We start from the raw sequence: 288358 nt of genomic DNA on the forward strand, positions 1-288358 counted from the left end.
GAATCCGGACCCCACCTGGAAGGCAGTCAACAATCCGGGTTGGCCGATGCCACTTATACAGGCTTTGCCAGCATTGCCTTGATCCTTATCCCCACAATCCCGCTGTGAAAGCAGAGAGGGCCTGCTTCCCTTCACGGACAAGCCTAAATCTGGGAGGAAGAGGCGGTGCCAAACTATGACCAAGCTAACTAAGCTTGATCCTTCCTGGGGGTCCTGAGAAGACACTCCCTAAACAACGTAGCTATCAAGAATCCCACCATGTCTCTGCTGAGCAGAACCCAACTGATATTTAATGCTACCAATGTCAAGAAGAAAGAGTACAAGGGTGCTGTCTTGTCTGGGCCATCTGTGGAAGTAGGGAGAAGACTGGTGCCTGGAAGATGGCTCCAGGGACGGTGAGTGGAGAGTGTCTGCAGAAACAAGAGGAGATATCAGGACAGCTAGGAGCAACTCCAGATCAGGCCCAGGCCCTGCCCAGGAAGGACAGTATCCAGAAGTAGGTGAGGCTGACTGGGAAGACTTGACTGAGGGGGCAAAATGGCAAAGAGAACTAAGGCCTTTTCCATAGCTTCCACAATCATGCCTAGGGCATAGTATTCAGTTAGCTCGGGGAAGGCATCTGGGAATAGTCAAAGTGAGGCCACATCTTACAGGCCAAACCAGTTCCTACACCATCCTATTCTAGCCTATGTTCTCCTCCTTAGTATGTGTGGGCTCTGCTGAGCATCTGATGGGAATTTGGCTCTTAGGCAATACTGTCCACTGATAAAATTTCCAAGGCCCAGAGGAGGGACTGACACAGAGAAGCTTTTCAGTAAATGCATGGTGAATGAAGGTACAAACTCACTTCGTTGTCACAGCCACCTGAAAGGTGAATAGAGTTATTCCTACTTTCTAGATGAGGGAGATAAGCCTCAGAGAAGGGAAGTAACATACATCTTGACTCAAACTGGGGCATGAGTTTGCTCCTTGCACAGTACCCAGGGGCAGGGGGAAATGAGCTTAGAGGCAAATCTCTGCACAACAGTTTTGTTATTTGTGAGATGGAATGGCTATACTTCACTGGGAGATGATCAAGATCCTATATGGAAAGTATCCAATACAGAGCCCAACATGAGTAAATGCCAAGCAAATGGGCATTCCTTTCAGCATCCTCTGCCTTGAGTTTGCCCTGTAAGTCTAAACTTTTAACAGGATTACTCCTGGGAACTATCATGTTTTAAAGTCACTCCTCTTCTTCTATGCCATGGGAAAGACTTATACTCATTTGCTAAGATTGTTGTAACTATCACAAACTGGATAACTTAAAACAAAAAGAATTTATTGTTTCACAGCTGTGGAGGCTGGAAGTCTGAAATCAAGGTGTCAGCAGGACCACACTCACTCCAAATGCTCTGGAGGAGAATCCTTCCTTGCCTCTGGTAGTTCCTGGAGTCTGCTGGCAATACTTGGTATCTTTCTTTGTAAATAAATCACTTTAGTATCCACCTCCATTTCAATGAACACAGGGTCTGTGTCTTCACAGGGTCCGTTGCCGGGTCATATAGGATTTGGGATATACTTTATCCCAGTATGTCCTCATCCTAGCTAAGACTTTATTTCCAAGTAAGTGTCTCATTGAAAGTTTCTGAGAAGGGTATAAATTTGGAGGGGATGTTCTTTAACCCAGAAACAAAACTGTAACAGAAATGATATAGGATTTGGACAGGTAGGTCCAAATTTGAATTCTGCCTCTTTCTCTGTGTTACTTACCTTTAGATAGCAGTCTTTTGTCTCACTGACCACCATTCACGGTGGCTGCAGGAAAAAGATGACATGAGGACCAGCAGTGGAATAAGAACTGGAGTATCTTCACAACTCACTGCCCTGCCCTCTCCTGTACTGCCCCCTCCGACTTCTCCTATGAATTCTTCTGATTCTGGGCCTCTTGTCTTTCAGACCTACAGAGGCTATCAGAACATTGGGCTGCAATGATCTTGGCTAAATTAAGTCTCTCTGAGGCTCAATCAAATGGTATGGGGAAGAAGGCAGATTATCTCAAAGGCTGAGGTACACAGAGTTCTGAGACCTCTTTACAAACTAAAGTTGTTGGACTCTCAGGAAACAATCATGACTGTAAGAGGGGGGGGGATTAGAAAGGTTTCTAGGAGAGGAATGCCTCTTCCAACTACACCCCCACTGACCGGGTCCCCAGACTTCTCCAGACCTCATAGCAGACTTTCCCAAGCCAGTAATCTTCTACCTGTAAGAAGCCCCTCCCCCATGTCTGCCCACAGTGTCCAGGCTAGCTGTTATCCCTTCAGTACCACTGCCCCAAGCCCAAGCTGTCCTTCCTCTCACCTAATTCTGTTCTCATTTTGCAGATGGGGAAAATGAGTGTATCTGCTGCAGGAACTTCACAATGTTGTTGTGAACATAATAATAATGATGACTATGAATGTCTAAATTTCCCCTGCCCCTCTCCTCTCCCCCCCCCTCCCCAGTCTCCTATGTTGAAATCCCCTGTCCCACAGTGAGAGGTCATAGGAAGGGGCCTGTGGGAAGTGATTCAGTAAGGAAGATAAAGCCCTCACTAGACACAGAGTCTGCAAACATCTGGATCTTGGACTTCTCAGTCTCTACAGTGCATATAAGCTACCTGGTCTATGATATGTTTGTCTTATCAGTTCCAGTGATACTATCATTTACAAAGCACTCACTAAGTGCAGCCTCTATGCTAAGTGATTCTACCATTCTCTCTAGATCCTCAGTTGACCTGGAGAGCTTGGAATTATTTTAGAAGAGGCTCAGAGATGGAGAATAACTTTCCCTAGTCACAGAGCCAGGATCTAAACAGGGCTTTTGCCACCACAACTGCTTTTTCTCACCTGATTGCTGCCTGTGAGTATGAGTGATATCAAGAAAGAGTGGCCCAGATTGCCTAGGCTAAGTGTGGCTGAGAGAGTATCAGAAATAAGAGTATGCCATCTCCTCCCCTGAATGGTTATCTATTTATTTATTTATTTATTTATTTTTATGAAACACATTCAAGTCGCATCTTTATCTTCTACTTTTTAAAAAACATTTTTTATTTTTATTAGTAAGGGGGTTATTATTAAGAGGGGTTACAATTCCACAAGTCAGGTAATGCCTATAATACTTCTTAGACAATGTCATCTCTTCTTTTGCTTTCTCTTCTTTTCCCCCTTCCCATCCCTGTCCGTAAGTTGCATAGTTCATTATTTTGAATACCAGGACTACATTTGTTTACCCCTCCTCTTTCCAAAAAAGACCTGCCCTCCTAAGAAAAAAGACCAAAAAATAACAATAAAAAACAAGAATCACAAAAATGTTTCTATTTCCTAGAATTTGCTTTCTTATCAAATTAATCACTGCAATTTAATCATTGCAATTTAGTACTTGAATTAGCCTTAGTGAGGGCAAGCCATAAATGTGGCCTATGCCAGTGCTGTCATCTTTCCCTTCTCAGGCTGCTAGCACCTGAGTGCAAAGTATGGGCCACTCAACGGCCTGACCTTGCTTGAAGCCTCAGGTAAGCCTCCCCTGCTTTCTAGTCCTTTTTTCTGCTCTTCTGGTGTTAATTACGGCTTGGGCCTGCCCCTGAACCAGGGCCATAATCTCAGGTGCAGAACCAGGCCTGTATGTCTATCCAAATTTTCTGCAGCTGCTGGTCAAAGGCCTTTCACCCCAGCAAATGGACCTAACACCATACACGCTTACCCCAAGCCTGGCTGCCTTCTGTTTGTTGTACTCAGCCTTTGTCCCTTAATATGGAGAGAGCACTGAGGTTTGAGCCCAACCAACCTGAGCTAGAATCCTGGCTTTAACTCAGTAGCGTTGGGTGTAGATCTCTCTTGTCCCTGAGGCAGTAGTGGCAATACCTCTGACTTCCCAGGGCTTTGGTGGGGATTCTGAGGCCAATGACAACAAAGACTATAACAAGAATATTTCTCAAGGGCTGGTAGAGTGCAGCCTTCAAGTCACCTGATTCCTTGGCTCACAATGGATTCCTGAGCAACTTGAGGGCCTAATGTGATTTTATTTTCCTTCCCATTTCACAGATGAAGATGTAGCAACAGGAACTCCTTGTACCGAGTAAGCCCTTGACAAAGGCTGATTTGTTTTTCTATAATCTCTGGCTTTTCCATAGTCTAAATTAAAAAAAAAATTAAGTCAAGCCTCGCCAAGATAGGCAACAGCTGTTCTCACCAAGGACATTTGCAGGAGTCCAACTTAGTCTGAGACTGTAGCTTGGCAAACTGACCACCCAGGCTAGTTCCTCTTTCCACCAAACAGATGAAGAGGCCACAGTAGGGTCAGGAGATGTGAGACCCTGAACCAACCAGTTGGTGTTTCACTTTGCTCCTCTGAAACCCTTTCTCTTCTGCTCATGTCACAGAATGGGGTGGTTGTGACTCACATAGGTGCTCCAAAGTGGTTGGCTTCACAACGTCTTTACCCAATTTAGTTATATAAGTGATATGAAATTCAAGGTCAACTCCAAACACTGACCGGCTGTACTAGTCAGGTGACAACACGTCTAAGATAACCCATAAGGAAGAAAGCTTGATCATGCCTTGTGACTTCAGAGGCTTCCATGTACACTCACTTGGATCCAATGCCTTGACCTCTGTGGTGAGGCACTGCAACATGGCAGGGAATATGTGTTGGAGGAAGAGGAGGGGCCAGTGTCCTAAAATCCCCTTTAAGGGCACTCCCCCAAATGACATAATTTCTTTCCACTATGCTGACTTCCTAAAGGTTCCACCCTTTCCCAACAGTGCTAGAGGACCAGGAGGGGATGCTTTGGGGGACATTCAAGATCCAAACTATAGCACCAGTCAAATACAGAAGGAAGCCATAAATATGTAAACAAACCAAGTGTCACCAGAGAGAGAAAAAGTGTGTGTCATGGGCTCTACTGGTGGACACTGGTGGGCCCAGTGTCACTGGGTTACAGCAAATACAACTGATTTTTTGCCTGCTGGAAAGCACAGAGCTAATCTTGTGCTTAACTGCAATAACTAGCCTCAGTTTAGGTTTATGCCTCATTCTCTTTTCCCATTTTATTATAAAACTGTTACTCTTTCCTCACTGAATGGTCCTATTGTTATTGTTTGTGTCAATTTATAAAAATCAGAGTCTACCCCAAATCATTTTCAGGAAGCAAATGTGACAGGAATGATGAATAAGGGGAAAAATCCCAGATACAGGAAGTAAGTCACATGTAGTGTAAAGAAAGCATCAAGGCATTTCCATTCACATGACTGACACACTTCATATCCTTTGGAAATCAGAAAAGCTGATTTCCTAGGAAGCCTCTTAGGACCTTTTTGGACATTGTGTAAGTAAGAGTTCTCACGATAAATAGAACTAATAGGAGACAGACAGCCAGACAGGTAGGTAGGTAATAAACAGTTGGCTTGAGCAATGATGGAGGCTCAGCATCTGCCCTTTGCAATCTAGAGACCCAGTGGAACTGGTGGCATAGTTCTAGTCTGAGCCAGTGGTGCCTAAGAACCAGAGAAGCCCGTAGTGTAAGTTCTAGCCCAAGAGCTGGAGAAGACCAGATTTCCTCTCAAGCAATCAGTCCAGAAGAGACCAAATCTTCTCTTCCTCTACATTTGCCTCAACCCCAGTTTTCAGCAAACTTTACAGTGCCCACACATATTGGGGAGTACAACCTTCTTTCTTGACCTTATCTGGAAACACTTTTACTAAAGTACCCATAAATAACATTGAATCTGGGCCTTCATTAGCCCAGTCAAGTTGATACATAAAATTAACCATCACAAAGCATCAATCATTCCTCCTCTGTTCCTTAATTATCTGTCTCCATACATGTTTACTAGTCTGGGAGTTCCTCCAGCACAAGGTCTTTGTCTAACTCATTTCTCTGTAAAGCCTAGCCCAAGATCTAAATGGAGGATGAGGAGGTTGCAGAAGAAAGGAAGGGGACTTGGGCCTCCAAGTATATCTCTGGCTACGGCTTTGAGGAGGGCCTATGCCACTCTGGCAGCCAGAGTGAGTAGTTTAGAGGACAAAGGCCTGAGTCAGATTCAAGCTGAATACCTCAGTACCACTTTCTGGCTATGTAACTTCAATCATGTTGCTATATTTCTCTAAGCCTCAGTGTCCTTAACGAAAGAAAACAAAGAGGATTTGGGGGTCTGTTCTTGTTCTTCCAGGACATATTAGAATAGAACTTCAGATATTCCTCCCCTAAGACTTCCACCATCTGTGTCCTCCCTAGGACCTGCTATCCACCTCAGGCTATTATACAGATTGTGCGATTTCTCATTTTACCTTCCTTTTTTTGGGGGGGAGGGTCCAGTTGTGGGGCCTGAACTCTGGGCCTGGGTGCTGTCCCTCAGCTCTTCAGCTCAAGGCTAGCGCTCTACCACTTGAGCCACAGTGCCACTTCCGGCTTTTTTCTTTTTGCTTATGTGGTGATGAGGAATCGAACCCAGGGCCTCATGCATGCAAGGCAAGCACTCTACCACTGAGCCACCTTCCCAGCCCCTCATTTTACCTTCTATGAACACACTAGTTGTGTTAACTTTGCACTGAAGTTTAACCCTTGAGCCTCATGCTTGTTAGGCAGATACTCCAGCACTTGGGTCACACACATCCTGTCCAGACTATTTAATCTTTTTGTTTTGTTAAGAGTCTATGTTAAAGCCAGGTGCCCATGGCTCACACCTGTAAGTAATCCTAGCTACTCAGGAGGCTGAGATCTGAGGATCATGGTTCAAAGCCAGTCTAGGCAGGAAAGTCTGTAAGACTATTATCTCCAATAAACAACCAAAAGTCAGTAGTGGAGTTGTGGCTCAAGTGGTACCACACTAGCCTTGAGCAAAAGAAGCTCAGGGACAGTGCCCAGAGCCTGAGTTCAAGCTAGCTCTAGGATCGGCACAAAAACAAAAACGAAAGAAACTATGTTAAGTAACTAATATTTTATTTCCAGCTAGTAACATGATATTAAAATAGTAAGTATTTCACAGTAGCTGTGAGAATTAAGTGTTGCTCTGTTTTGCTGTATGTGAAATACTAAGACCAGTACCTGACACACACTGCTTTAAGCCCTGGGCTCTGACTGGCCTATGGACAAAGGCTCCAGGTCTTTGCAAGACAGAGGCTGCCAAGTATCCCTGACCCCCATCTAATATGCTTTTCTCACCCTTCTAACTACCATCTCAGGAGAGGATTGAGCACTGGGCTTAGAGTCTCAAAGATTTGACTTCCATCTTGACTTCACCTGTCAGCTGTGGGACTTTGTTGTTAGTTTGGGTTTTTTGTTTTTGTTTTTGTTTTGTTTTTATCTATCAGTTGTGGGGCTTGAATCCTGGGCCTGGGTGCTGTCCCTCAGCACTTCAGCTCAAGGCTAGTGCTCTACCACTTGAGCCACAGCGTCACTTCCAGTTTTCTGGTGGTTTATTGGAGGTAAGAGTCTCATGGACTTTTCTGCTCTGGCTGGCTTTGAACCATGCTTCTCAGATCTCAGCCTACTGAGTAGCTAGGATTACAGGTGAGGGCCACAGGCACCCAGCAGCTGTGGGACTTTGAACAAATCACTGCACTGGACAGAATCTCCATTTCTATGTCTGAGATACAGGAGATTCCTTTTTCTCTCAGGATTAGTGAGGTCACAACTGAGACTGTGTCAAAGTACCTTGCTGAGTATCTTCAGACTACTAGTCTTTGGGTAGTACTTATAACTGTTGTGTTGTAACTCTTAACCTTCTGATGTGTCTCCTAATCTAATTGGTTACCCTGAAATATAACATGGAAAGAACATATAAACTGAGCCCAGGAGGCCTAGTTCAAAACCTAGCTTGCACTCAGTAGCCTTGGGCAGGTTGCTTTGTTTTAGCAGTAAGGTAAATACCTACTTCATGTTAGTATGATCATAACCATAATAATAAAAATAATGGGGAAGGGATTTATACCTGGCCTCATAACCAGTGGTAGAATGACTAGAGTGACAGGCCACAGGCCTGGACAGGTGGGAGGGCTTCTAGCACACTTCCACCTGCTCACCACCTCCCTGTCCTTAGGCTGTTACAAGGAAGAGGCAGGCAGGCCTGGGCTGCCTGGCTCACACTGGCCTCTTTACAAGCAGGCTGCCTGAGACAGTGTCTGGAGCTGGGCAGGAAGAGAGCTGAATCTGACATGCTGCAAAACAAGGAACCACCTTGGGTGATGAATTTGCCAAGCTGGAGGCTCAGAGTGAATTGGGCACCTGCAGATGTCCCAGGTGGAAACAGCTGATGTCTACCTTGGCTCAGCTTGAACATAACCGATTTAATTTATGAATTTAGACTGCTGAAAACACAAAACAAAACACAGAAAGAACCAGCCTTTGTCAAGTGCTTACCCTGCACCAAGAACTTCTGCCACTAAATCTTCATCTGTGAAATGGGAATGATAAAATCACACCAAGCCCTCTAGATTGTTTAGGGATCACATAAAGATGTGGGGCCATTGCATATGGAGGTTACCCACCACTGGAGGGATAGGGGTGGGTATGGACATCGCAAGAAGGAGTGATGGTTGACACTGACTCAAGATTCAACTGCAAAGGATTCTAGAAGGCATAGCCAGTGAGCCAGGAGAGGGGGAGCTCAAGAAAGTGATAAAAGAAGGAACTAGTAAACATTCAAATGTCACCAACAGGACCCAAACACAGGCTGAAAAGCAGGTGTTGCAGTAGATGCTTCACTTGGACCAGCATAGACCAGAGTGTGAGGCAGCAGTCCACAGTACGTCCTGCCAGCCCCAGAAAGGGTGAGGTTAACTCACAGAACTCATGTGAAGATTTCTGTCAGCTATGGCTCCCCAAATCATAGTTCAAAAGCCCCTGTGGGGCAATGTGGATACAGAGAGGGGAGGAACCATTCTGCATGAGCCTCTGGCAGGCACCTACCCTGCACTGAGTCTCGTCTGTGAAAAAGGAATCATATTCAAAGTTTGTTTTAGGGTTGTATAATATTTGGATGAGACACCCAGCATTCAATGAAGATTAGTGCTTACCACAATTCTTCAAACAACATAGACATGTTTGGCCAGAACAGTGGTCCTAAATCTTCCAGAAGCGGTTGGAACTGGGTTAATTACTTCACTTTAGACTCAATAAAAGCCACTCAGCCTCGTTTTCCTATACAGTGGGCCTTGGCAATGGGATGCCCCAGGAGGGACCAACAAGCTCCCTCCAGCCCTGCCATTCTGTAGCTCTTCCTAGAGAGAAGTAGGCAACTGTACGTAAGTCCACCACCCAAGAGTTAGTGGGGAGCCTGCCTGGCCAAGCTATGAGGACCCAGGTAGTAAAGGTCCGGAAAGAAGTCAGACGTGCAGAGGAGCCCAGTGAGCGTTCAGTGCAGAAAAGCAAAGCAAAGTTGTTCTTAAAATGACTTGTGATGATTCAGTCACAATGACTGTTTACTCAAATTACCAAATGAGGGACGTTTACATATCATATCATCTCAGTGGTCACTCCATCAAACCTAGGAGGAGGTGAAATTCTCCCCTATCTCAGATGTGGAAATAAAGATTTTATCAAATGACAGGTTTTGCTCAAAGCCACACAGGTGGCACTTGATTGGAAGGAAACTCATGGTCAGGAATGAGAAATTGGTTAAAATGGAGGACCAGAGGAGGATATGGATGAAGGGAGGGGGACTTGGCAGTGTGATGGTGGGGGTTTACCATTGTATCCTGGTCCAGGGGGAACAGGCACAGGGAGAGGCCAAGACCTGGCCTCAAAGCCGGGGGCCTGGGCAGACAGAAACATTTCCATTCAGCCAACCACCACCTGCAAACACACTTCAAGACACTGCCATCACTCACACTTTGCCAGCTACTGAGGAAAGAAGTCATAGCAAGGAAGGGGACAGGATGGGTGCTGGTACTTAACACTGAGGCCCACTGATACCTGTGGTGGCCACGAAGGCAGAAGCTACCAACCCACCAGTTATGTGAACCCATAGATTCTGAGTGCTCTTGGGGTCAAATTTGAAGCAAGGTAAAAAAAACTTACAATGAGCTTTAGTGAGGAGCACACAAGACCACAATGTGTCCCTGACATGGAGCAGGTGTCTCTCTTCTTGTCACCTTGGGTTTATCAGATAAGAAAACAGGCCTGGAAGAAAGAATGTCATGCCACATATATGGTTTGGATGTACAGTAGACCCCTGGAAGGTTCTTATGTTGTGGGATTGAACTCTAGCTGGTTGTGCTATTTAGGGAGGCTCTGGAAAGTTTAGGAGGTGAGATATAGATGGGAGAAGTGGGTAATTGAGGGCAAATCACTGGGAGTATTTTGTTTTGGGTCCATTCCTGTCTCTCTCTGTTTCCTGGCCAGCATGACTGAATTGCTCTGCTCCCCTATGACCATTTCATCATGATAGATGGATACTTCTGAAGCTCTGAGCCAAAGTAAACTTTTCCTCCTTGAAATTGATTGTCAGGTATTTGATCACAAGTGACAAGAAAGGGTACACATGGTGAAATAGTGATAAAACCCCAGCTGACATCAGAATTCCTAACAGCCAGAGGCCCTACCCCTCCCTCAGGCACAACATATTCCTCCCTTCTGGTCAGCCAGGTGTTAGTAGTGACATCACAGCTAGATCAGGCCATTCACACAGACAGTCTGGAATTCCATTTCTGACCCCGTAACCACTACTGTGAGTGGTCATGAGTACTGGTAAAATGTCCACAGTGGGATGTGATAAAAATATAAATACATACAATTTGAAATTTGTATTCAAAAAACCTTACAGGATCATGTTAGAGTTTTCATAATGATTAGATACTGAAATGATAATAATTTGTATATATTAGGCCAAATAATTTTTTTATGTGGTACTGGGGTTTGAACTCAAGGCTTTCCACTGCTTGGCAGGTGCTGATCCATGATTCTCGCCCTTTTTTGCACTGGGTAGCTTTGAGATATGGTCCCACTTCCTGCCTATGTAAATGTCTGAATGCTATCTATTTTAGGCTTCCCATAGCAGCTGGAATGACATTATGTACCACTACATCTAGCTTCTTCAGCTGAGATGAAGTCTCACAGACTCTTCAGAACCATGATTGTCTTGATCTCAGACGCCCAAGTAGTTAAGATTACAGGCATGAGACACCAGTACATAGCTTAAAGTATTTTAAAGTAATGTTACAGGTTTTCTTTCACTTTCATTAAAGTAGCTACTACAACTAGCTACTTTGTAATATTTCACATGTGGTTCACATGCCATTGCCCTTGGATAGTGCAGCTCTTTCTGTGGGAGACAGGCCATTCCATTGTGTGTGGGGCCAATTGGCATTCTAGACTGCATGTTTTAGGAGGCACCTGGGCAAGAGGAACATACCCAGAGACAGTGAGAAGGGTGGGCAGGCACTCAGAACAAAGCTACAGAATTGACATCACTGTCTTATATTCAGTAACTCCACAAACCATGTCATGTAAGGGACAGTTGAAGGAACTGGACATGATCCATTTGGAGAGAAAGCTTGGAGAGCTAAGGACAGTCACCAGGCAACAGGAGTAGATATGTCCCACGTGTTCTGAAAGCGAGCTGGGTTTCCAGAGGTGCCCTAGGAAGTAGGCCTCCCCACTAGTGAAGGCCAGGGTTCTCAAAGCTGGGCTGGGCTGCCTCCCTGGGGCACAGAGAATTTAGGGAGCTTGAGACCTCTAGGTGGGTTTACCTTGGAAGAGGATAAACATGGAAAAAATAAATGCTTTTAGATTATCCACGGAGGGAAGTTCTTCTCATGCCTTAGTTCTCTGGAGCACCCGTGGACTGGGTGGTTGGCTCAGGTAGGTCAGAACAGAGGGGCTCTCTGAGGCTGCTACTTAATAATAACACCACAAAACCATTTCCTGAGCATCTACTATACTGGGGATTTTACATACCTGAGGACTTCCTTACCTGGGGAACTTTATTACCCCCTCCCTGCCACAAGGTGAATACTGCTTCTCTTATTAGGTGAATTTAGAAACTGAGGTTCAGAACAGTGCCTGTTTAGGTTATATAGCTAGGGCAAGCCGGGGTTTGAACTCACTCTGACTGACACAAGTGCCCACAGGCATGGGGTGGCTTCTCTGGGGACTCAGGAGGGGCAAGGGCCAGCTGGAGCCCTAGGGGAGCTGGGCTGGTTCTTCCTGGGAAGCCAAGGCCCCACTGGGCTCTCCAATTAGCAAGAGCAGAGAAATCAGAGGCAGCAACAAGCTCTGCTAATGAGCTGCCACATTAAACAATGAGTCACACTTCCATACGGTGCCGCTCCAGCCCTAACCCGGAACAAACAAGCTGTGAGAAACAGTTTACAAAACAGCGAGGTGTGACTGTCTCCCGGCTGCCTGCCGCTGCCACTGCCACTACCACCCACCACCACTATCACCACCACCACCACCACCACCACCCTACCACCACCCTACCACCACCACCAGCATGGAGGCACTGCAGCCATCACCACACTTGCCTCCCTGGGGCAGGCAAGGGTGCAGGGGCAGACCTGGGAAGGACTTCTAAGCCAGCTCCAACTTCTGAGCTCAGGGGAGTCCCCATCTCCAGGGGTGACCCCAGGATAGACCCCAAGCTTTAGCATTCATTTTCATTCTAGTCATATCCTGGGACCTAGAGGCTAGTCATCTGGTTACCCTGTGATCCAGGCCAAGTGATATCATCTCTCTGGGTCACAGTTCCCTACCTGCATGGCAGGAATGATAATAACATAGTTCATTCTTCAGTCATTCTTGGATTGGGAGAACTAACTGCAAAGATCACATAAACTTCCTACCACAGTGCCTGGCACAGAACACATACATAGCACTCCTTCCTCCTTCTTACCCAGTCTATAGAAGATTCCCCAAAATGGTAGCTGCCTTCCTTTGTCTGACCTATATTATGTTTATTTTTGCCCCTGGCTGACCTACTGAACTGGGAATAGCTGCGGGCAGGGACTGTCTTACTCATTTCCTCATTCCAGGCTCAGCAGGGGGAGGCAGCACAACACAGTGGGAAGTCAGAAGCACTGGGTTTAGCAGCTGTGGATTCAGATCTCTCCTCTAGAATTTCTTATTTATGGAATCCTGGGCAGCTCATAGTAAAAAACACATACGGAACCCTGCCCTGTGTCAGTATGCTGATGCTTCATGTACTCGACCTCAGGTAGCCCAATGAGTGGATGGTCCTATCTCAGAACAGTTGACTAGCACTAGGGAGTGGTGCTGTGATGTATCAACTAGCATTGCTGAACTACATTTCCCAGAATCCCCTCCCCTGTATGAGTCTCAAGTCAGAATCTTCCAGGCTCTGCTTCTGTAACTGAACCCTTAATAATGCACATGGCAAAGTTTGCACTGTGAATTAGCAATGGAGCTGGGATTTTAAATGGGACTGCTTGTCATTAACTCCAAACTTCTAGCTACTCTATCTGATGATAATGGCTAATAGGTACATAGTAATTATGTGTCTGTTATGCTAATTTATTTAATTCCCCAACAATCTTATACTTTCATTTCTATTTTATTACTACTCTAATTATAACAGATGAGGAAACTGAGGCACAAAGAGGTTAACTAACTTGCCCAAGGTCACACAATTAGTAAGTGTGGAATCTGACAGCCAAACACAACATTTGATTACATGGTCCATCTTCTCACCCGTTACATTATTTGGACTCTTGACTATATTCTACTAAAATGTAATCTGTAAATCACAGTTTTCCTTATCTGTAAAATGGGACAATCATACCTAATATAAAGAATTGCTGATCTGGGAAGGTGGCTCAGTGGTAGAGCGCTTGCCTTGCATGCTCGAGGCCCTGGGTTCGATTCCTTAGTACCACATAAGCAGAAAAAAAAGCCGGAAGTAGTGCTGTGGCTCAAGTGGTAGAATGCTAGCCTTGAGCTGAAGAGCTGAGGGACAGCGCCCAGGCCCAGAGTTCAGTCCCACGACCGTACCCCCCCCCCAAAAAAAAAACACAAAAAAACAAAAAAGAATTGCTGTCCTAATTAAGTGTGAATGTGTGTAGTTATAAGGCTTTTGGGAAGATGAAATAAAAAGTCAGTTTAGCCTGTCTTAAAGCCAAAGGAAACCTAACTGAAACATATGAAGCAACAGTTTTCAGACATTGAATATCAGACAGCACAACACAGCAATCCCCAAGAATGGAGAAACTAATAAGGTGAGCCCTACAATTGTCCATTTCCATCTAGGGAGAGTTTCCAGGCTTTGGCCAAAGAAGTTGGATCTCAGATCAATGCATGAGTTGAAAATATAGAGCTGGGGATCTGAATGGCCAAAGAAGCTAGAGTTCACAGGAGAGAAATGGACAGAGAGGAGTACTTCCAGAGAAAGAGGGAGCTTCAAAGACCTGCAGGGCTCTCCTCAGACCTTCAGCTGAATATCAAACAGCACTAGTATGTGAGGGAACAATTTGAGTTTAAGGAGCGACTATCCTAAGGAGAAGAGGAAACACTTCCCAAAGTTCATACAGACTAAATCAGTTCCTATCTCTTCCAACTAGAGTGCAAAAACAAACAGGGATTGGGGGGGGGGGGGAGGGGGAAGGGGGGAGGGGAGATGGGAAGGGATGGGAAGGGGAAACAAAGGAGGAATCAACAATGCTTGATAAGAAATGCACTCATTACCTTACGCATGTAATTGTAACCCCTCTGTATGGTATTTTCACAGTAATTAAAAAAAAACAAAACATAGTGCCTTAAGCAGATTTCTTAGAAGAAATGTTTAGGGAAAAAAAACCTAAAAACTAGCTCAGTCCTGATCAACATATACTCACACACAAAAACAAAAAGCAAAACAAAAAAAAAAAATGCAGGTCATAAATGAGCTGTGGTTGAACTTCAAGCACTCTGATATATATGTCATTAGAGTCCTTGAAGGAGAAAAGAACATAAAAATTTCAGGAAATAATTTTTAAAAATGGATTCAAAACTCTCTCTTGGGGCCATATAGTCAAAAACTCTCAATGAAATTTCATAGCAAAACATAAATAAAAATTCCTAATAAAACATAAGTAAAATTTCATCAAGGCACATAATAAAATTGAGTATAAAATCTGAAAAATAGCAGACAGAAACGCACACATTACATAGAAACAGCAAAGAATGACAGCAGACTTCTTGTTGGAAATATTTCAAAGCAGAAGACAGTGGAATCACATCTTTAAAGAGCAAAATAAAAAATAAACCAATCAAAAATCCCTGTCAAATTAGAATTCTACACCCAGAAAAACATAGTTCAAAGAAAAGTGAAATAAATATTTCTTTTTCCTTACAAAATAAGAAATCTGAAAGAATTGATTGCTAGCAGAGCTGCTCTGCAGAAAATTTTCCTTCCTGAAACAGAAGGAAAAATGATACCAGATGGAAACCTGGAACTATACAAAGGAATGAAGACTTCTGAAAGCATAACCTTGTAGAAAAATATCAAATGCATTTTTCTTATGTTAAAAAGTCTTTAAAAAGCTAGTTTATTTGGCTAAAGCAAAAGAAATAGTATTCTGGGTCTATAACATATATAGAAGTAAAACATGACAACACCAGCCTTAAGGTTGGGGGGAAGATCACTGTTTTCAGATTCTTATTCATTGTATGATGTTGTTTAATATTAGTTGAGGTTAAACTGAGATACATGTTAAGTGTATACTATTATCCTAAAAGTAACCACTATGGAAATTTTATTTGCTTAGGTCAATAAAAGAAATAAAATGAAACCACAAAATAACCAATGAAAAATGGGCAAAATGGTTCAAACAATGCATGGGCCAAATAGAAGACAAATAGCAAGAAAGTAGTTTTTTTTTTTTTTTTTTTGGTCCAGTTGTGGGGCCTGAACTCTGGGCCTGGGTGCTGTCCCTCAGCTCTTCAGCTCAAGGCTAGCACGCTACCACTTGAGCCACAGCGCCACTTTCAGTTTTTTTTTTTTTTTTTTTTCTGCTTATGTGGTGCTGAGGAATCAAACCCAGGGTCTTATGCATGCAAGGCTAACGCTCCACCACTGAGCCACCTTCCCAGCCCAAAGGTAGCTTTTTTGTTTCTTTGTTTGTACCAGTTCTGGGGCTTGAACTCACAATCTGGGTGCTCTCCCTGAGTTTTTGTGCTCAAGGCTAGCATTCTACCTCTTGAACCACAACTCTATTTCCAGCTTCCTTGGTGTTTAATTGGAGAAAAGAGTCTTATGGACTTTCCTGACTGAGTTGGGTTAGAACTACAATCCTCAGATCTCAGTCTCCTGAGTAGCTGGGATAACAGGTGTGAGCCACAAGCACCTGGCAAGAAGGTTGCTTTAAAATTCAATCATATCAACAATGGCATTAAATGTAAATGGTCTAAATGCCACAATGACTATGTCATTGTTGTTTGATTGTTAATACAGCACTATCTAAATCTATGTTGCCTGAAAATATGACAGTATAAATAGATTAAAAGGGAAGTGGCTTACACCTGTAATCCTAGCTACCAAAGAAGGTTGAGATCTGACAATTGAGGTTCAGACAGGAAAATCCAAGAGACTCTTATCTCCAATTAACCACCCAAAATTCTTCATGTGGAACAGTGGGATTAATTAGTAGCATAGTAGCCTTGGGTAGATAAGGCTCGGTAGGGACAGAGCTTCGGCACTAGTTCAAGTCCCAGCACACACAGAAAAAAAAGTAAAATGAATTAAAATACATCAGGCTAGCAATAATCATCAAAAAGATGAAGTGGCTATAAGCCAAGATAAATCTCAACTAAATAACATAACCAGAGATAAAGTTATTTCATAATGACAAAGGGCCAATCTATCAATACCTAATAATATCAACATTTATACACCTAACCATAGAACTATAAAATGCATAAAAAAGCTGGTACTTTTTCAATGATAGATGGATAAATTCTTAATAATAGTCCAATGACTGATTAAATCAAAAGGCAGAAAAATCAACCAGAATATATAATAAATGAGAAGGGCACCACAAACCTACTTGATCTAATTGACATTTTTGAAACATCTAGAATACATAGTTCTAAGTATGCATATCAATTTTTATTGAGATAGATCTATTCTACCCATAAAATGAATTGCAATAAATTTAAAATTATGTTCTCTGGTCACAGTGAAATTAAACTATAAGTAGCAAAAACCTATCTGAAACCCTTTTCCCCAAATATATGGAAACTAACCAGACACTTCTAAATAATTCAAGAGCCAAAAAGGGAAATCGAGTGTGTTGTAATCCCAGGGCTCTGGAGGTTGAGGCAGCCTGGGCTACCTGGTGAGATCCTGTCTCAAAACAACAAAGAAAAGATGGCAGAATGTAGAGAGGAGGGGGAAAAGATAAATTCTTTAGAACTGAATGAAAATGAAAATGTAACACACTAGAATTTATAGGTTGTCCTCAAGAGTTATTTCCAATTAACAAGCAAAAGGCCAGACATGGAGGCAGCCATTCATGTACACTCATATTCATAACCACATTATTTGCAATAGTAAAACATGGAGGCAATCCTAGCATCCATCCATCCAGATTAGATAAACAAAATACTTGCCCTGAATGAACTTGAAGGCTTTCCTCTAAAAGATTCTCTAAGCATGAGGGTACACACCTATAGTCCAGCTATGTGGGAGTCAAGAGGATTACAGTTCAAGATTGACTCTTGGAAAAAATGTAAGACCTCATCTGAAAAAGAACTAAACCAATAAAGGATTGAAGGTATGGCTCAAGTGATACAGAAGCCCTTCCTAGAAGCATGAGGCCTTGAGTTCAAAGCCTAGTACCACCAAAAGAAAACAAAAAGGAAGGTACAATATAGCTTATGGTCAAATTCATTTATGCAATAAAAGTATAAACAAATGCAATTTTAATGGTCAGCCTGAGGAGAAGGAATAGGGAGGGCTAAAGGAATTGGGCTTTGACTGTTTTTTAATATTTTATTTCCTACAAAAGAGAGTTGTGAGGTAAACATACCAAAATACTATACCTATAAACTAAGTGATTGGGGTACATAGAGGCGCATTATATTTTATGGATCCTTGAAATATTTCATATAATTAAGCAGGTATTTTTAAGAAGAAGATGAAAGCCGGGCGCTGGTGGCTCACGCCTGTAATCCTAGCTACTCAGGAGGCTGAGATCTGAGGATCGCGGTTCAAAGCCAGCCCGGGCAGGAAAGTCCGTGAGACTCCTATCTCCAATAAACCACCAGAAAACCGGAAGTGGCGCTGTAGCTCAAGTGGTAGAGCGCTCGCCTTGAGCTGAAGAGCTGAGGGACAGCGCCCAGGCCTAGAGTTCAAGCCCCACGACCGACCAAAAAAAAAAAAAAAAAGAAGAAGAAGATGAAAATCACCAGCAGAGCCCTCACCAGAAGCCACATCAGTTAGCACCTTGACCTGGGACTTCTTAGCCTCCAGAACTGTGCGCAATAATGTCTACTGCTAAAGCCAACAAGTCTGTGGTATTTTGTTATAGCACCTGAGCCTTGGTTCTTTTTTTTGGGGGGAGGGGAGGTCCGGTCATGGTGCCTAAACTCTGGGCCTGGGCACTGTCCCTCAGCTCTTCAGCTCAAGGCTAGCGCTCTACCACTTGAGCCACAGTGCCACTTCCGGCTTTTTTCTTTTTGCTTATGTGGTGCTGAGGAATCGAACCCAGGGCCTCAGGCATGCAAGGCAAGCACTCTACCACTGAGCCATCTTCCCAGTCCCTGAGCATTGGTTCTTAATATTATCTCTCTCTCTCTCTCTCTCTCTCTCTCTCTCTCTCTCTCTCTCTCTCTCTCTCTCTCTCTCTTTCCCTCTTTTATTTTTGGCCAGACCCAGTCCTTGAACTCTGGGCCTATGCACTGTCCCTAAGGTTCTTTTGCTCAAGGTGAGCACTCTACCACTCGAGGCACAGCACCACGTCCAGCCTTTTTGAGTAGTTTATCAGAGATAAGAGTCTCACAGAGTTTTCTGCCTGGGCTGGCTTTGAACTGCAATCCTCAGATCTCAGCCTCCTGAACTAGGATTATAGGCATGAGCCACTGGCACCCAATTGTCTCTCTTTTTTATTATACTTGCCTTATAGGGTGTGAAGCAACATCTTATTGTGGTTTTGATTTGCATTTCCCCAATGAATAATGATAATAAGAATCTTTGCATGCACTTATCAGCCACTTATCTTCTTTGAAGAAATATCTATTCACTTTGTCCATTTTTAAGTTGCTGCATCTTTTTATTATTAAGCCTAAAGATACTCTTGTCCTTATAGAAAATGTTGCCTGCAAAGTCTGTACACTACAATATCAAACAGAAGGGAAATAACCCTGATGTTCATCTTTAGGAACTGTGTAGTTTATCCACACAATGACATATTATATGTTACTGTAAAGAAAACAGAACAAGGTCACTGAGTACTTCTAGAATAGATTATTAACTGAAATAAAAGTCAGTCTCTGGTAGCTCATTCCTGTAACCCTAACTACTCAGGAGATTGAGACCTGGAAGACTGTGGTTCAAAGCCAGCCTGGGCAGAATAGTCTGTGAAACTCCATCTCCATCTCCAAATAACAAGCAAAAAACGAGACTACAGTGGTGTACATTATTTGCATGTTTCCATGAAGAAGCATTGGAAGGAGCCACAGAATGTGTGTGTGTGTACGTGTGTGTGTGTGTGTGTGTGTGTGTGTGTGTGTGTGTGTGTGTGTGTGTGTGTGTGTGTGTAAGTTTAGGTCCTGAGGCTTGAACTCAGAGCCTGGGCACTGTCCCTAAGCTTTTTCGACCTAGACTAGCATACTAGCATACTATCATTTTGAGCCACAGTACCACTTTCAGTTTTCTGGTGGCAGCTTCCTGACTAGCTAGGGATTACAGGGGTAAGCCACCCATGGCAGGCCAAGAAACTTAAAAACAAAACAAAACAAAGACAAACACTAGGGACAAAAACAAGGGCGTTTTATGTGCCTGGGAAAGTATGTATCTCAGTGGTTGAGTGTTTATCTAATATGCCTAATGCCCTAGGTTTAATCTCCAGTATCAAATTTAGTGTATACTTTTGAACTATTAAAATGTATTTTTGAATCCAAAACATACACACACAAATACACACACAGAACTTAAAATTTAGACAGTGGCTGACTGATACTTGTAAGTGCAAGGGTTACCTTGCACCTTTTCCTGGTACACCTTTGTATGTATGAGCTGGCTGAATTCTCACAATCCTGTAAGTGCTGTGGTTATCCCTCTAGAGAATATGGGAAAATGAAGAAGTTGTGTCTGCCCAAGATCATCCTGTCACTTGCCAAGTTCCAGGTTTACTATTCTGGATCCCAGAGGGAGGAGGCAACTGCTCATCCAGGATTCACAGATAAAAATCACATGGGAAGATTCTGATTGACTCTGTTTGGATCACATGTTTGTCTCTGTGATGAGTAGTGGCTGTAATTAAACATGACATCAGAATCACAGAGGCAGAGGTACAGTGGAGAGATTAAAATTCTTTAAATAAACTTATATTAGTTACAGAGGGGAGGACTTCATTGTTACAACTCCACACATTCATGCTGTATTCCAATTGGAGGGGTTAATTCTTAAAAGGGAGAAAGGAAGGATGCTGTATAGAACAAAACTACAGTCTGCCCTGCTCCAGTAGGGAAAGCAAGCATAAAAATATGATGATTATTAAAGTGTGGTACATGCCATGATATAGGTCTCCATGCGTGCTGGCTGTGGGAGCCCAGAAGAGGCAGTGCTCCAGAGAGAAAGCTTCTTGGAGGTAGTTTGTCGCTGGCTGAGTCTTAGGCTGATGAAGAGGAGGTCTTCAGGGAAGGGAGGAAAGAGATGGACAATGCTGCTGGCAGCAAAGATCCAAAGGAAGGAATGAAGTTCCATAATCTGTATTACTTCCCCTCAAAATTCTTGTGTCAAAGCCCTAAACCCAGCACACTAGAATGTGGCTTTATTTAGACAGATGATTAAATTGAAATGAGGCCTCCAACCAACCTGACTAGTTGGTTGAAGAGGAAATTTTCACCCAGGAGGAAACACCAATGGTATGTTCATATAGAGAAAAGGTCATGTGAGGGCACTGCCACCAGGTGGGTCATCTGTAAGCCAAGGAGAGAGAACCCTTTGAGCCACAGCTTCCATCAGCTCTTGGCCTGGCTTTAGAGTCCTGGGTTTCTTATTCCCACTATGTAAGGTAGAATAAAGACTAGGCAGAACCAATGTACAGACAGCCCTCAGGCTCTGTCTTGCTGAGAAGCAGGCCTGAAAAAGTGCCTCCTGAGTGCTTCCCCCTTGTTCTAAGCACATAGGCAGACCTCTATCCTGAGAGAGGCAGCCCATCCCTGGGGCAGATGGCAGGGAAAGGAGGTAAACCAGTAACCAGGGCAAGGCCTGCTCTCTCCTCCTGCCAGGTCCACATAGAGAGGGGCTATGAAACTACTCACCAAGCTGAGGCCTGGTTCACACCCACTGGGGCAGCATCGTTAGGGTAGGGATAAAAAAGTATTCTGTTAGGGGATTCTAGTCACCTTCCCTTCTCTGTGCTCTCACCTTCTCATGCTCACTAAATAAGATAATCTGAGTAAAGCACTTAGCATCCTTGCTGGCTACCAGGGAGCACTTGATAAATGTAAGTGTGCAGGCTCCCCACCCCAATTCAGCCTGCACGGATGCATACATCAGTCCTGGCAGCAGCTCTGACACCACATACACTTTCTGACACACCTCTAATGCTCCACCTTGAAGAGACTCACAAACACTCACAGGACACCCTCATTTAGATCATGCACCCTCTCCCATCCCTCTTCCATTTCTCCCTTCTCTGTAACACTGCCTACAGACTCCCCTATATTAGGCAAAAGTCTAGGTGGCAAGAGTAGAATATAGTAGGAAAAGCATCTACCAGCCATCCCTGACACAGAGGCCTTAATGCAGAGAAGCCAGGGGAAGGAAAATGAGGCTGACTGGCAGGGCAGTTCTAAGAAGCTGGAATGGGGCTGGTCAGGCTGACCTGCAAGAAAAGCTGTAACCAGGGCCTGAGAGCAATTCTCAGACTCTACAGAACCAAGCTGGGAGCAGGGGTTTGAAAGGGCTGTCAAAGTCCATAAAGTCTTTCCATCTCAGGTCAGATCCAGAACCCTGAGCCCTAAAGGCCTAAGACTGACAAGGGCCTAGAGGCAAAGAGAGGAGATGATTAAGGACTTTGCCTCCTCTATCTACTATCCCAAAGTTCATCCATAAGACCTTTGATCCTTCGACAAACGGGCGTGGGATGAAAACAAACAAGAATTACAGCCTGGTTACTAGAAAAGCAGGAGGAAAAAGGCTGAACCCGTCTGTAACAGATGCTCAGAACCATCAGCACACACCCAACATGGATTCTCTATCCAAGTACAGTGACACACACAGCACATACCTCGTACTATCAGCAAACATTTAACATCAATGCTACTCACGATATCATTACTTTCACACTCAATGCCATCATGGATTCCATCCAAGGACACAGACACACATAGCTCATACTCAACACCATCAACACACACCCAAAATGGACTCTGTCTAGATGCATAGACACAGCACTAATCCAATACTATCAGCACACACACACAAAATGGATGTCACCCAGATAGATGGGCACACACAGCTCACACTAATACCAACAGCACAAACTCAACATAGTTAATTTCTGTGCAGGTACATAAGCACATATGATTCATACTCAATACCTTCAGTGTACATCCAACATGGAGTCCTTAAACAACACTCCATACAAACAGCATACTCAACATGGATTTCCTAGGTAGATATATAGACATACACAGCACATGCTCAATATGCTCAATACCATCAGCACATTCTCAACAGGAACTCACTACATAGGTATGTGGATAGACACACAGCACAGAGACATGACCCAAGCTTGATAAGTCACAGCAAAAGGCCACACAGACACATGCTGAGTCCCACAGTATGGATACCTCTTACCTATGTCACATATCTGTATATGCACAAAATACACAACAATGGTGCCACACTTCCAATAGCATGCAGCCTACACCGTACATACATACACTCAAGCCCAAGCCAATGCAACCAGCAAGGTTTCTCTACACTCATATTTGTAAACCCAGAAACAGGTAGTCACCATGATGCAAACACACATACACATGTACATGTGTATATATGCCCAGACATACAGTATGTACTTCCTACTTCCAGTGTTTTCTTTTTTCTCCCCACTGCCTTTCTGCTTCTTTGTGTTTATTCCAAGTGACTTTTCAAGACTTAGTAGGCCAAAATGGTTGGTATCAGTGAGTCTCTGCTCTTCATGTCCTTCCTTCACCAGGAATTCATGTATGCCCATATTGTACATGGTCATACAGAAGCCCTGAAGGATTGTTAGCCCACAGGGTAGCCATATTGCCATGTTGGACATCTGAAAGACAGAGGGTAGAGATTTCAGCAGGGTGGCCACTCAACTCTAGGAGAGAACTCATGGTTTCTTGACACAGTAGAAATTCCAGCCTCATGTGCTCTCACTACTTATTTACAGTTCCAGAATTCTCTGTGCAGTTCCTTACATCTCTGTCTTGCCCATGCAATTGTTTCTGCCTAGAAGGACCCCTGCTCCGGCTGCCAGTGGTTCTCAACTTGAATTTCATGGAGCAGTCAAAAACTCCAAGAGAAAGTTTGGGGACTGACAACAGGATGTCAAGTTTACATTTTGTTAGTAAGGCTATTTAAAATAGAGCAAAATGCTCTATTTCTAGAAAGGACACTTTAATACCATTTTCTAGAAGGGACACTTTAATACCAACAAAGTAGGTGAGACATAATCTCAGGATAAAGAGTAATCCTTTATGTTAAACACATTTAGCTTTATGCAAAATCTGCTGCATTGTCCTTTTTTCTCATTTTACCCTGTGAGCCACTGGAAATTTCATCCCTAGATCAGTGTTTGGACCCAATGAGTACTCAGCTCTTCCTCCAGGAAGCCTCACCCCAAACTCAGGCCGCAGACTGCTCTGGACTTGTGTCCACGCCTCTGTGCTGCACATAGCTGCACCATTATTGTCTCTCCAGAGCCCACCCTGAAAAGTACTGCCAGAGTTTAACTCATCCTCATAACTCTGGAAGGTGAACATGCACACATGAGAAACTATTGAGCATCTTCCCCCAACTCTCTAACCCCTTACTGGAAGCACTGGCAGAGAGGTGGTAGAAAAGATTGCTAAGATAGGTCTAGCTACCAATCTAGGCTGTCTCCTTTCTTGGCTGTATGACTTGGGCAAGTGGCCTAGCCAGTTTGAGTCTCTGTTTTGTCAGCCATGAACTAGGAGCAATCATACCTACTTCACAATGCTAGCTGGGGGAGTACATGTAAATTGCCCAAGACAGTGTTTGGTAAAGGAGACTTTGAACACTCTGTTCGCTTCCTGCCTAAATTCCCTGTCTCCCTTTCCCAATCCCCGTGGACTTCCCTATACCTCATCTTCCTGATTATTTTCCCATCTGTTGGGTTTTTGTGCTAAGTCCTATGGCTCTTCTCTCCTCCCAAAGTGTGAGTGGCCCAAAGAACAATCCTTGGTCCTCTTCTCTCTGATCTAGGTGAGCTCATCTGGTCCATTGCTTTCAGTATCATCTATACACTGATTTCTAAATGCAACTCTCTAGTCCTGATCTCTTTCCAGAATCCAGAACTATATATTCACCTACCTACAAGACAGCTCCTTTTATGACCATATGGTTCTCTCAAACTTAATGCATACAGACTCAATACATCTCATTCCATCCATTTCTCCAATGAGTTTCTCCTCTCAGTAAATCACATCATTATCGCCCAGTCAAAAACCACATTTGACTCTTCTCTCACCCCTTGCCTACAAACTGGTTAGGCCACTTGCCAAGTTCATCAGTAAATACCTCCAAAATATAATCAAACCCTCCATTTTTGTCTATCTCCAGTATGGGCACTGGAGTTAAGAGTTCCAAACCTTCCTCATTTGGTTCTCATTTGCTAATGTGGTGAATTAAACTGGTTGGTTTTGTTTTAAACATTAATCTTCATATTTCTAGAATAAATCCTCACTTAGTAATAGTTACAGCTTGTATCTAAAATGTCTCCCAAGGCTCTTTGCTAAAGGTTTGGTTCGAAGCTGGTGGCTTTTGGGGGAGTGACTGGATCACAGTCTTTCAGCTCATACCTAAGTTAGGCTATTGAGAAGCAATGGGCTCTTGGGAATTTGGACCTAACTGAAGCATGTAGATCCTTGGTGGCATGTCCTGTATCTTGTCTCTGGTCCATTCTCTCTCTTTGCTCCCTGGATGCATTGTGGTATTCTGCCTCAACACAGCTATAGCAGTGGAGTCAGTCCAGTACAGACAGAATGAAATATCTGAAACCATAAGCCAAAGATACATTTTTTTCCCTTAGTTTACTTATCTTGGGTATTTTGTCACAGCAGTGGAAGGCTGACTTATAATAATATACTACCTTTTATATCTAGTAATAAGACTTGATTTGATTTGGTGGGGGGGGAGGATCAGGTGGGGGAAGGTGGGGGGAGTATGGGAAGGGATGGGAAGGGGAAACAAAGAGGAGGCAACAATGCTTGATAAGAAATGTACTCACTGGGGCTGGGAAGATGGCTCAGTGGTAGAGCACTTGCCTTGCATGTATGAGGCCCTGGGTTCGATTCCCCAGCACCACATAAGCAAAAAGAAAAAAAAAGCCGGAAGTGGCGCTGTGGCTCAAGTAGTAGAGCACTAACCTTGAGCTGAAGAGCTGAGGGACAGCGCCCAGGCCCAGAGTTCAGGCCCTACGACTGGACCCAAAAAAAAAAAAAAAGAAATGTACTCATTATCTTGCCCAGGTAATTGTAACTCCTCTGTACGGTATTCTCACAATATAAAAAAAAAAAAAAAAGAATTCAACCCCTCCCCAAAAAGAATTGATTTGATAATATTTTATTGATAATTTTACATATTTGCCCATGAATGACACTGAGTTATAGCTTCCTTTTCTTGTAATGTCTTTTTCAGGTTTTGCATCAGAGGTATGTCAAAGATTGCTGAAAATTCCATGCTACTACTATCCTACTGAAAAGTAGCATCGAATTCCTTTCTCTTTGAATCTTAGCTACCTCAGTGACTTGCTTGGTCAAGAGAAGTACATTTCCATGGCTAGGTTTTAAAACATTTTGCTGCATCTTCCGAGGCTTCTTGGAAAGTTTATATTTAGAGCCCTGAGCTGCTATGCAAGTAATCTAAGTACCCTGAGGCCACCATGCTACTTGGGAACCTAACTAAGTCAACTAAAAGACTATGCAGGAAGGAGAGAAAGATGCCTAGAAACTCTTCCATGCCTACATACCCCAGACATTTGAGCCATGTTAGCCAAGGCCTCAGACACCATGGAGTTTAGGTCAGCTATGTTCATTTTGTTCTGTCCAAATTCCTGACTCTCAAATCATGAGATATAGTAATAGCAAAGTACAACTTAAGCTACTGATTTAGGGATAATTATTTGTGTAGAAATGATGAGCAAAAGGATTAAGCTGGGCTCACAAACTCCTCCATTTTCTAAGAGCTTGTATTATATTATTACTGTTATTTACATTATTATTTGTGTTTAGATTAGTGTTACTTATTCCTTAAATACTCAATAGTGTTTACCAGTGAAACTACCTGGGTGGAAAATTCTTATACCACAAATTCAGTTTCTTTAATAGACACACAGTTATCCAAGGTTGCTGTTTTTTTCTTACAGAATGATTTTTTTTGTATGTCAATAAATCGTATCACTTCCCTGATGAAAATTCTGAGTGGCTTTCCTTGCACTGAAAACATACTCAAAATCCTACTTGGTTCCCATGGTTCACACCTCCTTGGGAGGCTTCAAAGTTTGAAGCCAATCAAGGCAAGAAAGTCTGTGAGATCCTTATTTCCAATTAGCCAGAACTGAAAGTGTGGTTCAAGTGGTGGAGCATCAGCCCTGAACAAAAAAGCTGAAGGATAGTGCCAAGACCCTGAGTTCAAACTCCAGTACTGGCACACGAGTGCGTATGTGTGTGCGCGCACGTGCACGTGCGCGCGCGCGCGCGCGCGCACACACACACACACACACACACACACACACACAAGTCCCTTCCACAGCCTATAAAACTTGTGATCTAGCTCTTGCTTGCCTTTCTGATCTCGTCTGGAGCCACATTCTCATTTTTGTAGGGATGCCTCCTTCCTATTACTCCAGCTCATCTCCATAGGGAAGTCTTGACCAATAAGTCAAAATAATCCATTGTCAATTGCTGTACGTGCCACCACTTACAAAATTTTATCCCCTTTACTACTAACAGTATCATTGTTAGTTAATTCACTTATCTTTTTTTTTTAAATTTTTTTATTGTAAAGATACTATACAGAGGGTTACAGTTACATGAGTGAGGTAATGAGTACACTTCCTCTTGAACATTGTTACCCCCTCCATTGTTTTCCCCCTACCATCCCCTCCTAATTCACTTATCTTTATGTGCTCATCACATCTTTCTAGAATATCAGATATATATAGGCAGGTCTTTGAATTTCCAAAGCTTAAGATATATACTATCATAGAAAATGGTAAGTACCTATTTACTAAAGTGGTGACTTGTTGCCTTACGGAGCCTGACATAATTTTCTTCTTCTCTGATCTCCAATAATTAGCAGTGTTATGGTGTATAGGCTTATGTGTTGAGTGCATGGTTCTCAGCTGGTTGCTATCTTGGGAGGTGGTAGAAACTTTAAGAGGTAAGGCCTAGTTGGATGAAGTGGGATACTGGAGGCATGCCTTTGAAGGTACTACCTGGTCTCTGGTCCCATTCTCTCTGCTTCCTCTACCCTATTCTCCCACTGCTATGATGTTCTGCTTTGCCATGGGCCCCAAATCAATGGAGCCAAGGGCATCAGATCTCTGAAACTCTGACCTAAAATAAGCAATTCCCCACTTTAAGTTGTTCTCTCAGGTATTTTGGTTACAGCTACTGAAAACTAACTAACTTAGCATCAGATAACAGAATGAGCAGTTCCCATTGGTCACACCAGTCCACAGGTTTTCTTCTATCAAGGTTGGAATCCAGCCTGGCTCCCTCTCACATCACCAGCAGCCAAGAAGGAACTCAAAGGCCTTATAGAAGAAAGGGCCAGATGCAGCACCTGTGAGCAAAGCTATGGATACTAGTTATAGCTCAGAAGCCCCTCAATCCATGTGTGTTATTAAATAACTCATTTTCTTTCTCTGGCTCTTGCCTGATACATTAAACACATCAATCATTCTTGATTGCTAAAGATCAATCTTGCCAGGGTGCTGGTGTCTCACACCTGTAATCCTAGCTACTCAGGGGGCTGAGATCTGAGGATTGCTGTGGTTCAAGTGGTAGAGTGCTTGCCTTGAGCTGAAGAGCTGAGGGACAGCACCCAGGCCCAGAGTTCAAGCCCCACAGCCAACAACAACAACAACAACAACAACAAAAGATCAATCTTATCAACACACTCCTTTCACATTTTTTCTTTTTGGCATGTTGCTGAGAATCAAACCCAGGGCCTTGAGAATCAAGCCCAGGGTCTACCCCTGAACTCCACCCCTAGCCCTTGCTTTTCTGAGATAGGGTTTCTCTATATAACTCAAAATTGAGATTTAAATGGCTATTTAGCTCAGGCTGGCCTTGAAATTGAAATCTTCCTGCCTCAGCCTCTCAGATACTGAATTATGGGCCTGCTCCACCATGCCTGGCTTTAGCCTCATATTTCTATTGTCCCAATAACCCTTGTTATAGATGAGGAAACTGAGGCACAAAGAGGCTAAGTAGCTTTGCTCACGCTACAGAATAAAGTAGCTGGAAGTACTAAAGCTCATAGATTCCCCCCCCCCTCGATTTATGATCTTACAACAAGGGCATCAATTTCAGAGATTAACAGCTGCAAATGATGGCATCAAACTGGCTGCCCCAGCAGCCCTCCAAAGTGCATCTCCAATTCAGGTTTATCTTCATTAAGCAAGTAATTCATTACGGGTGGTAAGCATTCACATCAGAGAGAGAATATTAAAAAAGTAATTATATTTTTCACAGTACAGCTTTCTGGGTAAATTGTATGCAAATTGCTGTCTAAATCAGGCTGCCAGATCCTAAGCAGGTTTCGGCACTATTTGAGGGGATATTTTAGAGACTGGACTAGTCGCCCTCTGCTTAACTCTGAAAGTGTCCAGGATAGGCTCTCAAGTTCTGTCAGGGAAGGCTCTAAAATAGCAATTATTATTATTATATGTCCACTGAGTAATATGCAAAATGTAAAGCGTGCTTCTACTAGGACAGAATAAATGAATGGGGCCGGGGAAGGAGGGGGACAGTCTCCAGCCCAGGACTCAACCTGGCACAGATGTAGGCAGCAAGTCATTGGGAAATGGCAAGACAGCTCCACAGGCTGCAAGTTGCATCAGTGAAACACTGGGACCTACAAACCCAAAGAGATCAGGAGCACCTGCTTTGGTGGACCAGGAGGCCTGGTTTCCTCCTCATCCTGGCTTTGCTACCAATTCACTGTTTGACCCTAAGCTTACTATTTTCACCTCCATCTCAGCATCAGTAAGTCTGGTGTAACAAGTACCCATCAGGTGCACACAATGATCATGTAGCTCCCAGAATGTACTAACCTCAGTCCTCTAGTTAGAGGGTACATGCTGGAAGTGGAACCTGAAGGGCAAACACATCTGTCCTTTTAGTTTACAGATGTGTGAAAGCAGCCCAGGAAGGGTGTGGCTCAAAGTCACACATCAGATAAGTAAGAAGCCCGACCAGAATCCCAGGTCAGAGCAGCTCCAAGCATATGCTTTTAATATCTTGTCAAATAGGGCACTCAAAGGCTTGCCTTGGAAACTAAAAAGTGTGGTTTGTACATTAGATACAGTAAGCTCTATTTCAGGGCTGGGGTGTGCTCCCTAGCACTTGGATCTGGAGTGGGTTACTTCCTATCAAAATCTGTTTCTCTATTTGTTAAATGAGGTAGTTGGGAGGGATATTTCTATAGCCCCTCCATTGAGATTCATTTAATAGGTAGGATTTTCATGGCAATCTTTCACTTACCAGGACAAAAACTCTGAGAAGGTACTTGGAACTGCCCAAGGATCTATAGGCAAAGGCAGCGGGGCCTGGACAAGAGGGTCTTGGTGCCAGTTCCTGACCTACCCTGCTTACCATTGGAAGTAGCAGATAGTGATGATTTAGAAAGATTCACAGTGCCCCTTTGTGATGGAGGTCGGGGTTGTGGTGGTAACTGCTATGGAGACGTAGAGCCAAGCCTAACCCAGACATAATCTCAAACAGAGCAACACAATTCCACCCAAACTTGCCAGTGATAGAAAAGTATATTTGTCTACACATGTATCTATAATTACTAAATCCAACTGACCAGACCAACATACATTAGGCTAGCACACAAACACATCCCTATAGAACATGTAGACAGGAACAGGTGTCCATATCAGACTCCACCTAGTAACTTCTTGACATAGGGACACCTGGCCACAATGATGCCTTGAAAGTGGTCATGTAGCAGCCACCTTCCAGTCATTGGAAATCAGACACAGATCTACGTTGGAATGAAGTATTCCTCCTTGACCAGGCTCTTGCTTAAAAATCCCCAGTTGTGCAGACAAGTACTTACTTGTGGGAGTACTGAAAAGTCTGACCACCACCTTGGGACAATAGGTGTCTAGGTTGCACATAACACCTGCTTCTTGGCATGGTCAGGTGCACATTCCTGAAGCACCTGTCTTGTAAGGCCCTTTCTCATCCTCCCATCTTGCATAAGCATCATTTGAAACATCCAGATTTTAGATAGAGAATAACTCAGGCAGGCATAGCCTCTCTACCCTGACATCTCTGAAGTCTCTCCAATCTTTTATATCCAGCACTGAGGTTGGGATTCAATGGGCTTGGAGCTAAGAACAGATTTGTGGGGCTTTTTCTAGTCTGTAAAAAACTTTCAGGCTTCGTTTAGGTGCTTCTTAATTGGCTTGCCTCTTAAGGCTCCAAAGAAGCCTTTCATGACCATATCTAGCAGAATTAGCTATGGGTACAGCCACGGTTGAGCCTTGACCCAGGAGTCAAGAGCCCAAAGTTGTAATCGTGACACCTGTTCTAACTCTGGGAGAGCCAGGGCCCATCTGTTCTTCTCTCTGGGCTTCAGTTTCTCTTTCTGAACCATGATGTTGGGTAAAATGATGACATTAAATAGAGCTTAAAGACCCTCTTAACTTAAAAGACTCCGTGTTTGCCAGGCTGTTCTTTTCTCCATGGAGGCAGACAAAAGATCCTACCCTTGTCTCAGGGCACCTGCACAAGGGCTCTTTCCCAACTCTGTGCTGCTGACCCAGCATCACTGGCAAAGGCAGAGTGGAGTAGTGGAAGAAGCAGCAGAAAGAGCAGTGACATTGAATCAGAGACAGCTGTGGGCACACATTGTACATCTCAGAGTTAAGGATCACACACTGTCTGGATCTGCAGCTTCTTCTGCAGGGCCTGGCACTCAGGAGTCACTTCAAAAACATTTGCTGAGTCAAATCCAATTCCCTCCTTTTTAGCCATGTAGCTGTGGGCAAGCAGCTTCCAACCACTAAACCTCTCGGTCTTCTACTGCAAGACAGAGATAACAGATTGCTCCTGGTTATAGGAGATCACCAGCAGACTTTGAGACACTGCATGAGAAGAAACAAGGCCAGCACCTGGCCCAAGGGAGCTGCCAAAAGACCTCTGTGTCTCCTTCCACATCAAGTCTGCACTGTCATTTGGCTGGCCCAGAGGTGAGGCTCCCTAGAGCCTGCAGGCTTGGGGAGAAGCTTACCCTGGGAATAGAAACAGAATGGGAAGAGTAGGCAGAAGAAGGGCTGTGTGTATGCCAGCATCCTGGCAAAGAGCTTGGGCTGATGGGAAGAGTTTGCTTCTCTCTTCTTGCCTTAAGTGAGGGCACTAGAAGGCTTTGAGCAGATAGCCGACTGGGGGAAGATCAAGAGGGAAGATCAACTTTCTCGCCCACTTAGCCATGGATACATGGGATCCTACCTCCTAGTATCCTAGCTACTAGTCATTAACCAGAAGCATCCCTGAAGGAAAGGAGGCCCTTCTGTAGCTACCTGATAGCCCTTTCCAGGGACAGATTGCTTTCTACCTGCAGAGCTGCCTGTTGCGTGGCCAACTAGCTCTTACTCTGCCTGGGAAGCCTGCCTCTCTATAGATTCTGTATTGGTTCTAGCTCTTCCCAGTTGTCCGAATGCACCTGTTAATGACACCCCCAGGATATGCTGACCAGGCCAAGTGCCCTGTCCCTACCCCCTACTACTAGGTTCTTTTTATGATCCAGAAAGCAATGTATCTATTGCTTCCATCACTGGGTCTGAAGCTTCTAACTGCTAGGACATGTCCCTGTGTATCTAGCTAGGCACAGTTGTATACGTGCATATGCTCATCCCAGAAGGCTACTGCCATCACCTCCTATACAGGAACTACTGCTTCTGCTTTCATAGGTCCTTCAGTTGCTCGAGCTGCCTTGGAAGACAGGGAGCAGGGGGATTCAGAGGGGGCTCACAGGAGAACAGATCTTCCTCTTCTCCCTCCCCCTGCCTTCTGCTACTTTCCTGTGTCAGGGCCATGCTGATGACACCAGAGAATCCATCAAATGCCACCCCCATGTCAGGTCATGTCACAACATAATTAAAGCATTAGATCTTCGTGATGAAGCCGTTGCCATCAATTCTGAGAGTGACTGATCCAATCTACAGAAAGGGGAAATTTCTCTCCACCCGCCACAACTGCCTTCCCCTCCCCAGGAAGGCAGATAGTACTGCTTGCTCTGTTTAGGGGCTATGAGCCTCAGGCTAGGCACCAAAACTGAGACATGTGGTGGTGTGTGTATGTGTCAGGGGGAATTGGCTTTGGGATATGTGCTTCTTCTGTCTATGGATTTGTTGGGGACTAGCAGAGCCTGGAGACCTGGGAACTCCTCTAGGCTCAGGCACTTAGACATTCTTTGACCCTGGAAAAGATCCTCTTCAGCTCTGGGATTCAGTGCCCTATTTGGTAAGTGGATGCAGAGGAAGAAAATAACGTTTAAGGACCATGAAGGTGGAAGATGCAGGAGCACAAGGCCATATAATCTGGGTTCCTTTGATACCGACTAGCAGTACAGCTAGTCTTCCTCCCCTTTCTCATAGGAAGGGACAACTATTTATGTGAAATATTACTAGGGTCCTCTGAAAATTCAAGGGCAATGTAAGGGCATAACACAAAGGAAATGTTCTAGTTCAGCATCCTAGCCCTATGCCCTTGGGCTCCTGGCAGGTTCTTAGGCCCAAAGTATTGGTCAGGATCCTGTACTTACCCTGATTTATCTTTGCCCATGGCTAAGCCTGGACACAAAAATGCTGCATTTACATTGACGAGAGTAGAAAGAAGAGATAGAGCAAGCAGCAACAGAAGAGATGCCTGTGTTACTTGTCAGATGATGTCACCACTAAGAGATCCAATATAGTGGGAAGAGAAGCCAAACTTATGAACAAGGGGTCAGGGATGAAAACAAGAGAGATAAAGAAGCACTGGCTCCTTAGTTTTTGCTAAACTAGGTTTATCTTGTTTACCAATGAGCCAAGTCTCATCTGATTCTGACACCCTAGGTGTATTGATGAGATTTCAATGCATTCCCTGTTTATCTTAACCAGACTATGAGTCTGACTGGCATATTAGGAGAGGTGTAAGAATTGGAGAGATTTTCAGAGCTTCTACTCTAAGGCTGATGAGAGGTGGAGGCAGAGGCAGAAACAGAGAGAGAAAGAGGTCTGAGGCTACTGCATTGACTCAGGCATGAGTTGACAGTGGTTTGGGCACTATTTGAGGAGTTGAGAGCTAAATGTTAGGTCTTTTAGATACCACTGATACCACTGATCAAGTTTAAGAAGACTTGGGGAAGAAGAGTGGCTGTGGTAATCAAGAATTAATGTTTGAGATGCCTGATAGACATCAGGTGGGAAGGGTGAGCAAACTGAGGGATCTACCAATCTGGAGCTCAGGGCAGAGGTCAATGCTGAAGAAGCACACTTCAGAATTAAGAGTCATCAGCAGACACAGCCCTACAGCCAGATGTTTAGAGCAGATCCCTTGGGAAGGGGAGAAATAGAAGAGGAGCAAGGATTGACCCTGCACTGATTGCAATATTCTGAGAGAAGAGAAGGAGGAACCAACATCTGGCTGAGAAGGGGAGGTCCATAAGGAAAAGACAAGCCAGGTGAGTGTGGTGTCCCATGGAAAGACTCCAAGGAATAGGAAAAATAATGACAGCTCAGGCAAGAGGAAGATTGAAAACTGGCTGATGACAACGTGGAGTAAATATTAGTTGAATGAACAAACAGGGAACGCATTGAAATCCCATCAGCAGAACTAGGGTGTGAGATAGAATCAGATGGGACTTGGCTCATTGGTAAACAAGATAAACCCAGTTTAGCAAAAGCCAAAGAGTCTTATAGCTAATAATGAGCAGGACAGAGCCAGAACCTCTTGTCAGACAGGATGTGTCCTAAGAGCTGGGGAGGAGACACTCTGCAGGTGAATCAGGTGATAGCAACTGTGGGAGAAGTAAGAGATTCAGAGGTCAGACCAGCCTGCAGGGTCCAAAGCACAGATTCAAAGTTAGAAGCAACTTCAGTTCTGAGCTGTGTTATGTGCCAGGCATAAAACAAATTCTTTCCTGAAGATAACCCTATCTAACGAGGGAGAGATCAAAGTGGCTTTAGTGCTTGGCAGATAGCAGTTAAGTGCCAACCTTGTGCCACTTCCTTAAGTGCCCGTATCAGCTCCTGGAACTCAGATTTTATAGGCACAATGAAAAGCCCTTAGCACTGAAGGGCTTTTCAGCCACCTAGGTTTTGAGTGTGTGGTTTCTTACCTCATCTCTTAATTCTTGTATTTTAAACCCTTGAGGTGCACTTAAGCCTTGACCCTTAAGGTAATCATCATGTAGGCCCCTAAAGCTGGGCTGCAGATCAACAGAGCCCCTAGTTTGTCTGAATCCACTATCATGCCAGTCCTATCCTAGTCCTCTTCTTTTGTCCCAGGATCCTGATTTTTTGGTTCACTCCAGGCAACTTCATTCAATGAATCCCAGCCTCCAACAATTCCCCATATTTGTCCCATCTTTGAATCTGAGTCTCATTTCCCCAACTATGCTCTGTGTCTGCTCTCCCAGAGGCTGGCTCTCTTTCCCAGCCCCTTGGCTTCTGCACTCAGCTCTGAGCCTCTTCTACCTTGGTCCCCTTGAGCACACACACCTGGGTGTGATCCAGCCCCTTGGGTGAAAGACAGATGGTCTTTACTCTAGCAGAGGGAAATAATGGCCATAGAGCACAGAAGGTGGAGAAGGATTGATTCTAGCCCAGGGGCTCTGAGGCTGCTTCCTATACAGGGTACATTCAGGGTGGGAGACAGGAGTGCAGTAAATGCAGATATTTTTAGAGGCTGGGTGGAGACATCCAAGAAGAGGGGTAAACCTGAGCAAAAGCTTGAAGTGTGAGGGAGGGGAGTCTGGAGAAAAGCATAGTGAGATGTCCCTCTGGGGCCCAGGAAGAGGAGGTGGAAAGAGTTTTGGGTAGTAATCATCAGCTACAGCCTAGAAGCCTCCGACTGAAGCTATGAGCAGGAAGGACCCATCTCTGCTCATTCCTACAGCCAGCCCAACCAGCTGTCTAGTAAAGATCCTTCCAGATATACTGGGCTGGTGTTTCAGGTTTTGGTGACCATGTTCCTTCAATCCAGGACACCTAAATTTGTCTCCAAAGGCCCTGCCAGGTCCCTGAATACTTTCTTGGTGTACTGCAGCCTACATCTCCCCCGAATCTACTGTTAGGGTGACAGAGATTTAGAATAAGGTCAAATGAGCAGCTTAAAGATGATTTTGGGATAGACATCACACAAAGGAAGAAAAGCAGAAGGTCAGGACTGGTGGTTTCTTGTTTCTGGAGAGCTGGACTGGAGGAAGTCAGTCACCCATAGTATAGAAGTTAGGGGACAAGGATATGCAGGATCAGAATAGGTCTTCCAGGCATTTGATCATTCCTGTGGAATGCAGGGCTCTCTCCTCCTCTCCTCCTTGCCAAATGGTTGTCCAGCCTTTGTGTGCACATCTCCAGGGATAGATTGGAGGTCATTTTTTCCTCACAGAGCACTGAATTTTAAATCTATATCTGCAGTCCCTTCTAGGTCAGACTTTATGACTTTAGGCTCTCTAGAAGCAATCCTATTTCCTCCACATGGCACATGGGGACCTTAATACCTGTATAAGGATTTTAAGAGCATTGAACCAGCTTTGGGAACCATCCTTCATGCTTGCTATAGTTCAGTGTTGGATTTTGGATCACTAACAGGAAGGATGTGTAGAACGGTGTCTATTTCTACATGTAGGTCCAGATGTATTTGTGACTTGTAACACATTCACACTTGTGGCTGAGATTTGCAGATGTGCAGAGTAGCTCTATGCTTTAGCATGTGACATCATGACTTCATACATGCCCAGGCTATGGTCTTGTGTGAACATATGTCCACATATGAGTATGTATGGATGTCAGCAGGGAGCTTGTGATGGTCTGTGATGTTACAACAATGTATCACAATTGTGAGCGTACAAATGAGATTCTACATAAAGGACTTGCTAGGGTTGTACATAAACATGATCAGACGGATATCTAAGTGTTTGTAACTAGTTAGATTGTTCTGAATGTGTGGTTGTGACTGTGTGTGAAGAGCGTGTGTATGACAGATTGCATTTTAATGCATATGTGAACCTGTATTCATGACAGATTGTAACTTAATGTGCATGTGAGACTAGTTGAGGCTGCAAGGGTGTGAGAGACTGGTTCCATGTGTGACCATGCCTGTGAGTGCAGATGTGGTTGTGTGTACATGCTTGAGTGTACCGGTATGGCTTTGTGTCTGTGGGTACTGATGACTGTGTGTGTGCAATGATAGCTCTGTGTGTGATGATGGAATGCCTGCTTGTGACTTCACTCTGTGTGTGTGTATATGTAGACTGTGTCTAAGTGTGTGGAGGTAGAGGTGAGAAGGGCGAAGATGGTGCAGAATAAAAGGGGGACTCACTCAGAAAGGTCTCCCCAACCCAATTTTAATCAGAAACGGAGCAGCTGTTAGTCTGAATAGACACTGCACAACGGCAGACGTCTTAATCTCTTCTGCATTGTGATTCACTTGGCGAAGCCCTATTACTCAGCTTTTGATAGGAGCTTACTTGTCTCAAGTGTTTTCATTATTGCCCTAATACTATCTATTAACATACTGGAGGGAGCTCGCTGCTGTCTGGAGCTGGCATCACTGGGCTTTTAAAGATTATGGGCCTTGCAAATACATAACATTTTACTGCCTTGAAGACGTAATTCATTGTGTGTGTGTGGGGGGGGGAGCTCACGTAAATAGATAGGTAAATAGATAACGAAGTAGAGGAGAGAGGGCACTGGAGAGAGAAATTCGATGATCCAAACACGGCTATCATCCCCAGCTCAAATAATCGCCATTCAGGAGGAGGAGCCAGACAGACATCTGTCTCATTTGGGATAGCTCACCTCAAATCCTTCATCTCTGGGTACCCTGGAGTAGAGATATTGTCTGGGCCTACTCAGGACAGTAGACCTGAGCTTCTCTGGCAGGTGCCCAGAGGTGCAAACTGGGGCAAGACACAGGGAAATGTGCAATGGAAAGATGGCAGGATTTGGAGGCAGACAGCCCATCTTCCAACCCCAATTCCACAGCTGATTTGCCATGTGACTTTGTTGCTCTTTCTGGGCCTTGTCTCTTAACTGCAAAATGAGGAGTCTAGATAATGTAAAGAGCCAGTTCCAAAGGTCCCTGGTCCTGTCCCAGTAGGTGCTTGAGTTGCAAGGATTAGTGTTTTAACTCTCTCAGCCTGGAACCCAAAGCAAGAAGGGGCTGCAGTCACAGTATCTCTAACCTCTCAGAACTGGTAAAAAGCTAAAAATCTCATCTAGTCTCACCACTATTGTGCTTTAGCATTCCTGTCATGTGAGGGCAAGCCTATAGTGATAGATAGGATCTCACTGTTTGCTTTCTATTTTTACAAAATGAATGGAATCATAGAAAGGGACCCAAAAAAGAATACATTCTTACTAGCTCAAGAAAACTAGAAAATCATGGCATCAGTCAATCAGACAATGTTGAGGATCTTTTAGAAGATACAGAGCAGATAAAATTAGCATGGTGACATCAGCACAGAAGAAATTGGCTAACAAGGTGGAGGCTGCCCCTTTCCAACAGAACCTTGGAGAAACTCCAAGTGCCAGGAATAGGGAGCAGGCCATGGCCTTGCCATCCAGTGAGGAACTGATGAGTCAGCAAGAAGGCTGGCCAGCCCCTTCCTCTCCCACAGGATGGCTATGGCTATTGTCCCAGAGACTGCAACTAATGACCATGTTTTCTTTTCTTTTTGGCAGTAGTGAAGTTTGAACTCTGGGCCTTGTGCTCTACCACTCAAACCATGCCTATTACTTGGGGTTTTTTGTCTCAGATGTTTTTTAGGTAGTCTCAAGGGCCAGCGTCAGATCAGGCGCCTAGTCTCCCTCATAGCTGATATGACAAGCATACCCATTACATTCAGCTCATACATAGACTGAGATGAGGTCTCACTAATTGTTTTGCCTGGGGCTGGCCTCAAATCACCATCTTCCTGATCACTGTCTGGCATTATAAGAGTAAGCTACTGTATCTGACTTCTGAGATTGCTTTCTAAATAAAAGGAAGGATCACCATGGGAAGTGTGGAAAATAGTTATTCATGGCAATGAGCCACCTTTCCATCTAGTATTCATATCCTTGTGGAATGCCCTAGAGATAGTGCCTTGTCATTTGGCCATATAACTTGTGCTGACCAATGAGACATTAGCAAGCATGATGCAAACAGAAGTCAGATAGACACTTAGACACTGGGCTTCTCCCAGTAGAAACCAGCCACCAGTCTGGAAGAAGTCCACCCTAACCTCCTTAAGAAATAGGATAAAAAATCCATGTGGAGAAAGAGGCCCCCTGGTGGAGAAGCAAAGTGCTTCAGCAGCTTACCAGCACCAAGTTTGCAGATTGGTGTGTGTGTGTGTGTGTGTGTGTGTGTGTGTGTGTGTGTGTGTGTGTGTGTGTGTGTGTGTGTGTGTGTGTGTGTGTGTGTGTGTGTGTGTGTGTGTGTGTGTGTGTGTGTGTGTGTGTGTGTGTGTGTGTGTGTGTGTGTGTGTGTGTGTGTGTGTCCTCGGGGCCTGGGCACTGTCTCTGAGCTTCTTTTGCTCAAGGTTAGCACTCTGCCACTTGAACCATGGCATCACTTGCAGTGTTTTCGGTTTATGTGGTACTGAGGACTTGAACCCAAGGCTTCATTCATGCTAGCCAAGCACTCTACCACTAAGCTACATTCTCATCCCTGCAGATTATTAAGTGAAGATCTTTACGGCCTTCCCACCCAGCTGCCAGCTGAATGATGTAAGTGTGGCCCCAGGTCATGTGGAAGGGAAGAGTAAGCTCAGGAAGGCCATGAAATCATGAGCAGTAATGAAGTATGGCTATTTAAATCCACTAAGTTATGAAGTGTTTTATTATGTGGCACTTGATAATTGGTGGAGGTAGAATATTTAAGTTTTGAAGTGAGAAAAGTAAAACAACAAATTTCTGTAATGAATGTAGGAAGGGAAGAAAAAAGTAAATTGGAAGAGACAATTGTATTTAGGATGTCACACACACTTTGGTCATTACAAGGCTGTCCACTGGGAAGCCTGTATTGACAAAGCTCCTGGCTATGCTGCCACTGGCAACCAGTGTCATGAAATTTCCTTTGAAAGAAAAGGTTCCATCCTGGAAGCAGGTCCACACAACTATGGCCAACACACACACACACACACACACACACACACACACACACACACACACACAAACACACACACACACACACACACACACACACACAGAGCAGATTAAATGCCTAGTTTTACATTATATGCCCGAAAAGACCATCATTGGTCATCAGCTATATGAAAGGATAAGATTCATCTCAAACCAAATGTAGGTGAAAATGTAGGAGACAAAGGGTGGCTTAAATAATTCCAGGTTGTATTCTCAGAGAGATCCCAAAGATACTTGCTTTTATAAAATAAGAATAGAACATCATGGAAAAGAAACAACAAAAAAGAGAAAATCATCCTTGAAAATTAAAGTCAAGAAGATAAAGTAAAGGAAATTCCCTGGAAGGTACAAATACAGAGATTCAAAATATGAGAAAATAAAGGACCTAATATTTACCACATAGTGATTCTAAACAAAGATGAAAGAGACTAGAAATGATGGAATAATTTAAAATATAATTTTAAAATATTTTCAAAAAGCTAGAGAAAGATCTGAGTTCTCAAACTATAAAAAGACCCACCAAATGCTAAGCAGAAAGTACTAAAAAGACACACATCCTGTGACATTTCTAAATTACAAAATAAAAATAAAAACAAAAGTTTCAATGCTTTTGGATTTTTTTGAACTTGAAATTCTGTATCAGCTAAACCAGCAAACATGAAAAAAAAATCCAAGATATATTCAGATAATAAAGGACAAAGAAAATTTACTATCCATTCACTCTTTCTGAAAAGAATAATTATGTACTTCAGAATAAACAGAAAGGAATTCAAGAAAAAGAATGTCATAGGATTATAAAAATGTTTTTTAAAAACTAGTACATTTCTAGCAGTCTAAATAATAAATAATTTAATCTATAAGACTTCATACAGTTTTTAAGAAAGGACTTCTTTTGAAAGTCTAGAAATAAAGTAAAATAGTAACACTTGGAGCTAAAGTTTCAACAAAACATGAGAGGTAGGAGGAGTTTTAAGACACTATTAGAAGAAAAGGCTTAAATAACTTCATCTAAAAAGTAGACTATGGAAAAATAAAAATAATACAAGTAACTTGCCAGTAAACAGAGAAAAAATAAAATAAAACTTAAATAAAAAACAATAAAATCTAATCATATCAGAAATCATAATAAATGTGAACAGATTAAACTATCTATTGAACTACAGAGACTAAGAATTGATGAAAGAACTCTCAACAACCTACACAGAAAGCATTTCTATACCCACACATTTACACAAAGTAAGTATCTTAAGAGTCATATTTAAAATAATGTAACAAAGAATTAAAAATAAAGGAATGAAAAATGAATATTTGCTAAAAAATGGTGTAGAAATATTAGTATCTGATTAAATGGAAGTCAAAATAAAAGCACTGCATGGAGCACAGAGACTTTCAAAAAGGTACAACTTAACAAGAAGATGTAATATGAAATAAATTTTGTACATAAACAAAAATCTATTAAAAACAGAGAGATAACTTTAGAATTATAGTTAGTGTCAAACTTATGATACTTGAATTTTACAAGCATTTCCAGAAATTGATGGATCAAATAGACAAAAATAAGTAAAGCTATAGGAGAATTAGAAAGATATGATATAACTTAAAACTTTCATTTGAGATCTACATAAAAAAATTGCAAGGAGAGCCGGGTGCTGGTGGCTCACACCTGTAATCCTAGCTACTCAGGAGGCTGAGATCTGAGGATCGTGGTTCAAAGCCAGCCCGGGCAGGAGAGATCATGAGACTCCTATCTCCAATAAATCACCAGAAAACTGGAAGTGGCGCTGTAGCTCAAGTGGTAGAGCGCTGGCCTTGAGCTGAAGAGCTGAGGGACAGCGCGCAGGCCCAGAGTTCAAGCCCCACGACCGACAAAAAAAAAAAAAAAATTGCAAGGAGAATCCATGTTGCTGTGATTGGAATATTACCCCTGAAGTTCATGTGTTGGAAACTAAATCCCCAGTGCTGAAGAGGTAGAAATTTTAGAAGTGATAAGACAGTGAAAATGGACTATATAAAATCCAGTGGTGGAGCTGGGCACTGGTAGCTCATGCCTATCAATCCTAGCTACACAGGTGGTTGAGATCTGAGGATCAGGTTCAAAGCCAGCCTGGGCGGGAAAATCTGTGAGCTCTTATCTCCAATAAACTACTCAGAAAAGGCTGGAAGTGATGCTGTGGTTCAAGTGGTAGAGTGCTAGCCTTGAGCCAAAAGCTTAGGGACAGTGCCCAGGCACAGAGTTCAAGGCCCAGGAGTAGCCCTCCTGCCCCCACTTCCCCAGATTCAATGACAGGTAAGATTAATGGATTAATGGATTAATGGAGTAATGCTATTAAATCAGGATTGGGTTAGTTTGGCCCTTTTCCTCCCTTCCTCTTCCTCCCTTCATGAACCTTTTGGTATGTTTTGGTGCAGCATCAAAGCCCTGATCAGATGCAGCTCCTGATCTTAGACTTCCTAGCTTCCAAAGCATAACTCAAATAGATTTTTGTTTATAAATTACTCAGCATGTGTAATTCTATTATAGAAGCACAAAACTGACAAATGCATGTATTTACATTTTAAAATTTACATGGTAAATGACCACTCCTTTGTACAACTACTTAAAGATTAAAAAAAAAAACTAATCTATATCCCACATTGTTAAAATAAATGAGGAAAGGGGTAGGTATGGAGGGCTGGATGAGAATGTTGGAAGGGGTGACATTGATCAAGATATAGTGTGTTAATAAACTGCTCTGTAATATGACAACACCTTTGTACAATTACTTTAAATATTTTTTAAAAATGAAAAAATAAATAAAACCATCTATGGTACATTTACAAAAAAGAACCATTCACTATAATTGGTACACATAAAAAATAAATAAAAAGTAAGCCAGGTGCTTACATTTAATCCTGGTGGCTCATATCTCTTAATCCTAGCTACTTGAGAGGCTGAGAAAGGGAATATCTAGGTTTCAGATCAGCCTGGGAAGAAAGTTCATGAGACCCCTTCTTAACCAAAAGTTGGACGCAGTGTAGGAGGACTGTAGTTCAGGAGTGTGCCAGGGCAGGAAGCAAGACACTATCTTAAAAAACCAGCATGAAAAACGGCTGGAAGAGTGGCTCTGAATTAGAGTGCCTGCCCAGCAAGCACCAGGCTTGAATTCAAACCCCAGTACCACCCCAAAAAGTATAGAATGGTAACTTCTTTGTACAAGTACTTAAATTATAACAAAAAGTATGGTTTTCAAGATGCATTGTACTCTGAAACTGACATGTGGAATTGAAACTTTTCTATGCAACTACATAAAGACAACAATGATGATGATGATGATAATGATAATACTAATAATAATAAAGTGATAATATAAAACATAGTTTCCAAAATGGGAAATACTTAGACTACATTTTCTGGCTACAATTTGGGTAGGAAAAAACCCAACAACCTTAAAGTCAATGCAAGAAGAATACCAATATGACAAAACACAAAGAAAAGGAAGTTTTAAAATATTACCCTGTACAACACTCAGGCTACAGAGAAACTCAAGACTGAAATGAATTATTTTATAAATGAGTGACACTAGAAACATCATATAATGAAACCAATTGTCAAGGCCAATGCACTCCTACAGAAAATGTATAATCTTGGACACATTCATTAGAAAAGAAGAATTGAATACAAGCAGCTGAGAAAGAGAAAATCAGAAGGAGAAAACTCTTCAAAGAAGGAATTAATAGAGATAAAAGCAGAAATTAATAAAATGACAAACAAATGTAGACTTGGTAAATATAACCAAATGCTAGTTCTTTCATGGCTCAAGAAGAGGTAAAAATGCTAATATCCACAGACGAAATCAGATCATCAAAGATCTTCTTCTAAAAATGGCATCAGGCCCAGAATGGATTTAAAGGTGAGTTACATCAAACTTGCAAGGAATAAATAACTTCTGAGTTAAATTGTTCTAAAGAATAAACAAAGAGGGGAAACTTCCCAAGACACTCTGCTGGGCTAGCTCAGCTAGAGTAGGCATATGTTGTTTTTGATCTCCTTCTAATAACCACTAATTCATCCTTCTAATAACCACACCCTGATTTTCCCTCCTCCCTCTCCCCATCCACTCTAGCTGCATTCTTTAGAAAGAAGCTGGTCTTCTATCTAAGGATACAGATTCTGGAGTAGCGATTTACATATCATATCGAGTCTGTAACTAATACTGACACTGGAAGACAGCAGAGCCATGGGACAAAAAGGAAGTAAGTGTTGGAGCTCCAAATGCAGCTATGCCTGAAATGTGCCCTCCCCCACCCTCTTCAGCTTACAGAACCAGTGTTTAAATCAACTAAGCTTGTCATTTTCATCTGAAGCCACTGACCCTGAAGTGCCACAGATGAAGGAGGTAATACAGACAAGGACATCTAGCCTAATCACAAATACTTAGCTTAATGACCCATAAATAAAATGGTAGCAAATTTATTCAAACTATACGTTATAAAACTGATAAATTATGACTAAACAGGTTTTGTACCACAACTCCACTTCAGGCTTTTTGATGATTAATTGGAGATAAGAGGCTCTTGGACTTTCCTGCCCAGGCCAGCCTCAACCTTAGATCCTCAGATATCAGCACCTAGAGTAGCTAGGATTACAGGTAAGAGCCACAAGTGCCTGGCTTGTTTTATTTTTTTATTTTTTTATTTTGTTTTATTTTTTGAGATAAGGTCTCATATATAGTTCAGGCTAGACTGGAATTCACAATGTGGCCCAGGCCACAGTCTTCCTGTCTTAGCCTCCCAAGTACTAGGATTACAGGCAAATACTACCATGCCCAGCCCCAAATAAGTTTTATCCCAAGAATTAACATCACAAACACAATTGTGTTTTTTAAAATCACTGTATTGATGCACTAAAAAAAATACCCCCAACCTAAATTACCATCTTTATACATGATAAAATATTTTGTAAAAATTGTTCTTAACCAGATAAAGGGACCTGGGATGGTCATTTTTGTGTGTCTACTTGGCTAGGTAATAGTCCAAATTATTTAATCAACATTAACATAACTGTTGTCATAAGGGTTTTTGGTAGCTATAAATAAGAAATATAAACCTTGTGCCAGTGGCTCACACCTGTAATTCTAGCTACTCAGGAGGCTGAGATCTGAGGATCTTGGTTCAACGCCAGCCCGGGCAGGAAAGTCCCGTGAGAATCTTATCTCCAATAAACCACCAGAAAACTGGAAGTGGTGCTGTGACTCAAGTGGTAGAGCGCTAGCTTTGAGCTGCCCAGGCCCAGAGTTCAAGCCCCATGACCAACAAAATAAATAAATAAATAAATACATAAATATTATATTCAATAATCTGGGTGAGCGTGTTTCAATCAATTGAAAAGTTTTCTGAACAGAACTGAAGTTGTCCAAAAGAAGAAATTTTACCTCTGGACTACAGCTTCACTTCTTGGCAGCCTACACTAGATAGAGGTTTTGAACATGTCTAGCCAGTCCCTACAACCACATAAACCAACTCCTTGCAATGAATCTCTTAATACCTGTCTTCTAGGGATTCTATTTTCCTGGTAGGACCTTGACTGATACAAGTCTCTAACCACAGCAAACATCACACATACCTTAAACTTTAAAAAGCATTCTTTCTTAGCCAGGGTAAGAAAATGGCCCACATTTTAACTGAATGGTTATAGAGAGTCCACTGGAAAGTTGTAGCATGCCAACAATGTCCCTCTCTCCTTGTTCATGTCCATATTCTAATCTCTAGAACCTATGTGTATTTTTCTTACATTGTGAAAGAGACTGCTGGGATGACTGAGCTAAGGATCTTTACTGGGAGAGGATCCTGCATTATCCAGGTGGATAAAGGCAAAGGAGAGTTAAGATCAAAGGAAGTGAATGATAAGTTCACAAACCAAGGAAAGTAAGAAGCTTCCAAAAACTGGAAAAGATGGAAAAATAGATGCTCCCTGAGACCCCCAGAGGAAGCTCTGGAGCTTTGCCATTGATTTAAGACTTTGGATCTCCAGAATGGCAAGATAATAAATTTGTGTTGGGCTGGGAAGGTAGCTCAGTGGTAGAGTGCTTGCCTCGTATGCATGAGGCCCTGGGTTTGATTCCTTAGCACCACATAAACAGAAAAAGCAAGAAGTGGTGCTGTGCCTCAAGTGGTAGAGCGCTCACCTTGAGCTAAAGAGCTAGGGACAGTGCCTAAGCCCAGAGTTCAAGCCCCACGACCAGAAAAAAAACTTTTTTTAAAATCAGTGTTGTTTTAAGACAACTGAATTTGTGGCAATTGGTTACAGTCACAAGAAGAAATTAATAAAGAAGAAATATCTGAAAAAAGACTTGCATAGCAAGCAGGTATCTGGGAGAATAGCTTCAGACCGAGGGAAGAAAAAGAGCAAAGGCCCTGTGGTAAGAATGTCCAAGGAACAATTAAAAATAAATAAATAAATAAAGCAGAAAGCAGAAAGTGCTGAGCAAGCAGGATCTTGAAGAAAACTAAGATATGGGTCAACTAGTCATTTATTCACATACGTGAATAAATGTTTTGTAAAATTTGCAAATTATGCATCATAATTCATAAAGAGCCCTTGATCTCGTACATATCTTACATATCTCTTGCACATCTTCTATCAGTGTTGGAGTGGCCCAAAGCGTTTTTGGAGATGCAGCTGGGGAAACTTGAGCTGGGTTTAGTGGGATGCATTTGTGCATTTCACAGTTAGGTCTTTGTAATTAGAAGTTATTACCAGCTGTCCTAGAATAAAAACAGCTTCAAGAAATCTTCCTATCCACTCTACTGCCATGCCAGAGCCTTGACATGTAAGATTTAATTGAGTGCTGTTAGCTTGTAGATGGTGTGTGTGTGTGTGTGTGTGTGTGTGTGTGTGTGTGTGTGTGTGTGTGTGTGTGTGTGTGTGTGTGTGTGTGTGTGTGTGTATGGGGCTTGAACTCAAGACCTTGCATTTCCCCTTCAGTTTTCACTCAAAGTTGGAGCTTTACCACTTGAGCTACACCTCTACTTCTGCGTGTGTGTGTGCATGTGCATGTGTGTGTGTGTGTGTGTGTGTGTGTGTGTGTGTGTGTGTGTGTGTGTGTGTGTGTGGCTGGCTTAATTGAAGATGAGTCACTTGTACTTTGCTGGCTTTGAATCATGATCCTCTGTTCTCAGCCTCCTAAGTAGCTAGGATTACAGGCATCAACCATTAGCCCCAGGAAGTTTTTTGTTTTGTTTTGTTTTACTTAGTCTGCACAAGAATGGAAAGCTCAGACATCTTACAGCTCATATACAAAAGAAATTTGATGGAACTTTTCAATTTTGACAATTTTATGAAGCTTTTTTACCTGCACCAACAGCAAGTTGTGAAGGGAGGGAGAGGCAAATAATGGACCTAAATCAACCATAGTAGAAGAGATTATATTTCTTCTGTAAAAGTTAAGGGCTGAGGATGTAGGTCAGTGATAAAATCCTTGCCTCACATGAATGAGGTCTGAGTTCCATCCCTAGCGTAATACACACATATGCAGGTAATGTGTATGTACTATGAACCAGTGATCAAAGAATATGAAGCCAAAAATCAATATTCCAGGCAACTAATAAAAATTATGTTATTTTTCTGGATATGTCTAATGTTTGTGGTCATATCTGCTCTTAAGAATCTTAAAATTTAGGACGAAGCATGTTAGATGTATCTGTAATCCAGGCTACTTGGGAAGTAGAGATAGAAAGATTGCAGCTCAAGACTGGCCCCAAGAAAAAGACTCTGAAAAACAAAAGGACTGAGGGAGAGGCTCAAGTACAGCGCTCCCCTAGTAAAAACAAAGCACAGAGTTCAATTCCTAACAGAAAAAAATCTTTTATCCTAAATAAATATTTACCTATATATTAATGTTTTTTCCTCTTTTAATATTTTTAATGAAGGAGCTAAAAATGACCTGTGCTTTACAATTCACAAGACCTGACTTTGTTCTGAGAAAGAATAGAAGACAGGTGAAGTCAGAGTCATCTCTCACACTCTCCCAGCTCTGCACCTTATGGCAGGCAGGGGAGGGATCCTGCCTGTTTCAGAGATCCTTTAGTAGCTGCTTTTTGACAGGACCTGGCCAATGAAAAACAAGAGAGAGAAGCCCAGAAGGAAGAAGTAGCTGACTCTTCCTGCCTCCTCCCTTCTGCTTGGGAGGCATCATTAAACTCTCTTCCTGTGACCCCAGTTCCTGTCAAACAGGCCAGTCTTGTTCCAGCTTCTTTATGTATAATTCCAGGCCTTGGGGTTTGGGCAGTGCTGGCTCTTCCTGTCATCACTACAGCCTAGGGGAGTATGCAGTTTCCTGCTGCTCATCATCATGGGGCTGCCTCCCCACGCCTTACTGATTTCTCAGTCTTCCACTACCTGTGTGATATTACAACATATTTCATTCCTTCAAGGAATGGTGTCTGCTTTCATGGGTGGATCCTGGTTAAAAGAGGGACAAAAATGGAGATCTGTTATGGCCCTAATGTGATCATTTAGGTGAAAAATGAAGATAACATGCTCCAAAGTAACAGTAATAACTCTGTGTGTGTGTGTGGGGGGGGGTATTGTGGGGCTTGAACTCAGGGCCTAGGCGCTGTCCCTGAGCTCTTTTTTGCTCAAGACTAGCACTAGACTGCTTTGAGCTTTAGCACCACTTCTGGCTTTTTCTGAGGAGGATGCTAGGTCTCAAAATCTTGGAACTGTGAATATAAGCAATTACGTTGAGTTTGGTTGTAAAGGAAAGGAATTCTATAATACAAGAATTGAAAGATGGTAACTACAAGCTTCCTTTGATCCCATGAATGAGAAGAGTAGAAATAATAAAGAAGAAACTATTCTAAAGGGAGAGAAAAATAAAGGGCGTTGAGGATCATGAAAGAGGGACAAAGCGGTTGAAAAGCACAAAGAATAAAGTTACCAGAGAAAAGTAGAAAATAGTCCACAGCTCCAATCCTCTCTCCAGGGAGAAGGAAAGCCAAAGAGATACAAGACAAAGAGGTAAACTGGTCCATGTCTCCAAGCACTGACCAGCATTTGGGAGCTGCAGCATAGCTATATGTGTTTGCTGCTAAGTAGCACTCAGAACTTTGAGCCCAGGGCCTGCAAATTATAAAGTTTTCCCTCACACATGCTGGTCAACTGCTGAATGAGGTCTGGAAGTATTGAGACCAGTAGGCAAAGACTCCGAGTCTTTGGGATCTCTCTAGCCAGTACAGAACTCAGAATTCGCTTTCTCTCCCCTCACCAATACAATCAGAGGACGCCTATGCTTGGACAGTTGCTGCCTCTAGGGGAACAAACTGGTGAGCCTATGGATCAAGCCCACAGGCTACAAAGTTCCTCATAGCCAAAAGCACCTCCTCATACACAAAGAGAATCTTCTAAAGTGAAAGCAGCCATGAATAGACAGTGGCCCTGCCTTCAGCTAACATATAACACTAGTCTGTACACTGAGGACTATAAGAGACTCCACCTAGTTTTCTTCTTACTGTGTGGCGCTAGGAATCAGGTTCAGTGCCTACAGCACTTAGGTAAATGTTTGGTTATGGGAGCTATACCCACAGTCTACTGGTGAGAAACTGCACCACAAATGCACCACTATACAACCTTATCTCAACAATGAGAATACTACCACCAAAGACTAAAGGGGCTGGGAAGGTGGCTCAGTGGTAGAATGCTTGCCTTGCATGCATGAGGCCCTGGGTTTGATTCCTCAGCACCACATAAGCAAAAAGAAAAAAGCCGGAAGTGGTGCTGTGGCTCAAGTGGTAGAGCACTAGCCTTGAGCTGAAGAGCTGAGGGACAGCACCCAGACCCAGATTTCAGGCCTCATGACCGGACCCCCAAAAAAAAACAAACCAAAAAACTTTTGACCAATGCTTTGGCCTCTGATGTACAAACCCAATGAAGAAACAATTTAAAAAATTAAAATACAAGTAATATGACTTCTCCAAAATTCAACAATCCCACAATCAATAATGGACTCTAATGATAATTAAGTGGATGAAATTCTAGGCAAAGAATTCAAAAGAATAATTATAAAATTATAAGTTGAAGAGAACATGAATAAATGCTTGGATTAATTCAAAGAAAATATAATCAAATAACATAATTAAATAAAGAGTGCAATGCAGGATATCATAGAAAAATTAAATAATAATATAAATATCATCATGTCTATAATCCTAGCTACTCAGGAGGCTGAGATCTGAGAATCATGGTTCAAAGCCAGGCTGGATAGAAAAGTCCCTGAACTCTTATCTCCAATAAACTACTTAGAAAAAGCCAGAAGTGGCACTGTGGCTCAAGTGGTAGAACACTAATCTTGAGCACAAGGAGGCTCAGACCCAGAGTTCAAGCCCCAGGACCAGTGGGAGGGAGGGGGGGAAGAAAAGAAAAAGAAAAAATATATAGATATCCTAAAAAAGTAAAATAAATGAAATTCTAGAAGTGAAAGCTTAAATGAAAAATGAAATGCTTATCAATAGACTGGATCAAGTTGAAGTTAGAATATTGGAGCTTGAAAATAAACTATATGTATTAGGATATTCAGATGAAGATAATAAAAAATAACAAAATACAAAATGAATGTGCAAGACCTCTGAGACACCATTAAAGATCAAACCTAAAATCATGGACATAAAAGATGAAACAAAATATAAGCTATAAGCAGTGAAAACATTTCCAAATATAGGGATTCTTTGGGGAAAAAATCCCAAATCTAGAAAAGGAGATGGTGATCCAGGCACAGAAGGCTTTACAGATAGCAAACAGACAAGACCAGAAAAGAACCTGAAAGATTATTAGACTTTGCCAGAAAACCACACAGACATCCAGGAGCAGAGAATAAAGAAAGGGACTGGCAAGACCCCTTCTCACAAGGGAGAAGTGGGAAGAAGCACCTGCTATTGTCTGAGGTGACGTACATAACCTACTGAGGCTAGGAGGGGCTAGAAGGGGCTAGGAGGTGGAGACCCTGGTGTAGATGTGAAGACCAGGGGCTTCATCATGGAGGACTAGGATTTATGGCTGCTGCCCAAGTAGTAGATAAGGGGCCCTGCAGCTGCCCAGACCTGAAGATCACTCTAAGGGGCTCTTGTTGCCTTATATAGTGGTAGCTGCCCCAGAAGAGTGCTATCTCAAGGCAAAGGGGGGTTTTTGGAGGCTTTACTAACTGGGTGTAGTGTTGCCTAGAAAAGGAGTATGCCAAGCTGTGGAAGGGTGAAGGAACATGTTAAGCTATGGGAAGGGAGCATTCAGCTAACAGAGCTGCAAGAGAGAAGCACCAAAGAAACTCTAAAAGCCAGAGGATAATAAAGAAGAATGAAATATACCATTGCAAGAAAATGGAAGAAACTGAATATCATTGGGATAAGTAAACTAAACTCAAAAAGATAAATACCACACATTTTCTTTATGTTTGTAATTAAGACCTAAAAATGACATAAATAGAAAATGGGGATTCTTAACTCCAAATGGATCAAAGACTTCAGAGTTAAAACACACACTCTGAAAACATTACAGGATGGAATAGGAGAAACCCTAGGTCTCCTTGGCACAGGCTGAAATTTTCTTAATAGAGACCCAGAAGCACAACAAATCAAACAAAGGTTGGACAAATGGGATTACATGAAATTGCAGAGCTTCTGCAGGGCAAAGGACATAGCTAGCAAGATCAATAGAAAGCCCACCGATTGGGAGAAGATCTTCACTAGCCATACAACGGACAAGGGTCTTATATCTAAAATATACCTGGAACTCAAAAAATTAAATCCCCCAACAATAAATCTTCAAAGAAACAACTGCCCAATAAATACGTGGTCTAAAGACTTAAAGAGAAACTTCTCTGAAGAGGAAAGAAGGATGGCCAATAGACACATGAAGAAATGCTCAACCTCCCTAGCCATAAAAGAAATGCAAATCAAAACAACATTGAGATACCACCTCACCCCAGTTAGAATGGCTATAATCAAGAACTCTAATAACAACAGATGTTGGAGGGGATGTGGACAGAAGGGAACCTTACTGCATTGTTGGTGGGAGTGTAAACTTGTTCAACCACTTTGGAAAGCAGTATGGAGGTTCCTCAAAAGACTCCACATAGAGCTCCCCTATAACCCAGCAATCCCACTTTTGGGCATTTACCCAAATGATCACAAACAAAACCATACTAAAGCTACCAGCACTACTATGTTTATTGCAGCATTATTTACCATAGCTAAGATATGGAACCAACCCAGATGCCCCTCAGTAGATGAATGGATCAAGAAAATGTGGTATATATACATAATGGAATTCTATGCCTCTGTCAGAAAGAATGACATTGCCCCATTTGTTAGGAAATGGAAAGACTTGGAAAAAATTATATTAAGTGAAGTAAGCCAGGCCCAAAGAAACATAGGCCCCATGGTTTCCCTTATTTGCAATAACTAGTATATGTCTGAGACAAGCAGAGAAGGTCAGATAAGCTGATGTTAGGCAAAATGAACCCCAAGATAAGTATTCAAATGGTTTTTTTATGTGATTGTTTCTGACATGTTTATAAGATGATTTCTTTGTTGCTTTGTATGTCCCTCCCCCCCGATATAACCCCTGCTTTCACTGTATTTGATGTTGGTATAATTTGTGGAGGGGAAGGGAAAAAACAAATCGTTTAAATAGGGATACAGGTGGACCCATTGCAACAACGAGATGTACAAATAAATTATGTTGAAAAACGAACTTTACAACTTTGGCGAGGGGGGGGGGATGGGGGGAGAAGAGATGGGAAGGGATAGGAAGGGGAAACAAAGGAGGCGGCAACAATGCTCGATAAGAAATGTACTCATTATCTTACCCATGTAATTGTAATTCCTCTGTACAGTGTTTTCACAATTAAAAAAAAAGAATTAAAAAAATTAAAAAAAAAGAAAAGGGGGATTCTTGAGGGAAGACAGAGGGCATAAGGAGAGGATAATGGGTAGATGGATGTGATGTGCCTTATGAAAATAGAATAATGAAATTCACTAAAAATGTTAAAAAATAAAATAAAATAAAGCTGGGCACCAGCTCATGCCCTATCTTAGCTACTCAGGAGGCTGAGGATCACCATTCAAAATCAGCCCGGGCAGTAAAGTTGGAAGTAGAGGTATGGCTCAAGTGGCAAAACACTAGCCTTGAGCAAAAAGATCAGGGACACCACCAGGGCCCTGAGTTCAAGCCGTAGGACTAGCACTAAGACAAAACAAAAACCAAAACCAATGTGGGCAAGCAGAGTAGCTACAAAAGAGTAATAAAGAAGGTGAGTTTGATCAAAGTGCTTTATATATAAATGGAATTATACAATTAATACATGCTAATAGTAAAGAAGAAATTATATAATATCTGGAAATGAAAGTGGGATCAAAAGAGAAGCAGTACACTCACACAGACATATACACATATAAAGTGATAAAGCTTTTTAAAGGTATAACATACACACAAGGGGATATGATTTTATTCAACAGTGTTTGTGAGATGAAGGTAGAACATGCCAATGTGGCCAAAGTTTATGTAACAGTTCTATTTATGATGGATAGAAAGTAGATTGTTTATTTAATTTGTGATGTTGTATTTATTATTGTTATGGGCCTTTTCAGATACATTTTTGGTGCACAAATGTTTGTATTTCTGTTTGATATATACAAAGGAGAAGACTGATGGATCATAGTGTATGTGTATGTTAGATTTAGTAGACATTGCCAAATAGTTTCCTCAAGTGCTCCCACCAGCAGACTAATCCACATGGTACTGCCATAGGCCTTTCTAATTTTAGCCATTCTTATTGATGTGTCATTGTATCCTAACATAGCTTTATTCTCATTTTTTTGATGTCTAGTAATGTTGAGAATTTTTTCACATATTTAATGGCCATATAAATATTTTCTTTTATGAAGTACTTGTTGTTTGATTGTTCAAGTGTTTTAGGGACAGACAAGGTGTCGAATGCAAGGGAAGAATAGTAAATACTATTAGGGACATTCACAAGAGTCCACTTGAGCTTGTAGTCATAAATTTAAGGTGGAACTGGCCAATCTGTCATGTGTTTTTCTCAAGACTCATTTCATTATAAAGAAAAACAGGCAGTGTATGGACAGCTGGAATTCACCACGGTTAAGAATTTCCCAAGTGGAGCTGGGAAGACGGCTCAGTGGTAAAGTGCTTGCCTTGCATACATGAGGCCCTGGGTTTGATTCCTCAGTACCACATAAGCAGAAAGAAAAGCCAGAAGTGGCACTGTGGCTCAAGTGGTAGAGCACTAGCCTTGAGGTGAAGAGCTGAAGGACAGCGCCTAGGCCCAGAGTTCAGGCCCCACGACCAGACCCCCCCCCAAAAAAAAAGAATTTTCCTAAGTGAGTAGGATAAAGAAGATGAAGGGCATAAGGGAGTCATGATGATGAACCATGGAATCTAAACTGGGTACTGTGAGATACTCCAGTGTCACTGGATTACAGATCATGGGATGAATATTTGTCAAAGTAGAATAAGAGGAATATTCAGGAAAGACTAGAAGTGGTGATCTAAAGATGCAAATTGTTTCCTAAGTCAAGACTGTAGAGATGTCAAAGCTTTTGATCGTGCTCAGGTATGTAGCCTGATGACAGCTATTAGTGGATGAGTTAGGTAGGTAGGTTGTAGTGAAGAGGAAATCAAGCGACCAAGACACCAAGTAACAGTCCATTTTGTGAAACTGGCTGGTTTAAAACTGGTTCATATTTCTCAAAATTGTGAAGCCCAAGGTCAAGGTTCTGGCACCTGGTGAAGTCTCTTGTCCACACACCATACATGGGAGAAAATGAGAGGTGAGGGAACAAATCCACTTCACAAACCATTTTATCTATTCAATTACCTCTTTTTTTTTTTTTTTTTTTTGGTCGGTCGTGGGGCTTGAACTCTGGGCCTGGGCGCTGTCCCTCAGCTCTTCAGCTCAAGGCGAGCGCTCTACCACTTGAGCTACAGCGCCACTTCCGGTTTTCTGGTGGTTTATTGGAGATAGGAGTCTCGCGGTCTTTCCTGCCCGGGCTGGCTTTGAACCGCGATCCTCAGATCTCAGCCTCCTGAGTAGCTAGGATTACAGGCGTGAGCCACCAGCGCCTGGCTCAATTACCTCTTAAAGGTAATTACCTTAATTACTGTACCTCTGAAAGGCTCTACCTCCTGGCACTATCTGATTGTAGATTAATTTTTAACCCAAGAATTTTGGTAAAATTATAGCACAAGATATCAGAAAGAAAATCCTCTTCAATGCTGAAGTCACAAAAAACTACAAATGGATTAGCGTTAAAGAGAATCTGTTAAAATTCACCAGTAGGAAGTATCAACAGGGGATTGAACACATAGAGCTAAGGACTGAATCAAAGTTGAGAGGCATACCATTTGTACTTAGAAATTCATTATTTAAACAAGATGATCTTTACAATTCATACAGAGAGAGTAGGTTGTGTCATTAATTATATGGGATCAATTGTCTATCCTTTGGGAAAATGGAAGCTGGGAATCTTTCTGGGATGCTGGTCTCATGACTACATACTTGTCAAATATACCATTGCAGGAAAATGGAAGGAACTGAAGATCATTGTAGTAAGTAAACTAAACTTTTAAAGTAAATTAAATATTTAAGCATTTTTAAAAGCTATATTTTTAAATATAGCTTAAAATATTTTTATAATATTAGGATGGGAGTCTTTTCCCTAAGATATCACAATAATTATGTTTAATATTTATGGCACATAGGATTACAGGTTTGTGCCACCAAGCTTAGTGCCACCAAGCTTAGCTTCTTTTGCTCTATATTTCTATACATTTTCTGTGTTTAATATGTGTTTTATCTAACTGTAAACACCACTATTACAACTGCCCACAACATTTAGTAACATGTCTTACCATTTGGCTTCTGAGGAGCAACAAGCTATATACATTGCAGCTTAGCTATATCACATGCCACATCATGTGTAAGCATAGAATCACCTGACAACACATTTCTCAGAAAGTATCCCTGTTGGTATGCAACATATGCTTATATTTGCTGAGCAACAATAAATGTGATTTTTTAAATGAAAAAAAAATATTTATGGCACAGTGTCCTATGTTGGTTACCATTCTAAGAATGTTTAATGTGTATTAACCTGTTTAATCCTATGCAGAAGGTACTCTAATTCTGTGTGTGTGTGTGTGTGTGTGTGTGTGTGTGTGTGTGTGTGTGTGTGCGCGCGCATGCGCGCGCGCTGCTCTTAGGGCCTGAGTGCTGTCCTTGAGCTTCTTTTGCTTAAGGCTAGCATTCTACCACTTGAGCCACAGCTCCACTTCCAGCTCTTTTGTTTGTTTGTTTTGCTGTAGGAGTCTATTGGAGATGAGAGTCTTGTGGACTTTCATGCCTGGGCTGGCTTTGAACCACATTCTCAGATCTCAGTCTTAGTAGCTAGGATTACAGGCATGATCCACCAGTGCCTGGCTGGTGTTTTTATTCTTATTTTACATAAGAAAATTGAGACACAGAATGGATATAAGTCGCACAGCTAACTTCCAAACAGGTTATTAGTAACTGACATGTAAAAGTATAATACTTCTTTATGCTATACAAAGTTTAAAGAAAAAGAACAATGGAGAGAAAATATTTATATTCTACATTATATAACTTCATTTTTAAACAGCCTTATTGAGGCATGATTGACATACAATGAACTACACATATTTAACGTTCAAAATCTGATGAGTTTTGACATAAGTATACACCTGTGAAACCGTTGCCACAATCAAGAATGAACATATCCATCACCCTTAAAAGGTTATTTATAACTTTCAAACTGACTATTTCCATATCATACATACATAAGGAGTTCCTACAAATCAATAAGGCAAAAACAAATGTGGGCAGAGGATATAGCCAGCAATTTGCAGCTCAAACATACAAATAGTTAATAATCTTATGGAAATTCTGGAAGTTAATAATCTTATGCATAATTTCAATAACAGTGCAGGATGCAGATTAAAATGATGAGATAGGATTTTGACTGGAATGTTGAAACTTGGCAAGGTGATGCCACACCACGTTGATGAGAAGAGATAGATAATCTCTCTCTCTCTCTCTCTCTCTCTCTCTCTCTCTCTCTCTCTAAATGTATATAATCTCCTTCTCCTTCCTAATAGGGTTTTTTTTTTTAAAGAATACATGCCTTATAGTACATGCCAATGTATAATACACTATTTTGTTTTGGGGTTTTGTTTTTTGGTGGTACTAGGGTTTTAACTCAGACTCTTGTATAATATACTGTTTTGTTTTGGGGTTTTGTTTTTTGGTGGTACTAGGGTTTTAACTCAGACTCCTGTGCTTCCTAGGCAGGTACTCAATCACTTGAGCCAGCCCTTTTTGCTTTAGTTATTTTGCAGATAGGGTCTTACTTTTCTTACCTGGGTGGGTCTGGATTGTGATCTACCTACTTTATAGTTCCCACATAGCTGGATAACAGGAATATGCCACCACACCCAGTTTCTCCTCAAGATGGAATTTCATGAACTTTTTTGCCTGGGTTGTCCCCAAAACTTGAACTGGGTGATCTCTGCCTTTGGAGTAGCTACAATTACAGATGTGAACCATTGTACCTGGCTACTGAGCATTTCACATGAAGAAAATTGCAACATTTGTGTTGGGAGAATCTTCAAGGCTTCATTAATCATCAATTAAGTTTTAAAATGATATGAAGATATCAATGAAAAAGAGTCAGGAAGATTTCTATCTGCCAACAGAGAAAGGCAAAATCATACATATTTTATGTACATATATAATATAGAAATAATTTAATTTTTAATACTGTACATATATGAAAAATGTTCACTTAGCTTACATACTTTTAAAAACTGATTTTTTATTATCTTTAAGTAGCTATACAAAAGAGCTACTATTCAACAAATCAGTTTTTAAGTACAGTGCATATTGATTATCACCCCTTTCATAATTTTCCCTCAACTTAAATGCTTTTATATTACACCAATTCTTAACAAATAATTTAAAAATACATGAAAAATAAAAGAACAAAATGTTTGTATATAAACTAATTCAATTGATACAGAACTGTTGAGAAGCAGATGTAGACATCCTTCCTACTTTTTTTTTTTTTTTTTTTTGGTTGGCCGTGGGGCTTGAATTCTGGGTCTGGGCATTGTCCCTCAGCCCTTCAGCTCAAGGCTAGTCCTCTATCACTTGAGCCACAGCGCCTCTTCCATTTTTCTGTTGGTTAATTGGAGATAAGAGTCTCACAGACTTTCCTTGCCCAGGCTGGCTTTGAAACACGATCCTCAGATCTCAGCCTCCTGAGTAGCTAGGATGACAGGTGTGAGCCACCCGGGTCCAGCTACATTTTTAAAATTCATGAAACAAGTTAAGTGCTAATTGTATGTCAAAGATAAGCAAAGCATTGTCTTGCTAGCATAGTTTGACCTATACTAGAGAAGGAAAAGCAAGCATGTTCCTTACAAGTGAAAAGGGTTCTCCCCTGATTTAGATTGGAGGTAAGGAAACCTTTGTGGGAAAATAAGGGTTAGCTGAGGCCTGAGGAACAAATAATGGTTATCTAGGTAATGAATAAGAGAGAGTCCATGACAGGTGAGCAGTGTACAGGCTAAGAGCTGCAAAAAAGCTGGGATAGGCTTGGAAGACTGATCAGACATAAGGGGATGGGTAGAAGAACAAGGAGACTAGTTTTCCAACTCTGATAGCCTCAGGACTGTATGACTTATATTCAGGAAAAGTCTCTTTTATAGGTAAGAAATTTGAAGAATTTTGACAAATATGTACAGTCATGAGACCAGCATCCCAGAAAGATTCCTTGTTCCTTTTGGTTCCCAAGCCCTTTGCCCTGTTGCCAGTCATCAAGACCACTGACCTGCTCTGTCTAGTTTGTCCTCTTCTAGATGGTGTTGTAATGGACTCAGACAGTAGCTAGCCATCAAGCCTGGTTTCTTCCCTCAGTAAAAGGACTTTGAGATTCATTCACACAGACATATCTGTCTGTAACTTATTGCTGAGAAGTTTTCTATAGTATAGATGCACCACAATTAGTTCATTCAGTGAATTATTTTTTTCCAGCTTGGGACTATGATGAAAGCTGCAGGTCTTTATGTGGCTATCTCATTTCATTTCTCTAAATACCTAGAAATGGAACTATTGGGTCATATGCAATGTGGATGTTTAACTATGTAAGAAACTGCTGTTCAAGTATTTTTCCTAGTGGCAGTCCCACATTCATTCCTACCAGCGTGTGTGAATGTCAGTTGTTTTCATTCCCACCAGCACTTGATATTATCAGGATTTTGCTGCTCTTGGTGTGTGTGTGTGTGTGTGTGTGTGTGTGTGTGTGTGTGTGTGTGTGTGTGTGTGTGTGTGTATGTGTGTGTGAGTGTGTGTGTGTGCATCTGTCTGTCTGTCTCTGTGTGTGTGTGTGTGTCTGTCTGTCTGTGTATGTGTGTGTGTGTGTGTGTCTGTCTGTCTGTCTGTCTGTGTCTGTGTATATATGCTGGTACTAGGGCTTGAACTCAGGGCCTAGGTCCTTTCTCTTAGTTTTTTTGCTCAGGGCTGGTACACTATCATTTGAGCCCCAGCTCTAATTTCAGCTTTTTAGTGGTTAACTGAAGAGAAGAGTCTCACAAACTTTCCTGCCTGGGCTGGCTTTGAACCATGTTTCTCAGACCACTTGAGTAGCTAGGATTACAGAGGTCAGACACTGGTATCACTGAGGTTTACTTAATGATTAATGTCTTTGAGCATATTTCCATGCTTATCATCCATATCTCTTCTTTAGAAAAATGTCAGTTTTTAATTTACATCAAATAGTTTGTAAAATTCCAACATATTAAATAATAATAAATGAATTTTTTAAAAGTTGGAGAGTCCTCGCTTCTCAGTGTTCTTTCCCTCTGTCCTCCTTCCAAATTGATAGGACTGGAAGACTGATTAGACATAAGGGTATGTTTAGGGAGAACAGGAGACTGGGCTTTCAAACTCTGGTAGCCTCAGGACTGCATGACATATTCTAGAAGCCAAGGGTACTAGACAGGCCTCAGCTCAGTGAGAATGTCATGGCATCACAATTATAGGAACACAAGTAAGAGAAAGACATCACTACTCAAGACAAAAAGAAAAGAGGCCAGGTGGTCCTAGGACAAATACCTTAATTCCTTCTGAGGACATGCCTCTGGCATAAGGAGCTCTCACCAGACATTACCTGTTAAAAGTTCCACACCATCTCTCACTACTGCCAGCCTGGAACCAAGCCTCTTATACACGAACCTGTGGGAGACGCACTCAAACATTCCCATAGCACAGCAAGAGACCTCCACTGAGCAGTGTTCCAATCACTAGATTAGGATCTGGCCTACCAGTGTTCAGATATAGCTCTCCAGTGAGCTTAGCCATGCCTTCCAGTATCCAGGTCCTTGTGAAGTTCCCTTCTACACAGAATCCAGGCTGACATTGTATAACCAAGAAAATGCAGCAGAAGCGACATCTTGTGACTTATGACTCAGTGAGAAGAAGCACCAAAGCTTCCACCTTAGTCCTTTAACAGGATGAGTCTGGGAGAAGCAGCTGTCATGTTCAAAGCCCAACAATGCTAAGCCCACATGTTCCTGGAGAGAGGCCTGCAAACAGGTACCAGATGTGTAAATGAAGGAAGCCATTGTGAATGTACCATGCAACTGAGCCTTTGGGTGACTCTTGCCCCAGCCCTACCAGTGTCTGCAAGATAGAACCACCCAGCACATCAACCTGAGGACCATGAGACAGAATAATAAATTGCTGTGCTAGGGAATTCACTTTGGGTGGAGTTTGTGACACCGCAATAGGTAACTGGAAAACAGAGGCTGCTCAGATTCAGGGTCCACTGTCTTGGAAAGGTGGCAGGGTCGTCCTTGAGACTGGGAATAACACGGAGGGCTGGTGTTGTCGTGTTCCTGCTTTTTCCTTCAACATTCAAACTCCCCATCCTTAACATGATCAGTGCCAGAAACGTGGGTGGCTACAAAAAAATGGAGACTGGCAAGAAACAGGAACTGGGAAAGTCAAAGCAGATGCCAGGCCCAGGAATGAGCCCAACTCCAACAAAATAATCAGTACAGCAATTCCTTACCAACCCATACTGCTTCTCATTGTTTGGAACACTCTAAAATGTGTTCTCTCCTTTGACCCTTGTATCAATCGGGAGAAGGAACACTACTACCCCATTTAATTAGAAGAAGGAGGCGGCTTGGGAAGGGTAAGAATTGTGGAGCACACAGCTCTAGTATACCACACTGGGAAGGAGAGAGAGCTAGGACTAATTCAGACCTGGCTTGGGGTGAGAACTGGGCAGCAAGTGGCTTAGTAGATGCTGGTAGTACGTCAGTGAAGGCAAAGCCAAGCTAACTATTTTCTGAGTATCTAAACTGATGCTTGAGTGTTTTTTGACATACCTCATCCTGTTTGTTTTTTCTTTTTCTTTTTCTTTTTTATTTTTTTTGGGTCCGGTCGTGGGGCCTGAACTCTTGGGCCTGGGCGCTGTCCCTCAGCTCTTCAGCTCAAGGCTAGCGCTCTACCACTTGAGCCACAGCGCCACTTCCGGCTTTTTTCTTTTTGCTTGTGTGGTGCTGAGGAATTGAACCCAGGGCCTCATGCATGCAAGGCAAGCGCTCTACCACTGAGCCACCTTCCCAGCTCCATTGTTTGTTTTTTCTATCACATGGGAAGGCAGATGCTTTGACTGTCTCCATTTTGTAACAGGTCTTGGGCATTACATACCAAGCCAGCTGTCTTCAAAATGTCATCATGGATGCCCTGGACCTTGCCTCTAGGCTGGACCCTAGTGCCTGGATATGGGCAGAGTCCCATATCCTCTCTTGCCCACCCTTGTGCTCATCTGATCCTTGAGCCAATGAAGGTCAGGCAGTCAGAAACCATCAGACATCCCACAGGAAGTGTTATACTCTTCACTGCATCTATGTCCAGCCCTGCCTTAAGTTTAGAACCAAGCCCATCCTGAATTTAGAATTCATTCACATAGACATGCAACAGATACTTATGAAACGCCTATTGTGTTCCGAGCACTTCACACAGTGAGTTTTTTAGAGACATCAAAGAGATAATTAGAAAACTATACACTTGTGCTGCATAATGAAGAGGAGGTAAGGAATGTGGTGGGGGAAAAGTGAGGAAGAGCAGTGTGTACAAAGGCCCTGAGGCAGGATGGAACATTATGTTTACAAGGAAAAATGTAAAATTCCAGATTAGGTTTAAAAAGCAGAGACCAGGGTGACATTGTCCAAAAAGAAATGTACTCATTACCTAACTTAATGCAACTGTAACTCCTCTGTACATCACCTTTACAATAACAATAATTTTTTTTAAAAAAAGCAGAGACCAGATCACCTTGAACTTTGCAGACCTCATGGGGGTATTTTGGCTTTGAAGTATGTATGGAAGGTGCTGGGCAGGAGGTGGCAATGAGAAGTTGTTGATTGGTAGTTTGGCCTATTTGCTGATTTCATTTGGACATAAGGCCTCATCGTGATGACTAGAATCTAGCTTTTATCTCTCAGTGTGGAGCCTTGACAACTGAATCTCTATCTCACTGGGTATCACTATCCAGAAGTAGAGGCCTATACTTCAATATTCATACCCTTGGTCCCAACCAGAGTATGGCTGTGTTTAGGAATTCTCCTTCCTTTATTGAGTCTGTGCTCCAGAGCATTTGACCACAGGTCTATACACAGTTTTAGCCCCAAGGGAAGACTCTGGCTAACATAAGGCAATATTAATAGTCCCATTCCCTTTTGTAGAGATTGATTTAGGCATAAGCCTGTAGAGAGTAGCTTGATGGACACTCTGGAGAAATATTTCTTCCTCAGAGACACCTTTTTCTTCTACAGGATAGTTTGGTGTCTAGATGAGATGCCTGGGTTTGGGGTGGCCCTTTTTTGGTAGGAGGATAATCAGTGAGATAACAAAATCAACACACTCAAGGTAGCAGCAAAAGAAAGGGAAGAACAGGGGTTCTTGATGGCATCATTGAACTTCATGTAGGGACTCTTCTTCCCTCTCCAGGGAGTTCTGTCATGTGATCACTTAATAATGCTAAGTTTGAAATACTCTGTTACTAGCATACAAAAGCATGCTGTATATCTGGTTCCAGGTGCTAGCTGATAACCTCTGAAGCTGATCACTGTACATCTGGTAGACATACAGCTTGTAGAACATAAGCTGAGATGCTCCATTGGACTACTCTTTGACCTGCTTGAATATTGTACTCTAGTTAGGGCTCCAAAGCCCTTTATCTCCAGCAATCTAGTTTTAGATCTACTATGTCTGGGACCTCAATCCTGTAAATATAGCTTTTACCCTTTGTATACTGCATGCATGTTCTGGGGGTCTTCTGGCAGAACTGACTTTGTCTGCTCCCCCTAGCTGATCTGGCAAAATATTGGACTGAAGTTCTTGAATATGTTAGCTTAGCAAAGACGTCATCAGGAAACTGAGTCAGGACCATACCCAGGAAGGTAGAAGGGGATGGTAGATGATGGAAGCGTGAGCCGGGGAGTCAGGTGAGGGAGGAAGTAAGGGTGCAGAAGACTACCAATCAGTAGGGGGTGGAGGGCAGGCTCACCAGGCTGAAGGACACCTAAGTCCTCCCTTCTCCCATCACTGTCACCCAGGGTTTTGTGTAAATTTAAAGTTCACCTTAAGTAAACAACATACTTTCCCAGTTCATGGTTCAGAATTTGACTCCACACCATGTCGATTCATTTTAGCATAGAAATCACTGATTCCTGAATCAGAAATGCGTGGAGAGAAAGCAGCTCCCTGCTTTCTGAAAGCTTGTAGTCGTCAAAACAGCTGGTGTCCCTGCCTGGGGTCTTGTACTCCCCAGACCAAAACATCCTCCTCTTCCTTTTGTGTTCCCTTTTCCTTATTATTCTCTTGAATATTCACCTATGCCAGGAAATATTCTGACTCTCACCAGGAAATACTTTTTATGCCATTCTAGCAACCCTTGGAAACTTCCTACTGAACTCTGTCTGGCTGAAATTAACCCAGCATGTATTTTGTTGGTTCTGAGTTGAGTGTGTGTGTGTGTGTGTGTGTGTGTGTGTGTGTGTGTGTGTGTGTGTGTGTGTGTGTGTGTGTGTGTGTGTGTGTGTGTGTGTACTTCATTCCAGCCAAACTTGAGTGTGTGTGTGTGTGTGTGTGTGTGTGTGTGTGTGTGTGTGTGTGTGTGTGTGTGTGTGTGTGTGTACTTCATTCCAGCCAAACTTCACATCCCCAGGGCATCATCATATGGACACATATGGGAAGCAGCCTGGTACAAGGTTCCCTTCTCTGGGTTTCCCACTGAGCTCTCACCCCATTTGTAGATATTTCCCCTTAATGTCCCATCTAGATTTCAAATGCATCACCCTTTCTTACCTAACCTACTTTTCCTTCTCTTTCTTTCCCCATTCTGGATTAGGGACACATCAGTTCTTAGACACATTGACTCAGGGCTCCCAATCACTCCCCAGCAGACTCATGAGAACTGCCACATGGCCACACAGAGAGACTTGTGTGCAGCCACACCAGACACATGGCAAAAAGTTTACACTCTGGAAATCCCATTGAGAGGCCTGGCTAATTACACAGAAATAAGACAAGAAGCACATGGAAAAGCATGGAGAGAGAGAGAGAGAGGGAGAGAGAGAAAGAGAGAAGCCTGCCTGCAGAGCCTTAGCAAGTCATGTAGGATGATAGCACACCCATTTACCTGTCCATAGTCCAGAGTAGCAAGCCTGGCATCAGGCACATTTGGGAATATGAAACATTGTAAAAGTCCAACCATCTTGAACCTAGACCAAGGACTTGAATCTACCAATCCCACTCTGGAAGGAGGGCTGGCCTTACCTTTCCCCTGCTCCTGACAGCCCATAATTTGTGCCTGCTCTGGGAGACCTGGTGCTATATTTCACCTTCAGCCCCACAGAATGACTGCCCAGTTTGGCATTTTGCCCAACTCAGACTTCAGGCTTGTTCATGCCCGACTTCCTGAACACAGAACCAAGCTGCACCCATAAGCTGCTGCCCACAGCAGCAGAGACTGGCAGTTATCTGAGGACTGTTCACATACAAATTTGTACAGTGGATCTCAGGGATGCTCCTGTTACCTCCCTATTCTTCAGGATGCCAGGGAACCCCAGGACAAGCTATGCTTAGACCACAGCCAAATCCAAGACACCTTAAACAAATTGGCAAAGGGGAACATAGCCAGAACCTGAGCATAGGCACTGATGGTAAAAAGCCAGACTTCTTCCTGTACAGATGACCTGGAACCTACTGTTCCCATTACCATACCTTGCCTTTCCCCATCTCAAATATGTACAGCCCACATATAGGCTGTGATGTCCTGAGGACAAAGGGGCATTCCTGAGGAAGGGGTGGCTCCTAAGCCATTCCTGGTATCAAGGGAAAGATGACTACATATGTCTCTGGAGAAGTATAGAAGATCTTGGCAAGTGGTCAGATAAGCTTTCAAGACAAAGATCCAAAGTTAGACAGCAATTTGCTCTTGACTCCAAAATGAGCATGGATTTTAACTGCTGAGAGCTAGCCACAAAGCTGTAGCATGTGTAGTAGCTCTTGGAAGGGGCTTCAATGATGCTGGTCTGGAAAAGTCCCTGCTAGGTCCTGCCTCTGCCCATTCAGAGGGACTGCCCAAGGATTAGCTGAGAGCAGACCCTGGGCAGTCCCACCTAGAACTGTTTTACTTACCTTCTCCCTTCCCCCCTTTCTCCCCCACTGCTCTTCTGTCTTACAAGAGAACTGATGTCCCCTTGTCCCATCTCCTTGAGATAAAGACTGAATAATCAAGTGCTGTTGACCAGTCATTTGAAAAGCAATAAAGCTGGAATCATCGTTCTCTCTTTACATCAAAATAAATTCAAAAGCATAAAAACATAAAGTGTTAAAAGTAAAGTGCATGTGTATTGTGCAGGTACTGAAGCAAAGTGTAAATATTCGTATTGTTTAAAGGAAAAAGGCCTTTCTAAGCATGACATAAAATATACAAGTTTTATAACTTAATCACCTAAAAATTTCAAGTACTTGTGAAGGACAAAGAACAAATCATCAGGTTGAAAGTCAAGCTGAGGAAGGGAATATTAAAGATATTACCTTTAACATATAAAACAGCTCCCATAAATGATAATGACTACTATTCTACTCAAGAAGTGGGCAAAGAATATGACTAGATAGCCAGTTTTTTACCCATTGGTGGCACAGACATTAGGAAAAGGTGTTGACTGTTACCTATCAGTTGGGATAAAGCTTTGTTTAATGACTAAGGGTATTTATTATTGGCTATGCTGAAAAGAAAGAGGCTGTCTTCTAATGCGGGTGGAACAGATAAGAATAGGCTCAGTGTTTATGAAGGCCAGTAAACCACTTTCCCACGATAGTAGCTAATATCCAGGCGTTGCTTCCCACTGAACATCCTTCTAAGTGGTTTACAAGAAAGTTTATTTCATCCAAGTGGTAAGCTCATGAAGTAAATCCTATTATTACCCCCATTTTACAGATGAGAAAAATCAAAGCCCAGAAAGGTTAAGTAATTTGCCTAAGGATCTTTGCTAGGGAATGGCAAAACTGGTGTTGAGTCCCAGGCATTTGGCTCTACCATGCTATTCCATGCCAAGATATTAATTCTGCAAGCCTTTTGTCTAGATATTTCACTGCTGTGAATTAATCTTAAGAACTTAATTAGGCAAGTGCAAAAGATAGGTACATGAGAATGTTGCTCTCTGTGTCAAATATGTCTTGAAAAGATGCGAATGACACAAACATTCATCAATAGGAGATCCATTGACTAAACTATGCTACTTCCAAGAAACAGAATGCTATGCAACCATTAAAAAGTATGATGTATATTTATATTCACTGATATGGAAAGATTTCGACAACATATTGTTGAGTAGAAAAGCAGGTTGCAAAACAGCATGCCTAGTATGATCCCATTTAGGTAAAATTATATATATATCACTCAAGATCTGAGACGATGCTCACCAAAACGCTAAAGGTTATTATCTTGACGGGGATTTCAGGGAATTTTTATTTTCTCCTGTCTTCCTTTTTTGTGTTGTTTGGATTTTGTACAGGGAGCATATATTATCTTTGTAAACAGAAAAGGCAATTTAAAAAATGAGCCTCCTGGAATTGGCATTTCCCTACTTGTATCTTTTAGTGCTTTGTTTGACCAGCCTAGAATGTGAACCTACTAGGTGTTAGGCCCCAAAGTGGGAGAACAAAGAGAGAAACAGGCACATAGGGGCAGTGATGAGGCCATGGCAGGAAGCACATACGTTTCTCTGCTTGTTGGTAACAGGCAGGGATCAAGCTGAAAGGCAGGGAGAAGATGGACCAGCCCTGAAATGGAAAAACCAGGAGGTGCAAACACAGGTACTTGGTATGGGTGCCTTGTTCTGGCTCCCAGGTTGGCTAATGCTGTCCTGTTAATGAAGTGAGTGATTAATAGCCAGGGGGATAGAGAGCTGGTATATGAGATTAATCCCAGTTAATGAATCCATTGTTAACAGCATTAAATAGCAACAGGGGGGAGGGGGAGGCAGCCTCCTCTCTCCTCTCAGCAATCCAGGCCTGAGCTGGCTTAGATGCTACCAGGGAGGGAGGCTCTTGGTATGAGAGAGAGGAAAAGGGAGCATGTAGTGTCCCACTACTGTAATGCCTGGAGCTTTCTCTTACTCCCTCACTCTAGACCTCGCTTAGCCTTAGACACAGCCTCATTCCTCCATTTCTTTGGGTCACTGAGATGACTGCCCCTGTCTATGGGTTCTTGCTGCTCCAAAGGAAGCTGAGTGACAAGGTCTGTGGAGGGGGAGTTTAAGTGGAGGACATGAGAAGAAGCAGTGCCCTGGTCACTGAAGACAACAAACAAGAGGAACTCTCCTGTAACCAGGACAGGGGGGTGGGGAGTGGGTGGTGGTAATGTGAAGAAAGAGAAAATGTGGTGGGCAAAAGAAAGTGGAAGACAGCTGGGGCTGGGGGCAAGCTGGCCTTGTAGTGTCCACCTTCCTTCCAGGAACCAAGTCTTAGGGCGTCCCAAGGCAAGGCACCAACATGAAGCCATCTGCCAGGCTGCTGCCTCTCTCATAGTTCACCTGACCACTTATAGCCACCTGAACAGTGAGAGGCCTGACTTGTCCCTCCCTGCCCACCCAACTGTGCTATTCACAGCTGCTCCAGAATGTACAGCGTAATTTCCTCACTCCCAGCTAGTCTAGGCACATGGCTAGAAGCAGAAACATGCTAATAACCTTGGGAAAGCAGTGTTCCATTTCACAGATAAAGACCCTGAGTCTCAGGACACTGTCTTGTCCATGATCACAAAGCAAGTTAGTAGTAGAGTATGGATTTGAAAACACTTATACCTGACTCCAAAATGTAGTCTGTTGTTACAACTCCTCTTCCTTCTACCTCAGTGGTCCTCAAGACCAACAGAAGCATGTGGCATCACTCAGCAGGCAAGTTGCTAGAAATGCAATTCTTGGGCTCCACCCTTGACCCAGAGGGGTGGGCCCAGCAATCTGCTTTACCAGGCTTGAAGGATTCTGAGTCTTGATACCCTCTCTGGGCAGCAGAAGACCTTCCAGAGGATGCCCAACAAGTCCCACCTACAAATGCTGAAGCTCCCAGGAACCTCTTCTCTCCTCCATCAGCACTTTCCATCTGAGTGATATCATCCTACCCTGTGGCTTTCAACAACATTTATATGCTGACAGCTTCCCAATTTATATCTTCAGTCCTGACATCTCCCCTGAACTCCCATCTCGTACATCCTGCTACCTAGCTGACATTCCCACTTAGATGTCTACTGCCATCTCAAAATTGAAGTCAGCCCTCATTGTCCCCAAACTGGCCCCTCCTCCATAATCCCCATCTTAGCACCAACAGTCACCTAGTCATCTGGGCAAATCTGAAGTCGTGAATTCATCCTTTACTTCTCTCTTTATCTCGTGGCCCACATTTAATCTAACAAGAAACCCCATTGGTTCTATTTTTGAAATATATTTCAGAGCCAACTGCTGTTTATCACTTCCACGGCTGCCACTGTGCTCCAACCTGTCTTTCTGCTCTCACCTGGAGTTGTACAGTTGCTTCTAATTAACCCCTGAGCTCCCATTCATACTCTCCATAGTCTTACCTATACTCTGTGGCCAAAGCAATCTTTTCAACACCTAAAGCTGAGATCCCATCCAGAGTAAAACCTTTCGGTGGCTTCCCAATACATGTAGATTTACATCCATAGTTTTAGTTTTGACCTATAAAAATGACACGATCTGTACCCCCTTTCACTTCTCTCTAGCCTCATTGTCTCTCACCATACTGTGTGACCAACTACAAACATGCTTGCCTTCTTACTATCCCTTGATGATAGAAAGCATGCTCCTCCCACCCCAGGGCCTTTGCATGGACTACTGACTGATCAGAAGGGTCCTTCAATTGCTTCCATTACATCAAACCAGAGGGACTTACCCCACTCCCCATAATGCTCTGTTTCTTTACTTAGTTTATTTTCTGCTAGCAGTCACTGTCACTTGACATTCAATCACAAGTTTATTAGGTTTTTGTCTGTTTCCCCTTCTGGGTTGTAAGTTACATGTAGCTGGGATTCTTCAACCCTTCAGCAACTATAATGGTGTCTGCCATTGGGAGTTGTTTCAACAGTATTTGCTGAATAAATGAATGGATGGATGGATGAATTTTCCTGAACTTGTTTCCTCACTTGTAAAAATAGGTATATTCATCTCTAAAAGTACTTACCTGTAACGACTGAATAATGTTAAAATAGCAGCTCACGATTGACATAAAGTACACCCAAGTAAAAGTTTGTCTCATTATTATTCTTTTTATCACTTTTCTATCTTATATGGCCTTTCCTTACTTTAGCCTCTTCTGACTCCATATTGCCTGCAACTCGAAAGTGAGCTTTGTCCTGGCCTGGCTGGCCAATGTTAGCAGAGTTCTCCAAAGGCTGGCAAATATCCACATCATGGTTAGATGTGTCTTGCTCTTGTTCCCTGGATAAAACATCCACACAACAAACTCACACCTCTATGATATGTTACTGCTTCCCCTCTGCTGATGTCAGTCTTCACAGTCATTTGGTGAGGTCAGCACCATTATGCTTAGCACATGCACACAGGATGCTGGCAGCAAGTGATGTACCCAGAGCCACACTGAGAATCAGCTGCTGCTCCTCTGCTGCTCTGACAGCTGCTGCTATAGCTCTGCTCTTCCTCCTACTTCAAGACTGTCTCCTTATAGCCCACATTCTCATGTCCAGTGCTTATCTGTGCCTGAATTGCCAAGCTCCTACTTGTACTCAGAGAGCTAGATGACCCTCCTGGCCTGAAGTCCCTGGAGCTTCTCTACTCAGGACTCACACTGTCTTACCCTGTTCTCCAATTGTCTCCTGTGCTTTCCCTCATCAACTGACATTTCAATTCTTAAAATGCATTTGCTATATAGTCAAATAGATCCTCCATATACAGAGGAAAAAGCCAAAGTTTTCCCTTCACTGTCCACTTTCAAACCTCATTCCTCTTTGGAGTAACCACTGCCAACAGCCTGGCCTAACACAGCCCTTCCGTGGGTGCGTGCATGTATCAGCATACCTGCATATACACACATGCCAGAAATAATGCTTAATATATGAGGTCAAACTGTCTCTATCCTTCAACTTGAATTTTTAACTTAGTATGTCTTTTAGATTGTGACTAGTTAGTATACACAGACATCCTCTTTAAGAGCTCTAATCTGTGGATGCACTTTGAATCACTTAATCACTTTTCTATTGATGTATGAGTGGTTTCCGATTTTTTGCTATCAGAGAGCACCTTTCACTAAACAGTCCTGTGTATACTTCTATGAGCAGTATGTTTCTACTAGAGAGAGAATGAGAATCAGAGTCATGAGGGGCTCTGGGAAGTAGCTTTGTGGTACAGCACTTTGGCTAGCATTCAAGGCCCTGGGTTCCACCCACAGCGCGCGCGCACACACACACACACACACACACACACACACACACACACACACACACACACACACACACACACACACACACACACACACACACACACACACACACACACACACACACACACACACACACACACACAGAAGAGAAAAGGGAAGAAGTAAAGAAAACGGAGTCCCAGTGGGATGGTTGCCCCTCCAAAGAACCTGGATCATTTAATACTCTTCCAGGGGCATGACTGAGCTCCCATTCTGATGTTACAAAGCACTTCACAAGTACTATTTGTTCCTCATGAGGCCCCTTTTAAGGTTGTGACACTGTTACCCTTTTAGAGGTGAAGACTGGAATTCAGCTCCATCTTGCTGCTCTGTGCTCAGGGTCAGATCTGGTTCTTCCTAAATGGTCAAGAAAGGTTCCCAGACCTCAGGAACAGCAGCAGGAGTATGAGTGCTGGGGAGTTTTGGTAGGGTTATATGCACCAGAGAAGCCTGGGGACATTCCGAGGGGGAGTGAAGAGTCTATAGGTGAGGGCACTTGGTTGGGGCTCAAAAGCCTGAGGAGGGGCTCTCTTCCTACTCCTTTCATGGCTCAGAGGAGCCTGGGCTCAGGCTGAGAAGCAGGGCTGCTATGTTGCCATGGAAACGGAGGGTTCCTCTCTCCCTCACAGCAGGAATCATGGTGATTGGGGGGTGGGGTGGGAAGAGGACGTTTCCCTGGCAGCACCAAGGGTTGGGGCTAGAAGGCTGGTCACTCCTCTCTCTCCTCCTGTCCTTCCCCTTCTCCTCCTACCCCACAGTTGAGGTCAGCAGCTTGAAGGTGATGGTGGTGAAATGGACAGAGAAGGGGGACAGAGCAGGTAGGTGGAGCGGAGAGTCAAGGACCCCCCAAGAAGCTGCAGAAAGTCCCTCCTCTCAGACATCGAGTGTTTTGGGGGCACATATATACCCCAAGTGCTGCCCAGGTGCTCTCACAAGGCAGACTTTCTTACACAGTCACTTGTAGAGTCATGCAGTGATCCCCACACTCAAGCTCAATGTGGTCATGCTTATCCAAAGCATATGTGCCCATGAACTTACTGCACACACACACACACACACACACACACACACACACACACACACACACACGCACATGCACACACACACACAGCCAATGGCTCATGTGCAGAGTTATATACTGATATGCTTGAGCCCTGATAGGTTTTCTCATCATTACACCCACCCCAGAGCACCACATGCTTCTGCTACCCTATATAATTGTGCAATTCTATAGTCATGCTTGCGTGCAAACATGTATGCACACATCTCTCTCTTTTCTTGTGATTGTCAGTCCCTGAAAGTGCTTTCCTTCCTCTTCCTGTCTCCTCCTACTCACTCCCCTGCTTTTTTCTGTGTCTTTGCCCTTCTGAGTCTAGACTGTCCTTGGCAGGAGCCCTGCCCTCTAGGTCCTGCCCTGAAAGGAGATGCTGTCATTTCCAAGGGAGTACATTCTCAGACACAGACTAGACTTGGCCTTGAGAAAGCAGAAAGGGCTACTAAGGTTGTGGGCGGAGGGGTGTTGCAGGGTCAGGTTTGATTCTCCACTCACCTCTCTTTTGCAGATGCTACTCCTGCCTGGTCCTGTGCTGGGTGTGTCAGCAGCAAAATATACCCTGCTCCCCAAACAAAAACCTCCTACATACCTGAAACAGAACATAAAATTGTGAATATCCAACTAGGCTTAATAAAAGGCAGCCAACCAGCCATTTACTGAGGGCTTGAGAAGTAGGTGCTGTGCTAAGTCTAGTGTCTTACTTCTTCCTTATAGCAACTGCCCAGCCAGCAGCTATTATATCCATTTCACAGAGAAGGATGCCAAAGCTTACAAAACAGCTTAACTTCCTAGTGATTAACCTGTACCTCAAACTTACTTCTTCCAGATCCTAATGATTCTTAACCAAAGAACTCTTGGCCTTGAAGGGCCACAATTGCATTTCCTGAGCTTCTACACTTGCTGAGGGTGCTTAGACTGGAAATCAGGGAATTAGTAGGTGACTGACATCAGAAAAGTAGACACCTGCCAGCTGAAATTGACTACTAGCCAACTCTCTCCCTAGGATCTCTGGGTCATTTTCTGCCTCCCACCAGGGGAATTTCCACAGGTGGTCTATGGGACTGCAATGTCAAGTTCTACATCCAAACTTTTATTGGCCTCTCTTCCTGTTTTTGTGCAGCCTTCTAAGACCCCAACTGCAAATTGAGTCTTTTGCAGAGAATTATTCCAGTTCCATTTCCCTTCTGGCTCATTCCAGCCAGGCCCAGGTAGCAAGCATTTTATACATCTACAACGTTCATCAAGGTGTTATGCTAAACACAGCTTAGTTAATTCCTAACAGGAAGTCTGTTCTCAGCTACTATTGATTTTTCTCCCTGTCACATTGAGATTATAGCCTCCTAGCCTTTTGAAGGTAAATATCCTGACTTGAAAAACATTTTTTTTTTTGGGGGGGGGGTCCAGTCGTGGGGCCTGAACTCTGGGCCTAGGCACTGTCCCTCTTGAGCTCTTCAGCTCAAGGCGAGTGCTCTACCACTTGAGCCACAGTGCCACTTCTGGCTTTTTTTTCTGCTTATGTGGTGCTGAGGAATCGAACCCAGGGCCTCATGAATGCAAGGCAAGCGCTCTACCACTGAGCCACCTTCCCAGCCCACTTGAAAAACATTTAAGTTATGTGATTCTATACATTTTCCCACACATACTTTCTTTTCTGTCAGTTGAAGAATCTGGGAACTAGCACCTACAAATCTAATCTAACGTATTTTTACAGACTGGAAAAATGAGTACAAAAGAAGGTGATAACTTGTCAGGAAGTCAGCTTTATTTGTGAACTGCACAGACTTTAGGGTCAAAGACCTGAATCAAAGCCATTCCAGCTACTATGTAAACCACAGCTAAACAAACCATTAGATCTGTATGAGCCTCAATTTCCTCTTTTGTTCATGGATTGACCTGAGAATGAAATAAGATATTGCATGGTTGGGGCTGGGAAGGTAGCTCAGTGGTAGAGCGCTTGCCTTGCATGCATGAGGCCCTGGGTTCGATTCCTCAGCACCACATAAGCAAAAAGCCGGAAGTGGCACTGTGGCTCAAGTGGTAGAGTGCTAGCCTTGAGCTGAAGAGCTGAGGGACAGTGCCCAGGCCCAGAGTTCAGGCCCCACGACTGGACCCAAAAAAAAAAAAAAAAAAAAAAAAGATATTGCATGGTGATCACATGGAAACTGTAAAGTGCTGTGGAGTACCAGTTGTCACAATCCTGGAGTGAGAAGTTAGGCTCCCTATCCCCTGTCCTGTCATTTCTCTTTGCCTTGAGTATTCTGAGGGAACAAGGGTAGGCTGTGAAGCCCTGGCTCCCTCATGTCCTTAGAGATACTTCATCTGAGAGCAGAAGACTATAGTAGTTAACCTGTGGCTGATAAGATTCTATGAGTTACTACATAGGAAGGAGACTGTATCTAGCAAATGACTAGTTGATTGTACCCTTTACCCTCAGACCCTTTCCTATTGATATTGCTTTCAATTTCTTCAGTAGTGACCAATCCCCTACTTCCTTTAGAGGGGATTTTAATTTAGAAGGAGGCCAAGGTTAATGAGAGGCTCTTCTGGTCAGAGACTCAGAGGGGTAGTAATGGGACAATCTCACTGGGGGCCTGTATGTCACATTGTGGGTTCTTTTAGAGGATATCAAGGAAAGCAGGTCTGCACCTCCCAGGATGGGGATGGTCTTCATGTGATGGCAACAAGAGGAAATATCCCTGGTATTGGAGACTGTCATCCTTACCAAACAAGATGTTAGAGCCAGAGTGCCAAATTACTCAGTTCACACGCTTGAGAGTTTTTTGTTTTGTTTTGTTTTGTTTTGTTTTGTTTTGTCAGATGTAGGGCCTGAACTCTGGGTCTGGGTACTGTCCCTCAGTTCTTCAGCTCTAGTGCTCTACCACTTGAGCCACAGTGCCATTTCTGGCTTTTTCTGCTTATTTGGTGCTGAGGAATTGAACCCAGGGCCTCATGCATGCAAAGCAAGCAATCTACCACTGAGCCACCTTCCCAGCCCCACGCTTGAGTTTTTTAACGAGAAGTGCAGCCTTGCCCTCCCCCACTTGATCCCTGATGGACAGCAGGGAAACTCAGAGGGGCCAAGTTAGAAAGTGGCCTTGGCAATATGTAGGCCAACTCCCTCATTCTTGCTTATCCTACTTTACAGATAAGCAAAGGGAAGGCCAAGGAGAGAAAAACCATGTGCCCAATGAGACTGAACTCTTATATACACAACCTTCACAGCTTTCATCCAGTGCTCTGCTACTGCCCTCAGAAACAGCTCTCTCTAAGAGGGACAAAGCCACAGAAGTGGGTGAGCAAGAGCAAGGCCAAGAAGAAATGCTAGGATGTGGGTAGGCTACCAGACAAGAGAAAAAGCCAAATCAAGGGGTGGCACTACCTGCTTTCAGCAAAAAGCCTTTCCAGGGAGCACTTCAATAGCAGTGAAGCCAGTGCCCATTGAAGGAACATCAGGAATCATTGTTGCATGATTTTACTTCAAACTCCCACTTTATTCATTTCGGGTATCATCTTTCCCCCAAAATCTTTCAGCCTCTTTTGGCCACAGCTCAGAAGGACTGAGCCTAGGAAAACTGTGCCACCTAGGGGCACCAGGCATTCACTGCAGCACAGTGGAGGAGGAAAGCTGTATCCAGGGATTGATGCTTGCTCTGGATCCCTATCTAATTTCTGGTTCTTGGAACCACCTTGAAAGGGGCAGGTCAGGGTCCTAAAGGCCAGGAAGCAGAAGGTCAAGCAGTGATAATATGGCAGAGTCCAGACCAGAGCCGCTTGGTTCTATCAAGTTTTTCCCCCGCCCTTCCCCCCCCCCCCCCACTATCCCTAGGACATCTTTGGGGAAAGTCAAATGCACATATAGGAAGTGAATAAGTCTTGACAGCCCTTCTTTAGCTCCTAAATCACTGGTAAATGCTTCTGTTTGTTTCCATCAGTATTGAGAGTGGGCCAGGCTGGTTGTAGGTGAGGAATGCCCTGGAGGAGACCCTAGGGTTTAGTGATTGATGGCAGATTGGGATCGTGTTCTAGTTTCATCAAGGACTATGATCCCAATCCCCCTCCAAGAGAAGTTGCTTTGAAAACTAGCTGCAAAGAGGTGTTAGCACATGAAACACCCAACACAGGGCTGATCTCAGTAGGTTTGTCCCCTAGATAGGGCAACTTGCCCTTCCAGTAGTTGAGGGAAAGAGTCAAAGGCCCACAGTGGCCTTGAGGCCAATGACTCTGCCTCCTTTCACCTCCCTAACATTTCTTCTTCTCCATCTCCACCCTTACTCCTACCCTCTGTCCCCTGCCCACCTGCCCCTGACTACCTTGCTTGCTCCTCAGCACTGTGCAGTATCTGTTGTTCTTTCACCTGGAACAACTTCCCTGGAACTTGCTCTCTCACTGCTTTGGAGCAGGTAACTTGTATGTCATCTTCCAGAGGGATCTTATCAACATTTGCCCGGTTTTATCCTTAACTTTGGTCACCATCTATTATACGTCTCTTGTTTACTTTCTGTTCCCATTCAATGTATTCACTGCTGGGTGCTTGGCCTATAGAAAGGGCTAGGTAAACATTTGTTAAATGTGTGGATGACTATGGAAGTAATAATTTTTAAAAGAAAATAAAAACAGAACACTGGCCACCAGGCCTTTCAGAAACTTGAAAAATCGCTAACACATGGAATACTTTTCCATTTGTAAAACCCTGTCATCTGAGCATTAAGTATTTACCAAGACACAGTAAGGAGTCATGAAAAGCGGGCCATGTCCAACTGGAGGGGAAGGCAGCAGGAGTTCTGCAGGTCCAAGGACTTGTGTCTGGGACACAAAGCTATCAGGAGAGAGCCAGAAATCCAGGCTCCAAGCTGGGCGGCTACAGAACCTTCTTCCCACGCTGCAGCTTCTGTGGAGTAGGGGACCTGGAAGTACTTACGCTGAAGCACTTGGTTGAAGTATTGTTCTTAGCATAAGCACAGTACTTAAGTGGCCACCCAGTCAGCTTTCAGAGGGCTGTCTCAGGGGACAGGCAGAACCTTTCCCAACATGCTTGAAAGCTTATTGGGCACCACCATGGCAGGCATGAAACCAACTCAAGGCAGAGAAAGCCAGACTATTCAGAGCAGCATGGCTAGCTTCCCAGAGCAGACACTGCTCTGTGAGGCAAGCCAAGGGCAAAGGGTAGACTTGGAGAGAAGCTGTGAGGTGTTAGACAGAGGACTAGAATCAGGCACCATGATCCCTGGTCTCTCCACTGGAAAATGGCCCTCCTACCACCTGCCAGCTTCCCAGGGCCTCTTCTCTTTGCTCACTCTTCCCTTTGGGCTCCCCTCTCACATAGCACTTAGTTCATTGAATTGACAAATCTGCCTCTCCCTTCCCCTAAACCAGTGATTCTCAACCAGATGGAATTTAACCCCAGAGGACATTTGACAATGTCTGAAGACATCTTTGGTCACCACAGTTGGAGAGACATCCCTGGTATGTAGAAGGTAGGGATGCTGTCACACATCCTACTCAGTACTCTCCCTCTCCAAGAATTATTCAGCCTAAATTGTCTGTCATACCAAGGTGGAAGGACCTGCTTAGACCTGAGCTCTGGAGGGAGGTAAGTGCTAGAGAATCTCCATGTATTCAGGGCCCCATGCGGCTCTAGGACCAAAATCTATGCATGCTTGCTAATGGATACAGGCCAGCTCAGAAAATCTCAGGGTCTGTCCCAGCTCAGTAGGCTGCACAAGCCTTCTCACTGACAGGATAGATGGATCAAGGGTTAGAGATCAGAGGTCCCTTGGAGAAGAGAGCTCAAAATCATCCTGTCTGTGGCCCCACACCTTCCAGCCCCTACTCTGTCCTCATGCACACCTGGATCTCGGAGGCAACACTAGGCCTTGGAATTAAACCTACATGAGTTCAAGTTTAACTCCCCACATTTCAGCCTTCTACTTGCCCTTAGGGGTATCACTTCTCTTCCTCATTTGTGAACCCAGAATGAGAATGCTGAACTTCCTGGGGGCTTTTATGAATATGTGCAAGTGATGAACTGGCAATTGAAAGTCTCACCACTAAAGGTGAAAAGTTGGCTGCTTCCAATTGGAGAATCCTGATCTCAAAAGTCTGGATGGAGAGGACAGCTTCCTAAAGAACCTCTGCTTGTCATGGCTCTGGACAAGCCAAGGACAGCTGAGGTGTTCCAAGAGTAGGATCCAGTGGAGTTGGCAGCAGACAGTCCAGCAGTGATATACAGGCTCAAGAACAGAATCACACTTTTCATATCCACTGAAACATCCCATGTGGTGAGTACAGGTAGAACAAATCATATCCACCTGCTGGCTTTGATGGAGCTCCATAGCATCTTTGCCCTATCCTCACATTGTTGATCCCATTTAACTCCTGTCACAGCCCTTCTGGGAGATGCCACATCAGTAGTACAACTGAGGCTCACAAAGGTGGCCATTCTCTTATCAGAGCCCACATCCTTTCCATCACCTGCATCCCCTCTCTTCATTTCTCCAAAGTAACTTCTTTCTCCCCCTAGCCTAGAAAAACTACATTTGCACTGTAAAGAGAAGTGCCAATGAAGATTTTCACCTCTCTATATACTTCTCCAAGCCTTATTCAGGCCAGTATGGGAAGTCCTTGGAGCTGGGAGAAATTCATCACTATTCCTGGCAGAGGAGTAGCAGATCAGATTTGAGGTTAGTTCTGTCCTTCTTACCAGAAACCTCAAAGCCCTATTCCAGAGCATCTGGTAAAGTTTTAAATTCTTAGCCAAATTTCTGGGATCCATATTACAGGATACTCAAGACCATGTGCCTCCAACCAGACATCCTATTCCAGCACCCTCTAGTCTCTTCCACTAGACTGCCTTACCTCACAAGGACAGTCTGCTTATTCCACCACTGGTATCTCACACCTTTCTTCACGTGCTGCTCTGTCTGCTTGGGAATGCAGTTCTTTCCATCTCAGTCAAGCAAATTAACTCCTTTGCAATCCAGACTGACTGAGCTGTCAAGTGCATTAAGCCTTTATCTTGGGCCCACACACTTTCAGGGCTCATGAAAGTGTTTTAATGTTTTTTTTTTGGCGGGGGGGTCCGGTCATGGGGCCTGAACTCTGGGCCTGGGCGCTGTCCCTCAGCTCTTCAGCTCAAGGCTAGCGCTCTACCACTTGAGCGCCACTTGCGGCTTTTTTCTTTTTTTGCTTATGTGGTGCTGAGGAATCGAACCCAGGGCCTCAGGCTTGCAAGGCAAGCACTCTACCACTGAGCCACCTTCCCAGCCCTGTGTTTTAATGTTTTTAACCAGAAGGGAAAATGAAATTTTAAGTTTAAGAAAGTCTTTTAATATATAGTGTTAACATATTTATTTCAATAAAGGTGTGTTTGCTTTCTGTCACTGATATAATTAACTCATAAAGAAAAAAGAGTTATTTTGGCTCACAGTTTTGGAGATTCCAGTCCATAATCCTTTGGTTCCTTTTGCTTTAGGCCTGTGGCAAGGCAGTATGTCATGATGGGAGCATGTGGCAGAGCAAATCACTAACCTCATTACTTAAGGAAATAGAATGAAGGGGGAAGAAGAAGCCAGAGCCCCACAAACCCCACAAGGGCAATCCCCTAAGGACAATCCTACAGGTCCTTTTTCCTAAAAGTCTACAGAACTTCCCAACACTGCCATCCTGGGGATCAAGCCTTAAAACACATAAGCCATTGGGAGACACTCAAGTATAGCACAGAAATCATAAACATACTTTATAAAGTTTCTCTTTTGCTCTCTTTTCTTCTCTCTGTCTCTCTCATCTATTTCTCCCCCTTCCACACAGGCAAAACTGTCTAAGACTACAGGAAGTAATAATGTAGCCCTGTCTTCATGCTTTAATCCCCCTTTAGTCACTATTTTGGTGCTGTGTTGTTTTGAGCACATAGAACCGACCTATTTCTGTGTCTCCACTATTCATCAATTTCTGTGTTTAGCATATAACAGTAGAGACATTTGCAAGCCTACCTTTTCATTAGTAAAGTCCACAGAAAAAGGCTCTGGAGCCTGGCGCCTGTAATCCTCATGCCTGTAATCCTAGCTACTAAGGAGGCTGAAATCTGAGGAGCACGGTTCAAAGCCAGCCTGGACAGGACAGCCCTTGAGACTCTTATCTCCAATTAACCACCAAAAAACCAGAAGTGGCTCTGTGGCTTAAGTGGTAGAGCACTTGCCTTGAGCTGAAGAGCTGAGGGATAGCACCTAGGCCCAGAGTTTGAACAACCAGCAAAAAAAAAAAAAGGCTCTGTCTTACCACGTTCCCAGCACCTAGAACAGGGGTAGTACATGACAGGTACTCAGCAAATGTTACTAAATGCACCTGATGCTTCTTGATGCAAACCAGAAGCTTCTCATTTCATACAAGAATGCTTATAGTTGAGCTGTTTCTCATCAAGCATTCATTCAAATATGTCTGTCTTAGGCAGAAAGAATTAATCAGCATTAACAAAATAAATAAGGTCTTTCTGCATGGAGCTTGTGTCTGATGGTCTTTCCTGATAGTCTCTGCCCCTTATTCTCCATATAATTCCCCCATCCTGCCCCAATTCTTCCCTTCAGTGCCCAGAACTAGTAGAGAAAAGAGCAGCCCAAGTCTCCTTTCCACCCGCTTCAGCTCCTCCATAGGCCTCACTATTCTCCCAGATGGGTGGCATGCCACCCTTGCTGTCCTCTGGAAGGTGACTACTCTAGCTCCCACGTGCTCATTAATTTCATGCTCCATCTCCCATGTGAGTGACCTACTTTCTGCTTTTCCCCTCTGTGTCTGCCTAGTGGCTGTGGGTCTCTCACACACCTGGGACTAGGTCTCCCCGCTCCCTCTATCTTATATCCAGTGTCCCCTCCAAACCTTAGGCTTCCTCAGTTCCATCTCTGAGGCAAAGGCTCCCATGACCCTGCAAGGCAGGAGCTGAAGTCATGTGATCATAGCACTGAATTCAGATCTCAACCTCACCACTTCCAGTGTAGATTCCACAAGCTATTGACCAAGCTAAGCCACCATTGCTTTGTTTATATACAAGTCTGACTGGGTGTGGTTGTAAATATGAAGAGTAATCACAGGTACAGATTCAAAATTAGCCCTGGTTCCAACCTCACCCACTGGTCCCAGCCTCAGTTGGGAACTACAGTCTCCGAAGAAGCCTGCTACATGCCCCTCTGCTCACAGGAGGTACTCCTGTCCTTTCTGCCAACAAGCCTCCTTTTCCACCTCTTTCCCTCCTTCAAAGCCAAGGACAGGAAACCACTTTTGAGAAGCCCTCTGGAATCCCTCCTTCCCCCAGAGAATGCAGCAGCCTGCATGTCTTTCTACCTTACCTCACTTGGGAACAGTGCTGAGGCAGGACTTTTAATCAGTAATCCTCATTTGGTATTCATCACATATGGGCTTTTCTGGGAGAGACCCAATGTCAAATATCCTGCCTTTTCATTCCCATGAATGAACTTCAGAATAATAAATGTAATAGCAAACAGTCACTGAACGCTGCTCCCAGACCAGAATGCTCAGTTCTCAAAACTACAAGAATTGACTTGGTAAATCTCAAAATGATCCTATGAGGTAAGTAATGTTATTACTCTCATATTTTTTCAGATGAGGAAACTGAGGCACAAAGATGGGAAGAAACTTCCCCTCAAGGTGGCAGAGCTGGGATTTAATGTGCTCCGGTTACATTGTGTGTAACTTTCTATATGGCCAATAGGATTGCTGGTCTTCTTCTCTGGGGAAGAAATATATGACAGAGTTGAGGCCTCTTGAATTCTTATCAGGCTACAATCAGAGAGCTCTGGGTTCCATGTGCAAAGTTTGGAAGGCTAATGTCAGTGCTAGTCTCAGCAGGACTGGGTGAGAATGAGTGGCTGCTCTGTATGCTACCTGTGCACTGATACATATGCAGGGGCACAGGAACCATCTGATAAGACTTTGAAGCTAGGAGGACCAAAGACACTGCACCAGGGTGGAGCAGTACCCAGCTTCAGAAATGTACTACAGAGAGGAGGGGACATTAGGTGGGACTTGCTTACTCTGCAAACTCCTGGACATGAAAACATGTCCAGGGGACAGTCAGAGCAGTTGCAGTGCAGAGCCTGGCTTTCTGCTTCTCCAGTGGCATGGGCTAGAATCCTATGGGAAAGGCCTGGACTCTCTTGTCTATCCTCCTATGAAGCTATTGTGGAGAGGAGGCACAGAGTCCCTATAATACCACTTGAATGGAACCTGCAGAGATGGCTTTTTATCTAGCAGAGTTCATTTCATTTTAATAATGCATATTAGTTTCTGGCTATAAAGATGAAACATGCTTATTGCAAACATTAAGAAAAATTTTAAAAATCATTTATAATCTCACAATCTGGAAATAAGAACTATTAACATGTTGATACCCTTTCCTTTTTCTGTCTTCCCCTTCTTTCCTTCCTTGCTTCCTTCCTTGCTTCCTTTCTTTCTTTCTTTCTTTCTTTCTTTCTTCCTTTCTTTCTTTCTTTCTTTCTTTCATTCCTCCTTCTTTCTTTCTTCCTTTCACAGCAATAGGATTTTAACTTGGGGTCTTGCACTTTGCTAGGCAAATGTGCTCTACCACTTGAGCCATGAATTCATCACTATTTGGTGTCTTCTCTTAGCCTATTTTTCCATACTTGCATTTTGACACAATTAGGGCTTTACCAGTATACTGAATTTGTCTATTTGTCTGAATTTGCTACTAACTTTATTTCAACAGCAATGGCTATTGGAGCAAGAAGGATTAAGCCCAGTCATATATGAAAGAAAATATAAATGAGTGAATAGGGTTTGTCTATATGTTTAAGGGTATGAACATTTGGAGCAGAGTTTGGACCCCATTGAAGTAGAAGGCTTTGAGCTGCTCTTTCTGCTTTTCCTAGGCAGGTGCTGCAGCCAAAGTCCTGACTTTGGAAGAGAGGCTTCCTCCCCTGGACTGGCCTCAGAGACAAAACTCAGCAGGAACCCTGGGGAACTTGCCAACCTTGCTTCCCTGGTGGTGCAGGACTGAAAGAGGCACTCGCTCTACTTTCCACAGCATTCAAAAGCAGAACTGTCAAAAGCAGGCCCCCAAATGTTCATATTATGTGGGAGAAAGTCTTGGGGAGAAAATGAGGAAGGAGGGGAATTATGCAATTGAAAACATGTACCAATCCAGACAGAATAATGAAGCACAGACACAAGATTCTGCACTCAATGGAAATTGCATTTAGCCATGTTTTGTGGTTTAAGAAAAGGAGAGAGACTGACTCAGAGAGACAGATGGAGACTCACGGGGTGAAGAGAAAGAGAGGGGAAAAAGGAAGGAGACAGATGCGAAGGGAGCGGCAGCAGCAGCCAGATGGAGTCCCAGGGAGGAGAGCATTGGAAGCAATAGGGCTTAGGGTAAGTGGCCTGGTGCCTTCTCATCTCTCTTATCTGTGCACTGTACCTAAAAAGGTCAACCCAACAAGTCCAGAGCCAGCCCTGACTATATCTGGACAAGAAGAAGCAGAGCAGGACCTCCTCCTGCCACTTAACTGCTTAAGATTTTTTTTCTATATTTTTCTTGGATTTCAAAAAAAAAAAAAAAAACTGTTCACACCTGGGTGCTGGTGGCTCATGCTTGTAATCTTGGCTACTTGGGAGGCTGACATCTGGAGGATTCAACCCAATTGTCAGCTGGACACAGCAGTGTGAACCTGCTTGTCCTCCCAGCTTGTCATCTTCAGTGAGACTCTGACTGGTCTGCTCAAAGTTCCAACAGAAAAAGTCCACAAGACTCCATCTCAACAAAAGAAGCTAGGTACTGAGGAGTGTGCCTATACCCCAGCTACAATGGAAGACTAAAATTGGAGGATTATGGTTCAGGTGCATAGCGGGGCAAGAAGTGAGACCCTATCTCAAAATATAACCAGCATGGGGCTGGGAAGTTGGTTCAGTGGTAGAGTGCTTGCTTCACATGCATGAGGCCCTGGGTTCGATTCCTCAGCACCACATAAGCAGAAAAAAGCTGGAAATGGTACTGGCTCAAGTGGTAGGGCACTAGCCTTGACTGAAGAGCTGAGGGACAATGCCCAGGCCCAGAGTTCAGGCCCCCATGACTGACCAAAAAATAATAATAAATAATAACCAGCATGTAAAAGGGCTAGAGATGTGTTCAGTGGTAGAGTGCCTGGTTAGCAAAGCAAGAGGTCCTGAGGTCAAATTCTAGTACTACAGAAAAAAAAAGAAGAAAAAAAGAAGTAAAACAAAAACAAAAACCCCAACCCTGATTTCTATGAAAATAGTACTTTTTAAATAATAATAACAACAACAACAACAACAACAACAACAACAAACTATTGATACTTCTGATGATTTGGATCCATCACAAGGGCATAATACTAAGTGAAAATGTCATTCTCAAAGGTTACATATGGCATGGTCCTACGTATATGTTATTCTAGCAGTGACAACACTGTAGAAATGAGAAGCAGACTAATGATTAGTGATTGCCAGGGCTAGGGATGACAGGGCAAAGGGTGGTATGACTGCAAGGGTAGCACAAGGGATACCTTTCTGGTGATGTTCTGTATCTTCAAGCGGTATGATTATACAAATCTAATCATGTGATAAAATGACAAGAGATACTCACATTATATCAATGTCAAGATCCTGATTTGGACATGGTCCCATGAGGAAAACTGGATGCCAAGGGTCTTGGGACATTCCTGTATTATATTTGCAACTTCCTATAAATCTCTAATTATTTTAAATGAAAATGTTTTCAAAAATAATAGATCATGTACCATTCTTATAATCAGAGAAGTTATTCTATTTGAGTCCTTGTCTTAAATCAAAATAGAGAAAAAAGAAGTCATTCTAAAATGTTAAGTACTTCAATGATAAAAGCTAAAATAAGCTGGGTAACGGTGGCTCTTGCCTGTAATCCTAGCTACTCAGAAGGCTGAGATCTGAGGATGGCAGTTCAAAGCCAGCCCGGGCAGGAGAGTCCATGAGACTCTTATCTCCAATTAACCACCAGAAAACCAGGAGTGGTGCTGTGGCTCAAGTGGTAGAGCACTCACCTTGAGTTGAAGAGCTCAGGGACAGTGCCCAAGCCCAGAGTTCAAGCCCCATGACCAAAAAGAAGAAAAAAAGCACTAAAATAAGCATAGTAATAGTAATGGCAATTTTATGACCTAAGGGTTATTTATTCCTTTCTTTTCTTTCCCTTTTTTTTCAGTACTGGGCCAGAAAAACATAGAGCTTGCTAGACAGTGCTGTTACCACTTGAATCATGTCCCCAGTCCCCATCCCACCTCTACCTTCACACTGCATAGAAATTGCTGCATAAGGAAAAATTAACCCTGATAATAGAAGGCTGAACAGAAATCAATGAGAGGATTTGGAGAGAAGCAGCTGAGAAGGAAATGCATGCTACCTCTTCCTGTCTGTGGGACTTCAGATAGGTTGTTTTGCCTTTCTTGGCCCGGGTTCCTCATATCTGGATTGTGGTACTGGCTAAAACTAGACAGCATTTGTGATGCACACAATGCTCAATAGATATGAAGGCAGCCATCAGCCCACATCAGTTGTGAAAAGTGTCCTGGCCTGAGAGAAGTTTTGTTCTCTTTCCTTTCTAGGGCCAGAAAGAAAAGTTAGTATCACTAAGAGAAATGAACCCCAAGATATGGACACAAGAGGTTTTTCTTTGTTGTTGTTGTTTTTATTGTACTAAGTGATTTTTTTGTTTCTTTTGTATGTTCTTCTTCCTATGGTATATCCCTGCTGTCACTGTATTTGATTTTGGTACCTTGTATATACAAGGTATAAATGGCATCGTGAATATACATTTATCTAATTTGGGGAAGGGAAGGGAAATAACAAAATGCTGAAAAGAGGACACAGGATGACCCATTGCAACAATAAGACTCACAATACGCTATGTTGGAAATGAACTTTACAACTTCGGCAGGGAGGGGAGTTGGGGGGAGGAAAGGGATAGTAGGAGAAAAACATAGGAGGGGGTAACAATGCTTGACAAGAAATATACTCATTACTCATGTAACTGTAACCCCTCTGTACAGCATCTTTACAATAAAATAAATATTTAAAAAGAAAAGCATCAAAAGGGCCTTTAGGAGAATTCATTATATGCAATTAAACATGCTATAAGTTTTCTGGTGTTTTTGACTTGTTTTGTGGTATTGGAACTCAAACCCTGGCATGCTAGGCTAGTCCTCTACCACTGAATGATACTCTCACACCTAGAAAGTTTAGAAGTTCTCTCTCTCTCTCTCTCTCTCTCTCTCTCTGTCTCTCTGTCTGTCTCTGTCTGTCTCTGTCTCTCTGTCTCTGTCTCTGTCTCTGTCTCTGTCTCTGTCTCTGTCTCTCTCTCTCTCTCTCTCTCTGTCTCTCTCTCTCTCTCTCTCTCTCTCTCTCTCTCTCCGTTAAGGGATCCCTATCAAGCTCTCCATTGTCTTCTCTTTGTATCCCAAGTCCTGGGACTGCCCAAGCTACCCTGGAACCATGATCCTCCTGATTCCTCTCATTGTTACAAACATGACAGGCACTTGCCACTATATCCAGTTCTTGGCTGATAAGGGATTTGTCAAACTTTTTTGCCCCACCTGGCCTGTCTCCCAAAATAGATAGGAATATAGGCATGTAGCCACCAGCACCCAGCTTCTGATATTTGTCTTTACAAATAATTTTAAGGGTATTTCAAACCTGACAGAATTGGGTGGAAAATGCTATGGATTGGAAACAGCATCAGACAAACATAGTAGTTGTATTTTACAAACATAGTAGTTGTATTAGTATTTTAAATGATCAAGCTGAAGACAAAATCTTGCTGCTTTGATAACTACAAAACACTGAACATGGGGCAGTTTCTGAAGTACAATAATACTGATCAGATCACCTGCTCAGATACAGTCACACAAATGGGCGAATATGTACAGAGTGGGCCACAGGTACAGAGTTCCCACAAGCAGAGTGGAAGCCCTACATTGTATTGCTTGGCCGCTAAAGCCCATTGGAAGAGATTTTGAGAGTCTGATCCTATCAGTGCATTCCTCAAAATGGGAACCACATGCCTCAAATACTCAGGGCCAGTAAGAGACAAGATGTATTGGCTTTTGAAAATAGATCGGGATGAGAGTGAATCTGGCTTTCAAAGGGACAATGTACCCTTTAGAACAGTAATGGTATTTTTTGTGTGACACTTTATAGTGTCCAAGTTGCTTTCATGGAAAGGTTTCCTTAGTTTTTCCCTCTTGCTTTAAGCCTCCCTCCATCCAGGGCCCTGCCCAGCACCTAGGGGAAGGTCAGCTGTCCACCGCTTGAGCTCCTCCAGTGACAGCAGCCCACTCCTTGTTGGACAGCTCCTGTCGTCAGAAAGATCTCCTTGCCAGCAAGGTGTGATGTTCCTGACCCAGCCAATCAACCTCACACTCAGCCTGTCATTCTGCCATTTGAATTCCATTCCTGTACATTTTAAAGATGAAAACATCTTTATGAGTCCCTCGTTGAAATGCAAATATGGCTGTGAACACCTAAAGTCCCAGCAAGCAAAGACCTTTAGCTGGCATGCTGGCAGAGAGCCCAGTGATGGAATGACTGTGGAGAGCCAGGATGCAGTGAACCACAAGGCTAGAAGGCCTGAGGTTAGAGGGTGAAAATATACTTTGGGTCCTCCAGAGCCTGTCTACGTGGCGGGTGGAACAGAGGCCTCCAGAAGGGCAGACTCTTTCTTGTATCTGCAGGCTGGTTACTAAAAGAACCCTCTCCTTAATCAGGGGCATCTCCTCTGCCAAGATTTGGGGTTCCAGAAACTTCTGGCCAATATGGCACTTCAAATTCATGTTTATAGTCCTGTCCCCATATATAAAACTCATAGCAACAATATGACAAGGTAGATTCAAAACTGAAACAGCTATGCTCAGAATATCTCTCTGGAAGAGAAACACAACAGGCCACAAACTTTTGAAGCCAGGGCTAGAGCCAGCCCCAGTGTCAGGGAGAGACCAGGAACCTAACTCCCTGGGGGGGGGGGCGGAGGTAGAGAGCTAACAGTCCCATACAAGCTCCTGGCCAAGCCTCACGCAGGGTCAGCAGCTAGACACATGAAATCCTCACCCTCACCACAGAACAAGAGCCTCAAGTCCTGGGCATAAAACCTAGCCCAGGACAAGTCCCAGGAGTGCAGAGAGAACCCACAAACCTACTAGGCAATGTGAATCTGTACGGATAAATTAATCCATACAGAAAGTCTGTAAAGTAAAAGTCCACAACACATCAGGAAAATGAATGCTGACATAGATAGCCAACAAAATCAGTAGTTGAGGGAATTAATCCTTTATAGACAAAAATCAAGTAAGTAGATTATATGAAAACAACTTTAAAATAATACGTTTAGCTCTTCAAATAGGAGTCAAGATTAACACCATTCATAAAAATAATAAATAGTAATTATAAACAGAACCACTTTAAATACTGGTAATGAGAAGTAGTATTTATATAATACGGAAACAACTGAGAGGGTAGACTAAATCTAGTTCAGACATAGTAGAACATAGGATTGAGTGTTTGGAATAGAGAGTTGGAGATTGCACCCAATGTGCAGTAAGAGAAAGATTATGCAAGAGAACAATGTAGAAGTTAGAGAATGTTCTAAGATAACAGGTAATTGTCAGTGCCTGACTCACATTCCCTTGGTTGATCAGCAGTCATCTAAAAACAGACCTGTCTAGCTGGATGCCAGTGGCTCACGCCTGTAATCCTAGCTACTCAGGAGGTTGAGATCTGAGGATCACAGTTCATAGCTAGCCCAGGCAGGAAAGACCTGTCTCTGGAAACTCTTGTCTCCAATAAACCACCAGAAATCCGGAAGTGGTGCTGTGGCTCAAGTGGTAGAGTGTTATCCTTGAGCTGAAGAGCTGAGGGACAGCGCCCAGGCCCAGAGTTCAAGCCCCACAACCGGAAAAAAAAAAAAGACAGCTCTGTCCAGGATGATGGCTCCCTGTGTCCCCCACCTATAGGCATTTTCTAATCACTAGAGTCTGTCAACTTGCACAAGGGGCAGGCAGAATACAAAGGGAGTTGGCCTCAGAGAAGACCTTCAATCAGCAATGGACATTAACTCCTGGGTGCTCCAAAATCCTTTCAATTGCTGGGTAGTTATGCAGCAATAGCTGTTTTGCACATTCTCTCAGAGCAGGTCTCACAGCAGGACTGAGCCTTGATTGCACCCAATAGTGATTTGCTTAGGGTCAAATCTTAATTAGCATTGCTTCCTATTGCCTTCCCAATTCTTCACTGGGCTTCCTGGGATTACCCATGAAATAATCAAGTTATATACAAGTCTGTCTCAGGGTCTGGCTTTGGAAATCCAAAAGTACATAGGGAACTTTTTTTTTTGGGGGGGGGGGTCCGGTCGTGGGGCCTGAACTCTGGGCCTGAGCACTGTCCCTCAGCTCTTCAGCTCAAGGCTAGTGCTCTACCACTTGAGCCACAGTGCCACTTCCGGCTTTTTTCTTTTTGCTTATGTGGTGCTGAGGAATAGAACCCAGGGCCTCAGGCAGGCAAAGCAAGCACTCTACCACTGAGCCACCTTTCCAGCCCTGGTTTAAGAAACTTTATGACATAAAATTATCAAGATACAAATTCCTTCAACTTGACTTCTTCCTGGTGGTTCATAGTGGCTGCTGCAGCTCTATCACATGCATTTTCTAAATAGCTAAAAGAAAGGGTTAAATAACAGCATATCACTTCAATTTAAAGACATTCCCACCAGACTCTTGCTTATACTCATAGACTAGAGCTCAGTTATATGTCCATATGTATGTAGCTTCATATGAGACTCAAAAGTTTAACAGAGATTTTATGGTTAAGGAAAGGGACCATCAATATGGAAGAAAGCTGGCATTCTGTGCACAAGCAGTTCAGAAACATGGAGTATAGACTGACAGACTTCTATGTAGGAGTTCTAGAACAGAGGGAATGCTAAATAAGCAATATTAGAGAAGAACTGAGAACTTCCCAGGATTCAAGATGGATGGGCAATGCACTTATTGCTGAAACAGGACAAATAAAGTAAATCCACACATTACTTGTAGTCTGGAGCTTCATGCAGAACCTTGGTATAGCTGGGGACTGAGGCCAACTCAAGACTCTGAGTTGCTTATACATACTTCTTCCCAGTTCTGAGCTCAGTGGTATCATACTAGAAACTTGAAAATGGCTGTAAAGGGAGAATGGATATCATTTCAAATAACTACTAGTCAGGGCTACCTACTTCTAAAAGCTGGCTGTAAGCATTTACTAGCACACCATTGTTTGTAAGCATGATAAAACATTCCAACTTTGTTCTAGTTGGAATAGAAAGCCATGGAAAGTTTTGAAATGGACTATAATGTGATATGAGTTCATTGTAAATAGATAATTTTAGAGAACAAACCCTTGGTACAGGAATGAAAGTAGAAAAATGGATTAGGAGCTGTTGCTGTGAACCAGGTGGGCAAGGGCTAGGCAATTGGTCTAGCCAGGTGTCAGGGAAGGAGAAGCTCAGTTTCTGTGTCCTATTTGCTGCTGGCATTACTTATCTACACCCTGGTCAGCCTCTGTCAATGGAATGAGCCCACTGGCTGGAAAAAGTATGATTTGGAATCAGTGGGCCTGCAACCAACCCACTTCTCAGTACTATCCCTCAGGGAAACATAACTTCTAGACACAAAGCCTCTTATGTAAAAAGAGATAATGCCTGAAAAGAGGCTTGTGCCATATAAATTGGCAAGGAGTATGCAGTCCCATTATTCTTCTTTCCTGAAGCAGACTTCCTAGGTCTTCAGCTTCCCTTCTCTGTTTTCCCTGTCCTAGAGGCAACTTGAGGGACAGCACTGGTCACGAATTCCTTGGGCTCTTGTTTAGCCTTTTCAGTTCCTGATAGAACACCAGCGCCACCTTGTGTCTATAAAGGATTTATTCTTGTTAATCTTTATCGGTTGATTTCTTAGTGCCAAAATCCACTGCCAGATGGAGCCAATAGCACACTGTCTAACATTCACTGTCTGACCTGCACACAAAACCTTCTCTCTGCTGCCCCCAGTACTCCCTACATGTCATTCTTGCCATCCGGCCTGTAGAAGGTAGAGGCCTATGACCTCAGCATCCACTCCTTTACCCAGCCGCAGGACAAGTGTATCTTTATTCTTTATCTAGGGAAAATGAGGCTAAAACATAGAATGTGACACCTACATAAGAACACTGGGTGAGAATCCAAAGTAAGATTTGATTTCAAGGCTTCTCTTTGCAAATCCAAGGCTTTCCCCCCACAAACACATCCAAAACAAACTGTTATACAGAAGAAGCTCCGTGGTTTAGTCTATCTATTAGGATCTTTTAAAGTAGTAAAGAAAACACTGAGATGGGTTAGAGATTTAAACTCAGGTTCAAGGTCTGTCATAAAAACTCACTAAGGGTAACAGCGGGTGCAATGTGAAGCCTCGGATGATGGCGGATGCTATGGTTGGTGGCAGAGACAGTAGAGCTGGTGCCACCCAAGAAAGGGTAAAGTGATAGCCACACATGCCCGCTGGAAGCCTTCAAGAGATTCACTCTCCACTTGTGGGCCTGTGTATATAATATGAAAAGGCTGCTCTCAATTTCTCCCAACCTTTTAAAAGATGACTTTTGGTCCATCTGGACATTCAGATGTGAAGAGGTTGCCAACCTGTGATAAAGTAGAGGCAGAAAATCACGCTTATAAATGTGTTGTTGGTAAAAAAAAAAAAAAAAAAAAAAAAAAAAAAACAAAATCAAACAAACCAGAAATATTTTCTGATATTTCTGACTTTGTTTTGGAAGTGACTTTGAATGGAAATGTTAGACCACTTCTATGTGTGACAGCCAAAGCGACACTCATCTCATTTGTTCTGTGGGTTGGAGGACATGGAAAAGAAGACCTTGTTTAGGGAACAGGAGGGGGCAGTGTCACTGTGTGCAGCTTATTCTCTTTGCTGTTTATGGAGTTGACTGTACTAAGCACTTTTGATGTTCTAAAGTCCCTTATGTATTTTTAAGTAGGAGCAGGAAAATAAGACATTTAATGAATGTCTTTTGTTAAAATGTATATGAAATGTATATGGGGAGCACAGTCAACTCCTTGAGTTGTAGGCATGGCACTTGTGTCCTGGCTCTTAGGAGAAAGAAATACAAAGAAGGCCATACCAATACTTACAGTGAAGTGTAATGTCCCATTTTGTTTGGCTTTCTTGTGTATGTAAAGGACAAAGGAGTCCTAACCTACATCTACTCTTTTTAGATATTAGTCTTTTTAGATATTGCCAGTGTATGACAAAAACAGAATTAGTAGGCTAATAAACTGTATGTTTTGTGCAAAAATTGCTAAAGAAAGGTCCATTGGGTTGGTGGACCAAGGTTCTAGAGTGTGTTTTTTCTTTTCTTTTCTTTTTTTTTGGGGGGGGGAGGGCACTGTCCCTAGCTCTTCAGCTCAAAGCTAGCACTCTACCACTTGAGCCACAGCACCACTTCCAGTTTCCTGTGATTAATTGGAGATAAGAGTCTCATGGACTTTCCTGCCTGGGCTGGCTTTGAACAGCGATCCTCAGATCTCAGCTTCCTGAGTAACTAGGATTACAGGTATAAGCCACCAGTGCCCAGCTGAATGTTCATATTCTAAAGACACTGTTCAGTTTATATTGTTACATATGTGCAGTAGGTTAAAATATCTGTGTATGCAGTGGATTGAGTCCTTACTTGAAAATGCCTATCTAGATGTTTAGAGGTACCTGATACATGTCAACATAGAAGTAGTATATAGCACTTTGTAGATAAGTTTTTGCTGTAATTCATATCAAACACTGTCTTTAGGGAATGGAATGGAGAAACCACCTCTGAGAAGAATGACAGATGTTGCCTGTACTCATTCAGTGGAGGAGGTGAGATGAAAGTAATGACAAAAGGTAATATACTAGGCTAGGAATGTAGCTTAGTGGTAAAGTGTTTGCCTAGCATGCATGAAACCCTGGGTTTGATTCCTCAGTACCACAGAAACAGAAAAAGTTGGAAGTGGTGCTGTGGCTTAAGTGGTAGAGTGCTAGCCTTGAGCAAAAGAAACTCAGGGACAGTGCCCAGGGCCTGAATTCAAGCCCCAGGACTGGCAAAAGACAAAAAAAAAAAAAAAAAAAAAAAAAAAAAAAAAAAAAAAGGTAATATACCAGTGTGTGCATAGTTGGAAATCCTCAGATGCCCTTTTTTTTAAAGGTATTATAAATACTCTAATAAATCCAAAATTTTGTAAACTCTAGCCTCCAGATGTTACAGAGGTTGCTGACGTAGGACAAAGTAGTTAGTACAATGAACACATTTTATGTGCTTTATGTTGAAACGCAGAGGATGCTTGTCCTCTGTAAAAACTTACATATGAATGTGTTCAACTATCTCTAAGCATATACTTGTATTTGTCCACTAGTTTGTGGGCAGAGGAAAGAATTGATGAATGGCCCGAAGCCAAAATGGTCATATGTAGGAGACACCTCAGATCATACTGCATGTGCAATATTATGTACCAATACTCTGAGGATGGCAGGTAAATTCACAACATGAACTAGCTAGTCCTAGGTATTTAGAAGTGCTTTGTATACTTAACAGTATTGGTAGTAAAATAACTCTGTAAAAAAGATTTGAAAAACTTGGGAAATGCTGTCTTTGGAGTTGTTAAACCACCTCTGGGAGCAGTGTACTATCTGTACTTATTCACTGGGTTAAGGGAGGTGAGGGAAAAGGAACTTGCAAAAGGTATTTTGTAAAATATTGTCCTGAAAAAGTTATTTTTGTAAAATATTATGACAAATTTTCAGCTTATCTATTACCCTGTATGTTATATACATTTCATTTAACTTTGCTGATCTGTATATATGTATATAGTTCTAATTTTATCATATCTAATCTCAAGATATTAAAGAGTGTACCAATGTATGAAAAAATAAAAGTTAGTAAGCTAACACATTTTGTGTATTTTTGTTAAAATTCATGGAAAGGTTGGCTTCTGATGAAGCTAATCTAGCTAAATAATAATATATTAACAATACGAACTAAAAAGAACCCTAAGTAATCTTAAATTGACTAATACCCCTACGTTGCTTTCAGTATCACCATGCATAAGAGAAAAGGACTGAGACTAGATGTTTCCAAAGGCTCGCTTAAGTTCTAGGCTTCAATAGTCCCAAAATTGAGAGTATTCTAGATGGGGGCTAAGATTGTTTTAAAAGGGACTAATAGATAACTACTCTGTGAAGTAGGGACTCTTAATTATTTTTGTTTTGAAAGTAAGGAAATGGAAGCCATGACAAACAACTTGCCCAAAGTCTCACAGGTGTTGAGTATTGAACCTGACACTAACCCAGGTTTTTATGTCTATTTTTTGTCACTATAGCTCTTGTAGTTAATTTGAAGACAGGTTATTACAGTAATTTTTACTCCAGATTGCATTATTTGAAGTGCTTTTGGGGAGGAAACAAAAGGAAGACACAGAAATGAATGGAGAAAGAGTGAGCAAATGTAGCTATTATTTACATTTTATTTACATACTATTATTTACATTCTGTAAAAACTGAACCACATAACTTGAGGTAAGGACAGGAGGGGGGAATGGAGAGAAGGAAGGAAAACATGACATTGACCAAGAAGCACTGTATTCATAACTTGACCCATGGAATTATAACCGCTTTGTACAATTAATAATAATTAATTAATTAAAATTAAAAAAGAAGTCCAAGAAAAAAAGGAAAGCTACTGGGTTTTATATGTTGATTTTTTTTATCCTGCTACTTTACCGAAAGTGAGACCTAAGAGTTTTCTAGTGTAATCTTTAAGGTCTTTTAATATTAGATTGTATCATTTGCAAATAGGAATAATTTGATTTCTTCTTTTCCTGTATTCATTATGTTTCTTTCCCTTGCCTTATTGAGCTGGCTAAGAATCCCAGTACTAAAGCTGAGAACTAGTGGCTCATACCTGTAATCCTAGATAATAAGGAGGCTGAGATCAGAGGATCACCATTCAAAACCAGCTGGGGCAGGAAAGTCTGTGATTCTCTTATCTCAAATTAACTACCAAAAAGCTAGAAATGGAGCTGTGGCTCAAAGTGGTAGAGCACTAAACTTGAAAACAAAAGCTCAGAGACAGAATCTAGGCCCTGAGTTCAAGCCTCAGTACCGCCCTCCCTTAAAAATATATAAAAGGATTCCAATACTATATTGAATAATAGACAAGAGAGTAGATGCCCTTGTCTCATTCCTGACTTTTAGGAGAAATAGCTTCATTTCTTCCCTGTACCTCCTCTATTACTTGTTGATTATAGGTGTATCATTGATCCCTCCTAATCCTTTCTCTGTAGGGTTGTCATGAAGTTTTTGAACTTTGTCAGAGTTTTTTTTCTGCATCTATTGAGATGATTATGTGATTTTCCCCTTTATGTGCTATATTATGTTGATTGATTTGTGAATATCAAGCCATCCTTGCATGTGTGGAATAAAATCAATGTAATCTTGGTGTATGAATTTTTTAGTGTGCTATTGAATTTGATTTGCAAGGATGATATAGAGAACTTCTATATCTATGTTAATGAAGGAAATTCATCTATAATTTTTTGTACCTTAACAAATTTTTGGTATCATGGAAATACTGGTTTCATAGAGTGAGTTTGGTGGCATTCTTTTTTTATTCTATTGTATGGAGTAGTTTGAAAAGCATTGGTGTTATAGCTTCATTGAACCACAGGGCTGGAGCTCTGTTGTAGATTCTGTGGCTGGTAGGAACCTCCCCCTCACCCGCCACTGGTTCTCCCTCCCCTTTTATGTTCATATCCTTTTTTCAAGATCTAGATTCTATATCTGAGAAAAAACATGAAGTTATTTCTCTTTATTTCTTCTTCTGAGTTTAGCTTATTTAATTGAATATGATTATCTCCAGTTCCTTCTATTTTCTAGAAAATGAAAAAAATTACATTCTTCTTTATGACTGAATACTGTTTCAGTATCTATCTATTGATCTATATATCTAGCTGTTGATCTATCTGTATTTTAGATATTTAGATATATTTCAGTTTCTTTATTCATCTGTTGACAAGCACCTAGGCTTAGCCATATAGCTTGGCTATTGTGAACAGTACTGCAATAATAGGTATGTCTATTACATGATGACTTACATTCTGAAGATCTTTCTTTAAATTATACATTGTGGGTATATAATGTACAGATCAGGGACTTTTTTTGTCTTCACTTCACATTGTCAAAGGGATCAAAATTTTAAGCACTTGCTAGCACACTACTGGCTTCCTCTCTCCCATAGGGGAAAGGGATGAAAAACATTACTCCTGTCACAGTAGAAGAAACTGTGATTTTATCATTAATATTCATAAGGTCTTTGTTCCTTTATGCCAGAATAATTTGAGGATCTTGTTGAGGATATTTCCTGGGCCCCACTGAATCCGAATCCCTAGGATCCTAGAATCTGAATTTTTGTCAGGTCTACTCAAATGATGTTTGGTTCCTGAGTTTGGACATTACTGCTCTGTCTTCTCACTATCACATCAAAGGACATTTTAAATATATTTGTCAAAGTCTGGACTCTTCAGGAAATTAAAACTCTGCCTCCATTTTGTGAATTCTTGCCAGATGCTATCTCATGGCAGCTGAAGATAGCCCCAGATCTCCTGTCTTCATTCTTTGTCTCTGAGGTACTAGAATCAGACAGAATCCAACACACATCACCTCTAGAGTTTTCTAGGTGAATTTGCCTTCTATATCCCCTAGTAGAATCTATTAACATATAGAAATATATAGGTGATTCTTAATTATTCATACCATTTGAAGTTGGAATAACTGGGTAGAGCCCTGACTCTAATTCACACTAAGTATGTGATGGGAAGCAAGTCCCCTAACCTTTCCAGAGCTCAAATGCCTCCCTTGAAAAACTGTCCTCTACCTCAGGGGTTTGTGAGATCATGTAAGACTGTACTGGGAAAGCAAGCTCATCCATACAGGGCTGGATACACACCATTTTCTTGGCTGTCTTGTCCCTACAAGTGGATCCTCCTGAGTTCCAGCATCATAAACTGCCTCCTTCACCAGGTCATAAGCACCTCAGCAAGGCCCTGGCTTTTATCTCTATGTGTGGTTGTCACATATTAAGCATTCCTCAAATGTCCATAGGTGAATACCAATTTTGAATATGAATATTAAATATGAACCCTGAATAGTTAAAAGTTCTACAGAGAACAGAGCTAATTAACTAGACAGACAGTCAGCCAGCCACCCAGCCAGACGACAGATTTGTTAAAAGGCTTTTGATTTACATGATTATAAAGGCTAAAAATTTCCATACTCTGCTGCCCTGATAGTTAAGAGACACAGGAAAGTAAGCAGTGTAACTCACAGTTCTGAGAACCAGAGAGTTGGTGATGAAGATTTTAGTCCAGAACAAAAGTCTGAGAACGAGGAGTGCCAAATCAGGAAAACAACACTAGTCTAGCGCAGGACTTAGATATAGAACAAAATCAACCTTCTGCCTTTCTGTCTCTTCAGACTCCCAGCAGATTAGATGATTCCCACCCACATTGGAGAGCACATCTACTTCAGTCACTTTACTAATTTAAATTTTAATCTCTCTTGAAAATACCTTCAAACACACACACCACCTGTAATCTGAGTATCCTGTGACCCTGTCCAGTTGACACATAAAATAAACTCTCACAAGTATGAGTGATTCACACATAGATATAAACAGATAAAACTATTCACACATAGATGTATGGGAATCACAGAGGTGGCACAGAGTTATAAATAGCATAAGCATGGGGTCAGAGTCTCCAAGATGGAAATGGAGACATATATGCAGCTGCATAGAAAAATATCACACCATGTTCAGCATGGTGGCTCACACCTATAATTCCAGCTACTAGAGAGAGAGAGACCAAGTTAATCATGGATCAAACGCAGACCAGAAAAAAAGTTAACAAGACCTCATCTCAACCCAAAAGCTAGGCAGAGTGGATCATGTCTGTAATCCCAGCTACAAGGGAGGCAGGAGGAGGAGGATCATGGTCCAGGGTAGCCCTAACTGAAAAATAATTACAGCAAAACACCAAAGACCCTGAATTCAAACCATAGTATTATCCGTTACATGTTTATTAACTCAGATGTTCTGTGAATTGGAATCAGCCAGCTGTGTCTTTTCAAATCAAGATGTGTTTTCCAGGGCTGGAGTTTCCTTTGAGCATAGCTAAGGAAGGCTCTGCTTTTAGACTCAGAATTCAGTTGCTTGCAGCCACAGGATTGAGAGCTTCAGGTTTTTTCTGTCAGCTAGAAGCCACCATCAGCTCCATTCCTTGCCATATGAACCTCCCAACATAGGCAACCCAGAACAAGACAGCTTGGTTCTTCAAGGCCAACGAATATAACAAGGGACTCTGAAAGATGGGTGCCATATTTTCATGTAATCTAACTGAGTCATCATTTGCATAATCACATATATTACCTCCATCTTACCACCAGTGCTGGGTTCTATGGGTTAGAAGCAAGTCACATGCGTGGCCCACACCAAGTGGAAGGAACTTCACAAAGCCATGAAGTGGGATGATAGGTTCAATGGAGCCTGTTCACCACAGGAGCAGAGGCAAATCTTTTAGAGAATTTTGCTGGTGAAGCTGGTAGACATAGACATGTAGCACTGTGAGCCCTAGAAATCGTATTTTACTTATTTAGGGGTTTGTTTAGGAGAAAACAGAAACCCAGGAAAATCAGGTCACTAGTGAGGTGGGTCACTAGTGACTACATAGCAGTGTCAGACTGTAATCAGACCCTTGTACTTCCAATTTCCAACATCCTGCACTGCTTCTAGCTCTGATTGTTACTAGGTGTTTAGGTTCAAAATATATAAACTTAAGTGAACTTTTGAAGCTGTACCTTAGGGTCATGGAGTATCTACAGACTAAATTTAAGAGCTAGATTCTTGTGGTTCATGCTTGCAATCTTGACTACACAAGAGGCTGAATTCCAAAGGATTATGATTTAAAGGTAGAAAAGATAGAAAGGTAGAAAAGGTAGAAAAGATTATGATTTAAAGATCGAAAAGTCAAAGATATTCCATCTCCAAAATAATTAGAAAAGGCCAGGCTGGAGGTATGGCTCAAGCGGTAGAATACCAGTTGAGCAATAAAGCAAGCAAACCAAGCAAGCACAAGGCTCTGAGTTCAAATCATGGTACCAGAAAAAAAGAATAATTTAATCCTTAGCATGGCATTCAAGGCCCTTTGACTCTCTTGTTGAACCAAGGACTTTTATTTATTCTTTTATTTTACCTCTTGCCATTTCCCTCTGGTTCCAAGGTTCCACTACTGAGAACCATTTGGTCCTTCCGGCTGGTGCTTCCCTCCATTTACATATTCTCTACTAGGACTAACCTTCATTATTTACACTTAGAAAATAAGCAAAACAAAGAAAAAGTAAATACGATGATTTATCCTTTGGGTCTCAGCTTTGTGAAATCTTAATTCTTTTTTTGTAAACATTTCTTGTAGGCGAAATAATCACTTCTCATTCTGCTCTTAGAATCTTGTGCAGTCTCCATTACAGCTCTTCTCATATATACACCACTTGTTTTTGAGTTCTGTTTCTCCAATGACATAAGACCTCAAAGCAAGATTGTTAGAAAGATGTGAAACTAATTTGGTTTACAAGTCTATCATGCCAGCTGGCCCTGTCAAAAGACTATCACCGCCTCCCACAGACTGAGACACCAACAAGGCTAATGAGAGTATTTATTTCAAAGCAGATGTCTCTAGAAGCTCATTGCAAGTCAGGGAAAGGCTAGCTTGATCCCCACTCAATTATGTTCTCCTTTGTGGCTGCCCCCAGTGTTCCATTCATGAAATCTTTACTGATTGAACAGAATTGGATTGATATTGGACAATGGTAATTGATGTATACAAATGTCTGACTCCCCCCTACTAAGAGTTTAGGTTACAAAGATGACAAGAAACCAGACAAGGGCATGGGCAATTGAAAGCTTTGGAACCAAAGAGTCCTAATTTAAAGCCAGACTTGTCATTTACCAGCCACACTGAGCAAGTTATTTAACATCTCTAACATCAGTTTCCTCAGCTTAACAGGGAGTAAGAGTACTTGCTCCATTAGGGACACTGTGTGGAAGACTTAAGGTGATATACAGATATACAACACCTACCACATTGCTGGTGCTCATTGAATGTTAGTGCTCACTTCCCTCACCCATTTGTAGAGAATCAATAACAAAGATAATAGTCATCATCTAGTATGACCGACACAAAGGGCCAAGGAAGCATAGTGAGTGGACCAGAAAAAGGGCAGGTTCAGCTTCTAATAGAGGATGAGCAGGAGCCTAACAGGAGCTATAAAGGGAAGAGTTGTGTAAAAGTAGCCCTGTTCTACACCTAGTGTACATTTTTTACTCCCGGATGAGGCAGCTTCTAGGTGCTTAAGTTAACAAAAAGATAAAACAATCAATTGCCTGTGACAGATGACTGACATTTTTATTTCTGTGCCATATTGGAGCAAGTGACTTTTCTCTCAACCAGAAATTAGAAATAATCCAATTTTCGGTCAAGTTAATGCTAAGAATTGAAACACGATGAATTTCTGATTCTAAAATGTCAATGAGTTTTGTCCCCAATGCACTTGACATATTTGAAAGATATTTTAAATGGGTCTTCAAGCTCTTAAATTGAGACTCATGTATAAGCTGAGAGTGATATAGCTGCTTCAGGAACATTTGGAAGCTCCTAACATTCTTACACCTATAATTTCATGATCTTAACAGCTTAGATGCTCAGAATCTCAGAATGTTAGTACTAGACTGACCAGCAGAAGCCCAGTCTCTATATGGGAGAAACAAAAACCAAAACATAAAAATGACTTATCTAAGATCATACAGCAAAACCCTTCCTTTCTGACACTGGAATCTAGACCCCCCAGGCTTCCAGTGGTCTTCCTCTTGTATTATAGTTACTCCTGAGGGACTGTTAGACTTTTAGGGTGGAATTTTTTCAACTTGTACACTTCATAAATTGATGGTTATTTTGAGTAATATTATTCCCATTGTGCCAACTGGTTGCATTTAATGGGGTCAATATGTAAACACCCAAGGCTCTCTTCCTAATACTAGGACACTAAAGATGACAGAAAAGTAGAATTTTAGAGAAAGAAAGAGATTTCAGAGGTTTATTTGATTCAACATACTATCCTTCCACAAAAGAAATATCCTTCTTGAGTATATCCATAGCTATTGTTATATTCATGTCTAGGAAGGGAACTTGTTCATTGTTTGTTCTCAACTCTTAAGATTCATTGAGTAAAACTCTGTGTCCATGAAAAGAAAGGGATGGAAAGAAGTGGTTTGGGTTCCAGACACATTGAGGATATTGGCTTAACTTAGCTTACTTTATTCTTAAAACACAAACTCTAGCCCAGTGGCTCATGCCTGTAACACTAGCTACTCAGGAGGCTGAGATCTGAGGATAGTAGTTTTAAGCCAGCTTGGGTGCCATCCTGTACAGGAAATTAATCACTAAAAAGCCAGAAGTGGAGCTATGGTTCAAGCGGTAGAACATATATCTTGAGCAAAAACATTCAGGGATAGTGCCCAGGCCCTGAGTTCAATCTCTAGGACCAGCACCAAACAAGCAAAACCCCACACTCAATAAAATAGATGTAATGACAGGTTAAATACCCCTTATCCAAATGCTTGGGAACAGAAGTATTTCAAATTTTGAAATGTTTGCATAGACTTTATTGGTTGAGCTCCCTAATCTCAAACTCCAAAATTAGAAATGTACCAAAATCTAAAACATCTTGAGCTTCATGCTTGTGGTCAAAGAGTTTTAGGTTTCAGGACATTTTGGGTTTCAAATTTTCAAATTATAAAAACTCAGTCTATTTCCTAATATAAAGGACAAATTAAAAACATGGTCAAGTTCAATCATGACAAGTATAAGATAGCTCAGAACTCTCTTCAGTACACCAAGATGCCTTGTCTTTCCTGCCTCCTATGTCTTCAGTACAACTCTGTCAGCATTCTGCACTGAAGTTTTCCTTTTAAAATAAAGATCCTATGCCCAAATCCAGACAGCTTTTCAATACCCACTTGAAGTATATATCCAAAAGTCATTAGCTTCATAAGACCTTTGACAATCTGGCTCCAAACACACTGTGCAGGACCACTTTCCCATTTGTCCACTGTGCTTTAGGTTTCCCAGGAGGATTTTTCTTTGTTCATGTTGCACTTGTTGCCTACATGCTCTTTCCCTTTTTCTCTTCCTGAGAATTCCTGCCTTTTCCTTTCAAGTCCACTCAAATGTAACCTCCTTGGTAAAGCCTTCAATGTCTCTCTAGGCAAAATGAACTCTCTGTTTTCTCTAGAATATTGTGTATGTCTCTGTAAGAGCTTCTTTTGTATTGCCTTAGTCCTTTGTTGTCTGAGATCCTCAAGGAAAGAGATTGTATTTTAGTTTTCTTTGAATCCCCAGCTCCTGAAAACTAACAGATGGTTCAGTGTTTTATGAAATCAAGCATTTGAAGACATTTCTAAGGGGCTGCCCTACCCCACTCTACTTCTACTCATGTCTTCTACAGAATAAATATTCCTAAATATTTCATCTGTTACTTATAAAATTCAACTTCCAGATTCCTTGTCATTTGCTTCTAGGTATTAATTGGTCAAGATCTTTCTTTTAAAGTATGACACTTAGGGGCTGGGAAGTTGGCTCAGTGGTAGAGCGCTTGCCTTGCATGCCTGAGGCCCTGGGTTCGATTCCTCAGCACCACATAAGCAAAAAGAAAAAAGCCGGAAGTGGCGCTGTGGCTCAAGTGGTAGAGCACTGGCCTTGAGCTGAAGAGCTGAGGGACAGTGCTCAGGCCCAGAGTTCAGGCCCCACAACCGGAAAATAAAAAAAAATAAAATAAAATAAAAAAAATAAAATAAAGTATGACACTTAGGGCCAGGCACCAGTGGCCCATATCCCCAGTCCTACCTACCCAGGAAGCTGAGAAGCCAGCCCCCCAACAGGAAAGCCCATGAGACTCTTATCTCCTAACTACCAAAGAAGCCAGAGTCGAGCTGTGGTTCAAATGGTAGAGCACTAGTCTTAAACAAAAACAAAAAAAACCCTCAGGGCAGCGTCAGGCCCTGAGTTCAAGCCCCAGGATGGGCACATGGATACACACACACACACACACACACACACACACACACACACACACACACACACACACACACACACACACACACACACACACACACACACACACACACACACACACACACACACACACACGATACTTAGGACAAAACTTAATGACTCAAAGTCTGGCTAGGGAGAGCAAAGTAAGAGAATTCTAACTTGGAATTTGAAAAGAACATTCCTTTTACTATTACCATGTGCCAGGAAAATAATGTGCCAAGTAGGTGTTATTTCTCTCATTTTATAGATGAAGATACTAGCCATCTAAGAAGGTACTTTGAGAGGAATTTAAAATCACACACCAAAGCACAGGATAACCTTGTGCTCAATTTATATATTTAGATCATTTTATGTAAGTTGCTGCCAAGTTATTAATTTTCAGTTACCAGCTAGTGAAAGACTTAAGGGCAACAGAGGAAAAAAAAAAAGAATTTGTCTTTAGAAGGGTGTGAAACATAAGCACAGAGAAAAGGCATTTTGGATTAATGACCAACTTTCCAACAATAAGTCTTTATCTAGGAGCTTAGACAGAGCCTGAAGTTTCTCAACTACATAGCTTCCTGGAATGATTTTTATTTGCTATTTTACAAGAGGAGAAAGAGAAGAAGTGCCTTAGATAAACAATGAGGCTCAGGGCTCTGCATGCCTCTGCAAATCACACTGTCTATATAGTCAGTGGTCCTTTACTGCCAGAGTAGGCAAAAAGGAGGCTGCCTCTCTGGCCTGTGGCTTGGGTCTGAGAGGTCCCGGCTGTGCACCTTCATCTCATAAAAACTGACTGAGCCTCGATTGTGTTCCAGATGTTAGGTACTAGGGATGCAGTGAAGAACACACAGAGATTTCCTGTCCTCTGGAGCTGATAGTAAGACAAGAACCAATGGTGTGCATACATCCTAGTAAGAACAATGATGAAAGTATGTGTCCAGGTTACCAAGAGAGCAAGAGGAGGAGTATTTACCCAACTCTGGGGTGAGTATGTAAGGGAAGGGTTCTAAAGAAGTTCCAGGGAAGGTAATTTAATTCATGAGTTGGAGTTAACTTAGTGAGGGCAAAGGAAGATAGAGATAAAAGGAAATAAAGTTCCAGGTACAAGTGGAGCATCAAATACAAGAGCAGTATGAAGTTCCCACAGTGTGGGAAGAATTCTAAGTGGTTCAGTGTTTAAAATTCAAGATCTAGGGAGGTAAGCAGGGTTACTAAGCTTCTCTTGTGTGTTAGGAACCTGACTAATACTCTATTTCTGATCATTAGCTCATGGTGTCACCTTGTATGAATATCATTGGCAAATGAATACTAGTGAATTCTAAGTCCTATCTATCTCAAATTCATAAGTGAGTAGAAAGACATTCAAATCTATGGTCTGCTTGCCCTGTTTCCAGGAATACTAGTGATGTATATTGAGCAGTTTCAAGTTACAGGCCCAGTATTTAAGATGATTTTATTAACCTTAAAAACACTTAGCAAGTCTATAGTGTGTGCAAGATTTACAAAAAGTATAGATTAAAATTTCTACCTGGAAAGGCAGGCTGTGATAGATGCCATGAAAAAGGGTCAGATGGTGGGTTGTAGGTGCTTCGAGCTTGAAGAGATCCTAGCTAGATGCAAGGCAGAGCAAGACTTCTTGAAAGAGCTGGCATTAGTGATGGGCAACAAAAGAATTCCAGGCAAAGGAAACAGCAAAAGTCTGATAAAGCTGACCAAACACTCTAGTTGTGTCCCCAGTTGAACCCCTGTCCACTTTCTGTTCAACTTCCCTGTCTTCAAAATTATTAACATTTGAGACTCACCATAGTTTATGCTCCTATATCTCCAATACATCAACACTTGTTTGCAGCCACACAAAGTATTTGCCTTTTCTTAAACATGCTTCTTGTTTCTATCCTTCATTATACCTCTCCATGCTTCTCCAATACTTCCTTCCCTGCCTCCAATCAACTTTTCTTCCCCATAGTTTGGGCCCAGCTAAAATACTACCTTCAGTTTGTAACCTTTTCTGGATCTCTTTCAAATTCCACATTTGATTGTGTTTCTTTTGTTGTCTTGTGTTAGAATCTCTGTCCTTTTCTCAGCCTTGGAGGTGAAATGGGAGTCACAAACGGTCCACAACCAGAAAGTACGAAGAAACATTGGAAATCTAGGAGCCTAAGAGCTTATGTGTTCCAATCTACCTTCTTCACTTTTCTTTAAGCACCAGAAGCTACATCTCCTATTTCCTTTACCCACTCTTCTCCTAGGCCACCAACAGTACAATAAAACTCAATTGTCAGTGACAGAATAATCACTCCTTTCTTTTTTTTCTGTCCCTTATAGAGGACATTGTCAAGTTCGGTTTCACAATATAATACATGAAACAGTGGACCTGGGGTCTTTTTGCATCCCTTCTTTCAGCTGTTATTGTTTTGGGGGATGGATGAGTGTGTATCAGTCCTGGGGCTTGAACTCAGGGCCTGAGTACTGTCCCTGAGTTCTTTTACTCAAGGCTAATGCTCTACCACTTAAGCCCACAGATAAACTTCTGGCTTATCTTTGTCTTTTGTTTTTTGGTACTGGGGATTGAACCCAGGACACTGCACTTGCTAGGGAAGTGCTTTGCTCTTAAGCTACATCCCAACCCCACTTCCAGATTTTTTGATGAATTAGATATCAGAATGGATTCCTACCTGTGCTGGTTTCAAACCAAGATCTTCAAACCTCAGCCTCCTGAATAGCTAGGATTACAGGCATAAGCAACTGGTACCTGGGTTCACAACCCTTCTTTTAAAAAAGAACTTACACTCTAATTAATTTTGTCTATTTTCATCCCTTTCCATCACCTCCATTCCTGGGCATCTTTCTACAGGTGACCTTAAGGGTCTCTGGGTCTGTCAAGCCCAATTCCATTCACCATCTCCTGGATTTTTTAAATCCTATCCATCTCCTTTTAAAAAAAATCCAACATCAAAAAGTCAATGACATCTATAAATTGATGTGTTCCAGAATACTAAGTAAATACAAATAAAACCATGTTCAAAATTACTCTGACTTTAAGGTACTACAAAGAGGTACATATCATACAAAGATATTTACCAAGTGACATCAGAGGTGTCTTCCAGAATTGTCCAAAATTTTTAGCTGGATCTAAGCAAGGATTTAAAAGACAATATGTACGTGTTCTTTTTTTGGTCAGTCATGGCGCTAGAACCCTGGGCCTGAGCACTGCCCCTGAGCTCTTCAGCTCAAGGCTAGAACTCTACTACTTGAGTCACAGTGCCACTTCCAGTTTTCTGGTGGTTTATTGGAGATAAGTGTTTCACAGCCTTCCTGCCCGGGCTGGCTTTGAACCACAATCTTCAGATCTCAGGCTCCTGACTAGCTAGGATTGCAAGTGTGAGCCACCAACACTTACATTTTTATTTTATTTTATTTTATTTATTTATTTATTTATTTTTTTGTCGGTCATGGGGCTTGAACTCTGGGCCTGGGCGCTGTCCCTCAGCTCTTCAGCTCAAGGCGAGTGCTCCACCACTTGAGCTACAGCGCCACTTCCGGTTTTCTGGTGGTTTATTGGAGATAGGAGTCTCACGGTCTCTCCTGCCCCGGCTGGCTTTGAACCGTGATCCTCAGATCTCAGCCTCCTGAGTAGCTAGGATTACAGGCGTGAGCCACCAGCACCCGGCTAACACTTACATTTTTAAAACAAACACGTAAGAAAACTTTTTTCCAAACCTTGATTGAACATTGGCACTACAGGTATGAAAGTGAAGTTTCTGATCTCAAGAAGCCTTCAGCCTTGCAAATAAGCTTACAACTGAGCCCCCAAACAGTAACACAACATGTCATGCCATTAAGCTCCAGAGCAAACAACCAGGGGAGGGCTCAGTGGTAGAGCGCTTGCCTTGCATGCATGAGGCCCTGGGTTCGATTCCTCAGCACCACATAAGCAAAAAGAAAAAAGCCAGAAGTGGGAGTTCTCAGAGAATGTTTAAGAGATAGTCTCACTAGACATAGTAAATGGAATTCTAAAGCAGCCCCCAAGATTCCTAGTACCTGGTGTCCACCTCCTACACAATCCTGGGACAATGACTGTAATTTTACTCCTCTGATTGGGTTACATTATATGGCAGTGTTGGTGTTAATGTAGGGAGATCATCTGGGAGAGCCTGACCTACTTACACATTGTTCAAAAGCTTAAAGTGTTCTCTGTTCAAAGAAGGGAAATCAGAGCAATTCAAAGGATGAGATTGGTTCACTATGAGAAAGAGTGTCTGTTGATGAGTTAAGGAGAGACCTCCTGGCAAGGACCTGAGAGTGGTCCCCCATTGACAGACAGCAAGACAGTGGTGATCACAGTCCTACAACACAGGGAAATGAATTCTGTCAGCAATCTGAAGGAACTTGGACAGACCTTTCCCTTATCAAGGCTCAACAGACCATGATTGAAGCCTGTAACAGCCTGAGCAGAGAACCCAGCCACAGCCCCAGAACTCTGAACTAACCAGCAGGGATGTTTTAACTACTAAGTTTGTGGTAATTGGTCATGAAGCAACAGGACTAACTGCAACTGTGTCAATTAACCATAGCCTGAAGCTTCTGAAACTGTAAGCCAAAGTTTTGCTCCTTTGTGTTGGTTTTTCTCAGGTATTTTATCACAGTGATGGAAGGCTGACTAATACAACTATTGTAGGTGACTGAGAATATGGTGGGGTCATTATATGAAATAGGGAACAAACATAGAATATAGGGAAGTCATGTGTTTGCTTCTTAACCCGTGAATATGGAATTGTCTAATGAAAGTGAAGACAAGAACAAATAAGTCTGGGTAGAGGGCTAATGATACAGGCTAAATCCAATTCCAGTAAACTTGGGTAAATAATATTCTTGGCCTTGGCAAATTAGAAGTAGGCACTCAGTGGACAGGTATACTGCCAGAGAAATGGCAGCTGATAATCAGAAACTAAGAAGCTATCAGAATACACTCACCCCCAACAAACATTCTGGGACCTCCTCTTAAGAAGCAATACAGTCTTTCATTCTTTAAATCTCAGCCTCCCAAGTAGGATTACAGGCACGAGACATTGGCACCCAGCTCCAATGGGATTTCTTAATAACAAAGACTGACATTATTACTGATTCATGTTCATAATGAGTAAAGAATATATTAAATTTTTTCCTATATGCTTAAATTAGGATGATTATGAAGTTTATATCTTTTCAAGATATTCATTGGTTATGGATACTTTGGGAAAATTTATTTCCAAAAGCAGCTTTCCAGACAGTAGAGGTGTTTGGTGATGCCGCTGTTCCCTCTCACTTACCTGAAGAACCCTATAAGTATGCGAAGGATATTGTGCCTAGGTGACTCTCAAGCCCACTCATACTGTCATTGGTCACCCCTTTGTTTCCCCTCACCTGCCTCTCTGCTTGACTGTTCCCAGAAAGTAGACACTAAGGCGAGGTGATTGTCGGGCTTAAACAGTGGTAGCATTCACAGCATGTGATAGCAGAATCTTCTCTATAAGGGGCAAAGTGGGAAAAAGGACACCGTCTTGGTACTGGTCAGGTGACAAAGCAATACCAAATAAAAAGTGTGGAGTCACCTGGATCTCAGCTCTGTGGCTTACCTGCCCTGAGCTTTCACCCTTCTCTCTTTCTCTGCCTTCAGTGTCTCTCTGTGCCACCAACTAATCCCTCAGGACTAAGCTGAGGCTTGAAAGCACTTTCTGAAATGTAAATCTGATGAGATCACTTCCCTACTTAAAATTCTCCTAAGGCAGGCATTTATAAACCTTGTGATCTCAGTGCTCTTTTTCAGTCTTAAAATATTACTGAAGGCTTTGTAGATTTTTTTTTAAAAATGCAGTTTGTGGCTTCCACCAACATTTACTATATGCAATTTAAACCAGGAAGTTTAAAGGCATTCATTAAAAGAGTAATAAACTGGAAGTGGTGTCTCATGGTTGTAATCCCCAGCATTCTGGAGTCTAAGCAGGAGGATCATGAGTTTGAGGCCAGCCTGGGCTCATAGTGAGATCCTATCTCAATAAATTAATTCATGTTTAATTAATTGCTTAACTAATGGTTATAAACATATCACATGTCAACACAAGCACTTCTAAGTGAAAATAACTGTATTTTCTAAAGACCAAAGGAATGAAGAGTGTTTTACATTTGTGTTAATGTCATCTAACACCTGGCTTACACGAAGACAGCTGGATTCTAAAATCTGTTCCTGGCTTTAATTGGTGGTGATAGTATGTATCCTATGAAACTTTTCACTGTAACTTTTTCAAAATGAGATGGGGGGGGGGGGAAGCAAATAACGTTTGGTGTTATTGGAAACAACAACCACAACGACGTTGAGTTCACTAGGCCCTAAAAGGATTCTCCTAAGATATCACTGTGCAAACCACTGGCCTTAGAAAAGAAACCCAAAGCTCTTTATCTAAACTTGCAAAGATCTCCTTCCATGTTCTCGTTCCCTTTTCCTCTGTTAGGTTCAGCAGCAGCACCACCAGATCCTCACTCAACATCTGGCACTCCAGTCCCTGGGGCCAGCCATCCCTGCCACACCTGGACACCTCCCTCTGCCAGGATGAGCTTCCTTTGCAGGTTCCTTCCAGAGCCAGCGTGTGTTTGGTCCAGGATGCCTCCTGGGACAGAGCTGACCATCCTGCAGCGCGCGAATCAGCACTGGGCCAGGCACGAGCGGGAGCCGGGAGCGGCAGGACCGTGTCCGGGAACTCCACCTCCCGGGTCTTCAGATTCCTCGCTGCGCTGAAGCACAGTGGTGCGGCGAGGGGCACCGTGCGCGGCCCACAGGTGGACGTGAGGGACCGGAGCCGCGGAGAAGCCTTTCCACTTACCAGGTCCGCGTGCATCCCGTGCTCACTTACTTCACCTCACACCAACCCTTCGGCGCAGCGCGTCGGAGAAGAGGGCCTGACTAGGAGGTGCGAAGTTAACTCGCTTGACGTCGCCACACCGCCTCTGGCGGGGCAGAGGCGGCGCTCGAACGCGAGTCCCCGAAACCTCCGCGGGCGTCACTTCACCCGTCCGTGAAGCTGCTAAATGGGGCCGGGGAGGGGGGAGCGCCAGGCGGCAGGCCGGCAGGTCCCTCGCTACGCGCACCGCCCCCCCAGCATCGCTCCGTTGCCCCACCCCACCCCCCACCCTCCCGCGCGCGCCCAACGGCCGCGGCGCGCGCCACCTCCCGGCGGGAGGCGCTGGCGGGCGGGGCCCGGCAGCCCCCGCTCCCGCCCCTCGGCCGCTGCCGCCGCCGCCACCGCCGCCTCCTCGGTGGAACCCCCGCCGCCCTCCCGCCTGCCCGTCGTTCTCCTGAGCCGCCTCCCGCCCCCTCCCTGGTTGTCCCCTCGCGCTCTGCGCAGCAGAAACATGGCGGCGGGAAGAGAGTGAGCCGCCGGCGCCCCGCGCAGCTGCTGCCCTCAGGTAAGCGCCTCTCCGCCGCCTGCCGAGCCAGCCAGCCCGCCTGGCGGCCGCCGCCTACCGCAAGCGGCCGGCGCGCGACCTGCGCTGCTGCTGCCGTTCGCGCCTCCGGGCTGTGGCTGCTGTCGGTCTAGCGGCCTGCGCGGCCGCGGCCCTTCCCCGGCGGTGTCCGCGCGACCGGGGCTCCGCCGCATCCGCTCGGGGCCTCAGTGTCCAGCTGGCGGCCTGAACGCGGCAGGGACGCCCACGGACGCGGGCCCGCTAGCCACAAAGCTAGGGGCCCCTCGGAGGGGCGGCAGGCGGCAGGCAGAGCGCCGCCGCCCTGTCCAGGCCGCGGGCTGGGGCTGGGGTCAGCAGGCAGCCCTGAAGCCAGAGGTGGCAGGATATCTAACGGGGTCCCTGGTCCAGGTAGACGAGGATCCAGGACCTGGGAGCTGTCAGCAGCCTGTCGTCCGGGGCGGGATAACTCCTGTGCCACCTGCCCCTATCCCGCCACTAACGGGCGGCGACAGGAGGTTTCAGACCTCAATCGGGGGCGGGAGCCATGGACACGGAGGTGGACTAGGTGTCCAGGAGGGCGGGACACGTGGGCACCGCTATGAAAGGGTGCCCTGCACATGGGCGAACCCCAGACACCATTGGACTTGAATTGAGAGTTATGCAGGATCTCTTTCTCGCACCCCATGCCGAAGTATCTTTGCGAATCCCATGTAACACCCCAGCAATTTGACAAACCTGTTTGGACAGCTATATACTCCGTAACGGGGTGCTAATCTCCTCCCAGGGAAACCCGTTCCATTCCTGGATGGATTTGGTTCTAGGTGGAAATGAACAGCTGCTTCTCATCTTTCTAGTGCCTTTCCCATATGGATAGCTGTTAAGATAGCTGGAGAATAATCAATTTTGTCCTCATTAATTCCACTTCCTTCATTTCCTCCTGATATCCTGTGCTCTCAGATCCATTCTCTGAAATCAACTCTATAATTTGCCCCTGTCCCTTTTAGAGAAGCGTTTCTTAATTTGAGTAAGGAGACAAACACAACCTTGTAAGTTTTTGCAGAGCTCTTTGGGCCCAACGATTTGATCTGCTTAAGTAAGAAAAAAAAACAAAACACAAAGAAAAAATACTCTCTTCCTCATTTCTGTGTCGTTTTGAACTTGAAAAAAAAATCTAGTAATGTTTGTTCACCCCAGCTTAAAAAAAAGATCCTGTTTTGCAGAGACTTTCAGGTTTTCTTCCCTTCAAAAAATGTCTATAAACACTTCATCAAATGAGCTAACGTATATCAAAATGTTTTATAAAGTGTAATATGCCATTGCAAATAAAAGAACTTATTTTTACTCTGAAGAGGATTGAGGTCTACTTTGGTGCCAAACTGCAATTTAATATTTGGCTGGAAAGGGAAATTCTTTATTACATCGAACCCTTTGCTCTTTTCTAACTGCCAGCAGAAGGCCCCAGATTACTATGAAAAAAGAACACTTTTTCTTGCTCACTTAACAACATTGTTTTTTACTTTAAAAATGTCATTTATCCCTGGTGATATATGTGGTTGAATTTTTTAAAAATATCTGTTACTTTCTAAGTCCCTGACTAAGCAACCCTGTGAATTAATAATTTCTTAATCCCAGTAGAGATAGGATGGCCTTGTAGATATTTCTGAGCCTCTGAGCTCTAATTAAAGTTTCAGTTTTTTAGGCAACCATGTATTAGCAGTCAGAATTGATTCTTAATCTTTGTTTTTATGTTTTTACTTTTTAAGTTGGTCAGTGTTTTTGAAGTTTGTGTCATATTTTTAAAATTTTCTGGTATGTTATGTAAATGTTCTTTGCTTTTGTGTAAGTCGGGTAAATTTTTGTAACACCCATCTGTATAGAACTGTACAGATTCAGAAGAGCACCTTTGAAAGGGATTTAACAGTAGTATGTTATACATGGTGATTAAGCATCATTCTGTTGAAAAGTTAAATTTACCATGTCTTAGCCTATGTACCTACTGTGTGTCACCAGATGAATAAGAGACTTTCTGATCCTTGTGGAAATGGCAAATTGGATGATTACATAGGTCATCTCAGAACAAAATGTAAGACTTGTGCCTGTGATGCTGTGGTTGCCAGAGAATGAGGACTCTTAGACTAGCTGAGTTGAGGAAAGGCTCTGAGATGAGGTAACCCCTGTCCCCAAACTTAAATAGTAAGGGGTAACCTAGGCAAAGATGAGAGAAGGTTCATTTCAAACAGAGAAAACAGCATGATCAAAAGATCCAAAGGAGAAAGGGAATGGCTCCTATTAAGAACTACAGCAGTCTGAAAAAATAACAGTAAAGATAAAAAAGTAACAAACTGTGAGGTTGGGAAAGCAGGCAGAAGCCATGCCATTGTAGACCTTGTGTGCATAAATATCTTAAAAAATAGTTGATTTATTTTAGTCACTGAAAGATTTTCTTTTTATAAATCAGGATTTCAAGTAACATTTTAAAAGGGTCAAAAGGATGAATTTGATACAAATCCTATGAGACTGTGGTTAATTGGATGTACAGGTAAGAGAATGAAGAGTCTAATGTGGTGTTAATATTGTTGCCTTGGGTGAGTTGGAGGATGGTAATAGCATTGATGGAGAAAGAAAACATTGGGCATTTTGTTATTTTGAACTTGAACACTATAATTTCTTGAGTTAGATCAATGAGCAGATTAGTGCATGTAAGCTGGGGAAAACAGATTGTGATCAGACGTGGGGATATTAATACATTAATATTAATATGGTGTTGAGTAGGTAACAGCTAGGTCTGTGTGGGTAGTGACCTACAGCAGAAACAAAGGTTAGTGAAGTATGACAAGGAATTGTGCTGCTAATATATATTGAAGAAGTCTGTGTGGATAGTGAAGTGATTTAGTATGATGAGATATGGGGAAGAGAAGAAGACTGTGACCCAGGTGCAGTAAAAATAGAGGATTACTAGAGTAGTAGATAACAGATGATGAGGTAGGATGTAGAGTGAGTGGGATATCCAGATGGTACAAACCCTCAAAGGAAGAGGGATTTTTAAACACAATAAAGCAAAACGTGTGTGTGTGTGTGTGTGTGTGTGTGTGTGTGTGTGTGTGTGTGTGTGTGTGTGTGTGTGTGTGTGTGTGTGTGTGTGTGTGTGTGTGTGTGTGTGTGTGTATTAACTGATCTCTTCATCTTAGAAGAGTTTGATCTTAGTTTTGAAAGAGAGGGGAAATTTCCCCACATTGAATTCTTTCTACTAACAGGTAATTTCAAAGACTTTTTCTCTAATGATTGGTAAATAAATAGGAAATAATTAGATAAGCCAGTGAGGTTACACTCATGGTTTCTGAGCAGTCTAGTGAAAGATCCTCTGCTTTGGATTTAGAATGGCCAGGATTCAGATTTAGGCTTTGTCATTTACTAGCCTTGGGACTAAATTCCTTAGGTTAAGTGAGCTTTAGTATCTGTAAAATATAAATTTCTATTATAGGGTATCACAAAGATTACATGTATACATATGTACACATGTATAAATGTATAATCACTAAAATCAACTGACTTTTTTTGGGGGGGGGTCCGGTCATGGGCCTAAACTCTGGGCCTGGGCGTTGTCCCTCAGCTCTTCAGCTCAAGGCTAGCACACTACCACTTGAGCCATAGCACCACTTCCGGCTTTTTTTTTCTGCTTATATGGTGCTGAGGAATTGAACCCAGGGCCTCATGCATGCAAGGCAAGCGCTCTACCACTGAGCCATCTTTTCAGCCCCTCAACTGACATTTTAAAAATGTTATTGTTTACCTGTTTCTAAGAAATTTATGTTCTGCCATCAAAAATGAAACTTTTTTATGCCTACCTAAATTATTAGGCAAAATATACTAAGTACTCTAAGGGAAGTAAAAGAGTGGTTTTGCAATTCAGAGGAGTCATTTTTAGGAGTCATTTTAAACATCTAGAAACATATTTAAGAATTTAAGAATTTTCTTTGGGCCTTGGAGAAAAAAATTATTAAATAACATTTTAGGTAGATGTGCAAACTAGGTCAGTTACACAACATGTTTGTTAAAAAAATTAATAGCTGCTACAATCTTAAGTATTGTATTTGTGTAAGTCAATAATGGGGTATGTGGTTAGAAAGATGGACTTGGACCACTGTATTAAAGACCTGAACCTGTGTGGTTTGGAGTTAATTCTAGATAAATTAAGGATCTCTCTCTGTCTCTCTCTGTCTCTCTCTGTCTCTCTCTGTCTCTCTCTCTGTCTCTCACATACACACACACACACACACACACACACACACACACACACACACACACACATGCACATGCACGTACACACAGAGATTTAGTCACAGTTGCAATCTCATTTCCATACAACCATTGTTTTTATATTAGGTTTGTGTATACACACATGCGCATCAGTCTGAGGGCTTGAACTCATAGCCTGGGTACTGTCCTTGAGCTTTCTTGCTCAAGGTTAGCCTCCACCACTTGAGCCACGGCCCCACTTCTAGCTTTTTGGTGGTTAACTGGAGATAAATAGCCAGAGAATTTTTCTTCCTGGGCTGGCTTCAAACTGCTATCCTCAGAGCTTAGCTAGGATTACGGGCATGAGCCCAGATTTAGTTCATTGTTTTTGTTGTTGCAGTGACAAAATATTTGACAGAACACCTTAAAAGAGGAATTTATGTTTTGATTTGAAAAAGGAATTTATTTGGATTCATCATTTCAGAGGATTCAGTCCATGGTTGTTTAACCCTATATGCATGGGCAATACATTGTGGTAGTAGGAATATGTAGAGGATGCTGTTTATTTCCTGGTAGACAGGAAGCAGAGAGCAAGAAAGGGACTAGGGGCAGATATCACCTTCAGATGGGTGGTCCCAATGACCTACTTTCTTCAACTACACCTCACTCATCTCCAAAATAGTGCCATTAGCTGGAGACCAAGTGTTCAACATGTGAACCAGTAGTAGACATTTCATATTCAAACCATAATTCTACCATAATTTCCCCTATCAATTCAAGCACCTGCACCCACCTATTACTTAAAAGAAAAGGTGGAGATTTGCATTAAAAGGTATCTTGTCTTTTTCCCCTGCAAGAAAACTAAACTAACTAAAAGAATGTACCTGTGTTTTCCTGCGTCTTCCTTTTACTGAAGGCTAAATTTCTGACCCCATGTATCTTCATTGCTTAAACCTCTTTCTTCTAACTTCTTTTCTTTTATATTTAAGTCTATTTAGACTTGTAATAAATCTAACCAAAATACAAACTTTCTCACTCTTATAATTCACTATATTCTATCTTTAATCTCTATCAGTGAATAATAAGACTCAATTTCCTTATCTAAAAATAAGTATAATAATTGTATTTATTATTGCACCTCAAGATTGTTGTGAATTCAAAAAGTTTTTATTATGTGCAGAGCATATTGTAGAAATGCTATATGTGTTGTATTCATATATATTATTTTTACTACTACTGGTACTTATCTCAATTTTTCAGTATTCATGGGGAGATAATAGTTTCCATTCTTTACAAGTAAACTGAGATTTAAAGGCTTTGAAATTTTCCCAAATTGCAGAATAAGTGGCAGAGACTCTGGGCTGCTCTGATTAAGGTTATCTGTCTTCTTAATTGGTGATAATATGGACAAAGGTATGAGAATCAGCAATTTGCAGGCTGAAGTGGCAACATTTCACATCCATGGGAATTCCTTTTATGCTGAAACACTTTATCTGCATTCTCTTAACAGTCTCATTTACTTACTTGGGTTCCAATAACATCTGCAAACTTTTTGCCCAAATATCTATCTATAGTGAAGCTACTTCTGCATATTAGGTCTTACATTTAGTTACCTATAGATAGCTTCATAAACATCTGTGAACCATTTCTACTTCAAAGCTGGTAAGCCCAAAACTGTACTCAGTATCTCTACTATTTTTCCTACTCACTCCCATATTTTTAAAGACAACTTCTCTTTTAGTAGTTCATTCAGAAACTACTCTAGAAGCTCACTATCTGGGAAGGGAAGATGTATTTAACTCTTTGGCAAGCAAATGCTTCATAACTGCATAAATAGTTTAGAAATTCAGAGTTAGAGGGAAAATTCACTAACTTATGTAATAGCTTTGTAGTCTTCAAATTCATCACCTTAGGAGAGTTCAATAGAGATAATTCAAGAAAAGAAAGGGCAATAAAAAGTATGGGAATTTGGGAGCAGAAATACTTTTGGGATGATAAGAATGAAAATCTGTCTTTTCTCTTAAAACCTTAGAATAGTTCAAACTGCAGGTAGGCAAGTTTTAGGATAGGTCAAGTCTAATTGTTTCTTGGTAAAAGTTATAAATTCAGCTATCAGTAGTTTGTTGGAATAGTCCTTTGACCATAGTCACTTAAAGACAGAGTAGGAAATATTCATACTGTGCAAGCATTCATAGCCTACAAAGGGAGTCAAATATGGTAAGCATATTGCATTGTAGTAAGTACATTAGTAATGATAGCTGTGTTTTGATGTGATATCTATGTATCTGTTTATGGGATGAATTCATATGTTGAAGTTCTAACCCCCAATATATTGGAATGTGACTATATTTAGAAATGAGGCCTTAAAAAAGATAATTAAGCCGGGAGCTGGTGGCTCACACCTGTAATCCAAGCTACTCAGGAGACTAAGATCTGAGGATCATAGTTTAAAGCCAGCCCCTGCAGGAAAGTCCATAAGACTCTCATCTCCAATTAACCACTAAAAATCCAGAAGTGGAACTGTCGCTTAATTGGTAGAGAGCACTTGCCTTGAGCAAAAAAGCTTAGGGACAATGCCAGGTCCTGATTTCAAGCCCCAGAACCTTCTCAAAACAAAATTAAACAAAAAAGGTAATGAATATAAAATGAAGTCACATGTGTAGGCTCTAGACCTAAATGACTGGTGTCCTTGTGAGAAGATATTTTCGACATGGAATACTCAGAGAGAATACCATGTAAAGACAGAGGGATATGACCATCTATAAAGCAAGGATTGAGGTCTCAGAAGAAATTGGCCCGGAAGACACTTTGGTCTTGGATTTTGAGCCTTCAGACTCAAGAAATAATATTTCTGATGTTTAGACCAGACAGTCTGTGGTGTTTGATACAGTAGCTCTCACAAGCTAATACAATGTCCACCTCAGTGAAGTTGGTAATCCCTAAGCAATTTTGCTTAGGGATTGCAGGGTTGCTGCTGTAAGAATGGGAAGAGAGAAGGTGAGGAAGGATAGGTAATTACAGATGCATAGTATTGAAGGATGTTGCCATATACATTTTCCTATGATTTTGAAGTCTGTAATAATCCTATCAGCTAGGGTGCCAGGTCATTTATTTTCTGATAATGAACTGAGGTGCAGATGGAGGAAATGATGTACAAATGATTGCAAATAGCTAGTGTCAGAAATTCTTATTTTGTCCAGAATGGCACATTATCTCCTCTGGCCTTCTTTTTAAAACCCTGTACTATTTGAACCTTTGGCTGAGTCTCTTGAAAGTTGTCGTGAATTAATTTTCTTAGGCTTCAAAGTATATAAAAGCTGCTGCTTTTATTTTTCTGCTCATCTTTACTATAAATAGTTGTTCACTTTTAAAATTGAAATATATACATGAATACATATATATATATATATTCTATTGCTCATTGGCTTATTATAGGCATATTCCCAAGTGTTTTCTTACTTATTATACCTTTATACTCATACTTACATAGACTTTTCCTCTGGGGCATTCAAAATTAATGGAAATATGGCTATTTTAGCTATTATTTACTGTTAAAATACAATAGAAGCCAGAAGAGCCAGCAAAATTGTTCTTGAAAATATTTAAAAAGAGAACAGGTGATTTACAATTTTAGGCTTCTAATCTTGATTTTATAATGCCTTCTATGTCAGAAAGTCTTCAAACCATATTAAATCATGTCATTCAAAAGTAAAAGAATTTGAGAGTATAAAAATTTATGTAGATAGTTATAACTCCTAATTGATGGAATATATGAGATTAGAAATATTGTCTATAAGTTTTATGTTTGTTAAGATTTTTATTCATTCATTGAATATATATTTATTGATGTCTAGTAACTGCTAGACATTGAGCTATGTACTATGACAAAGATGAATGTTATAACTAGTGCCAGTGGCTCACCTGTTACCCTAACTAATCAGGAGGCTGAGCTCTGAGGATCATGGATCAAAGCCAGCCCCAGCAGTAAAGTTCATGAGACTCTTATTTCTAGTTAACCACCAGAAATGGGAAGTGGAACTGTGGCTCAAAGTGGTAGAGTGCTAGCCTTGAGTGCAAAAGCTTAGGGAAAAGACCAGGCCCTGAGTTCAAGCCCCATGACTAGCCAAAAGAAAAAAAGATGAATGCCATAATTTTTTTATTTTTTGAAAATTCTTTATTGTGATTAAGTGATTATATAATTTCACAAATTTCACAGTATTGTGGGATAGTGATACTTGGTTAAAGTCACACATTCTAACCTTCATAGGGCAAATTGTCTATCATGGTCTATAAAGTTTATGAGTTCTATGAGCTTTGACAATACAGTTATTTCTTCCATATTGGGTGATATGTACATTCCTTTCCTTTTGCTTAGTGTCAGCTGTTCCCTGTTTCCTACTCATTCCCTCCCTCCCATTGCTGCCATTGAGTTGCTTAGTTTGTTTTGATCAATGTCCAGTGCAGCTGATGGGCCCCATTGTACTATGTTTTCCCCTTTCCCTCTTGTTCTGTGTCCTCCTCCTAGTTTCCCTCCGATGTGCACATATATCCCATATATGTGATCAGAATGCCTTAATTTTTTTGGGGGGGTCCGGTTGTGGGGCCTGAACTCTGGGCCTGGGCATTGTCCCTCAGCTCTTCAGCTCAAGGCTAGCACTCTACCACTTGAGCCACAGTGCCACTTCCAGGTTTTTTCTTTTTGCTTATGTGGTGCTGAGGAATTGAACCCAGGGCCTCAGGCATGCAAGGCAAGAGCGCTACCACTGAGCCACCTTCCCAGCCCCCGAATGCCTTAATTTTTAAATGAACAGATATACAACAAAGTTGAAAAATGTATATGTAGTACATTTAACAGCCAAAAAGTAGTTTAGAAACAAATAGTTTAGAAAAGACAAATGGATAGAAAAAGGGCATGACAACTTTAATGTTTATTAGCTATTCACTAGTAATTAGGTAAAGGAAAATTACATTTCTGATGAGATGCTATTTCATACCTATCAGATTTGCAAACATTAAGATGTCTGATAATACCAAATATTGGTAGGGATGTGAAATTGAAAGAACTCTTAGATACTACTGATCAGAATAGAAATTGAACAGCTATTATGTTATTTGAAGGGAAACTAATAGAACTCAAGATCATATTAAGTGCAGAAAGCTAAACCTAAAAAGACAAATATTACATTTTCTCCCATTTATGGATCTAGATTTTTTTATGTGATGAAAATAGAAGCAAGCCAATTTTGGAGGAGGGAGAATCAAAAGAGGAGATAAAAGAAAGAGAAAGGATGAATAAGATTGAGGAACACTATTATAAAATCTATTACTTTGTAAAATTAATATACACTAATAAATTGATGACCATAAACAGAAATTGTACAACTACAGAGCAAAACAATTTGGCAATATCTGTTGAAATTAAAATGCACATAACCTACAACTCATCCAGCAGTTCATGCCTATGTATATGCCCTATGTAAATTCAAAGTATCATATTTGAAAGAGACATATCATATATATCTGAGTGCTAAGGGCTCATGCCTATAATCATAGCTACTAAGGAGGCTGAGATACAAGGATCACAGTTCAAAGCCAGGCTGGGCAGGAAAGTGAGACTCTATCTCTCAAAGCTAGAAGTAGAACTATGGCTCAAATGGTAGAAAGCTAGTCTTGAGCTAAAATAAAAATAAAAGCTCAGCTGAGATGTATTGTGTGAGTGAAAAATACACAGGTGATTTGAATCACTCAGTTCTGAAAAAAGTTAAAATTGAAATTAAATAATTTTATATTGACTACCTACTAAAGTAGTATTTTGACATATTGAGTTAAATATTAATTTTGCCCATTTAGTTTTACCTTTTTAAAATGCATCTTCTAGAATATTGAACATTATATATGGATCTCATGTTTATGACTTCTTTTATCTTTCTGCCTCAAAACAACTCTTGGGGTTGGAATAGAAAAAAAAATAAATTAAATTAAAGCTCAGGAACAGTGTCCAGGACTCAAGACTGGCAAAATAAACACATAAAAATATTCATGCACGGGCTGGGAAGGTGGCTCAGTGGTAGAGCGCTTGCCTTGCATGCCTGAGGGCCCTGGGTTCAATTCCTCAGCACCACATAAGCAAAAAGAAAAAAAGCCGGAAGTGGCGCTGTGGCTCAGGTGGTAGAGTGCTAGCCTTGAGCTGAAGAGCTGAGGGACAGTGCCCAGGCTCAGAGTTCAGGCCCCACGACTGGACCCAAAAAAAAAAAATTCATGCATCATTGTTATAGTAAAAAAAATTCCAGCTAGCCCAAATGTCTGTCAAGAAGAGAATGAAAATATTGTGATGTATTTACTTAATGGAATTCCATGTAACAATGAAAGAGAATGAACTAGATCTATATAGTAACAGGTAAATATCACAAATGAAAGAGTGAATGTCAATAAAACAAATTCTGGAACACATTTTATAAAACTTAAATTTTACTTCAACTAAGTTTGTGAATATATAGATACCTATTCTTTATATTTTTATATATCTGAACTATTATATGGTATTTTTTTGTTGTTGTTTGTGTGCTTTTAACTGGGGCTTGAACTCAGGGTCTGAGTACTGATAGCTTTTTTGCTCAAGACTAGCACTCTACCACTTGAGCCACACCTGTTTCCTGATTTTGGGTGATTAATTGGAGATAAGAGTTTCAAGGACTTTCCTGCCCAGGCTGGCTTTGAACCACAGTCCTTAGTTCTCAGCCTCCTGAGTAGCTAGGATTACAAGCATGAGCTACTTCTGCCCAGCATTATTTTAAAAGAATAATCGCATATAACCCTTGCTATGAATGTAATATAGAGAAGAGAATAGCAGTAGTAAAGAGGTATTAAGATGAATAGCATAAAATTTCTGGTTTTATAAATCTGAGATGGCATATTAAGGCCATTTCAAATGCTATTTTCGGCCTAAACAAATGCTTGGGTTAAATTGTATCCACAGTACTATGAGAACACTGGGCAGGAACAACTGTCAAGGTTGAGGAGGAAGATCTTTGGAAAGCCTCCACAGAGAGTAACATTGAATTAAATTTTAATGGTTGAGGGGTGGTAATGTAAAAAAATGAATTTTCATTTAGGAGGTGAAGACCTGTTGAATGAGTAGAAAACACTTGGTGGAGTAGAAGAGGTCAAAGACATGCAGTTGAAGAAGGAGAACAATAATACAGCATTTCTTTATAGCCAGACACATAGAATTTTACTTGGCTTCAACACAATGTCTAGTGATAGAACCAAGATTTGAACTCTGCAAGTCTGGGGCCAGAGTATAAGGGGAAAGTTGTATTTTGAATGCTAAGGAAACAATCATGAGTTTAAAAACAAGAACAGCAGTATAGAAGGCAATAGGAAGATAATAGAAATATTAAAAAAATTACAAATCATTGTGCTCTAAGGTACAGTAAAAGATGTTAAGATAATGGTGATATAGATATGTTAGAGAATTAGTGATTCAAGCTATCAGTTCTGTGGGATAATGATTGTAGTTGTATTTAATATGTAATATGAAGTCAGGAACTTTTCAAAATAAATCTATTGTATTTGATTAATAAGTTCTTTATGTGTCAATATGGTTAAAAGAATTTTGATGCTTTGCAGTCTATACTCATAGATTCTCTTAATTAGGATTAATATTGACAATTTTGTCTATTATTCTATACCTTTGGTTTAAATAAAATAGAACTTATCCTGTTGCTGATTTAGAATTTATCCAAAATTTGATTATATTCTAAAGATAAGTAGATCTCAAATATTTCACAGACAAGAAAATGAAAAAGACCTTATAAGCAGCACAGTCTGTAGACTTTGTTATGTGGCTTGATGGTAAGGAGTCCCAACTTGTCACTTACTGGCTCTGTGACTTAGGCAATGGGGTTGTAATAAATAACCTCTAAGGTTTCTTTTCAATTCAAATTCTTTTTTTGGGGGGAGGGGTCCAGTTGTGGGCCTGAACTCTGGGCCTGGGCGCTGTCCCTCAGCTCTTCAGCTTAAGGCTAGCGCTCTACCACTTGAGCCCCAGCGCCACATCCAGCTTTTTTCTTTCTGCTTATGTGGTGCTGAGGAATCGAACCCAGGGCCTCTGGCATGCAAGGCAAGCGCTCTACCACTGAGCCACCTTCCCAGCCCTCAATTCAAATTCTTTAACTGTTTAATCTAATATTGTTCAGTATATAAACTGAAACCCTCCAAAATAAGTGATTGGGCAAGGGTCATAAAATCTGGAATCTGTTACTCTTGACTCTTAGTCCAGGAAATCCAATGGAAGATAATTAACTATTTGTATGGCAGGTATATACCATGCATGAACAACTAGTTACATGAAAAAACAAAGACAGGTGGGAATGGTGGCATGTGCTCAAAATCCTAGCACTCAGAAAGCTAAGGCAGGAGTATTACAAATTGGAATTTGAGACTAGCTTGAGCTACATATAGAGACTCTCAAACAAAAGAAACAAAATAAAAACTAAAGGCATATGAAATTGTTTCAGAATTCATTTAGTTATCATATATATAACCAACTTCTTCTATGTTAGTATATAGTTAGTATATATATGTGTATATATATATATATATATATATACATGTTAGTATATGTTAATATATATACACATATATAGTGTTGGTCCAGAATATATTCAAAGCACGTATCTCAGGTACATTACTATACTAAAATACGAAATAATTTTTTAATATGAGAGATACATGGCAACATGAAAACATTATCTTCACTTACTGTTGTAAAGGTATTATTAAATCCATTTTATATATAAACAGACTTAGAAATATCTGGCCAAATGAAAATAGGCCTGAAGACCAACGTCACAGAGTAGAAGACCCACAAATAAAAACAATATAATTATAGTCATTGGATAAGGGAGCCAAAATATATGTTGGAAAAAAGTCTCTTCAATAATTAGTGTTGGAAAAACTGGATGTCCATAGATAGAAAACTAAAATTGGATCCCTGTCTGACACCATGCACCAATATCAACTTAATATGGATCCAAGACCTCAATATCAGACCTGAAACTGAAACTACTACAGGACAGAGTAGGAGAAACATTAGAACTTACTGGCATAGGCAGGAATTTTCTTAAGGTAATCCTAGGATACAGCAAATAGGAGAGAGACTTGACAAATGGGTTTACCCCAAACTAAAAAGTTTCTTCACAGCAAAGGACAGGGGCCTAATACAAAATATACAAGAGCTAAAGAAACTATCCCCCCTCCAAGTTAATAACCCAATCAGTAAATGGGCAAAGGAGCTAGAGAGACTTCTCATAAGAAGAAATTAGAGTGGCCAATAAACACATGAGGAAACGATCAACATCCTTGACCATAAAGGAAATGGGAATCAAAACAGCTATGAGATTTCATCTCATCCCAGTTACATTGGGCAACATCATGAATTCAACAAATGCTGGCAGGGATGTTGGGGGGAAAGGAAACCTATTGCACTGTTGTACAACTACTCTGGAACAGCAATCTGGAGATTCCTCTAAGAACTAAACATATAGATCTTCCCTGTGACCCAGCCATACCACATCTGGGCATCTACTCAAGCCAGGATACCAAAAAGACATTTGCATATCCATGTTGATTGCTGCACTGTTCTCAGTAGCCAAGTTACAGAAACAGCCCAGATAACGTATAATGAATGAGTAGATCAAGAAAACAGTATATATCTATACAATGGAATTTTACTTATCCAGGAATAATAGGTTATTTGCAGGGAAATAGATGGACCTTTAACAAATCGTGTTAAGTGAAGTAAGACAGGCTCAGAGAGACAAATGACACGTTTTCTCTCATATGTGGAAGCTAGATATAAAATACAGTTATCCATAATAACATGTACCGGGCTTAATGCATTTACACACAAACCAAGTAAAGGGTGGTATACTTAGGGGAGGAATTCAAAGGTGTAACTCTTCTGAGAAAGTAATGTGCTGTCTATCAAAACATACCAGGAAGTAGCAACATGGGTGGGAAGGCACAGGAATAGAGGGAGGAAGGGTGAGTAAATGTAGTCATTATATTCAATGTACATTATGTAAAAAATGTACTGTGGGGGCTGGGAAGGTGGCTCAGTGGTAGAGTGCTTGCCTTGCATGCCTGAGGCCCTGGGTTCGATTCCTCAGCACCACATAAGCAAAAAGAAAAAAGCCGGAAGTAGCGCTGTGTCTCAAGTGGTAGAGCGCTAGCCTTGAGCTGAAGAGCTGAGGGACAGCGCCCAGGCCCAGAGTTCAGGCCTCACGACCGGACCAAAAAAAAAAAAAAAAATGTACTGTGTAACTTGAGGGTAGAGATGAGAGGGGGAAAATGGAGGAGAACAAAGGAAGGAGTAATATTGACCAAGAAGCGTTGTACTCATAACCTGACTCATGGAATTGTAAAGCCTTTGTACAACTACATCATCATCATCATTGTCATCATAGTATCTGGCCAAGATTATGTAGTTTCTAAGTAATAAGACTAATTTTCTAAGTAATAAGACCAATTTTCAAATTTAGAACAGCTTGACTTCAACCTCAGTGTACTTTCTATATCTCCAGTAGTATGTAATTTTGAGATCTTATTAGTGCTTCTAAGAAGTAACATATGTATTTTCTGACTATGTTGTATCTTACCCAACAGTATAGTCAACCTAGAAATGTCCTTGATGTTATAGTTAGAATCTTAAACTTTACCCAAAGACCCATGTGTTAAATTGGTCCCCAGGTTAGTGCTATTCTGAAATAGGGCCTAGTAGAAGGTCATTGGGTAATTGGGGGCATGTCTTCAAAGGAAGGGATAGTGGAACACTAACTTCTTTTTCCTCCCAATTCTGCTTTCTACCATCAGTTGAGTAGCTTTCCCTGTCACCACTGCCACCATGATGACAGTAGTCATGAATTACAACCTCTAAAATGAAGTAAAAATAAACTTTCTCTCTCCAACCCTGTACTTTTGAAGTTATATCCCAAATAATCATTGTCTATACCAACGTCTTGAAATGGTTCCCCTGAACGTTCTTCTTGCAGTTTAGAGTTCCAGCTCTTTCATTTGAGTCTTTGATTCATTTCAAATTCATTTTTATACTGAGTGAAAGGTAAGGATCGTTTCAGTCATCTACTTATGGATATCCAGTTGTTGGGAGTCAATTTGGCTGTACATATGTGGGCTGGAATCACTGTTATTGCTTTGGTTATTCTATAGTATGTCTTGGAATCAGTTATTGTGAGTAGTATATCCATAGATCTTATTGCTCAAGATTACTTTAGCTACTCAGTCTTTTGTGCTTATATATCAATTTTAGGATTTTTTCCCAGTTCTATGAAAAATGTCATTGGCGTTTTAATGGTCATTTGCTTTGAATCTTTGCTTTGGATCTTAGATCTCTTTGAATACTATGAACATTTTGATTATATTGATTCTTACAATCTATAAATCTGGGAAAACTTTCCATAATTTTTTATGTCTTCAACTGTTTAAATTTTTTTTATTGTAGAGGTCTTTCACTTCCTTTGTTAAGTTTGGTCTTTGTTATTTATGTGCTATTTTGTAACTCTTATGATTGCTTTATGATTTTTTCTTAGAAAATTCATTATTGATGTGTAAAATACAACTTTATTTTATATGCTATAACATTACTGAATTATCAGTTCTAGTAGTCTTCTGGGGGAGACTTTATTAAGTATATTATTAAATATATTTATTAGGCATATTATTAAGTATATCATCTCCAAGTGGGGCTAATTTAAATTTTTCCTTTCCATTTTTTATGGCTTTATTTTTGTCTTTGGCCTATATGCTTTGGCTATAACTTTTAGCACTAAATTGAGTAAAAGTGATGAAGGTGAACATTCTTGTCTTGTTCCAAATCTTAATGGGGAAAAGCTGAAAGCTTCAGTATAACGTTGGCTGCCTGTGCTCATATATAAACCTTTATTATATTGAAGTGTATGATCCTAATTTGTTCAGTGTTCATTGGCAAGACATGATGTTAAATTTTATTAAATGCTTATTCATTTTTTTCATCTGTTGATGATGTGATTTTTATCTTTCAATCTTTGATGTGATAGATCACATTTATTGATTTATGTTTGCTGAACCATCTTGTGCCCCGGGATAAATACAACTTTGTCATGTGAATAATCTTTTTTCTGTGTTGTTGGACTTGATTCGCCAGTTTATTTTGTTGAGAAATTTTACGTCTGTTGGTCTGTAGTTGTCATTTTTTGTTGTATTCTTTTCTAATTTTGGTATCAAGCTTAGTACAGCTTGCCTCACTCAGAATTAGTTGGGAAGGGTTCGCTCATTTTCAGTTCCTTTGAATAGCTAGGAAATTTGGTTTAGTACTTTTTTTAGAAATATGTTAGAAGTGAGCAGTAAAGTTGTCTGGTTCAAGGCTTTTCTTCTTGTGTGACCTTTAATTTCTGATTAACTTCACTGGCTCATTATTGGTCTAAGGTTTTCTGTGTCTTCATGGTTCAATTTTGATAAGTCATATGTGTCCACAAATAGCTCCATTTTTTCTAGGTTTTTGGTTTGTTAGCATTTAATTTTTTTCAAGTACTTTCAACATTTTTTATTTCTGTAGTATAGGTTATAATGTTTTCTTCATCTCTAATTTTATTTCTTTGCATTTTCTCTCATTTTCTTTGTCAGTCTAGGCTTGTTGTTTTTTTTTGGTTTATGTTTTCAAAACAACTTTTTGTTTAATTTTTTTGTATTTTTTAAGTCTCCATTGCATTTGTTTATGTTCTTATAATTTTGGGTTTGATTTGCTCTTGCTTTTCTAGATCCTTGAATTGTATCATCAGGTTGTTTATATGAAATCTTTCTATTGTTTTTGATATGTTTTTATTGCCATAAACTTCCTTCTTTGTACTATTTTCACTGTATCTCTTAAGGTTTGACATGTTGAACGAATTCCATTTTTATTATTCAAGATTTTTTTAAGTTGACTTTTGATTCTTCAATGACTCCTTAAAATTGTATAGTTTCTAAGTTTTCTTTTTGTTAATTTATAGCCTTATTTCATTGTAGTCAAGGAAGATACATAATATTATTTTCATTTTTTGAACTTCTTGAGACTTCTTACCTATGGTCTGTTCTAGAGAAAATGCTAAATAAAAGAATATGCATTCTGTAAATGTTGGTCCATTCGATCTAACTATGGATCATTTGTTCTGATTTAATGTTTCAACCTAGTTTAATGTTTTTATTGAATTTTTGAGTGAGTGATCTATTTATGAATATGTAATGTTGAAGCCTCCCACTATCAATTTATTAGATCCCATTTCTTTTTTTAGTTGTAAAAGTATGTTTGTTTTGAGAAATTGGGTAATCCAGCATTAGATGCATGTTATGTCTTTCTTTGAATTAATTTGATTATTATTTACATTGTTTTTTAAGTCTATTTTGTTTAGAAATAACTACTCCCACTAACTTTTAATTTCATTTGAATGGAATATCTTTTTCCATTCTTTTGGGAAATGTTAAGTAATGATTTTATTGACTCTGTATCCTCAACACTAACACTATATTTATATGTTAATACTCTAATAATATGTAAGTAAACTATTAAGCAGAAAAGAAAAATGTTAATTGAGATAGTTTACTAATTTGATAGCATTTCTGAAGCTATTTAGGTACCTAATACAATAAACGCTTATATAATGAGTATCTCAATCATGTTAGGTTAATCCTAGGTTGAATTAATGAAATGTTTTTATTATGCTTAATTTTGTTCATTTGTGAGCTCCTATATCTTATATTGAAAGGGAAATACATTGTATCTGACTATATATTACAAATAGCTTTGTTGGTAGGTCTTGGCTTCCTACAAATTTAATACAAAATTTTATTAAGGCAAGATGACATCTTAAACTTGATATGACCACTATATCCATACCCCCCACCACCTCAAACACATTTCATGATTTCTTGTACAGTGATAGGTTTATAGTATGCTTCAAGTAAATATTCTTAAAAAGTCCTCTCTCTGTTTCCCTGCAAAAGAACAAGACACTGTTTCCTAAACTATGGGAGGAAACAACCAGATTCTGTTGAATGTTAAGTTTAACCTTAGCTAGTTTTTCTCACTTGTTTGATCACATACATCATATGGAACTTAGTAGAAAACAACAGGAGCCTGACCTGGAGATTGTTCCAGTAGATTTAAAGTCTTACCCCTAGGATTTGTTTGTTTATTGCACAGAGGTTTGAACTCAGGATCTCACACTGAGCTGACACTCTACCACTTGGGCCATGCCTCTAGTCCTGCTTTTTGCTAGCCCTTTTGGACAAGGGAGTCTAGCAAACTTTTCTGCCCAGGCTGGCCTCAAACTGCAGTCCTCCAGAGTCACTAGAATTATAGGCATGAGCCACTGGCACCTAGTGATTGTTCTGAGAGGGGGAGAGCATTGTTCTAGCTTTTAAATACTGTTAGTATATTTCAGTTTTTAGTTACAAAGGCAGAAATAAACCCAAATAGAATGAAGCAAAAAAGAAGGATTCTATTCACTCACTTAATTTGAACTAGAGCCTGAGGTACAGAGGTGTTAGTTACCAGTACCTTATTTCTGGATTATATCACTTCTTTATCAGGAAAGGAATATGTAATAAGGTGCTGGGAGAGGTGTCTGCATTACAATTGTACTTATTGTTGTACTCATTGATTTTGTGCTTTTGCTTATACTTTTTTTAATCCCAAAGTAGTTTCCCACTCAGCAAGGCTCCAGTGCAAGCTGTAGAAAGAATGAACCTTTTTAAAGAAAAATGATGTTTCCTTCACAGTGCTTTCACATTGACCAGTTTACCTCAAGGCTAATAATATTCTCCAATATAAAGTAGTATAGCCAAGTTATTTATAACTGGCTTTTATTTGAATTGGTCAATATATCTTTCTGATTGAATGATGTTCAGACTATACTGATTCTTAAATACTTTGAATCTCCCCTATTTTATATTAATCAGTTTCTTTTTTCCTTGTCCAAGACTGGGACTCTTCACTCTTTGGCTAGTGTTCTACTACCTGAGCCACATCCTTAGGACATTATTGAAGCTCCTGTTAAGTTAATACAGATATCACTGTATTTTTCTTGCAAGCCTCTTCTAGTAATGATGAATCTTTCTACCACTGACTTTGACCTGTTGACTTGCTTCACATTATAAGGATGGCCAGTCTTTCAAAATGATATTCAGATCTCCACACTTTGCTGTTCTCAGCCCATTCTATATTTTAAGTACTATTTGTACCACTGTCCTTCCATATTATCAATTTCTGAATCATAAAGTATCTTTTTTCTTTCTTTTTTAGTCAGTCATGGGACCTGAACTCTGGGCCTGGTGCTGTCCCTCAACTCTTCAGCTCAAGGCTAGTGCCCTACCACTTGAGCCACAGATCCACTTCTGGCTTTTTTTTCCTGCTTATGTGGTGCTGAGGAATCAAACTCAGGACCTCAGGCATGCAAGGCAAGCACTCTACCACTGAGCCAACTTCCCAGCCCATCATTAAGTAGTCTTTTGGTTGTAAGTTATATGAACCTACTCTGCTTTAGTTTACATCATTTTCAAACCTTTATTGTCAGAATCACTTGGCAAGACTTAAAATTAAAAACTGTAGGGGCTGGGAAGGTGGCTCAGTGGCATGCCAGAGGCCCTGGGTTCGATTCCTCAGCACTGCATAAGCAGAAAGAAAAAAGCCAGAAGTGGCGCTGGGGCTCAAGTGGTAAAGCGCTAGCCTTAAGCTGAAGAGCTGAGGGACAGCGCCCAGGCCCAGAGTTCAGGCCCACGACCGGACCTAAAAAAAAAAAAAATTAAAAACTGTATAACCCTCCCCCCCAATCCATTGAACTATGCTCTCCAAGGAAATGGAATACAGGAATTACAATTATCATGAATTTGAAAAAAAAGTCTAGGTGTATTTGGGATGTACTTTAGTGGTGGAATAGTGCTTAGCATGTACATGGCTCTGGGTTCAAGTCCCGGAGCACTACATATATACCCATATATAAGCACTTAAGGTGATTCATTTCAATGAATGAACTTCCTAATTTATTTATCCAGGCCTGAAAGCTGGGATTTATCTCTGAGATTACCTTTTCTTCTTTTTAGGTTATTGCTGATAACCATTAGAACTGTATCCTATAGGAAGTGGCGCTGTGGCTTAAGTGATAGAGTGCTCATCTTGAGCTGAAGAGCTCAGGAACAGTGCCCAGGTTCAGAGTTCAAGCCCCATGACCAACTAAAAAAGATAACTGTATCCTATATAGTTAATGAATCTTTCCAAACCTCTTTCTCACTGCTTCCTTTTTCTAGGCCACCATAACTCTTCTTTTGCATTACTTTTTCAACTCCAAATGTTTTCCATGTTTCTTCAGCATTCCATCCCCTACCAGTAGGTTTGCTACAGATCATGTCAGTTCTTTGGGCAAAATTCCCTGTGTCTTCCCATTGCATTGAATATACAAATTAAATTTTCCCTTATGTAGTGAACAGTCTCACGTACACACACACACTCCTGTTTTGTCACTTGAACATATCACACACACACACACACACACACACACAAACACACACTCCTGTTTTGTCACTTGAACATATCATAACTTTTTTTTTTTTTTGCAGTGCAGGGATTTGACCACTATGTGTCTAAATTCTCTGAGCTTGTCTGCTTGGAATTCTGTATGCCTTTATCAGATGGGTGAGAATCTCTTTCTTGAGGTTGGGACAGTTTTCTGCTATTATTTTGTTCAATAGGTTCTCGATGCATTTAGTTTTTAATTCTTCACTCTCATCTATTCCCATTATATGTAGATTTGGTCTTGGCAGAGTTCACAAATTATTGCATGACCTCTTGGTATCTTCTGAGCGTTTATTCAATGTCCTTGACTCTTCTGATTCCTCTGCTTTATCTTCAACCCCTGATAACCTCTTTACAACTTATTTTGTTCTGTTGCCTAGGCTTTCAACTGTATTAGAGTGATTGTTAGAGTGATTGAACTCTTTACACTTTACATCTCTTTACTGAATACCTATCTTCTACTTGTTTGTTTTGTTCTGTTTTGTTTTGGTCAGTTGTGGAGCTTGAGCTGGGTTCTGTCCCTAACCTTTCTCGCTTTCTCCCTAACCTTTCTGCCACTTTGAACCATAGCTCCAGACTTTTCCTGCTAGAGCTAGCTTCAAACCATAATCCCCATCTTTTAGCCTCCTGAATAGGTAGGATTACAAGCATGAGCCACCAGCACCTGGCTCATTCAGATTTTCGTCTAACTCTTGCCCATTGTTTTAATGAATCCAATTTTGGCCTTTATTCTTCACTCTCACGTCTTTCTCTATGTTATTGTTGGGTTTTTTGTTTTTGTTTTTTGTTTTTGTTTTTTGCCAGTCCTGGGGCTTGAATTCTGGGCTGCGCACTTGTCCCTGAGCTTCTTTTGTTCAAGGCTACCACTTGAGCCACAGCATCACATACAGCTTTTTTGAGTAGTTTATTGGAGATAAAAGTCTTATGGACTTGCCTGCTCAGATTGGCTTCAAATATTGATCCTCATATCTCAGCCTTGCCATGGTGCCTGGCTCATTGATGGCTTTTGAGGGTGACGTGTTATCTAACAGAAATAACATAAATAAACAACTCATGAATTTTATGATTTTTCACTGTATTTAAGCATCTGGATTCAGGGTTTGTGGGAGTTTTGGTCTCCTGAGTATTTTCAGTTAATGATTTCTTGCAGCCTTGTTAAGATAAAGTGATGGAGCCAGATAACTCGATGGCTCACACTAGCTACTCAATTATCCTTCAAATAAATATGGGCACTTTTCATCAAATAGCTTAAAGTTCATCTAGCCCTTCCTTTACTCAATTCCATAGCCATTTCCTCATTTTAAGTACTTATTGGAGCAGCACTGACTCTAATTCTTAGATCTGTATTAGTTTTCCCCGGGTGCTAGAACTAGAAAATGTGAATAGGAATCTTTCCTTCCAAGCTTCAGAGAAGACATAGCCCTACACACACCTTGACTTCATTCAGACTTCTAGCTCCAGAACTGTAAGAGAATATATTTCTGTTTTCTTAAGACACCCACTTTTAGAACTTTTACAACATCCCCAGGAATCAAAGTATTATTTTGAGTCTTGTAATCATTAGTGTAGGCAATGAATACCAAGTATCTCTTTTAACCTTCATATAACTTCCTGTCATTTCTTTCTCCCTTAGAGTCTGTATTTTTGTCTAATTGGACTAAAAAGTTTACTTTCCTTATGTTAACAGCCTATGATTTGGCTTTTTTTATTCTTAGGAATCAGACCTAAGTAGGGATTCCCTGGTACCAAGAAGCCATCAAACTTTTGAAGGGATATGGCTTTGGTTTTATAGCTCTTCTACCAGAATGCCTCGTGGTGGATCCTAGTTTCTTCCTCATGTATAGTCTTGTACTCATGCCTCCATTGTATAAAGCTACCAAATCACAGTGATACTTCAGTCAAAACTAGGACAGTCAGTTGACTTACAAATGATGAATTACATGCTGAGCACTTTACATTATTTATGAATATCTCTGTTTTTCAGTTTTGAATTCCTTTTCCAAAATTAAATCCTGTCTCTGTTTTCTTCTTTTTCTTTTCTTTCTTTTTTTCTCTTTTGTTTTTGGAGACTGTTTTTTTACTATCTTACCTTAGCCTCCCAGGCTTGCAGGCATGTGACATTATACCCCAGATTATTTGTGTATCTTAGTGAGGGCATATACTTTGTGCATTCTCTTCACTGCCAATATCAGTGTATTATGGTTTCATAGAATTTTTTTTGGAGGGGGTGTGGGTCCCGAACTCTGGGCCTGGGCGCTGTCCCTCAGCTCTTCAGCTCAAGGCTAGCATTCTACCACTTGAGCCACAAAGCTACTTCTGGCTTTTTCTGCTTATGTGGTATGGAGGAATTGAACCCAGGGCCTCTGAACCTTCCCAGCCCCTCATAGAATGTTGTGTTTTTTTTTGTCATAGACTGTTTTATATATTATTTTAGGTTAAGAAGGCTTGCCTATAGAACTGCTAGTGACAAATTAGCTCTACTAATAAATATGAGTTGTTAGTTGCCAGAGTTGTCATTTCCATTTATTTTGCTATCATTGAGCTCATTAATAAATTGCCACAGTAGTAATATGAAAGTAATTAGCCTTCTAGAGGCCCAGCTGGGGCATAGAGTACTAGCAGGGACCTTCAGTTCAATCCAATTACTGCACACTGTTCAGCTAAAGAATTTCAGGCTTTTTTCCTTTTGAAACTTACATTTTGCTGAATTCAAATAATAATTTGGCTTTTGTGTATATTAAAATTTAACATATATCTGAGCCTACTAATGTCAGACAGTATACAAGATCCTTAAGGATATTGAATAAGACATCCTCATAACTTTACCTTCAGATAAAGAGTAGAGATACATAAACAGTTAGGATGTAGCTTTTAAATTCTTTTAAATATGAGTCAAATATAAATGCAGCATAGAAAAGAAAATGTTTATCAAAAAGCTAGCAAGGCTAAAGAAGAACAGATTAATTGATTTCTTTATTAAACTATCAAGAATGAGTTATAAGTTAACAAGTTGATCTGGAAGTAGAATGAGAAAGGATCCTTACTGCAGATGAATTGAGGGATTCCAAATCATTCAGAATAACTTAAAGGAAAGAGGAGAAGATGATCAGTAAGTGAGAAGAGGGAAGTAGTCAGGGACCAAATTTTAAAGGCTTTATAAAGATCTGATGGCTCTTTGGTGACATTCTTTGTGATTTTTTTATGCTTTTACATAGCTGTGTGTTCATATTGTTAGAGTATTTTAGACTTTGCCAGAAAACCAGGCAGACATCCAGGTACAAAGAATAATGAAAAGATTTATTGCTGGTAAAGGGACTGGCAAGACTCCTTCTCACAAGAGAGGAGTGAGAAGTGCCGGCTATTGTCTGAGGTGACCTATTTAACCTGGGAAGTTTAGGAGGGGCTAGAAAGGGTGAAGAAGTGGAGATCTTGGTGTAGACATGAGGGCCAAGGGCTTCATCATGGCAGACTAGGATTTATAGCTGCTGCCCAGTAGTAGGTAAGGGACCCTGCAGCTGCCCAGACCTGAAGGTCACTCTGAGGGGATCTTGTTGCCTTCTAGGGTGGTAGCTGCCCCAGAGGAGTGCCATCTCAAGGCAAAGGGGGGTTGGACGCTGATTATTTACTGCCTAATGTTGCCTAGGAAGGGAGCATGCTAAGCTGGGGAGAGGGGAAAGGAGCATGCTAAGCTATGGAAAGGGAGCTCACTGGGCTAACCATATTTAACCATTTTTAATCTTCTCAATTTACCCATGACTTTTAAATGGCTTTTACTCAGATAGAATTTGCCTTTGTGTCACATGGATTTTGTTAATAAGTTGTAAAGACTATTCAGAAAAGACTTCAGAAAATTCACCTTTTCTAGAGCGCTAGCCTTGAGCTGAAGAGCTGAGGGACAGCACCCAGGCCCAGAGTTCAGGCCCCACGACCGGACCCAAAAAAAAGAAAATTCACCTTTTCTGTGAAAAGTTAAATTATATTCATGATTGTCACTCAATTGCTTCTGTTCTCTCAGTACCTTTATGTAATAATCTTGTCAAATTTCAAAGTAGTTTACAGATATTAAAGTATCCAGCTTGTTTTTTTAATTTTACGAGTTTTTTTCTTCATAGAAATGAAGGGACAAAAGGTGAACAAATGCAGCAGTGGTACTTACTAGACACTGTTAAAAATAAACTGTCCAATTTGGGGGGGGGGATGGGAGGGAAAACTGGGAGAGAGGGAGGGAGGGGGTGATATTGTCCAAAAGGGAATGTACTCATTACCTTACTTATATTACTGTGACCCCTCTGTACATCACCTTTATAATAACAATTTTAAAAGTAACTGATTTCCCCTACCAAAAAAAAAGACCAGATAAGAAATATATTTGGCTTTGTAGTTCATAGGATCTCTGTTAAAGTTATTCACTTCTGCCATTGTAGAAAACACATAAATATGTTGCTGTGTTCCAACAAAACTTGATTTATACAGAAAGAAAAAAATGCTTTTAAAAATCAACTTATGGGTTTTAAATTAAAATTTTCAAGTGTAATCACTGCATTCCTTCTGGTCCTTTTGATGTTTAGTTTTGTGTCTTTTTCTTAGTGACTACCATAAATTAATTTCATTTGTAAATAATTGTTGTTTCCTCTCTACAAGGCACAATTCCAGATGTGGAATTTATTGCTGAATAAATAATAAAGACAAGGCTCCAGTGAGGGAGACAAATAAATGGAAAATATTAAGTAATATTAACTGCTGTGTGGCTAATTTGAAGAGTAATGTAATAGAGGAGGTCTACATAACTACTTCAGATTGAGTGGTCAGGAAAGGGTTCTCTCTGAGGGGGTGATATTTAAACTGAGACTCTGACAGATAGGACACTAGCCATATGAATACTAGAATGAAACATAGCCAGTAATGTAAAGACATTAAGAGGTTGGCCTCCTACAGAGGCTAAGAAGACTCCTGTGTTGAGCAGTGAATGGAGAGAGCTGGTAACAGGAGTTAAGGTTGAAGAGGTAGAGTTCAGATCATGTAGGTCTAAGTGGTCCTTGATAAGGTACTTGGAATCTCTGGAAGACTTTACAGTGATGTGATCTATAGTTCAGGTAGGAAAGTAGAGTGGTCTAAACTGAGAACCTCTCACCTCCACATATACATAGACAAAAGATTGCTTTTCTGCTAAGTCATACCAAATAACTGAGTTTTTCTAGAAAAGCTGCCTTAGAGATAAGAAATGGGGCCAAATTCCATTTTTTGAGAATCCCATCATCCCTATTAACTCTGTAACACTGAGCAAATTATAAGACTTCTTTCTGTACTGGTTTCTTCATCATTAAAATAAAGATAATAGTATTTGACTTTTAAAATAGTTTTTAATTGAAAAAAATGCATGTAAAGTATTTAGAATCGTCCTTGGGACATAAGAAGGACTTAATAGATATTCAGTCTTTTTTGCTGTCAAATTATGATTGTAATCCTAGTAGCTATTCTGGAGACTGGAGTATGGAAGATCACAATTTGAAGCCAGCACATGTAGTTCATTACTTGAAAAGAGACTGTTTCTATAACTTGGCCATGATGAATACTGCAGTAAATATCCTTACTGTATCCTGACTTGTAATCTTTTAGTTAAATGCCTAAGAGTGGTATTGTTGGATCATAGGGTAGTTCTAGGTTTAGTAGTTTAGTTTTTAATCATCTTTATTCCAAATACTAACTGGGTTTGTACACCTCTAATCCAGGTATTCAGGATACTGGAGAAGATGAATTTGTAAGTTCTAGATTAGCCTGGGCTACATAATCAGACTCTGCCGAAAGAAAAAACAAAAGGGAAGGAAAAAGAGGAGGAAAGTGAGGAGGAGACAACTGGTGGCTCATGCTTGTAATTCTAGCTACTCAGGAGACTAACATCTGAGGATCACAGATCAAAGACAGATCAAGCTGAAAAGTCCATGAATCTCTTCTCCAGTTAACCACCAAAAAATAAGGAGAAAAAAGCCAGAAGTAGAGCAGTGGCTCAAATAGTAGCGCACTAGCCTTGAGCAAAAAAGCAAAAAAGCTTAAGGACTATACTCAGCCCCTGGGTTCAAGCTCCTAGATCGGCCTGGTACCAAAAAAACAATAAAAAAAATACTAATTAGAATGATAATGTAACATTAATCATTACATAATATCAGATCTATATATGTCTGTCTGGAAGTATGATGTGATACTATTAGATCCATGTTATGTTAGAACCACTCTGTTCTAAAATCTATCCACTTCCTCTAAGCTGTGGATCATATCTCTATAAGCCCTACTTACATAGTAAGGAAGAATACACATTTTACGTAGTTTTAAGTCTATTTAAGACTGCCTGGAGGACAAAGGGAGTTACAGCCTCTGCATTTTCATTAGCCATTCATTGCTAGCTGCCTTGTTAAAGGAAATATTGATGTTTTCTGGGATTCTTCTCTCTGCATGCACATACAGGCATATAATTACTACAAAGGAAGTGGGGGAGGGACAGCTGCCAAGGGGAGATCCACTTCCTCTTCTTTGTTCACATCTGCTGCTTGGAAGAGACAGGATTTATTGCTTTCTTTAAGAAAAGGATTGCCTAGTTTGCTACCCCTCCCCCCTTTCTGGTGGATCATCCCTGAGGAATATTACATCTCCTGACACTTATCTCCAAATGAAGTAAAACTAAATGAAGAGGAGCTGGAAGCAGAGAATCAGTTAAGGGGCTAGAAATACTTGCAAATAAGAGAGAGGCTGACAAGTGCATTCCAGACCAGTCTAGTCAGTCTCCCTGCCTCTATAGTTTGTTCTTGGTGACTACAGTAAGCAGGTGTTCTATTTCCATTTCTTCCATTTTGAGCTCTGCATATTGGCATAAGATTTTGTTTTATCCACACTGAAAGAATTCTTAATGGGTCTTTAGATTATATTTGATGCATCTTTTTTTTTCCTGTTTTCTAGTTTTCATTTCTGGGATAAACATCACTCCTTACTTACCCCTTTGTACATCTTCCTCCTCTACCTCATCTGTAAATGTATGGAAGACTATAATTTCTTTTGTATTTTCCAGCCTCTATGAATATTTAAAACATGATAACCTGTAGATAGCCTATGTTTATTTTTTGAAGTTTTAGCATGAATAACAGGATTAAAGGAGGGAGAAATAGAAATGACAAGAAACATTTCCTGTTTTCCATGCAGGAAATAAAAGTTAAAGACTCAATATAGTGGCTCCTATCTATAATATATATATATATATATATATATATATATATAAAATTTATTTATTTGGTCATGGGACTTGAACTCGGAGCCTGGGCACTGTCCCTCAGCTGTTCAGCTCAAGGCAAGCACTCTACCACTGAGCCACAGTGCCACTTCAATTATTTGAGTGGTTTATTGGAGATAAGAGTCTCAAGGACTTTCCTGCCCCCGGCTGGCTTTGAACCACGATCCTCAGATGTCTGTCTCCTAAGTAGCTAGGATTACAGGTGTGAGCCACCAGTGCCCTGCTGCCTTTTAAATTTTTATTCAGTTGTACCATGTTCTAGATATCTCACACTTGTTTCTATTTCCAGTTAGATTTCTTTGTGCAAAGTACAAAGTGCTCTGTTATTGATATTCTTCTAATGAAAATTTTTGCTAATAACATGAAGTTGCACTGTATTTTTTTATGTTTTTTGGTTTGTTTCCAGTCATGGGTCTTGAACTCAGGGCTTGGGTGCTATCCCTGGGCTTTTTTTTTTTTTTTTTTTTTGCTTAAGACTAATGCACTTTCACTTTGAGCCACTACTCCAATTCCAGTTTTCTAGCTATAGTATTGGAGATAAGAGTCTCATGGACTTTTCTACTTAGGTTGGCTTCTAACTGTGATTCTTACATATCACCCTCCTCAATAGATAGGATTACAGTCATGAGCCACCAATGCCCTGCCTTGCATTGTACTTTTTATAAGTATAAAAATCTCGAGCTGGGGGGGCTGGGAAGGTGGCTCAGTGGTAGAGCGCTTGCCTTGCATGCATGAGGCCCTGGGTTCGATTCCTTGGCACCACATAAGCAAAAAGAAAAAAACCGGAAGTGGCACTGTGGCTCAAGTGGTAGAGTGCTAGCCTTAAGCCGAAGAGCCGAGGGACAGCACCCAGGCCCAGAGTTCAGGCCCCACGACCGGACCCAAAAAAAAAAATCTGGGGCTGGGAAGGTGGCTCAGTGGTAGAGTGCTTGTCTTGCATGCATGAGACCCTGGGTTCGATTCCCCAGCACCACATAAGCAGAAAAAAAAATGCCGGAAGTGGCTCTGTGGCTCAAGTGGTGCTAGCCTTGAGCTGAACTGCTGAGGGACAGCACCCAGGCCCAGAGTTCAGGCCCCACGACTGGACCCCCCCCCCCAAAAAAAAAAATCTTACGTTATTCTCTATCTGAGTTTTCTCTTGGAGAAAGATGGTTAAGCAGAATTTTTTTTCTTAAGAATATTTGTAATCTGGATTGTGTACTTTTAAAACCATCCTTTCATTTGTTTATTACAATAACCCTGTAAAGCAAGCAATATTGGTGTTATTATTCCCATTTTGCAGATAAAGCTGAGATTTGGTGCAGTTATTTGTCTGAAGTCTTAGAGGAAACAATGTTAAGCAAAAATTTACTTGAGATTCAAACCATGATAAAGCTTTAAACACTTTTTTTGTTTGTTTGTTTGTTTGTTTTGCTTTTGCTCTACCATCTCAGAAGGTGGTATAGGAAATAATGAAAGTCTCTCAGGGAATTTATAATGCTTTCAAAGACCTGCTGCAGTTTTACTTGTTCTATGGCCCTGTGCTTGGGCTGCCATAACAAATACTATGGTATTTGAGCAGCTTAAGCAGCAGAAATTTATATTTTTTTACAGATCTAGTGGCTGGGAATTCAAGATCAACATGCTGATGGAATTGGCAGTGAAGTTTCTGTCTTCTGGAATGCAGGTGGCATCTTTTCTGTGCATCCTTATATGATTTTTTTCCCCTTGAGGAACAGAGAGAGCTCTCAAGCTTCTTCTTGCCTATTAGATTATGGACCCACCTTAACAGCTTCTTTAAATTTTAATTAACTCCTCTGTAGCTCTGTCTCCAAATGTTTTTAAATTGAGGGGGAGGGGAAGGTAGGTATGAATGGGAAAGGCATCGTTAAGTCTATAACACCATGTTGATAGGTTTTGATATTTTCTGATTTTCTGGCTTAATCTGGTTAGTTGGACTCAAGCTATGTTTATATTCAATAGTTGCATGGAACCAAATGTAAGAAATATCTGTATTTCTCTGGCCACAAGGGCTTGTTACATCTGTGGCACTTGTTATAAAGAACATTATAATTCTTAAATATTTTAATTAAAAAGTATCAAAATGTTACTACTTGTCATGTAACCTTGTTTGTTAAAAAAAAAAGTACAAGTAATTTCTGTTCTCCTTTCTCTCCATAACCAGTCTTTACAGATGGAGAAATTAACATACAGAGAAACTGACTTGTCAGAGGTTGGAACAAGCTGTTAGTGGATCCAGGAATAAATCCCAAACCTCTTAACTCCTTAACCAGTTCTTAGTCCATTGACTATGCATCCTAGTGGTAAGTATTTACATTACACTACCCTAAACGTAAGAAAGATTAAGAAACCTTACACTACCCTAAAGGTAAGAAAGATTAAGAAACCTAGCAAGAACTGAATTTAAGAATTCTTTACTTCAAAATGTACTCATTATCTTGCCCATGTAATTGTAACCCCTCTGTACGGTATTTTCACAAAAAAAAAAAATAATAATTCTTCACTTCTAATTAAATTAAAACATACATTCTCTTTATAGCCATAATGTCATTTTTGTCATTAGCATGAATTTTCCAGTTTGAGAGAAGATGTTAGAAAATTTGCTTTTAAGGTATTATTTTACGAGATTAGACACATTAGAAATTATGATTAAGAAGACAAAAAAAACATAGCAATTTCTGGAAGAGATTCTTGCCATCTTCATAGTGACTTTTTAGTTGTATTATTTGGATTTATTAGAAACAAAATTTAATGCTTAGATTTTTAAATCAGATTTGAGTTTTATGGATATTGAGAACCTAATGAAAACATTTAAAGAGAAAATGTATATGTTTAAGCATAGTTTCTAATTTTTTATGTTTATCCTTTTTCATCCCTTGCTCAAGATTTACTGAGTGGGGATGGTTTGTCTTACCTGGGATAAAATCAAGTTATCTGTTCTTGGCACCAGAATTATCACATTTTCACAACAGCCTATTCTACCTCGATATCTGAAATAACTAGGATTCTTTTAATTACTAGGAAAAATGAATAACACAGTTACATGAGAAAAAAAAGGTATAATCCTTATATTAACAGGTTCTCTTGTCTATCCCTCACCTCTGCTGACACGATACTAATAGAAATGAATGTAAACCACATATATAATTTAAAATTTTCCATTAGCCACATTAAAAAGGTAAAGAATAGTGAGGGAAATTAATTCATCTAAAAAATTGGAATATAAAAATATAAAATATATAATATATAATATAAAAAACCTTTGAAACCTAGAGTGTTTTTTTTGTAGCACAGCTTAATTAGGATCTCAAGTTTTATCAGAATTGCTTGATCTGTATTTAGATTTCCTAAATTTACAGTTGAAAAGTAGACTCATATCCAATTTTGTTCCAAATATTTATTTGTTTTTCAGTAACTGTAATTTTTAAATTTTGTTAATAAAAATAAAAATTACATACACTTTTCCAATCATATAAGCAACATTTCAAGTATTCAGTAACTGTATGTGATTAGTAGCTACCATATTAAATTGAACAGTTTTAATATGAAAAGGTTTCTTTACACTATTCCTTCTCTAATACTTTACTCACTATTCCATTGCTAGCCACCAAAACTTAAAGTGTCATCTCTTCCTTAACATCTTCTTTCCACTCCTCTTCCAGGTTGTACCTAGCATCCCCTTAACTCTTTTTTCTGAGCCCCAGTACTTATTTACTTTTAGTTTATGTGCTAGTCATGGAGTTTGAATTCAAGGCGTGGGCACTGTCCCTGAGCTTCTGTGCCCAAGGCTTAGCACTCCACTTACAGCATTAGAAGAATTTAGTACTACCACCCAAAGAGAACCAATTATTGTGGACTTTTTTCCCAGTAATAATTTGGGAGATGGTATTAGTGTGTTAGGACTGCTGTAACAAAGACCATAAACTTGATGGTCAAAAAACCCAGAAATTTCTTTCTGGACAGTTCTGAAGGGTGAAAATCCAAATCAAGATCAACGTATCAAGGTATCAACAACACTGGTTTCCTCTGAGGCTTCTTGCCCTTAGTACATATAGATGGCCACATTCTCCCTCTGCCTTTATGCCATATTTTTCTGGCTCTATCTATACCCAAATTTCTTTTTTTCTTTTTCATGCTAGGGATCAAATCCAGGGCCTTGTAGATGCTAGGCAAACACTCTAATGATGAGCCACACCCCTAGTCAAATACTTCATACTCTTATAAATATGCTAATAGGAATCAATTAATAAACTTATTCTTAATTTAAAGATTCTGCCTCCAGGGCTGAGAAGATGACTCAGTGGTAGAGTGCTTGCCTTGCATGTATGCATGAGGCCCTGGGTTCAATTCCTTAGTACCACATAAATAGAAAAAGCCAGAAGTGGTGCTGTGGCTCAAGTGGTAGAGCGTTAACCTTGAGCTGAAGAGCTGAGGGATGGTACCCAGGCCTAGAGTTCAAGCCCCACGACCACAAAAAGCAAAAACAAAACTTCTGCCTCTAAATATATTCCTAGTCTGCAGCAGTGAGGAGTGGAAACTTAACAGTGAAGTTTGATAGGGTACAATTCACCCAGTGGAATGCTGTTTGCTTTTAGCTTTTTTCATAATTGTAAAGGTTTTTTTTTAGCCTTTTACATAATTGTGATTATTCCATAAATCTAATACTTATTTCCTTATCTTTAATATCATTATATTATAAATATTTTCTAAGTTATTCTTTAGCCTTTAATACAATTTTATCAGCTGTAAAAACTTTGCCAAGTGGTTTTCCAACCAAATCTTTTATCAACTTCTATTTGAATGTTTAGGTATTCCTTCTTCTCTTTTCCTATTATTAACAATAATAAAGTTTTTTAAATAAAATATTTTTCTGAATTTGGATTATTCCCTTAGAATAGAATTCCGAAAGTGGATTACATTCTTAAAACCTGATGAGCTGAGTATAGTAGTGTATACTGTAATCACTGGCAGGAGAAGGAAGATCAAAAGTTTGAGGCCAGTCTCAAGCAAAATTAGGGAGATCTATGTAAAAAACCCAGGGGCTTGCAGTATAGGTCAAGTAATGGGGCCTCACCCTCTGGGCTTACTTCCCAGTATCAAAAAAAAAAAAAAATCCACCAAAAAATCCCAAGTTAGTGAAGCATACTGCCAAACCAGAGAAATATTAAATCGGGTTTTCTTGTTTTCATTTCCCACAGTGGTAGACTGGAATGAAGTTAGAAAACACAAATATGGCCACCTGTCAGAGTGTACATGCCAATATCAAGGTAAGAAAAAGCTATTTACTATGAAAAATTTTTATTTGACATTTCTTACCATAAAACTTTTGTTCTTAGATGTCCATGTTTACAAGTAACTCTGGTTAAATCAAAAGCAAATAGATTGTTATTTTTAGAGGTTCCTGTCAAAAGCAATATGCTTTGGGCTAAAAAATCAAGAATCCCATCTTCTGAGTATAAAGAATCCCAAATTGGCTTTTTAGTCATCACTGCGTAGCTTATGTCTTTCCAGAGATTTTACTTATTTAAAGCTCAGAAGAAAGGCAAGGAAGTGGCGCTGTGGCTCAAGCAGTAGAGTGCTCGCTTTGAGCTGAAGAGTGAAGGGACAGCATCCAGGTCCAGAGTTCAAGCCCCACGACTGACAAAAAAAAAAAAAAAACAAGAAACAAAAATTTCCAGGAATTTTTAAAAGCCAGGCACCAGTGGCTCACGCCTGTAATCCTAACTACTCAGGAGGCTGAGATCTGAGGATCATGGTTCAAAGCCAGCCCGGGCAGGAAAGTCCCTGAGACTCTTATCTCCAATAAACCACTAGAAAACCAGAAGTGGCACTGTGGCTCAAGCGGTAGAGTGCTCGCTTTGAGCTGAAGAGCACAGGGACAGCGCCTAAGTCTAGAGTTCAAGCCCCACGACTGACCCCCCCCCCCCAAAAAAAAAAACAGAAAGGCAAAATTGGATTTTGTACTTCTACAACCACTAATAACTTTTAAAAATGAGATAATTGGAGTAAATACACTTTTAAAACCCTATTTTAACACAGAATTTGAACTTTGTTATTTTGGTACGTATGTCATGATGATTCTGCTTTAACATTTTTTCAATAGAAACTGCTGATTTCCTGGAGCTAGGTAAGATATTTTTCTTGTTTCTGTTAAATAAGGGGAATTACTAGACAGATATTAGATTGTAATCAGCTTTAACAAATTAGGAAAAGAATTCCATGTATCTTTCTCATAATCCAGTGAACCCTGTGCTCTTGTCTGCCTAATTAGCCTATGTAATTCATTAAATCCTATTTATCTGGAGGCTATAGATCTAGCTAACAAAAGGAAGGAGGAATGGTTTATATAGAAAACAGGGAAATAAGGAAACTGTACCAAACTGGAAATAACATCTTAATTCTCTGAATCTAAAACTAAACAAATCCTTACTGATCATATATTGTTCTTTTGGGATTTTTCCTCTAAGAAATTACTGGAAGATAGATTGACTTTAAAATAAATCTTACAGTTTTGTGAAGCTATGACTAAATAACTGAAATTTTATCAAATAACAAGTCATATTGATACTTCATTTTGTTTTCATCCATGAATAGTGTACTTTAAGACTAGGATTTAAGAATAGAACTAATACTAGTATTTTTCAATAAGCTTTCAGGATTTATATATAAACATCAGCTTTTGTAGCTTAGAATTTCTTAAAGAAATCCTTCCACATATTGCATAAGTGTTGATATCCTGATGCCTTTATCAATTTTTATTCACGTATTTTAATGTTTTGTTAATGTAACTTAATATTTTCAGCTCTTTATTTTCATTCTGTATTTGCTTATTCTCACCACTCCTTCCTGTAACATACCTTTTTTTTTTTAACCATACTTTTTTCATTGCTCACTGACAGAAGGCTATAGAACACTAGACTAGAAGTTAGAACTTCTGGTTTGTTGAAAGCCATCTCTGACAGTTACTTTCTGACTCTAATGTTCAGTTTTCTGATTGGTAAAATGGGGATAATAATTCCTTTCTGCCTATTTCATTGTTGTAAGATTACATAAGCTTATAGATATGAATATATCTTAGAATCACTCTAATATTTTTCAGCTTTGGGGAATTATTTTTATTGTGTTCAGTGACTATGCTGAGGCTATACTAAATAGGACATTCTTTGAACTGAGCGTTATGAATGTGAGCTGAATAAATTAATGAGTGTACCTATAAAGGTACCTGGAATTGGGTTACCAAATGATAGTTTTAAAACTCCTTAAAACTCTTCTTCAAACTTTCTAAGGTGCCAGTGTGTTGTGGGAAAGCTTAGACATAAAATTCAGGCAGGACTTGGTTCAAAGTTCTCTAGTGATCAGGGTTTGTAGCTTCAGATCAATTACTTAATCTTTCTGAGCACATTTCCTCATTTTTAGAATGGCAGGCTGTAATTAACATCAGAGATATTGGATTAGTCTGGTGTGATACAGTCAAGGATAGCTGCCACTTTTTGTTTTGTTGCTAATAGAAGTAACAATAGTTTTAATACTGTGATAGCATTAAGAATGTTAACAGGAAGTTATGAAACATAGATACCCAATTTATGTAAAGTATTTGTAACATTTGAAAGTATATTTTACCTCTTGAGAATATTGCTATGACAGGTATATCTTCCCATATAAGTTGATGTTGCATATTTCATTTTTCCTGTCAAGCATTTAGAGCATCTCAAATATAAGACTAAAATAAAATTCAGATTTGTGACTCCTTGGTGCTAGAATAGATCTTTAAATAATATATTTGCTTAGCATTTCAAACTTTGATAGTTTGTATTTCTTATAAAATTTCCTGTCTTGAACTCTTTAAATTGTTGTAGATTTTTAGTCATATCAGATAAATTGTTAGATATTTGTTTATTTGTTAGCTACATTCTAACTTTTAGTGCCATAGTCACTGTCTTCTGATTATTAGAAAGCATTTCTAGGAACTCTTTGCTTACTGCTGCTGTGATTTTCCTAGTCCCAGCTACCATTCTTACACAAATTCTTTATTGTTACATATTCAGAGGGGTTACAGTCACATCTATCAGATAAAGAGTACATTTCTTGTGCTACAGTGTCACCCTTTCCCTCATTCTCTCCCAGTTTTTCCCTCCTGACCCCACCTACCAGTTTTATAGTTCATGTTCAGCATAGTGTCTAGTGAATATCATTGCTGCATTTGTTCACCCTTTGTCCTATCTTTCCTGTGCCCCCTTCAAACCCTCCCAAAGATGGATAAACAAACACGACAAAGTTTCCATTTCCAAGAGTGCATTTCAATAAACACTATTTTATATGATCAGATGCACTTTTGTGATCTTCTCCTTAGAATATCCTCCTTCCTTTGGTCTCTCCGTGTAAATGCCTAGAAACCCTATATAATATAATGTATCATGTCCCAGTGTATTTTTTTTCTTTTATCATCCATTGTGTTTATTTGTAGATTTATAGGCATATTCTAGTTACCAGAAATGAGGGAAACTGCAAATGAAGTTTCTTTGGGTATGGCTTACTCTATTTCTTTATGAATGGTGCACTATCATCTGATGGATGAGTAGAATTCTATTGTGTATATGTACCACATTTTTTTAATCTATTCATCCACTGAGGACTATGTGGGTTGATTCCATATCTTGGCTATGGTAAACAATCCAGCTAACATCATTTTACACCTAGATTTTTGACACAGCTCCCCAAACATCAACATCCAGCCCTACCTGCTCCATTCTTCACCCTGCATCCAGAATGACTGCACCAAACCATTCAGAAGATTCTCATTAACATGGAATAGGAGGTTCTCTGATACCTGAACACTGCTCTCTACAACCCCTTTTTGTAACTACTTTTTCTTTAAATTCTATCCAGCAACTATACCAAAAGATCTAATTTTTGGAGCTGTTTTTTTTCTCACCTCCAAGCCTTTGTACATGTTTTTCTTTTGTCTGAAACAAGCAGCTGTTTCCTTTCTCTTTGCCTCTTGCTTATCCTTTTACACTTTTGCTTAGGAGCCTGAAGTTTACTTCTGTCCACAAACCCTCTACCTCTCCAAGTTAACCTTTAACACAATAAACTATTTTGTATCTGACCTTCACTATAATGAAACTGATAGGAAAACATTGGATGCAATTTGTTTTCTATCATCTAGCACAATACTATTTATATTTCTTGGATGAGTAGATAGAGAAATGGCTTTCTTACTCATGCTAAGTGTTCTTGAACTTCCTTTAGTTGGGTCTCAGGTGACAAGGTCACATTTTCTACTGTGGTTTGCTTTATCTCTCTCAAGCATAGTTCCCAGACTGAATTTGATAGCCCACATACGATTTTATTAGTCTAGGAAAGAAGATACTGTCACTTCTGTCCTGTTCCCCTCCCTTTTTTTCTTCTTCCCTCCCTTCTTTCCTTTTTGTGGTACTGGGGATTGAAGTTAGGATCTCATGCCTCCTAGGCAAATGTTCTACTATTTAAGCCACATCCCAGTCCACATGTTCTTTTCTTCTTTTTATTTACTCAGAAATTTTTTATTGAGCATGATTAGTTCTCAAATACTGTGTTAAACAGTGGAGATTAGAAAATGAATAAGAGTTTAAATAGTTGGAATGACATGATGTAGAATATGAAGGTTAATAAACAATATGATAGAAAATAGAGAAATGGTAAGATGAGCAGTTATGAAGCCAACATAGCTAAATTTCTTTTAGGATACTCTTAAGGTCCTTTTTAGCTTGAACATTGTGATTCTGTATCTTGGAAGCCTCCAGAATCCAGACTTTTCACTTCAGGATTACTACCTAGCCTTTCAGGAACCTCTGATTTTTTCCCCCTATCTCAGCAGTCTTTCCTGTTGCCTAAAAAGAACATTAAACTTGCTTTAGGTGCTTTTTTTAAATTTTCGTTTCTTTTCTCTCCTTTTCTTTTCATCTTTTTTTTTTTTCTTTCTTTTTTTGGTGCCAATCCTGGGCTTGAACACAGGGTCTTGGCACTGTTCTTGAGCTTTTTTTTTGCTCAAGGCTAGTGGTCCACCATTTGAGCCATAGTTCTACTTTCAGCTTTGATGGTTAATTGGAGATAAGAATCTCACAAACTTTCCTGTCTGGGCTGGCTTTGAACCCATTTAGGTGTTTTATTCCTATTAAATAAAATGCATGAAGTGATTTCCTTTTTCATCTTTATGCATTTTTTCATTATTTAGAGAATACTTCACTTATTTCTGTAATCAAACCCATGTAGATAAGAACTTACATATTTAATACAGTGTGTTTACCCATGTACAAAATGGAAAAAATTAAGTTTAACATTTCTAGACCAATGTGGCTATTAATTTCTGTACAATGCCAACTCAACATGGTTTTCAAAGTTGACAGCACAGCTAAAATTTCCAAAATTCAAATTATATAAATGCATATATATCACATAAAAGACAAATAATAGCATTATGTTATGCATCAATAGAGCAACAATTTTTCCAGGTTACGTAGTCATCTGAACAAGAACAAAATTAGACATCCAAGCTAAGACAAACATCCATGTATGACAAACAAAGAGCAAATGTTCTTAATTAGTAAAGACCTCTTTGAATCTGAGATGAAAGATTACCTCAGTTTATAAAAAAGGAAAGGTAAAAAACTGATAAGCTTCAAAAGGTCTTCAACATTATTAGTAATTAAAGAACTGCAAAAAACATAATAGTATAAAAGGACACTCTAGCACACTCCATTAATAAAAAGCAAAAAAAAGATTTAAAAAAATCTTTTGAAAAAAAAATCAAAATTTTCAAAATTGTTTGAAAAAAAAATCCTTGAAACTCCAGAAACATGAAGTTGTTACTTTGTGATACCTGGCAACATTTTTTTTATTAGCTTCTCAATCATCATTTGAAAAGAAAATATTCTTGAGTAACCTCATTAAAAATAGCTCTGATAAAGCAAGTCACTACATATCATCAAGCCAGGTACAAGCTATTTCCTTATTCTTTTTCAGTAAGGAGGAAGCCACCTAGAAATGTTACTGAAGCATTATCACATAATTCAAGCTATATTTTTTTGCCTAACCTTCTGCTCCAACCTCTAGGCATTTAATGAAGGGCTGTACATATTAAATCACTAACACTCTTCTTTGAATACATTTTTAACTCCCAAACTAGATGGTAGAAATGTGCATTAATGAAACCATTGCATTGATACTAAGAACAGCTTCTACTTGAACCATTCCCCTTTTAGCCAGAGTATTGATGAGTTCATTGTTTCTAGTAAGTTGTCTGATCATATACTTAAAAGGACACTATTGATACAATTCAGTATTATATATATTTATTATATATTATACATAATTCACTATTATTTGTTTTCAGAAAATATATGTTTGGCTTGGTGTTGTATTTTTAGATAATAAATAATAAAAACAGCAAACTAATTTCCATACATGGTGCTCATACCTGTAATCCTAGCAATGCAATAGTTTGAGACCAGCCTGGGACACATAGCAAGTTCTGCACATACATAGTTGTGTGCCTAAGCTACATAGTAAGACCCTATCTCAAAAATAAATCACCAGGAACCTGTGGCTCACACCTGTAATCCTAGCTACTTAGCAGGCTGAGATCTGAGGATTGCAGTTCAAAGCCAGCCCAGGCAGGAAAGTCCTTGAAACTCTTATCTCCAATTAACCACTAGAAAACCAGAAGTAGTGCTGTAGCTCAAGTGATAGAGCACTCGCCATGACCTGGAAAGCTGAGGGACAGTGTCCAGACCCAGAGTTCAAGCCCCACAACTGTGCCCCCCCCCAACAAAAAAATCAAGCTAATGATTTTAAAGGGTTTTGAGTAAATAACGTTTTGAGCATGAACTACTTGTATATCTTACAGCTTTGCTTGAGATACTTCAGAATAACTGGATTTTTTTAGTACAATTTATTAATCATCTAAAAAGGGCCAAGAAAACATACTGTTAAAGGTATCTGTACAGCAACTTTACAATAAAATTTTAAAAAAAATTTTTAAAGGGCTTATTCTAGCAGATATTTAAATTACACAAAATATGGAGCGCTCCTGGTCCTAAGATAGACAAACTAATGAAAGCATCTGCATATAGCCCAGAATAAATTTAAGAATATATAAGAAATTAATTTTAGATCAAGATAACATTTCAAATCAGTGAGAAGATCTTTTGTTTAATAGATGATGTTGGAGCATAGATAAAGTAGAAAGGGAAAATTAAATCTGTACCTTATTTGTTCATAAAATAAATTACAAATAGATCAATCATTTAAATTTTAAAAATGAAACTAGAGAAGTCCTAGGAGAAGACATGGGCTAAGATTTTTTTTTTTTTTTTGGTCGGTTGTAGGGCCTGAACTCTGGGCCTGGGCGCTGTCCCTCAGCTCTTCAGCTCAAGACTAGTGCTCCACCACTTGAGCCACAGCGCCACTTCCGGCTTTTTTCTTATGTGGTGCTGAGGAATCGAACCCAGGGCCTCGAGCATGCAAGGCAAGTGCTCTACCATTGAGCCACCTTCCCAGCCCCTGGGCTAAGATTTTTTTATAATACTGAAATAAGAAAAATATGACAGGAAAACCAAGAAGCCATAAAAGACTAAGAAACTAATGGACAAACCCTACCAAACTGAGACAAACATCTTAACCATGTACGATAAACAAAAAGCAAATGTTCTTAATTAGTAGAGACCTCCTTGAATCTGAGAGGATGAAAGATTGCCTCGTTTATGAAAAAGAAATAATAAAAAGATCAGCTCCAAAAAGCCTTCAACATTAAAGAACTGTAAAACATATTCTAGTATAAAAGTACAATAGTTTCACATTAGCTTTTTTTCTTTTGTGGGTGCTGAGATTCTAGACTCAAGGCCTTGTCCTTGCTTGAAGAGCCACTATACCTCTAGCCTTGAGCCATACCTCTAGCCCCAGAGTATAATAATATTCCTTTTTTGGGGGCGGGGAGGGGGCTCTGGTCGTGGAGCCTGAACTCTGGGCCTGGGCGCTGTCCCTCAGCTCTTCAGCTCAAGGCTAGCACTCTACTACTTGAGCCACATCACCACTTCCGGCTTTTTTCTTTTTTCTTATGTGGTACTGAGGAATCAAACCCAGGGCCTCAGGCATGCAAGGCAAGCGTTCTACCACTGAGCCACCTTCCAAGCCCCTATAATAATATTTCACAGTTAAGATTTATCATAGTTAGAGTTTGTTTTTTTTTGTGGTCTGAGACAGAAACTCAAACTTAGTATCTGATGCTTTTACTAATTGGCTGGCACTCTACCACCTGAGCTATGCCTCCAACCCCAAAATTACAGAGATTTTTCAAACCAGTTTTAGCAAATCTGTGTGGGAAACACACTCTCATGCACTTTTAATACGAACAGATCTTCTAAAGGATCTTTTGACAATATACATTGTATAAAGATCAAAGCTATTCATATTCTGTCCATTAGTCCCGTTCTTTAGAATTTGTCCTAAGGAGACTATACGTTAGACTTTCTGCCACTGAGTCAAATGCCTGAAACAGTTTGCCAGAGGGAAGATTTATTTTGACTCAACTAAGTTTATTTGACTCCAAATTTTGACTTCTGTAGTCCCATCATCTCCAATAGTCTGCTCATATTTCTTTTTTTTTTTTTTTTTTTTTTTTTTTGGGTCCAGTCGTGGGGCCTGAACTCTGGGCCTGGGCGCTGTCCCTCAGCTCTTCAGCTCAAGGCTAGCGCTCTACCACTTGAGCCACAGCGCCACTTCCGGCTTTTTTCTTTTTGCTTATATGGTGCTGAGGAATCGAACCCAGGGCCTCAGGCTTGCAAGGCAAGCGCTCTACCACTGAGCCACCTTCCCAGCCCTCTGCTCATATTTCTAATCCATGAGTGCATCAAACCATTGGTTAGGTTAATGTACTTGTGATTTCATCATTTCTAGAAACACCTTCAGAGACATACTTAGATGTGTGTTTTGCTGATCTTTTAGGGATCTTTCAGTCTACTGAAGTTAATAGTAAAATGAACTATCACAGAGATAATTTGTATGGATTCAAAGATACATAAAGGAATGTATTCAAAAAACTATAAAACATTTAAATGACCATTAACAGGATTCAATTAACATTATTATGGGATCATATAAATCATATATATTGAGCAGTGGAACATTATTTAGCCAGTAGCTCTCTTACTTCTCTTATGAATTTGGGTTCCACATTTAGATGGAACAAAGTAGTTCAAAGAAGCGAAATATGACCAGAATAGCATTAGTAGCTACCATATAAATATTTTGTTGTTTGTTTATTATCTATTTTCTCTCAAGATGTAAGCTTCATGTAGCAGAGACTTTGCAACAAAGAGAGAATGTATATACAATAATACATCCTCAGTGCCTAGAACTAGGCTTGGCATCTATTAGATGTTCAATAAATATTTGGTAATTAGCAAGTATTAGAAAAAAAAAGTATGCACTCACATGATCTCTTGTACTTTTATATTTTATGATCCTTTTGTCTATTTTTATTTAGTTATTTTGTGGTACAGAGGGTTGAATCCAGAATCTCAACCTTGTAAGCAGTGTTTTACCAGTCTTTTTGCTTTTTAGTTAGGTTTTTTTGGGGATAGGGTTTTGTACTATTTACTGAGGCCGGCCTTGTACTACAGTCCTTCTACCTCTGCCTCCTAAATAGTTGGGATTATAAGCATATACCACCATGTCTGATCTGTGGATCTTTACCATTTTTAAGTAATTTGGTATCATTTGTAAATCCTTTAGGTAGGAATTTCATTTTCCTAATAATAAATTTGTCATATGGTATGTGTTAGACCTTATAAAACATTTATTATCTAGTAATATAAATGATATAGCTTGCCTCTGCTCATCTGAGTTCAAATATTTCTTCTGTCCATAATTAAGATAGTCCCCAGTCTCAATTATATGACCACATTTTATTACATTCAAATACTACATGTTAGTTTGTTTTATATGTATTAATCATATCTCATCACATACCAGAATATAAATCTCATGAGAACAGGGATATCTGTTATACTGCCTTGTACTTGGAAGTTCCTTAGTAAGCATCTGTTGAATAAGTAATTGAAAATATCCAAATAAGTAATTGAATAAGTAATTGAAAATTGTTGAAAATTTTGTGTGTGTGTGTGTGTGTGTGTGTGTGTGTGTGTGTGTGTGTGTGTGTGTTTCTCAAAGCTTATACTCTACCACTTGAGCCATACCTCCACTTCTAGCTTTTTGGTGATTATTTGGAGATACAAATGTCATGGACTTTCCTGCCTAGTTTGGCTTCCAACTGCAGTCCTCAGATCTCAGACTCCTGGGTGACTAGGATTATAGGCATGAGCCACTGGTGTTTGGCTCAAATTATAATGTTTTAATTATAATATTTGAATAATTGAAGCTCCTCATATATATCTACATTATAAAACGTTATACTTCTATTTGTTAATGATACTGATCTTCACAGTGATCCCCTAGCCTTAAGTATGGACTAAATTTCCCTGAATTACATCCTCAAGGCAGTCAGTGTGCCTTGTCTCATTAACTTAAATTTATGTTTATTATAACAGTATTTATCTTATTAATATTTCTACTTTTTATTTAAAAGCTCAATGAATTTAGGAACTACTTGTTCTCCTAATATTTAACATACTTCTATCAGATGAAGAATGTATGTATATACATCATATATAATTCATATTATTCCTGTCTTTCAGATGAGAAAAACTGAGGTTTGGAAGGATTAAATGATTTATCCAAGAAAGTTACCTACAGAAATAAGATTTTAATATCTTCTGACTTCCAATATCACATTATTTCAACTCAACCAGTAGTCCCTAGACAAAAGTGTGTGTGTGTGTGTGTGTGTGTGTGTGTGTGTGTGTGTGTGTGTGTGTGTGTGTGTGTGTGTGTGTGTGTGTGTGTGTGTGTGTGTGTGTGTGTGTGTGTGTGTGTGTGTGTGTGTGTGTGTGTGTGTGTGTGTGTGGTTTTTTTTTTTTTTTTTTTTTGTCAGTCATGGGGTTTGAACTCTGGGCTTGGGCTTTCCTTGTGCTCTTCAGCTCAAGGCGGGCACTCTACTGCTTGAGCCACCTCTGGTTTTCTAGGGGTTTATTGGAGATAAGAGCCTCACAGACTTTCCTGCCCGGGCTGGCTTTGAACCGTGATCCTCAGACCTCAGCCTCCTGGGTAGCTAATATTACAGATTTGAGCCATTGGTGCCTGGCTCTAGACAAAAGTTTTGATCAGAACTCCCTAAGAAGATTTTGACAGTATGTATTATCAGACCAACTTGAAATGAGAACTCAAAGTTGAGAACTTGAACTTTAAAGAAATGAAAACTACTATCAATATGGTCTTGGAATCAATGATTTAGACTATGGAATGGTAGAGTTCTCTTTGGGAACCAAATTAAGCCTACTACCATTTTATTTATGTATTATTTTTGTTGTTATTGTTGTTTTGTGCCTACTACCATTTTATTTATGTATTATTTCTGTTGTTATTGTTGTTTTGTGTGTGTGCTAGCATTGGGGCTTTGAACTCAGGGCCTCATTCTCTCAATTGCCTTTTTCAATCAAATCTACCACTTGAGACACATCTTCATTTCCAGCTTTTTACTGGTTAATTGGAGATAAGAGTCTCAACAGACTTTTCTGCCCAGACTGGCTTCAAACTTCTATCTTCAGAACTCAGTCCCTTGAGTAGCTAGGATTATAGGTTCAAGCTATCAGCATCTGACAGTACCACCTGGTTTTGTTTGTGCATTTGTCTTTGTCATGTGTGTGTCTACGTGTGCTATACTGGGACTTAAACTCAGGGTCTGGCTGCTGTATGTAAGCTTTTTGCCATAGCTCCACAAATGTATTTTTTTGGTGATTGATTAGAGATAAGAGTCTTCATGGAGTTTCCTGTCCAGGCTGCCTCCAAATAACGATCAGTCTCCAGAGTAGCTAAGATTACAGATGTGAGCCACTGGTGCCTGGCTCTTTCCTATCTGTTTTTACACTAAAGCTTTTTTTGTTTGTTTGTTTGTTTTTTGGGTCCGGTCGTGGGGCCTGAACTCTGGGCCTGGGCACTGTCCCTCAGCTCTTCAGCTCAAGGCTAGCACTCTACCACTTGAGCCACAGCGCCACTTCCGGTTTTTTTCTTTTTGCTTATGTGGTGCTGAGGAATCGAACCCAGGGCCTCATGCATGCAAGGCAAGCGCTCTACCACTGAGCCACCTTTCCAGCCCCTACACTAAAGTTTTAGTCAAACATAACCACACTCTTTTGCTTGTGTATTGTCTAGAGCTGTTCTCACACTACAATACAGAGTTTAGTAGTTGTAACATATACCATAAAGCTTAAAAAGCAAGAATTTTTTTTTTCGGTTGTGGGGCTTAAACTCTGGGACTTCCAGTTTTCTGGTGTTAATTGGAGATAAGAGTTTCATGGATTGTCTTGCCTGGGCTGGCTTTGAACCACAATCCTCAGGTCTCAGCTTCCCGAGTAGCTAGAATTATAGGCATGAGCCACCAGTGCCTGTCTGGAAAAAGCAAACAATTTTTATTCTCTTTATTTTAAACTTTATTCTCTAGATTCTTCTAATCTATACTTTACTGTCTGACATTTCTTGTGTTACTATTTTATTGCTTATGGAGACTATGTAATATCTGACTAAACATAACAGTAGGCATTCCAGTATTCTCACTGAGTCAATAAAAATTCACTTACTGTGCAATTTAATAATTTGGGACTAAATTTTAAATTACTCAAGCAGTAAATTATGGCTCAAGCCAGTTAACTATCACTGTGGATAGACTACATTTAACAAAGAGATTCCTTATTGTTCAGTTTATAGTAGAGTATGACCTAACATGTAAGATTTGACCTGTTTACCATACACCATAGGAATTGATTACTATAATTGTATATAATAGTGAAGTGTAATTAATACTCTTAATTGTTGTGGTACCCCTGACACTGCCATAATTCTTAAGACCAAAGTCTCTTGGGTAAATTTGGTTAGAACTCATGATAATGCTAGCAATTACCTTGGACTGACCAATCCTGTGAATCTGTGAAGATAAATCTATTAGCTGTCAGACACATGTAGGCAATTATTTAAAATTAAGTAAAAATTAAAACTTACTTCCTTACATTAGTTACATTTCAATGTTCAGTATTTGCATGTGGCTAGTACCTTATTGTATATCACAGATATAGACCATTTCAATCAGCACAGGAAATTCTGGGCTTACTGCTCTAGATGCTATGGTTTAAGAGTCCAGTGATATCCAAGACTTACTATTTGATTTAATTTTTTATTTGTAAAGATGGAGAAATAATTTGTGATGTTTTCTTTATTCTCATAGCAAAAAGTGATGAAATATATTCAGTCCTTGATTTAGGATTCTCTCAGATAAGAGCAAAATCTTTATTAAATTCTAATAACTGCTTTAAATCTTCTCTCCAGAATCATTTACCCTATGAACTGTCTGGTCAAGATGACTGGTCATTGAATATCTTATTAAATGTTTCACGAGTGACTCGTTCCTGGCCAAATCTATTTGACTTAGTTGAGGAATATGGGAAAAGATTCAGCTTTAAAACAGGAGCTATAAAGTCAGTAGAATGTAAAGTCTTAGCATCATCTTTGGAGTGATTTAGATTTAATCATTCAGTGACTCATTTTTATTCCCAGCATCTAGTGCTTTTCGTATGGTCCAAAGGGGCCCTGTGCTGCTCCACTACAGAGGAAACTTCAAGAAATGCTGGTTTGCTACAGTGTTTTAGCTTGTGAGAGTCTCTGGGACCTTCCCTGCTCCATCATGGGGTCACCTCTAGGTGGGTATTAGGGGGAGATTACTAATTGGTTTGATTTTTAAAGAATTTGGTCCATTGAGATCTGCATTTAACAGCAGTCTATCCCTTAACATATTTTCCTGGCCCCAACATATTGTTATCTTAAATATTAATTCCCTAAAATGTGTTCTATAAACATTGAGAGACTCTAACATAACTTCAAGAGGCTAAAAGATTTGGTAAACTCCTCAATTTGTTCCTGTTTATTGTTATCAGAAACACTTCCCAGGTCCTTCTTTTCTCTAGATTATAAGATCTTTGTCATTTCGTACCTCAGAGCAATGCTGTTATGACTGAAAGGGAAAAAATGGTGTGGGAGTAGGTGAGAGAAAGCCAGTTTTAAGAGTAAGGGCTCAAGTATAATCTCACTTCTGGCTTCCCCTCTCCTCAAATCCTCTCACTTCATGTCTCTAGATAGCGTTTCCTTCATTCATCTTAAGCTCAGCTAGTAGGAGCCATCTATACAGGATGTCAAAAGCTGTCAGTTGACAGCAAGGAGTCTCTTCAGGAGTCAAGTTGTTCAAAAGGAATCTCCCTACTCACTTTCTGTTTCTTCTGTTTTCCATTAGCTTCCTGGTACTTTAAGATACTAGTGTGCCTTACTCTAACATTTTGGATCATTTTAGGAACTAATATTAAGAATACTTTAGGTCATCTTGAGTATTTGATTTCAAAATATTATTCTAAAATATCCACTCAGGTCACCCAGATTCTCCTTCCTAATATAGCTTTTAGCCCAAATAGGAAAAAAATAGTTTTCTTATGCTCAAAACAGTTTGCAGATGGATTAGTGTTTAGTATAGATTACCCAAAAGCATGTTTCTTTTTAAAGTTGACTGTGATAGAGATTTCTATTTTCTTTACAGGTCATTTTACCTGGGACAAATACCTAAAAGAAACATGTTCAGTCCCAGCGCCTGTCCATTGCTTCAAGCAGGTAATTATTTTTCAACATCATTAGTGGGAAACAAAAAGGATTTATTCTTGGTTCTTAAAAAATCAAAAATATGATATGAGAGCCTTTTACCTTCTCATTTGAGTGTCTAGAATAAACATTATAGGAAGACTCAAGAAGTAAAATATGAGCTGGGCACCAGTGGCTCACGCCTGTAATCTTAGCTACTCAGGAGGCTGAGACCTGAGGATCGCGGTTCAAAGCCAGCCTGGGCAGCAGAGTCTGTGAGACTCTTATCTCCAATAAACCACCAGAAAACTGGAAGTGGCACTGTGGCTCAAGTGGTAGAGCACTAGCCTTGGACTGAAGAGCTGAGGGACAGCACCTGAGCCCAGAGTTCAAGCCCCACAACCAATAAAAAAAAAAAAAGGAAGTACAATATGGTCATTGTGAGTTTTATCAGTAGACATTCTCCTCACTTCATTCCAGATAGCACCATTTCCTTTTGTTAACCTCAATAAAGATATTCTGTATTACTGAAAAATAAATCTCAATTTTTATTGTAGTTCTTACTTAAGACAGATAGGAGATTTATAGTCTTTAGATATAAAGGAAGCAGGCAATGTCGATTTTTCTATACTTAGTCCTCTACCAAAATCTTACCTTTATTTAAAAACATTGACACCTAGTCTCACTGGAGAGCATTTTAGAAGCTCAGATGTCCTTTAGAGCTTTCCACATACAATTTAAGAGCTTCAAACAGTGCACAGGTAATGTTGATTGCGTCTATATAGGATAAGACAAGTAAGCAAAGAAACAAACATTGCTAAACAGAATGAAATATCAGGAAATTATTTAAATCTCTTTTCTTTTAGTACTCTGTTATTTGTTTTGTCAACATTTCTCTTGGAGTTTTATCTATGTCCTAAGTAAACACAGAATCTCAGAACTTGTGCTCATTTGAAATAATGCAGACAAGGCTCATATTTTCACCTGAACATTTTTTAATGGAAAATACAGTAAACAATAGTTTTCAAGTCACTAAATAGTGGTACCTTAGACCTGAGAAACAAATTAGCTAAGCCTTGTATCATTTCCCAGCTTACTACCTTACAAACATTTTCATATCATGGTCTTGGAATGTGGAACCTATGCTGAGCCAGCAGACTCCCTAATTAGAGGAACTGGAACTGAGAGTCCAGGGTTACCAAAGTGGCTAAATGTGCAGGAAAAATACTAGAGAAGAGAAAACTTCACAGGAAAAAAACCCTCATAAAAATCGTGAGAGTCCTGAGGTATTTAGGAAAGTACTAGTTTTTAATACATGTATATGAGGAAACCACCTAAGACCAAAAAAAAAAAAAAAACCATCTGAAAGGATTGGAAGAAAGACAAGACTGAGGGCTGGGAAGGTGGCTCAGTGGTAGAGCGCTTGCCTTGCATGCCTGAGGCCCTGGGTTCGATTCCTCAGCACCACATAAGCAAAAAGAAAAAAGCTGGAAGTGGCACTGTGGTTCAAGTGGTAGAGCGCTAGCCTTGAGCTGAAGAGCTGAGGGACAGCGCCCAGGCCCAGAGTTCAGGCCCCACGACCGGACCCAAAAAAAAAAAAAAAGACAAGACTGAAAATAGTTCTTGATCTCACAAGCTCACCTAGAAAATTGCTTAATTCATTGACTACTAGATTGAATACAGGTCTAACAAATCATAAAACTAAGACTTGAAAGATCAAACTGTCCCTATGTAACTCATATGGGAACATTACCCAAGAAAATGTATAGAAGTGTAGAATGTATAGAAGTCCAGAATCTAACAGACAAAACTCACAATGCTTATGTCTAATTAAAGATTACTATGAATGCAAAGAGGCAGAAGAAAATAATGATAGAATTATCAATTGACTTAGGACCTACATATATCATAGAATAGCAGATAAGCATATGAAACTAATATTTTAATGGCTTGATATGTACAAAGGTTAGCAGAAAAATAGATGAAAGGTAAAAAATGATTCACTGAGCTACTATATGTGAGATGAAAAGCACTAGATATAAAGGAAAGATTAGTAAACTTGGAACTTGAAGGTATAACAATAGAAACTATACAAAATGAAATGTAAAGAAAAAAAATGAAAAATGTACAAGTGAACCATGGGATAGCTTTAAGTGGCCAAGTGGACATATAGTTGGAGTTTACAAGAGATGAAAAGGGAAGCAAAGGCCGGGCGCTGGTGGCTCACGCCTGTAATCCTAGCTACTCAGGAGGCTGAGATCTGAGGATCACGGTTCAAAGCCAGCCTGGGCAGGAGAGACCGTGAGACTCCTATCTCCAATAAACCACCAGAAAACCGGAAGTGGCGCTATAGCTCAAGTGGTAGAGCACTTGCCTTGAGCTGAAGAGCTGAAGGACACCGCCCAGGCCCAGAGTTCAAGCCCCACGACTGACACATGGGGGACAGACCGGAGAAACAGCGCGGGACACAGCGGGACACAGGTTGGACACAGCGGCAACGCAGCGGGATACACAGCGGGACACTTCGGGGACACAGCGGGACACAGCGGGGACACAGCGGGGGACACAGAAGCGGACACAGATAGCACAGAAATACATACATACATATATATATACACATATATATACATATATGCATATATGTATATATATGTGTATATATATATGTGCTGTCTATTTATCTATATACAGCCAACTGTCAACAAAGGTACCAAAAATATACACCAAAGAAAGGGCTGCCTCTTTTATAAATTGTGCTTAGAAGACTGGATATCACACAATTTGCCTTATAAATCTTTATCCTTTACCAAAAATTCTACTGAAAATGGATCTAAAAAGCTTACTATAAGACCTGACACTCCAAAACTACCAGAGGAAAGCATAAAGGAAACATTTCAAAATATGAGTACAAGCAATAATTTTCTGGATAATAATTTTCTCCAAAAGCACTGAAAGCAAAAGCAAAACTTGACTAACAGAATTATATCAAACTAAAAAGCCAAGGAAATAACCATCAGAATTAAGAGATAACCTCCTAAAAAGGAGAAGATATTTGCCAACAGTTTATCTGACAGAAATAATATCTGGAATATATAAAGAATTCAAAAAACTTAATCCTGAGCCTGGCTAAAATCCAAGCACTAGTGAGGCTGAGACAGAAAGATGATGACTTTGAGGCCAACTGGGGTTACATGGCAAGTTCCACTATCCAGGACTTCAAAGCAAGACCTTGTCTCAAACTAAAAAAAAAACAAAACAAAACAAAAAACTGTTAATTAAAAAATGAGCAAACAATCTGAATAGATACTTCTCAAATAAAAAATACAAATGGCCAACAAATACATGAAAAATGTTAAATGTTATTAGCCATTAAGAAAATACACATCAAAGCCGGGTGCTGGTGGCTCACACCTGTAATCCTAGCTACTCAGGAGGCTGAGATCTGAGGATCACGGTTCAAAGCCAGCCTGGGCAGGAAAGACCGTGAGACTCCTATCTCCAATAAACCACCAGAAAACTGAAAGTGGCGCTGTAGCTCAAGTGGTAGAGCGCTCGCCTTGAGCTGAAGAGCTGAGGGACAGCGCCCAGGCCCAGAGTTCAAGCCTCACGACTGACAAAAAAAAAAAAAGAAAATACACATCAAAACTACAGTAAGATTCCATATAAATATAAGAAATGTTAGCCAAGCACTGATGGCTCATACCTAGCTAGCTAGCTACTCCGAGCTAGCTACTCAAGAGGCTGAGATCTGAGGATTGCTATTCAAAGCAAGCCCAGGCAGGAAAGTCTGTGAGACTTTTATCTCCAATTAATCATCAAAAAAAGCTGGAAGTGGAGCTGTGGCTCAAGTAATAGTCTTGAGCACAAAAGCTCAGGGACAGAGCTCAAGCCTTTAGTTCAGACCTCAAGATCAGCGTGCGTGCACGCACACGTGCACACACACACACACACACACACACACAAAATGCTGTTAAGCATGTGGAGAAAAAGGAGCACTTACGTTTGGTTAGAAGGAATGTAAATTTGTATAGCCTCTATGGAAAACAGTTGAAAGTTATACAGTATATAACAAAGGAAATGAAGGCATCATAGACATAGATTAATTAGAATTGAGAATCCAGAAATGAACCCATCAATTTATGATCAGTTGATTTTCAGTAAGGGTGTCAAGACAGTTTTATTGGATTTTCAATAGTTATAGAATAGCTGGATATCCACATGTAAAAGAGTGAAGTACTCTACCTTCATACTATATACAAAAATTAACTCCAAGTGGATCATAGACTTCAATGTAAAAGCTCACACTGTAAAAGTCTTAGAAGAACGCATAGAGGTAAAAGCTTTATAACTTTAGCTTACATGATAGTTTCTTACATACAAGACAAAAGAATAAGCAACAATAAAATAGGTAAGTTGAACTTCCTCCAAATTAGAAACCTTCAATTCCATCATCAAGATGATGCAAAGACGTTTATAATGGGAGAAAATGTTTGTAAGTCATATATAATACAGACTTTTATTCCATAAGTATAAAGAATTCTTACAACCCAACAATGGAAGGGAACACAATTTTACAATGGACAAATAGTTGGAGTGATATTTCTTTATATGTATTATAAATTACATTATCACATAAAAGAAACACTGCCATTATCTTTAGAGAATTGTCAATCAATAGTACAACAATATACTACTTCATATCCACCAGATGACTTTAAAAGGAAAAGAATAGCAATGGTGAGAATATGACAAGATGATGGACACCTATTGCCACCTTAGAAAACAGTTCAGCTTAAATTACTCAAAATCTTGTTTTACTCCAGGTGCTCATCCTACCTACTCATGAGGCTGAGATCTGAGTATCACAGTTCAAAGCCTACCCATGCAGAAAAGTCTATGCAACTCCTATCTCCAATTAACCACCAGAAAACCAAAAGTGGAACTGTGGCTCAAAATGGTAGAGCATTAGCCTTGAGCACAAAAGCTCGGGGAGACAGCGCTGAGGACCTGAGTTCAAGCCCTATGACCGACAATTTTTTTTTTCCTTTTGTGCTGGTACTAGGGCTTAATTTCAGGGCTTCTCATTCATGCTAAGCTTTTTCACTCAAGGCTGGCACTCTGCTAGTTAAGTCACACCTCTACTCCAGCTTTGTACTGGTTAGGTAGAGATAAGAGTCTTAGATTTATCTGCCTGGGTTGGCTTTGAACTTCAATCCTCAGATCTCAACTACTGAATATTTAGGATTACAGGTATGAGCCACTGGCACCACCTTCAAAGTTTTAAACAGAATTACCACATAACTCAGCAATCCCTCTCATAAGTATTACCCAAGAAAATAGAAGATATATGTCCACACAAAAATACATCACAGGGCTGGGAAGGTGGCTCAGTGGTAGAGCGCTTGCCTTGCATGCCTGAGGCCCTGGGTTCGATTCCCCAGCACCACATAAGCAAAAAGAAAAAAGCCGGAAGTAGAGCTATGGCTCAAGTGGTAGAGTGCTAGCCTTGAGCTGAAGAGCTGAGGGACAGCGCCCAGGCCCAGAGTTCAGGCCCCACGACCGGACCCCCCCAAAAAAAATACATCACATGATGTTTATCACATCATTATTCATAACAGTAAAAAAAACAAAGATCCAATATCTATCAAATGATAAATTAATAAACATAGTGTATCTACATAATGCAATATTATTGTGTAATTAAATGAAATAAAGCATTGATACATACTGTATCATGATAATCCTTCCAAGCATTATGCTAGGTAAAAAATCATTCACATATTGGCCACATATTATATAATTACATCTATATAAAATGTCCAAAATAGGCAAATATACTTAGAAACAAAAGGTAGCCTAGTAGTTTCTAAAGATCAGACTGAGAAGTAAATGGAAAGTGACACCCAATAAACAGTTTTTTGCTGGTGGTCAGCAAAAAACTGTATCATAATTTAGGTATGGTGTTTGCACAACATAGAAGTCCTTAAAAACATTAAATTTATACTTTTAAGGTATGTAAGTTAAATTTATACCTATCATGTGATCCACGTATTCCGTTCTTACATGTTTATGCAACTGAAAAGAAAATGGCCCTTTGTCTGTGACTTCTACATTTATGTATTCAACCATCCACATAGCAAGCATATTTTGGAAAAATTGTTTCTGTACTGAACATGTACACACGTATTTTTTATCATTATTCCTTAAACAATACCCTTAAACAATTCCTTAAACAATATTACTATTAACATAGCATTTACAATTATTAGGTGTTTTAAGTAATCTAGTGTATGGGTGGTCCAAGCATGGTGGTATACATCTGTAATCCTAGCATGAAGGTGGCTAATGTAGGAGGATCATGAGTCTAAGACTATCTTGGTAAAAATAGGTAAGTTCCAGGATAGCCTGGGAAGAAACTGTTTCAAAATGAAAATATGAGGGGAGAGAAATACAACAAATCAAAGAAAGGTTGGACAAATGGGATTGCATGAAGTTGCAGAACTTCTGCATGGCAAAGGACATCCTAGCAAGATAAATAGAAAGTCCATGGATTGGAAGAAGATCTTCACTAGCCATACAACAGACAAGGATCTCATATCTAAAATATACCTGGAACTCAAAAAATTAAATCCCCCAACAACAAATCCTCAAAGAAACAACTGCCCAATAAATAAGTGGGCTAAAGACTTAAAGAGAAACTTCTCTGAAGAGGAAATAAGAATAGTCAATAGACACATGAAGAAATGCTCAACCTCTCTAGCCATAAAAGAAATGCAAATCAAAACAACTTTGAGGTACCACCTTACCCCAGTTAGAATAGCTATAATCAAGAACTCTAACAACAGATGCTGGAGGGGATGTGGCCAGAAGGGAACCCTACTGCATTGTTGGTGGGAGTGTAAACTTGTTCAACCACTTTGGAAAGTAGTGTGGAGGCAACCCAGCAATCCCACTTTTGGGCATTTACCAGAATGATCACAAACAAGACCATATTAAAACTATGGAACCAACCCAGATGCCCCTCAGTAGATGAATGGATCAAGAAAATGTGGTGTATATAGACACAATGTAATTCTATGCCTCCATCAGAAAGAATGACACCACCCCATTTGTTAGGAAATGGAAAGACTTGGAAAAAATTATATTAAGTGAAGTAAGCCAGGCCCTTATAAGGTTTCCCTTATTTGCAATAACTAGTATATATCTGAGACAAGCAGAAAAGGTCAGATAAGATTATGTTAAGCGAAATGAACCCCAAGGTAAGTGGTTTTTTCTTGCTTGCTATTGTTTCGAACGTATTTATAAGGTACCATGTGATTTTTTTGTTGCTTTGTATGTCCCTCCCCCATGGTATAACCCGTTTTCACTGTTTTTGATGTTGGTATAATTTGTGGAGGGGAAGGGAAAAAACAAATTGTTTAAATAGGGATACAGGTTGACACATTGCAACAATGAGATGTACAAGACACTATGTTGAAAAACGAACTTTACAATTTAGGCGGGGGGGGGGGGGGGGGGGGGGGGGAATGTAGTTGTGGAGATGGGAGGGAAGGGATGGTAGAGGAAAAACAAAGGAGGAGGCAACAATGCTTGATAAGAAATGTACTCATTTCCTTGCTCATGTGATTGTAACCCATCTGTACAGTATTTTCACAATAAAAAAACTCATTAAAAAAAAGAAAATATAAGGGAAGCTATGCATAGTTTACATGCAAATGCCACACCATTTTATATAATGGATTTGAGCATCCGCAAATTTTGGTATTTGAATTAATCTTTTACAAATGTCAATGGAAAACTGTGTATTATAAAGACCTGAATGTTCTTAGCAGCTTTATTTATAATATCCAAAATCTAGAAACAACGAAAATGACCATCAATATGTATACTATTCAGCAATAATAAAAAAGAAGTGTAAGTTGAATATCCACTATTTGAATATTTGAGGACTAGAGTGTTTAAGGATTTATTTTTTTGGATTTTGAACGCTTGCATTTATATAATGAAATGTCTTAGGGTATGAGCCAAGTCCATTATTGTTTCATGTATACCTATAAAATGAAAGCAATTTTATCTAATATTTTTAGAGTACCTATGTTTTGAGTGCAACTCATCATTTCAAACTATGCAATTTTCCACTTACGGCATCATATCAGTTTCTTAAAAAATTTCAGATTTGGAGCTTTTTTTTTTTGGACAGATTTTTTTTTTCATTGTGAAAATACCATACAGAGGGGTTACAATTACATGGGCAAGGTGATGAATACATTTCTTTTTTTTTTTTCTGGTCGTGGGGCTTGAACTCTGGGCCTGGGCACTGTCCCTCAGCTCTTCAGCTCAAGGATAGTACTCTACCACTTGAGCCACAGCACCACTTCCAGCTTTTTCTGTTTATGTGGTGCTGAGGAATCGAACCCAGGGCCTCATGCATGCAAGGCAAGCGCTCTACCACTAAGCCACCTTCCCAGCCCTATGAGTACATTTCTTATCAAGCATTGTTGCCTCCTCCTTTGTTTCCCCTTCCCATCCCTTCCCTATATCCCCCATCCCGCCCCCACTTCCCCTTCCCCCCCTTGGCCAAAGTTGTAAAGTTTGTTTTTCCACATAGTGTCTTGTACATCTCATTGTTGCAATGGGTTAACCTGTATCCCTATTTAAACAATTTGTTTTTTCCCTTCCCCTCCACAAATTATACCAACATCAAATACAGTGAAAATAGGGGTTATACCATGGTAGAGACTTGGAACATTTTGAGTTTCAGACTTTCAGATTAGAGATACAATCAATAATACTGTTGAATATCAGAATAGTTATGCTGACTAAAAGAAACTAAACAAAAAGAATACATCCTTTATGATTCTACCTAAGACTAGAAGATGTAAATCAATTTATAATGATAGAAAGTCAATTCTGAGCATGGAATTTCTCAGAGATGCCAGAAAAAGCAATTATAAAGGAACATGTGAGAATTTGAAAGTGATGATGATGTTCATGATCCTCACTGGTGATACTTTGGCAGTTGTGTATGTTGTCATAAGTATATAAAAAGTCAAGACTTAACAAAAGTGTATAGTGTATTATTTGTTGATTATATGAATTTGTTTGTAATCTTAGTCAAAATAAGAAAAAATAAACTCCTAATAATTTGTGTGATATATAATACAGACTACTATTATGAATGTTCCATGGAAGACATTGAGGTATGTTAACTTAATGGAATTACCGTATGATACTAAAGGGTAGAGTGTTGGAGAAGGTGGGATAAGGAAGCACTAAATAGCTGGACTATGAAACACTTATTTTTGTTTGGATTTATTTTTACTGGTATGAGTCAATATTTGATGCTTCTGAGGAAAGTAATTTTGTATAAAACTTTTTTCCTACATGTTATGGAGTAATTCAGACTGGTAGTCCCTTACCCAACTGTAGCCAATTTGAGTTTAAAGCATATGTTTTTAGGTTCCATCCTTATTGAAAATTCAGCTTACTCTTAGTCTGCCGAATCTCTTGTTCTCCTCAGTCATATACACCTCCAAGCAACGAGTTCAAAATCAGCATGAAACTGGAAGCACAGGACCCCAGAAACACGACATCCACCTGTATTGCCACAGTAGTTGGACTAACAGGTGCTCGCCTCCGCCTGCGTCTTGATGGCAGTGACAACAAGAATGACTTCTGGCGGCTGGTTGACTCAGCTGAGATTCAGCCTATTGGGAACTGTGAGAAGAATGGTGGTATGCTGCAGCCTCCACTGGGTGAGTCACTAGGCCCAGGCTCTCACTAGCTATCACTGAGGTTCTAAAAATTATATGTCCTGTTAAGGGAAAGCCCAGTTTCCCCTGCCTACCCCTTCTTCTTCATGTGATCCCCCAAACAAGCCCATCTAAAATAGAATGAACTGCAAAATCTGCATAAGATTTCCATCTCTACAGCAGCTTATGATATCCAATCTTCTCTTGCCCTCTTCTTTTCCTTAACAGTAAACCACACCCTTCTTCCTTTTTTTTTTTTTTTTTTTTTTTTTTTTGGGTAGGTCGTGGGGCCTGAACTCTGGGCCTGGGCGCTGTCCCTCAGCTCTTCAGCTCAAGGCTAGCACTCTACCACTTGAGCCACAGCGCCACTTCTGGCTTTTTTCTTTTTGCTTATGTGGTGCTGAGGAATCGAACCCAGGGCCTCATGCATGCAAGGCAAGCACGCTACCACTGAGCCACCTTCCCAGCCCCCTTCTTCCTTTTCTGTAAGCGCATTTACCCTGAGAGAGAAAATGCAAGGCAATCTTGCCACTTAATCTACTTCAAAAATAAGTGGTATACACACTGTATTTACTATCTGTGACTCATCAGGAATGTTGAGATAAACTAAAGTTATACTTGATAGGAAAGGATTTCTCCTCACCTTGAAGTTAGAGAGTAGGACACTTGAGTATTTAATTGGTAATATTCAGGCCTTGCCCTGCTTTTGAAGAAGCTCGCTAGTAAAGAGCCTTGAGGTCTAGGGTAAAACCATCACATATTGAAACCTGTCCCCCATACTTACTAGCATGACTTTACATAATCTACTTCCTTGTTAACTTTCCATCTTCTTTAAACTGGGAGTAAATAATTCTGTCTGCCTCATTGTATTATTTCCAGGATTAAAAAATGGCATATGGAGTATTTAGTACATGGCAATCATTCATACATTTTGGCTGTTATGATGATACTATTATAAAGATATCCAGTGCTAAGAGGATGACAACTCCTCAAAGTCCAGATAAGATAGAAGACCCTCAGTAACGCTTTGCTTTCAAATGGAATTGAGCTGGGTACCAGCTGGGACTCAGAGGATCACGTTTGAAGCCCACCCAGGCAGAAAAGTCTGTGTGACTTTGCAAAATAACTAGAAAATACCAGGCTGGAGGTGTGGCTAGAAGAGTGCAACTGATCAGCCAAGACTAATGAGCACAGGTCCCTGAGTTCAAATCCTAGTTTTCTTACCCTTGTTGGGTGCCAGTGGCTCATGCCTATAATCCTAGCTACTCAGGAGGCTTAGACCTGAGGTTCATAGTTAAAAGCCAGCACAGGCAGGAAAGTCTATGAGACTTCTATCACCTGGAGCACCTCGAGTTCAAATTTGAAAACCTAAGTACAACAGTGATCTTAATTTTAACAATTTGTTAACTAAATGGTACATTTTTATTGACTTTTATTTGATGGACAATGAACAATTTATCTCTCTAGTTATCTCCTTAATCTTTTGGAAAATTAAGAAATTTGAGTAGGATAACCTCCAGTTTCACTGTTTCCTGATCCTTAGTTTAAGTAAATAAGAAATATAAAAAAGCATTTTATACTTGATATGTGTATACACATGCGTTCTTGTAAGAGAATGAAAGAGAGAAAATTTGTGAGTGAGTTTATATTGAGCTAGACCAGTTATTCAGTTGTGCATTGAGCTTCTCAGTTGACTTGTTTGGTTTCTTAAGACTTATACACCCTTCTCCCCCCCCCCCTTTTTTTTTGGTCGGTCGTGGGGCTTGAACTCCGGGCTTGGGCACTGTCCCTGCGCTCTTCAGCTCAAAGTGAGTGCTCTACTGTTTGAGCCACAGCGCCACTTCTGGTTTTCTAGTGGTTTATTGGAGATAAGAGTCTCACGGATTTTCCTGCCCGGGCTGGCTTTGAACCATGATCCTCAGATCTCAGCCTCCTGAATAGCTAGGATTACAGGCATGAGCCACCACCGGCACCCGGCTGACCTCCTCTCCTCCTCTTTTACACTGTATTGTCTACATTTCTTAAGTATTTGCTTATCCTATCTTAATCAATTCTCTGGATTTTTCAAGGAAATATTCCAGACATTATGATATATATTCTGTGCTGTTTTTCTTAGAGTCAGGAACTTGGTTCAGAGACCCTCATGCACTACCTATTTTGTAGCAATAGCCTGGACCAGTTACATTTCTTGCAATGTTCCTCCTTTTCTTCATCTGCCTAATGAAACATTCTTCTATTTAACTTTTAAATACTTTCTAATAGTCTGTATTCTATTAATATCATAGCATAAATTGTGGCAGTAATCTGGATTCCAAAAGGAAGAATTTTATTGCTCCATGCCTTTTAGAACATTTTTTATCTGTTCTTCCTTATGTTTGCTGCAGGATTTCGGCTGAATGCCTCTTCTTGGCCTATGTTCCTTTTGAAGACATTAAATGGAGCAGAGATGGCACCCATCAGGATTTTCCACAAGGTATGCTGTCCTTCAAGCTAAGCTGCTTAAGGTCAAATACTTGCTACTTCTCAATTACTGAGCTTCTTGTGTCTCCATTATTTTTATGGCCTAAGTTCCTTCACAGAAACTAGTTTGAAAAATGTTTCAGTACCTATAAAGAAGCCATTATTCTTGTAGAAATGTATTAATATTCCTGCCTTGCAGGACATAGCTGTCAAAAATATGATAAATGAATTACAAGATCCTTTTAGACCTTATCACTACCTTTTAGGGTTGTTAAGAAATTAAAATGTATTTAATGGGGTACTATGGTGGCTCTTACCTGTAATACTGACTACTAAAAGGCTGAGATTGGGGGTGGGGTAAGGGGGGATAGTGGTATTAGTCTAGACTGGCAGAAAAGTCTGTGAGACTCCTTTTTCAGGTATGGAAGCTGAATACGGTGGTTCATATCTGTGATGATCTTAGTGGTGTCAGAAAGCCTATAGTCGGTAGATCATGATTCAAGTATGTGTCCAGGCAGGAAGCAAGATCTTATCCCAAAAAATAGTGGAAAATAGAGCGAGACGCCCTGAGTTTAAACTTCTAGTAATGTCAAAAGAAAAAAGAAAAAATTAATATGTGTTTATTAGTAGAACTATAAAATATAATACAAATCTATCTGGATATGGTAGTTTACATCTGTAATCCTAGTATTCAATAAGCTGAAATCAGGAGAATTAGGGTTCATTGGCAGCTTCAGCAAAAAGTTTATTAGATCCCATGTCAACCAACAAATACTGGTGATAGTGGAGTGTGCCTGTCATTCCAGCTACTGCGAGAAATGGTGAAGTCCAGGTAAGCCTAGGTAAAAAACTAGATTATATCTCAAAAATAACCAAAGCAAAAAGACTTAAAGGCATTGCTTGAATAAGTACAGTATCTACCTAGCAAGTATAGGCCCTTTATTAAAACCTCAGTGCCAGACTTCCCCAACAGTGATCCCCCCCAAAAAAGAATGTAATACAAATCTAAAAGAACAATTCTCAGAGTCTTTTATAAATAAAGGAGGAGACTATTTTTTGAGTGCCTACAATATGTTTGGATTTATATATATTCATGTAATACCCAAATTCTAACTAAGAATTATTAGATCCATTTAACAATTAAAGAAGCATACTTTTACTGGACACCAGTGGCTCATGCTTGTAATCCTAGCTAGTCAAGAGGCTGAGATCTGAGGATCACAGTTCAAAGCCAACCCCCAGTAGGAAAGTGTCTTAGATTCTTATTTCCAGTTAACCACCAGAAAACTGGAAGTAGAGCTGTGGTTCAAAAGTGGTAGAGTGCTAGCCTTGAGCAAAAAGAGCTCAGGGACAATGCTCAGGCCCTGAGTTCAAGTCCCATGACCAACCACAACAAAAAAAAAAGCATACTTTTGAGTAAGGAACTTACTCATAATCATATGGCTAGTAAGTGGCAACAGAAATCTAAAACCTGTAGTATTTGTTCTTCTTTCTCAAGAGGAACTCCGATGGGGTGACAGTTACTGTAAAGGAGACTAGCTTAGATTTTTTTCTGCTGTCTAAATCCTAAGAGCATTCTGTCTTCTAAAGTAAAATGTACTAGGCAACTTGAAAGCACTTTAATTATAAAACACCTCAGAATGCCAGGAGTGAGGGAAATCCAACAAATATATTTTTCAGTACTTTGATGTACATACCAGAAAGTAAGAAAAATCTTCATAGGCCAAAAAATTGGAAGGAAAAAAGTGTTAAGTGCTTGTATTAAACTTATTGTTGCATTGGGGCTGGGAAGGTGGCTCAGTGGTAGAGCGCTTGCCTAGCATGCATGAGGCCCTGGGTTTGACTCCTCAGCACCACATAAACAAAAAGAAAAAAGCTGAAAGTGGCACTGTGGCTCAAGTGGTAGAGCGCTAGCCTTGAGCTGAAGAGCTGAGGGACAGCGCCCAGGCCCAGAGTTCAGGCCCCACAACCGGACCCAAAAATAAATAAATAAATAAACAAACAAACAAACTTATTGTTGCATTAAGGGACTTAATCAATCTTAACTTTCCAAGAATCTTGTCTTTTTTACATTGACATATACAACAGGAAAGGAACTTTAGGGAGAAAAAAATCAAATCAGAGCCCTCAAATGTTTGCCTGCGCAAAAAATATGATTGATGATGAAGTCTTCACTGGACTCTGGGAAAGTGTAGGAATGAAGTCATCTCTAATTAAAGAGTCTTCTCCTTATAGTCTGGGGTTTGCATCTATTCCTTGTATGGTCCAAAAACTCCAAAGTTATATGGAGGTATTTCTGGTGCTAGACAGAAGTAAGCTCAAAATCTCTCTAGAGATTTGATATCACAGAAATACTGAAAGTGAATGCCATTAAAATGAGCTCTTAGTCCGGAATTGAAAGCCCTCAAAAACTTTCAAAACAAATCTGACCTGACAAACTTCAAGGACTTTCAGACAATAGAAACCATGGTGGAGTTGTGGGTCAAATGGGAGAGGGCTAATGTTGAACAAAACAGCTCAGGGATAGCCCTCAGGCCCTAGGTTCAAGCCCCAGTACTGGTACCAAAGGAGAAAAAAAAAAAAACTGACAAGAAATAGCAGCTGGAGAGTGTAAATTAAGAATGTGAAAATGACTAAAGAACTGAAAAGAGGTAATACACAATATTCTTATATGGCAGATTAAAAAAATTAAGCATCAAGAAATAAAAAGCCTAGAAATTTCAAAACATTAAATGAAAATTAGCAAGTAGCTGTATATAACCTAAACCACACACCTTAACTACTTAGGAGGCTGAGATCTGAGAATCACGATTCAAAGCCAGCTCAGGCAAGAAAATCCATGAGACTCTTACCTTCAATTAATCACCAGAAAACTGGAAGCAGAGCTGTGGCTTAAACTGATAGAGTACTAGCCTTGAGTATAAAAGCTCAGAGACAGCACCCAGATCCTCAGTTTAAGCCCCATGACTAACCAAAAAAAGAAAAAAGGTGGAAATATTAAGGGAAAAAACGTGGAAAAAATTAGAAAGCCTTCATTCATCGATGTTGTCCATAAAATCCAGAAAGACTGATGAAAAAAATTTTTAAAGAGACTATTTGGAAAGATAAAAACAGGTGGGCTGGGAAGGTGGCTCAGTGGTAGAGTGCTTGCCTTGCATGCATGAGGCCCTGGGTTCAATTCAGCACCACATAAGCAGAAAAAACTGGAAGTGGCACTGTGGCTCAAGTGGTAGAGCGCTAGCCTTGAGCTGAAGAGCTGAGGATCAGTGCCCAGGCCCAGAGTTCAGGCCCCACAACCAACAAAAAAAAAAAAAAAGAAAGAAAGAAAGAAAGAAGAAAAAAAAGAAAAAGTAGAAAGATAAAAAGTTTACTTTTACTCATCCAAACAACACAGAAATGTGCTAGCTAGCTTACAAAGCATCTATCTTTGTGTCTAGAGCTGTATATTTCTGTTTCTCATTTAGGAGCCTCCATCACCTTCCCACAACTTCTTCAAAATGGGAATGAAGCTAGAAGCTGTGGACAGGAAGAACCCACATTTCATTTGCCCCGCCACTATTGGGGATGTCCGGGGCTCAGAGGTGCTTGTCACTTTTGATGGATGGCGAGGAGCCTTTGACTACTGGTGCCGCTTTGACTCTCGAGACATATTTCCTGTGGGCTGGTGTTCTTTGACTGGAGACAACCTGCAACCGCCTGGTACCAAAGGTAAAAATTCACCCTCAGCCCTTGGAACTAGGACCTAGATGATGAAAGAGAATACCTATAGCCGATCTTCACCAGCATGCTTCACTAATAGACAAGGAGAAGTGAGGGCCAACAATTTACATATAAACCAGAGTCTTCCAGAGAATAATCATTAGTAGTACAGAATTAAGCATCAAAAAAGCCAGGCATAGAATTTTGGATAAGGTAAAAAAAATCTAAGTATCTCAGGCAACTACCATCTTGCCTGATATGTGTCTTTTGCTCCAACATATTGCAGTTTGAACAATGTAATTCTAAAGGCAAATATATTCCTCAGGTATTAGGGCTATGTGATGGGCTGGAGTAACACCATGATGTGAGAGTAGTTGAGAAGGACTATAGAAGGATAGAAAAAAGCACAGACTTTGAAATAAGGCAGTCATGGGTTTGAGCTCCAGCTCTGTCTTTTATTAGCTCTGTAGCTTTAAAGAGTATACCTCTCGGGGCTGGGAAGGTGGCTCAGTGGTAGAGTGCTTGCCTTGCATGCATGAGGCCCTGGGTTCGATTCCTCAGCACCACATAAGCAGTAAAAGCTGGAAGTGGCGCTGTGGCTCAAGTGATAGAGCGCTAGTCTTGAGCTGAAGAGCCAAGGGACAGTGCCCAGGCCCAGAGTTCAGGCCCCACGACTGACAAAAAATAAAATACAATTAAGAGTATACCTCTCTAAATTGTTCACTTTACATCTGAAAAAGGATACCCACTTCATAAAGTTATTGTGAGAAATAAATGATATCACATGGGCAAAATGCTTACATCTGACAAATAGCAAATATTAAAACAATTTGTATCTTAGTACTGTTGTTGCTATAGTTAAAATGTTATATTTATCATTACTATGTAATACATATTATGCTATGCCATTATTAAATATGCTTTATTATCATTGTTTTAAGACTATTATAAAAGTAACCACTACCATTTAGAGAGTATATATTAAATACTTTAGCAATGTGCCACAGACTAAATGAACCATATACAATATTTTTATTGTAACATTAGTGGAGCTCATCCAAAGTAGATTTGACTTCTAGTAGCAGTGAAAATAACAATAATCCCATCTTTCTAAGTCTAAAAGATACTGGTGAATTTGAGTGAATGGAAACTAACCCTTCCTTATCTTAGAGCCTTTTGTCTATACTTCTAGAGCATTCATTTGTTCACTAGACAAATATTTATTGAGCACCTAATTGGAAGGCAAGCTGAAGTTATAGCAGTGATAAAGATGAGCAAGCTTACACATGTAATCCTAGCTACTCAGGAGGCTGAGATCTGAGGATCGAGGTTCAAAGCCAGCAAGGGCAGGAAACTCCATGAGACTCTTATCTCCAATAAACCACTAGAAAATCAGAAGTGGTGCTGTGGCTCAAGCAGTAGAGCGCTTGCCTTGAGCTGAAGAGCTGAGGGATAGTGCCCAAGCCCAGAGTTCAAGCCCCACGACTAACCGGAAAAAAAAAAAAAGATAAGCAGTATTCATGCCTTCATACCACTCTGATCTAGTGAGGAGATAAAAATATTTAAATTAATAAAGTCATTTCAAGAGCTGGAGTTATAACTCAGTGGTAGAGAGAAGGCCCAGGGTTGAATCCCTAGGACCCAAAGAGAAGGAGGGAGGAAGAAAAGGAGAAAAAAAGGAAGGAATGAAAGAGAGAGAGAGGGAAGGAAAGAAGGAAGGAAGGAAGGAAGGAAGGAAGGAAAAAATTTAGTTTCTTTTTGAGGAGGGACTGAGTTTTGAACTTAGAGCCTCACATTTGTTAGGCAGGCACTCTACCACTCTGCCTCCCAATAATCTACTAGATAGTTTCTATAAGGGTGGCTTAAATTAGGGTAGTGATGCTTGAGATAGAATTTGGGTTAGGATGTGGAGGGGACATGCTTTTGGCTCAGAAATGTACCATTCCACCCATGTGCTGCATGAAACCTATACCTTCTATCAGTATTGTCATCCCTCTGCATGTGTGTGAGGTAATGGTTCTGGGAAGCAGTGAGCCTTGAAACTGGGAATGGAATCAATTTTGTTTACTTATAAAACATGCTCTGGTACTGCAGACTTCATTCAGAAATATTCTGATTTTCTTCTTACCTAGAGAAGTGTGTGTGTATGTGTGTGTGTGTGTGTGAGAGAGAGAGAGAGAGAGAGAGAGAGAGAGGCCCTGAGGCTTGAACTCAGGGCCTGGGCACTTTAGATTTTTTCTCTTAAGGGTGGTGTACTACCAGTTGGGCCACAGCTCCACTTCTTGCATTTTACTCGTTAATTGGAAAACTTGATTTGTACTTCTGTTCTCAGATCTCAGCCTCATGCATAGCTGGAGCCACTAGCACCCAGCTTGCCTAGAAAAATCTGTTGTTTTACTAGATTATATAGAGCAGTTAGGCAGCTCTGAAGAGCCAGAAGATCTGAGAGTCTGTCCAGTATTTCTGATTGCACACATGGGCTGATAAAAAGCATTACTCACTGTGTGGCTGCAGCTTTCAGAGGAGTGTGCTCACTTCTCTTCTGTGTCTCTCTAGAGACCTTAGGCTTATAATGGAAGATGGTCAGAAGGACCAGGCTCAGAAGGCAGAAAAAGTCCTTTCATGTGGCATTTCCAAACAGGTCATACACCATCATTCCAGCATTTATCATTCCATCCTTCCCTCTAGTAAGCTCCCCTGCCCATCCTTCTACCTCAGAAGGTCCCCCAGTGGATCTTTCCATGATAGCACTTCAGTGGTCTCACTCTCCATTTCCTGGCTGAGAAGCAAGTGATACAATGTGGAAAGAATGCAGTTACACAATTCATTTCACAAAACAAGATGTTCTTTGTATGTGATTCTGTTCTCTTTCTGATTATACTATCCCCTCCATCCTTCCCACCTTGTGCAAATGTTTAAAAGTTCAAAGTAAGTTTCAAATGTTCCTTTCTTATGGTAAATAGGGAAAAGTAATAAATTCATTACTATTCCTTTATATACATTGTTTCCACTTATTGGTCACTCAAAACTAATTATAATTATTTTCAGATCTGTTTCATTTACAGAAAACTGGAGCTTAGTATTTAAGTGATTTGTCTGTGTTCATATCTAAGTCTAAAGGGAGAAATCATGGAGATCTTCCAGTAGTGCGAGCTGTTGTTAGACCAAGAATTGAGTGGTATTGCCCATATTCCATTCTCCACTGGCTTCACCACTTCCAAACTTCATTTGAAAACCTGGTTGTGGACTTCCAAATCCCTGACAGGAAATACAAAGAAATGGTATGGTATAATATTGCACTGAGTTCTAACCCCAATGGGAGCACATGCTTGTTTTGCTTTGAGAATGTCATTCTACAAAACAGAGTGAAGCTGTACTAGTTCTTTGAAGGGCCTCCCATCTCTTTAGTAACATGGAAATACTAATGTTGGTAATAGGTAGCAAACAACTCCTGACAAGTCTCCTGCTTAATTCCAAAGAGACCAGCTCACTTGCCACACAGCTCTGCTCTCTAAAGAGAATCTTGCATGCCTGCTGTTCACGGCCTCTCCTGTTCTCCTTCACTAAGCTAGTTGAAGCTCTTTGACCTCCCAAAATGATGGATAGGAACTACCAACCTTCCAGCTAATCCAGCATTCTTACTTAGAAAAGGCCAGAAACTTTCGTTTCTTATTTCTTTTTTAGATCATATTGAGTGACTTAAAACTGAAAGACACATGTTTTATTTTTTTTAATCTAAAAAGCAAAGTAGCTGAGCATTGGTGGTTCAAGTTTATAATCCTAGCTACTGAGGAGGCTGAGATCTAAGGATTGAGGTCCAAAACCAGCCCAGGCAAGAAAGTCTCTGAGACTCTTACCTCTTACAAACCACCAGAAACCCAGAAGTGGTGCTGTAATTCAAAGTGGTACAGTGCTAGCCTTGAGCAGAAAAGCTCACAGAGTCAATGCCCAGGCCCTGAGTTCAAGCCCCAGGACCCTTCTTCCTCGCCCCACCACGTACACAAAGTGACAGAATGCTAGCCTTGAGTAAAAAAAGCTAGAGTGTAGTTCTTTAGTTCAAGATCCGATCCAACAAAAACAAATAAATAAAAAGCATTGCTCTGATTTGATGCTGGGGAAGTCACTTTCAGATTGTAGCTTAGCTAGCTTTGCATACATTTTTAACAGGTAGAGAACCTGTCTATGCCATGACGTGCTTATATTTTTACTTAAAATTAGTATATTGCTATTCTGGATTATACAACAGACTCCTATGACTTCATATAGTGTTATTGTCTCTGTCTGTCTTTATACCTGCTAATTCAAATATGAAAGCCAGTGGAAGTTATGCCTTTGAGTGCACCTGTTGAGCTAAATATACAAACAAGACTTTCCAAAAGTCTCTTCCTTTTTCTATGAGAAGTAATGTTTATACTTTTAAGGATTTTTCTATTTTTTGTTATTATAAAACTACACAGGACATGATGATACAATCCATTTTAGAATCTGGAACAGAAAGATAGTTGATAAAATTTTAATCCTAGACTACAGAGGGAAAACTAGAGACAAGAACAGTACAACTAAAATCATAAATCCTAGGCTACAACTTGTATAAACAAGTTCTAGCTATCAGGTTACAACAAGCCTAGTCATTGGCTCAGTTAGCTGCCTTTGGAACTCACAATTCTGTGACAAGACAAATAGAGAATTTTAATTGCTAAAGTAGCAACATACAGGAGCTGGGAAGGTGGTTCAGTGGTAGAGTGCTTGCCTTGCATGCGTGAGGCCCTGAGTTCAATTCCTCAGCACCACATAAGCAGAAAAAGCTAGAAGTGGTGCTGTGGCTCAAGTGCTAGAGTGCTAGCCTTGAGCTGAAGAGCTGAGGGACAGTGCCCAGGCCCAGAGTTCAGGCCCCATGACCAACCCCACCCTTCCCCGCAAAAAAGTAGCAACATACATAGGACTCAACTTTTATGAGTGATTGGAGGTTGGAGGTCAAGGGTTCTAGATTAAGGAATAGTTAAAATGATCATGGAGACAGAACGCTAGCCAGCAGATGAGTGAAGACAGAGTTTTTGTTTGTTTTTAAATTAAAAGTATAGTTGAGGCTGGGTACCAATGGCTCACACTATAATCCTAGCCACTCAGGAGGCTGAGAGCTGAGGATCGTGGTTCAGAGCCAGCCCAGGCTCAGTTAAGCACCAGAAAGCTAGAAGTGGAGCTGTGGCTCAAGTAGAGTGCTAGCCTTGATCAAAAAACTCAGGGACAACACTCGGGACCTGAGTTCAAGCCCCAGAACCAGCACACACAAAAAGTATAGTTGACAACCCTTCAAATAATGTTTAAGTGACTAGATTGTAGGGAAATAGAGTGGTAAGGCTGGAGAGGAAAGCATAGAAAGTACACAGCTTCATTTAGAGAACACTTGAAGGAGCTACTTTTCACCCTGTGAGCTCTGAGGGCTTTTGAATGCTTTTACTAAAGAGGGTTTTGTGTTCAAAACCATCCTATTAACTAAAGGATAGAAGTCATAAGAGGCTAAAGGTAAAAGCATCAGTTTGCCAACTGTTGCAGTATTCAGTGAGAAACAGCTGTGCTGGGGGTAGGGATTTATTAAAGAAGCCAACATTTCAGGTCTCAAACATTATTTTATATCTACTATATTTTATAAACTACCCCTGAAGCACAGAAAATAATGCTAGGCTTTCAGTATAGCATTAATGAGGAACTAAAGGATTTTAGTCTTCCATGTCTACATGAATCCATGTTAAATAGTACTGACTTAATAGCTTCATCTTTATATTCCCAGAACATGGCACATGGAGGTAATTCAGTAATATTTGTTGAGTGAGATATACCATACTATATTTTCTGATTCCATTTTTGTTTATCCTCACCCAAAGACATTTACTTAATTACAAAAATGAGAGATATCACCAAGTACCAATGGCTAATACCTCTAATCCTAGCTGATCAGGAGGCTAAGATCTGAGGTTCACAGTTCGGAGCTAGCTTGGACAGGAAAGTCCATGAGACTCCTGTCTCCAATTAACCACCAAAATGCCAGAAGTAGAGCAGTTGGCTCAAGTGTTAGAGTGTTAGCCTTCAGCAAAAAATCTCAAGGATAGCATTCAGACCCTGACTTCAAGCCCCAAGATTTATACCAAAGAAAGATACCTCAAACACTATTTAACTAATGTTCTGTTTGTTTTTTTTAATTTTTGAAAACGAGATGGCCAGAGTTAAGAATGGCAAAGGATACTCAACCCTTATCCAGACCCAACATTCACTACCTCTCAGTCTCTGAACACATACACGTATGTACTTGAACCACCTCCTGCCCTCCACTCAGCTGCTTTTTCCAATAAACCATAAGTAGGAAGACTGGTTTCATAGGTGGTCAAGATGCTTCTCTGTGTCCTAATAAAGTGCTTGCTAGCTCTACCAGGAAAGTTTGGGGCACAGTACTTAATAGCAAATTCTTTGATCACTGATGAAAACAGCTCCTTATCTATTTTTCCTTTCACTTTTCATAGTTTTCTAGCTTTGGCCTTAATATGCTATTTCCTCGTTTCATAGTATCTCTCCCCTATCTCTGTCTCTGTCTGTCTGTCTCTGTCTGTCTGTCTGTCTCTGTCTCTCTCTCATACACACACACATTCTCTCTCTCTCTCTCTCTCTCTCTCTCTCTCTCTCTCTCTCTCTCTCTCTCTCTCTCTCTCTCTCTCTCTCTCTCTCTCTCTCTCTCTCTCTCCCACCACTACCCAGTACATACAATCTCTTTCCTCATTCCAGCTTTGGCCTTGTGATTAATCATTTGTGGTAACTGATTTTTATTCACTCATCTCTCCAACTCTTCTCTCTATTGTGTGCTTATGATACATAAATAGAAATAGTAATATGGGAAAATTATATATGGTACTATATTATGAAGGAAAGAATTTAATTCTAATTCTGTCTACCTAGTGGACAACCAAAAGAGTATCTTTTGGCTATACTATTTTCTAAATGACTTTTAGATTTCTAGGGATGATGAATAGTTAGTCAAATAAATGAGTATAAAATTCACAGGGAACTCAAAACATAGAGGTATCATTTTTCTCAGTATATGGAGAGTATGTAGACATGAAAACCTATAGAACAGGGTAAAAAAGGATCAGAGCTGAGCCAGAAGCTGAGAATTAAAGCCTGCCAGCACACAAAAAAAAACTGAGAAAGCCTGGTGAAAATGAATTGAAAACTGAGATATTTCAGAAGGAGGATGGAGCAACTCCTATGCAGCCTGTGTATAATGGAAAACAGAGATGGTTTTCCTTTCAATGTGTTCTTAGTAAGAGCAACTTCTCTGGACTAGTGGGGCTGAAAGACAATTTCAGAAAGCTAAGGAGATAACAGATGACATATAGAAAAACTGACAATAGGTCAGTACTTTTAGAAATCTTACCATGTGTACTTGGTAGAATGGTACCCAAAAATATCGATATCCTAATCTCTGGAACCTGTAAATAAGGCAAAGGGGATTTTGCATGTTATTATTGTTAAAACTTTGAAACAGGAAGATAATCATAGATTTTCCCAGCAGGCCTTATCTGAGCCAGTAATCTTTATGAACAGCAAAATCTTGTCCCATGCCTCTCTTCCAGATACCTATTGCTGCCTTTCATCTCTGCCTATTACCAGCTCCTGCCTTCATTAATTCCAGTAGCAAGTTTATGTGTATTAAAACAACTCATATCTTTCACATTCCTGGAAATAGATGTGACTTAGGCAGTTCATAAATTTGACTATACTTGCTGTCTTATTGGGAATATATAAACCTTGTAGATTTTGCTGGCAAGCTTTCAGTGTAACATTTATCATGCGCCAACATCAATGCATACTGACTTGTAAAATCCCCTATTTAAAATAAGTATAGGTGGTTCTTAAGAAAATATTATTGGAAACCAGTAATGTAAGTTCTGTTGCTGAATTTTATTCTTAGTTTCCTAGATGATTTTTGAGGAACTATTACAGTAATAAAATGAAAGTTTTTGAATGTCAATAATAACTGACTAGAAGAGAAAAACAAAAGATAAACACTCATTTATAACAAAAAGATGAAGGAAACTTGGCGCGCGCGCGCGTGCGTGCGTGCGTGCGTGCGTGCGTGCGTGTGTGTGTTCACATGTCCTGAGGGTTGAACTGAGGTTTTTCAGTCTTTACCTCCTGGTTCTAATATTTAAATCTGATTCTTTTAGTATCTATTTATTTAATTTCCCAGTCTCCTCCTCTGTTTATCCACTTCATTTCTCCTCTAAACTATTTTGGTCCCTTTCAATCTTAAGGGATGCAAGGGGTCCACAGTCCACTTTTTTTTTTTTGGGGGGGTCCGGTTATGGGGCCTGAACTCTGGGCCTGGGCACTGTCCCTCAACTCTTCAGCTCAAGGCTAGCGCTCTACCACTTGAGCCATAGCACCATTTCCGGCTTTTTTTTCTTTTTGCTTATGTGGTGCTGAGGAATCGAACCCAGGGCCTCTGGCATGCAAGGCATGCACTCTACCACTGAGCCACCTTCCCAGCCCCCACAGTCCACTTTTGATAGCTGCTTCTGAATTAAAATTGGGTTCCAGGGAACCAAAAATTTGTTTGCCTATCTTACTTAGGAGGTGACATCCAAAAGCCATATGATAGGCTGCAATTGTCTTCAAACTTCAATCCTCAGATCTCAGATTCCTAAGTAGATGGGATAATAGGCATGCCCAGTTTGGGGAACACATTTCGTAACATTTCCTCATCCCCAAATTTTTCACATTTCTGCCAGTCCTGATAGTTGTCCTTGATCATTTCTGAACCACGAACTGCCTGACTTAGTGAGTTGTCACCATTTCATGATAGCACTCCCCAAATCAGCCAACCCTCACAGTCCGTGACTGGTTCCTCAGTGATGCCCTTTGCACTTGGTTCACCTTGGAACCAAGTCCCAGTATCTAGGACTTCTTCCATTCTGGGAAGAGGAAACACCTCTGTATATGCATAAAAAGAAATGTTACAGATCCCCAAGTTGGCTCATTTGTTAATTTGGCTGATTTAACTTTTTCATGAAGAATTATTTCCAAAAAAAAAAAGAATTATTTCCATTCTACAGCTTCATGTGGTTTAGAACACATGATTTATTGTATCTCTAATAAGAGCCAGTCTTGCTTTTTCTCCTTCCTGCCTTCTTTCACCTCTTCTTTTCTTCTTTCCTCACTCCCTCCATTTGTTGCTTTTTTTATGTTATTTTATTATCTTATACAATCATTTTCTTTATTCACTCTGATACCATCTCCCTTTCTTTTTGTTTCTTATACAAACCAAATTCACTATTTCCTTTAGGCCTTCACATCTGGGTTTTCCTCTGCCCTAGATCCATGTATGCTTGATTCTTTCTCATGTCAATTTCAGCTCAGAGAAACTTTATTTGCTACTCTACTCCTAGTTTATATGGTATAATTGACTATGTAATATATTCTCACTACTTATTATTTGACTAAAAATATGGAATGATAGAAAAGAGCAAAGACATCTTTGATTCAAATTCTAGCCTTGCCTCGTAGGTAACCGTGGCCGAGATACTACATATCCTTCATAAGCAGACTTAAAAGTTCATTTTTTTAACTACCAGTGTATACTCTTCTGATGTAGCCAAGTACATGTTAGTAACAATGAGGATTTTTCATTCTTCCCTTGCACAAAGTATGATGCCTCTTTCTTTCCCTTTTTTTTTTTTTTTTTTTGGTGGAGGGGGGGGGTGATTGTGGGGTGGGGGGGTAGTCTTAGGGCTTGAACTCTGAGCCTGGGTGCTGTCCCTCAGCATTTCAGCTGAAGGCCAATGCTCTACCACTTGAGCCACAGTCCACTTCCAGTTTTCTGGTGCTTTATTGGAGATAAGAGTCTCACGGACTTTCCTGCCCAGGCTGGCTTTGAACCGTGATCCTCAGATCTCAGCCTCCTGAGTGGCTACAATTACAGGCATGAACCATGAGCCACCGGTGCCCAGTTGATGCCTCTTTCATAGCAGGTCTTCAGTAAAATTCAGTTCCTTTTCAGCAATATGAATTCATCTTTGGAGAAGACCTGTATATAAACTATCCTCCCTCTATTCATGGTCTTAATAGTTTATATCTATCTTTAGTGACATTATTAGCCATTATCAGGATCAAGAGAATGAAAATTAGATAATGTACACCTATTTGCATAGATCAGAAGAAATTTGACAAGGAGGGGAGACCAATTATATCTTTTGTGCTGCAACAGAATCCATGTACTAAAGTTAGAAGATGCTTTAAATGCTATGTGAACTGTTCTCAAGCTGACCACAGTGTCTCTTCTAAACTGTATCTGCTTCTTCTAATGGACTTAAGCCACACAGAACTACCCACAGGTCTTCATATAAACCTACTCTCACCACTGTCCTCTGTCCATGGGGTCCCCTCTGTCTAAGGCACTTTTCTCCCCACCTCCTTTACCCATGCCTTCTTATTACAAAGTCATTCATTCTTCAGAGATGGGTTAAAAGCCATTTCAGATATGGCTTGATAGCCTCACTTGTCTTTCTACCTTGTCCCTTCCCCTTCCCTTGCAGACAGTCATTTCTCCTCTGGATTCTTTTAACCCAGTGTATAATAAATGCATTTAGCAATACTGCTAACTCTGTTTCAAAACATTGTGATACATTTCACCTAATCAGAAAAGTTGCAACAGTAATACAAAGAATTCCCCTATGCCTTTTAGTAGGAGTCACCAAATATTAAGATGGCATCCATTTACACTACTATTCTCTCAATGCATAATACATTTTCTCTGAACCATTTGACAACTTACATACTCTTCACTGCATACACATACTCTTCACTGCAGATAGTATGTGTTTTCTTAAAAAGGCATTCACTTACGTTGGCATAATGCTGTTTTTATAATCAGAAATTTAATATTAAAGTAGTAGACCTTATTTAATATCAAAGAATTAGTAGACCTTAGCTATTTAAACCAGAAAATTAATGTTAACAATAATTCATATTAATAATAATCTTTAAACTTTATAGTTTGCCAGTTGGACCCAATATTGTAATGTCTTTAGGAAAACAAAATCCTGGATCATAAATTGTATTTAGTTATCATGTCCCTTTAGTTTCCATTCATCTGGATCAGTTATTCATCTTTTTAATATATGTTTATAAATATATATTCTACAGATTATTCTATAGATTGGTTCTCAGTCTGGGATTATTTGATGTTAACCCATGATTAGATTAAGGCTATAGTCAGATTAAGGCTATTAAAGCATTCTGTTTAGAGATACAAGATTCCTCTCTGTCTCATTACTTCAAAGAGTACCTTTAATTCTTTGAATCAGGCTGTGTCTGCCAAGATTTTTCACCACATAATTACGTTTCTTCTTGTAGTTAATTATGAGAAATACTTTGAGATAATAGATGTTCTAATCCTTATTAAACTTTCACCCTTTAGTTTTATAATCTATTGGTGGATCTTATTTGAATCAATTATTTCCTAATTTCTCATTTTGTATATATGTGTTAATCTGGGTTCTATATTAAATTTTTTTTACTATAATTTGTTTTGATACTGAAACTGTCTCACATTTAGTCAACGGAAGCCCCTTGAAATTGGCCAGTATGTCTTTTTGTCTTGACCTCATCCTCTCTGAGTGTCCTGTTCATTCCTGATGAAGATATTCAGGCTTACCTTGTACCTTCCACATAGGGTAAACAGTGATTGATATGCAAAATTCTGCCACCAGGATTGTGCCTGCTCTAGTTTGTTTGGCAAACTAAATGCTTAGAATTCATCAGATTTTCAACTAATGTAGTCAAACTAATTAACACATAAATTCTATTCCTTGGACTCCCACCAATCAGATTGCTTCTTAGGTAACATGACAATGTATGTTGTGAAAACTCCAAATCTTAAAATCATGCCCAGTTCTGCCACCATCACTTCTCTGAGGCTCACTTTCCTCATTTATCAAAGAAGGTGAGAAATGGCAGCCTCTGCAAAATTATCACAGAGAATTTTAAGAACTTTCTTAAAAAATGTATGGTTTTTTTGGTGATACTAGGATTTGAATTTTAGGCCTTGTCCTTGTTGGCAGGTGCTAGATCAGTTAAGTCACATATCTTCAGCCCTTTTTGCTTTATTTTTCAAATAGGATCTTACTTTTTATGTGTGGCCATCTTTAGACCAATAAATATCCTCCTACTTAGCGTCTCCTACATAGCTGAGATGACAGTGTGTGCTTCCACACTAGGCTTACTGCTTGAGATGGAGTCTTGCTAACTTTTCCCAGGCTAATCTTGAACTGAACATCCCTCAATTTCTGTCACCTGAATAGCTGGGACTATGGGTATGAATCACTATGCTTAGCCTCAAAATATTTTTGATGAAAAGTGTAATTCTGTCGATATTAGTATCATCAAATGTGTTAGTGATTATTCCTATCTTTTGTCTTTCTCTGAAGATAGCCATTAAATTATTTTATTATTGACATTTGGAAAACTAAAGAAAGATTGTATTTAAATGACAGACTCAAGGTCAGATCATTAAGGAAGGAAAACCAGAAATAGATCTGTGATCTCTTGATAGCATTTTTTTCTCAACTAGGATAATTAAATTAGAATGTAACAAGGCAAATCAAGGGTACCCAATAAGAACTTCCAAATCATTGAGTCCCTCAGGATACTTGAAGAAAATCTATTTATTAGGTAGCTTTTAAATTAGCATGAAGCCTAATCCCCATGCTGCTCACATGAGACCTGAAAAACCTGATTTTTAGGAACTATTCAGTCTATGTAATTGGTTGGTTTCTTTTGTTCATGTCTTTCAGGCCAGAGAGGGCAACTTCTTTGTGCCAATTGGTATTATGGACTTTTATGTATAGCCTTAAAGGAAACAGAAGCAAAACTGTTTTCCAATCACTAGAATTTGTGAGTAATGTCCTATTATGTTCTTTTATTACCTGTTTCCACTTTTATTTTACAAAGATGTACTGGATGCCAACTGAGATGGCATCCAGTGTGGCATACACCTTGTTGTGTGACCACAAAAACTCCAAAGTGAATAATTTACTACTACTCAGCATCTATTTCATGGTCTATTATGGAGAAATATGGAACAGTCTTGGGGTTTACAATAACTAGTTTAAAGTGAGATCATTTAAGTTGTTCTGGCTTAAGTGTGAAATAGGTTGAAAGTTGAGTTTAACAGGGTTGAGTTTCTTTCTAAGCAAGTGTCTTGGAAGATGAGAAAAGGACAAGGAAGTGATTGTAATTATAAATGAGTGGTTCTCAATCCCTTTGATCTTAGGGAACTTTTATATACTTAAAGCCTTCAAAGAGCTTTTATTTGTTAAGCTAGGCACTGGTGGCTCACACCTGTAATCCCAGCTACTCAGGAGGCTGAGATTTGAGGATTGCGGTTCAGCCTGAGCAGCAAAGTCTGTGAGACTCTTTATCTCCAATAAACCACCAGAAAACCAGAAGAGGCGTGGTGGCTCAGCTGGTAGAGTGCTCACATTAAGGTGAAGAGCTGAGGGACAGTGTGTCCAGGCCCAGAGTTCAAGCCCCACAACGGACAAAAAAAAAATTTTTTTTAAACTAAAAAAGAGAGCTGGGAAGGTGGCTCAGTGGTAGAGCTCTTGCCTTGCATGCTCGAGGCCCTGGGTTCGATTCCTCAGCACCACATAAGCAAAAAGAAAAAAGCCGGAAGTAGCGCAGTGGCTCAAGTGGTAGAGCGCTAGCTGTGAGCTGAAGAGCTGAGGGACAGCACCCAGGCCCAGAGTTCAGGCCCCACGACCGGACCCAAAAAAAAAAAAAAATTAAAAAAGAGCTTTTGTGAATTATATCTGTCCATATCATCAAAGTAGAAATTAGAACTTAGTAAAAATGAATCTATAAGCACATATTACATGGAAACAGCCAAATGTTCATGAACAGATAAACAAATAAGTTGGTATATGCATACAACAGAATTCTGAATTTAAAAGAAAGACAAGAGACTGATAAATCATGCCATTTGTAACACTATGAGTGAACCCAGAAGACATTTTGCTAAATGAAATAAGGCAGCTGCAAAAGGACAATACTAGCCAGGAACCAGTGTCTCTGCCCTATAATCCTAGCTACTCAGGAAACTGAGGAGGCTGATTTCAGAAGATCTATTCAAAGCCAGCCCAGAGAAAATCTTTTTCTCCAGTTCGTCAGAAAAAAATCAGAAGTGGAGGTAGAGTTGTAGAGTACCAACCTTGAGCAAAAAGCTAAGCAACAGTGAAAAGCTCTGAAGCTCCAGTACCAGCACAAAAAAAGGACTACTACATGATTCTGCTTATATGAAGTATCTAAAATAGAATGCATACAAGCAAAATCTAGGATGACAGGGGCTGGAAGTAGATAATGGAGAATTGTTGCTCATTGAGTATATTTCAACCATAAGATCAATAAGATAACAAGTACTAAAAATCTTCTGTACATAGTGCCTATACTTAATGATGTGTATTATACACTTAGGCTTTTGCTAAGATAGAACTTATGTTCTTAAGAGAAGAACAGTGAGAGAGAGAAAAAGACAGAGACAAAGGAGGAAGAAACACAAGGAAATTTTTAGTGGTGTTAGATTAACATCTTATACATAGTCTCTGGAAAGTTCTACTGGGAAAAGATGAGTATACAAAGGAAAAATAATGTTTAGTGTTGAAAGGTTTCTAGGACCCAGACTATGCTCTGAGAACTACTAACTGTAAAATATTTTCCAAATTTTTATGTGTACATGTTAGAAATTGGACCTAGGGACCTCATACACACTAAGTATATATGTACTCTGCCATTGAGCTACACCTTTCTCTTATATCCATTTTATTAGTAGTGGACTTTTAGATAAGTTCAAATTTTCATTTATTATAAATACTTTTCCTGTGGGTATTCTTCTACATAATGCTAATGCACATGCATAAGAATGTCTCTGGAGGCTGGGAAGGTGGCTTAGTGGTAGAGTGCTTGCCTTGCATGCATGAGGACCTGGGTTCAATTCCTCAGCACCACATAAGCAGAAAAAGGAGGAAGTGGCCCTGTGGCTCAAGTGGTAGAGCGCTAGCCTTGAGCTGAAGAGCTGAAGGACAGCACCCAGGCCCAGAGTTCAGGCCCCACGACCGGACCCAAAAAAAAAAAAAAAGAATGTCTCTGGGATAAGTGTGCTTGCACATGCCTTCAATGGTCATTTTTCTCTATTCTCATGGGCACACCTAAGTGTGGAGTTGGGTCTTACAGCTCAATAATTTTCCAGTGGCTTAGATTCCCATCAGTAATTTTGAGTTCTAATTAATTTCATCATTATTAGGTATTGTCAGTTACTTTAATTTTGGTGATTTTTGTTGGAGGTACGGTTCTAATTTATGGGGTTTTTTTTTGTTTTGTTTTATTTTTGTTGGTCGTGGGGCCTAAACTCTGGGCCTGGGTACTGTCTTTCACCTCTTCAGCTCAAGGCTAGAGCTATACCACTTGAGCCACAGTGCCACTTCCGACTTTTTCTGTTTATGTGGTACTGAGGAATGGAACCCAGGGCCTCATGTGAGGCAAGCACTCTACCATTGAGCCACCTTCCCAGCCCCTAATTTATGTTTTAACAAACTTTTCAGCAACTTTTATTTGCTTACTGATTATTTGTACATTAATTTTTGTGAATATCTCTTCAAGTCTTGTCTATTTTTAAGTTTTAGGCTGTCAGTCTTATTACGATTTTTAGTTATTTATATTAATCTAGATGTGTTTTTTGCATGTTTTTATTTTCTTAAATATTTTGATGAAGAATTTTTGTTTTTTATTTTCTTTGTTTTTTAGTTCTGGGGTTCATACCTAAAACCTAACACATGGTAGACAAATATTCTGTCACTAAAGCCACATGTCCAGCTTAGAATTTTTTTCCTTTTAATAAAGTTAGATATATAATTTCTCTTTTGTAATTTTAGTGTTTTTGTTTCTTGTTTAATAAATCTTTGCCCCTACCTTGTTCTCCAGTTAGGTCTATGTCATTTCCTCTCATCTACCCTCATGATCTATTATTCTTGGTTAGACACACATCAATATTCAGTTTTCTCATGAGAGTTCCTCCCTGCCTTTGCATCTGTATTCTCACAAGCTTTTTTCCTTATTTTCCTTTTGGGAGGGATTCAGAAAGTTCCTTTTTGAGATTTGAACTCATGGCTTCTCTCCTTGCTAGGCAAGCACTCTGCCAATTGAGTCTTTTTCTCCCCTGGCCTATTTGTTATCTTGATGATTGCCATCCTGACTAAGGTGAAATGGAATCTCACTGTTTAGATTAGCATATCCTTTATGGCTAAGAATTTGAACATTTCTCCATGTGTTCATTGACCATTTGTACTTCTTTCAAAAACTATTCAGCTTATCTGCCCATTTAATAATTAGGTTATTAATTGAGATATTTTGATGTTAAATTTTTTTAGTTCTTTACATATTCTGAATATTATCTGATTAGTAACTTACAAAGATTTTCTATTTTATGCTTCAAATTTAATGTTTTTAATTTTAATGTTTTCATCCCATATCTGCTAGACAGATAATTTAAAACTTTCAATTGTAGACAATGTAAATTAAATTTTCTTTTGCTGTTGTCTAAACAATTAGGTCAAAGGCCAGAAAACTAGCTTCCTGGGATGTAACTACTCATGCCAGAGCACAGTCATTTTATTTTCTTCTTTGGGGGACAGGAATGCAGAGAGATGAAGAGGTGATAGAATGAGTCTTTTTCTTGCAGTTGTGATTCCAAAGAGTCCCTATCCAGCATCTGAAGTGAACTCTGAGAAGCCCAGCATCCACAGCAGCAAAACTATCTTGGAGCATCAACCAGGGCAGAAGGGACGTAAACCAGGAAAGAAGAGGGGCCGAACACCTAAGACCCTTATTGCCCATACCATCTCTACCCAATCCAAGTCAACTGAACCTTTGAAATTCCCAAAGAAGAGGGGCCCCAAACCTGGCAGTAAGGTAGGTAAAAATGCACTTCCCAGAAAAGTATAAGGGGTTAGAAAAGAGTAATTCACCAGGCACAGGTGTCTCACACCTATAATCCTAGTTCATGGTTTGGAAGCCAGTGTGGTCAGGAAATTCTGTGAGACTCTTACCTCTAATAAACTACTATAAATCTGGAAATAGAGCTGTTGCCCAAGTAGTAGAGCACTGTCCTTGAGCAAAAGAAGCTCAAAGATAGAGCCCAGGCCCTGAGTTCAAACTCAGCACAAAAAGGGGGGTAATTGCCAGGCGCCAGTGGCTCACGCCTGTAATCCTAGCTACTCAGGAGGCTGAGATCTGAGGATCGCGGTTCAAAGCCAGCCCAGGCAGGAGAGACTGTGAGACTCCTATCTCCAATAAACCACCAGAAAACCGGAAGTGGCGCTGTAGCTCAAGTGGTAGAGCGCTCGCCTTGAGCTGAAGAGCTGAGGGACAGTGCCCAGGCCCAGAGTTCAAGCCCCATGACCGACAAAAAAAAAAAAGGGGGGGTAATTTATATTCATATCCATTCATCTTTAAAAGAGCCCTATTCCACCTCCACATGATTTTAAAAGGACTACCTTAGTTTATCATTTCTTCCCAGTACCTACATATAATTTGGTAATATTAGAAAAAGGAGAGTAGTGATAGGAAACAAATTTTGACTTGAAAATTATATAACTTCCATAGATAGAAGGCCCTGCTTCTAATTAACTTTCCCAGAGTAGATGCCCAGCAAATAAAGAGAGGAAATTAATTCTTTGAATGTGTTTTATTTTTGCTATCCCTACCTCCTCTTCTTAAAAAAAAAATACTACCTATTTAGTGTCAGACTCTATATTAGATGTCAGTACTTACATATCATAAGATCTCAGAATTCTGGGAGACAGTGTTAACATTATTTTATTAAGTAAATTAGCAGATACAGGAAATATTTTCCTAATGAGTGGCAAATTCTACATCCATTGCTTCCCAAATCTTTTATCTCCAAGGTCACTGCTGCCCTACCACATGTTCACCCTTTTTTTTTTTTTAATTTTTTTTGGGGGGTCCGGTTGTGGGGCCTGAACTCTGGGCCTGGGCGCTGTCCCTCAGCTCTTCAGCTCAAGGCTAGTGCTCTACAACTTGAGCCACAGCGCCACTTCCAGCTTTTTTCTTTTTGCTTATGTGGTGCTGAGGAATCGAACCCAGGGCCTCATGCATGCAAGGCAAGCGCTCTACCACTGAGCCACCTTCCCAGCCCCCACATGTTCACTCTTAAGCAATATAACACTTGTACTGGGAAAGACTGATGAATCAAGCCTTACTGAACATGAATTTAGTCATGCTAGTTTTCATGAGTATCTTCTCTAAGAAAAACATTGATGTGAAAAGGTTTCTCAGTAGCATCTCTAGGACCTCTTTAACATCTCCTCCTCCACTCACTTCCTAACTATAGAGACTTCTTGAAACACCCTTCTTGAACTAGAATATTTGTGTTTTGATGTGGAAATGATGCCTGGTTTTCTGTGGGCAGTCAGTTTCAGTATCATATTCTTCAGGACTGGTTAGTTGACTGGTTTGTTGATCTGTTTTGTTCATTTAGTAGTCCTATCTTCAGTGCTCATAGAATATAAGCTTCTCAAGCTCAATACCCCAGTCTTTTCCTTTTCTTTTTTTTTCCTTGACTACACTATATCTCAGTCTTTTAGATTTATCAGTATACACAGGACGGATGGATGGTTTTAGGGATGGTTTTAGTTGTCTCTTATTTACTGACTTGGAATTCTCAATGTTACTTTCTCCTATATAATATATAATGATATTTCTTATCTAGTACCACTATCCCTAAACCCAGTTTTGAGTCATTTTTATCTCTGTTAGACTCCCCTCTTTCTCATGTTGTGTAGAAGTTGAGTGCACTAAGGATGCTAAGGCTAGAAAAAGCATGATTTTGATTTATGTAGACACATAATGAATGTAATCAAAAGATGGAAAAAACATATCTGAGAAATTCTAAAGACAGAATCAGAACCAATAAACAAATTTAAATTACAGGTCTTGCTCTCAACAAAGAAGGATCAGTTAGCGCTATCTCAAAATAGAAGGAACAGTAAATGAGTCCCTGCTACTAGAGAAATTTTATCAGGAACTAGATGACTCTTTAGGAGAAATATTTTCATAAAGAGGGAGGTAGAAGTACTGGCTGGATAGCTAGATTAAATGGCTGTTAAGACTTCAAAACCTAAAAACTTCAATTATTACTGCTTCTGCTATACTCCCCCCAGAGTATCCTTTGCCCTTGTATTAGTATGCATTAGCAATATGAGGGGGGATTTCATAATGAGATTTCCACTCATGTACACATTCATTTTTCTTATCTGTGCCCCCACAATTTCAAGAAATTTCATCTATTTGAATAGTATCAATTCATACTTTCATGAAAGAACCCAAATCTCTCACATTAATACCCCCCCCAATAGACCCAACTTTTCTTTCTCCTCCCCTACTTTCCTGTTGATCAACAGCTTTCATTTTTATGCTGTTTTTTATGCTGTTTTCTATATACAGTTGCAGTGTATCTCAAAATTATTTACTTGTTTTTCCCTCCTAGTCTTTCCGTCCTTCATGAAAGCAGTCATCATTCTTACCATATCCTGTATTTTGTGTACTGGCATTTGAATGATTCTCCTTCCTGTTCTTTTGCCTAATTCCATAAAAGTATGTGCCTTCTGTGTAGCCCCATAATTCTTTACATTCTTTTTTGAAGCAAAAAGGAAGACTTTTGAAGCCAGGCAGAATTAGTTTTAGGTCTTATCTATGTTTGTGGCCACTTATGTGATCTTAGGAGAGCTTCTTTGGGTCAGTCTCTATGCCTCATTTTTCTCCCATATAAGAACAGGATGAGGTAAGCTGCATGCCAGTGGTTCACACCTGTAAACCTAACTACTTTCAGTATTGAGATCTGAGGACTGCGGTTCAAAGCCAGCCTGGGAAGGGAAGTCCATAGGATGTATCTCCAATCAACCACTAAAAAGCTGGAAGTGGGGTTGTGGTTCAAGTGATAGAGCACTAGCCTCAGACACAGCAGTTCAGGAACATGGCCCAGAGTTCAGGCCCTAAGATCAGAAAAAAAAAAAAAGAAAAAGAAAAAATAGAGATGAAGTAATGTGTGAAGAGCTACAAAACATGAAAGGTCACCTATCTCAAACTGTAATAATACTTTTCATCTTTCTGCTTTCTTTCAAAATACTCAGGCACCTAACTCACCAGACTTGCTCCTTCAGAAACTGAAATCTTGCCACAAACTGATTGAAGTTTAACTATAATGACCATATTTTTCACCCAAAAATGTAAGCAGTCATCTATTTCTAATGAGGGTTTACAACATGGCCTTTCCTAGGCAAGGCCATCTGATATATGCCTGTTGCCATCAGTGTGATCTCCTTATACTGTGTCCACAGAAAGCAGATTTATATAGCTCCTGACAGTAGACCGTATATGAGACACTTAATGAAAGGCACTTAGTTAATTCCTGTGATAGTTGTGGTAACTTTGCATTCAGAAAGGCTCTTAAAAAAATGTTTCTTGGGCTGGGCACCAGTGGTTCATGGCTGTAATCCCAGCTACTCAAGAGGCTGAGATCTGAGGATCACGTTCAAAGCCAGCCTGAGCAAGAAAACCTATGAGACTTTTATCTCCAATAAAACAGTAGGAAACCGGAAGTGGCCCTGTGGTTCAAGTGGTAGAGTGCTAGCCTTGAGCTGAAGAGCTGAGGGACAGTGCGCAAGCCCAGAGTTCAAGCCCCATGACCCACAAAAAAAAAAAAAAAAGTTACAAGACCTTTCTTCCCAATATTGCCTTGAATAGCATAGATTTCTCTCAGGTTCTCTTTATTACTCCCCTATTATTGATTATCTATTTTGTATGCTTCATGAAAAACTTGTATTAATACAGATTCAAACCCTTAAACAGCTTCAGGTTAATAGGGGCACCAAAATCTGAACGTGAGTTGACAGTACTTCGACAAATGGAATAAACAAAGTACTATGAAGGAGTTATCAAAGAAGTAGTAGAGGAAAACTTAGGGAGGCTTCCTAAATGAACAGAAATTTGTAAAGCAAATACAAGAAGCAAGGGCATAGACTAAGCATAACTCAAGAAATTGAGTGCTTCCTACTAAGCAAGAGACCCTGAGTTCAAACCCCAGTACCACCACACAAAAAAATAAATAAATGAAGAAGAACAGGAGAGACAGTTTAATCCTGTGAAGGTGTGGGCCAGGTAAAACTGTACTTCATATTTCTAGAGAAATAATATAATTAGAGATTATTAGAGTGGGATGTTTAAAGGGAGGGCAGGAAATAAGCTGAAAAGGAAGTAGGCAGAAGAAAGTATTTTATAGAGTTATGAGGGTCATTTCCATTTAAAGAGAAACAAAGTATAAAAACATACCATATGTTCTCCTTTTTGGTTTTAATCCACCCAGTTTATTATAAAGGATCTCAAATTTTATATGGTAATATTAAATGTTAATGCACTGTAAAAGTGCAGTAAGCTCTGTCTTCCGAAAATCAGCATTGTGTACATAGATTCAAAAAATGTTAAGCATTCACTGTATATATAACTTTGAGCAAGTTGCTGAGTGAAAAATAAAGATAAAATGAAGTTATACCCACAAATACATTTTTATATCATAGGTGAATTAATTACTAGAAATAGAGAAATTAGATGGCAAGTTACTGATCACAGGTAGCAAACTTTTCCCCATCCATTTTAACAGAGGAAACCTCGGACTTTGCTGAGCCCACCACCCACTTCACCAACAACCAGCACCCCTGAACCGGATACCAGCACTGTCCCCCAAGATGCTGCTACCATCCCCAGCTCAGCCATGCAGGCCCCCACAGGTAAGAGAGGCTGGAACTAGCTACAAGCCCCAAGCCCCAGTGACTTACACTTCCTCTTGTCTTTTACCTGGAACTTAACCCCTGCAAATTTGTAAACCTAGATACAGTCTTTCTCTAAATGTTTTGTCTTTGGCATTTTAAAGAGTCAGAGAAACTTTCATTCTATCACAACAATCAGAAGCTTGGGTAAGTGTTCTTCTGAGGAACTGGGGCCAGCTGGGGAGAAAAGAGGAAGCACCTGGAGCTCCCTGACCCAGTTTAGAATATTACTCATTCTGCCCAGTTAGGGGTGCTCTCAATGATCCCTTCTACCACCCAGTACCCTTCTAGCCTTCCAGTAGTCCTGTCATGATTCAGATATATATGAAACTCTTCTGATTGGGGACAGGATAGTACTGGGGTTTAAACTTAGGGCTTTGCTCTTGCTCAACAGGTGGTCTATCATTTGAGCCATTCCTCCAGCCCCTTATACATTGGTTATTTTCAAGATAGGGTCTCAGTTTATACCCAGGCCAGCTCAGACTATAATCCTCCTATTTGTGTTTCCCTTTGTCACTGAGATGACAGGAACACACCACTACACCCAACTATTGTGCTTCCCCTACAGCTTGTGATAAAAGGTAAATATCCAGCCATTGGTCAAGATGGAATCCCACAAATTTGTATATCCAAACTGTCACAACCCTCCATCTCTGCCTCCCAAGTAGCTACAGGTTACAGGCTTGAGCCACCCATGTTCAAGCCCTTCTTACTCTTTTAAAACAATCATTAAGGAAGCGGCGCTGTAGCTCAAGTGGTAGAGCGCTCGCCTTGAGCTGAAGAGCAGAGGGACAGCGCCCAAGCCCAGAGTTCAAGCCCCACGACCGACAAAAAAAAAAAAAAACAATCATTAATGGTGCTAAACATTCAGTGAGAGTGAATTTGATTTTTGAGACCATCCACTAATTGGTTGATTCAAAACAAAATCTGGTAACTGAGTAGGATGATACAAATCTGTTAGAGTTTGTGTGTGTGTGTGTGTGTGTGTGTGTGTGTGTGTGTGTGTGTGTGTGTGTGTGTGTGTGTGTGTGTGTGTGTGTGTGTGTGTGTGTGTGTGTGTGTGTGTGTGTGTGTGTGTGTGTGTGTGTGTGTGTGTGTGTGTGTGTGTATGCTCCCACTTTATAAGCTACCTGGGAATATAACTGTAGAAGAACTATGCCTTTAGAATAAATACATATATTTTATATGTAAATTAAAGTATTTGTGTGTGAAACTTTGCTTGAGTTATTCTATAGATACTCCACCTTCAGAGATGTCTGAACAACCAGAATGATTCTCAGGGTGTTCTTTATCTTAGGAGAAGTTAAATAATCTCTACCCAAATCCTAAAATGTTAGTCCTAAAGGGGAAGGTCCAGCCATAGTTTACTCTCTAAATAACCTGTAGAAAATAAGTCTATGGCATGTATGTCCAGCTCTAGTAAGAATCCTATCACATGATTTCTCCAGTTATAATCTTGCTTCTAGCTCCAGCCATTTACTGAGTTTGTTTAAGCTAAGAGTGTCATTAGGTTAATGAAGAGAAGGCTTTGCCCCCTAACCTCCAAAAATTAGAGAGTAAGGACAGAGAAGCACTTTAGTATAAGTACTGATTGCATCTTCCAACTTCGTAACATGCTCTCTTAATGCCTGGTTACCTGCTGATTTAGCCTGTATCATTCTAGATACACCAAGGTGCTTGTGTGCCATTCTAGTAGTTCCTAAAAGACCCACAGTAGCTATCTTACTGTTTCTTTTAATTGATATAACCCTTTTCTGGTTGCCATCACCAGGTTCACCCTCCCCTGCACTGAGTCTCACAGTCCAGGGAAAGTGGAAACATTTGCTGTCTATCCCTTTCTCCTACTCATGTTTGGCCATCCACAGTCTTTAAGGTCATAGTATCACTATCTCTTATTTGAACTGTGGCACATTCTGTGTGACGCTGATATCACATCTGTTCCTCACTAAGCCTCTCTACCTAGGATTAATCCAGGTTACTTGTAAAGTCCCTTTAGTAGCAAAAATAAGAGTGCTTATGGATTAGATGCTATCCACTATCCTTTATGTCATACCTTTTGTTTAACTGTACAAACTTTTTTTTGCCAGTCCTAGGGCTTGAACTTAGGGCCTGGCACTGTCCCTGAGCTTCTTGTGCTCAAGGCTAGCACTATATCACTTGAAAAAGCCACTTCTGGCTTTTTCTGTTTATGTGGTACTGAGGAATCGAACCCAGGGCTTCATGCATGCTAGGCAAACACTCTACCACTAAGACACATTCCCAGCCTAACCATACAAACTTTTGAAAAAAAATGTCAGCATTATACTCATTCATAATTTAAAGGAAAAAAACATCTCTTTCCAAGACTTAGTAGTCTTGTAACAAAACAAGCAGACCTCCCAGTCTCAATAGTTCTTATTCTTTTATTTACCTCCATATATCTAGATAACATGTGGTATTGCTAGGAATTTTCTTTTTTGTTTTAGGCATTTTTCTTCTGACCACACTCACTTTAGAAGATGAAGGTTTAACTCTTCTTTATCTCTTTGCCTCTTACCCACTTGCTCATACTTCCCTAAACCAATACTATTATTTAATGGATCAAAATTTAGTATTTTATTATTATAAAATTAAGTGTTATTCTCAATTGAGCCATGAGGTACACTGTGATAACTTTTCTTTTACTGCATATTTTTGTTTTCAGTGAACTCTTACTGCTTTCTTTGTAATATGTTTTTCTTTGTACTTTCTTATTAATTTTATTAACATTAAACTCTCTTCCTACTGTGAATAACTCTTTCTGTTCAAGTACAATATATATTAGCCCCATATCAAACTGTAGAAGAATAATCTCTTTGGAGGCCTTTGGAGTTTCTTTAGATCCTTTTCACCTTCATTGCCTGGCCCAAGTTTAGCTGCTTACCACACAACAGGCCAATTAAGTCTGGAGACAAGGTGTTGAGGCAGAAAAGGTGACTTTATTCAAAAGGCCAGCCAGATGAGAAGTAGGAGATTCTTATCACAAAACCGATCTTGCTGGGAAGCTGTTCAGGATTGGTTTTTCTAGGTAGTTGCTGGATGTTTCCAGATTAGTGGGTACCTCCTCGAAGTGGGTGGGCCAAGTGATTTACATCTGATCCTTTATTGTCTGAGATGCTTCTGAGTTCTACACAAAGATTTTTTTTTTTTTTGTCAGTCGTGGGGCTTGAACTCTGGGTTTGGGCGCTGTCCCTCAGCTCTTCAGCTCAAGGCGAGTGCTCTTCCACTTGAGCCACAGCACCACTTCCAGTTTTCAAGTGGTTTATTGGAGATAAGAGTCTCACAGACTTTCCTGCCCAGGCTGGCTTTGAACAGCGATCCTCAGATCTCAGCCTCCTGAGTAGCTAGGATTATAGCGTGAGCCACCGGCGCCTGGCTTCACAAAGATTTTTATTTCCTCAGGATATCCTTGTCACTGAATAGTTTACCCATGTGCAGTTCCTGGCATATTACAAAATGTACAGGCTGGAGCTGGAAGTTGCCCTGAGGCCTCTTGCTTATTGCCAGACATCATGACAACATCCTTAATGCTTAGCTTCAATCTCTCTTTTTGGTTAGATTCTTAGTTTGATTATCCCCATGTCTTTATTTTCTCAAATAAAGCTTTCTTAGAATTGCATCTTAATTTAATATGGCACCTTGTTTTGTTCCCTTTGAATCCTTTCTCTATCCACCACCTCCCCATTCCAAGATTTTTACCTTAGGTTTATGTTGACTTCTCACATTAGACACTTTCATTTATAATTTTTTCTTAAATTATTTACCCAGTGAGTTTCCCCTCTTCCTTTGCTGACTCATTCTAACATAACTTACCCAGCTGTCATTCCTCAAATATGCATATCCCTCTTTTTTCTTATTCCTATTCTTTGTCATTTTGTTAACTTTCTTCTTTATCTTCCAAACTTTGTATTGAGGTTTTTGCTCCTGCCAGCTTACTTTTAAAATTGTTATTTATTATCCCAGGGGCATTTTCTAAAATGTATTTAGTAGAAACACCAGTCCTGAAAAATGCTGTGCATAAAGAATTCTTACAAACATATAGGGAGTTTAGTCACATTTGTAAAGGTATGTATGTATGTTTATACTAATCCATCAGTGCTTAGAGACTTATCTCTTTCATGATCTCTCAATTTTGAATAGATTTTTTTTTAATTTTTTGTTGTTGTTGGTCATGGGGCTTGAACTCTGGGCCTAGGCGCTGTCCCTCAGCTCTTCAGCTCAAGGCCAGTGCTCTACCACTTGAGCCACAGTGCCACTTCCAGCTTTTTCTGCTTATGTGGTGCTGAGGAATTGAACCTTATGCATGCAAGGCAAGCACTCTACCACTGAGCCACCTTCCCAACCACTGAATAGATTATTTTTTAGAAAGGTTTGAGGTTCACAGAAAAACTGAGTAGAAGGTACAAATATTTCCTCTATACTCCCTGCCCCCCATGTATGCAGAGCATCCCTCATCATCAACATCACCCCTGCCCCTGAGAGCTACATATGTTACAATTGATTAACTTACTTGACATTATTAAATATTTCCAAAGCCCATAGTTTGTATTAAGGCTTCCTCTTGATGTTTTATATTCTGTGGGTCTTGACAGATGTATAATGACATGTACCAACCATAGTATCATACTTACTGCCCAAAAAAGTCATCTTGGCATCTCCCCTAACATCTGGAAATCAATGATTATTTTCTTTCTCCATTGTTTTGCCTTTTCCAGAATGTCATGTAGTTGGAGCCATATAGTACATAGCCTTTTCAGATCAGTTACTTTCATTTAGTAATAACCTTTATGTTTCTCCTTTGCTTTTTTTAGGGTAGGGATAAGGATCAAACTTGGGACTTTGTACATGGTAGACAAGTACTCTACTACTGACCTACATCTTTAGGCCCCCTCCCATGTTTGTTTATGGCTTGATAGCACATTCTATAAACATCCATGTGCAGGTTGTTTTAATCAGACTTTTCTAATGACTCATCACGGTGGCTTTATCTGCATTTTTTTGCTTTAGTTATTTATCAAATAGGATCTTGCACATTTTGCCCAGATCTACCTCCAACCACAATCCTCCTACCTACGCCTCCAAATAGTGGGATTTACAGTTGTGATCTTCATGTCCAGCTTCTTAATTAAGATGTAGTCTTGTTCACTTTTTGTCTGGGCTGGCTTCACACTGCAATCCTCCCAGTCTCTCTCTTCAGTAGCTGGGATTACGAACAGCACACCCAGCCCCTTGGAGTTTTAAGAGAAGGGGACATTTTTCCTGGATAGACCTAACATTTTACATATTTTGGATAGCAGTTCACTGTCAGCTAGGTCTTTTAAAAGTATTTTCTTCCAGCTGTGGCTTCTTACTTTAATAGCTCTTTTTGCAGAGAATTTTTTTTTACTTTAATCAAGTCCAGCTTTTCGATTATTTCTTTCACTAATTATGCTTTGAGTGTTGTATCTACAGTGTCATTGCCATACTCAAAGTTATCTAAATTTCTGCCTATATTGTTTTCTAATTGTAAAGTTTTGCATTTTACATTTAAGCCTATTGTCCATTTTGGGATTGTTTTATTTTGATTGGGGTTTTTGTCTTGTTTTTGTGTCAGTTCTGGGACTTGAACTCAGGACCTGGGTCTTCCCTCAATTTTTGTGGGGATTTTATTGCTTTTGCTTTTTTTTTTTTTTTTTTCTCTACCACTTGAACTACAGCTTCACTAATGGATATTTGGTGGTTAATTGGTGATAAGAATCTCAAGGACTTTCCTGCCCAGTCTGGCTTTGAACTTTGATCCTCAGATCTCTGCCTCCTGAATAGCTAGAATTACAGGTGTGAGCCACACACACCCAGAATGTTATCCATTTTCAATTAATTTTTTTCAAGAGTATAACATCTATGACTAGATGTTTTGCTGTTGCTGCTGTTGCTGTTTGGCTTTGTTTGGGGAAGGGAATCATGATTATCTAGTATCACAAATTGTTGAAAAGATTGCCTTTTTTTACATTGCATTGTCTTTGTTCTTTTGTATTTTTGTGGGTTTATTTTTGGGTGTTGTATTCTGTTCCATGGGTCTAATTGTCTATTCTGTTGCTAAATATTACTTGGTTAAATAGTTGTATAGTAAGTCTTGAGGTCAGGTGGTGTCAGTCCCCCATCCTTGTGATCCTTCAACTCTGTATTAGTTATGCTGGACTTTTGCCTCTTTATGTAAAGTTTAAATTCAATTGTGATTACCACAAAATGACTTTCTGGGATTTTGATTAGAATTGTGTTTAATCTCTAAATCAAGTTGGGAAGAACTGATACCTTGACAATATTGAGTCTTCCTCTTCATGCTGTCCATTTATTTAGTTCTTTTCCTATTTATCAGTTTTGTACTTTCCTCATATAAGTCATACAAGTGTATTTTGGTAGGTTTTTGTTGTTGTTTTTGTTTTGTTGTGGGTCATGGGGCTTGAACGCTGGGCCTGGGCGCTCTCCCTCAGCCCACTTCAGCTCAAGGCAAGTGCTCTACCGCTTGAGCCACAGAGCCACTTCACATTTATTGGTGGTTTGTTGGAGATAAGAGTCTCATGGACTTTTCCTGCCTGGGCTGGCTTTGAACCTCAATCCTCAGATCTCAGCCTCCTGAGTAGCTAGGATTACAGCTTGAGCCACTGGTGCCCAGCTTATTTTGGTAGTTTTATACCTACATATGTATGTTTTTATTGAATTGTAAATGGTATTGCTTTTTTTTTTGTCAGTTGTTGGGCCTGAACTCTGGTCCTGGGTGCTATCCCTCAGCTCTTCAGCTCAAGTCTTGTGCTCTACCACTTGAGCCACAGCACCACTTTTGGCTTTTTCTGGTTACGTGGTGCTGAGGAATGAACCCAGGGCCTCATCATGCAAGGAAAGCACTCTACCACTGAGCCACCTTCCCAACCCAGTATTGCATTTTTAAACTCATAATTTTTGATATCATGAAAGTAATTGACTCTATGTATATTAGCTTTATTTTCTGCAACCTTGTTATACTTGCTTATTAGTTCTAGAGGTATTTTTGTCAGTTCATTCAGATTCTCTGCATAATCATATCATCTATGAACAAAAAAAAGTTTCATTTTTCCTTTCGAGTATGTATATCTTTTATTTATTTTTATTGTCCTACCTTAGCTGAGACTTCCAAGACAATGCTGAAAAGGAGTGGTTAAGCCAGGACCACAAGTGGCTCACACCTGTAGTCCTAGCCACTCAGGAAGCTGAGATCCTGAGGACAGCTGGGACAGAAAAGTCTGAAATTCTTTTTCCAGTTAGCCAGCAAATAGCCAGGCTAGCGCTGTGACTCAAGTGATAAGGTACTAGCCAAGCAAGTAAGCAATGAGAGTATATACAAAGTCCTGAATTCAAAACTCAGTACTATCCAAAAAAAGGAGTTGTGAGGAGGATTTATTGTCACTGATCTTAGTGAGAAAGTTTTTAGTTTCTCACTACTAAATGATGTTAACTCTTAAGAGTTTTGTGTATGTCTTCTGGAAGTCTTAATCCTCCTGCCTTAGTCTTTCAAGTGCAGAGGTGTACCACTATGACCAACTCTCAAGAATTTTTTTATCTTTGGTTTTCTGACATTTAAAAGTTAAATGTCTAGGTGTCGTTTCTTGATTTTTTTTTCCTTCTTGGTACCTGAAATTAGTTAAGGAAAATCTCAGTCATTATTGCTTCAATTCTTTCTCCTTTACATATATTGCATCTTTTGTAGTTGCCCCACAGTCCTTAGATGTTTGGTCTGGTTTGGGGTTTTTTTCCCAATCATCTTTCTCTTTGCTTTCACTTTTCAAGTTTGTCTTGAGGTATCTTCAAACTCAGTGGTTCTTTCTTCATCCAATTTTAGTCTGTTAGTGAGCTAACCCATGGTATTTTTCATTTGTTAGTGTTTTTAATCTCTAATATTTCCTTTTTAATTTCATAGAATTTTTCCTTGTACTTACATTATCCATTCATTTTTTGCATTCTGTCTATTTTGCCTACTAGAGCTTTAGTTGTGATTCCCATTCTGATAATTCTAATATTCTTGTCCTATCTGAATCTGCTCCTGACACTAGCTCTGTGTTTTCTGTGTTTGAGCATACTTTATTTTTTTTTCCTGATAACTTGTCGTGTAAAAGGAACAGTAGTGAATAGGTCTGAGGTGCTGATGTTTATGGAGAGGGGAGTGTCCCTAGTGCTATGATTAGACTCCAGTCTTTTAGTGAGCCTGTGCCCCTGGGTAAAGAACCTCACAAGTGCTCCCCAATTTTTCCTCTTTAGATAGTACTGAATAACTCTAGTGATCTAGAACATTTCCCTTCTCCCACATGGAAAGCTAGCATGGGCTGGAGTTGGTATTCCTCTTCTTCCAGGTCATTTTGGCTCTGAAAAAACCCCACAGTAGTTTAAACTCTAGCAAAATGGCTTATCCTGAGGAAGACTTTATTAAGAACAGAGTGCTCTGATCTATTTTACAGTGGTTCTCTTGCTCTGTCCCTGATAGAGGCATAAGGGGATTTTACTCTGATATTAATTGTGAGAACTTGGCTCTAGAGCTCCTAGAGGTAAAACTCAGACTACTGTGACTAGAGTTTTACACTCTCAAACTCATTTACTCTAGGCCTAATACTGGAGGTATTAGGGTACCGGTTCCTACAGAGTGGTTTATTGCTTCCATAAGGATGATTTTTTTGTTGGTTGTGGTCATAGTGCTTGAACTTAGGACCTGGGTACTGTCCCTTAGCTCTTTTGCTCAAGGCCAGGGCTCTACCACTTTGAGCCACAGCTCTACTTCCAGTTTTCTGGTAGTTAATAGGAGATAAGAGTCTCATTGAGGGGCTGGGAAGGTGGCTCAGTGGTAGAGTGCTTGCCTTGCATGCCTGAGGCCCTGGGTTCAATTCCTCAGCACCACATAAGCAAAAAGAAAAAAGCTGGAAGTGGCGCTGTGGCTCAAATGGTAGAGCACTAGCCTTGAGCTGAAGAGCTGAGGAACAGCGCCCAGGCCCAGAGTTCAGGCCCCACGACCCCACCCAAAAAAAAAAAAAAAAGTCTCACTGACTTTCCTGCCCAGGCTGGCTTTAAACTGTGATTTTCAGATCTCAGTCTCTGAGTAGCTAGGATTACAGATGTAAGTCACCAGCACCCAGCATTGATTCTTACTCTTTTTTGGGTCCAGTCGTGGGGCCTGAACTCTGGTCCCTCAGCTCTTCAGCTCAAGGCTAGCATTCTACCACTTGAGCCACAGCGCCACTTCCGGCTTTTTTATTTTTTCTGCTTATGTGGTGCTGAGGAATTGAACCCAGGGCCTCATGCATGCAAGGCAAGCGCTCTACCACTGAGCCACCTTCCCAGCCCTGATTCTTATTCTTTGTATCACCATTCTATCCATATTTAGGGGACAGAAATACACCTTATGATCTCATTTCTCTGACAGACCTAAGATTGTTGGTTTTTTAGTTTGTTCTGGGTTTTTCTTGTTAGGATGAAGTGGTGCCTTCTGTCCTACTTATGTGACAGATCCTCTCAAGTTTTTTAATGACTCCAATTCTAATTTAATGGAGGCAATAGAAAATCAAAACATTGTAATATATTTTAAATATCTTTATGACATTAATATTGGAAAGATTTGTTAAAACAAGATAGTAACCATAAAAGATAAAATATAAGAGAAATACATTCTACTAGTTAAAGTTAAGACATGGCACAGTTGGGGTAGCTCCATTGAGACAGATGATTGTTTATTCACATAGCTAACAAAGCTGTTGCTTTTTTTCCACACAGACTTCTCCAAAATGTAGCTTGGGCTGCCTCATACCATAGGGGCAAGTTAGGTTCTAAGAGCAAGTGTTTTCAAGATACAGTAGAGGCTACCATTTTCTTAATGCCTAAGCCCCAAACTTCCTATTGTCCCAAGCTTCTATCACATAATTTCTACCATATTCTATTGATTAGTCAGTCACACAGCCCAGATTAATGAGGAGGGGTTCCTGTATGCACTGTATGCATAAACATTTTAGCTTATCACTTACTTTACATTTAATCACAGAATATGTCAAGACAGGTGATGCTTCTATTATTTTCTTTGGGAAACTTAACTATTTCGTTGAGTCATCTGACACATTTACTATTTTCATGTCCCATAAGCAAAATTGATAGGCATTTCATAGCAAATGTCTCCTCTCCTTATCTTCCAATAGATTTTCCATATTTTCCTTTAAACACTCAATGACAGCCTCCTGGAGAACCATTAGGCTTCCATCAAAACCTTTCAAAGAAGCAGGAGTTATATATCTATCTTTTCATAGCCACTTATCACTTTTCATTATTCACCTTATTTCTCTGAGTTTTCAGTGATTTCAGTAGAATAATTGAATTGCCTGACATGGAAATCCTAACTAGTTCTTAACAGACTTCAACTAATCTTTTTTTAGATCCACTTTACAATCAACTCTAGAGGCACCTATTTTGCCTACACTTCTCATAAACTAGGAGATGAAACACTTACCATTCTCTATTCCTGCTTTAGAGATTCCAGCTTTTCTGAGTCCGATAATTCACTTGCTACTTTTCCTGTGTGCTGTCCAATTTCCAGAATTTTATTGCTTGCTCTTGTTATCTGGCTTAATAGCTTCAGAAAAAAAACAACTAAATGTACATATTAAATTTATCTTGATTGTAGTTTTCATTTCTTTGCTTTTTCTCCTATTTCCTTCTCCATTCCACCTATTTTCCATTCCATTTATTTCCCATTTTCTTCTCTACAGGTTGCTTTTCCTCAAATTACAGATATGAAAGTGGTGATTACTCAGAGAACATTTAGTTTGTTTAACTCCCTTATCTTACATATGGTGAACCTGACAGACAAAAAGAATTGTAGACCAACCACCCACAGCCCACATAGCCACTGCCCTGATTATTGGGCCCTCCTACCCCTTCAGTAAATGCAAGAAAGAACAGCTTTCCCATTAGTAGAAAGCAGACCAAGGGAGAAGAAACATCTCCACTAAGAACTGCCTGAATCTCATGTGTTCCTACCCCTTGACCCCACAGGGCTGCAATCAGGAGGGTACCCAGCTGCCTAGACAGAAGAACTGGTCAAATAAAAGAACAAAGATATGAGACTATTTTTTCTCTTTTTTTCTGTTTTTTTTTTTCTACAGTCTTTGAGCCTGAGTGTTGGTGTAGACAATAACAAAAGAACTCTTAAGTCTTAACAGAAAGCAAAGGCAAGTGACTAATGATGTGATTATTCTAAGCCTGGTGTCAGGCATACAAATACACAAGTGCACTCTTGTTAATATTGCTGTTGCCCCAGGTCTTTGCATATATAAGGTGAGAGGCACCAAAAACATGTGAGGTAACCAAGTATAGAAAATGGAAGCACATACACCTGGGACCTTGTTTAGATGATCTTTTCAGGGCTCAGAAAGCAAAGTTCAAAATCTGTTCCTTGGCTTTTGGTCTGAGCTGCTGTCCCAGCAGACTGTTCCAGAACCCTTTGTCATGCAACTTGAATTGGAGGCAACCAAGCTCAGTCTTTTCTAGACACCTGTACCCTACCCTTTATCCCCACAGCATTAAAGCAACTTAGCTACTGGGAATTCCCATGAAGGCCAGAGCCCAGAGTATAGTAGGTTAAAGAGGACTATCTTCTAACATCTCTACCCCAAGCACTCTTGGACTATCTTCTAACTCTCTGATTCTACAAGGTTTCTTGTCTTCTATAGTTTGTGTCTACTTGAACAAGAACGGCAGCACAGGCCCCCACTTAGATAAGAAGAAGGTCCAGCAACTCCCTGACCATTTTGGGCCAGCCCGTGCCTCAGTAGTATTGCAGCAGGCTGTGCAGGCTTGCATCGACTGTGCTTATCACCAGAAAACTGTCTTCAGCTTCCTCAAACAGGGCCATGGCGGCGAGGTCATCTCAGGTAAGTACCTTTGTGTTGGTATGGATTCCTGGCTAGAAGGGCAGGCCTTCTCTACTAGCCAATTTTTGATAAAATGTTCTGGTTCTTATTTTACACCTATAGGCACTAGAGAAATGTGAAAGTATTCTATTCCTTAAGTCCTCGTTTTCAACCTCCAAGTTCCCTGAGCCTTATATATACCTTTGCCAAGAATATTAAGCAGACTCTGCCCCTCCTGTCTTTTTTTTTTTCTTTTGGTGGGTCATGAGGCTTGAACTCAGGGCCTACGTACTATCCCTGAGCTCTTTTGCTCAAGGCTAGTGCTCTTCCACTTTGAGCTATATCATCACTTCCAGTTTTTGAGTGGTTAATTGGAGAGTCTCTCAGGGACTTTTCTGCCCAGGCTGGTTTCAGACTACAATCCTCAAATCTCAGCCCCCTGAATAACTAGGTTATAGTCATGAGCCACCAGCACCTAGCCCCATTCTAGAGGAAGAAACCAGAGCAGCTGTGTGGTGGTGGCAAGATTTTCTCGAGACAGTTACAGTCTCCCACTGGCTTTAGAGAACTTCTGAACTCTTTTCTCATTCTTTTGACTCCTTAGCATTCCTTAGCACCAAGTCCCACAAAAGGAAGCTGAATCTCAGATCAGAGAAGCATCATTCCCTTTTTCTTTCCTGCTATGAAAACTTGAACAGCATAGTGATTTTAGCTCTTTCTGAAAATATTCACTTTCCATTTTTGTGTCACTTTTCCTAAGCCCCAAATCCTATTCTTTTATCCATCAAATCTCTAAAGGCAGAAAGGAAACCCAGTTGACATGGGAGATCCTATAAATAACCAAACCGTTCCTTGTTAAGGAACACTTACTTATTCTTTACTGAATGTCAGAGCAATAACCAGCCAGACACTGGTGGGAAAGAGGGAAGAGCAGAGATAATAGGTTTACAACTGTATCAGTTAAAAAAAAATAATCTAGCCAGGCACCAGTGGTTACACCTGTAATCCTAGTTACTCATGAGGCTGAGATCTGAGGATCATGGTTCAAAACCAGCCTGGAAAGGAAAGTCTGTGAAATTCTTTTTTGGGGGGTCCAGTCGTGGGGCCTGAACTCTGGGCCTGGGTGCTGTCCCTCAGCTCTTCAGCTCAAGGCTAGCACTCTACCACTTGAGCCACAGCGCCACTTCCGTTTTTTTTTTTTTTTCTTTTTGCTTATATGGTGCTGAGGAATCAAACCCAGGGCCTCATGCATGCAAGGCAAGCACTCTGTCACTGAGCCACCTTCCCAGCCCCACCATGAAACTCTTATCTCCAATAAACCACCAAAAAGCCAGAAGTGGCGCTATAGCTCAAATGGTAGAGTTCTAGCCTTGAGCTGAAGAGCTAAGGGACAGCTCTCAGGCCAGAGTTCAAGCCCTATGACCAACAACAACAAAAAAAAATCTAAACAGAAAACTATGAGAAATATTATAATAGAGAAATGGTGGGGAACTGAGGCAGATTTAAGGAGTAATTGGCTGTATATAGAGGCTATAGCAGACAAAGAGAATTATGACAGAAGGCTAGCAACTGAGTAAGCCTATATCCCTTTTGAGATCCAGGCTTGGACTCTCCTTTGCAACAGTCTTCAGGGACTGGGCTTTGTTTACTACCTCTAGTTGCTTTCACCTCTACCTCTGCCCCAGGATATCTCCTCTGCCTCAAAACTCGTTCCTGAGAGCGACCTTTCTCACCCTTTTGCTTTTTTACTTATTTTAATAGAAATAGGAAATAAAATAAAATGAAGCATAAAACATTTCTAAACGTTGCCAGAATTCTAATTCTAGTACATACGTGTGTGTGTGTGTGTGTGTGTGTGTGTGTGTGTGTGTGTGTGTAAAGTTGTGAGTTGTGTACCCAAACTACTATTGCTGGCAATAGCTTTGTTTTCCTCTTCAGTTCTTGATCAGTTCTTGTGAAAACAGCACCCTAAATGAGCATAGTTCCTGGAAGAAGCCCAGCCAAGTGATGGAACAGATAGAATTATGTTCACAGTTGTTTTCACAAGTTGAGTGAAATCATTCCAGAGCCCTGCAGGCACAGCAGACCTGGCCTGGCCACTCCCATTATTGCATGCCCTTTGGAGTTGGAGGCAAAAATCAAAACCCTCAAGGGAGGGAGGGTACTACAGGGAGGTAGCCAGCCTGAGTGTTCACTGCCTTTGTGTGACCAGGTAAGCGCTTTGACCAACAGCAGGCTGTGCTCCTTCTGCCCTGTGTTGCACTTTGCTATGGCTGACTGCTGACATGCATGGCTCTGTTTACTTAACTCCACAGCCGTGTTTGACCGAGAACAGCATACTCTCAACCTCCCAGCAGTCAACAGCGTCACCTACGTCCTCCGCTTCCTGGAGAAGCTCTGCCACAATCTTCGGAGTGACAATCTGTTTGGCAACCAGCCTTTTACGCAGACTCACTTATCTCTCGCTGCCACAGAGTACAGCCACAGCCACGACAGGTACCTACCAGGTAGGAGCTGGGATGGGGCCTAAACTCAGATGGGGATAGGACTGGAAGCAGTAACTGCTGGGACTCAGGGCCAGCCCTCAGGCCTGTCAGTCTGACGGAAATCTGTTTTTTCTGTCCCTTACCTTTGCCACATCTGCAACACCTCTGAGACTTTTTGGTCTCCTGTTATCTTTACTGTCTTTAGGATTTCATTGTCTTATCTATTGGATTATTCTTCTTTCCAGTTGACCCTTATCTTTAGAAACTGGCTTATGATTCCCTTCTGAGCTTCAAGTCACATGTGGAGCCCCCCATGAAGTCACAGTATATTTCCCAGTGTGAAGCTGGTGCCAGAGGCCTAATATAGCCTCTCCCTTGCCAGCAGGAACATTTAGTTTTAGGCTAGAGATTGAGAAACTTACTCCCTAGTGATTGGCCATCTGTTCTTTCCTTTGGCATATAGCCCTAATTCTTCCAGCATTGCCAGTCTAGCAAGTCAATTCAAGTTCCTGCTGTTTCCAACTAGGCTGGAAAATATCTTTGTTAGTTAACATACCAGACCCACAATGGGAAAGCGGATGCCACGTGGCTGAGTCAGTGACTAAGCACTTCCGAGAGAGCTTAAAGAGTGAATGGAGCTCGGCATCTCTAATCTGGAGTACAGGACACAGAAGAGAAGGAGGGAAGGAAAGCTTGGCCCTAAATATAGTGAGGTAGGTTGCTATTGAGAGGGAGGGCTGGCTCTTTAAAGAGACCTGTGAGCTGTGGCCTGAGTAGAAAAGAGGTACTGTCAGCCTGGGCCTGCACTGTCTGCATGGGAGACCATGCATCTGAAGTGTGCCACTGCAACCTACACAAGGTTCACACCCATGCTCCCTTCTCTGTCATCTGTTATCATAGTCTGCATGGAATCGCTTCCAATTAAGGTGCCACTTCTGCAGAATGGGCTCAGAATGATGACTATTCACCCATTTCCCTTCTCCCTTGCCTCTTCTGTACTTCTGTACCCAATTAAGCATTGCTGTGTGACTTGTGGATGGAGGAAAGAAAGATAGATGAATTCCACATACTCTGTGGGGGGGTCAGGCCATATGGTCCCTACAACTGTACCCATGTACTCTCCTGGCTGGAATTCTGTAAAATACTTTCTATCAGTATCAGAACATCTGAGAACAGACCTGCAGAACAGACCTGGACATGGTATGATTGGTATAGATAAAAGCAAGTTGTTAAATCTTTCTGGCCATTGGAATTTGGGAACTCTGAGCTAGAATTCAAGAATAAAAATTTAGGCCTACTTGGGATTCTGAAAGCCATGATACATTAGAGGGAGTGGCATGTCCATGAGGGCAGCTGTTAATTAGAGATTTCTTAGAGAAATAGGAACTTGCATTTCATTGTTTATTTTCTCAGTGCTGGGGTTTGAATTCTGCTTGCTAGGCAGGTGCTCTACTCCGGAGGAACTTAGAATTTTTTTTTTCTTTTTCAATCCTGTTTGAATCCAACCCACATGCTATGCCAGACTACAATGCAGTGCATGAACTAGTTAGCTTCAGTATCACTTTCTCTCCTTTTCAACCACCAAGACCAGTGTTCAGATCCAATGGGAAATGGAAGAAGGTTCAGAATTTTAATTTAATATTGTCATTAAGGAATAGAGAAAACATACACTCATAGCAGCATTCAGTGATTGATCAGCACCTGGGCATCATAGGCCTGCAGTCATGAAACTAGTTTGGAATTTGAGGCATCACTTTTTCTGGAAATTCTGTTCCAGTTTATATCTCTATGATTCACCCAGCTTCAGCCAGATTCTTCCTGCCTCACCCACTAAGAAAAGACAAGGTATAGTTGTATCACTTTCTGTCTCTGGCTTCTACCATTCCTTGTTCCCATTTCCAGACAGATTGTTCCAATTTCAAGTCCTAGTCTGCTCTGAAAACTTGGTTTTTCATGGTCAGCACACAGTATATTGATCTGCTCCCATAATGTCTTCTATTTACTTCCCAGAATATGTTTTAACTGTGCCCAGACAAGCCAGAGACTTGCCTGGACTTCTGACTACTCTCTACTTCATACTTTTCTTTCCTGCCCACTTACTTGTCTGCTGCCTGGTTTACTGACCCTTTGCCTCTGATATTTTGTCAGCTCCTATGTTTTTCTGCTTGCTTCCTTACCTGACTTCTGCTAATGAGTTCAATCTATTCAATAGCTGTCTTTCACCTTCTGCTTTGGATATGATATTTACCACTCCTGCACATATGCCTGGTTACACACTCCTAATAGTCTAACATCCATAGGTACTGCTTCTGTTGTTTAGGTGCTTCCTGGAGCCTTCTCCCCTCCCTCCTGCCTTGTAAGACACTACCCTACACCTACAGCTATCACTCATCTGTCCACATGCACTTGATAATATGACACATAACCACCAGAAGTTCAGATAGATATTATCTTTACCTAAGTGGAAGCTTAACTTTTTTCATTGTTTTATTTTGAAAGCTTTCAACCCTACAGAAAAAGATGCAAAAAAAAAAAGTTCAGTGAGCAACTATGTACCCTTTACCTAGATTTATCACTTATTATTATTAGTGTATATTACTTGTACAAAAGATTATGCCATGATATTTTACATATGCATATAATAGACATTAACCCCTTCTATTGCTCTCTTTTCATCCTCTTTCCCCACTACTTTTCAAAAGCTTTCAGTGGGTTTCTTTATGCCATCTTCATACATAGATACAATGTGTTTCAGTATTGTTTACCTTTCTTCATTCTCTTTTCCTCTCACCCTTTCCTTTGTCTCCCCTTCAGCCAGTCTTATAATTAGTCATGCTTTATAAATTTATATGTACATATATTCATAAATACATATTAATATATTAGGGACAGATTCTTTGAATGAAAGAAAACACATGAACTTTATTTTTCTGAACCTAGATTACTTAGCTTAACATTATGATCTCATTATACAAATGACATAATTTCATTTTTTACTGTGTGTGTGTGTGTGCAGGCACATACATACACACACACATACACACATGCATGCTACTACTAGAGATTGTACTCAGAGCCTTGTGATCTCACTTAGCTTTTTTGCTCAAGGCTGATGCCCTACCATTTGAGCCACACCTCCACTTTTAGCTTTTTTGGTTAATTGTAGATAAGAGTCTCACAGACTTTTGTGCCCAGGCTGGCTTCAAACCATAATCCTCAAATCTCAACCTCCTGAATAGCTAGGATTACAAATGTGAGCCACCAGTGCCCAGCTAATTCCATTCTTTTTTATGGCTGCATAATAATTCTGTTGTGCATGCATACATTCACTTTATACATTCATCAACTGACTAGACTGATTACATAGCTTGGTTATTGTGAGTAGTGCTGCACTAAACATAAGTGTGCCCTTTTTTGCAATAGTTCCTTTATCTTTCTAAGTACATATACATACATTTGTATCGGTATATTTCATATACATATTTGTATTGGGTTTTTGTTTATTTACTGAGCTGAGAGTTAACTGCAGATGAAAATTTATCTTTAACTATTTCTGTGTTTAGCTCTTAAAAATAAGGAGCACAAAACTCCAGTGTAGTTGTACATGGCTGTGAGCCTAGCATTCAGAGGCAGAGGACTACATATTGAAACCCAGGGTAAATTATATATTGAAACCTTTTCTCAAACCCTCCCCTAAGCTCAAAAAAAAAGGAATAAGGGCACAATACTATTATTATACTTAAGAACCTTGATATAAATAAAATACTAGTGACTGATATATAGCCCATATCAGAATTTCCCTCAGTTGTCCCAATAATGTCCTCTTATAGAGCTGTTTCATTTTTTCTAATCCAGGATCCAAGAAAGTATTGTCTGCTGCATTTCATTGTCTCATCTGTTTATCTTCCTTGATCTAAAACAGTTCTCCAGGCTGGGTGCTGGTGACTCACACCTGAATCCTAGCTAGTCAAGAGGCTGAGATCTGAGGATCATGGTTCAAACCAATCCAGGATAGAAAGTTTGTAAGACTCTTATCTCCAGTTAATCACCAAGCTGAAAATAGAGCTGTGGCTCAAGCAGTAGGGTGCTCACCTTGAGCTAAAAAGCTCAAGGACAGCACTCAGGCCCTGAGTTCAAGCCTCGGGATCAGCACAAAAGAAAACAAAAAGTTCCCCAGTCTTTTCCATCTTCCATCATATGCATTGGTATTTTGAAGGATCCAGCCTAACTGTTTTGGTTTAGATCACCCTGCCGCTTCTATACTAGCCTCTGGGAAGACAAACAGCACAGCCTCAGTCTCTGTATCCAAAGAACTGAAATGGGAAGAGATATGTGAACATGTATGCTAGGTTAAGTTGGAATCTTTAGGGCTCCCTAAAATATTGGTAATGTTAGGCAGAAAACTGATTTAGCTGGGCCCAGTGACTATTAATTTTAACTATAACTGAAATCTTTCACCCATTAACCTCTACCTCTGTTGTTCTGAGATTTTTCTGGTCTTCTCTGCAAGTGATTCACTTGTTCTAGAACAATGAGTTCCTTTTGCTTTTCTTTCTAACTTCTAGAAATGGTTCTCCTGCCAAAATCTCAAGACACACAGAGATAAACATCAAATAAGAACTGTGAAGTCTTTTAGGGTACCCCTTATCACCACAGGTTTTCTCATACATTTTCTCAGACATTTTAGGTGATTCTTGTATTCATAGTTAATTGAAGCACATAATTACATATGACACATACTTATTTCCCTCATAACTGGACTCTTCTTCATACCAGCTTATACATCATGTTGTCAGGGAGACCTTCAGTTGTCCATATTTAAGAAGAGACTCCTGATATTATCTTCTGAAAATTGTGTTTCTTTCCTTCATAATATTTACAATGTTCCAGTTTTTAATCATCCTCTCCCATTTAACTGTGTCAGGAGGAGAGAGACAATCTCCTAGGATTTTTGTTGTTGTTGTTTTGCCATTCTCACTATCACTTTAAGTCACATGGTAAACAGATATATTAAGTTTAAGTAGTTATACAAAGGGGTTTCAATCCAACATGTCAATCTGTGAGTGCAATTGCATCTTGACCAATGTTCCCCTTTTCATCCTTCTTCCCCATCTCTCCCAACCCTACCTATCTCCATATGCTAAGCCTTTAAATATTATTTCCTGGATGAGAGGGCATCAGACGATGTGGAACATGTGTTCAGATAAAGATGTTCTTCAACACGGGAGTATCTGCAGTATGCACAAAGACTAACCATCCTAGTGCCAGGAGTTTCCTAGGTGGGAAGAGTGGGGTGACTCAGATCAAGATGCTTTGTACACACAAATAGACATGTTAAATTGAAACAACTAAAGATTCTTTTTTAATTCTTAAAATTCACAAATCTGACTTCATGTTTACTTAGTTCACACTCAGGACTAAGCTTGGTTGTGAGCATAGAATCCATGAAACTCTAAAGTAAAAGTGCTCTAGAAATGATCTAGCAGTTATCTGACCTCTGCTTTGAGATTCCCAATGACATATTGCTCTCTTTTGGCTTATAGCACTTAATTTTATTGTTAAGACAGTTCTGATGGCTAACATGTCTTTTTTACCTGAAATATGCCTTCTTATAACTCCTAGTATCTGCATTCCTACAGAACAAATCAAAATCTCTAGTCCTCTTTCCTTCCTAGGCTGCCCTTAAGGTATTTGTCTCCCATGACTTTCCTCCACTTTTTTTTTTCCTTTTTTCCCTTGCCATGATCTCAATACTCCTTACCATCATGTTGGCCCACCTTCCACTAGGAATATTAGTCTCTCAAGTCTGCTTTGCAGTGGGATTATCTGAGAACAGCTGTTTCTTACTATTAACAGGGCAGTGCTTTCCTGCTTACATACTTAGCAGAGTGGAAGCACAGTATTCAACTTTGAGCAACACTCAGTCACTATACTGGTTTCTGCCTGTTTTCAGCCATGACCTGGATGTGGAAACATCAATGTAGAATTCCCTTTTCAAAAACCTTTATGGCCATTCACTTCTAATATTTATAGACCCATTGGAAGGCTTCCAACAGGCTTCCCATGGTTTAATGAGTAAATTGAGGTTTTTTGAGAATTCTCTGATGTATGCCAGAGCCAAATTCTAGCCTGCTTTCCATGCCCAGCTCTCCCCAGCATTTATTCCCAGCTTCTTTGGAATGTTTGTATAGAACAAGGTAATTACAAATAGAGGGGTAGATCCTTTACAGACATTTCTTTAACTAGGCATCAAGAAGCACTTTTTTTGTCTGTCATAAGGCTTGAACTCAAGGCCTGTGTGCTATTCCTGAACTTTTTTCTCAAGGCTAGTACTCCACCACTTGAGCCACAGCCCCACTTCCATTATTCTGATGGTTAGTTGGAGATGAGCCTCATGGAATTACCTGTCTATGCTCGCTTTGAGCTTCAATCTTCAGATCTCAGCCTCCTGAATAGCTAGGATTACAGGCCTCAGCCACCAGCAGCTGGCGGAAGAAGCATTTCTAATATGTTCTACTGGTTGATGAAAACTGTCTGGTTGATGAAAGTGTGTACTTCTAAAAGGCCCTCATGTGGGCAATGATTCCTTCTCCACCAGCTAGCATCTTGCAACTAAGGCAATCTCTTCTATTCTAGAGTCACTCCAGTTTTTTTTTTAATTTTTCCTCATCATGATAAAGCCTAGAACATCCAGACCTGGAAAAACGCAGTGACTATCCAGTGTAAGAAGTTTCTAAAGAAACATAAATCCAGAGTCCAGAGGGGGGGAAAAAAAACAAATCTGAACTTGTTAAAGTCACCTAGTAAAAGCCAGAGCCATGACTGATATACAGGTCTCTAGAGCAAGGCTTTCTTAACTGCCTCTTGCTTCACTCAGAATGTATCTGGGAATCAGCATTCTAGTAGGCCTTCCATCCTGCTCTAATCCTGGTTTTATTGCTTTCCAGGTGAAACCTTTGACCTGAGGAATAGTCTGGCACGATCCTTGGAGCCACACTCAGACTCAATGGATTCTACTTTGAATCCCACCAACCTTGTCCGTACCTCCTCAAATCTTCGAGCACCTGGGTATGGACCCTTAATTCCCTCCTGTGGCCTCCCACCAAGTACCTCCTCAGCTGTGCGCAGGCTATGTTCCAGGGGTAAGCTGACCCAGAGTTCTGGCCCCCTGCCATCCCTTCCTTTTTCCTTCTGTTCTCTCTAAGCTCTAGGAGGCCAGGGGAACTTAGCTCTGATGTTTCTTTGCATACTGTGCCTGACCAGGAGTAAATGGGAGCTCCAGAATTAGCTTGAGAATAACAAACTAAGAGCCAGATATCAGAAGCCAAAAGAGACAAGGAAGGATTCATTCCTTCATTCAACCATTTATTGAAACACCAAGTATATTTGGCTTAGTAACATAAAAATCATTTTTCCTTAATGACTTGTAGGGGGGGAAAAAACCTTAAAAAGACAATTATGAAAAGTTCAATACAAAAACATGGATTATATGAAACTTTAGGAAGGGATAGCCAACCTTCAAGAGATACTTCCTTGAGGAGAGACACCTTTTCTGAAACTCGATGAATGACTGTATCTGGTGGGAAAAGAGTGAAAGTTTTCCAGGAAGAAGGGACTCAAGAAGTACTCCTGTGGTACCAGAACTGCAAGCAGTTTGGTATGGTTAAAGCAAAATGGCATAACAGGACTTCACAGAAAATCCTAGAAATCCCAGAGTTCATAATCATGGAAAACCTTAAATTTCATGTTAAACAATTTGGAGTTGATCTTGCAGACAATGGGAAGCTACCAGAGGCTTTTAATTAGAAGCAAGGCATAAACATGTTTGTGTTTTGTGTAGACCACTAACTTCTAGTTTGAGCATAGACTTAAGGAGGGACAAGACTAGTAAGGCCAGAAATGATAAAGGCCTAAATTAGGGAAATGGTAAAAGTTGTGGGAAAGAGAAGATAGATTTAATAACTTCTTTCAAGGCAAATTAGATCTGAAGATTGTCAGAGGCCATGTTTGGAGATTGTTTGACCTCTTTATAAGAGCTATGGTGGTTTCTTTCCTTTTCTTCCTCTTCTTCCTCCTTCTCCTCTTTCCCCACCCCCAATTACAGCCTCAATATTCCTTTCTTGACATTTGGGTAAGTTATCTCACCTCTCAGGTCTTCTCCAGATGGAAAACGTCCCTCATGTGAAAATTGGAAATGCTGATACCAACCTGGTCTTTCCACAGGAGTGTTAAAAGGCTCAAATGAAAGAAGGGATGTGGAATCGTTTTGGAAATTAAGTCATTCCCCAGGTAGGCAGGGTGTCATTGTGATTGTCATCTTCTACAAGGCTTTTTCTGGAGTGCTTTGTGCCAGATCTTCTGTTATGACACTGGCCGCAGAAGGCACTGTGGTTTCCTAGGCTCCTTTGAAGCACATTGAGTCTTTCTGCCAGATCACAATATAATCTCTCTTTAATCTGAACAACCTCTAAGAAACTGATTGGCCCTGAATTATTCGTCTTAAAAAATTCAGAGGTTTGCATCTGCCCTCTTTCTTATTTAATTAATCCAGGAAATTAAGCACACTTTTTGTAGTCTAGTCTTTTATGGAGGTGCCTCACCTGCCTTAGTCACTCTCAATAAAAGAATCTGCTTCCTTTTTGTTAGTTATACACATAGGTGGGAGGAAGGCCATAGTAGGGCCTGCTCCGAAGATACACTAATTAGCCAAGCTCTTGTGGCTCTTGCCTAAAAGCTGAGCTACTCAAGAAACTGAGGGGCTGGGAATATGGCTTATTGGTACAGTGCTACCTAGCATGCATGAAACCCTGGGTTCAGTTTCTCAGTACCACATAAACAGAAAAGGCCAGGGGTGGCACTATGGCTCAAGTGGCAGAGTGCTAGACTTGAGCAAAAGAAGTTCAGGGATTGTCCCAAGTCCTGCGTTTAAGCTCCAGGACTTGCCAAAAAAAGAAAAGAGAAGAAACTGAGATCCACATAATTGGATTTGAAGTCAGCCTCATGCAGCAAAGTCCATGAGACCTCATCTCCAAGTGATAGAGCACAAGCCAAGCAAGTGAGAGGTCCCAATTCAAACCCCAGTACTGCCAAAAATGAGTAAGAATGACAAGGTATAAAAAAGCTGTTTGGGGATAGGAAGGTAGCTCAGTGGTAGAGTGCTTGCCTTGCATGCATGAGGCCCTGGGTTAGATTCTTCAGCACCACATAAGCAGAAAAAAAAGCTGGAAGTGGTACTGTGGCTCAAGTGGTAGAGCGCTAGCCTTGAGCAGAAGAGTTGAGGGACAGCACCAAGTCCAGAGTTCAGGCCCCACAACAACCTCCCCCCCCCAAAAAAAAAAACCGGTTGTTTGTAGAAATGGGAATAGGAAAATATGGAATGGGGCAAGGACAACAGTTTATTTCCTTCCTAGCAAGTCACTTCCCCTCTGAGCCTTCCATCCTTCCACTTCAAAGGTGGTGATAGCCAGGCACTGGTAGCTCACGCCTGTAATCCTAGTTACTCAGGAGGCTGAGATCTGAGGATCGCTGTTCAAAGCCAGCCCGGGCAGGAAAGTCCATGAGACTCTTATCTCCAATTAACCACCAGAAAACCGAAAGTGGCGCTGTGGCTCAAGTGGTAGAGCTGTTGCCTTGAGCTGAAGAGCTGAGGGACAGCACCCAAGGCCCAAAGTTCAAGCCCCATGACCAGCAACAACAACAAAAAAAAAAGATAGCAAGAGCTGTCTTAAAAGCCACATGCTCTGACAGTGGTAGGCATTTCTTCATAATTTACAGAATACTGTTTATATTTTGAACCACTGTTCCCTACTGCCACCACAGTTGTCTCTTGCTTAGTATCCTTTTCAATGGTTCACTTCCCTTTTTACCCCCTTAAGTCTGAGAGTGAGGCATGTCATTGTAAATTTGTCACTCCTCTGCTGCTCACCTACCTATCACTAAGAAAAGTCAGTGGTATACAAGACCCTCTATTATCCACACCACTACATCACCTCTCTCTCAGTATACACAAGCATGCCGCTCAATGCCATTGCATGCCATTTTCTCCCTCATTCCCTGTCTCCAGCATGCTGACCTTCCTGCTAACCTTAAACATGCCAATCATTCTTCTGCCTCAGGCTTTTGCTCATATTGTCCTTTTAGGGATACCTCTCCTTACCATCATCTAAATTGTAACCTCTCCTAGCATCTTATTCTAATGGAAGTAGGCTGATAGAGAAACACAAAAATATAATAATATTGCATATGTGAATTGGCTTAGCCAATTTGGGCTTTTTGAGCTATTATAACAAAACTAGTTATAAACTAATTGTCTTATCAACAAATTTATTTTCCCATTCTAGAGGCTGGAAAGTCCAAGATCAAGGTATAACAGACCATGTCTGATGAGGACCTACTCCTTGGTTGATGGGGGCTCTCTTATAGCTGTAACCTTACATAGCATAAGGCTATGTAAGGTTTTTTTTTTTTTAAGTATGAATCCCTCTTCAGATTCTATCAAAAGGTCCCAGCTCATAATATTATCACCTTAGGGATTAGAGTTTCAACACAGAAGTTTGGAGGGAACACAGATACTCAATTGATAGCATGTTTCTGTGTAATCCTATTATGTATATATGTGTGTGTATATATATATATATATATATATATATATATATATATATATATATATATATATAAAAGTATGTATGTATAATGTCATTTGTATCTGTATATGTGATTCATAGCCCTTAATTAGAAAAGTTAACTAGATGGTACAAGAAGGACACGTTCCTGCATATACATTGTCTCCTCTGCTCTCCAAAGTCTCTGCAGGTGGTGTCTCTCAGCATCACAGTGGACATTTAGAGCAGAGAGAAGTGACTGCTGGCTCAGAGCCCCCTTCAACTTCATATCTACTAGAACCTCTAAAAGCATTGCAATGTCTATGCTTCTAATAACTCCTGCTTCTTCTAGTTTACTTCTTCCTTGGTCTGGTAATTGCTCAACCACAAGCTTGAAAGAAGATTTGCTAGAATCTTTTCTCCACAGCGGAAGAACCCTAGAACACAGAATGAAAATATAGGAGGAGACGGTATTTTTTAATTGGCTCTTCTCTCAAAGATACATTTAGCTCTGCTACTTGGTAGTTATGTGACAGTACATCTCTGGGTGCTGATAATAAGATATTGACACATGCATGGCAGGAATTCAGGCCTCAACAGTCTAATGGAAAAGATAAAAATACACAAGTAACTGAATACTTAAGCATTTAACCAATGTACATGAACATCTACTGTGGCAAAATGGACTCTTCTATGTGTTAGGGACATAAAAAGGAACAATGTAGAGCTTCCATTCTATAGAGAGGAGACAGATAATAAACAGGTGCATAAAATTATCCTGGTGGTGAGAGGTACTGGATTGTGAATGATGGTGGAAAATTGTGCTTTTACCAGATCAGGGAAGACTTCCATGAAATTGATACTTGAGAAAACACCCAAATATTAAGTCAGGAGTGAAAAGATCTGCACAAAAGTCATCCGGAACAAGTCACAAAATAAGAGTGTGGCCTGTGACGAAGCAGAAAGAAGACTGGGGTAGGGGGGATGGGGCAGGGGGTGCAGTGTGGGGAGCAAGACAAAAGGAGGAAGGCAGTGATAGAGAGCCTGGGAGCCACTGGTTAGCATAGTAGGGAACTCAGATTCCTTTTTATAGGATTTACTTAAAGTACTGCTTTCTAAAGAATCATCTGGCTCTTTATAGAGAATAGAATACTAGTATGGTGGAATGGGACACTGCAGAATTAGCAAAGACAAGATAAAATGCTTTGAGAGGGGCTGGGAAGGTGGCTCAGTGGTAGAGCGCTTGCCTTGCATGCATGAGGCCCTGGGTTCAATTCCTCAGCACCACATAAGCAAAAAGAAAAAAGCCGGAAGTGGTGCTGTGGCTCAAGTGGTAGAGCGCTAGCCTTGAGCTGAAGAGCTGAGGGACAGCACCCAGGCCCAGAGTTCAGGCCCCATGACCGGACCCAAAAAAAAAAAAAAAAAATGCTTTGAGAGACCACTTTTTTCAGGATTTGATTAGAAAAGCTCTCTAATAGAGCTGGTCCTTGAAGCAAAAACATGCTTAGGTAAGATGGTGTTTGCCTGAAGAAAAGGAGAAATTGAAAGAAGAGAAGGAAACATTTCAGGCAGAGGAAATAAACATTCAAAGGATCAGGATGGGGCTGGGAAGGTGGCTCAGTGGCAGAGCGCTTGCCTTGCATGCCTGGGGCCCTGGGTTCGATTCCTCAGCACCACATAAGCAAAAAGAAAAATGCTGGAAATGGCGCTGTGGCTCAAGTGGTAGCGTGCTAGCCTTGAGCTGAAGAGCTGAGGGACAGCACCCAGCCCAGAGTTCAGGCCCCACGACCAGACCCCCCCCCCAAAAAAAGGATCAGGATGTTCCAGATCCTAGATCCCACAAGGGAAATGGGAAAAGGTACATTTGAACCAAGACTGAAATAATAGCTATCAGCAGAGCATTCAGTTGATGTTGAGATTGTTTGCTCCCTTAGTATATGACATTGAAATGAGAACCTGCAGGCCCCTTCCTAAGCAGCTGCTGCCTGGTTCTCCCCATTTATTTGTATTTCTCTCCCCTTTGCTGTGAGTTTTCAACCACAGGACTTTCATTCTCTCCTTAGCCAGGTTTATAGATTTGCTATTCCTTCTATTCTGAATACTGTATCCTGAGGATAGCTTCTCACCTTCCAGATCCCTTTGTAAAACACCATCTTCATCAGATTATTTTCTGGGCCTTTACCTAACATGACTGTCCTTTGCTTGCTTTAGGACTTTTACCCATCATAGGCTGATTTGACCCATTTACTTACCCATTTATTGTCCCTTCCCTCTTGACAGCAGGATCTGCTTTAGTTTGACTGTCCTCAAAAAAGCCTGAGACAAGGGTTTGGTACAAGTCTTTTGTGTTCAAATATAGAATCCCTTTAAGTCTTACAGGCCTTAGAAGAGAACTCAAAGTATTATCTATTACATGTTTCCCTCTAGACCCCAAGAATTTGACTCTGATATCACTTGGCTACCAGGGTCTCTAGAAATGATCCCCCAAACCCTAATTTCTCCTACTGAACTCAAATGATCCCCTGTCATCATTGATACCTCAAAAATTTATGGCCTCTGATTCAAGCTGAATCTTACCTCAATGGAAAATTCCTTCTGACCATTTCTAATGCTAAGACCTACCCTGCAGAACAAGGATTTGAGTTTCCCTTTGTGGAAATTTCACTCCCAGTCGTCTACTGGTGTGAGCACTGCTGTGAGCATTACCTGTAGGGCCCCTTATGTGCCAGGGAGTGGGGACAGGCCAGCCAGTCTGTGTCTGTGATGTAATGCCCTCCTGTACTGCAGGCTCCAGCCGATACCTGGAAAACCGAGACACTTCCCGACTGAGTGACCAGGACCCTTCCTTGTGGACAGTGGAGGACGTGATGCAGTTTGTCCGGGAAGCTGACCCTCAGCTTGGACCTCATGCTGAGCTCTTTCGAAAACACGTAGGTGACCCTGCCCAGCCTCTCCATTTGCTAAGAGTTTTGCTACTACAATTTGTTTGGCTCTAAAAGGTTGTCATAGACTATCCCAGATCCCTTGAAGCAGACTGCAGTGAACGCTATAAAATATAGACTCTTGGGCCTCAAACAGACTTCAGTGTTTATCTCAGTGTTTTAGCTCAGGCTATTTGGCCACATCCCCACTGGGTATATGGCCTGGAGCTCAATTCCTGGCACAGGTGTCTGCCTCTTTTCCCAAGAGTGTTTGCATGCCTGTCTTGGCATGGGAATCTGGGGCCTCAGCCCAAGTTAAAGGATCCTTTTCAAGTGGTACCCATACTCGCTCTGACTTGGTTGTCTATCATTGCTTGCTCTTTTGTGAATTTGCAGCATCTCTTCAAGGGGGTATTTGGTCCTGTGGCCAGACATTGCTCATGACCCCTCTGTTCTGGCCACACTCCTGCTATGGACTCCAACTTGTATCCCCAGTCAGCTACTGCTTGATGCTAATTTTTCCTGTGGACACTCAGAGGTCTGCTGCCTGGCACTGGTTATATAAACATTTAGGTGCTGGGTGGGCTTGCAGGGGCTTCAGAGCAGGCCAAAAAGCTCACAGATGCCCACTGAGTGCTGCTTTGGGCCCAGCTTACACAGAAGGGTCTCTACTGTTCTGGAGAAGTGCTGAATCACAGAACTGCAGCTAAAGGTTAAAGTTAATACCAGCTGTATGGGTTCGTTGACTGGGAGGCTTATAGGAAAGATGGAGTTGAGCTGGTCTTAGAAGCTTAGAGGTAGGGATACAGACCCTGGGCAGGCAGCAAAGAAAAGAACATGGTATGAGCTGTGTGAAAAGCCCAACCTGCTACATTCAGCAGTGCATTTCAGGAAGGATGCTTCCACGTACCAGCATCCTGACTGCATTCCATTTGGTTGCCACTTCCCGGGGGCCTTTAGTCAGAACCTGAGATGATTAAGCCAACCAGGCCTCTATTATGCCTCATCCTCCGTGTCTACCCTCCATTCGCACTTCCAGGAGATCGATGGCAAGGCCCTTCTCCTGCTGCGCAGTGACATGATGATGAAGTACATGGGCCTGAAGCTGGGACCTGCACTCAAGCTCTCCTTCCACATTGACCGGCTGAAGCAGGGCAAGTTCTGAACAGGAGCCACACCTAGACAACTGATCAGTTGGGAAAAAGAGGCATTCTTTCCAGAAAGGAGGCTAACAACCTACTCCTAGGTGCCTAGGTGGGGTTCTGGGTCACCTTAGGACTTGATGAGGCTGGGGAGCCACCACTGCTACCCATTCCTGCCACGATACCTCCTTCCATGAAGGATGGGGGATGGGAAAGTATGGGCACAGGGCCAGAGCTGCTCTTCCTCAGCCCTCCATGGCACCCAGGTCCCCTCTACTTATTTCTCAATCCTTGCCAACTCTCACTAGGAGTATAGACTGAGCATTTTGTAAGTGATGGAGATAAAGGCCAACCCTGGGGCCTTAGAAGGCCCTCGTATCTGGGCCCCTCACCACTTCCTGGGCTTAGTATAACATCCTATGGCCCCAGTTCCTGCCTTCTCACCAGATCCACAGACTCCAAATTCATGGTGCAAACCTCTACCTTTTTTTAAAAAGATGTTTTCTTATTGCTAATTTATTATTCTGGCACTTAGGCAACCCCTATGGTTATTGCTTATCTTGCACCAGACACTGAATTTGGAGAAGAGGATGCCCCCTGCCTTGGCCTCAGAGAGGTCCTTTCTAGTATCTGTGGCCCCTTTTCAGAGAACACTGCACTAGGGTATAGTTTCCTTGGAGCTGTTTGCTGTGTTTGGGAAGGAGAGTCTTATATCCCCACCACCACTAGGCCCTTTGTAGCCCCAGGCCCATCTGTGAGATGGGAGTTCCACACTGTCTCCTTGCCCTTACCAGAATTGCTGATGATGGACCTAATGCCTTTAGGCCAAGAAGGCCCTGGGGTAGAAGAAGGGAGGGCCTCCAGCCTGGAGTAGTTCTGCCCTTCCACTCACTCTCCTGTGCTTCCTTGTAAGCAAAGTAGCAGCACTGCTGCTCCCGCTGCCATCTGGACTATTTTATGTCTATTTGTTTATAAATAAAAACCAATATAGATGCCGGTGTCTTTTTAACCAGTTGACAGCTCCAATCACTGTGCACTCAGTGAGCAGGCCATTCCCCTTCTCTTGGTCTTGGTTTTCTCAGAGGATCCCTAAAAGTTCTCCTATTCCAGCAGCCCTATGGAACAGGTTATCTTTAATGTCCTGAGGCCAGTACCCCATAGGCTTCTGAGGGAACATCATGAATCCAGGCTCTACACTCAAAAGGCTTTGCTCTGTGCAGTCTGGAAGCAGTGTGAAGACTGGAAAATACAAGGAGTCTTCAGTGGCTGGCTCCTTATCTTCATGGAGTAAGGAGAGAGGCAGGGACAGCACTGGCCAGGGCCCCTCAAGCTCAAGGCCACATACTCTGCTCATAATGGAGGTGACAGGGTTTTCAGGCAGTGGAGGAGATGAAGGAAGCCATAGATTTAGGTCATATAACTAACATTTTGGTATCACTTCCCATGTGCCCTATAAATGGATCGACCTGAATTAGAATCATCCCCCCAAAAATTCAATTATAGCTGGGCACTAGTGGCTCATGCCTGTAATCAGGAGATAGATACCTGAGGATCACAATTTTAAGCAAGCCTGGGCAGAAGTAGAGCTGTGGCTCAAGTGGTAGAGTGCTAGCCTTGAGAAAAAAAAAAAAAAATTCAGGGACAGGACCCAAGTCCTAAGTTCAAGCCCCAAGACCAGAAAAAAAAAAAAAACATTTACATTGTAAATGAGACAGGAATATACCTCTGGCACTTGTTAACCCTCACAAAGCAGTGGTAGTGGAAGCCTCAGCTGTCCAGCTACTGAGAGAATAGCTCACAGCTGTAGGAGCCAAGGAACACTAGAGGGGAGACACATAGAACTTCAGCTATTGTTCCATGACTCTGAAGCTGTGGATGCAGCCAGAGCAGACCTAGCTGCCAAGGTGGGTAAGGACAGGGCACCTCAATCTCTCCAGAATCTCATGCTGTCACCCTTTGGGCCTGGGGTCTCGTTCTTGCTCCTCCCACACCATTTCTTTTCTCAAGTCATCCATCTGAGCCCTGCCTCCAACCCTGAGGCCAACAAACCTTCAGGAACAGCATCAGGATGGCTGCCATGAGGTAAGTGGCCTTCACTGCACTGTGAAGCTGTTGCTGGTGGAAGCATTGCCTGTGGTTTCACCCTGATTCCTCGTAATCGAGGCTTCCAGCAGTGTGTTCAAGTGTATAATGAGAAACACTTGCCTTAGCCCTTCCTGCATTCACAGAGGCTGCACATCACCTGGCTTGGCTCCCATCAAGCAGCAGATAATAGCCCTGCCCCTTAAAAAGCACAGTGCTTCACTGATTTTTTTTTTAGGACTATTCTAGACAGCAACTTTTGTCTGTGGCATAGAGAAATGTCTGGTGTCAGGGGGACCTCTAGACCCCTCCCAACAAGTTTTGATCTATCCTGGAAGCAGCTGGGCACTGAATGTGCTCCGTGGAGTTTGGGTTTATGACCAAGGAGAAAGTAGAGGCTTTATGTAATAGGACTACTGAGGGGGCAACTGGGGGCTTGCATGGGCTCAGGAGCCTGAAGGAGGGAGAAAGCACATCTTCAGTCACTGGATTCCAGAAACTGCCCAGAGTGAGTCCCGTGGCCAAACTGGGTCATGGATGGACAGCTGTATATCCTGACAGTGTAAAGCAGGACCCCAGAGAGTTGGAGAGGCATGTCACTGTTTGATGTCCTCAACCCTGCCTGCCTGCACCTGACCCAGAAGGCATTGTTGACCAGCGTGAGATCACAGAGGCAGTTGTGCAGGCTCCGCCCACTTCCTTGAACTCTAGTTCTTGCCTACATGCCAAGCCCCAAGTGCTGTGGGAACTGCTGGCTAGGGGCCAGGGGGCTGTGGAAACACAGGTATGGTAACACCCATAGAACCCCAGTAGCCAGCAGGACTAAAGGTCACAGGCCTCCTCTTTTCTCCTCTCCTGGTTTGCCCTGAATTACTCTAGCTCCAGGCCCTGGCTATCTCAAAGATCCAGTCCAGAAAGATGTAAAGCAGTGATGCTGCCACCCAAGCTGGGAGCTGGGAGGGGGGGGGATAAGTGGAGGGCTTGTGTGTGCAGAATTCTGGCTTAGGAGTGAGGAGCAAGGGCTCAGTTTGGACCATCATTCTGACCTTCCTCAAGGTATATATACAAAGGCCATTCTACTGGAGAGGGATCAGTGATTTTGTTCATGGGCCAAAATATGTAATAACCTATACCTAGCCCTGACTTAGACTGTGAGCAGTTTTAGGTTAGGTGGTAGAAAGCAGGCAAAGGCCTCTTATACAAAAGGCTTCTTTAAAGGTTCTCTCCAGATGCATGGAGACAGTAAAAATCTTCCAATTGGTTCAACTAGGAATACTCTAGACTGTGTGTACTTCCCCCCACTCCTTTTCTCTCCCCACCCTTTTCTCTTTCCTCTAGCCTTTCTCTCTTACCCTGCCCAACCTCAGCTAGTGTGTGAACTCCAGAGGCCGTGGGCTAATCTGAGAGACCAGGACCCAAGAAGAGCAGCCAGCACTGAGGAATCCAGTATCCCTTCTGAGCAAGACCCACCATGACCCCAAGGAAAAGACCAGCTCAAACACCAGTGTTGGGCCCCCAAGACAGGCATCCCCGGCCAGCACTCCCCCCTAAAGAGCCCCTGGCTGAGTCCAAGCCCTTGGACCATGACATAGTTCCCAGCACACACACACTCTATATTGGCAACCTGAACCCCCAATTCTCAGCACCTGTGCTGGCCTGCCTGCTGCGAGACACCCTAGAGCAGCTTGAGCTGCCCGTGGCACGGGAGCACATTGACGTGGTGAGGCGGCCGAGGAATGCCTATGCATTGGTGCAGGTAACCACACAGAAGGCCACCCTGGCCTCCCTCCCCTGGCGTCTGCAGATGGCCTTGGAGAAGCAGCTGATCCTCAAAGAGCTGACGGCTCGTGGGAAGGAACTGGTGCTGAGTGAAGACTCAGTGCCCCTAAACCACAGAGGGGTGAGCAAGAATTCCCTAAGTGAGGCCCCAAGGCACACTGGTCTGGGGTGGGGAGTGGGGCGAAGGCCTGAATATGTGTGGCTGAGGAACTGGGACAAATCTGTAGCTGTGAGGCTACTACTTAATGACTCCCTACTTTTACCAGGTGGGACTGCCCTTGCAGAGCACCTCCAGGCTGTTTGACTAATCAAAGGCCTTGTGAGACTCTTCCCTTGAACCTTTTGTATTCCACACTCTGGGTCCAAAGGCCTGTGGGTACACATGGGTTCTGAGTTTTTCCATAGCCCATTTCATCTGTTCAGAGCAGAGCACCATCCACTCTGTTCCCACAGTGTGCAGCAGAGTCCTAGGTTCCAGGCTCTGCCCTCAGGAAGTCCTCCAGACATAGGCAGAGCAAACAACAAAACCAAGGTGGCTGGGAAAAGAACAGAAGGGCTCTCACTGCTTGCTTACTGATATCAAATCGAGAGGATTTCAATCCAGGCTTAGACTTAAGAGTTGGACAGGCTATCAGGGAGCTCCAGCTGGAAACTACAGGGTCTGTTGAGGAAGGAGGTTGGGCCATAGAGTCACCATGCTGTAGCCGAGGCAGAGCAAGGTAAATGATCTCTTTGGAGTATAAACCCATTTTGTCTGAACTGATATCGAACCAAACTGCTTCATGACATTTCAAAGTGCAAGTGCCTTCTCTCATGTTTGCAGGAGACTTCTTTCATGTCTCTGAGGCTGACATTTGTTTTCTCTAGGAAGCTACTAGGCTGGCAGAGCTATGCATCTCATTTCCATGTACCAGCCCATGCTAGATGCCCAGCTCTATAGAAGCAAAGGCAGTAGGAAGCTAGGACAAGATTTCAAGGGCAGATGGCCATCTGACTTGTATTAGTGCTTGTGAAACTGCAGCCAAGTGATGAGAGGAAGAGAGACTGAGTAATGAATCCCAGACTGGGAAGTGGCCATGAAGACATAAAATGCCCATTGTGCTGTGACAGAGCAGAAGCCATAGAGGGAGGGACCAAAATGTGGCAGTAGTCTAGAAAATAGGCATTTTCTAGGGAGAATAGGAAGAGGATGAGCTTTCTCGGTTTAAGGACTTATAGTTCTGCACAGAAACCTCAGGCCCCAGGGACATTATAGGACTATCACCCAAGGGGACAGATTGACAAATATACCAGCTCCCACCTTAGAAAGCAGCAGTCTTCAACCTAGTACCTTGAAAAAGCCCAGGGACTGATTTGAACCCTTGAACTAGCAGGAAAGGTGATCTCTCAATGGCTGCAGGAGAGTAGGGTAAGTGGGGCCACTCAGTCTCAGAGGGGACACCAAGACACCTATAGAAGCTGGACCTGGGCAGGGATACAGCTGGGGTCTGACAATCTCACAGCAGGAGCTCTCTTCTACCTGGGCCTATACACCCTGCTCTTACATTTCACCCCAGCAGGAGGACGACAGTGGCCCTAGCTCGGGTCCCAGCCCTGGCCCCAGCCCCAGTCCTGGATTCAGCTTCCCACCATCAGCCTGGCCTGCCAACTTCTCACCTAACCTGGACTGGGCCAGGCCACGGCATATTCCCCATAACCGGCCTAGTGGTGTGCGATCTGATAGTGCTATTGAGCACCAGGAAATTCAAGGCCAGGAGCGACTCTTCCAGGGTGCCTTCCTGGGCAGCGAGACACGGAACATGGAATTCAAGCGGGGAAGCGGCGAGTATCTGAGCTTGGCCTTCAAGCACCACGTGCGGCGCTACGTGTGTGCTTTCCTCAACAGTGAGGGTGGCAGCCTGCTTGTGGGTGTTGAAGACACTGGCCTGGTGCAGGGCATCCACTGCAGCCACCGTGAAGAGGACCGTGCCCGCTTGCTGGTGGACTCCATCCTTCAGAATTTCAAGCCCCAAGTCTTTCCTGATGCCTACACCCTCACCTTCATCCCTGTCATCAGCACCTCTGCCAAGAGCATGCCTCTCAAGGTGATCCTGCAGGTCAGGCAGGACTGTCATCTGTCACTGACCAGCAGGACTGTGGCCATGCTACCACCACACTGCTGAGCAGTACTGGGGTGGGAGTTGGCACATGGAGTAGGGAGCTGGGGAAAGGAGCCTACCAAGCTTCTTTAGGGAGTTCCAGGGCTCAGGGAACCTGCATAGGATTGAGACTGCCAGGCATGGATGCCACACCTGAGCTGCTATTTCTCCTACCAAGGTGCTCCGCCTAACTGTGCACACCCCCAAGACCCAGGGCGAGCCACAGCTGTATGAAACAGACCAGGGGGAGGTGTTCCTGCGGCGTGATGGGAGCATCCAGGGCCCACTGTCGGTCACCGCCATCCAGGAGTGGTACAGGCAGGTGAGGAAGCACGGGCCCCCTGCCAATTATGGAGCAGTCCCAGGCAAATCTGTGGGTGCTCCCTGGGTTCTGCAACAGCCCATGAGCACACAGTAAGGCTTGAGTGAAAGGAACTCCACCTCTTCTACTGCGTAGTTCAGTGATGGTTGGGAGAGAGGCCTTCTTTCTATATTCTTTCTCACACTACCTAATACCTTGGTGATGAAGGCTCTCTGTGAGTGGCCAGGGAGCAGGGACACTGAAAGACTGAAGACAGAAGGAATCCCCAGGCCTATGTGCAGCATTTAGGGGGAGGGGGTGAGCAGAGTGCTGGACTCAATCCCAAGGAGCCTTTTCTAGAGGGAACTATCAGGTGATAGAAAAACAGCTTAGGACCAGAAGAGCAGTGAAAAGGATATGGCCAAGTGACAATCCATGCTTGCCATGGTGCCTAGGAGGTGCTGAGGACAGCTGTCTCATATCCCTGTTTCAAAGTTACAGACTGTACCATGGCTAGCACTCCCCTCCCCCAGCTATAGTTAACTGCAAAAGAAAAGCAAGCCCAGGACAATGTCAGTATGATCATCTGCTGCCACACTTTCCCTTCAGAAGTGGACAGCAGTCCTGGGCAAGCTGGAGGAGAAGGTGAAGGTGCTGACAGCGGAAAAGGAGCAACTCCAACAGCAGCTGCAGCTGCAGCAGCATAACCGTATGTCATGCACCTGCTGTGTCCTGTGAGGCCCACTTCAGGTGGGCAGTACCCTGCAGTGCTCTGCGGAGCCAGGCACAAGCTCTGACCCAAGCTGTCCTAGCAACAGAACACAAGTGGACCTGGTGGAGGTTGATGGAGGCTCGGGCCACATCTTCAGCACTGTACTCTGGGAACCTGTGGCTTCACTGACCAGATAGTGTAGCTGAGAAGCTGCTCTTAGCACATCCCCTCCCCCCCCCCCCCCCCCCGCCGCCCCAGAAACCTTGGCCAGTCAGCCTAGAACTGAGCTCCAAAAGGCCTGCCTTCCTAAATATTGCCTTGGCCAAGTTGGATCCAAGACTCCAGAGCTAGACAGTGCCAGAAAGATACGTCATCTTGGAAGTTCCCAGCAGCCAACAAGGTATATGTGGCAACTGGGTATGGAGCAAACAGGCCACCCTGCAATCCACTGACTCAATGCAATTTGTGATTACCAAAGTCCTTTAATAAAAAATTGTATGCACAGGGAAAACAAATGGTTACTTCTAGGACATTTGGTCAACCAGCAGAAACCCAGCTCCCACCTCCCATCATAATCAGGTTGGGGGGAGGGGGGAAGGGAGGGGAGGCATTTCCTGGACCAAGCACAAATGCTCTAGGACCATGCTCTAGTAACAATGGCAGGTCACCAAACTGTCACCCACTCTGCTGCCCCCTAGAATCACTGAAGCTGAGAACTACACAAAGAATGCATGCCTCTGGCTAGGGTGATTATTTAATGTGCCAGAGTGCAGCATTTCTATGCATCACAGGTGTGATGCTAGCTTGATGCTAGCCCAGGCATTACCATCCTCAGAAATTCTTTAAGTGGGAAGCAGCCAGTTTCTAAAAGCAGGTGAAGTCAGAGTGTAGCAACACCAGTCTGCTCAGAACCACCTGCCAAGCCCCTGGATCTAAGAAATGCTTCTCATCTAAGGACTCAGTACAGGGATGCTGCTGGGTAGGGAACAGTCAGGGCATTGGAAAAAGCCTGCAAGTCTACCCTCCAGTGTTTTGGCACAGCCACTATAGTAAGCCACGTGTAATCTCTTTTCTCAGAAGAAGGTTGTTCAGGAAACTAGCACATTAGTCGACTGAGGCAGTTCACCTGGGGCACAAACATGACGAGAGGTTCTTTGACCATCCACCCATATATACATACCCAGCCATGTCCTCACTGTTGTAGGGACATGCTATCCCCAGAGGGCAAGGCTTTGGGGGCACCTTCTATTGGTGTGGGAGAATGATAGGACCACTGGGTGAAAAGTCAAAAGCATATTCAACCAGCCATACTCTGAGCTTCAAGACAAGTGTGAAGATCTCCATAGGCATGGAGAGTAAGTTTAATAAGAAAGGCTTCTCTGTCTAGCCGGCTTTAATTCTGCTGTGCTGCTGTGCAGCAGAACTATGCTACTACTACTCCACTGCCCTGCCCCTCCCCCGCCCCCTAGTCATGGGGCTTGCACTCAGGGCCTGGGCACTGTCTCTGAGCTTCTTTTTGCTCAAGGCTAACACTCTACCCCTTGAGCCACAGCACCACTTCAGGCTTTTTTCTGTTTATATAGTACTGAGGAATCGATCCCAGGGCTTTATGTATGCTAGGCAAGCACTCTACCACTGAGCCACATTGTCTCTTAGTTTTTGTTTTGTCGGCCGTGGGGCTTGAACTCTGGGCCTGGGCGCTGTCCCTCAGCTCTTCAGCTCAAGGCGAGCGCTCTACCACTTGAGCTACAGCACCACTTCCGGTTTTCTGCCCAGGCTGGCTTTGAACCATGATCCTCAGATCTCAGCCTCCTGAGTAGCTTAGGATTACAGGCGTGAGCCACCAGCGTCCGGCTGTCTCTTAGTTTTAAACATCAGATCACTCACTGGAGGCTATACCCCTGGAAGAACCCTGGCTCAATGCCCAAACACAGGCACCCAATAGTTCAGGCCTCTAATTTCCCTGCCTGGCTAACAATAAAAACAATAAATGAAGGCTGCCTTTGATTCTGAATTATTTATTTAAGTTAGGAGTATAACATTGAGTCCAGTCAGAATAGAATAGGCACTTGGCCATCCCACTGTTAACATCACGCTAAGAAAATAACTTTTCATATTGCATTTCAACTGAAGTTAACACCGTTCTGGAAGAAAAAGTACCCTCGGGTCAAAGCTGTCAACATGAGAGGGCTTTATAGGCAATTTTTCCCAAAAAGATTCTGGCTTTTTAAGTGACCCCTTGATGCAAGGAGTGTTCCCAGCCCCAAGAATAGAAAGCACAAAGGCTTAGGGTCTTTACATCCCACTTGAGAGATACAGATATCTTGCTGTTTCATGTGACACTGAACTGAATGTCCCTTTGGGTCAGGAGCAGTAGCTCTGGTCTCACTGCTCTGAGAGGCAATGACCATAGTTACTGGCACCAAGTGTGAGACATACTGGCTAAAATGATCAAGTGTTTGGTGAGTCCACGTGGCACTCAAATCCACAGTGACACGAGGTAGTTGGAGAAGCAAGGTGGTCCATGGGCTTCTACCAGCCCACCCATTATCAGTTCCCATCCAAACATCCAGCTTGTCTTAGGAAACTCACAGATTGTGCAGAAATGTGCTACATGACAGGCAAGTACATCATGAAGTAGCCAGTAAGTGATGGGACATGCAAGTGACAAAGTTTCCAAATATCTTTCCCCATAATAAAATAATCTTAATAAGAAACATAATTTAAAGGAAGTGTCAAAAGCTGAGTGTAAAATCATAGCTGTAAACTCTATCAAAGTCAGAGTCTCTTGAAGAATCATTCCTGTTTAAAAAAACAAAAGAGCAATTACATGATTGTTAACATAGAAACATTAGAATATCCTCAGCAGCGCTGAGAAGCTATTTTTAATAGAACAGTAGTTGGAGCTATATTTCTAAATTCTACAGAATCACACAAAGACCTTGCAGTGACCTCTCCTTTGCCTAAATATAAGCACTCTTCCCACAGCTTCAGGCCCACCAGTGGGTAAGTCTCCATGTAATTATCCAAATGCCTTTACTGTTACTATCCTTTCTCTCATCCGTTTCTTAGATCAAACAAGCAGCCTATAGCAAAACCCCTTAGTGTGGGATATTAGTGAGGACATGGTATCACATGCACACCTAGCAGAGCAAGCAGCCTGCTCACCTCTCTAAAGTTAGCCCAGGTCAAGCAGCCAATCAACAAGGTACAAGGGGAATCAGTCAAGATCATAGCATCAGACCAGCCACTGGGTCAGCATCAGAGCCCCTCTAGAGAAGGATGCCTGGGACACAGGATCCAGATAGGGCTGCCCACCCCATGCCTTAGGGCAGAAACTATCTCACTCAGACCCTAGATTCCTGGTGCCCTCTCTGCCTTCTGGGCCCCTCAGAATCTGCAATTCATTCTGTCAACAGCCAACACTATAAACAGATTTCTACAACAGTGCCCATAGTTACTTCAACTTTATACTCACTAATGCTATCACTGTCAAGACAGACATTCAAAGTCTGTTCAATAACTGGACCAAGCTGGGTACAAGCAGTGTCAGTTCTGAAGCACTTCCAGTTAAGACCTTGAGGCCCTATGAAATGACATGCCATAACTGTAAGGCCCACTACTACACATATCCAGATTTATAGAGGGGCCTAAACACTTCCCCTAGTTGGCTCCAGAGAACCTGCATGCTGAAATGAGTCCCCAGAAGTACCCAGAGAATGATGTGGAGTGGCCAGCTAATACCCACACTGGCCTTACCACCACCAAATGCATGATAGTATTACAATGTTATTGCCATTTTTTTTAAAACTAAAGTTTGAAGGTATCACATTACCAGATCAATCATGATTTATCGATGGAAACTTGAGCTCAGTGATTTCCGAGTCGGGGGAGCTGCTCCCACTTCTGTCACTGTAGGTGTCCCTGTAGGATGTATAAGGTTTATTCCTCATCTCTCACCAGAATCTCACTTCTAACTCCCTGCTTTGTAGCTGCCATTACTACAGGGACATGTGTCCTCAACACAGCAGACATCTGTTGACCACAAACGGTTCTGAGACCACAGAGGGATTTGTTTGTTTTAATTAGGAGAGATAACCATTTTCTTTCAGTCTTGATCTGCTAACCATAGCAGCCAGATCTGGATAATGGCAGCAATGGGAAATAAATCCACTGGTTGGAGCCCACTCCTCATGGAAACCCAAAGTTTCTTTAACATGGACCCAAGGGGTCCTCTGCCAAACACGATCTGTTCAGCCTCATCACCAGAACCTGACCACTGCAGAGAAGGGGTCTGGCCAACATGAAGAGGAGCAGCTTAAAAGACTCCATGGGAAGACTCCATGGAAATGTGAGGAACATATGGCACCCATCTATGGACACCGCCCAGTTCTTCTTAGGGATTCACTAAGTGACACCTCACTGCAATACATGGTATGACCATGTCTCCCCCCCTCCCCCGCCACCACTCCCCCCCACGGCCAGTTTAGGGGCAAGAGAAGATGAGGCATTTGTTACTGAAGCAGTGTCCCCACCCACCTGGGAGAAAGCCTGCAGCCTTTCTGGAGGTAATGTGGGAGACGCCCCACAGAGGCCAGGAGAAGGCCAAAGTAGGGTGGGGAGGGCTTGATGGGCCTGGACAGGAACTCAGGGTGGTACTGAACCCCAACAAAGAAAGGATGATCTGAAACAAATTCAAAAGGATCCATTATGTATGTTGTACATTAGCATGAGACAAAATCTTCACTGTCCAGGTACTCACCCTCCAGCTCCACAATCTCCATCCTCTCGCCTTCAACATCTTGGCCAACAAACTTTAAGCCTTGCTCCTCCAAGCACTTTTTCAAGACTGGATTCACCTGGTGAAGCAGAACTATTAGGCCCCCGTTACCATCTTTCTAGAGTAGTAGAAAGGAAGGGATACGATTGCGTAATTCACCTCAAATCGGTGTCGGTGTCTCTCTTCCAAGTAGTCCACATCTCCATAAAGTTTCCCTGAGGTGGGGGAAAAAAAATCAGGCTGGCTGGAAGACTTCTGATTTTACCAAGGACTTATTCACAACCGCATTCTACTTCCTGGTTCACTTTAATGTCCACATAGCCAGGCCATATTAACCTTGCCAACCAAACTTGGTTAGTTGCTCTAGGCACAGCTTCAACTAATTCTCAGGCTTCAGAGAAACAGGCTTTCCAAACCCCCTCAAATGCAGAACTGCTCAAAGACAAAGCATTCTGCTGCTAGACACAGCCTAAAGAACAGACCAGGACCTACCAAGTGGCCAGTACCCAAAGAATAGTGTGAAGAAAGGAGATCATACAGAGCTACACAAACCTCTAAGGATGTCGAAGATCATCAGCACCTGGAGCTCTAGGCAAACAGGCTCTACCTATGCAAATGGCTGCTTTATTGACAGATGTTTGTGTGGCCTAGAGACTCGCAAACTAGGCTGCCTTAGATTCCCCCAGATAGATGCCAGGTGCTTCTGCTGATGGACTAAAGGCAGAATGTTCCCAGTAGGCAGGGAAAAAAAGCCTGCCTTACAGCAATTTTCTCAACTATTTTTTCTTCTCAAATTTCTCAAAAATTTTTATTTTCTATTAGTACTTTGTAAGGATTTTTTAAAAAAAAATCATCAGTGGGCTGGGAAGGTGGCTCAGTGGTAGAGTGCTTGCCTTTCATGCATGAGGCCCTGGGTTCAATTCCTCAGCACCACATAACAGAAAAAGCTGGAAGTGGCGCTGTGGCTCAAGTGGTAGAGCACTAGCCTTGAGCTGAAGAGCTGAGGGACAGTGCCCAGGCCCAGAGTTCAAGCCCCATGACCGACAAAAAAAAAAAAAAAAAAAACAAGTTCCACACAGTTCACCTTCATAGTAGAAATTAACAGTGCAATGAACCTAGATTTATTTACTGCCCACCCTCCCCCCCCACACACACACAGGCCCAAGGCCAGGCCAATAACCTCTGAGACCCACCTTGCTGCCCTGCACAGACAATACATCCTAAAAGGACATGAACTTGAGAAATGCAAGCAAGAACAAGAAAAAGCCACCCTTGGGGATGGGAAGGTGGCTCAGTGGTAGAGCACCTGCCTTGCATGCCTGAGGCCCTGGGTTCAATTCCTCAGCACCACATAAGCAAAAAGAAAAAAAGCCGGAAGTGGTGCTGTGGCTCAAGTGGTAGAGCACTAGCCTTGAGCTGAAGAGCTGAGGGACAGCGCCCAGGCCCAGAGTTCAGGCCTCACAACTGAACCCCCACCCCCCCCCAAAAAAAAAAAAAAAAAAAAAAACAGAAAAAGCCATACTGGCTCTTCTTAGCCACAGCACCACCCTAAGCCCCACGTCCTGGATAGGCCAATGTGGGGCAGCTCTTACTCATGACTGAGTTCTTGGTCTGGAACAGGGTTCTCCTCTTGCCCAGCCTCATGGTTCCGCCCATCTGCCCCGGGTTGTGTTCTGGCATATCTATGACCTGGAGATTTTCAGAAACAAACAAACAAACAAACAAACTACTAAACTTGGCTTCCATTAGGAGATAAGACCTCCTTCCTCCAATGAAGCACCCCCATAAGGAGGCTCTGCATATCCAGCCTTACTGCTGGGAATAATGCAAATCAATGAGCATAAAGTGGCAAGAACAGTGACTGGCATGTACTACATTCATACATAAATATGCCTCCTAAGGTTGTTACAGGAGGCAGGGAGAGAGCTATTTCCATCAAGATCAAGATCCCCTCTAGGTGGCTGCACCTGTGGGAAAGATAAGTAAGGAATGAAGACTAAGGAATGAAGACTAATGGTGAAAATTCAATGTTCTTATCTGTTAGGTCTTAGACACAGTGTCAGAGTACTCCCAAAGGGAACATTCTTCAGGAGGCAGCCACATGGCCTCACTGCCTGTCTCCGCCATCAACTATGTCATGAATGCCCTTCTACTCCTTTTGAGTTCTGGGAGATTCAAACACTTGACTCACCACAGGATGACTGGTCTTAGGGTCAAACTCTGTAGAATTGGCATCTGAAAAAGTAAAGTATTTGAGTTATGAAAATAGTTAAAACAAAACTGATTACTTGTAGTAGCTTCATTGCTAAGTACTGACTCATGATTTCCCCCAGTTTAAGGTCAAAGACCATAATAACTAGGGAACAAGGTAGGCATCAGTGGGTCATGCTGGTAATCCTAGCTACTCAGAAGGCTGAGATCCAAGGATCACAGTTCACAGCCAGCCTTGGGCAAGAAAGTCTATGAAACTTATTCCAATTAACCATTAAATAAAAAACAAAACCCAGAAGTGGAGCTGTGACTTAAGTGGTAAGAGTATTAGCATTGAGCACAAAAACTGGGATAGTACCCAGGCCCTGAGTTCAAGCCCCAGGACCAGCAGTACATGCGCACGCACGCACGCACGCACGCGCACACACGCACACACGCGCGCGCACACACACACACACACACACACACACACACACGCACACGCACACAAGCTAGACACAGCATTTTAAAATATCCAATATTCAATACAAACAGGTGAATTTTTTCCATGAAGCCTTTAACTTTCTGGGAAGTTAAGCTGTACAAAATTGAGAAATCAAAACCAATTATTTGAGAGCCAGTGGTCCATAGACCACCACCACAGAAGACTCCCAAGGTACTCGCGCCGGACCCAGAAAGGGTAAACAGAGACAGAAATCTTGGAGCTCAGAAACTGCACGAAGACCCTTCCCCCATCCCTTGCTGTCAGCGTGACTCTGTGCCAAACCGACAAAGTGACCTGTCCTGAAGTCGCCAGGGACCCCAAAGCCACAGCAGTCCATAGAATGCCAGCGCAGAAAATGCACATAGTGCCAGACCCGGACTGAATAACCAGAGACACAGACCATGAAACTCAGACCCGGAGCCCCCACCACCACCCGGCCCAGCCCACAATCATCTCAGGACACGGTGGCATGATTATCTCCATTGACGTGGAAAAGGCTTTTTGATAAAATACAACATCCATTCATGTTAAAAGCTCAGGAGAAAATAGGAATAGAAGGAACATTCCTTAAAACAATAAAAGCCATATGCAACAGACCAACAGCCAATATTATAATAAACAGGGAAAAACTACAACCAAAGGAAAGGATGCTCACTCTCTCCACGCCTCTTCAATATAGTTCTGGAATCTTAGCTAAAGCAAGAAAGGACAGTAAAGGGATCCCCATAGGGAAGGAAGAAATTCAACCATCCCTATTTGCAGATGACATATTATACCATAACGACCCCCAAACTCCTAGAGATTTGGCAAAGTAGAAGGATACAAAATCAACCCACAAAAATCATTTGCCTTTTTGTACACCAACAGTGTACAAGCAGAAAGGGAAATCAAGGGAAAAACCCCATTCACAATAACCTCAAAAAAAATAAAATATCTAGGAATTAACCTAACCAAAGATGTAAAGGAACTACTTAATGAAAACTATAAAAGCCTAAAGAAAGAAATCACAGAGAACACCAGGAAATGGAAAGACCTTCCATGTTCCTGGATAAGCAGAATATAGTGAAAATGTCCATACTGCCAAAAATGATATACAAATTCAGTGCAATAACCATCAAAATCCCAATGTCTTTCTTTACTGAATAGAGAAAACAATCCAAAAATTCATATGGAACAACAAAAGACCTAGAATAGCCAAAGCAATTCTAGGCAAAAGAAATACTGCAGGAGGGATCACGATACCAGATTTCAAGCTCTACTACAGAGCCATAACAAAGACAGCTTGCTATTGGCACAAAAACAGGCCTGAAGACCAACGGAACAGATTAGAAGATCTAGAAATTAAATCACATACCTATAGTCAGCTGATATTTGACAAAGGAGCCAAAGACATACAGTAGAAGAAGCATAACTTCTTCAACTATTGGTGCTGGGAAAACTGGGCGGCCACATGCAGAAAACTAAAAGTGGACCCTAGCCTTTCACCATGCACTAATATCAACTCAAAATGGATTAAAAATCTTAACATCAAACCTGGAACTGAAACTACTGCAGACAGAGTAGCAGAGACACTTGAACTTACAGACACAGGCAGGAAGAACTTCCTGAACAGAGTCCCAGGGTCACAAAAATTAGAGAGAGACTCAACAAATGGGACTACCTTAAAATTAAAAGTTTCTCCACAGCTAAAGACATAGCTACCAAACTAGAAAGACAGCCAACTAACTGGGAAAAAATATTTACCAGCAATATATCAGACAAGGTCCTAATATCCATTATATACAGGGAACTCAAGAAACTAATCTCTCCCAAATCTAACAAACTAATCATTAGCAAGGGAGCTAAAGAGAGACTTCTCAGAAGAAGAGATAAAAATGGCAAAGAAACACATGAGGAAATGTTCATCATCCCTGGATGTAAAGGAAATGTAAATAAAAACAACCCTTAGATACAACCTTACCCCGGTCAGAATGGCCTACATCCTAAATTCAGCTAATGACAAATGATGTGGAGAAAAAGGAACCCTATTACACTGCTGGTGGGAACGTACACTTAAAAAACACTTTGGAAAGCAGTCTGGAGTTACCTCAGAAAGCTAAACCTCTCCTATGACCCAGCCATACCACTCCTAGGTAACTACCCTGAGCAACAGGAACCAGGATACAGGACACATGCACCTTCATGTTCATTGTAGTACTGTTCACAACAGCCAAGATATGGAAACAACCCAGATGCCCCACTATAGATGAATGGATCTAAAAAGTGTAATCTAAAAAGTTGTATTGTCAAAGCTCATAGAATTCACAAACATTATAGACCATAATGACAATTTGCCTTGTGAAGGTTAAAATGTATCTGACTTAAGTATCCCTATCTCACAATACTATGAAATTCGTGAAATTTATGTAATTAGTTAATCTCAATAAAAAATTATTTAAATGTGTCCATTACAACAGTTCTTACATTCTTACAATCGTATTTGATTTTGGGGGGGAATACTAGGGTTTCAACTCAAGGCCTCACCCTTGAGCCATGCCCCCAACCTTTTTAAGCTTTAGTTTTCAGATAGACTCTTGTACATTTTTCCCAGCAATGACCTCAGACTGCGATCATCTTAACCCTGCTGCCTGCACAGCTGGAACCACAGGCATATACCAAAATGTTGGCCCAGTGTATTCTTTGAGAAAGAGCCTTGCTAACTTTTTTTTTGAGTGCTCACCTGAAACCATGAGTCTCCACCTCCCAAGTGCTGGGATTATATCTGTGAGGAGTTGTGCTTGACTTCTACTTTTACTCTCAGCATCTCATATGCTGCCCTGCTCTAAACTGCTATGTCAGAAAGTAAGTAAATGATTTCAGTACAAATAACCTTTTGGTCCCGTACTGAAAACATCCAGCGGAATCATCCAGAGAACAGTGAGAGGTGAACAGCCAAGGCTGTTAAAGCCAGTGAGTTTTCAGGTGGTCACTGCAGTGATCTACAGTTCGTAGATAGATCTGATGTTTTAGCATTTCCAATTTGCCCACACTGCTAGGGATGGTGTGCATGCATTATTTCACCAAATTTTTTAACTGGGAAGTAGGTGGTCCCATATTTTTCCTCCCAATCTACAGAAGAAACAAAGCCCCAGGAAAGCTAGGCAAGTTGCCTAAAATCAGCATCCTAAGAGATAAAGCCAGAACTAGAGTCCAGGTCCTTCCTTCAGCCCCAGAGTCTGTTTCTAACTACTATGCAGGCCTGGTAGGCCAGGGGCTTCCTGCTGGGCACCAGAACAGGAGCTGCAGGAGCCAAAGGACATCTGGCTCAGCTGTGTGGAGGAGGTTGTGGCACTTTGGTGGGAGAAGCAGCCCTGCTCCCAGCCACCAACATGCCACACCATTTCAGCCACTTGGGAATAGTTACACCAGAATCAGTGTCCAAACGCACTTACCTTGCCATCCCAGCACATTTCTTGAGAATTCAACCACAGCCAACTGCATTCCTAAGCACACACCTTCCAAACAGGGAAAAGCAAATGAAACTGAGAGAAGCAGTTCCCACACACACCCCTAGGCTGCCAAGGACTGTGTCATGCAAGGTCATTTCCCACATGCACAAGCACCCCCTGGCTCCTGTGCTAGCTGATTTATCTGTCCATGAAGATTCTAGGTTCTATAGTCAGCCTGAGAAAGAGGCAATATTCCACCCAGTACTTTAACATTCAGCTTTCCTTACCTTCACTCATTCAATTCTCATTTACAATTGATGAAGCTGGAAATTAACTAAACTCCATCTCATAGTTCTGTAAATTCCTAATCGATAGTTCATTCTCCCACAATTCTAAGCTATCTACATGTGCTCATCAACTCCATTTAAACAGCCTACATTTCTCCCCAAGAGAACCAGAGGCTTTCCATTCTCATTCAACAGACAGCATGTGAGTCGAGGCACTGTGTCTGTGACTTAGTTTCCCTATACCCTGGCCCCACCTCTTCCTCTGGGTACCTTCTCTTCCTCCTTCCTCCACAGAGTAAGGAGGGCATGGCAAAGCACCTTACCCAAAAAAGGCTTTTTCTGTTTCCGAGCCCAGGCAATTGCTTGGATTTTTCCTTCTGTCCCTCGAACACCAAATCCTCCTGGAACCAGTATTCCACTGCACGAGAGAAAACCACAAGGCATTGGGCTCTACCCAGCCCATAGTAACCTCAAAGCAGCCATGGTGGAGTGACTGGTTTCCTCTTAGTTACTTGGAGACCGCCAAGTAGCTGCATTGGTAACACTACAAACTTAGCTAAGTGAAACTCTGAATATGGGCACATAAGAACTATAATGGTGCTACTGCACTTGACACAAGTACTTTGTGCATAATTTTCTTTTTTTGCCGACCTGGGGCTTGAACTCCGGGGTCTAGGCACTGTCCTTGAGCTTTTGTGCTCAAGGCTAACATTATACCACTTAGAGCCACAATTCCATTTCTGGCTTTTAGGTTGATAAGAGTCTCATAGACTTTCTTGCCCCAGATCTCAGTCGCCTGATTTATATTTAACAGTATTGGTAGGCTGTGTGTGTGTGTGTGTGTGTGCGGTCATGGGGCTTGAACTCTGGGCCTGAGCGCTATCCCTCAGCTCTTCAGCTCAAGACTAGCGCTCTACCACTTGAGCCACTGCGCCACTTCCTAGGCTGTGTTTTTTAAGTCACACAATAGGTCATCTGTGTAATAATGAAAAGACGTTTAACAAATAGGTTGCTTAGCACTAGCAGACAAGACCATGATATCAACAAACGCATGGGCAGAGCCCACACTTACTGAGCACTGCAGAGCTTCTGCCATGCTTCGTGGTAGCGTACCGGCTCCTCCTGCAGAGTGCTGGGTTCCAGGTCTGTGGAGTCAATGTACTGCAGGGAGACAACAAGCAGCTGGTGACTTTTATGTGTCATTACCAATGTCCCACCTCCCTCCGTTTTGGTTTTCAAGTCATAACATATTTAAATTTAATAATAATTTAAAATTTTAACTTTATTTTAAAACGAGCTTCAAAATCTTATCTCTGCTAAGCCACTGCAAAGTATCTTCTGTTCAACTTCCCCCCCATGCCCGGTTACCCCATTTTCATCTGTATGAAGTATGATCCACATACAATAAGGTAAAACCTTTTTAAGTGCATGCCTTCGTGGTTTGTCCATGTACAGACATGAAGGTATGACCACCACCTCAATCAAGATAAAGTACCACTATCCCAAAACTCCCCATCTGCCAATCTGCAATTCCCTCTCTGCTTCCCACTCCAGACAACCCCAGAGGCTAACTTCTTAGTTTAGTTTGTCTTCAAAAACGCATATGAATAAAGCCAAACAATATGTAGTTTTTGGTGTGTGTCTGTCTTGGTTTACTCAATATGTTTTTGAGATCCAACACTACATTTATCTGGTTGGTTTTTTATTGCTGAGTAGTTTTTCATTGTATAGCTACTCCACAATCCAATTGCTGATACTCTATTGTCACCTGTAGAGATGGGCAAGGCTGTGTCCCAACACACCACCGGCTCAGCTCTGCCTGTCATGACCCAGGCAGAACAGATACAGGGAAGGTTTTCAATGGCAACATGCCTCTACCTGCCAGGCCCATGGGCACTGGGATTCAGATCCAGGCACTTGGTTTCTCTCTGTATCTACTCTGACCACTTTTTCTTTGCTATTTCCAGAAACTTCTGTTTTCTCAGAGCCCAAAGCCAATCAAGTTTCTTATCACTAAAAAGAAATCCAGGGCTTCAAAAACATAGAACAGATATGCATGCATCATCCACAAAAACACCAACTACTTCCGTTTGCCTCTTGGCTACACCTGCATCACTCCTTTACCTTGATTTCCAACTTGTGGTTGATGGCCAATGCAGAATGCTCCAGAGCTTTAATGACAGAGGCATAGGAGTCCGAGAACTTGGTGTATTTGCCCACAAGGGCAATCGAGCAGGTTTCCAGCAAGCGATCATACCTAGCAAACAAGTCAAGAAACACTCAACAATTTGGAATGTACACACCTTCATGAGACCATAATGGCTTTTGTTATACAGGAAAAATATGCCTAGGAAGAATCCAGTGGGAGTGAACATCACTTGAGGGCTGTGTACAAACAGGTCAAAAGGAAGCAACCTTCAGAACAGGGCAGGACGTGTAAAGAAAGTAAGATTAGAGAAACCCTTGTAAAGAGACAGATTCAAAATCTCACAGAAATGTTTTTAAAAATATCTCAATCTCAAAGGGGCTGGGGAACTAAACAGACATGAACAGACAATTCACAAGAGTTAATATGATAAAAAGAAAAGTGAAATTATAGAATATTTACAAAAGAAAGCTCTACCCAATTTCTATTGTAAAGTATAATTAGTAACAGCAAAACGATTATGTTTTATAAAATTAGGGCAATAAAACTGTGGATCACTTGGGTAGCTTCATGTAAAAATATACACATAAATGAAGACTAAAAGGGAAAAAACATCAAGATGAAAATAACTGCCACCAAGCAATGGAATAAATGCACCCTTCTGCACGGGTTTATATTGCTGTCATGGTGACACTGCTGTCACCACAGTGAACCATACCTTGCTCTGAGGAACTATCTCAGAATCAGAGAACAACAGAGCTTTAGGAGAAGATGGTGGCAGAACTTCCCTGCTGATTCTTTTCTGTATTATCAAGCATAGCTCAGAAATCAGCAAAGCTAATTAGAAGTACTCCAGGCAAGACCAGCCATTCACCTGTGTTTGAGGAATGCAGGCTGACCAACTGCCACTGGATGCGTGTGTGCTGGCTATCTGTGTGATAACAGACAAATGTATGTAATTGAACTCACTGCCTGGAAAACTGGGAACTGGCCAAGCCCTGCAAGAACCTCATCTGTGCTGTGCAACAGAATCCATCCCCAGCACTCGGAGCACTTTTTAAACATACAGGCCTTTTCAAGGCCTGAGGGGCTCCAGCATAAATTAATCCTCTGCAGTGTGACAAAAAAGCAAGAAGGCTGGCACTGCCAGCTCCTGGGAGGCTGACCTGTCTGCCATCTCTTTCCACTTCATCAGCATCTTTCGTGGCTGCCTCTCAATAGGAAGATCCAGCCTCCGAAGGAAATAGTCCACAACCCCTTGCTCTTCTAACAACAAGGGGACCCGGTATATGGATGAGACATCATGGACGCAGATCACCTGTTCAAACAACAAAAACAAATTATTAGTGCTCTAACAAGAACAAACCGGGCGATGGCCTCCTACTAGTAATGTGACTGGAAAAAAAATTCTCAGTTTGGAAACGGAAAAAGGTCATGTTCTAGAAAAAGATGAATTGCCAAAACTGACTCAAGAAGAATGATTAGAAAATTATTGGCTTTTATGAACATGGATACCCAAATCCGGAAGGAAGGAAGGAAGGAAGGAAGGAAGGAAGGAAGGAAGGAAGGAAGGAAGGAAGGGAGGGAGGGAGGGAGGGAGGGAGGGAGGGAGGGAGGGGACAGAAGGAGGCTAAGAAAGGAAAGCATTGGGCGGGGGAGCGGGGAGGATTGGGGGGGCAGGGGGAGGATGGGAAGGGATGGGAAGGGGAAACAAAGGAGGAGGCTACAATGCTTGATAAGAAATGTACTCATTATCTTGCCCATGTAATTGTAACCCCTCTGTACAGTATTTTCACAATAAAAAAAATAAAAAAAAAAAAAAAAAAGAAAGGGAAGCACTGGTGTGGTGATACAAACTTGTAATCTCAGCAGTAAGACAGGATCACAGTGATGCATGCCTATAATCACAGCTACTCAGGAGGCAGACATTGTGGGGATATCACACTTTAAGGCCAGCCCAGGCAAAGAGTTAACAAAACTTCATCTAGCCCCTCACCCTCCCAATAAAGAGTAGACACAGTATCTGCATCTGTTATACCAGCTATGTGGTAGGTGTAAGTCAGATCACAATCCAAGCAAAAAATGCAAGATCCTAACTAAAGCAAATTGAGCTGATACCATGGCTCAAGTGGTAGAGTAAATTGCCTAGGGAGCACAAAGCCCTAAGTTCAAACCCCAGTATCACAAATTAAAGAAAAACAGTAAGAATTGATTTAATCCCCAGCATTATACACACAAAGAAACACATACACACAGATATAGATGATAGACAGACAGACCTCACCATAGGCTAGTCCTAAAGAAATGGGGCTAGATATTCATATATAAAAAAGATAAATTCCAATCCTTACCTTACATTATTATAAACAATTATAAATTCAAAATAGATCATGCAAGATCTAAAACTACAAAACTTTGTTGTGAGTCTTGAACTCAGGGCTCAACTCTGTCCCTGAGCTCTTTTTGCTTAAGGCTAGTGTTCTACCACTTTAAGCCACAGCTCCACTTCTGATTTTCTGGTGGTTAATTGGAGATAAATCTCAGACTTTCCTACTCCAGCTGGCTTTGAACCACAATCCTCAGATCTCAGCCTCCTGAGTAGCTAGGATTACAGGCACGAACCACCAGCACCCAGCTACTTGCCATGTTTTTAATAGTGAATACCTTTAGTGAAAAGCAACTCTGCTACAGAACTGAATTGATTTCATTTGCTAGAAAATATGCAAAATAATTAAAGTGCACAATAAAGGACTGTTGAGAAAACAAAATTTCTGTGCATTCATGACTTCAGTATGAAACAGAACCCCTCTGCCCAACTGAACTTCTGGCTCAGGAGTCACACCCCAGGGCCCTGGCCTACACTGAGGCCTGAACCATCTTGGAGAAGTAGGCTATCAAGGTAAGCAGCACGGCCTTTCCTTCTGCTCTCTTCACACCAAGGCAAGGCCAATGGTTTCTCACACTGCTCTCCCCTGACCTCAAAATCTCTTAAGTAGATTACTCTTACTTTAACCACCAACTGCACTGTTCACTCCTCAGACCAGCTGGGCACTCCTCATCCTCAAACCGTCCAGTAGTAAGACAAACTTTTCTTAACTGTGTCCTGAAACTCCTCAACTTCTACTTCCCTTCTAGTCTGCTTCAAGCTATGGTTTGAAATGGTTTGGCATTCCCAAGGGATCACATGATTGGAGTTTTGGACCAGGGATGGCAGTATGGCAAGGTGCTGTAGCTCCTGTAAAGCTTGAGCCCTTGGGGGGGCTCTGCCCTCAAAAAGGTATTTTTCTTTTGAACCTTTGGATTCTCACAAGCAACCTGGCCCCACCCTCTCTCTGCTTCCTCACTGGTGATTGGATCCTTCCTCCATACATGCTCTGTCATTGGCCTTCCTGGACCTATGCTGTGTGGACATGCAGCCTCCCAAACAGAAAACTAAATCTCTTTTCTTTTCTAAACTTTTTTCTTTACTAAGTTGCTACCTCACTATTATGGTGTTCAAAAGGTAACTAATACAATGACTGATACACAACCCCAAGTTGGCATCACTAGAATTTCCACAATAAGCACCACACTTAAGATACATTACAGGTTCCCAAGTTTTGGATTTTTCCGCACCATAAGTTACCTCTATTAATAAATTACAAACAAGTCAGGTGCCGGTGGCTCACACCTATAATCCTAGCTACTCAGGAGGCTGAGATTTGAAGATTGTGGCTCAAAGCCAGCCCAGGCAGGAAAAGCCATGAAACTCTTATCTCCAATAAACCACCAGAAAACTGGAAGTGCCCCTGTGGCTCAAGGGGTAGAGTGCTAGCCTTGAGCTGAAGAGCTGAGGGACAGCGCCCAGGCCCAGAGTTCAAGCCCCATGACCAACAAAAAAATAAATAAATTACAAACAGATTAAAAGGTATACAAGAACCTATACACCAGATACATAAGGTTGAATGCCATGGCCCTTTCCTTCCAGAAGTTGTCACAGCCTGTGAGGGGAAACACACATAAACACACAATACGTGCATACATGCCCATGCACATATTTGTACACACACATCTAGATTCACACTAACTAGCATGTGTCACTAAGTCCAGAGAAGTGATGAGTCCTGAGGGTTGAAGAAGATACACATAAGGCTTGTCAGACGATACTATGTCTAGCTATACAAAATGATTTGACAAAAAACGAATGCAACACTGCCACAAGAACTGAGCAGAGTCTTGACAGAAATTACTAGCAGGTACAAAAGCAGAGCCAGAGCACTCAGGAGGCTGAGGCAAGACGATCATTGAGTATTAGGTTAACCTGGGCTACTTAGCAAGACCCTGTCTAAAACACCAAAAACTTAGAATGTAGCTCAGTGGCAAAGTACTTGTCTAGAATGCAAAAGGCCCTAGTCAAAAAAAGAAAAAAAAAGAGCAATAGAACTAGAGTGGAGCTTTAGGTGAATTAAATTTAGTCTGTACAGAGCATAAAGAAAAGGAATGGAACACAGAGAGGCAAAAGATGACCACAAAAGATGTTTAAGGAACCACAAGTAGATGATGGTCATTCATAGAGCCAGTGGGGGTCAGTTCTGGGTGATGCTAACTACAAGTTAACAACACCAAGCCTCATAAATTGATTGTGGTCAAGAGGCTTCCGACAATTAGAAGCAGAGATGGAAATGTCCACTCACTTGTTCAGGTTCCACATGGCAGAACATGGATATTTTCTCTTTCACAGATGTGTCAAGAGGATTTGAGCACCTGCACACGACCTGCAGTAAAAATAAATAAGAGGAAGGGTTACCAAACTGACTGAATTAAAACAAATAGACCTAACATTGTGAAGCTGAACAAAAATGCTAGCTCCCAGAATAAGGCACACAATCAACAAAAATATTACCTATTTTCAGAGCAGAGGAAAACCCTAAATGGATGGCAATACAAATTAAGTGAGTGAGTGACCTGCAGGAGCCAACTATGCATTTCTCAGTTTCTGAATATTTTTACAGAAGCAAAAGGGGAAAGCACTAAATCTATTTTCTCTACCATCAACAGCATAAAAGCCTGGCAAGAAGACTAAGGTCCTTCCTGTCATGAAGTGTGACTTCAACTTTCCCAGTGAAAGCAAGCAATCAGAAAATCTTACCAGGTCTGGGGAAAGTCCAAGCCCTCGAAGTTCCCGAACACTGTTCTGGGTGGGTTTTGTCTTCTGTTCCCCTGTTGAACTTGGCTATTGTACCAAAGGAAGGAAGGAGGGAAGGAGGGAGGGAGGGAGGAAATGGAGGGAGGGAAGGAGGGAGGGAGGGAGGGAGGGAAGGAAGGAAGGAAGGAAGAGGGGAAGGGAGGAAGAGGGGAAGGGAGGAAGAGGGGAAGGGAGGGAGGGAGGGAGGGAGGGAAGGAGGAGGAAGGGAGGGAAGGAGGAGGAAGGGAGAGAAGGAAGGAAGGAAAGCAAGAGTTAATTTTTCTATTAACAGGATAGTGTCTGTCACAACTATCTGACTTTACTGTTTGGGGGCAAAAATAGTCACAAACAGCACATCAACAAGTAGATGTGGCTCTATTTCCATAAAATCTTACTAAAACAGGCAGTAGGTAGCCTCAGCCCCTAGGCCACAGTTTGCTGACCCCAGGTTCAGGTAACACTTCCTCCCTCATGTCTCTGTTCTTATTTTCTGGAAATCCAATTGTTCAGATATTAGTTCTCTTTCTTTCCTTCTTTCCTTCCTTCTTTCTTTCTTTCTTATTCTCCTTTTCTCTCCTCCTTTCAGTCCTTTGGTCTCTGCCCTACTTTCCTCAACTTTCTTCCTCTTAACTTTGTTTTCACCTTTATTACCCGATTCTTAATCTCCAAGAATTCTTCCCTGTCTTATGTTCCCTTCTTAGAGCACTTGTTTCTTGTTTAACACATGTAGTTTATCTCCCTTAATCCACTTCAAAGCAAACTAGAAGCTCTGTGTGAGGGGAAGAGGAGGATCACTGTGGGTACTACAGTGCTGTCCATTTCACTAAGCTGGTCATACATCAAAGGAGACTTTTATCTCTCTTGTGGAAGGACCAAGCCTGGCTATGATCACATTGAGAACCAAGAGGAAGAAGGCAAGGTGTCTTCGCAGCATAATGTGTCTATAGTTCAGCATCACTGCCCTCAATTGTTCCCATTGTTGGGCGGTTTGTCCCAAACCCTCCACAGGGCTAATGTGCACACCTCTTCTGAAAGAACAACTACAATGGCAGGCCCTACCCTCACCCCACTACCTAGTGGCACTAACCCTGAGCCTGTGAAAGTTCTGCAGGGCCAAAAGGGCAGCTTCTTTGCTTCCCAGACTACAAAATTAGTTAGCATTCCCAGGCCTGCTAGGACAGTTGCTTCGGTGCACATGCTTTCTGGATTTTTTTGTTCATGTTGTTTTTTTCCTAAGTTTTACTAGGGTTTGAACTACAAGTACTATTACCAGGTAATAAATAAAAATCAACTTCTCAAAGCCAGGCGCCGGTGGCTCATGCCTGTAATCCTAGCTACCCAGGAGGCTGAGATTTGAGGATCACGGTTCAAAAAGCCAGCCCAGGCGGGAAAGTCTGTGAGACTCTTATCTCCAATAAACCACTAGAAAACCAGAAGTGGCTCTGTGGCTCAAGCCGTAGAGTACTCGCCTTGAGCTGAAGAGCGCAAGGACAGTGCCCAAGCCCAGAGTTCAAGCCCCACAACCAACCAAAAAAAAAAAAAACCCAACCTCTCGTCACCCAAAGTCAAACTTACCTTAAGTCAAAATGCCTCACCTGAGGAACTAGACTGACATGGATATTGCAAAAGTTCTCCCTCTTGACCTTGAACTGAAACTGGCGGAAGGCCTCGATAAAGGGCATGCTCTCGATGTCTCCCACTGTCCCACCAAGCTAGAACAGAAGTACCATGTTAGAGGTCAAGCACCTTCCCCTGGTTGTTTCCTCCTCTCTTATCTGCTCTGTGTCAACCACGTGAGCAGTAACTGTCAATGCACATCCCTCCCCAAGAATGTCAGTCACTAGACACTTCTTTGGGCTGAAGATGACTCTTTGGATAGGCTCACAATTCTCTTACGATCTTGCCATGGCATTTCAAGAGAAAGGTCAACAAGAAAGAGCCACAAAGAAAAAAATCTAGGCTTATTTCCTTAGTTTACTATACTTTTCCTATTAAAAAGCACCAGTTATAAACAAACTACTGGAACTTTTGATTTTTCCAATTTTGAAAGGACACTGAAATCCAGCAGCTGGGATCAGCAGAGAGGAAAAGGAAAAGGGAAGCAAAGGAAGCCCATTCAGGGATGACTGTTCTGCCAAGAGGAAAGCAAAGGTCTGGCTAGGCATAATGATGCACAACTACAATCCCAACACTTAGAAGGAAAAAGGATCTCAAATTCCAGGATAACCTAGGCTCCACAGCAAGATCCAATCTCAAAAAGAAAAAATCAGTAAAAATCAGTAAAGACAAGAAAGCAAAGGTCAGCCATCCCCAAGAGAAGGATGAAAATGTGTCTTGTCACTACTGCTGGCAGTCAGAGTTGAATGAACCCATACATGTTGGAAAAAGAGCATCAACTGCATGAGAACTGCATTCTTCCGTGTGCCCTTCTCCATGCCCTTCTGCCATGAGAAGCATGCTACAGACAGAGAAGAAGTCAAGAGCTTATCGGGGGATGGTCCCACCAGGCATTATGGCCAACTAAGGAAGAGGAATGAGTGCAACTGTTCACATACTTGGAAATCACACAAACCTCAATAACACAGACTTGAGGCTCTAGACCATCTTCATCCACAGGTATTAGTGCCTGCCTCATCACCCATTCTTGGATCGCATCTGTGATGTGAGGGACAACTGCAGGAGAGAGAAGAAACTATAACTTACTTTTGGGCAGCATTCACTGAGGTACGTATACTTGGTTTTAAACTGCTACACTCAACCTAGACAGAGTAGCAATTGGATCATAAAAATACCTAGGAGGCATCCATTAAATGGCCTCAACAAATACCTGGGCCACACTTCCTTCTCTCAGATTTCTAAGTTGTGGCCAGAAGCAATAGAAGGGAACAAAGTTGAGAGCCGCCTGAACCACCTTGAAGCACACAGACATGAAAGACCACATGGCCACACTGCTACTGCTACTCACAGCCCAGGCTGGAGGTGGGCACATCACACCTGAGTGCCTTTCCAGCACCCTGGCCTGATCTGTTTCCAAGTCACTGATGCATAGGCAAGCCTTCAGGGCATAGCATCTGGGGCCTAGATGCAAATCTCAGTTCATTGAATCACTGGCCCAATTATTTACCTTTATTTTGGTGCCAGTACTAGGGCTTGCACTTAGGGTATCAAACTCTTGCTTGGCTTTTTTTCACTCAAGGCTGGTGTTTTACCACTTGAGCCATACCTCTATACATTTTGCTTTTTGGTGGTTAATTGGAGACACAAGTCTCATAGAGGGCTGGGAAGGTGGCTCAGTGGTAGAGCGCTTGCCTTGCATGCATGAGGCCCTTGGGTTCGATTCCTCAGCACCACATAAGCAGAAAAAAAAAGCTGGAAGTAGTGCTGTGGCTCAAGTGGTAGAGTGCTAGCCTTGAGCTGAAGAGCTGAGGGACAGCGCCCAGGCTCAGAGTTCAGGCCCCACGACCTGACCCCCCCCCCAAAAAAAAAGTCTCATAGATTCCCCTGCCTAGGCTGGCTTCAAACTGTAATTCTCAATCTCAGCCTCTTGAATAGGTAGGATTACAGGCATGAGCCAGCAGCATCTGGTTACTTATTCTTAAACCTAGTTTCTCTATCTGCTAAGTGGAGGTAACAGGTCCTACTTTATCAAGTAGTAAAAATGTTTGCCAATACCCTTGCATACCAGAGCTCAATAACTCATAGTTGTTGGGCTCAGACTACAAGTTCCTAAGAAACAAAGACATTTTTTTTTGTTGGTCATGGGGCTTGAATTCAGGGCCTGAGCGCTGTCCCTTAGCTTTTTTTTTTTTTTTTTTTGGTCGGTCATGGGGCTTGAACTCTGGGCCTGGGCACTGTCCCTCAGCTCTTCAGCTCAAGGCAAGCGCTCTACCACTTGAGCTACAGCGCCACTTCCTGTTTCCTGGTGGTTTATTGGAGATAGGAGTCTCACGGTCTCTCCTGCCCGGGCTGGCTTTGAACTGCAAACCTCAGATCTCAGCCTCCTGAGTAGCTAGGATTACAGGTGTGAGCCACCAGCGCCCGGCTGTCCCTTAGCTTTTTGCTCAAGGCTCTACCACTTAGAGCCACAGCTCCACTTCTGGTTTTCTGGTGGTTAATTGGAGGTAAGAGTCTCACAGGTTTTTCTGCGCTGGCTGATTCTGAACCATGATCCTCAGATCTCAGTCTCCTGAGTAGCTAGGATTACAGGCATGAGCCACCAGTGCCTGGCCAACAACATATTTTAATTTCAGTAATCTGGGTTTGCACAGTAGTAGCTGGTACACAGGATTTATTGTCTAATCCATACACAGCAGTCAAAGTGATCTTTCGAGACTGCAAATCAGAATTCATGATTCCTATATTTACCCTCTCTAATGCTTCACAGCAGAGCCACATCCTAACTTCTGGCATGGTTCAGCAGGACTAACTAACCAACCTTTCTGACTGTCTCCTAAGACCACTCTGCCTCAACTATACAAACCTTCCCTCCACTTGACCAACTGAAGCATCTGTGGCCTGTGGCCTCTTTTCATGACTGGTTCCTCAGCTCAAATATCTTGCCTCATTTCATTTATTTCCTCCATCTTGTTTTTATCTTTTGTTGGGGAGATGGGGCAATGCTGGGGCTTAAACTCAGGGCCTTGCTTTTCTTGCTTGGCTTTTTGGTTCAGGGCTGTTACTCTACCCCTTGAGCCATACCTCCATTCCACCTTTTTTGCTGGTTAATTGGAAATAAGAACCTTCTTTGGCTGGGCACTAGTGGCTCACTTCTGTAATCCTAGCTATACTCAGGAGGCTGAGATCTGAGGATCTTGGTTCAAAGACAACCTTGGCAGAAAAGTCTTATTTCCAATTAACCACTCATAAACTGGAAGTAGAACTATGGCTCCAAGTGGTAGAGTGCTAGCCTTGAACAAAAGAGCTCAGGGTTAGCTCCCAGGCCCTGAGTAGCTCCACAACCACAAAAAAAAAAAAAAAAGAACCTTCTTTGCCTGGCAGGCTGCAGAACCTCTGATCCTCACATCTTAGCCTCCAGAGTAGAGAGGATTATAGGTATGGGCCACACAAGCACATTTTAAGATTTTAAATCTGAAACATAAATAAATTTGTATTACCTTGGACAGTTTTCCCCAAGTAATCTCCTTTTCGTTCCTTGTTAATGACATACTGATATATCTTCCCCGTGGTCAGATTATTGTCCTTGGTGAGGCGGATATCAAGGAATCGCTCATAGTTCCCCAGATCAAGGTCAACTTCACCACCATCATCCAGCACAAAAACTTCACCTGCAGTGAACAGTGAGTACAAAGAGGTGAGTCAAAATTTACCATGGTATAACTAAGTCCTGAAATATAAACATCAAGCCAGAACAAAGTCTGCATTAATTTGACACAAAGCAGAGAAATCTATTTTTACAAAGCTAAATAAATATGTCATGAAAAAGAAAAAGAAAAAGAACCAGGGCTGGGAATTGTGGCTTAGTGGTAGAGAGAATGCCTAACATGCATGAAACCCTGGGTTTGATTCCTCAGCACCACATGAACAGAAAAGCCAGAAGTGGCGCTGTGGCTCAAGTGATTAGAGTGCTAGCCTTATACAAAGGAAGCTCAGGGACAGTGGCCAGGCCCTGAGTTCAAGCCCCAGGATTGGCCAAAAAAAAAAAAAAGGAAAGAAAAGAAAATGACCAAACATCCTCCAAATCGAAACTTCATACTTCCAGCTAAAGTTCACTGTTTATCAGGAAGTTATAAAATACTGTGGGATGAACATATAACATATGAGCACCGTTATATATTACAGACTGTGATAGACAATTTGCTCCAGGAAAGCTAGAATGAACTTGTGACTTTAAATGAGCATCATTATTCCACAATACTGTGAATTTCCGGAAATTAAGTAATCACTTAATCACAATCAAAAAAAAAAAAAAAAAAAAGAACCTTGGGGAAGGGAGGGAGGGAGGGGATGGTAGGGGGAAAACAATGGAGGGGGTAACAATGTTCAAGAGGAAGTGTACTCATTACCTCACTCATGTAACTGTAACCCTCTGTATAGTATCTTTACAATAAAAAAATTAAAAAAAAAAAAATACTGTGGGATGAAGGGAAAGAATGCCAATCCTCAAGGGAATAAAGGCACTGCATAGAAAGATCGAGAAAGAGCCCTGTCTCCTTCCTGAGTAGAATAATGTCAGAAGCACAGTGCTATTCCAAACAACTATAATGTAGGCATAGGAAGGTAGTGTTGATTATAAAACCCTGCTTCTGAGCAACACTTTAGGTAAACAGAACTATGAAATGCCTGTTCCACATTCTTCTGTTTCACATTCATTCCTTGCAACTTCATTTCAGTGATGTTGTCTAGAATGACTCATTTCTACCATCACAAGGGATAAGCTCAAAATCAGGATATTCTCCCCATCAGAGAGAGAACTCATCCTCTCCTCAAAAACTTTAAATCCAGTCTCCCTCTGACGGCTGGAGAAAAAGCACATGCCTCACAGGCACAAGGCCCTGGATTCTTTCCCCAGTAGTGAAGGGGAAAAGAAGCAATTCCTCCAAAATATGGACCTTTTCTTGAGTCTGTTACAGGATTTCTGCAGTAGACACTTCTGGTGTCCTTACAGATTTTTACAACATTACAGAGGAGGAATAACAGCATAGAACTTTGAACGTTAAAGGTATAGCCAGGCACCAATGGCCCACACCTATAATCCTGTCACTCAGGAGGCTGAAATCTGAGGACTGTGGTTCAAAGCTAGTCCCATCTCCAATTAATCCCTATAAAGGTAGAAGTAGAACTCTGGTTCAGGGGTAGAACACCAGCCTTGAGCTAAAAAGCAAAGAGACACTGCCAAAGCCCTGAGTTCAAGCTTGAACTTTTGTGTGTGTGTGTGTAATGAGCAAAAAAACAAAACAACAAACTTTTAAAGAAAAACTTAAAGGTATAAAGGGAGTTCTTTCCTAAAATTTATTAATTGGAGGGCGAGGATTCAGGCTGGCCTCGGAACTATAACCACCTACCAAGTGCTGGGATTACATGCTTACTCATTATACACAGCTTGCAAGTTACGTTTTTTGTTTGTTTGTTTGTTTTTGTTTTGGTAGGTCATGGTGCTTGAACTCAGGGCCTGGGCACTAAGCTTTTTTGCTCAAGGCTAGTGTTCTACCACTTTGAGTCACAGGGCCACTTCTGGTTTGAGTGGTTAATTGGAGATAAGAGTCTCACGGAGACTTTTCTGCTCAGACTGGCTTTGAGCCTCAGATCTCAGCCTCCTGAGTAGCTAGGATTACAGGTGAAAGCCACTGACACCCAACTTAAGGACAAATTTAAGCAACGAATCTGAGATAACTGGGGCACAGTCATTTGTCACACCATCAGTAAAAACTGTTGTTGGAACACAGTTACAACAGCAATAAAATGCTATTTTCCTCTCCCTTACAGTTTCCACTTTTCAGTTACCTCAGATCCTCATTTGTACTATTCAGATTCTGGTAATAAAACAGAATTCCCAACTTGCAGATCCTCCAAATCTAGCAAATTTAGATGTCCAAATCTAGATTTGCTGCTTAAATCACTACAAAATGGTCCTTGGCCTCTGCCTGGACACTTCTACCAAAGGCAGCACACAGCTTCTTGAAGCTGGTCAGCATGCTCTTGAAGGGTGCTTGCAATAACTGGGCCAAAATCCACTCTTTCACAACTCTCCACCCATACAATTTCTAATATGGGATCATGAAGAACAAACACATTCCCTTTTCTCAAATATTTGCTATCTTTTTTTGAAAAGAATTGACAAATTTTCAGCTATTACCAAAAGAAAAAAATCTATTATAAAAACCCCTAGACTCTAAGTATTAAGATTTTTTTGTTTCTAGCTAAGCAGTGGTTCACACCTATAATCCAAGCTACTCAAGCAGGCAGAGATAGGGAAGATCATGGTTTGAGGCCAGCTAAGGCCTCAAGTTATCCTAAATTATCCCTGCTGTATGGGAAGCAAAAACAAGATTGTGGTCTACCTAGCCAAGGCACAAAAGCAAAACCCTACTCACATCTATAATCCTAGCTACTCAGGAGGCTGAGATCCGAGGATTGAGGTTCAAAGCCAGCCTGGGCAAGAAAGTTTATTATCTCTAATAAACCACCAGAAAACCAAAAGTAGCATTGTGGCTCAAATGGTAGAGCACTAGCCTTGAGCTGAAGAGCTAAGGGACACACCCAGGCCTAGAGTGTAAGCCCCATGACCAACCAAAAACATAACATAAAATAAAGCAAAAGGACGAGGGGCATTGCTCAAGTGGTAGAGCACCAGCCTAACAAGCGCAAGGCCCTTAGTTAAAACCCAGTAACATTAAAAAAAAAAATCTTACCTTGTGTTCAGGCAAATAAACAGTATCATTCTGCTACAAGGACTGTTTTAAAATGCAAGGAATGGAAAATAAATAAAACATACACCCATGAATGCATATGTCATTCTACATAATTATTATTTAAGAAAATGAAAGAAAAAAGTTGGGCACAGTGGGCACACATCTATAATCCCAGCATTGGGGAGGCTAAGGCAGGAAGATCAAGAGTTTGAGGCCAGCCTGGACTACCTAGGAAGACCTAGTCTTAAAGAAAAAGAGACTTTGAAAAAGGGAAAGGGACAGGGAGTTCACTTACCATGTTCATAAGGAGAGAAAGTTCCTGCATCAATGTTAATGTAGGGGTCAATTTTTATGGAAGTTACATGTAAGCCACATGATTTCAGTATTGTGCCCACACTGCTGGCAATAACTCCTTTTCCAATTCCTGATATAACTCCACCAGTAACCAGAATGTACTTCATTTTCCTTTGTGACCTGAAAGAGAGAGAGAGAGAGAGAGAGAGAGAGAGAGAGAGAGAGAGAGAGAGAGAGAGAGAGACAGAGAGAGAGAGAGAGAGAGAGAGAGAGAGGAGAGAAAATGTAATCTTAACAAATCAAACAAGTGGGTTCAATGCTGACTCTGCCAATTACAGGCCATTACAGTGCATGCAGTGACTGCAGAAGGTTCTTATCAAGTTTAAAGAAGATCATAAGACATTTATTGGACCAATGAATGGCATTAATCAAATATGAAGAGAAAAGCAACTGTTACAAAATAATGCAGACATTGTGTAAAGCTTTGACAATGGCCTTAAGAATCAAACAGCTCTAGCTGGCTGATAGGACACTAAGTCCCAATTATTGGCTGACATCACAGCCAGATACTGAGATACCAGGCAGGTACTCTATTATGTTCCCTACATGGGGGAAAAAATTATATCTAGGCTTTGGTAGCTCACACTTGTAATCCTAACTACTCAGGAGGCTGAGAGCTAAGGATCACAGTTCAAAGCCACCACAGGTAGGAAAGTCCCTGAGACTCTTTTATTTTTTTTTTGGCGGGGGGGGGGGGGGGGGGGGGAGTTAGTTATGGGCCTGGGCGCTGTCCCTCAGCTCTTCAGCTCAAGGCAGGCACTCTACTACATAAGCCACAGGGCCACTTCCAGTTTTCTGGTGGTTTTTTGGAGATGAGTTTCACAAACTTTCCTGCCCAGGCTGGCTTTGAACCGCAATCCTCAGATCTCAGCCTCCTGAATAGCTACGACTACAGGCATGAGCCTCCAGCCACCCAGCCCTGAAACTCTTATCTCTAATTAATCACCAGAATGCCAGAGGTAGAACTGCAACTCAAGTAGTTGAGCATCTATCTTGAGTGAAAAAGCTAAAGAACAGCACCTAAGCCCTGAGTTCAAGCCTTAGTACTAGCACCAAAAAATAAAGCAATCTTGGAGAACCACTCCAATTCCCTGACTTAAACCACAATGTATGCATGGGGAAATCTCAGTTCCTCTAATTAGAGAAAACAGACCAAAAAAAAAAAAAAAGTTACAGGGGTAAATATCCATGAAGAGCTACAGGTACACCTAAAATTCCTCCAATAATATGTTGTTCCCCTCTGCTATTTAGTAGCAATTAGCTTCTAGACAGTAATCTCTCCAGGTACCCAAGAAGGAACTACTCATAGGAGGAAAAGAACCTCAATAAATCAGTCAGAAGCTCACAATAAGCAGAGTAATTAAAGACAGAGACAACTAGATTGAGCCCATAGAGTAACAGTTAAGGTAGGAAGTAAAAGATACAGACTTCAGAAATAAGAAGCTTAGCACAGATGGCTGCTGCCTGTAATCCTAGCTACACCAGAGGCTGAGACCTAAGGATAGGGGTTCAAAGGCAACCCAGGCAGGAAAGTCTGTGAGACTCTTACTTCCCATAAACTATCAAAACAAAACAAAACACCAGAAGTAGAGCTGTGGCTCAAGTGGAAGAGCTCTAGTCTTGAGCAAAAGCAGCTCAGGAACAGTACCCAAGCCAGTCTTGAATTCAAGCTCCAGGCCCCAAAGAAAGGGGGGCGGTGGCAGGGGGGGAGAGGAAGAGAGAAGAGGGAGAAGGGAAGGAAGGACGGAGGAAGAGAGAGAGAAAGAAAGGAAGACACCAGGACAGTAATCAGGAGGCAGGTTTAAACAGCAAAGACAGGAAGCGATCAATGGTATTCTCATCAGGGAGGGGCCACCACTGCACCTCAGGTCAGAGGCACAGAAACATCAACTGGTCCGCAAACCCAAATATGCCCAAATAAAGATGCAAGAGAAAGGGGCACTCTTTAGCACTGGGAGGCCATTTTCCTCCTCCAGGAATGTTCTCTGTGCAGCCAAATCATAACAAAAACAAATAAGAAAGGAACCAGGAAAAGGGAGTTCTGCCTGAAGCATTCCCTGGCTTCATTCCTCCTCCCTAAAGCAGGAATGAACACTGGGCAAGAAGAATGCTCAAAATATGTTCCCCCTTCCAGCAAGGAGCACTGCCTGCCTCTTCCTAGCCTCCCCTGTAATTTCAAAAACATGTGCTCTGGTTTCTACAAAAGGCCACATGGGTTTCCTAAAAAGGGTTTTATGGACAGATAAATCAAAGAAATGCTGACTGAACAAAGTCACTTGGTTTTAGTACAAGACCTTTGAGAGGCTTAGTAAGTTAAATATGGACTGTGATCTCCCCAAAAGGTATATACTATATGTAGCTTCTTCAGATGTTTTGACCCTAAGTAACTGGTATTTGGGGAAAAACACTACTGTCACCTCAGAGACAAATGGTTCCTACTGCCATTTAAAAAAAAAAAAAAAAAACAACTTCACAACTTTAGGTATGTCTTAACCAGATTCCCTTTATTGAAACTATATCCTGACTTTAGTCTCACTGAACATTTCTAAAAATCTCTCAGCCACCTTGAGTGGATTCAGAACAGATGACTCACCTCAATTGCTTTGCACCTGACTTGCCCCAGTTTTACTGAAAAGGGTAGAACTCTCTTGGGGAGACACTTTTCTGTCAAGAAATATCCCAACAGGGCAGGGAAGGTGGCTCAGTGGTAGAGTGCTTGCCTTGCATGCATGAGGCCCTGGGTTCCATTCCTCAGCAGAAGTGGCGCTGTGGCTCAAGTGATAGAGCACTAGCATTGAGCTGAAGAGCTGAGGGACAGCACTCAGGCCCAGAGTTCAGGCCCCATGTCCGAAAAAAAAAAAAAAGAGAGAGAGAGAGAGAGAGAGAGAGAGAGAGAGAGAGAGAAAGAAATATCCCAACAGCCACCAAAATCCAGTGGGAGAGGGTTCATCCCTGACATTTATGGCTCACCTACTATGTGAGTTACATGCTGTGACCAAAAAAGTTGCCAGTGATAAAACATTATAAACTCTATTTCAGTGATGGTGGAGACAATCTATGAAGGCTAGAAAGAATAGAACGCTTTCAGTGTCAAGATCTAGGTAAAGGGGCTGGGAAGGTTGCTCAGTGGTAGAACGCATGCCTTGCATGCCTGAGGCCCTGGGTTCGATTCCTCAGCAGCACATAAGCAAAAAGAAAAAAGCCGGAAGTGGCATTGTGGCTCAAGTGGTAGAGCGCTAGCCTTGAGCTGAAGAGCTGAGGGAAAGCGCCCAGGCCCAGAGTTCAGGCCCCATGACCGGACCCCAAAAAAACAAAAAAACAAAGATCTAGGTAAAGTACTAGGGCCCAACAGAGAACAGAGCATGCCGGGGTGGGGGAGGATCCAAAAGCTCCTGACTTGACTTCTTGTGGGCTCTGAAGGGCAGGGCAGGCTGACTGCCCATAGAAACAGGAAGAGAATGAACAAGCATGTAAACACAGAGGTGGGAAGGGTTGGTAGGAGGGAAGAGATAGGTGGTCTAAGGAGCTAACTCAAGTGCAAATTTGAATGCCCCACCTGAACTTTATTCTGAAGGTGAGTCACTGGACTGTCCCAAGCCCAGAAGTATTATAAATCAAAATGCATAAGAAATTCACCAAAGATGGGGGGGAGGGGCGGGGAGTTTTCTTTAAAAAAAAAAAAATCGAAGTTGTTTGATCAAGTTCCAGTTCCACCGCCAGTGCGCTGAGACCTCACTCTTTGGACCCCTGAGCCGCCTGAAGCTGGGGTTGACATCGCAGGAAACTGAGATGAGAACGTCCGCACCGAGCACGTCACAAGGCGGTTGAGAACTCAAAATTACAATGACCGTGGACGTAAGAACGCCCACAGATGCAGACGTGGTGAACTGGAGAAGGCCGACATGCCCACACCAGCCAGACAGGGGCAGACCCGGACTGCCCATGTCGCGGGGCCCACCGATCCACAGGCCCTCTCCTCCTTTTGGAATCGAGGTCCGAGGGAACCGACCTGCCACCAGCCCATCCCCACTGGGGCGGGATGTGTGGGGCCCTGAAGTCCCTTCCAGGCAGGAGCCCAAAGGCTGAGGGCCCGCGCAGAGAAATGCAGCGGCGGCCTCTAGGCTTTTCCAGGACTAAGCTCAGGGGGGCTCCATGACTCTGCGGCCCTCTTCCTGCTACGGCCCACGAGGGGCTGACCGGCGCTACCAGGCGGCCCCACGACCCCCGCGGTTGTCCCAACCTAAGTCGGCCCCTCTCCCCTGCAGTGCCCAGCCACGCGGCCCGCGCGCGGGAGCCGGCACCTCGCGGGCCTGGACTGCCCGCCCCACTCCCGTTAGGCACGCAGCCCATTGGACTGGACGCCGGGCTCCTTCGCCCTTGATTGGCGGGGAGAGACGTCAGTCACCCCGGCGGCGGGGCCGTAAGCGTCGGGTTCGGCTTTAGCCGCGGGCTCCAGCACAGAAGAGTGGTTCCTCCGGGATCCCAGAAGTCAGCCTACCTGGGGCGGGCTTCGGATCCTCGAGTCAGCACCAGAACCAGGCCAGCACGCGCGCGGTGAGCACCCGGTAGCCAGTGCTCGGCCCGGCCGCGTGCGCCCGCAGTCTTTGTGGGAGGCGGGCTCTAGGCGGTGCGCACGCAGAGGGCGGGGCGGGGCGGGGTTCGAGTGCGCAGGCGTGGGGCGCCGCCCCTGCCAGGCTGGTTGTGGCTGCTCTGGTCGCGGTTTGGGGCCTAGCGGGTGGTCTTCGCTGCTGGCAGCCTTCGCCTCCTTCCCCAGTAGTTCCTGGGCGCCTTCTTTCCTGGAGACTGTCAGCGGGCCAGCCCCACAACTCTCTCCCCCTCCGGCCTCTGCACCCCGGGCGCCACCCCCCTCCCCCATCTGCCTCCCTTTCCCTACACATGCCCTAAAGGCCTCTGCTTGAGAGGGGACGAGGGTCACAAGGCTACTAGTTTCATCCAGTCGACCTTTCCAGGGCATCCACTCTAAGCTGCACACTGTGCTGGACCCCAAGGGACGCTGTCCTTGGACTCAGGATCCGCTGTTCCACTTCAGGATTTTCATACGTTTCAGGTGGGAACTGACCCGAACTATTGGGGTCATGGGTTCAGGAAGTCACCGAGAAATTAACTGAAGCTGAGGTGGAAGTTTACTGGCAAAAATGAGGTTGGTGAGGGAGAGGCAGGAAAAGAAAGGAGGCAGAAGAAAAGGTCTGTGTGTAGGCTGAGGCCCAGAACAGCCAGGCTGAGTGAAGAAAAAGCATCCTGGACATGTTGACAGAATTATAGACTAAAGTCGAGGGTTTTCTTTCTTTTGAAGATAGTGAGAAGCCATAGAAACTTTTTTTTTTTTTTTTTTTTGCCAGTCCTGGGGCTTGAACTCAAAGCCTAGGAGCTGTCCCTGAGCTTTTTCTGCTCAAAGTTAGCACTCTACCTCTTGAACACAAGCACCACTTCCAGCTTTTTCTGAGTAGTTTATCAGAGATAAGTGCCTTACGCGCTTTCCTACCAGGGCTGGCTTTGAACCACCACAGTCCTCAGATCTCAGCCTCCTGAGTAGCTAGAATTACAGATGTGAGCCACCCCTTGACAGTTTCATTAGAAACACATGCACATAGTTAATTTTCCCCCTAAACACTACAGGAGTAAATCCATGAAAAGTCAGTTCCTTGCTCCTGAACCTCAGGTCAGCGATCTGCAATGTTATTCATGCTCAATAGTTCTGTGTGGGATCAAGCAGTGGCATACTTCCAGGAAGGGGCCATAAACATTTTAACTCTGCCTTCAAAGCACAAAAGTAGCCACAGATATATAAAGTATGGCTAATCACAATAAACTGGCTGGGTTCTAATAAAACTCTTCCTTACAGAATTACAAATTTGATCCACAGGTCATGGTTTGTTAGGCTCTGAGTGAAACAACTGGTCTGTTTTTCTCCCTGCCTCGTGTGGCTCCCCTTCCTTACAGGCCTTCCCTGGGAGCATTCCTTAGCCATCCACTAATGCGAGAACTCCATCTCAGGCTTTATTCCCAGGAGACAGGGTTCATGTCCTGTCCCTCAGTACACTGGATGCCTAACCGACCCTAAGGGGTTTACCACTGGGCTGACATTACCAGTGGTCTGTCTCCCCCACACCAGATTAGAATCTCTTTGAAGTTACATAACCTTTCCCTGCCTCAGTTCCCTTATCAGGTACAGCCTTCTGATCTTTTAATAAGCAGGATTCCCACATTTAATTCCTACTACCACCCTTTAATGCAAATGCTATCATTATATTGCTACATGACCAGTGATGAGGCTGAGACAAACATCCCACCTCTGGGATGTCCTGAAATATAAACTATATTTTTTTCATTGAGCACATGCAAAAGCCCTGCCAAGAAAACATCCAGCTTTTTCTGTGCTACCTCTCATTCATCACCAAACCTTGCCATCCCCTCACCAACGCTTCCTGGACTGATTTTTTCACTTTCATATTGATATATTGTCACCACTGACACTTTTTGGTCACTTAAGGTGAGAAATGGAGCAGAATGGGGGACCACAATGATTAATAAATGCGTTGTATGTCTCATAGACCAAGGCTATTCTAAAATCAACTTAGTTTATAATAAATATGTATTTGGCACCAAATTCAAAAGGTAACAAGATGGGGCTGGGAATGTGGCCTAGTGGTAGAGTGCGCTTAACTAGCACGCATGAAGCCCCCGGGTTCAGTTCCTCAGTACCACATAAACAAAAAAAGCTGGAATTGGCATTATGGCTCAAGTGGTAAGAGTGCTAGCGCTGAGCTGAAGAGCTCAGGGACAGTGCCCAGGCCCAGAATTCAAGCCCCATGACTGACAAAAAAAAAGGTAACAAGGAAGACATAGTAAAAGGCTTCTTCCAGATTTAGCGTCTCATATGCTTTATATGTTGGGGTGTTTTGGGTTTTATGGAGGGGGGGGCACCTTGGTTTGTTGTTTTGTTTTTGTTTTTGTTTTCTTTGCCTGGCCTGAGAGCTGACCCTGAGCCTCTTTGTACTCAAGGCTAGCACTCTACCACTTGAACAACAGCGCTTTTTCTGAGTAGTTTATTGGAGATAAGAGTATCACAGACTTTCCTGCCCAGGCTGGCTTCAAACTGAGATCCTCAGATCTCAGCCTCCAGAGTTGCTAGGATTATAGGTGTGAGCCACCAATGCTTGATTATATATAGGTTGGGTTTTTTGGTTTGTTTTTTTGTTTTTTTTGTAATCTCTTTTACTTATCTTTTTTTATTTGTTTGTTTTTTTGTCAGTCACATGGCCTGAACTGGGCGTGGGCACTGTCCCTCAGCTCTTCAGCTTAAGGCTAATGCTTTACCATTTGAGCCACAGCCAATGGAATGGAACCCAGGGCCTCATGCATGGAAAGCAAGCACTCTACCACTGATCCACTTTTCCAGCCCTTTTTTTTTTTTTGCCCTGGGGCTTGAACTTAGGGCCTGGGCCTATGCCTCTTTGAGCTCAGGCTAATGGTCTACCACTTGCACTTCCAGCATTTTCTTAGTTGTTCATTGGAGATAAGAGTCTCACAGACTTTTCTGCCTGGGCTGGCTTCAAACTATGATCCTCAGATCTCAGCCTCCTGAGTAGCTAGGATTACAGGTGTGAGCCATCAGCACCTGGCCGGCCATATATTGTTTTTGTTGTTGTTGTTGTTGCTTTTTGTTTTGTGGGTTGGTTGTAGAGCTTGAACTCTGGACCCGGGTGCTGTCCCTCAGCTCTTCAGCTCAAGGCAAGTACTCTACCTTGAGCCACAGTGCCACTTCCGGCTTTCTGGTGGTTTATTGGAGATAAAAGAGTCTCACGGAGTTTCTTGCCCAGGCTGGCTTTGAGCCAGGATCCTCAGATCTCAGCCTCCTAAGTAGCTAGGATTACAGTCATGAGCCACCAAAGCCTGGCTTATATATATATTGTTTTAATATGACTGTTATATTGGAGTTTCCTTGCTTGAACTTTCATGTTATTTAGTGAATTAGTTGGCAATATTTTCATTTTATTAAGAAAGGATTTTAAGTTCTGTGTTGAGAGAGAGAAAATGAGGCAAAATTAATTAAGAGCCAGGCACTGTGGTTCATACTTATACTATTCAGAAGGCTGAGATCTGCTCCAAAGGCCAGCCCAAGATGAAAAGTCGATGAGACTCTTATCTCCAGTTAACCAGAAGTAGAGCTGTGGCTCAAAGTGTCAGAGCACTAGTCTTGAACAAAAGAGCTCAGGGACAGCACCCAGGTTCTGAGTTCAAGCCCATGACACTCTCACACTCACACACAAAAAGAACTATAGGGCTAGGAATGTAGCTTAGTGGTAGTGTGCTTGCCTGAAGCTCTGGGTTCAATTCCTCAGTACCACATAAACAGAAAAGGCTGAAAGAGGCTCTGTGGCTCAAGTGGTAGAGTGCTAGCCTTGAGCAAAAGAAACAGGGACAGTGCCCAGGCCCTGAGTTCAAGCCCCAGGACTGGAAAAAAAAAAAAAAAAGACTCCATTGTCTGCCTTCAGGATAAAGTCATATACAAGCTGACTTAAGTTTATTTCTGTAGACATGCCACCAGGCTGTGTACTAACTAACCTCCCCAAACATGCCACTTACTCTCATCTGGATCCCGCATAGACCCCTTCTGGCTTATTCTCCTGCCCTGTTGCCAGTGTCACATCTCACCTTGGTCTCCACTCCCCTAAAAGTAATTTTCTAGAGGACCTCCCTCCTCCAAGTGGATGTTAGTCTTCTCTCATAGTGTTCTGTAGAATGAAAAGCTTACCAAATTCACGTGTGAGCGCGCGTGCGCGTGCGCTTCTGTGTGTGTGTGTGTGTGTGTGTGTGTGCGCGCGCGCGCGCGCGCGTGCACATGTTGGTACTGGGGCTTGAATTCAGGCTTGGGTACTGTCCCTGAGCTTTTTCACTCAAGACTATCACTCTACCACTTGAGCTACAGCTCCACTTCCAATTGTTTTTGTTTTTGTTTTTGTGCTTAATTGGAGATGAGTCTTACAGACTTTTCTGCCCAGGTTGGCTTTGAACCGTAATCCTCAGCTCTCAACCTTCTGAGTAGCTAGGGTTACAGGCCTGAGCCAATGGCACCCAGCTCCAAATTATCTCTTAATAATTCACTTCCTTGTCCCACTTCTCCACTATCTATAAGCTCTGTGGCATCAAGTATCTGGTTATTTTATTTATTGCTTGTCTAGTATCTAATGGTCCCAGCACACAGTAGGCTTTCAGCAAACATGTGTTCCACAAATAAATGAATTCAAGCATTATATCACAAATCTTTTATAGAGGGGAATCAAATTTAACTGACTTTCCTTAGCCAATGTAGAAAGTACCAATATAGAGAAAACTGTAGAGAGCCCACAAGAAACAAGGTCCACAGTTAACCTTTTGTTGACCCCTCAGTTCATTCTCTGACACACCTAAGTGCCTCCTATTTTTTCTGCTAACAGTTATCAAAATTATAATAATTGGTTAAGTAATTGGTTACTTAGGTCTGTCTTCCTCATCAGTAAGTCAACCCCCAGTTCCTCTCACATTGTCTGCCTGCAGTAGATGCTCCATAAGTGGTCACAAAATACATTTAAAGACTACTATCCACGCCATTGAGCTCAGAAATCAATTTCTCCTATAAGTTCATGGAAGACACAGAATCTGTAATATCAGGATGAATAGTCTCAATAGCATCCAGTCTACAGACATCCAGGTAAGGGTCAAGGGTCACAGGCCTTTTCCTTATAGAGGCTTGCAATAAAAGCTGACTGGCAGCCGGGCCTCTGTGGCTCATGCCTATAATCCTAGCTACTCAGAAGGCTGAGATCTGAGGACAGAGGTTCAAAGCTAACCCTAGGCAAGAAAGTCAGTGAGACTCTTATCTCCGATTAACCTCAAGAAAAACAGAAATAGGGCTATGGCTCAAAGTGGTAGAACACTAGCCTTGAGCAGTAAAGCTCAGGGACAGAGCCCAAACCTGAGTTCAAGCTGTATGACTGACAAAAAAAAAAAAAAAACTGATTGGCAATGCTACCAAGCACAGTTCAGGCAAAATGACTCCACCGAAAGTCAACAGGATTTCATGCAGGGGAAAGAAACCACTAAAGAGCTAACGTTATAAAAAGCTTTAGGAGTAAGTTATAATGCTTCTTTGCTAACTGGTACACTAGGTAGACTTTGAGGAGCAGTGAATTTGATGCTAGCACTAATATTTTGATATTCTGAATATCAAAATAAATTCAGAGGCTTCCAATAAGCAGCTGAGCATGGGGAAGAAGGCAAGTAAAGTTCCTATTCACCTCTCAATTAATTGCTGTCCTTCACAGAACATGATCTGATGTAGGAAGAATCTGCTAGAGACATCTGTCTCATCTCACTATCTCAGAACCCTATCTCTAGCTTTGTTCTTGAGGGACATACTAACAAGTCATCCCTCCTACCTGTCCCTTAGTGCACTGGATGCCAACCCTGAGGGTTTATCACAGTGTGCCAACATCATCTATTTACTGCCTACCTCCTCCATACCAGATTGCGATCTCTTTGAGGTTACTTAACTTTCCTGAGCCTCACTTTCTTATCAGATGCAGTTTGGTTGACCTTTGTATAACCAGAATCTAGCATAATCTCACCACACATTCCAGATCTAGGAACAGTCTTATTTTATTATTTTTAATAAAGGTGATGGTGTTCCATTTATAGCTATGAGACTTTCTGAAAGTAAATGAGAAAATGAATACTTTCAGATCATAGGTCCTGACTTTGGAGTCAGAAAAAATAGCAAACAGGACTTTAATTTTAGCATCCTACCTGTGAACAACACCCTGTCCAGATAGCTTGGGTCCCTTTGTTTGCTAATGTCCCCATTACCTCTCATACTGCAGTAGATACCCCTTCTCTGGTTTTCAGAGACATGTGTGTGTACATGTGTGTGTGTGTGCATGTGTGCACGTGCGTGTGCATGTGCACACGCACACATGTCCACCAGTACAGAAGCTTGAACTTGGGGCTCTGTCCCCTAGCTTTTTTGCTCAAGGTTGGCATTCTACTACTTGAACTATACTTCTATCTCCAGCCTTTTGATCATGAATTGGAGATAAGAGTCTCACAGATTTTCCTGCCAGGCTGGCTGTGAACCACAATCCTCAGATCTCAGCCTTCTGCATCACTAGGATTGCAGATGTGAGGCATCAGTGCCTGGCTTTTTTTGTTGTTGGTGGTGGTCATGGGTCTTGAATTCTGGGCTTAGGCGCTATCCCTCAGCTCTAGCTCAAGGCAAGTGCTCTAATGCTTGAGCTAGAACGCCACTTCCGGTTTTCTAGTGGTTTATTGGAGATAAGAGTCTCACGGACTTTCCTACCCCGGCTGGCTTTGAACTGTGATCCTCAGATCTCAGCCTCCTGAGTAGCTAGGATTACAGGTGTGAGCCACCAGCGCCTGGCGCCTAGCTCTTTCTTGGTTCTTGTGTCCCAGAAATTAAGCATCCTATTGAGGTTGTCTGGATTGGCTACTTTCTAGACCAAAAAAGAATTGCCTCAGCTTCAATATCTGCAAGAAAGGGTATTAAGCTTCCCTCAAACTTCCTAAAGCCCTCCAGTGCTACCTCACACAATACAGCTGAGCTCATTACACAACAGTGCTTCGAGACAAGCCCTCCACCCCACTGGCTCCCAACCAACCTGTGGCCCCTAAAGCCTTTCAATAGGTCAGCTCCTACGGACAAAACATTCTGTTCACAGGTCCTAGCTCAAAGCTGGGCACACAGCAGGCCCTCAATAAATATTTGATGAACTGAATTGAGACTATGAAATTATTCTGTGACTTTTTAACTTCTTCGTGGTCTGGCTATCTTCCATCTATCTGACCAAGACAAATGAGCATTCTTGCAAGAAAACCAATTATTGGATTTCAGTCGATGAGAGGACACCACCAAAGCCATTCTTACATCAGCCCAGTGCCATAATCCAAGGGTTTCAAATTTTGCCAGGCAATATTTCCCAATGGTGATTTGTGGACAGAGGATCACTAGAGGGGTCAGTACATCAATATTCTCTGGGCACCCATTGTGCCCCAGCATCCCCCCAGCTTCCACAGAGTTGAGTGACCTGACCTAATGACGTAAAGCAGATAGATGGGGACATTTCTCATCTAGCAAGTGCTCAGGAGCCATTATATGTGCATAAAATTCAATAGTTATATTTCAAATTCTGGGCCAGGCTCCAGGCTTCTGAATCCCAGATCATATAAGTGATATATTTCTGCTTCCAAGAGCAATGGGGCAGATGCCTGTCATTAGTACAGTGCTCACTTGAAAGGCATCTTTTAAACCTAGGGGAAGAGAATCTGTCCACCCCCAAATTTTCATAATGATCACTTGGATTTCTGTTGTACTCATTAGTTTTTTTTAAATAATTCAACCATTTAAAATAACTACATTTACCATGTATTTAATCTGAGCTCAAAGGGATATGGCAAAATTCCCATCTGTCTGTGAGGTTTGTAGGTTTAAATGACTAAAAAGATTGAGTAGCATGATATGGTAGAGAAGATGATCTCAAGAAAGCAGTTTAGGGATGGTGCTTTTTTTTACAGTGTTAAAATTTATATTCTGTAAACACTAGATTATAATGTATCAAAGGTATAAAAATCCAACGAGCAACCTGATGAATTTTTACATTTGGCTACACATGTAACCAGCACCTGACCAAGAAGCAGAACATTCCCAGCACCCCAGAAAACCCTAGCTCCCCTTCCAGTGCCACTCAATCATAACCACAAACCTTGACCTCTAACACTAGTTTTCTCAACGCTCTTTATAAAGGTAAAATACAATGTGTGGCAATCTATTCATGCTCTGAGATCATTTGCTCAGAATGGTCAGATTCACTATTTGGCAGTTGTACCTTGTACCTATTTCTGTGTCCCCTCTGTCTCTGCTCTTTCATATCCTCTTCCTTTTTCAGATCATTTTCCTCTGCTTATTATGCAAACAAAGCAAAAGAGTGGGTTAAATGGCATCTGTTTCACTTCCCAGGTATTTATTGGTATCTCCCATGTGCCAGCCACTGTCACAGGCACTAGGGTTAAAAAGACAGTTTATAGGATGCCTTGGAAACCACAGGAAGGACACTTCACCCAGCCATGTGACCAAAATTTCCCCAAGCGTAATCTGAGGTCAACACAAGGAGGAAGAAAGGTTGGGCTAGCCAGGGATGTGGGACAGGAGGAGGTAGATGATGGAAGAAGGGGCTCATACTACTTCACAAACCAGTTTATTCTGTGTAGAGAACACTTCTGAGTTTGTAGACTGAGCAATTGAATTTCCCTCCAGTGTTAATAAGCCTTTCCATCACTAACAAAATACCTATCATAAACAATTTAAAAGATGTGTACAGGTTTAGAGGCTTCAGTCCATTGACATTTGGTTCCATGTTTCTGGGCCTGTGATAAAGCATTCTATTATGGAAGAAAGGTATGGAAGAAGAGAGCTGCTCACCTCATGAAGGCAGGAAGCAGAGAGGAATGGTCCAGGGTTGTGAGGTTCAAAGGCTCACCACCAGTCACTTATTCCCTCCAACTAGCCCCTCCCTCCTAACACTCAATTCAGCTCTGAAATAATCAATGCACTAATCCATGAAGTTTCCACCTCGTGATCAATCATCCATCATCCACTGGCTAGAGTCTAGCCCTTCAAAATATGAACCATTTGCGGGGAGGGGTATTTCATGTTCAAACATTAATACCTCCCTACTGAAACCTCATTAACACTGTAGTAAAGAGATAATTGAAAATTACATAAATCCACACAGGTAAGGTGAGCAAGAGAAGTGACAAGCAAAAGTTCTAGAAGCAAGAAATTAGCTGAGTGAATGAAAACAAAACCCAAGTGAGCAGAGGGTAACCTGGGACTGATGTAAATGATGTGGGTGGGATGAGGGGTTGATATGAGAGTTTACACAAGTGAGGACGGTTGAGGAGGTGGGGAGGGATCTTGTCACAGTCTTCCTGAAGAGCTGTGGTGGTAGGCAGTTGGAGCTGGCCGGGAATCCTGAGATCCAGGTCTCATCCATGTGGCTGCAGCCCCTGTGCTCAGTAGGGCCAGAATTTGATATACGGGGCCAAGAAAAGACAAATCAGATCCATGAAGCATCTCTGTCCCTGCTTTCACCATATCTCCTTTCAGAAAGTAATAGCCTCAGCTTTACTTACTCCTGCTGATCCCTACACCAGTTCCTCTTTTGGCTGAATCTCACTATATAGGAAAAGGACATCTGAGAATTATGGTTCCAGCTTAGGCATGTGGAAAATAAAACTTGAACCAATACTTGCAAAGGAGCAACAAGGTAGAACCTGGGTCTTGCTGCCGAGGCAACCACACAAGACCTGAACTATTTCTCCCCGGACAGTGGACTAAGAAGGAAGACATTGTACCTCCCATAAATGCTGCCACCTCCATCTCTGTTTCTTTGGCTGAATGCATACCCTGATAAAACACTGTACTTTTTTTTTTTTACTTGGGTTGGGAGTTTTCCTTTGCCAGCTTGGAGCTCTGTTGTTCTCTCTGCCTTTTTCAAAGGCTACTGAAACAGGCGAACTGAGATAAATATCAGTCACTCATCCAGGGACCCAAGTTCCTCTTCCATCATCAGAGATAGGGACTGAACTCAGTTCTATTTGATTCTAAGACTACTTCTCTTTTAGCATCCCTAACCTAGTCTGCATTCAATGTGAGAATTAGGCAGGAAATAAATAATACATGTCCAACACAATAAAAATTTTTTTAAAAAACAGTGCTGGGAAGGTGGCTCAGTGGTAGAGTGCTTGCCTTGCATGCATGGGTTCAATTCCTCAACACCGCATATGCAGAAAAAGCTGGAAATGGCGCTGTAGCTCAAGTGGTAGAGCGTTGCCTTCAGCTGAGAGCTGAGGGACAGCACCCAAGCCCAGAGTTCAGGCTCCATGACCAAACAAACAAACAAAAAACATAAAGCTTATGTCCACTGTGATGGTACACACCTATAATCCCAGAACTTGTGAGGTTGTCACAGGAGGATTGTGAATTCCAGGCCACTCTGAACTACAGAGTGAGACTCCAACAACAACAATAAAAATCCCATAAAGTACAAGTTTCTTTGGCCTTCCAACTGGCTGATGCATTTGAGTGCTGAGCTGAGTATCCTCAGATTGTTCCTGTTGAGATTTCTTCCAGGAGGGAAAGAAAATTTTATACTTGAAGCTTTTGTTTTGATTCTTTTTATATCAATAAAACTAATCTCCATGCTTCCCAGTGTTTTCTAAATTGTGGATGGTACATATGGAAAATGCTAGCATGTATGCATTTATAGGGCACCTGTGAATAAATGCCACATTAAGAAAGTCTCCTTAAAAATGGAGGGACAAGAGGTGAACAAATGCAGTAGTACTTCTCACTAGACACTATGTTGAAAATGAGCTATACAGATTGTGGGCAGGGATGGGAGGGGAAAACGGAGAGAATGAGAGAAGGGATAATACTCTCCAAAAAGAAATGCACTCTTAACATGACTTATGAAACGGCAATCTCTCTAATCTGGCAATAATAAATAATAAAAATGTAAGTATAAATATATGATAAAATAATAAATAATAAAACTGGCAAATATCTCTAATCTTTCCAATAATAATTTTAATTTAAAAAAAAGTCTACTTAAAAGCTAAGCATCAGGAAGTGGCGCTGTGGCTCAAGCAGTAGAGCACTTGCCTTGAGCTGTAGAGTTGAGGGATAACGCCTAAGCCCAGAGTTCAAGCCCCACGACCGAAAAAAAAAAAAAAAAAAAAAAAGGAAAATAAACTAGGTGGAAACACAAAAAAATAAATAAATAAAAGCTAAGCATCATTGGCTCATGTCTGTAATCCTAGCTAATCAAGAGGGTGAGATCAGAGAATCACAGTTCAAAGCCAGGCAAGGAAGGAAAGTCTATAAGACTCTTAACTACAATTAAGCAGCAAAAAAGCTGGAAGTGGAGGCATAGGTATAAGTGATGGAGCACTGACCTTAAGCAAAAGAGCTTAGGGACAGAAACTAGGCCCTAAATTCAAACCCCAGAAACACACACACACACACACACACACACACGCAAACAAAGTTTGCTTAGGACTTTCCACTACTCATATGTTCTTTATGGTACATATGAAAAGAAAGAAAACCCAAAACATTTAGGAAGACAATAAATATTTCACTAGAACAAAACTTTCCAATAACATCTTCTAAAGTGTTCCTGTGAGATACATTTTCTTCTATAAACATACTTTTTATATTAGGTCTTATGCTTCAAATGGTTACAAAACATCCCTGATCATGTTTTTTTTTCCCTAATTATGCTCTCTTCAAATCCATGATCATCTCCGTTGACAAGAACCCTTGCACAAGTAGACACTGTGAATTACAGCAAAACCCATAATTTTCCTCCAACTGTCAGAAATGCCTTTCTTGTCCTAATGGAATTAGGAGCCTTAGAATTTTCCCTGACAATGAATGCAATTGTTCTCCAAATCTAACAGCTCTGCCTTTTCTTTCATTGGCCACATGCAATGTTGAATTTCTTGTAAAAAAAAACAAAGGGCATCGTGATAAAATTGTTAATTTTTTTCAGGTCAAGCATATTAAAATTATGATGGAGTTTTCTTCATATATACACTGATATACTGTTCTTTGTCATGTCAACTTTTTTCTAGGTTTCAAATAATAATTCCAATAACTTGGTCCACTGGCAAATCATTTGTAATTTCACTCCTGTGAAGGTACTTGAAACCATAAATGTTAACACATACTAATACAGGGTTGAGTTTCCCAAGACCTTCTTCAACCTCAGAGATGTGTTCTCAGAATGTAGAACAGCAGTTAGACTCATAGTTACAGTTTATTACAGTGAATGGGCCCTGATTAAACTCAGTAAGACTTGAGGAGAAACCAGGGTCAATCTCTCATTGTCCTCCAGCAGAGTCACCTGACCCTGCCAACAGTAATCTGTGGGTCCAAGGGAAAGTGTTGCCAACTAGAAGGCCAGTTAAGTAGAGGCCACTCACATAGGGATGCAGAGCCTGTGCAGAGATGACCTGTGTCACCCAGGCTCCATCCCAGCTCACATCACCACCACCACCACCACCACCCCCCGCCACTCCTAGGTCAAACTGACCAGCACTGCCCAGAGCCTCAGGCTCAGGAAAACATTACTGTCAGGTAAGATATTCCAAGGGCTCAGGGACTACTTCCCAGGCCCTGTTCTGGGTCAGGCCATTTGGACTGGGGAGGGAGAATCTACCCAGGCATCCTGGATTCATTGTTTACTGCACACACATATTTTCATGCAATCCTTCAAACTTTTCCTTTTTTTCTGTTACTGAAGGCCTTATGCTCTCAGCTTTTTCTTCTGTACCACTTCAACCACACCCCCAATCCAGATTTCTTTTTTTGCTGGCTAATTGGAAATGGAGTCTATAGCACTTGGCCTGCCCAGTCAAACTTCAAACCCAGATCCTCAGATCTGAGCCTCCTGAGTAGCTAGGATTATCAACATGATCCACCAATGTCCAATTTTTTCTTTGAACTTTTAATTAAGATCGTCAGAGACTCAAAAATGTCCTTTTAAAGTCATTTTGAAGTATAAAACCTACAAAGTGAGAGCAATGGTTAATTTTTAACATTTTACTTTTTAAGCTCCTGAGCTCTTGACACACTTGTTCTGGTCTTCTGTTTCTTCCTGTTCTCAACAAACAGCTGGGTTTTTGGGCATCAGTTCACCATTTTGATCAAATCGTGTGTCGTAGAATTCACAAGGAAACGGTGGCATCCAGTATCTGGTAAGTGAGTGGAAGAACGTGTTGTCCAAACCTCAGGACCTTTGGCATGATCTTGTGATGTCTGACTCCTGTTGTCCTTTCAGTCAGCCGTGAGAATAGACTTCCTCAGTGTGGTCACAGACCTTAGTGGAATCCATGTGCTCCTTAACCTCTGCCTACCTTCTCTCCGGGATTCTGTGGTGCTGCTGGCTGACTGTACTTGCAGGGACATGTACATTCAGTGCTCTGCAGAAAAATACTTTTTCTGAGCTCGCAGGTTAATTTTGGTTCTGTGTCATCCTGAGGTTTGTTCAATGTATCTGCAGGATTGTTTGGAAGTGGCAACTTTTATATCTGATTCTTCAGCCTAAAACTTAGTTATTGATCATTTCCATGTGAACTAGTGAAACAGAAAAAATCTGCAATTTGAATGAGATATTTTTGTTTTGCTTATTAAAGGCACAACTTTGAAATTCACTTCTTGCTTGGCATTCATGGCACATTACCTGTAATCCTAACTACCCAGATGTCTGAGGGTTACAGTTCAAAGCTAGTCCAGGAAGGAAAGTTCATAAGACTCTTACCTCCAATTAACCATCAAAAAGCCAGAAATGGAGGTGTGGCCCAAGTGGTAGAGTGCCAGTCTTGAGAGAAAAAGCTAAGGAACAGTGCCCAGGCCCTGAGTTCAAGCCCCAGTAACTGGCATACACATGCACATGCATGCACACACACGTGTGCACACACATACACACACACTTCTTGAGTTCTGCTTGAAAGTGACGTAACAGAGTTCATGAAAAAAACTTTGTCCCTATAATCCTACCTACTCAGGAGACTGAGATCTAAGGATCAAGATTTGAAGCCAGCCAAGGCAGACAAATATAAGAGACTAACTTCATTTAACCAGCCAAGAGCTGGAACTGGAGGTATGGCTCAAGTGGTAAAGCACCACACTTGAGCAGAAAAAGTTTCTTGAGCTAGGCTTGTGGCACTTGCCTAGCATGCACCAGACTATGGGTTTAATTCCTAGCCCTTAAATGAACCTGTTTGCATCTTACTTTGCAATGACAGACACTTGCTGAAGACCTAACATTCTCCTGCCAATAGCCTAATGGTCACCAGGTGTAGGTTAAATGCTGCAGACCTGCCTGGCAACCCTGCTTCCTGTATCGTTTTCAGGACATAGGATTTTTGGACCAAGTAATCAAATTGGATGGGGCCTAGAATACAGGTGTGAGATCACCCTGGGTATATTAATTACCAATTAAATAGCAGACACTTTTTGGAGTACAGCATTTAATGATTCTGATGATATTCAACTCTAATGAAAAATTTTACCATTATGGTGGGAAAATAGCTATAAAAATTAAATCTTTCAAAATATGCAATACAGTCATAATAGCCCTTTGTACCTACAGGTCTTCTGCCTTTCAAAGAATATGTGTGTGTGTGTGTGTGTGTGTGTGTGTGTGTGTGTGTGTGTGTGTGTGTGTGTGTGTGTGTGTGTGTGTGTGTGTGTGTGTGTGTGTGTATCACATTGGGAAGGGAGTTTTGAGCTCAAGGGTTCAAGTTTCCTGAGCAGGGGCTCTACTACTTGAAGCAAACACAGAGCATTTTCTGCCTTAGTTATTTTGCAGACAGTTTCTAACACTTTTTGTCAGGGCCAGCCTCAAACCAGACTTCCATCTTCATATTTATGCGTTCTGCAAAGTACAGTATAGCTGGAATTACAGGCAGGAGCCATGACCTCAGCCAGTTTAGTGAAGAGCCACAGTGAAGTTTAGGCTGGGGAAGGGCAAAGGGGAGAATACCCAGAAATGGACGTTATCAAGTTACCCCTGCAGGTGACCCAGGTGAGGTCAAGAGAGAAAACCTGGGGCTGAGTTCAGTGTGTCTGGGCGGAGTGGGGGGCGGCGGGGGAGGGGGCGGGGAGAAGCTGGCGCCGTGGAGAAACGGGAAAGAACGACTTGCATTCCCAAGTGCAAAAATAAGATCTTGACACCAGAGGGCGCTGTGGCCTAAGGCATGGGCTTCCTACAGTCCCAACTTCGTACGGGCAAGACCCAAGACTGTGGCCCTGCTCTCAGCACACAAGGCATCAGGCCACCTCGATATTACCTCTGGTTATCTGACTTACTTTTTCCAGACAAAATGTGAGGTGTTTGGGGCAGGGGAGCAGGTGCTGTAGGGCACAGACAGTAAAGACCTGCAGCTTTAGAGCTCAAGGCAAAAGCACTCACTGGTTGTCAAACATCAGCACCTCCTTGAACATATGAGAAACTCAGTCTTGAGACCCATTGACACCTACAGATCCTGGGGCGACTAGAGTGATCCTGAGGCCGTTCGTACTGTGATTCACAGGCTGAGAAAGCAATGCCTGATGTCCTGAGTCTCAGCAGGGGATGAGGCCAGAAGAGCTTGGCCCAGACAGAAAGAAAGGGGAACTGGGGGGAGCTAGAGGAGGCGCCCTGTTGTAGCAGGCGTTAGCCAAGAGGCCAGCCAAACAGAGAGAACAATTGTGTCAGGCCCCAGAAGAGGAAGAGCTTTCTCTTATTAATCCCCAGTTCAAGGGGGCATTCCACAGAGGGGAAGCATGCTTTCCCGGTTCCTCTCTAGGCAGAATTTAGGGTTTGAAAGATGCTGTCTTCCAAACAAATTGTTCCGTAATAGTTAATAATTCATTCATTTCCTACTACTTATTAATCAATACATAGATAGCTCATCCAATCAGAGTTTCTGATTAGCACGCGATGTCCAGACTTCCTATTCTGAATTAATCATGATAGTAACTGCCATCTGCCTAGGCCAACTCCGGACCAGGCTGGCCGCCAAGTGCGTTATATGTGGACCAGCTCTTCCATCACCATCATACATATCTGAGTGGGGTGCTCTTATCATCCTCATTTTGCTGAATAAACTGACCAAGAGAAAGCTAAGTGACTTACCCAAAGGCACACACTGGGTATGGTCTGACCCAGGCCCCTGCCCTCCTGCAGAGCAAGCAAGACCCGAATGTTTTCCTGGGTCTTGGAGTGATAGAGTTCCAACTCCAAGGGATACTTGGCCTGGGAACATGGAGACTTTTACCCTGCGCCAATGCCTACTTTCTGCTATACATTTAGAAGTACTCAAATAGCTCCTGGCTCAAATTTCTATCTTGAAAGTTCCCTGGGGTTCTGGAACTCTAGATCAGAATCACTGAGCTAATTCATCCTTCTCTCTCCCCTCAGCCCTCATGCTTTCTCCCCCACACTCACTCTGCAGACAGGTGTATGGAAGCCTGCAGCAGGGGCTGGGCAACCAGGGAGACAGCACAGCAGAAGCAGCCTTCAGGATCCCCCTCAAAGCATCCCCTGAGATCGTAGAACTGGAAAAAAAGCTCCCTGTTCCTTGGATCATTATCCTCTTCTCCACCCTTTCCTCTCCTTCCCTAAACTCCCTTGCTATTTTCCTTCGCAAACAAGTACTGCAGGGGATACAGGGACAAATAAGTACTTTGTGTCTTTTTGCTTCTCCTAGGTAGATGCAGGCTCTGCCACATGTCCTGCCATAAGTTATCTCCAATTCCAGGCTTGTCCAGCAGAGGTCATTGCAGCCACACCCACTTGTCCACCCACTGGCCTTGAAGGATGGAAGGTGTATCCCCTGCACACATACACACACCCACCACACGGTCTTCCATCCTATCCTTCTCCCCCATTAGCCCTCAGTGGTCTGGACTGGGACGGGCTGCTTGCACCCTGGAGAGCATGATAGTTTGGCAGCTCTGTGTGGGCATGGTTGTGCTTAGGGCATATTTATTACATCCCAATGGTATTGAGCAAACACAGGCAGCCTCTCTGGCTTACTCAGCTCTAAAAGGAAGTCAGGAATCTTGGTGAGAAGTCTCTAGGGGTTAGGGGAAGGAACGTGGCCCAGGAGACAATCCTGTTCCAAGTCAGGAGGTCCTCCGTCCTTTGTGGCTGACTTTTAGCAACTAACTGGTACACAAACCAAACCATCAGTTAAAATGTGTTTAGTAGAAATTATTCTTAACATTGCTGTACTCCAACTTCTATAATCCTAGCTACTCAGAAGACTGAGGTTCAAAGCTAGCCTGAGCAGACAAATCCAAGAGACTCCTTATCTCTAAGTAACCAGCATACGGTTTTAAGTGGTAGTGTGGCTCAAGTGGTAGGAGGGGCCAGCCTTGAACGAGAAAACTAAACAAAAGCAAGAGGCCCTGAGTTCAAACTCCAGTACCAACACACACACACACACACACACACACACACACACACACACACACACACACACACACACACACGAAATTACTGTGAAAGTACATATGCTCATTGGGAAGTATTTAAGAGAAACACAATGTGAGTTTCAACCTTTCCTTCCATGCACAATTACATAATAATCAGATGGATACATGTGAGTGATTTGGGGGGTAGGGTACTCAGGTTTAAACTCAGAGCTCGGTGCTTGGTAGGCAGGTGTTCCACTTGTGCGTATAAAACCCAGACCTGGTAATACACACCTATAATTTCAGCATTTTGGAGGCTAAGACAGGAGGATCTTGAATTTGATGCTAGTCTGGGCTACATGGTAAAACTTTGTCTTTAAATAAATAAATGCACACAAATTGGAAGTTTGGTAGAAATTAATGTATTCCTCTCCAAAAAGTAGTGTATCAGTAATAATGCATAAGTAATTATCAGTGTATTGTATCAAATAATGTATTTTTAAAGACATGTAGTATTAGGTAGAGTATCAGATGCTTTTTTTCACTGTAGTCATAGTGATACATTATTGAGAGGATCATGTTTGAGGCCAGCCTGGACAGAAACAACTGCATTTCAAGGGAGGGAGCTACGTGTGTTCATGCCAGCCTATCATCCCAGATATAGCAGAAAGCCTAAAATAGGTAGATCAAGGTCTTGAACAAGAATAAGGATTCTATCTCAAAAAATAACCAGCACAAAAAAAATGGCTAGAGGCATAGGTCAGTTAGAGAGAGACTGCCTAGCAATGGTGAAGTCCTAAGTTTAAACTCCAGTACTTGCCAAGAGCAAGAGGGACAGATGGGCTGGGAAGGTAGCTCAGTGGTAGAGTGCTTGCTTGCATGCATGAGGCCCTGGGTTCGATTCCTCAGCACCACATAAGCAAAAAGAAAAAAAGCCAGAAGTGGTGCTGTGGCTTAAGTGGTAGAACGCTAGCCTTGAGCTGAAGAGCTGAGGGATGGCGCCCAGGCCCAGAGTTTAGGCCCCACGACTGGACCCCCCCCCAAAAAAAAACAAAAAAAAAAGAGGGACAGAAAGGGAGGGGAAGAGAGAGAGACAAACTATCCAGACATTGGCTCTGCCGCACATGCTGCTTTTTATCAATTAGCCCTAAAAATCACTGTAGGCCTGAGTGCTGTCCCTGAGCTCTTCAGCTCAAGGCAGAATGTTAATTGAAGATAGTCTCGTGGACTTTCCTGCCTAGGCTGGCTTTGAACTGCAATCCTCAGATCTCAGCCTCCTGAATAGCTAGGATTACAGGTGTAAGCCACCAGCATCTGGCTCACTGTGATTTTTTTTTTTTAATTTTTTTTTGGTCCAGTTGTGGGGCCTGAACTCTGGGCCTGAGCACTGTCCCTCAGCTCTTCAGCTCAAGGCTAGTGCCCTACCACTTGAGCCACAGCACCACTTCTGGCTTTTTTCTTTTTGCTTATGTGGTGCTGAGGAATCAAACCCAGGGCCTCAGGCATGCAAGGCAAGCGCTTTACCACTGAGCCAACTTCCCAGCCCTCACTGTGATTTTTGTGTGTGTGTGTGTGTGAGACTCTTCCAGTTCCAGAAGCCTTCACTGTCACCCCCAGCAACTCTTCCTGAAAGCCTTTTCTACAGCCTGTAGCTTTCTGATGCCACCGAACTGAATGATGGCCCAGCCAATGTAAGTGGTAATAGAGCTGCAGAAGTTGAATTTTAAATAAACCTGATATCCACTCCAGCACTATTAGAGAGACCACTATCCAGTTAATTCTGTTCCCATCAGGTAAGAAAAACACAAAGCAGAGAGGATCATTGGGAACTGTGGAATGCCATAAGATTTGGGGTGAATTTCTAGATAACCTGAACCTGCCTCAATGAACCAAAAAATTATAAACCACTTAAACCGCTCTATATCAAGAAATGAAAGTAAAGCAGTAATAAATAACCTACCAACAAAGAAAAACCCAGTACTAGATAGATTCACAGCTGATTTCTAAAAGACCTTGAAAAACTAACCCCTCAAATTTTTCCATGAAATAGAAAGGGAGAGATCATTATCAGACTTATTCTATGCAGCCAGTAGTACATTCATCTCAAAACCAGATAGGGACACAACATAAAAAGAATTATAGACAAATCTCTTTGATGAACCTAGACACAAAAATCCTCAATAAAATACCCACTGACAGAGTTAAATAACTAATTTTAAAAATAATTAATTTTAAATTTATACCCAAAATCAAGTTGGTTTCATTCCAGGAATGCAAGGTTGGTTTGACATACAGAAATAAATAAATATCACATAAACAAGAATCAAGAACAATAAGAAAATGATCATCTTGATGCAGAAGACGCCTATGACAAAAGTCCAACATCTTTCTATGATAAAAGCTCTGATGAAAGTAGGAACAAAAGGAATGTCACTTCATATAATAAAGCCTATATATGACAGACCTATAACCAACATCATCCTAAATGGGAAAAAGCAGAAATCATTTCTTCTAAAATAAAGATTTTAGAGGAGAAAAATCTCAAAAAATTATATAATACCAGTTGAAAATTACTAAGAATAAGAGTATGCTTTTAGGGGCTGGGAAGGTGGCTCAGTGGTAGAGCGCTTGCCTTGCATGCCTGAGGCCCTAGGTTCGATTCCTCAGCACCACATAAGCAAAAAGAAAAAAGCCAGAAGTCGTGCTGTGGCTCAAGTGGTAGAGCGCTAACCTTGAGCTGAAGAGCTGAGGGACAGCGCCCAGGCCCAGAGTTCAGGCCCCACAACCGGACCCAAAAAAAAAAAAAGAGTATGCTTTTAAAAAATACATATAGTTGTGATAAAATATGACCTTAAAAAGAAAACAAGAAGTGATAAACCCAAGATTCAGATTGATGAGCCTCTCCTGTGAGAGTCAGAGAGAACTGACCAATCCACAGTGGTATGCTCAGGACCATCAGACATTTATTATTTTCCATACAAATAATTTCTTTAAAACAGAAGGAAAGAATTTTTAGATAAAAGAATGGTTTTATTTGTTCACTATGTTTACTATGTATTTCTTTAGTGCATTGTAATAAAACAAACATATAGGTATGCATATGTAATATATTTATAATGTATATGTATGGGTATATGTGTGTAAAAATGCCCAAGACCCATGAAAATCCTCAAGCTAAGTATAGTGGTTCATACCTATAATCTCAGCTCTGGGGAGGCCAAATGAATGTGAAGGTTTGTGAGTTTGATGCCATCCGGGGCTGCATAATGAAATTCTGTCTCTAACAATGAAAGAAAAGAAAGGGAGGAACAAAGAAACAGAGAAGAGGAAAATAAGCAAAAAAGAATGAGCAGGAGTTCCAGAGAGGAAGAGGACCCTACCTCAAGCTCCACCTCTCCCCCAAAATAAAGTCAAAATAGGATATTGGAGAAAACCAGGACATGAGGTAAGAGAACTTACAGTTACTTGTAGATTTGGAAAAAGTACTAGCTTTGGCTTTAGGTGACATGGTACATTATTGTAAGTAATTAAATGTGTAAAATTCATGAACCAGTGGAAAGAGTGTCACAAACCAGCAATAAATACTGTCTAATTTTGCTGGCCCCAAATCCCCCTGAAAAAGAATTAGCTAAATTTGTAAGTACTTCCAAACAAACTCTTGTTAAAATAGTCACTTAGACCTTGGGTGTTGGTGGCTCATGCCTGTAATCCTAGCTACTCAGAAGGCTGAGAACTGAGGACTGAAGTTCAAAGCGAGCCTGGGCAGGAAAGTCTGTGAGACTTTTATCTCCAATTAACCACAAAAAGCTGAAAGTAGTCGTGGTTTAAATGGTGGAGTGCTAGCCTTGAGCCGAAAGTGCCCAGGCCCAGCCCTCCCCGCCAAAAAAAAAAAAAAATCAGAGACCTGAGTTTGCTTTGAAAAGCACTAACTTTTACATCTGATTTTGTGTTTGAAATAGCTGCATAGAGCCAGGCACTTAGTGGATCATGCCTGCAATCCTAGCTACTCAGAAGACTGACATCTGAGGATCATGGTTCAAAGTCAACCCAGGCAGAAAAATCAGTAAGACTCTTATCTTGAATTAGCCACCAAAAAGCCAGAAATAGAGCTGTGATTCAAGTAATAGAGCAGTAGCCTTGAGCAAAAAAGCTAAGGGACAGCACCCAGGCCCTGAGTTCAAGCTCCTGTACGCACAGGAAAGAAGGCAGGAAGGAAGGAAGGAAGGAAGGAAGAAAAGAAAAAGTTCCTTGTCAAAATTTTGGAATGATTGCCTTCACAAATTACCATCATTGTATTTGTGCAACCATTACAACTGAAATCTTACTCAAGTAACCTAACAACAGTTTTCTTTTCTGTCACAAGGGAATGGAATTGCTGAAATTATGTAAGAGGGCTTGGACTTCAATAGAATTTTGTCACATTAAGTATTTCCAAATATGAACAAAGCCCTTATTTTCAGGAAGTTCATGGTTACAGTGGTCTACAGCTACTATGGGTTCCATGACAAGAATCTGGTTACCAGGCACAGATCCAAATTTTGTAGAAACTTATGGCTTATGCAATTTGAGAGGAGAGGTGGAGGTTCTCTTTAAGAAAAAGTGTATAGGTGAGATAGGTTGCTCACACCTGTATTGTGGAAACAGGAGGATTATCAGTGCAAATAAGAACTGGGTGCATGGCTTAGTGGCAAAACACTTTGTTAGTAAACACAAGATCTGAGTTCAAACCCCAGTACAAAGTTATAAATCAGTACCATAGGAGACAGCATTATTGGGCTTAAATCCTCACCCCCTCCTGTGTCTACATCTTTACCCTGTGATGTGGCAGTTCTACCATAGACTCTAGGCTTGGTCATGTGACTTGTTTGGCCAATGGAATTGGGCAAAATGACAGCTTGAGTCTGAGTCTTGTCTGCTGGTACCATTCATCACCATGATGATGAGCACACTGGTCCTAGCAGAAAAATGGACTAATGGATCAGAGCCTTCCAGGGGACCCAGCCCAAATTACATGGCTCCTAGCTTCATGCTGCAGATATGCAGACCTGAGGTTATAAGCCTCCGAATTTGAGGGCAACACGTTACACAGCAGTGTTGTACAATGGATAATACATGCAGATTATATGATGTTAAGGCATATTTATAAAGACAGAGTAAGCTGACAAATAGCTCAAAAATGATCAAATCTGGAAAAAAACACCTTACATTCTTCTTACTTGCCTATCTGAGTGATCTCTGTCATTTCCTCCATTTTTGGCTCTATTTTCTTTGGTTGTTTCTTCATAAATGACAATAGCTTTGTAATTTTGCGTTCCTGGAGAGAAACGTAGTTTATTAAAAAAGAAAATAAAAAGAAAGAACACTTTTCACCCTGGTAATCTAGAAGTTTCTTCTAAATTCTCAAGATGCTGTTGGGCATGGGTAAATGTTTAGGTTGTGAAAACCTTGTCAAGTTTCTTCAGGCCATTTTAAGTTTTCTTGTGCACTGACTAACCCTAAATCCCTTTTAATGACTCCTCATTATCCAGTTTGTCAGCCCCGTCCTTTTGAAGTAGTGCATTATGTGTTTTACGCTTCCTTAGTCAGCTCAGTCATTTCTGCCTCATCAGCAAAACATCTTGAACTATTTTTCCCAATGTGCCTCCTGCCATAGTGCTTCTGTTGGTATTACCAAGGCCTTGGGAGCCTCTCCATGCCTGCTGTTTCTGTGAGCCCCTTCTTACCGAGCTACTGCTTGTCAACAGTCAGGACCATTTACGTTTGACCGCTATTGCTTTCATCATTTATTTCTGGAGCTTTTATCTCATATTCTATTAAGTTTTAAATACTTCATGCCAGTCATTCACCACATTCATTTAGAGATGACAGAACTGTGAAGGTAACCCAATGGCATCTTTCCCAGTTAGAAATCTGCAACTTCTCCATTGTTTAATTAAAAGATGTCTCTCATTCAGAGAGACTATGACCACTGGGAGCACAGCGATCTCCTAACACTTTCTAATCTTTATTATTACTATGATCCCCTTCCTTCGCCTTCTTCTTTTGGTTGTTCTGGGGTTTGAGTTCAAGGTCTAGAGCTTGCTAAAGGATGCACCACCATTTGGGTCATACCCTCAGCTATTTTTTCTTGCTTTTATTTATTTTTTAGATAGGTTCTGACTTTTTTTTTCAGAACTAGTCTGAACGATGATTCCCCTATCTATACATCCCATATAACTAGGATAAGAGGTGTATACCATCATGCCTGGCTTATTGATTGAGATAGGGTCTGGCTGTTTTCCTGGGATGGCTTGGAACTTCAATCCTCTTGATCTCTACCCCCATAAGAAAGTGGCTGACAGAAAGAAAGCAAGGAAAGAGAGAGAGAGAGAGAGAGAGAGAGAGAGAGAGAGAGAGAGAGAGAGAGAGAGGAAGGAAGGAAGGAAGGAAAGAGGGAGGGAGGGAGGAGGGAGGGAGGGAGGGAGGGA

At 41.4% G+C, this 288358-nt stretch overlaps 3 protein-coding genes, 1 long non-coding RNA gene and 1 other non-coding gene across 15 annotated transcripts; 3 read left to right on the forward strand and 2 right to left on the reverse strand.

Moving 5' to 3' along the window:
• The first annotated feature begins 110661 nt into the window (after positions 1 to 110661).
• On the forward strand, positions 110662 to 141229 carry LOC138803467 (uncharacterized). The gene is made up of 3 exons (XR_011364948.1): positions 110662 to 110824; positions 140530 to 140602; positions 141101 to 141229. It is a non-coding gene; the product is annotated as an uncharacterized lncRNA (long non-coding RNA).
• A 2906-nt stretch (positions 141230 to 144135) lies between these two features.
• LOC138803465 (polycomb protein SCMH1) lies at positions 144136 to 226602 on the forward strand. 5 transcript variants are annotated; one of them, XM_069987533.1, is made up of 14 exons: positions 144136 to 144203; positions 157636 to 157778; positions 158663 to 158733; positions 168221 to 168455; positions 170837 to 170925; positions 174377 to 174620; positions 191392 to 191621; positions 196387 to 196513; positions 208267 to 208485; positions 210780 to 210971; positions 217898 to 218092; positions 219174 to 219239; positions 224339 to 224481; positions 225512 to 226602. In XM_069987533.1, the coding sequence occupies exons 2-14, from the start codon at positions 157703 to 157705 to the stop codon at positions 225635 to 225637; spliced, it is 2013 nt and encodes a 670-aa protein (XP_069843634.1). In that variant the 5' UTR covers positions 144136 to 144203; positions 157636 to 157702; the 3' UTR covers positions 225638 to 226602. The 5 variants fall into 5 exon arrangements, 4 of the variants coding, with proteins under 4 accessions (XP_069843634.1, XP_069843635.1, XP_069843636.1 ...); XM_069987534.1 differs by having other exon boundaries at positions 208285 to 208485; XR_011364947.1 differs by lacking the exon at positions 225512 to 226602 and having other exon boundaries at positions 219103 to 219239; positions 224339 to 224371.
• On the reverse strand, positions 212440 to 212573 carry LOC138803549 (small nucleolar RNA SNORA61). The gene has a single exon (XR_011364962.1). It is a non-coding gene; the product is annotated as a small nucleolar RNA SNORA61 (small nucleolar RNA).
• Positions 226603 to 227334: 732 nt separating the features above from the next.
• Positions 227335 to 233126, forward strand: LOC138803284 (schlafen-like protein 1). 6 transcript variants are annotated; one of them, XM_069987100.1, is made up of 5 exons: positions 227335 to 227696; positions 229035 to 229596; positions 231032 to 231571; positions 231792 to 231935; positions 232524 to 233126. In XM_069987100.1, exons 2-5 carry the CDS (start codon positions 229168 to 229170, stop codon positions 232650 to 232652), a joined length of 1242 nt encoding a protein of 413 aa, XP_069843201.1. In that variant the 5' UTR covers positions 227335 to 227696; positions 229035 to 229167; the 3' UTR covers positions 232653 to 233126. The 6 variants fall into 6 exon arrangements, with proteins under 6 accessions (XP_069843201.1, XP_069843200.1, XP_069843203.1 ...); XM_069987099.1 differs by lacking the exon at positions 227335 to 227696 and adding an exon at positions 228415 to 228480; XM_069987102.1 differs by lacking the exon at positions 227335 to 227696 and adding an exon at positions 228415 to 228480 and having other exon boundaries at positions 231032 to 231559.
• Positions 233127 to 234628: 1502 nt separating this feature from the next.
• Positions 234629 to 264472, reverse strand: LOC138803468 (CTP synthase 1). 2 transcript variants are annotated; one of them, XM_069987538.1, is made up of 19 exons: positions 264348 to 264472; positions 259791 to 259969; positions 256241 to 256411; positions 253699 to 253799; positions 252722 to 252838; positions 251091 to 251174; positions 250636 to 250716; positions 247129 to 247280; positions 245941 to 246073; positions 244889 to 244977; positions 244140 to 244234; positions 243533 to 243595; positions 239598 to 239641; positions 238999 to 239095; positions 237566 to 237621; positions 237389 to 237485; positions 237166 to 237310; positions 236462 to 236550; positions 234629 to 235428 (listed from the first exon to the last, which is right to left on the reverse strand). In XM_069987538.1, exons 2-18 carry the CDS (start codon positions 259954 to 259956, stop codon positions 236466 to 236468), a joined length of 1776 nt encoding a protein of 591 aa, XP_069843639.1. In that variant the 5' UTR covers positions 259957 to 259969; positions 264348 to 264472; the 3' UTR covers positions 234629 to 235428; positions 236462 to 236465. The 2 variants fall into 2 exon arrangements, with proteins under 2 accessions (XP_069843639.1, XP_069843640.1); XM_069987539.1 differs by lacking the exon at positions 264348 to 264472 and adding an exon at positions 263406 to 263484.
• Positions 264473 to 288358: the final 23886 nt, after the last annotated feature.

The sequence above is a fragment of the Dipodomys merriami genome, unplaced genomic scaffold, assembly GCF_024711535.1.
Source record: "Dipodomys merriami isolate MVZ:Mamm:240054 unplaced genomic scaffold, mDipMer1.0.p SCAF_34, whole genome shotgun sequence".
NCBI lineage: Eukaryota > Metazoa > Chordata > Mammalia > Rodentia > Heteromyidae > Dipodomys > Dipodomys merriami.

Bases quoted from the DNA above. Each gene is read 5' to 3' on its own strand.
- LOC138803465 (XM_069987533.1), top strand. From the start codon at position 157,703: ATGCTGGTTTGCTACAGTGTTTTAGCTTGTGAGAGTCTCTGGGACCTT. The intron at 208,486-210,779 runs GTAAGTACCTTT...TTAACTCCACAG, and splicing joins TGGCGGCGAGGTCATCTCAG to CCGTGTTTGACCGAGAACAG. The intron at 218,093-219,173 runs GTAAGCTGACCC...GTCTTTCCACAG, and splicing joins GCGCAGGCTATGTTCCAGGG to GAGTGTTAAAAGGCTCAAAT.
- LOC138803468 (XM_069987538.1), bottom strand. From the start codon at position 259,956: ATGAAGTACATTCTGGTTACTGGTGGAGTTATATCAGGAATTGGAAAA. The intron at 252,839-253,698 runs GTTTGTGTGATT...CTTCTGTTCTAG, and splicing joins CTCAAGTCTGTGTTATTGAG to CTTGGTGGGACAGTGGGAGA. The intron at 237,486-237,565 runs GTGAATTACGCA...CTGCTTCACCAG, and splicing joins GACACCGACACCGATTTGAG to GTGAATCCAGTCTTGAAAAA.
- LOC138803284 (XM_069987100.1), top strand. From the start codon at position 229,168: ATGACCCCAAGGAAAAGACCAGCTCAAACACCAGTGTTGGGCCCCCAA. The intron at 231,572-231,791 runs GTCAGGCAGGAC...TCTCCTACCAAG, and splicing joins CTCTCAAGGTGATCCTGCAG to GTGCTCCGCCTAACTGTGCA. The intron at 231,936-232,523 runs GTGAGGAAGCAC...CTTTCCCTTCAG, and splicing joins TCCAGGAGTGGTACAGGCAG to AAGTGGACAGCAGTCCTGGG.